The following is a 288358-nucleotide window of genomic DNA, read 5'->3' as shown; positions in this document are numbered from 1 at the left end:
GCACCGTTGCCAAGTCTGAGTTGTCTTTATGGTGGCGCCAACCCTCGTAATGACTCCGCTGGCACCAGCGATCACTCCTCGAAGTGGGCGGCATATTATATAACAGCCCTGATTTTCTATGTTGGAGCTGTTGAATTTTTATTGAGAGCCAAGTATCAGATATGTGATGTCACTTGGCTTTTAATTGGAATCCCATAGGTATAAGGGTATTTTTAAAAATAGTTTAAGCTGTACCGTATGGTCAAAATGGATGCCAATAATCATATGTGATGTAGTGATGTGCTGATAGAACGTCTATAAAAATAGAGAAGGCAGAACTCTGTGAACCCCCATGAGATATATAGTATTAGGAATGTTCATTTCCTTCTCGGTAATGATGTGCTAGGTTTAGTTCACATCAAGTTAAGGCTAAAGACCTACATTGGGGAAAAGCTGCTTTTTTAATGTTGCATTTAATTTTGCTTCATTTTTTTTTTAGCCAAACCCAGGAGAGGCTACAAAAGAGATGTGAAGTATAAAGGAAGCTCTTCTACTTCTTCTGTCTGTTGCTCCTGGCCTTTCCCTTTCCGCAACGTGAGGCCTCAGCCTGATTTTGATTAATTCTGATTTTGCTGCAATGTTTTACATTAACTGCGGTTTCCCTATAGGTATAATGGATTTAATGTAGATTGTGAGACCTACATAGAGCTCACAATGTACATTTTTTCCCTATCAGTATGTCTTCGGAGTATGGGATGGAAATCTACACAAACACAAGGAGAACATGCAAACTCATTGCAGCCACCGTGCTGCCCCCAATGATTGGTATATTATCTGTGGGGGTCTGACTCCTCTAGGCACCAGAAACTACTGCAGTGCAAGCGTAGCATGTGCAGTCTACATGTAATAGCAGCACATCAGCTGCCACGTCCACTGCATCGAGGTGATTACGGTGAATTACAGTGCCGCTCCTGTTACTATTACCTTAAACCATTTGGGGCTGAAGGAACCCTTTTATTTCAGTCCGTTTTTCTGATACATCATGGGATCAGAACAACGGACTGTAAAACTAATATGCAGACAGGGTGTATTGGAACAAATTTATTAAGCCTGGTGTATAAAAGGGCCCCATGGGTGCAAGGAATGCCTAATTTATCAAGAGGCTCCACTGCAGAATGGAAATCTACACCTGCCAGCAAATAATAGGTTTGGCCGAGGTATCCCCAGCCCACCCACTCAACCCACATCGGAAAATGGAAACAAAATGGTACAAAATGAGGAATGTGTCTTGCTCCAAATCCGTGCCATATTATCACCCATTTAAACCAGAGAACTGCCATAGATAATGAATTTCCTCCATTCTGTCTGCATCCATCGCCATTCACTGTAAAGTTTCTTTTGTCTTGTTTACTTGTCAGATGGAAGATAAAGTCTTGCAAACATGATTTTACGTTCTATCCATTATTATATTCATTCTTCACTCCATTGCTCTGCTCCTATGACTGATCAGCGCATTGGACTGAAGTAAAGCTGATGTGATCTTAGCTTTACTCTGCATTATTACTTTTATATGTCAGTTGTTGTATATCAATTTCCAGATAAAAAACAAAGAAACATAAGAACAGCTAGAGCATCAACTCTGTTCATAGCTACATGATACGTTACATCGGCATGTTCTGCGGCTGCAGTCAGGCTTTGATCCTATAACCAGTGCTTGCAGTCAGGCTATGATCCTATAACCCGTGGCTGCAGTCAGGCTGTGAACCTACAACCCGTGGCTGCAGGCAGATTGTGATCCTATAACCCGTGGCTGCAGTCAGGCTGTGAACCTACAACCCGTGGCTGCAGGCAGATTGTGATCCTATAACCTGTGGCTGCAGTCAGGTTGTGATCCTATAAACCATGGCTGCAGTCAGGCTTTGATCTTATAACTCGTGGCTGCAGTCAGGCTGTGATCCTATAACCCGTGGCTGCACTCAGGCTGTGATCCTATAACCCGTGGCTGCACTCAGGCTGTGATCCTATAACCCGTGGCTGCAGTCAGACCGTGATCCTATAACCCGTGGCTGCAGTCAGACCGTGATCCTATAACCCGTGGCTGCAGTCAGGCTGTGATCCTATAACCCGTGGCTGCAGTCAGGCCGTGATCCTATAACCCGTGGCTGCAGTCACATTATGATCTTTTATTACAATTAACCAGAAAAGTACCAGGGGAAAATATATAAACTCCGTCTAAACAACTTGCAGGTGCCAAATGGATCTAAAATCTCCCCGGAGATGCCAACGCTTCATTTATTAAACTCTATGACACACCCGGCCGCAGCAGCTGTGTTGTGGGAGCCCCTCTGCTAGCAGAAGTCTTCTTACAAGCTATTGATAGCACTGAAAGCTTTTTACTACCAGGAGCCAGCTACTAAGTAATTGCAGCTGCTTTAGTACATAGAAATGGCCTTATAAATAGCACTGCATTATTACATCCCCCACATAGATTCTCTCTTATGCATACTTACATCGGTTTTCACAGAGAATCCCCGGGTCTGAACAAACTTCACATCCAGTTTCTTCACCCTCATAACATTTGTACAGTCTGCTGTCGGAAATGTGTTAACACTTTAATGACAATTCAACAACTTAGTTGAAAGATGTATTATACAATAAAGTACGGTATTATTTAAAGAGCAAACTGAAGATTCTCTGTCGGAGTCGGAGCTTCCTTAAAGAATATATTAGGGGATTGTAGAAGTAGGGAATGTGTAATATAGTAGGAATCTCTAGTATGGGGGATTCCAGGCTGTGATCTGCTAATGGAATAAAGGCGCAGGGTGTTATAAAACATCTACAGGGTAACAGTGGGGAATATAGAATTGCCTGCAGTCCGGCATATTGCACTTGGAAAGCGTCCGCTGCTAAAGGATGGAAATCCAATATTTGTGGAAATAGTGATTTACTCAGTGTCCTAACTTCATTGTGGGCTAAGAAATGAGTTAGAACAATATAATATTATACTAATGCAATATTGATAACAAATTGTGAGCGTATTGAAGCAATGTCATCTGTAAAAAATCCATATTGCGGATCTGTATTACACGCATTTACAAATGAGCCTATGTAAAAGAGACCGCGAAGAAATGTTGTTGATGGAATTACCAATCTCTCCATGGATTTGATTATATAGTAGATACACTGGCTCCCATATATAAGATCCTTGTGCCAGGGACATCATTTGGAGTTGACCTTCACTCCAAGTGTCAGCTGCAAATGGGGCTTCTTTCTGCTGGACCTTTGGGACCCATTATTGTGCTAGAGTCTGGACCTAACAGAGGATTTTCTAGTACTTCGTAGAGCTAGTCTGAACCTCTTCGTAGTCACCTTTGTCCTACAAGAATTATAAATGTAATGCTTTCTAGGACAGGAACAGCTCAGTGTATGACTTGCATAACGTCATAAAGCTCACATCAAGGCTGCCTTCATGCCGGGTTCATAAAGCGCACCTGCTATTTCATGTATCATGCATTTTGTTATTGCATTAAACATAAGTATTTCTATTATGCAACACTGGCAAAGAATAAAATCTATGTTAAGTATAAAAACTTCAAAGAAAAAAAGCCCTGAAACATGCAAACCCCGCCATACTCTGCCAGCCTCCTGCTGCTGCTACAACATAAAACCCAGCTGGCCTACTAAAAAACTGCTCGGAATCCATGACCCTGTTCCTGGGGAGACGGGCTGGGGTCCTCATCAATCATATTCCAGGAAGGTGGCATCTGGAGACATTTCTACTTAACCACCATGAACACTTTGTTTTGGTAGCGGCTTATATCGCGCTAATTATTATGTGTAGGACATCGCCATTACTTTTACATACAAAATAACCCATATTTCCATAATGGTGTGTATTCTGTGCTTCCGGGTTCTTCCTGGGCAATGAATATTTAAATTTTTATTGTATTTTTTATTTTTAGATTTTTCTCAGATTTTGTGAATTTTGTACTAATTTATAAAGAATCAATGTATCCTAATGGCAGGTCTTCCTTTGTCGTTTAGCCCACACCTGTCGTGTTTTACCTGGTCAGTAAATTTCAGAGCTCATGCAGTGAGCCGACACCTTTATTCGCCATTATGTTGAGTTTCTTTGAAGACAGTCATAACAGACCCCAGCATATGAAGCCATCTCTTTAGATTAGGGTCCCCTGAATCAAATTGTGTTTCCCCCTCTGTTACTGAGAGACCGCTGTTTTCATTGATCGGCAAATGAGCACTTTGGAGCAATGAGGGTGTTCCCGCTTATCTTCTTGGAACAAAGGCAACAGATATCAGGCTACAGTCACACCTGCATTGGGGGACCATTTGGGGTGTCCGTCCCCCATGCCACATGAAAAAATGCATTTTTCGGGCGGAAACTCGGTGGACCCAATCACGGTCTTTGGGTTTCCATGGGTAATTTGTTTCTAAGCAGATTGGGTTTCCGGAAACCGCAACACTATATATAGTGAGAAGGTGGAAAGTAAGATCCTACAAGGTCACTATGTCTCACCCAGATTCCTCACGTATGTGTGGCAAGTGAGGTTACAATCTATGAGAAGCCTGTTAACCCTTTCTTGACCTACTAGGGAGAGGCCTTCTTGCACAGGTGAGAACTGGGCCTCATTAAAGGTCTATAAAAGGTTTGTAAATTCTTACTTCTGAGCAGTTCCTGGGGTAGAGTGGAGGAGCCGGGTTCTGTACCAACAGTCTGACCTCTGGCAAGAGACCAGTGTGCATCACAGCTTCTGTTTTGTTTTTTTCTGTGTGGCTGAAGCAAGCCCACATGTATAGCTAGCGTACCTGTGTTTAGATATCCGCTCAGACGAGCAGGATTTGTGTTATTGTTTTATGCCTGAAGTTAAGGCTTGTTTATTTTCCGTCATAAAAACACCTCCCCTATAAACTATAAAGGGGTCCGTGCGCTGTAACTGCACAGCGCTCCTCCTAAACACTCTCCTCCTGCTACTCATGGACTTGGTGACTCTCCTTTAGTCGAATAGTGGTTTCCCCTGAAACGAGCATTTTTTCCCATAGACTATAATGGGATTCGATATTCGATCAAGTAGTCGAATATTGAGGCGCTACTCGAAACGAATATCGAATCTCGGCTATTTCACTATTCACTCAACTCTATTAACAATGTGTAGCCATTGTTACAATTGGTACAATAACAACTTGATCTGGTAAGTGCTAATATATCAACACCCCCGGGGTAGGTGATCTATTGAATGAGATAGCCTAAAGACCATATGGCACATGACGAGGATGAAGATAGCTACACTCCATCATGTTGCCCTACTATTAGATCTGCAATCCGTCTCTCTAACACTACTAACCCCGGGTGTGCATATAAACCCCCTAGGGTGTCACTCCCCAATACCATGCCAATTTAAATCATTCCGAGAGGGCGGCTCTTCAGTCTTTAACACACAATTCTAATATCACTATCAAACCGGCTGATAAGGGCAGGAACATAGTAATTTTAAATACCATGAACCATGTTTAAACTATGTGAGGATATTCTCAGTGATAATACAGGCTATAGAAAACTTCAGGAAATCCCCACTAAGATATTCACAAGAGAACTCAAAACTTTGCTATTACGGGCGAAAGATGAGGAACTCCTCTCTCAATCTGAATTTGAATTTCTACTGCCACCCCACCCACAGGTGGCCACTTTTTATTAGATACACAAAGTGCACAAAGGCACACAGCCCCTTAAGGCTCACCCAATTGTATCTGGGATAAATAACCTGACTCAGAATGCCAGCGTATACTGTGACCGGATCCTGCGCCCATTCGTGGTCGGATTACCATCTTACGTTCAAGACACCACGGACATGTTCTTGAAGCTGGAGGGTATAATATGTTGAGGCCCTCTACAGCACCATCCCTCACGATAGGCTATGCCAGGCTGTGGGGGAATTCCTTGGCGTGCGGGGCACCCAGTATTCCGGCCACAGCCAATTCACTCTGGACCTCCTTAGCTTCATTTTAGAGCACAACTTCTTCACCTTTAACCACACACTTCTTCCACCAGCTCAGGGGAGTGGCTATGGGCAGCCATTGTGCGCCATCTTATGCCAATCTCTACCTGGGCTGGTGGGAGAAGTCCATGGTGTTCTCAGAACAACTTGAACCACGGATGAGCGCAGCGACAGTCTGGTTATGGTACATAGACATCTTCATCTTATGGCAGGACACAGCAGAACATTTTTCGGAATTGGTTGAAATACTGAATAGAAATGATTTTGGCCTATATTTTACTTATGAGATTAGTGACACCTCAATGGCTTTTTTGGATCTCTGAACTACAAAGCAACCGGATGGTCGTTTATTGACCAAAGTCTATCGCAAAAAAATGGCTACTAGAGATGAGCGAGTACTGTTCGGATCAGCCGATCCGAACAGCACGCTCCATAGAAATGAATGGATGCACCTGGTACTTCCGCTTTGACGGCGGCCGGCCGCTTAACCCCCCGCGTGCCGGCTACGTCCATTCATTTCTATGCGAGCGTGCTGTTCGGATCGGCTGATCCGAACAGTACTCGCTCATCTCTAATGGCTACGAAAAGCCTGTTATGATGGTCGAGTTGGAATCCACTACCCTTATGTAGGGGTATTCCCAAGGGGCAATACCTCAGGGCAAGATGAAACTGCTGTGAAATAGGAGAATTCAAAATAGCTGAGGATGACTTGAGGGGCAGATTTATTTCAAGAGGTACCCTGACAATACTTTAAGGCAAGCTTACCATCATGCCAGGGTATAAAAAAGATCGTCTCTTCTTGTTTCACGTACCTGAAATGATGATTCATCCTGCAACTGTATAATTGGTACATTTGATTGCGCCAGTAGCCAGAAGAGGGGGCTTATGGAGAAATATTGGAATATCCTACAGATGTAGGGGATCTGATAGACCCAACTCCTAAGATCACATTTAGGAGAGGATTGAATTTAAAAGATCAATTAGTAGAGTCATTTTTCTACAACAGTTGACTCTACATGGCTGGGAAGAATGGGTACAATCGGCACAAAAAGATGTGGTAATTGCCGAGCATGCCAATTCATTGATCTGAGTAAGGAATATTGGAACCATTCCCAGAATAAAACGTTTCCTGCAAGATGCTTTGTAAACTGTAGAACCAAAGGGGTTGGGTACCTTTTGACCTGCATTTGCTCTAAGCAATATGTAGGCAAGACCAGCAGAGAATTAAGACGAAGAATATTGGAACATACGGGGGACATTAATAGAGGCACAGATACAACCGGGGGCCAACCATGTGAACAACTGCCACTCTGGCGAGCCTGCCAGTATCAGGTTTTTGGTACTGGAAGTGGTCAAACCCCCCACCTCTTACCACCTTTCCAACCCTTCTCTGTACCAACCCTCCCCCCACACTCTGACATTTCACCTTCATATGTAATAAAGTTCTCAAACAATAATTTTTTTTTTTTACATTTTTTGGGATAACAATCCTGCTAATATAGAATAATACAGAGTACATATGATCTGCTAGCGGTGAAAAACTGCTAGCAGAAGAAAAAAATCCGCCTCTTTGCCCCCGTGTGAACTAGCCCTTATTTTTAGGTTTGGTGCATTTAATTTGATGTTTGGTTTCCGCTTTTAGCAACTAATATATACATTTATTTGCATTTTTTTCATAAAACATTTACTTTAAATCAAAATTGCATGACGTTGCCTGTTCGTATACAGTACCAAGTGGCATTGAGACAATGCTGCAGGTGTCTCTACTTTACGAAAATATATAGGTATGGGGGGGGGGGGGGGTTGGATGCTTTTTTTTAATGTTGAAATTTAGGTTTGATTTGTCCATCTCAAAACTGTGAAAATTGCTGTGGCTTCTGGAGGTGCAAAATTTCCAGAGACCCTTGGCAGTGAAAGGGTTAACCTATCAGGAAGCTTTAAAGCAACAATAGAAACCCTGAAAGTAAAAGCTTGCAGAACGTTCTACACCATCAGAAGACAATTGTAGCACCTCAAACCACCAGGGTCTAGCTAAAGATTTTCGATGCAGTCATTGCTCCGATCCTTCTCTACGGCAGCAAAATCTGGAGCCCAGCCACCTACCCAGATCAGCCAAAATGGGACTCTAGCCCAACAGAGCAGTGGCGTAACTAGGAATGGCGGGGCCCCGTGGCGAACTTTCGACATGTCCTGTCCCCCCCCCCCGACCGACACTGAGGCCAAAGACCTCGACCGACCCCCTCCTACACATTCCTGTGTGCTCTATTATGCCCTATAGTGGCCCCTTCACATAGTATTATCCCCCATATTGCCCTGCACATAGTATTATCCCCCATAGTGGCCCCTGCACTCAGTATTATCCCCCATAGTGCCCCTGCATACAGTATTATCCCCCATAGTGGCTCCTGCACACAGTATTATCCCCCATAGTGGCCCCTGCACACAGTATTATCCCCCATAGTGGCTCCTGCACACAGTATTATCCCCCATAGTGGCTCCTGCACACAGTATTATCCCTCATAGTGGCCCCTGCACACAGTATTATCCCCCATAGTGGCCCCTGCACACAGTATTATCCCTCATAGTGGCCCCTGCACACAGTATTATCCCTCATAGTGGCCCCTGCACACAGTATTATCCCCCATAGTGGCCCCTGCACACAGTATTATGTCTCACTGTGGACACCCATAAACAATTATTATGCTCTGGGGTCTTTTCAGACACCAGAGTATAATAATCGGTGACCCGGGGAAATAAAAACATAAAAAACTACTGTTTCTTACCTATCCCCCGGCTCCTACGCTGTCTGCCTCCGCTGCTGTCCTTCTTCAATGATGTCGGATGTCACATGACCTGGGATGCAGGCTGGGTTCATGTGACATTAGAGACGTCAGTCAAGGAAGGAGGCCTGGCAGGATTGTGGAGTGGTAAGTAACAGTGTTTTTTTATGTTTATTACCTCTCCTGATCCACCAATCATTATACTCGGGGGTCCGAAAAGACTCTCGAGTATAATGATAGCAGCGGTAGCGGCTGTCACCGGGCCCCTAATGTCCCGGGGTCTGTGGCAGCTACCTCTGCTGCTATGGCGGTAGTTACACCACTGCAACAGAGACCTTCCACCTGCAAACACCTGCTCCATGTCCACTGCAGCACCTCCAACATGGCTTGCCGGGCGGAGCTTGGCAGGCTCCCCCTATGGCTCACCATACAGAATAGGGCACTAGTATTCCACATTCAAGGCAGCAACCCCAACTCGTACCACCACCAAGCCTGACTAAGCCACAGAACTCGAAAAAAAAACAGACACCCCCCAACCAAACAACAGACACCCGCCAAACCAAAAAAACCAACAGATGAAGACCAAGGCCCAAATAAAGACAATCAAAGAGACAAACAAAGAGCAATACATCGATGAATGGAGAAACAAAATAAACAACTCCAAGAAACTCAACGTATCCCTGTAAAGGAACTACACCATGGCCACCTACCTAGAGAAAATACCCCACCCCAAACACAGACAGACCCTGAGCCGGTGAAGACTGAGCGCCCACAATCTAGAAATTAAAACGGGGTGGCACAAGCAGTCATACAAGCTACGGAAAAACAGACTGTGCCAACACTGCGACCAAGGGGCCCTAGAAGACGAGGCCCATTTCCTACTACACCAAATACTCAGCAACGGGGACCATTTACTTTGAAAGACTCTCTGCCCACATATGAGACTTCACATCTGCAGACGAGAAGAGGAAACTCTACATCCCACTAGGAGAAGTTGTATCCTGCACTGCTACAAGCATCTACCTGAGCGAATCCCCACAGTGTGTGTGTGTGTGTGTGTGTGTATATATATATATATATATATATATATATATATATATATATATATATTGTAAGCCGATGGCTGGTCAGGGAATGGAGGGGTTGTACATCTCACCCAGACTACTCAGGTGGGTGACATGAGAAAACTCCAGAAGGAATGTTTGTTCTCAGCAGACGACTTTCGTCTGCTGAGCATTTTGGTACATGCTCAGTATTGGGCTGGATTTTTAGGAATGGCAGGTAGGTTGGTAGTGGGACCTGTCATTCCACCCCCCCTCCAGTCCACTCTTTGGGGATGTTCCAGCAGCGACTCAGCTGTAGAGAGTCTCCTCATCAAGGAGGCTCAAGAAGTTGCTCCAGCAGTAACACTTTGGACAGAGTTTGGCTGGAGAGCCAACAGAGAGGTTTTATTTTTGGAGCGGTGTCCTGAATGATTCTACTGGCTTTTGGATTGCTGTTATTCTAGGTGAGGTAACCTATTCTATGTTTAGTTAGTGCCTAGCCGGGCACGTATTTATTTTTGTATTGTCTCCATTTATAGCTGCACTACCTTTTTGAGTGAAAATAAACTCTACCCTTGTTTTGGACTAAAGAATCTGGACTTTTGTGTCTATGCCACCTAGCAAGGTCGCACCAAAGACTTTATTAAGCAGATAGGAAGGCACCAATCTAAAATGATATATGGCTGGTGTTGGATTTGTTACAGATTTTGCATGTAGACCCAGGGGCGTTAAGTTTTTCCCATAACAGACATCTTTAGAACATGAGTGAATTGATGAATTGTATACAAGAGACAATCCTTTAATAAACATCTACCATTGAGATCGCTGCCTTTGATATAAAATGTCAGACATCATATTGTGTACATCTTAGTTTACTAGTATTATGTGCAGGATTCTAGCTATGATGAAACAGCAGAGGAACGGCTGGAAATCTTTGCTTTTATCTGGCGGCATATCTTTCAAACGCATTATTCATGGATATTGACAAACAGAGGATTAGACAAGTACACATGAGTTGTTAATAATGCATGGTTATTGTATGCCACTGCATGTCTTGGTGGGGAGGCTTTTGATCCAAGCTGTGAATCTCAAGAAATAAAAATATAAAAAACACACACAACCTCTTTCATTAAGGCTCATACAATATATTAAAGCAACATAATTCAATTGTAGTGAAAATGGCTCAAATGACCAGGATTTTTGGTGGAGATTTTGCAGCTTATACAAATTTTTACGTGACTTGGTTTGTAACTTAAGGACGCAAGGTTTTTTTGTTGTGTTTTTTAAAATTTATTTTATTTTCTAAAAAACATTATTTTAGCTGTTGGCCATATGAGGTCATTTTTTTTTGTTTTTTAAGTTTTTTTTTGTGTAAATTTGTTGTAAAATCTATGCCAGCTCATAGCTCAAGGCTGATGGCTGAAAAAGACAACATAGTCCATCTACACTCACCGGCCACTTTATTAGGTACACCTGTCCAACTGCTCGTTAACACTTAATTTCTAATCAGCCAATCACATGGCGGCAACTCAGTGCATTTAGGCATGTAGACATGGTCAAGACAATCTCCTGCAGTTCAAACCGAGCATCAGTATGGGGAAGAAAGGTGATTTGAGTGCCTTTGAACGTGGCATGGTTGTTGGTGCCAGAAGGGCTGGTCTGAGTATTTCAGAAACTGCTGATCTACTGGGATTTTCACGCACAACCATCTCTAGGGTTTACAGAGAATGGTCCGAAAAAGAAAAAACATCCAGTGAGCGGCAGTTCTGTGGGCGGAAATGTGTTGTTGATGCCAGAGGTCAGAGGAGAATGGCCAGACTGGTTCGAGCTGATAGAAAGGCAACAGTGACTCAAATAGCCACCCGTTACAACCAAGGTAGCCAGAAGAGCATCTTTGAACGCACAGTACGTCGAACTTTGAGGCAGATGGGCTACAGCAGCAGAAGACCACACCGGGTGCCACTCCTTTCAGCTAAGAACAGGAAACTGAGGCTACAATTTGCACAAGCTCATCGAAATTGGACAATTGAAGATTGGAAAAACGTTGCCTGGTCTGATGAGTCTCGATTTCTGCTGCGACATTCGGATGGTAGGGTCAGAATTTGGCGTCAACAACATGAAAGCATGGATCCATCCTGCCTTGTATCAACGGTTCAGGCTGGTGGTGGTGGTGTCATGGTGTGGGGAATATTTTCTTGGCACTCTTTGGGCCCCTTGGTACCAATTGAGCATCGTTGCAACGCCAAAGCCTACCTGAGTATTGTTGCTGACCATGTCCATCCCTTTATGACCACAATGTACCCAACATCTGATGGCTACTTTCAGCAGGATAATGCAATGCCATGTCATAAAGCTGGAATCATCTCAGACTGGTTTCTTGAACATGACAATGAGTTCACTGTACTCCAATGGCCTCCACAGTCACCAGATCTCAATCCAATAGAGGAGCATCTTTGGGATGTGATGGAACGGGAGATTCGCATCATGGATGTGCAGCCGACAAATCTGCGGCAACTGTGTGATGCCATCATGTCAATATGGACCAAAATCTCTGAGGAATGCTTCCAGCACCTTGTTGAATCTATGCCACGAAGAATTGAGGCAGTTCTGAAGGCAAAAGGGGGTCCAACCCGTTACTAGCATGGTGTACCTAATAAAGTGGCCGGTGAGTGTAGTCTTCCCATCTATAATTTTCTTTACGACATGTCCCAGACCTCAGAACCTCCACCATTTTTAGCCTGCCTTTTCTCCAGACTGGTGGGCTCTCAAGAATTGAACACGGTATTCCAGATATCAGCACATCAGCACACTATACAGCAGTTTCAGTCTTCCACCTGGATTTACCTCTAGCTATACAGCAGAGCGTCCTACTTGTTTTCCCTGTCTGTTATCAGGATCACTAGATAAAATAATAGCATGGTTTCAGATCAATGATGGGTTTTTCATTGGATGATAAAAAGCTGTATGTGTTTATAATATTTTGCATATCCTCTAGGTTAAAGATCTCTCCTTGCGGCCATTCAGTGGGTAACTTAACCTTTTCACTGCCAAGGGTCATTGGAAATTTTGCACCTCCAGTAGCAGCAATTTTCACAGTTTTGAGATGGACAAATCAAACCTAAATTGCAACATTAAAAAAGCATCCAACCCCCCCCCCCCATACCTATATATTTTATTAAAGTAGAGACACTTGCAGCATTGTCAGAATGCCACTTGGTACTGTATACGAACAGGCAACTTCATGTAATTTTGATTTAAAGTGAATGTTTTATGAAAAAAATGCAAATAAATGCATATTAGTTGTTAAAAGCGGAAACCCCAAAAAATTAAATGCACCAAACCTCCTAATAATAAGAGTTCAACATGTGCAGAGTTCAATCATATCACTATGGTCTACACCAGCATGCACGTGTCTTCAGAAAATCACCAGAACTGGAAGGAACAAAAATCTGCTTTGAAGCTGGAATTCTTAAAAAAGTATCATCCTATAAAATGTAGGGATTACACACCGTAAAAAGGAAGTGAACACCTAAACCCTATATATTTTTTGAAAGTAGACAACCTGAAGATTACAAATGTCTTAATGAGTCATCAAAAGCCACATCCACCTTCATGCAACTTTGCGACCAACACAAATAATTTTTTGAAAAAATGCGCTAGAACATATATTTGCACCTAAAACTCAGCTTAAGGTGTAGACAATGTGCAAATACACTATATGTACCACAATCATCAACTACAATAAGAGCTCAGACATCCAAAAACAAGAATACAGAAGACCAGCAGGATTTTGCTGTTATTGGCATTAGTAGGGAGGACGTAGTAGCTACGTCCGTGCTTGGCAGTGAAAGGGTTAAAGGAAACCTGTGACGTTGTCCATAGTGTTTAAGCTACAGCGTGTCATAGATTAGAAGTATCTGAACAGATTGACACATAACTTTGTGAGAACAAATTTGCTATAACTTGTATTTAATTTATTTAGTTCTTTCTATGTTGAACAGTTTTCCGACATCTTCCGTAATAGTATGGCAGACTTTATGTATTTAAAGGGATTCTACCACTAAAACACTTTTTTTTCTAGTTACCACGTCGGAATAGCCTTTAAAAAGGCTATTCGTCTCTTACCTGTGGAAGTGCTCTCCGCCGCGCCGTTCGTTCAAAATACCGGTTTGTACCGGTATGCTAATTAGTTCTCTCGCAGCGATGGGGGCGTCCCCATCGCAGGAGCAGCGATGGGGGCGTCCCCATTGCAGCTCGAAAACCGACCGCAGCGCCGCCTCTCTGGTCTTCGGTGTCCTCCCCTTGCTTCTTCAGCGTCTCTGTCGGACGCCTGCGCAGTACGCTCTGTTCGGCGAAGATTGCCGAACGTACTGCGCATGCGCGAAATTGCGGTCCCAGCCATAGTGCGGGCACCGCACTTTCGCGCATGCGCAGTACGTTCGGCAAGCTTCGCCGAACAGAGAGCATACTGCGCAGGCGTCCGACAGACGCTGAAGAGGCAAGGGGAGGACACCGAAGACCAGAGAGGCGGCGCTGCGGTCGGTTTTCGAGCTGCAATGGGGACGCCCCCATCGCTGCGAGAGAACTAATTAGCATACCGGTACAAACCGGTATTTTGAACGAACGGCGCGGCGGAGAGCACTTCCACAGGTAAGAGACGAATAGCCTTTTTAAAGGCTATTCCGATGTGGTAACTAGAAAAAAAAGTGTTTTAGTGGTAGAATCCCTTTTAAATACCGACCTTGTTTTAATACTGACTGAGGCGCCATTTTCCCAGTGGTAAGTCTCTGGGACAGCAAATTCAATTGCCAAGACAGACAGCAGCCTATTGAAGGCTCCCAGGCTTGTTTGCCATACACTACTTACAAAAGAAAAAGAAAAACCCTCAAATAATTTTACACCAGATCATATAAAATTTAAATACATCTTTGTTATATCAAATACAATCATAAAGGTAAATAGCAGCTGAGCAGAAGGTTAAGCCAAAGTTGAAAACACAGTAACAAACAGGGGATTTAGGACTATATTTCAATTACAGTTGACGCATAGGGCTTGAGTATCCAGGGAATGCATATAAATAACCATAAATATTAATTTTAACCCTGAAACAAGACTCTACACAACATTAAATCACATTATATTCCATTTGCAAGAAGTAATAAGACCAATGGTATTAACAGAGCTTGAATAGCAAGAAATGATCAGAACGATCAAATCACATCATAACCTGGATGGCTTCCAGAGGTAAGAAACCCATATAGTAGTTTAACATAAATCATACATTCATGGATAAAGGAAGCCCAGTATATATATATATAGTTCAAGCTAGAATCATATCAAAAGATGAAAAATACCTGAGGTCATTATGGCAAATGGATGTAGTCCCAAGTCCCAAACACAAACGGCAAGGACATGTATGTTTGCCATACACTATACACTGATCTATGAAGCCTATAATAGAAGTGTGGCAATTTTATAATGTACTGTAGTGAAGTATCTTAGTGATCATATTCCCTGGGATTCACGACCCTTATGGGGTTTAAAAATAAAAAAATAGAATATTTTTTAAAAAATATATTGAAATCAACCTCCTTTCCCTAGGACACATAGAAAAGTATATAAATTTACTGAAAAACATTAGGCATCCTTGTTTGTGCTCGAGTTCCGCTATATAAGCCCCAGGTTTCTGACATACATGTGGTCCAGGAAGGGTCTGGAATAGGGTTCAGCTCTAGCTGTGGGTCCTGGGCTCCTTACTGGGCCATAAAAGGCTGAAGAGCCTACATTTCAGGGCAGATCCAGGAAGCGAGAGGAGGCGTCTGGATCTGTCCTGATACTCTGAGTCTGGGGAGACTGCATCATGCTAATTTGTTTGTTCGTGTGCTTGGTAGTAAGCCAAACATATAGTTTATTTATTGTTACTGTTTAGTTAACAGCTCGGACAAGCAGGATTTTTTCACATCAGATTTATTTATTTATTTTTTGCCTGAAGTTTAGGCTGTATTTTATTTTGCTCATTTTTTGTCTGAAGTGAAGGTTTATTTATTTATTTAATTTCCTCTTTTCTAAATATATATATATATATATATATATATATATATATTTTCTTTTTTTTTCTTTTTTGCTATTTCACTTCTCATAAAAATTTGAATCAAAAGCTATAGATATTCTCCAACGTGATAGAATTAAAAAGTATGTCTGTCCATGCAAAAATAGACACCTTAGGCATCCCTGTGCATGGAAGTATATATAAAAAAAAGTTCTGAGTGTCAGATTATGGCGACTCCAAAATTTTAAATTTTTGCCTGTACTATTAGTTTCCGGAAAAGTGTGTGTGTGTGTGTGTGTGAGATGGGGGGGGGGGGGGGGGGGGGGTGTTTAAATAATTTAATAATTAAATAATTGAATAATTAAATTTAAATGAATAAAATGCAATTATGTTGATCTTTTCCATAAAACATCAATTTCCTCCCATGAGCTGTAACAAGCTGCCTGCCGACCAGACACCATGTTGTCTTTGCTTCCTAGTAATTAGAAAATGCTATAATTTTTACTCTACAAGCAATAATCCTTATATACTAAAACCATTGTATTCACCTTAACATACAGGCTTCAGAGTTTTTTGGGCTAGTCCCTGGCTAGTATATATAGAGGGAGCAGACGCTCCCAAGTCGTGAGAATACAAGCTCCATTATCAATAACCTTTCTAGTAACAGATCTGCCTCAATGTTCAGAAATAATTTACAGTTCATAAAAGCACAAATGTTGGCACTTGAAGTGTGTATTTATAGATTATGTGCTTGAATTATTACAGAACCACATCTTGAATATATATGTATGTCACGCTGGCAATTCCCAAGTTCCTCCGCCTAACTTTCTACATTCTGCTAAAAGTTTCCTGGTGAGAGCCCACATTTGGTAACAATCCAGCAAACGCCCACTGTACAAGTCTCTTTACACCCTGTAATTGTTCTGACTATTGTCTAAATTATTTTGTTTCTGCTTATGTTTTTCTGTGCTGGTTACTAGAAATGCTTGAACAAATTAATTTCAAGACAGATAAAATGAAGGCCAAGGAATGTGCGTCTCCAAAATTATTAGCTCCGATAAAAATATAACTAGCCAGCCTTCCGCCACCGCGTGTAATTTCACAGAAACCTAATAAACTACATATTACATCTCTGTTATTTATGTATTTCTTCTGAAGACGTACATATCCATTTTCCTCCCTGGACCTTGTTACGGTCTTGAAGATGAAAGTTACTTTCCATCATTCTGCTCTATATCCAGATATACATTGTATAATAACAATAAAAGAAAGATAAAAAGCTCATCGTTGGATCTTTGTCATCATTGTGCTGTAGTCCTTTTATTTCACTTTGAGTTGAGTATCTGATCCAAGATGATATACCGTAGAATAAAACCTAAGAAATAAACATGAGAACTCAATTACTCCAGCATCAAACTATAACAGCACAATGAGGCAGAATAGTAATCCTGTCAAAAGTTTAGAAAGTTTAAAGCGTTATTCCCGTTTCAGCAAATCGTTACAAGAATGGAAATACAGTTTTGGTCCATGTCCCGACCCCTATGGTGGAGAATTAAAGGCAACCTGTCAGAGTAACTTAGGACACTACACCCCCCACAGACTAGGAGTCCCAAAGTCAAACTGTTATAACACAATCTGTGGCCGCACTAAAAATAATAAAGCTTTATACTAACCAAGAGATGAGTCCAATGAGTGTTACTGTGCATGCGCTTGAGATCTGGCACATGTGCACTGAAGCCAAGGTCTACTCCTCTGGGTTCACTGAAGAACTGAGCTGGCACAGGGAACAGGGAGTACAGTTAATAGGAGAGTATAAGATTTGTGCAGTGGCATAACTACCGTAGAGGCAGCGGGGGCAGCTGCCACAGGGCCCGGGACATTAGGAGCCCGGTGACAGCCGCTACCGCTGCTATCATTATACTCGGGGAGGGTCTTTTTGGACCTCCGAGTATAATGATTGGCGGACCGGGTAAGAGAACCAGGTAAGAGAACGTAAAAAACACTGTTACTTACCTCTCCACGATCCTGGCCAGGCCTCCTTCCTAGTTGACTGACGTCTCTGACGTCACATGAACCCGGCCTGCATCCCGGGTCATGTGACGTCTGACGTCATTGATGAGGGAAGGCAGCGGAGAAGACAGCTTAGGAGCTGGGGACAGGTAAGAAACAGTAATTTTTTTAATGGTTTTATTCCCCCGGGTCTCCGATTATTATACTCTGGGGTCTGAAAAGACCCCAGAGTATAATAATTGTTTATGGGTGTCCACAGTGGGACATAATAGTGTGTACAGGGGCCACTATGGGGGATAATACTGTGTGCAGGGGCCACTGTTGGGGATAATACTGTGTGCAGGGGCCACTATGGTGGATAATACTGTGTGCAGGGGCCACTATGGGGCATAATACTGTGCGAAGGGGCCACTATGGGGCATAAGAGAATGCGCAGGAATGTGTAGGAGGGGGTCGGTCGAGGTCTTTGGCGTCGGTGTCAGTCGGGGGGGGGGGGGGGGGGGGGCATGTCAAAAGTTTGCCACGGGGCCCCACCATTCCTAGTTACGCCACTGGCTTTGTGGTTGGTTCAGTGTTCCAAATCGCCCTGACAGGTTCCCTAGTAGTACTGCTTTTGGCTGGGGCCCCACGTGGCCTAAACACTGTGGTTACCTTACATGCCATGGAATAAGCCGTGGCGTTTTACAGTCACCACAAAGTGACTGTAAGCAAATTCCATTTCCACTTTGTGTTAAGATATATGCTATAGACATAGGGTGATTTCGAAATATGTCACGGTTTTGAAAATCGCAGCATGTCAATTAAACCTATGGAAATGCCAGTAGGTTACCTATAAATATAATTGAAGCAGAAAGGCCGCAGTGGAAAACTCTGCAGACTTTTTGTCAAAAGTGCTTTGGGAAGAACCACAATGTGTTGCTGTTTTTCTCTTTTAAGTAAATGACGCAATGGAGTCTCTAACCCCCATGATAAGCAATTTATACTCTATCCTGTTTCACATGCCCTGACCCCATAAAGATTAGAAAAGATAAGATAATTGTCTAATAGTCCCACCATGGGGAAATTCAGTGTGTTACAGTATCATGGATAATACAGTAATATATTGTAAGAACACATACAAGCTCATAGCAGATGGTAAGATTCGTATTATTACTTTGTAACATCGTAGGCTGATTTGATTTGATGGATTCGGTATGATGATCACAGGAAAAGGTTATTAGTAGCTGATCGGCATGGGTCTAACATGGACCCCACACCGATCAGCTGTTACAATCAGCCTCTGACATCGGAACGCACTGATATAATACTGATGACCAATTCAGAGGATAGCTCATGAGTATCAAAAAGACTGGAAACCCCTTTTAAAAGTAAGCAAAGCCGCTACAAGTCAATTACTCTACATCCGCCATTACAATGTACTCTTGTGCTCAATGTAGACAAATCACTGTACACACTATGGAAATGTACTTTACTGTACTGCACACAAACTACCATATGTCGGAAATACTCCATATTATTTCCAATTATTCTTGGCCTTCTCTTGTTTTTACAAATCCGATAATATTACAATCCACATCAAAATATGGGCTTGTATTATAAGAATTCTACCTACATCTGTTGCTGTATTTCAGCGATGACTAAATAAAGAAATGGAATATTCTGGAAACAGATGTTTATTTCTTACAAAATTATTTTGATACTGAGCCATCTATTTTTCAAAATAGAATAAAATAATTTGTTGCAAACATTGATTTATTTAATTAAAAACCATATTGACAAATTGGCTGTATGATACTATGGTAGATATAACTAATCTATTCTTTATTTAATCATGAACTTAGTCTATATGGGATATAAAAATGGGTCGTTCAGGCTCACAAATTGGGTTTTTGTTTAGAAACAGCGCCACCATTGCCTATGGGCTGTAACTTGTATTGCAGCTCAACACCATTCAAATGAATGGGACTGAACACTACGCATAGACTTGTTTGGCGCTGTTTATGGAAAAAAAAACAACTTTCGTTTCTTAATCCTGGACAACCCTTTTAATTATATCAATTCGTCTCATCTCATAATAGTAGTAATAATCTGCTTTCCATAAATAATCCTTCTGCCTTTGAAACATGTAATTGATGTATTAATTTATACAAGAAAAATATTTTAAAAGGAAGCAATAATTGGCAATGTTGGCTATGAAGTTTTATGTCGTGCCTTAAGCTGGATTTCACCTAGATGACAAATCTCATTAAATGTGATGAATGGCGTTTTATAGTATAATCCATGATCAGGTTTATCTGGTGGCAGCACAAAGCGCTATCTTTATCACAGTGGACAGCCTGTCTTAAAGGGGTTATACGTCTTTTTGGATAAGTTGTCCATTTCTTATTCACAAAAGTAAATTCGCATGAAGAAACCAAATTTGGCAACGTGAAAAGACTTTGATGGTTAAAGGGGCTCTATCAGCAAAATGATTCTGTATGAGCCCCACATATGCGTGAATAGCCTTTAAAAAGACTATTTAGGCTCTGCTAATCTCATTTTAAACCCTGCTCCTATTTTAAAATAAAACTATAAAAACATATATGTAAATCATACCTTAGCATGCACTGGGGACGGTTGTTCACGATCCAACGTCATCTTCGGTCCCGCCTTCCTCTTCTTTCTTCTTCCAGCGACGTCCTCCTGTCCTGTCTCTTCTTCGCCTTCATCTTCTATTCTTCCGGAGTGAAGACGTACGCGAGCATACTGCGCTTGCTCGCAGAGTTCTAGGGGATACTTAGTACTACAACAAAAATGGCGCAGGCGCAGTAGCGCTCCAGAGGGAGCGCTACTGCACACGCGCGGTATTTGAATGCAACCCGCCGGAAGAACAGAAGTTGAAGGCGGTGAAGAGCCAGGACAGGAGGACGTCGTTGGAAGAAGAAAGAAGAGGAAAGCGGGACTGAAGATGACGTCGGATCATGCACGACTGCCCCCTGTGCATGCAAAGGTATGATTTACATATATGTTTTTATAGTTTTATTTTAAAATGGGAGCGGGGGTTTAAAATAAGATTACCGGTGCCTGAATAGCCTTCGTAAAGGCTATTCACGCATATGTACGGCTCATACAGCAAAATTTTGCTGATAAAGCCCCTTTAAGGGGCGTAATAAGAGATGGTAAAAAAGACATCATGGAAGTATGATGGTGGTGAGGACAAAATTCCCATAGTAAAATAGACAAGTCCTGACTATATTGCATAATAGCAACCAAACTACCCTCATTGGACCAACCAGGTTATCGCCATTATCAGCCATAGGCTTTTAGAATTTCATTAAAATACTCATAGGACAGTGATTGAGGGATATACCCCCAAAAAAACACCAATTGCGCGCTCCCTTCGGTAAACATAAGTTCTGGTACGATGATGTATCAAATCAAAAAGATTTATTTAAGATGACGCGTTTCGGGGTTCTCTGTACCTCACAAATACCACCCCTTCATCAGATCTTTAGGAGTTCTACAATGTCTGCACCTAATTAAAATACTCATAAAAGTAGCTAAAACATAGGGCATCAACCTTGTGCCCCATAACTACATCCACAACTACGGTTTACAAGACTAAGTGCCCTATGACATCTGTCACGATGGCCCCATGCTCCCATATTACCAACACTAGTACCCTTGTAATGTTTCAGTACATGTTTATTCCACATCCCAGGATATTTATCCTTTGGTACGTCTCATAGCCATGTGTCAGAATGCTGTATTTTGCTATTCTACCACTAGTGGCTGCTATTCCTCTTACTTTGAAATGTCGCATTTCCACTCCTCACCACTGGAGGCTCCTGTGTTCATCTTAGGACCGATCTGTACCAGTGTGAAGCCTTCTTGTTTTCTGTTTGGGCCTACTTATACTCCTGAGGCACTGAAGCCTCTGCTTGAGTATTGACTTGTTTCCAGTCTCCTGCTCCCAGAACTGTCTCTACTCCATTGTTATATTACCCTTATAATCTACACTACAGGCCACCCCTTGGGCTACTACTCTTCAGTACCTGTCTGCTTCTGGCTTGTTTCATCTGGTTATCGGATTCCGGCCGCCTATACCGGTAACGTACCATTATGGTTATTTTTGCACCAAATTTCCATGTGCAAAAAGGAGTTTCTATGGAGGAAAAACAATTCTGGTTAATCCTTATCATTGGTTTGGGTCCGTTCAGCAGTATAAAGAAAAATTGAATAAATTGAACATTGGTGACATCCAATATTTTTTCTTGCAAAACTTCTTTAATTTTAAATATTCATTGAAAAACAGCTTCTATCAGCGCTTTCTGGGACTTCAATACTGGTGAGGACTAATCCTTTGGATCAGTGGAGGTCTGACACACGACACCCCCATCAATCAGCAGTTCATAGCTCAGGTGTCCCTCACTTTGACCTCAGATCTTACGAGCATAGCTATTTAAAGGGTTTTTCAGATAAACTGGAAAACCTGGGGTTGTGTTTTTTAAAGTAATATTCACTTATTCCCAATTCTTTGTTCTAATGCCAGGTCCTGAACTCCATTCCATGCTTGCACTGGTTGAGCCGGAAGTGAAGCTGCTCAGTTGACTGCTACGGCTACTGGCCTCGGTGGTCAAATAGTGGTTACTCCCCTATTCCCAGTTTTTTTTGGGGGGGGGGTTCTCTTCCACTGGGCTTTACAGTTTTCATGGAAAACCCCTTTAACCCCTTCCCGCCGATGGCATTTTTTGATTTTCGTTTTTCGTTTTTGACTCCCCTCCTTCTAAACCCCATAACTTTTTTATTTCTCTGCTCCCAGAGTCATATGAGGTCTTAATTTTTGCGGGACAATTTTTTCTTCATGATGCCACCATTAATTATTCTATATAATGTACTGGGAAGCAGGAAAAAAATTCAGAATGGGGTGGATTTGAAGAAAAAATGCATTTCTGCGACTTTCTTACGGGCTTTGGTTTTACGGCGTTCACTGTGCAGCCAAAATGACATGTCCGCTATATTCTGTGTTTCGGTACGGTTCCAGGGATACCAAATTTATATGGTTTTATTTACATTTTGACCCCTAAAAAAAATTCCAAAACGGTGTTAAAAATTTTTTTTTCTAAAAGTCTCCATATTCCGACGGCTGTAACTTTTTTATACGTCCGTGTACGGGGATGCATAGGGCGTCTTTTTTTGCGGGGCCGGGTGTACTTTTTAGTTCTACCATTTTCAGGAAATGTTATTGCTTTGATCACTTTTTATTCAAATTTTTATCAGAATTAAAACAGTGAAAAAACGGCGGTTTGGCACTTTTGACTATTTTTCCTGCTACGGCGTTTACCGAACAGGAAAAATATTTTTATAGATTTGTAGAGCGGGCGATTTCGGACGCGGGGATACCTAACATGTATATGTTTCACAGTTTTTAACTACTTTTATATTTGTTCTAGGGAAAGGGGGGTGATTTGAACTTTTAATACTTTTTATATTTTTTTATATTTTTTTTTACTTTTTTTTTCATTTTTTTTTTTTTGCATTTATTAGACCCCCTAGGGGTGTTGAACCCCAGGGGGTCTGATCACTAATGCAATGCATTACAATGCTAATGCATTGCAATGCATTGCAAAAAAGCATCATCTCTTTTGCAGGCTGTATACACCAGCCTGCAAAAGAGAGAATTTGCAGACCGGCCGGGAGCCTTTAACAAGGCTCCCGGCTGTCACTGCAACATGACGTCGGCCCTGGAGCATGCCGGAGCATGTCGGCCTTTGACAGCAGCGCCGGAGGGGTTAATGCCTCCGATCGGTCCGGGGACCGATCGGAGGCATGAGAGCCGGTTGTCTACTGCTTAAAGCAGTAGACACCCGGCAGCTATGACGGCCGCCCGGCTCCCGGGCGGTCGCCATAGTTACAGACCCGACACGCGCCGTACTATTACGGCGCATGTCGGGAAGGGGTTAATTTTATAATCTGTAAAATCTAATTTAATGCTTTTTTAATGCTCCCCACTGGTCTTTGTTTACTTGGTGGCACCATTGACCTCTCCGACTACTCACATGACTGTTACAACCAATCACTTTTGGGCACTGAACTTCAGCGCTGGATGGGTAAGTATAGGTTTTCCTAGTTTATACCATCCTCCCATTAAGTATTATGTGAATATCTTGATGTAGAAGGTAGTATATCACATATCATCCAGTTCATTGCATCAGAAAGTAGTTGTCTTCATAGTAGAAGGCTAAATATAATGCAATCAGATACATTTGTACATCTCGGAAACGTATTCTCTATGTGTCTCTCAGAAACTGCTAATTGGACTGAATACATGAAGCCATGTAATTGGTATAGCTCATAGATATCCCTTATTATACTTTCAGATGATATATGTTGTCTCCTAAATGCTGCGTTAACCGTTTGCTACAATTCCCCACGAAAACAAGTCACATTTGTAATACATAGCCTATAAAGGGATTCTCTGCAGCAAGTACATACTGTAGCTTAAATCATTTTAACATTAACTGAGGATTACGACTGAGATCTCCGGAGTTATTATAGACTGCTGAACAAGAACAGATTCACACAGAGTAACAGCAGGACAGGACTTTCTCTTCACATAAAAATATTGGATAGAAAGTAATTGTCAAAGACCTATAAATCAAAATTACACATTTTACAATCAAATTCACATGTTCCAATGTAGATTGAAATGCACAAAACTTTGTCTATTTTTACAAAATTCCTTAAAGGAAATCCTTAAAGTGTAATTAAACTTTTGAACAACTTTTGATTTTCTGGTAGTATTTGTATCATTAATTGCCATTCCACCGGGGCTGAAACTCTGCAGAATGGCAAACACTGGACAGGGGCACAAGTGTGAACGAACCCTGACCTGGTGATGTGTATAGAGGAAACACACAGTGGGGGAATCCCATTAGTTGCTCTGGGCTCCCATCAGGTGCACTATAAAGGTGCTACTCAGTGGAGTAACTACCGGGGTAGCTGCGGTAGCGGCTGCCACAGGGCTTGAGACATTAGGGGGCCCGGTAGCAGCTGCTATAGCTGTGGATTTTTTTTAATTTTTTTTTTTTAAATAGGCCATTACCTGCTGGAGTAACTCCAACAGGTAATGGGCCCTATTTACTTACCGATCCTGGCTCCTGCTCACAGCCGCCGGCACTTCCCTTTCTGCAGAGGTGGCTGTGAGCAGGAACCAGGATTGGTAAGTAAGGCTGTGGGCCTGTGAACGCCACAAACACCACTATCATTATATCCTGGGGTCTTTTCAGACCCCCGAGTATAATTATCAGAGGGCCAGGAGAGATGAGGGAACGTAAAAAACACTGTTACTTGCCTCTCCTGGCTCTGGAAGGCTTCAGGCCTACTCGGTGATGTCATGGGGGAGCCCAATGTCAAAAGTTTGCCACGGGGCCCTGCCATTCCTAATTACGTCACTAGTACTACTGATAATCATGTATGCACCCATTAAGATGTAGCAGCATCTTGTAGCTCTACAACAAGTCCCTTAATCCCTCCAAGCGTTTCACCCAGTATAGTGTTCTTGGGATCATCCGGAGTGTAAGTATAAAGGCCTTATACGTAATGGGTGCATACAAGATTATCAGTAGCACCTTTATAGTGTACCTGATGGGAGTCCAGAGCAACTATAGATTCTACTCTACTGTTGTTTCAATATCCCCTTTATATGGACGGTAGTTTATTATGCCGTTCTGAACTTTTAAAATAAATTAATAAAAGTTGAGTTTTAGTGCACTTTAATATATTTTGTTTGCTCCTTGAACTATTGGGGGTGCACCAACCCAAAAAATTTTTTTCTTTAGTTTGTTCAACTATAGATTCTGGGACCATGTCATCTATGTGCACGCTTCCTACCCCAGGAAATAGCCCTTGGCATTGCCCACCAACTATACTTGTCCCTGGCTGTTATAAAGCATGTTATAAAGCTCTGCTGCAGAGCACAGACTTCTTTAAGAATCCCACACGCAACAGAAATATAAGTTTGATTTTCTAATGTAGAAACTACAATAAGTATCTGAACTACGAGTGCCTAGAATATCATGTCCTAATGCTCGGTAATGAACCCATTATTACTCCGCTAACATTAGAAGAAGTGCACCCAGTTTCTGCACGGGAGCGACAGTTCTTGAATTCTCTGTAAATTATGTAGGAGCTGTAATTACAAGAGATTTCTCTACATTTATAGATAAAAGTGTGAAAATACACTTCATAGACTATGTACCGGAGCTCGTACGGATGCTTACAGACGCTAAGACCCCCAAAACTACAAGCTTTACATGGCTGCCATTCAGGTGAATTACAAGGATCAGCGATTAAAACTCTCCCCGGCACCTCCCTACAGCTCTGACAGGCAGCTTAATATTCCCCTGTTTTATGACAATGTCACCATGATGCAGATGAAAAATGTCAGACATCTGTCATGTAAATTGTTCTAATATGGCTGTGCATAAATCCAATCATTCACAAAGTGTACACTTAGTCTGCAAAACCTGGCTGCCCCTGCACAGTGGCTTAAAGGGTTATTTCTATTTCAGCCATTCATTGCTAAGATGGGAACACGGAGATGGATGTACGAGACACCAAGTCAGGGCTTTTGGAAAAACCCAAACGCTTCTGTTCCTGTTTAACCTCTTAGATGCCACTGTCAATGGTGATCATGGCATCTTCTGTCATCTCATCTGTGACACTGTATTAGTTTATGAAGTCTGGTCTGTATTTATTTTTGTGGTGTGATGAAGGTGGTCATATAGACTGGCTGTGTAACCCCCATCCCCCCAACCCTACATGTGTGCCAGGAGTAGCACATATGAGAGTACCATCTCTCTCCAAGGAACGGCTACTCGTCCTACCCCCCCCCCCCCCAGCTCCTATCTCTTGTAGAAGTCACTCAGCCTCCCCTATAGTAACACCCTGCACTTTGCAAACTAATAGACAGGTATGGTAGAGAAGTCTGAGTAACGTGTATGGTCACATGGTTTTTCACATATCTCTGTTATGGATGGGTTTGATGTCTGCAGTTGATAGAGGTGGACAAAACATGGACGGGGTGGTCATCAATTATAATGAAAAGGGGGGGGAATATATTGACAGTAATTGAGAGATAATTTCGGGCATCATACTATGTGGTAGTGCACTAATGGGGCATTATACTTTGTGAGGAGATAACTAAAGGGGCATCATATTGTGTGGGGGCAATAATAGGACATCAGACTGTGTGCTGGGGCTGCAATGGAGCCTTGTACTGTGGGTGGAGGGGGCACTAAGGTACATTATATTAAGTATAGGGAGCTTGGCATTTTATCGCACAAATTCATACAGCATGCTACACTGTTTTGTCAGAATTTTTTATTTTTTACCTGCAACGGAAGACATACCAAATCTTTATTTTATTATTATTGTTTATTTAAATATATAGCACCATTAATTCCATGGTGCTTTACATTTGGGGGATACATACAGTACACAAAATATACAGGTAGATATAACACTAATAATGACCGACTGGCACAGTGGGGTAGAGGGCCCTGCCTGCGAGGGCTTACAATCTATGGGGGAAGGGGGGGTAGAGACAGAAGGAGAGAGGGGAGACAGTTCAGATGGCAGTGCGGTGATGGTGTTATTGGAGGTTGTAGGCCTTCCTGAATAGGTGAGTCTTAAGGGCCTTCTTGAAGCCTGTGATTGTGGGGGTCAGTCTTATGTGTCTTGGTAAAGAGTTCCAGAGTATGGGAGATGCACGGGAGAAATCTTGGAGACTGTTGTGTGAGGAGTGGATGAGAGCAGAGTGAAGTGGGAGGTCATTGGAGGATCTGAGGTTATGTGTGGGCAGGTAGCGGGAGATTAGGTTGGAGATACTGTATAAGGAGGGTACAGGTTGTGGATGGCTTTGTATGTTAACTTTAGTAGCTTGAATTCAATTCGCTTGGCTATGGGTAGCCAGTGGAGGGACTGGCAGAGGGGAGCAGCTGATGAAGATCGGGGGGTGAGGTGAATTAAGCGAGCAGCGCAGTTTAAGGTGGACTGGAGGGGGACGAGGGTGTTAGCTGGGAGTCCATGGAGAAAGGTGTTGTAGTAATCTAGGCGGGAGATTATGAGGGACTGGACGAGCATCTTAGTTGTTTCAGGGGTGAGGAAGTAGCGGATTCGGTGGATGTTCTTGAGTTGGAGGCGGCAGGAAGTGTTGAGCGTTTGAACATGTGACTTGAAGGATAGGTCGGGGTCCAGTGTTACTCCAAGGCATTGGGCCTGTGGGACAGGGGTAAGAGTGGTTCTGTTGACTTTGATAGATGGGTTGCGTGGAGGGGCCATACAGGGTGGGGCAAAGATGATGAACTCTGTTTTCTCGATGTTGAGTTTGAGAAAGCAGGAGGAGAGGAAGGAGGCAACAGCTGTTAAACAATCTGGAACTCTGGCCGGCAGAGAGGTAATGTCTGGTCCAGAAATGCATATTTGGGTGTCATAAGCATAGCAATGGTACTGGAAACCATGAGATTCTATGAGTTGGCCCAGGCCGAGGGTGTAGATGGAGAACAGGAGGGGTCCTAGGACAGAGCCTTGAATTTGAACACAATATTGGACTGGGGGCACACAGCCATAATCTAAGACCCCTTATGATGACTTTTATGTCAGGGTCAACAACCTGAATTATTGCCCAGCACTGAATACACCATCCTTGATTATTATATTTAAATGGGCACGCCGTCTGAAAAGGTATATACCCCTGCCATAGGAAGTGGGGTGTCCTAGACAGATAGCTAGAGACTGTGTGGGACATAAGGGCAAACTTATAGCAAGATTTATACTGAGCGCTTCTTTGTACACTCCCTTTGAGTCTTGAAAATTTTCAAAAGTTTTACAGTCACCTTGCCGATGATATCTTGGTCCTTCAGACAGACCCAGAGAGTGCACATAGACCCCAGGACCCCAGGAAGGTCGCTAAGACTCTTGCCAGCCCATTATCCAACCTGCTAATTTTGCACATCCTCTACAAAATGACATCCTTGATGCTGAAAGCTACAGGAATAAAGCCGGGTCAGTGTAATATTCTTAAGTAGAGATTTTTGCTCCCGTGTCATCCGTGACTGATCTCATGTTCTCTTAAAATCTAAAGGTACTTAATGAGGCGGTGGCAGCGACTCCATATATTATGTATGATTTATAGTTATTATGGACCTGGTACTATTCTGAGGAAACCATTACCCCTGCTCTTCCCTGACCTTGGCATTATTTATCATCATTGGTAATCACAATTCATCAGTTTTATTGCGAAGGGGCTTTTCATTTTAACCGTCCTGTGTTAATTCTGCATCCGTCTATCCACAAAATAATTCATACCGTACGCGGCCAGAAAATGGCTACAATGAGGCGGTAACGGCCTCCATGCCTGCCTTCCCTAAATCTTTATTTTCATTTTTAATACCTCGCTGACATCTCTGAAAAGATAATAAAGGAGGCTTCATAAGTTTTAGCTTTTCATTTTGTTCTGTATGTTTTTATTAATGAAGGATAAGAAAATAAAATCTATAGCCTGTTTGCTGCTGGAAAGAGAGATTGGATTTTTAATGGGGTATTTGTAAATTACTTTCACAATTTACAAACTAGCTCTGTCCAAACACTTCTCATTAAATCTTCTGATTGATTCTGGTTTTTGTGGTTAACCTGCGTCCTACAATTGGGGCAAAATTGAAGTCATGTTTATAATTTTTTTCCACCGCAATTAGTTGTAAATAACGAGGACGCTTTGTGGCCGTGATTGGGATGTTTTCGCCATCGCTGGGACAAATTAAAAAAAAAAAAGCAAACACGTGTATAATGTAATATTTCCAAAGACTGAACGCTGTTCGCTGCTACATTTAATAGGGAATGCTAATGATCCATGGTTTATTGACGGTGTGTGTGTGTGTGGGGGGGGGGGCTTGTACTAGGGCTATTGGAAAGCATAATTCAATAATTTGTGACCTGTTCCAACACTGTGTGTTTTATGTATGATCGGTGTATCATTCATCTATAGCGTGTAGAAATATGAATGTAAATCTAGCCATAAAAAAGATACAGAAGACAATATTTGCATAGACCAAGGTGAAGGACTGAATGTATAATAATATACTTAGTGTGAACGCACCTAGTAAGATTGTGCAGTAAAACAGAACACTTGTAATTTGGATGATAGCCCATCTGTGATTTCACTCTAACCGCTTAAAGAGGACCTTTCATGTCCTCGGGCACATGTAGTATTATATACCGCTAGAAAACCAAAAGTGCGCTCACTTCATTGGCTTTCCTGTTATGTGCCCTGGTGAAGAGCTATTGGTGCCGTAACCAGAGCTCTTCAGTGTCAGAAGGGCGTCTCTGACAGTCTGTGAGGAACGCTCCTCCTGACAGTAGACTCCATAGCGCTATACTGTCAGCAATGACGCTGAGCGGTGAAGAATGCCCCCCAATACTAGTCTATGGATGAGTACTGTCAGGAGGGGGGGACGTTCGTCACCGCTTTCTAGCAGTATCTAATACCGCATGTACCTGAGGACCTGAAAGGTCCTCTTTAAGGAAGCGGAACTTTTTTTTTTTTTTTTTTTTTTTTTTTAACTTCCTGCCTTGTAAAATCCCCCCCCCCATTCCCTCCTAAATATACAACAAACCTCTAATTATTAGAATGCATTGACTGCCAGCCATCATGGGGCATCAATTAATGAAGTTTTGTCAGCCTTAGTGTCTTAAGGCCCCCCTAGCGTCTGGGCCCAGTCACACCTGGGATCACTGTGAAACCTATAGTTACCCCAGTGATCTTGGTTCTGCATTGTAGCTGGTGTCTTCACCCTAAGGCCAATGCCTTACGTAGCCTAAACAATGTGACTTGCCTCGGCAGAAATGCCTCAGCCTTTTACGGTACCTGCAAAGTGGCTAATCCCAACCAAACATTGCAAAACAAATATCCACAGCGGAAATGCTACGATTTCAAAAGCCATTGCTCTTTTGTAAATCGCAGCGTATCAGTTATATGTACGGAAACTCTGGTGTTTTCCATAGAGGTATAATAGAAGCCTCGGTGGACTTTCTGTGCACTGTGTTTTTTTCTGTGTCTTTTTTTGGCTGCAGTTGCCCACATGGAACCTTAGCCTAAGTGTGAGTCAGAATGGCAGAAGAAGAGATGAATGGATCATGTGCTTCCCTATAGAGAACTGTTTCTGGATATTTCCAGGGTTAGCGCAGGGATAAGATCCATCTTCTTGCAGCTTTCTGTATATAAATTGAGTCTTGGACACTCTAAGATCTGGTTGGATTTTGCAATGCTATTGACAATTTACCATCCACAGGAGTAAAACAAGCTAATAAAAGTTTCGGCTCCAGAAACAGGTCACAGTGGGTTGTGCTATGCATTTTCTCCTTTTTTGTATGTTTGCCATCCTGACTTTTTTTAAAGTATTGATTTATTTTATTTTTTTATTTTTTTTGTTGTGCAATAGATTATGAGAGGGTCTGAGTGCCGTATCCGAGAACATTTCTGTAAATGGAAGTGTGATGAGAAATAATAGCGGTGCAATCATGTAAAAGCGTACTTCTCACACATCTAAATCTTTATAAAAAATAACTAACAGACTAGATCTGAAGATGGAACTAAAGTCAAGCCTTGTGTTTCACTAAACAAGAGCAAAGAAGTACATTATTAGCTGCATAAATAAGAAATGTTCTCTCTAGCTGGTTTACTAGCCCAGGGCATGAATTTCAGAAGTAATTCTGGTTATTAAGAGAATAGTTTCTAGGGCTGGGTTCACACTTTGCAGCAGAAGTGAACCTGTGGTGAGGTCAAAACTCAGCAGCCTGCAGATTACTATGGTTTATAAGGCTGGTTTTACATGGAGATTTTTTTGAATGGCATGTTTCTCTATTTGCCTAGCACACGTTACTGTAGGTTCACAACTGCTTATTTCTTTTCATTCTTCTGGTCTGTTGTATGGAGCCCATTGACTATATCGGGGTTCACTCGTGACTAGTTGAGCCGATCTTGAAATTTCAAGATTGATTTTAAAATCCGATTTCCGATCATTTTCCAGCAGATTCTCGTGAAATTTGCTTGATCGCCAATCGGAATCCGATCTTTTCCGATTCCGATCCTCAACCCTAGTCAATGCTTCTCTATGGGAAAACTCACTTTTAGGGTTGAGCTGATCTTGAGATCACCTCCGATCTCGATCCCGCTGGAAAAGATTGCATCGGAATTCCGATCGTGAAATTTACTCGATCGCCGATCGGAATCCGATCTTTTCCGATTGCTCAACCCTACTTGTGACAGGTCCTGTGGGCTCTGGATGAAAGACACAGGCTTGTAGAACTTTTTCGTCCAGCGATTTCCAGTGCACACTAGCCTTACCCCTGGTCCGCAGAAGAAAATTCCTGTGAAGTTTCAATGAAAAGCGCTGTGGGAAAAAACGAGATGGGTTTCTGCCATGGTTTCTCCTGCAGCGATTTTTTTTTTTTTCTGCACCCCACTTTGTGGAGCCTTAGCCTAATACTCACTCTGCGTCTATACACCTATGGCAGGTCTTTGGTGAAGTTGGAGAAGTCAACTAGTGTCGGGAGCAGAAGAGCTGAGTCCTATTGATGTGACCCATTTGACAAATATCTAAGTACGGGTAAAGATGACAACACGGTGGTTTGAGATGCTAAACTCCATGACCCATAAGGACCTTTGGGTGGTTTAATTTCCCAAATTGACCTAACACCGCTCTACATGTTGGTCTAGTTTTAGCTGCATCTTTGGTACACCACACCTATGGTGGCGCTGCACAGTGTGGACCGATCCATAGTTTTTGAACAATGATAAGAAAAGTTTTTATAATTTCTAAAGACACAAGATGCAGTCACAAGATGTGCAAAGTTCACCACAGTGTCAGATTTGGCACAGCTTACTAGATGTTAGACATGTTTCATTTTGAGAGAATTCTTTATTCTTACTTTAGATTTTTATATTGTGCCAGAAAACTGTTACACATCAGTAATAAATGTGCCGCATTTTAATACTCAGTAAATCCATGTTATATGGTCTAGACAATTTTGTAAAATTGTGAAAGCTTTTTTTTTTGTGCCACCAATATTAAATTTGTTTAATTTATGCCAAAAAGAAGGTGACATTTTCATCAGATTATAGAGACAGTATTGTGCAAAATTTTAGGCAGGTGTTTAAAAAAAAATATACAAAGTAAGAATGCTTTCAAAAATAGAATTATTAGTTTATTTTTGTCAATTAACAAATGAAGTGAATGATCAAAAGCGAAATCTAAATGCCATCAATATTTGGTGCAAGCGGGAGCCACACGGTGGCTCAGTGGTTAGCACTGCAGTCTTGCAGCGCTGGAGTCCTGGTGTTCAAATCCCGCCAAGGGAAAAAAAAACATCTGCAAGGAGTTTGTATGTTCTGATAGGGAAAAAATGTACATTGTGAGATCTATGTGGGGTTCACAATCTACATTAAAAAAAAATAATAAAAAATTTGGTGCAAGTGCTCTTTGCCTTCCATCAATTCTTCTAGGTACACTTGCAGACCCTTTTTGAAGAAACTCGGAATGGAGGTTGTTCCACACAAGTTCTGTGGGTGGAGACTTTCGCCAATCCTTCTATATCTTCATATAATCCAAGACAGACTGGATGATGGTGAGATCAGGACTTGTTGGGCCATATCATCACTTCCAGGACTTCTCCTCCAAAGGGCAGTCACAGTTTGATGGGATTTAGATTAATTTCTTTTGTTAATAGACAAAAAAATCAACTATTATCGTTTCTATTATTTAAGAATGTTATTACTTTACAAAATTTTTATAAAAAATCTGTTTTGTTCACGTGATGGACACACAGATCCATAGATAATCCGATGCCTGGTCTTCGGTGACTTTAACCCTACTTACTTCATACTGGACTCCATGTATGTGAGATTTTGTAGGATAGTGAGAAAAAATAGAATTATGGTAAATACATGGAAAATGTTGTCCCCATCCGTTTAGACTTTGGCAGTCTTATACCTCGATGTGCTCAGATATCATGACTTTAATTTATAATTAGCTTCTTTACAAGTTTCCACCTGTCAGGATTCAACTAATTGGCTTTAATTAGGAGTGGATACAATGTAAAATGATGCTTCAGCAGTTATTCCATGTTACATGTATGTCAGTGGGATTAATACTAATTTTTTTCTTGATGAATCTAATTTAGCTGGAGGAAATGTCTAGTATGAAGCATGATTATGATGGATGATGAATCGATTTGGGATTCCCCAATGTCATGGAAGGGCAAGAACCTAATGAATGATGAAACCTAAAATTCTAGTTGTGGTCAAGACTTCAAAATGTCGTGTTTAGGTCAGACAAATTTTAGAAGAGAACAAGAACATGGGATCATCATGAACATCTGGTATACAATGGCAGATTATAATATGGTAGATTTAATATGGCCTGGGGGGGGGCAGCATAGTCACCCAGGTTGACATTAAGATTTGCCGTTTTGATTACGTTGTGTTGACGTAATTGTGATTTGCGGTAAAACCTAAATGCACAAATGTGTGTAGGACATTCTGTACACTGTAGAAGGAACCACTCAGATAAGATCACAAGACCATAACATGTTCTGAAGCCAAGGGGCAAAGGTGCAAGGTTCCACTGAGTGTACGAATAACTATTATTGTCTGTGGTATATAATAGTTTAGAGGGTCTTGTCCGTATTTATTAAAGAGGACCTTTCACCACTTTTGGGCACATGCAGTGTTATATACTGCTGGAAAGCTTACAGTGTGCTGAATTCAGCGCACTGTCGGCTTTCCCGATCTGTGCCTGGTGTACAGAGCTTACGGTGCCGGTACCGTAGAGCTCTATGGTCAGAAGGGCGTTTCTGACCATTAGCCAGAGACGTCCTTCTGCCTCGCGGCGCCAATCACGCTGTGCTGTGGAGCGGGGAGGAACGCCCCCTCCCTCTGCTCACAGCGCTCGTCCATAGACTAGCATTATCGCACTGTTAGCTTTCCAGCAGTATATAACACTGCATGTGCCCAAAAGTGGTGAAAGGTCCTCTTTAAGGGGTCTTTGCAGAGGTCTGTGTATTTTTCAGGTTTTTATGGTCTTGGAACTGTAATAGTGTAAGGGGTTTGGGGTTTATATATTATTATGGGGTTTGGTTGATATTCTGGGGTCTCCATTAATTTATGTGCCTTGACTGGGCTTTCAATTTACACTATCTTGGGGTCTAAGAGATGATTGGACACAGTCCTTTCACAAGGCAAAGGGTAATGCCCATTTGTCAATGCTACCACAGAAAGTTGATGATGTCAGGCAAGGCCAAGTATGTCCAACAAGTAGCAAACAGCAGCTGCTATGGAGTCCAAAAGCTAAGGGGATCTATTCACAGAAACCTAGGGTGCAATAAGTGATCATGTTGGTGGATAGAAGGGAATATACATAACTGGCTGCACCTACATTACTGTACTGGGACACCATAATGCCTGCATGTGACATCATTATAATGAATTTCTCTATATGATGTGACTATGTACACAGTGATCTTTGTACATGCATTAGTCATGTACTGTGGCATAACGGTGTGCATTATCCCTATACTGTGACATCACTGATTATTCTTGTACTATGACATCACTGTGTGCATTATCTGTTGTATAAAATCCCTATGTATGTTGTTGTGTGTGTAAAGGAAACCAAATTAATCCTTGAGCTGGTCATGATAGAGTGGGACTCCATTAAAAGGTTTGCTATGGGTCCCCCTGAGTCCAGGGTCTGTGGTCTACCTAATCCACCAGTTCTGGACCCAACCACCCAAAAAGTTTACCAAATAGCAGACTCTATATTCTGTCTTGAACCAGTCCTGCTTACAGCAAAGCAAGTAACAACCTCTATAGATGCTGCAAAAAGTCCACAGAGCAATTGCCCCATATCAGAAATGGCTGAACTGGTAACCTTCATCTACACTGTAATAAAAAGGCATTCTACGTAGACTAAACTCCTCATACAATATTAGTGATATGTTGCCCTATGATTTCCAGTGAATACCAGTAAAAAGTTCAGAACATAACCTTTGCAATAACAGAAGGACAAGGATGCAATAAAAGCAGAAGTAGTAGTAATAGGAGACAACTGCTAACCTCATTAGAGAAGTTGAAGTGTCCAAGACATATAAGAAGTGACCTGCAGCTATTTTGCGCAATTACGGTACATATTTCTTTTTAATGTTAGTATAAGCATGTCCAGAGGACTAAGACAAGAACAAGAATATGGAGATATCTGTAAGATAAAACCGCCACAAATGATATCATCTAATGCTGCTGAGGGAGGATTATGTTAAGTATAAGTATGCATAAAACTAGATCCGTACATAAATAAGCCGTCTGTGCTAATAAAACATCAAGCTTATAATTCAATTTCAAACAATCATAAAAGTCTATAAAATTGCACAGCTCATATGGGGAGGCATGGAAGAATAAAATATAAATGAGCCCGTTCAGTACACATTACTATAAGAGAGGGGAAGGACATCATCAGGGACGATGGTAGCACATAGATACACTACTGGTGAAAGTCAGGGAGCCGAGCAAACAATTGTGACTGCTATGTACTACTAAAGTGTATATTTTACCAAAAAAAATGTGTTTTGTTTTTATAAATTCATATCTAACAAGCTTTGTAATATGCTTCTTGTGAGAAAAGTATGTGTTTCATCACTTATTAACCTCTCTATCAAATGTGAACAATAGAAGTCTATGGAGAAGGAAAAGGAGAGCTCTTTGAACCGAGAGACATCAGTTATATAGAGACACTTCTTTTTTGCGACAAAATTGGGTTGTGAGGAATTAGTATCCTGCCTTATATCTCTCTACACCTATTCTCTCCCCTCCATTGTAAACTGAAACGGTTTGTGTGCGAAGTACAGACATAATGAATCACATAAGTAAAGACAGAAGTAGTACTTAGGCCGGAAACGCCGCAGGAAAAATTGCGGCGTTCTACAATATCTGCAAAGTAGCTGGGATTCGTGTGAATCCCATGCCCACTTTCCGGGAAAAACTGCAGCGCAGATATGCTGCGATTTCCAAAACCGGTGCGGTTTTGGAAATTGCAGCATGTCAATTATATCTACGAAAACGCCGGCGTCTTTCCCATAGATATAATGGTAACAGAAAGTCCACAGAGGAAAACTGTGGACTTTCTGTTCAAAGTGCTGCAGGAAGAGCCTCGATGCGTTCCTGCTGCGGTTGTTCCTCTGGCCTGTGGGGCCTTAGCCTTAAAGACGGAGGCAGTTTTCTTCAGTGATGTATATTACAAAGTTTGTTCCCTTTACCTGTTCACCTGCTTCAGCCCCTTCTTTTAGCTTGGTGCTGTACATCTAGAGTGGAATTTTACTTTACAAATTGCTATGTCACCATGAACATTTTTAATTCCAATTTCATAGTCTATACAGATATTAACTTCTGAAAGAAATTGGGTTTTGCAAATGTCTGTTTTCTATTTTCAGAGCACTCGCCAAGCTATATAATAAATGCACTTTGCAATGATTCGTTCCCTTTGAAATCTAATGTAGTTGGATCAGCAAATCCCAATGGCTGTTTTCCTGCAAATGAATACTATATAAATGCGGTAGTTTTTGTGTAGACATAAGTGCAAAAATGGGGCCAGGACGGTGCAAACAAAAGATGGTTTGTAGATAACCTGTTCATTTGCTCAGTAAATATTCTGCATGACTTGGACAGATTAACTCGTGAACAATGCGTCCATACAATGAGATTTCTCCTTGTATAGTTTTTTCTACAATCCAGAGCGGCATTGTAGCTATGGGAGTGCAGAGGTAGCAGTCGCTGGGTACTGGTGACTAAGGTGCATGGGAAAGTCCAAAGGCTATGTATACCGTACACCTTACCATAACTTTTTGGACTTTTCCAATTCTGCCATGTGAACAGACCCTTAACCAGATGACCTGTCTTAGGTAACCAATTCAAAATTCTTGAGGGTCCAGCACCCGAGACCATCTCGGATCAGCAATCCCTGCTCACTACTTCTGCTTTACCATCCATGTGACTCTTAAACTGAACTTTCACACGGCTGCCTTGTGCCCAGCACACTCAGATACTTTGTCTTTCCTAGAATTCTATACAATCGTGTTCCTTCCTTCATACATATATAGTGCAATATTCACAATTTTATGCATTGAAGCACAAACAACAATTCTGAACCTCATAAGAGAGGCATTGTAAATCTGCATCACAACTGTGTCGCTACATATTTCATAGTATCCACATCATTGTCATTGTGTATACTGTATATTGTCAGTCCTGAATTACATTACACCATAGATGAATGTCGGTATCATATCCAGAGCTGTATTTAAATAACACGGATATTGCACAGAGGCTTGTTTGCCTTCCCCTGACACATCAGCCTCTTCCTCCAGCTACTAACCCTGGTCATAACTAACATGCACTATAATACATAAAACAGACCTTTATTAAAGCTTATATGTAAAGCAGTATATAAACAGGTATCGTTCCATTCAGATCATGCATGCAGTGACATACATATGTACATTTTAGATTGATTTTTAATAAAGTATGCAATGTTTCAAATATCTTTTATATTATCCAGACTATCTAGGTGGAATAATCTACATGAAGAATCTGCTTCCAGTAATGATATGCTATCACTGTATTGTACAGCAGGATCATTTTTTGTTCGAGACAGCTTAACAACACAGTAGAGATTCCAATGATACTTTATCTTGTCTGGTAGATTTATATGGAAATTATGCTGATTTAACTCGCGTGTTTCCCATCTGTAAGACAAGAGGTTTAAGGCTTGTAACGAACAGTAGGTTACGGAGCCACCATACCACTCTCAATGGCGTCTTCTAATTTACCTTCCTAGTTTTTACCCTTTAACCCCCATAAGGGGATCACTTTGCTGCAGAGGGACTACTAGGTTACTACCTCTCAAAGTGGTCCCAATATAGGTGACAACTGGCCAAAGGTCAGAGAGACACTGATCCATGGAACCAGGGGTCAGGCAAGAGATTTGTCTAATGAGGACCCAATTCATGGGCAGACAGATACCATTTGGAGTCGGAGACAGGCTGAGGTCAGGGCAGGCAGATACCATTCAGAGTTGTAGACGGACTGAGGTCAGGGCAGGCAGATACCATTCAGAGTTGTAGACAGACTGAGGTCAGGGCAGGCAGATACCATTCAGAGTTGTAGACGGACTGAGGTCAGGGCAGGCAGATACCATTTAGGGTGCATTCACACTGAGTAAACGCTAGCTTATTCTGAACGTAAAACACGTTCAGAATAAGCGGCGTCTAAAGCAGCTCCATTCATCTCTATGGGAGCGGGGATACGAGCGCTCCCCATAGAAATGAATGGGCTGCTTCTTTCACTCCGTGCAGTCCCATTGAAGTGAATGGGGAGTGCCGGCGTATACGGCAAGCTCTGCTCATGCTGGAGCGTACACGCCGGCACTCCCCATTCACTTCAATGGGACTGCACGGAGTGAAAGAAGCAGACCATTCATTTCTATGGGGAGCGCTCGTATCCCCGCTCCCATAGAAATGAATGGAGCTGCTTTAGACGCCGCTTATTCTGAACGTGTTTTACGTTCAGAATAAGCTAGCGTTTACTCAGTGTGAATTCACCCTTAGAGTCATAGACAAGCTGAGGTCAGGGCAGGCAGATGCCATTGAGACTCATAGGAAACATGGGTTCAGTAGGCAAAGACAAATCAAGGTCAGTAACAGGAATCGGACAGATAAGAACTCAGGAAACCGGCCAAAGGTCAATACACAACAAAACCATCAGTACGTAAGACAAACCAACAGATGCCCAGGAAAAGGAATAAGCTAAGCTGTGAACCTTATTGCTCAGGTTTCAAGAGCATAGTGGAGCAACCTTTATATAGGTTTAGGATAAGAATTGCCTGGCGAATGTAATGGTGCAAGCACTGGCCCTTTAAGAAAGAGTAAGGGCGCATGCACAAGAAAGCAGAAGTTAAAGGGGCAAGCTGTAGAGGCATATGCCAGTGGAGAACAGAAGTGCATTGGTGTCTGTGCCCACTTAGAGGGGCTATGTCTCGGCACAAAATGTTAAAGATCATAGGAGACTGTATAGTGGAATAACTTAGTGGAAAGGATGACTTGCTGCTAGAGATGAGTGAATTTTCCAAAAATTTAATTCGGCAGCTTCCATTACGATTTGATTCAAGACGAATAAATTTGTGACAAATTTCCTGGCTGCAGAGAGCCTGTATAGTGGTGTAGAATTCAGTGCCTTGCAGTGATTTTTAGTGATGTCTCACTAGGGGACCTGAACCAGCAATGCACTGATCACTAGTCCAGCAGCATAGACTGCAATATACATATATTTTCATACTATGGAGGAAATCAGCCTATGCAGACATGTAGGCTGACTTCCTCACTTCACATTGACCAAACAGTCTGTGTTGTAAGGGTACTTTAAGACATTCATTCTTTTTTCCTGTGGTGTCTCTGGAAACTACAGAAGATAAAGAAAAGTTTCCATGTGAAGTCTGAAGAAAGCGCCAACTGCACGTTGAATGTCCATGGGCTTGAGCTAGATGAATAAGTTATGGGGCAGTGCCAACACACCGCGCGCTCTTAGTAAGGGTATTTAGATACTGGACTAGCGCAGCAAACTGAATCTTTGCCCTGGGTGAAGGAAAGGCTGGCTATGTGTGCCAATGATAATCTTTCATAGGACAATTTTCTACTTTGGCTTCAGATATATGCACAGACCAAATGGCTATTTATCAAAATGAAGTGACCTCTATGCAAGCAAAAATTCTCTCAGGCTTGAGAATGTAGAACCTAGTTCTGGTCTGTGGTACACAAAACCTTTGGGACGTGGCCAAATTAAATAAAAGATCATTTTGCTGTATTTCACACCGGTACGTCTAATCTGTGTCCGAGCAATCTTAGATAAAAGCAAACAGAATCTACATCCAACTGCTAGGAAATGTTGGTAATGACGAGTTATTAGAAAACTCTACACGTATTTCTAGGAAAGCACAAAATGGAAAGTGGTTATATATAACCAATGTGAAAAACCTAATGTAGAATGTAAATGCACAGCGTTGTAGGTAAACCCACTTCTAGCTCTATAACACCCCTTTCTCCATGACTTTACAAGGGTCTTCGCATTGTGTTGACTCCGCACTCTCAGTTTGTGTTAATAATACATATCGTGAATTTAAGTAAAGGGAGTCTGTCAGCAGAACTCAGCCCTGTAGATTTATAGGTTAGAGACTCATGAGTCAAGCAGGTATTGCCCCTTGTGAATCAGAGCATCTATTGCAGAGATATTGTTGTTTTTGTCAACATGCCAATGCGATTTTTGGAGCAACGAGGGCATTGGCGCTTACCTCTTTGGAGAAAAAGCAAAACTCACATTGCTTCAAAGAACAAAAGGGGTCCACCCCCCAGGAGCCCTGCAGATCAGCTGTTTGAAGAGGTAGTGGCGCTTTCTTGTGATGTCAAGTTCATTGGTCACTTGGCCTGTTCACAGTTCAGTTCCATTCCAATAAATCGGCTGAGCAGCGATACCAAGCACAGCTGCTGTGGAAACTGTAGGACATGGGACTTCCTTTATGTACAGTGGGCACATCACTCACTCAAGCATCAGATTTATGACTCTTTTAGGCCAGCATTCTGCAAATCATGGTGCATAAGGGGCCACTCTAGTGTGGATTATGGTATCTGCTAGGCCCGGAACATCTAACAAACAAAACCTTTCACATAAACCCTTACTGGACCATCAGAGGAGCTAGAGGAGGAAGTAGAGTCGCCACAAAGGGAGGGCTCAACGTGGTGTGTGTTGTCTTCTCTCTCCCTGGTCTCTGTTCTCCCATGCCTGTCTATCTCCCTGCACCCAGGCTTGGTAGTTATGATGATTATTAATAATGCCCTTGATATTCCGGCCTACCCTTCTGCACCATCATAGACATGGCTCAATAGCACTTATTAATGTTGGTTGCAGAGCCATGTTTTTGCTTATGGAGTAGAAGTACCTTGAAGAATCATGTTCTTTCTATATTACTTCTGCCCTATAGGCTTATATTACCTTCCCTGCCATCATAACTGCACACGGTGACCATATTATGCACACTGCGACAAAATGGTGCCAAACCTGTAGAAAGAAAGGACACTGACAACCATTTTCTGTCTAAATTACAAGTTTGTACCATTTGGGGGCTCTGTATATAATATGGTTATATATGGTCAGTGTGTGTAGTGCGAAGAGGGCAGGAGAGGTAATACATGCATATGGAGCAAAATGTTAACCCTTAAGTACTGTCATGGTGTCTATCATAATGATATGTGTATTATAGTGGTGTATGATAGACACCATGATAGCAATTAAGGGTTAAAGGTGTTGTCCTGATCCCAGACAAAATTTAGAGAAGAGGTTAAAATGGAGAAGAAGAAAAAACTCTTCTTGCCTAGAACAGGGTTCACAAAAACATTTTTATTTTATTTTTTTAAGGCCAATTGGTGTGGCAGATCTAGCTTTTCTACCCTCCAGAGACCAGCTGAAATTGGTAGCGGAAAGTATGGGAAGCCACACATTTACAGTGGCACAACTTTAAATATGGGAATACGACCCCCTGAGTAATCCGATGAATGTGGGGTCCACAAGTGCGCCTTCTGAATGGGGAGTGGTGCACCTATCTGGCCACTGCTCTGTTCACTTCTATAGGACCTTCAAGACCACGATACCCAACAACCCCATCGAGGGAAATGGAGCAGTGGCTGTATATGTGCCCTCCAGCTTCATACACAGAGGGGTACTTATGGACACCCCCCCTTTTCTCCTGATCGATGGGTTCTGACTAATGACTATAATGGGAAAACTCCTTTAAGTGATAAATCTAGTATGAAATTTAAAAAAAAGTCACATCACAAAGCCTTCAAGCAACACAGTTGTCCTTGTTAAAAATAATTGTTCAAATCATGGGTACAAATAAGAAAAATGTGGTTAAAACACTAATTTGCATTGGAAAAACAAGTTCTATCAGTAATTGGAATTCGGCACAGCAATCTTCCCTAACAGGTTTGTGCAAATATAATTAAGTACAGATGTCAGAAATCGTTTAATGGAACATTAAAATATTCTTACCTGAGATAAATATAACTGTGGACGAATAGTAAGAAATTAAAGTCACATACACAAATGGGATCTGCACTAATAATAATCACTAAGAAGGGCAAATGGAAATGGAAACTGGCTGACTGCTCCTTTTCATGATCTCCAGGGATGCCGCATATGTCAACTTGTTTCCTCCGCACAGGAAATGTAGAAACACAATGAATATAAAAGCCCGTGTAGTGCATTGAAGGGCTGGGTTTTCGCTTGAAAATCAGGTCTGAAATCTTCCTCCCATTGGTGTCCGTGGGAGACATTGATGGATGAGTCTTCTGAAAAAAAGATATCCTGCTCGATCTTGCTCGTGCTCAAGTATCCCCATTGTATAAAGTAATCGCCATGGAAAGCCATGACTGAAAGCCAAAGGCTCAACTTCAGCTTCCATGAAAGGTCCCACAAATCTGTGATTTTGAAGAACCTATCTCAAATTCCTCTCCAGATTTATGGGAGGAAGCCCCTGCTGTCAACCCTCTCTCTGTCATCCTTATTCCCTACTAGAGCATAAAATAGGGATTGTCTTTGAGACAGTCCTTTTAATATCATTGTCTTCAGAACATGTCAACCAAACTGGTGGAGGATCTTGAAGCTGACGAGTCTCAAGAAAGAGTTTCTGTATCCATTTTCATTGCAGAAGCGATTATACTTGTGCGGCCTTCATTGAAATGAATGGGAATTATGGGAACCCAGCCTTTCACAACAATAATTCACTTTCACGATTAGTCTATGGCCACCATTCCATAAAAAAGACCTTTTTATGACCTGTCGCAGATTCATAGGAAAAGCAAATAACATGAGAAAATGGCTGTTAGTCATGACTGTTCACCTCTTAGAATCGATATCTTTGGCACATAGAATTTTTTTTCACCAAAGATGCCCCATGTTGTTATTTCTATGTTTGCTCACCGCTTTTTACAAAACTGAAGTGGGTTGGAACCCAAGGGAAGCCATACTGGGGCCACCTGGGCCTGACTTATCTATAGCCCACACCAGAAAACTGGCATGAGATATATATATATATATATATATATATATATATATATATATATATATATATATATATTTAATTTCGGGCATGGGACCTCGCACACTGTTCATGAACTATGGAGAGGTCAAATTGTAGAAAACCCTATAACACCAGACAGGGCTGGAATTTTAAGGTCAATCTATTCACATAGCAATTCGCCAGGGCTAATATAGAAGTATCACCATAACAAGTTGATGGTCCAGACCGCCATACCGCCATTTATGATATAAGATTCTGCATATATCTTAGTTTCTTGACATTCAGTAAAGTGACAGAATAGAAACTTTACAAAGTTTTCCCATTATACAGTAATTGTAGGTCAGATCTAACAGCAAGTTTAACAGTGACTTATTGAACATAATCTATTAGCCAGTAATGAAGGTTAAGATGAGTTTCTGTATAGTCGGGGTAGGAGTGAGGTAGCATACTAATGTCTCATTACAATCCAATTTACGTGCTATATCACCCCACTCGGCTACTCTAGTGTTAGACTTGTAAAGTACACTTAACTAGAGCTGGAGACTTGAAAAGTACTTAAGTTTTCTGTTTCACTAATATTTTATTAGACCTCTTGTTTAAACAGCAGGGCAATACGCATATAGCAGACGAAGTCGTGGCCAGAGGCTAGTAGTATATAAATGCAACCAGTGCAGCTGCATGCACATGGCCCGGTAAGCAAGGACGAGCCCACTGCTACCTTAATAATAGCAATATCGAATGTGTACAGGGATCACCCACATATACAAAACTGATGAGAGGAGCTGCAAACAATTCAGAACAGATCCAGATTCTGCTTCCAGTTACAGATGCATCAGACTACATGGATAATACGTCCCTCCACATCTATACCCCCCACCACCAATTGTATACCGGAAATAAAGACCAAGACCACGTATTCTCTTTTATGTGGGCGAGTAATGGTCACAGCTTTAATAATATCCAAATTAACAAACATAGCTTAACTTGAACACGAAAACGGCTTAATTCAAGGGGGGGAGGGGGGAATCGATTCTAGCAGGCAGCTGGAGAGGAAGACATGGCTGTCTGCAGCATCTTATAAGATCCGGGCCGCACCAACACTTGGCCAGCCCCTGACCCAGTGGGGGGGCCCATACGTAACATGGGCTATACCATTCCCCGCAATATTTTACCAAACTGCATTGCTACAATAGCGAGGGGTGGAGGGGGAGGAATAATTAACCCTTACCTCCCCATGCAGTCCCTGGCATCTTCCCAAAGGGATGCGGTGCCTCTCTAAAATGGGCTGCCATAGATGCATATACAGATGAAGCAGCCATTAAATGAACAATCGCATTGCGTTACTATTTTTTTGTGCTTATAGCTATACAGTAATTCATTTTGTATGACATAGACTATTCAGTAAGACGCCTGAAAACGGTGCAACAAACGTTTAACAGCTGCTACATCTGTACCTTCACATTTTATATTGATACGCTTTGTTTTTTTTTTTAACTCACGGTTTGTGAGTATAAATAAAATTCCACTTTATATATTCTTGTTTTCCTCAATACTTTATTGCAAAGTTACACTTTTTGTCTTGTGTTAATGTGGTTGGGACTTGTAAAATCTGCATTCTGCTGAAAGGAAATTATTAGGGGGAGCAGAAAATCTATGGGACTAATGAATATTATGGATTGGAGGGAAAAAAAATAATCGTGCTCCTTCATGTGTTGGCACATTCTTAAAGGAGAGCCATGTCTGAACTTGGTCTAGGGTAGCAGGAGTCATGGTCCAACATGCCAACTAGATGGCCTACCTGACAAAATCTCACTATGTTACAGCCAGAGAAAGTCAAGTACAAGATGTCATCCCTTCTGTCCTATCTACCTTCCCAACTGTCCCTCGCCAACAAGTGTGAGGAGCTTCAGTGGTCATTTGGATGCTGTATTTCTGTGAAGTGCCATAAATGCATACCTCCCAACCGTCCCGATTTCCGCGGGACATTCACGATTTCGGTGCCGTGTCCCGCGGTCCCGATCGCCGGGAGGTATGTCCCGACTTCAACTCAGATCTGCGTCCGGAGGATACATAAGCGACTAAAACAAGGAGCGGTCACAGCTCAGCTCCTTGCTTTGCCACTGCACTCCAACTAGTGGCTGTGTAAGCACGATGTGATTACGTCACATTGCGCTTACAACTCTGTGAGTGAGACTGTGGAGAGAGCGGTGGGAGAGTCAGGAAAAGGTGAGTATAAGTGTTTTTTTGTGTTAAACATTGAGGTGGAACATAATGAAGGGGGTCCATGAAACTGGGGGCAGATGAAGGGGAGTGGGGGGAACGGCATGAATCTGGGGGCAGAGATGGGGGGGCATGAATCTGGGGGCAGAGATGGAGGGGACATGACTCTGGGGCAGAGATGGAGGGGACATGATTCTGGGGGCAGAGATGGAGGGGACATGACTCTGGGGCAGAGATGGAGGGGACATGACTCTGGGGGCAGAGATGGAGAGGACATGAATCTGGGGCAGAGATGGAGAGGACATGAATCTGGGGGCAGAGATGGAGAGGACATGAATCTGGGGGCAGAGATGGAGTGGACATGAATCTGGGGGCAGAGATGGGGGGGATATGAATCTGGGGGCAGAGATGGGAGGACATGAATCTGGGGGAAGAGATGGGAGGACATGAATCTGGGGGCAGAGATGGGAGGACATGAATCTGGGGGCAGAGATGGAGGGGACATGAATCTGGGGGCAGAGATGGGGGGAAATGAATCTGGGGGCAGATATGGGGGGAAATGAATCTGGGGGCAGAGATGGGGGGACATGAATCTGGGGTCAGAGATGGGGGATATAAATCTGGGGGCAGAGATGGGAGGACATGAATCTGGGGGCAGAGATGGAGGGATATAAATCTGGAGGCAGAGATGGGGGGGGATATAAATCTGGGGGCAGAGATGGGGGGATATAAATCTGGGGGCAGAGATGGAAGGACATGAATCTGGGGGAAGAGATGGAGGGACATGAATATGGGGGCAGAGATGGGGGGACATGAATCTGGGGGAAGAGATGGAGGGGGGCATGAAACTGGGGACAGAGATGAAACTGGGGGAGAGGTGGAGGGGGCACATAATTTACGGGTGACTGTAGGAGGATTATACTGTGTGGGAGCACTTGAAAAATGAATGAGAATGGGCGGAGTCAACATAAAAGTGGGTGGGGCTAAATTTGCACTGCACACTTTGTCCCTCTTTCAGTTCTTAAAAAGTTGGGACATATGTAAATGTATTATATAGTATCACCTTTTGAGCCTCCGTGATTCTCCTAATGAGTATTGTCACACTATAAGATGGAGCGGCATTACTAGGAATCCTTTGGGTTATGTCTTCTATCATTTATAGATCTCCAAGTACGTAAATGTCAGGATCCTCTCTTTAGTTCAGTTTGACGATGCTTGCACCACTTTTCCACTATGTCAGCAGTATACACATATGAACATTCGTCTCTGTCAAACCATACTAAACTGAATAGCCATGGCTATACTGTAGACAGTGACATGCCATCATGTGGGCATACTACTGACAACACTGAGGAGCGTGCAGGCAGAACGCCTGTCAGCACAAGAAAACCACAGAGACGTTCTTGACATTCAGATGCCAGGAGACCCACAGCTTGTAGGCATCATGGAACACAGAAGCTATAATGTATCTTCGTATTATACTATTTCAGTATCATTTTATTGTGCCTGGCTGACCAATCTTCTTTAAGGGAAAGACTCATTCACATGGTTTGTTTCATTATGAAATTTAACATTGCATTGGGAAGGGGCTATGCGAAGAATACTGATGAAGGCCCGGGATCATGGCGATACGGCTCCTAAAAAGCAAGGTCTAGGACATCGTTACAGAGCAATTAGACTGATGAGAAATGGAGAGCTTACTATAGAAACACGGCTGTCCTCCATTAAATGAAAACAAAGTGTAAGTTGTCTTTGTGGATTGATCACTGATACATAATCCGCACATTTCTCCAACCCCTCGAGATGGTGAAGATACTACTAGACCAATTCATTTCTGCATGTCGTGCTCTTTAGTTTTATAGGATTGCACTCTGTACAGGTCACCTGGAGGCTGCGATTTGTATTACGCCGTCTCAGTCTTTTTAACTATAACTCAGGCTTCCATTTCCTTCATACTATTTGAAACGTCCTCGAGTGGTTTTATCTTTTTTTTTTTCCAAGTGGCTAAGTGGCTTGTTTCCGAACAGTGTCACTGTTTAATAAAAAAATATCAGAATAATCTAAAGAATATTCAGGACTGGTCATTGAAAGCAATCTATGGAGTTTCAGTCGTTTCGAGGATGATGAGATTTTCTGCTTGCAGTGTTGTTCCTATGAGCCGAGCGCTTTAAGCCTCGCAGTGTCCAATTAAGTGTAATTGTTTGCACATTGATAATACAAAACAATTACATTGCACTTAATTAACGGCGCGATAACTGAACCGTCTCATTTGTCGCTACTTTGTTACAATAATGAATTGCACCTGGTTGGTGACATTAACTCCCTTGGGTGTACAAGTGTATTAAAAAGTCTGCTGTCAGCATTTCATATCATCTTTTATACGGTTTTACAGGATTCTGCACATGTACATAGGGGAGGTCTTGTCAAACAGATGTGCTTGCTTTGTGTGAAGCAGTGAGCAAAATTCTCCAATGTGGACTGGTAGAAGACACTTGGTTTTGTTCTTAAAGGGAGTCTGTCAGTACCAAAATTTTAATGAGACCTTTCAGTGCTTGGAGCCACCAGCACAGTGCTATCATGTGTTTATAGATTCTGCCGAAAAGCTGATTTTTATTCCTATGTAAATGGCCTAAGAGCATGGGGTGTTGTTCAAGGGCTGCTGTGTATCACGGCATGATCTTCCTCTTGCTTAGGAGACGGCGCGGGAAAGCTCTGGTCATGTCAGTGTTACTGCAAGAAGATCTTGCCGCGATGCTCAGCCGCCCCACAATACGCCCATGGTGCGCTCATTCTACAAACAACTTATAGCACTGTGCTCACGGCTCTGAGCACTATAAGGTACTAGGACTGGTTGAATAACAATTTTGGTGCTGAAATATTCCCATTAAGTTGCACTAAGCTCTTTAGAGCAACACCCTCATTGCTCCAAAGAGATAGGCAGCAATGCCCTTTCCTCCAAAGAGCTCATTTGCATACTGACAAAATGGTGATATCTTGTTCTCCCCTTATAAATCGGTGACATCATTGATTCAGATAACCCAAACCTATGTAGCTGCAGGGCTGGGTCAATATGCTGGGTTTTGGTAACCGATCCCCTTTACGCCTGCCATACACTTGATATAGGTTTTAACCAAATGAGTTTTCGGTCAATAGAGATGTCCCCTGACTTGCCTATACACATTCCTATAACCTTGGTTAAGCAGAGCATGGTTACTGAAAAGGATAGGGGAGAATGCATGGTGGTGATAGGGCTGTGGAAATCTGAAAAAAGCTGAGTTGGCAGAATCTCCTAGATATCAGGTACTGAGTTGAAGCCCCCAACATGTACAGGCTGCTTTAGGCTGTATGCAGATATCAAGTTGCATAATCACCTACAGTTTTGAGCAGGAGAAAGATAAATTAATTTTGTTCAATGATTTATTTTTCATACAATGAATACAACATTCTCTGAACTGCTCGTTTCTGCAATCCATCATCAATTCTATATACAACATTCTAGGTGGACTATTTCATAGCAGATCAAGAGCTCTATGAAGGTGACCTTCACCTATCTATCTGCAGGGTGAGCTTGATATGCTGGGTCAATCTTTCAAAAACCCTTTAAGGGGATTGTACAGGATTAGAAAAACATGGCTGCTGTCTTTTAAAAGCAATGCCCGACCTACTGACATGTCACATGGACTTCAATGGAGCTTCAATACTAGACACAACCCATGAACAGATGTAGCACTGATTTTGGAACAATGCAGCAATATGCGACCTCTTTATGGTCTATTGGTTTAGACAAAATATGTGATTGGACGGAAACTTTGTTAAAACGTATCAAAAGAGTAGACCTAAATATGTTAAACTGAATCCATGCTAAAGAGGTTCTGTATCTTTTCCAGACATGTCTGATTAACCATAAAATAACAATTCTAGAGCATCTTTTCCCATAACTCTGTGTCGTGTCGTTCCTCTGTAAGTCCTCCTGGATATTGTGAATAAATTAACAACTAGGTGTAGACATGTATACTGGGACTATTACTCTTTACCTAGACTTCTAAGTACTTTCTACTCTCTTTGTAGGTAACGCAAAGTTCTTTTGTGTTGTAGATACTATTCAGGATGGATACAATATATAGAATGACTTATATCAGGGTCAGTCCGGCTCTATCACGGTGCCCAATGCTGTACCATTCTTCTTGTCAATGTAAAGCATTGTTCTATTCAATGTGAATGTTGCCTGTTCGGGCGTCGTTTCCAATTAGAAATGCTATACCATTTGTATGAATGCATACATTAAATGTGTAATATATATTATGCATTCATTGTTTAATGCCATGTGCAGAACACTGTAACCTGACGAAGATACCGTGCTCAAATCATGTCACAGTGTGCAAAAGTGTGGGGGAGAGGGGAGGAAGATGTGCCAAAAAGGCATCTCAAATCAATTGGACGGTGTTCAGCATAGTGAAATTCTGTTTTAATCCTACATGCTCTTAAAGTATCTTATCACAGATGGATCATCAGATGGCGCTATATATGAATAACATATTATATATAACCTATAATAGTACAATATTCAGTATCTTTATTAAGGTAAAGAAACAAGACTGTATTTTAAGAAATGGGTGCCAGCTTTCAGCTTTGCCAGGCATAAATTTGCAGTTCATTCAGTACCTTGGAGAATCGCTGAATAGATCTGACAAAGTATTCCAATAACCATAATAGTAACTTTCAGGGACTGGAAGGCAAATTGAGATTGAGTTTGCTGTTAATCCTCCATCCTTGTTTCACAGATACCTTCTGTATTTCTGCTTGTACCTCTTGATGAAATTCTAGCGTACGCAGTAAGTAAAAGGCAATTTAAACGGAAAACCCACTTCACACTTCAGTGGTGGGCCGACCTGGTTGAACATATTCATCACACTTGTTTCGTATTAACTGAATGAAAACGCTTCCATGACCCCGAGCAGCATCTAGAAAATAGGATCAGTGTTGCAAGGACAGAGCAAGTTTACTTAAGAAAAAGGTTTTTACAAAGCCATGTTTTGTAGCCTTAAGGGTGAAACTTCAGCTGTATGTGAAAGAGAATTCTCACATATCTGCACAAGGAACCCTTCTTAAACTTCAGGGACTCAATGCAAAATCTACAATAGACCCCTCCCCCCAGCTGCCATGTGCCATTTATATGTTTTCTGGTTTTGTGGTAGGGTAACTATTGTGTTATATATCATTGTGTTAAATAATGTAAAACTGGTTCACTTTTTGTGACATTGAACCATATTCTTTAAAACTATGGCCATTAAGAGTTTTACCACCAGATATTTGTATGCTGGATTCCTACAAAAGGTCCTATGAGTCTATATGGTGGGCATGCAACTGGCTGATATACAATATACACATAGAGGTCTTTTTTTCAGTCTGCCCCAGGAACATACAGGACATATGTACAAAAGTACTGAAATACTTAAGGAAAGTGCTTTGGTTGTGATAGAAAGCTTCTAATCAGCAGCTTTCTTCTCTTATCTCCTGCATTTCCTGCCCTCCATCAACTTCTTTAGATATGAGTCATGTGAACTACTGAACATCTCAGGATCTTTGTTTGCATGCCCAAACCAAATAGCATGCAATATGTATATATTATATATACCATGGAGTAACCTCTTGCCTACGGTGTGTTGAGTAGTCATCCTTAATGTAAAAGTACTAGACTGTGCCACTCATTTTATTTGGAAGATCTCTGGACCAAGATCTCTGGTTGTAAGGAACCTTGTAGCTTCATGGAGTCCCTGGAAAACCTTATGTTTCTAATTCTGCGGTTGCAATCCATTCCAAGCACCATGACCCATCACCTGTGATCAGTCTCCCTCATGTGTTTGCCCTATTTACTTTAATAGGTCGACCTTGTGTGCCTTGAGTGAGGCTGAGCATGCCCATAAATTTGACACAATGCTTTGAAGAGGTCTGTGACCCTTAATTTTATTTTTTTCTTTTTAGTAGAGTGTCAAGGACAATACAGAAAAAAAATAAACTTTTCATTCCTTCAATGTCAGAAAACTGGCGTAAAAGGCCTGATAAATCTGCCCCAACAATATTTTGATAAGTCTATCTCTTTGAGAAAATGGATGAATGTATCATATTCTGTATATTCACATAAAGTCCATCCAAATATACCTTACTATATCAATTTCATGAATCTGTTGTGAAGTATGGACCCCCATCGTCCCTTTACAATATTGTCCTTGGAAGCAATGTTCAAAGGCCAACATAACCAGGTGGAAGCACTTGCCTTGCTCCTCCGCATAGGCTCCTATGTTCTCCTTGAATTTATCAAGATGAGTATTAACAATGGGAATTTGGTGCCCTAGTTCTTCAACAGAATTTCATCTATCTTCATGTGGTTTTCTACTTTGATCAATGGCGTACCTACCATGGTGGCAGGGAAGGCAAGTCTTGTGGGTTCGTTGGAGTGAGGGGGCAGAGATCTCGCTCATATCACTTTGATCTATTTTGATGTCTGGCAGTCCAAGTATCGCAAATTCTTCCCAACCGCTTTGTTTGCTGACATTTGAAACCGTAAGACATGGCCCCCTACCCTGTTAGGAGATTATTAACCCCTTATTTAAAAATAGAGTAGAGGGAAAGTACTGTATATGGTCAAATAACAGAGGCAGTGGAGATGAATGCAATTGAAAGGGTTACGGGCTATCAACTGGACTAGTTGTAATTATTGTAGTTTTTTATTTAGATTTTTTATTCTTCTATGGCACCCCATAACGTCCCCTTCGGAGGTCCACCAGTGGTTCCCTCTTGCCAGTGTTCTTCTTTCCACTGTGGCCAGTCCATCCTGGTATGGCACACCTTTGTGCCCTTGTTTTCTAAAAAAAACAAACAAATGTGAGTATCTTTTAGACAACCCATCAGACATGCCAGCATTTTGGAGGCTCTGAAAATCTCCCAGCCAGAATCCTTATTAAAACCTGTATTGTGATTAAGAACATTAGGAAAAATAACCGGGGTACAGAATATACAGTATGTATCCGAGCTGGAGGAAGCATCTCATCCCCAAGTCTACATATACGGTATTCAATGAATAATATTCAGCAGACTAGTGATGCATCTGTAATAAATATGGACACAAATCAGATTATACAGATAATCCCGTATTAAAGAAACAAACCTGGATATCATAAAAAAGAAATGTGATTTTCACGCTGGTGATTTTATGGGCTTTTCTTTTAAATTGTAAATGTGGCTCCGTAGGGGAAGTGGAGAGGAATCAGACCTTCAATTATATGTACAAGAGAGAACAGAGAAATGGTAGTACTAGGCAATATATTACCCCATGGTATAGATAATATATACATATTGCATGGCATTTTGTTTGGGCATGTAAACAAATGTCCTGAGATATCCAGTAGGTCACATGACTCATACATACAGACGTCTATGGAGGGCAAGAAATGCAGGAGATAAGAGAAGAAACCTGCGGAATAGAGGCTTTGTATCACAACCAAAGCACTTTCCTTCAGTATGCCAGTACTTCTCTATATATGTCCTGCATGTTCCTGGAGCAGAATAAGAGTCCTTTTATGGAGCAGATTTTTCTGTACTCATTGTGTGCAGTGTATGGCAGCCAGTCTCCAGCCACCAGGGCAGAGAGAACTACAATCCCCACGTAAAGCAGAATATAAGTCTTGTAATGATCAGATATTGTGTTACTTCTCATTCATACGCACGCGCTTGCGCACGCACACACACACCTAACAGCTTATTCTGATTTAAATTCATTTAAAGCTTCTATGTCTCATAGACAGGCAAAGGAAATGTTCCAGTGTAAAGTGAGGACTCTGCCAAACAATTTCTTTCTGGCCTTTTTGGCCTCTGTGAGTAGGATACGGAGAAGGAAAGCGATTGAGGTTAATTACAGTCACTTCTGAAATGTAATTCTTCTTCCACCAAACCTCAGCATATCAACCCAGCCCCAAAGGATTTAGGATCACCTGAATTTGTGCTCCCATTGCTGATATCTAAAAATGTTTATCAATATGCAAATGACTTATTTTGAGCAATAATGGTGTCATTGCTCCCAAGAGGCAACTGATAATACCTTCATTGCTCCAAAGAGCTCATTGTATAGTGACAATAAATGTGGATACACTTTGATTTAGGTAACACTAACCTATTTATCTCTCCTGCTGGGTTCTGGTGACAAATTCACTTTAAACCCACTGTACAAATGAGAGAGCTGTCGACTGAAAACTCATTCAGCCGAAGGCTATCTCGCACGATTTACCCTTACACATTTATATAATGCTGGGTTCACACTAGCACCCGGACTCCATTTTCAGATTTCTGTCTTCGAAACCTGTCAGACCGGGTCCGGCTGTGAGCACTGTTGAGCCTTTTCTGCTCTCCACGGTGAAACCGTTTTTTTAAATCCGGACACAGAGAACTGCATGTCCGACTCTGTGTCCGGTTTAAAAAAAACGGTTTTGCGGTGGAGAGCATAAAACGCTCACCGCCGCTCACGGCCGGACATCTTTAAAACCCATTCAAATGAATGTGTATGAAAGAGTCCTACAGGTTTTCGTCTCCTGCTCTGTTTTGTGCAGGAAACGGAAATCTGCAGAACGGAGACTGGGCGCAGATGTGAACGAGCCCTTAGCCTTATATAAGCAGTGCATGATTACTATATTGGAGAGGGGAATGCTCCTTGCAGCGGCGGGGCAGTGAAGATCTGGCAGAATCCCCTACATATTAGATGACTAGTCAAACCCACAAATGTAGTAATTTCGGATAATGTCTACAGGCTGAATGCAAAGATCATGTTGCGCAATTGCCTAAATTTTTCTTTTTCTAGCTCAAAATTGAGTTTTGTTGTTTTACATATTTTTCATACAATGGATACAACATTCCATGAATTATTCCTTTTTGTAATCCATCGTTAATTCTATACACAGCATTGTAGATGGACTGGTTCAAAGAGGTTCAAGAGCTCTACAAAAAAAAAAAAAAAAAAAAAAAAAAACAGCTAAAAAAAAATGATTTTCCTCCACTCCATTGTGGACTGAGGCGGGTGCTGGATCCTCATTCCACATCATTCCAAGTACTTGAGTCTCTCTTCTATAGTCGTATGACTAGTGAAGGTCCTAGTGTAATTGTGTGCGTCACAAATACTTGAGTGATTAGAATCTATCACACTAACAACCACAAGCTCCAGCTACAAAGTAATTCATGACATAACCATCCAGTTATTCATTAAGACATCGTTCAGGATTATCTAAATCTAAACATTTTACTTTAGAAATAAAGAGAATAGAATAAAAGTTTCTAAAATGAAAAAAAAAATTCTTAAAGTGACAAATCTGTATTATTGTATTATTTGTAAAATCGGCTGTATCTGGTATTTCAGTTTAGGTCATTTTACTTTAATGATAAGAATGTTTCTGGGGGAAAAAATGCTTCTAAACTTCCAAACAGCCTTTTATTTTCAACAGCATTTACATTTTTAATACATTGTGTGATATACTTTATGATTGGCCTTTTCAGCTGGTGTAATTCAAAGAAACTGAGGCTAGCGGGGGTTAACTTGAAATCTTATATCCCAGACAGTATAAAATGTACAACTGTGGTTCTGGTGTCATATATTTCTGATTTCTGCTTTAATTTCCTCTTAAGAATGCTATTCTACACGTATTATATCCAAACATAATAGCAAAAACACAATCTGCTGAGAAACTCATCTTTCATATGACACCAGGACCACAGTTCTATGCTTTATAAGTGACTGGTTGATGTGGCCACTGTTTCAGTTTCTTTGTGCACTTTTTTATGCATCTTCTCTGAGGTTTTTAGTAATATACCTATCCATAGAGCAGGGACTCTGGAACCACTTGAAGCCTACCCTATTTTATGCACATAATGAGGCACTTTTATTTTAAAGGGGTTATCCAGTTTTCAACACTGATGGCTTATCCTTAGGATAGGCGATCAATATAAGAAAACTGGCTGAGTTATAATAAATATATTGGGCCGCAGCATCTGCGCCCTGTTTTCCTTACCATGCAAAGTAGTGAGTGACTTGCAAAACGGCGGAATGTGGTGCATCTTTGGCACAGAAAACTGGCATAAATGGGTTAAAAGTGTTTTCCCATCTCACTGTTTCAGCATTATGCCTGCAGTCTCTTCTTCTCACTTCCTGTATTTCCCCTCCCTCTTTTTGAACGGGACCTGAGAAGTCTCACTACACTTATGCGGATCAGATACTATGCACATGCTTGTAGAGAACGGACTCTGTGTTATCTGTGTGTTTACATAGAAAGATAACAGACTCTTATCAGAAAACTGCAATTAGCTGAACTGACTGTTCTGCCGACAAGAGCAGCAAGTGATGTCATTTATCCTATCTCACAGGTCCGTGGTTATGCTGTATAAACAATGGGAGGAATAAGCAGGCAAACAAAGCAGCATTTCTAAAGCAATATGTTTAGGAAAAGTCTTGAATTTACATAAGCTAACAGTATAGATAGGATGCTTTACTAAACTCCCCCCCACTGTATCCATAAACTCTCAATAGACAAGTTTTACTTAACTTTCTGTGCTGATATTTCGTACATGAACATCTATGGTAATTCTGTAATGTTCTTCTACTATTTGAAGAAATACAGACTCATCCTGATATAAACAGATTCCTCGACCATTTTAGTAATTTACACTGATTTGACTGAATGTGAAAGGAGAACTTCATGAACCTTTATTTGTGTACTAAGGAAATGCAGTTGTGTAATAGGCGCCAATGTCCCTAAAAAGCTTACTTTATTAGCAGAAGTGACTCAGATATTAGGAGATGGGAAATCAAATTCCCTGTGGCTGCTCTTCTCAGCAGCATACTGTAGACAAGTCCCCCGAAATATCCAAGAGCCTCCCAAAGGGGGGACTTTGTGGAGTATCCTAAGAGCTGGGACATCTCCTGGGCTCCATGCTGTATTATATGTATTGTAGGAGACGTAGGTAGGTAAGTATAGATTATGTCATATGAAATTCATTAGGACAATGTTCACATTAGTTTCCTGAGTTATGTGCATTTGGAAGCCATGAAAGCTATGGATATACCAAAAAATGGTAGAAATTTTAGGTATGAAAAAACCTAAGCAGATGCTGGGGCATAAGGAGTTTCTGGAGATCCCTTGCTATCCGGCTAAATGTAACCTAAGCTTTTTTCAGGCTATGGTTGGTGCAGACAAGGGGCCCATGTATAAATAGAGCCAACACTTCTTCTACAAATATCATATACTGTATATACCGTAGTCAGTGCACCATTCATTGAGCATGACCTGACGTGAGCTACACAATGCTGCCCTTGATTTTCTATTGTCCTGTCCTCCTCTCCTCTAATATTTTCCTGTCCTGAAGAACACGGATTGTTGCTATGTTATTATGTAGAGGTTTCTTTGTATATGTATAGCTTTTAGTGTCTATAGGACCAGATCCTGCTCTTGTAAAGAATAGTATGGTGCGTGTCGCAGATAAAAAGACCCGCACCACTACCGTTCAGTTTCATGTTCTATATGAAGTATTGTCACAACACTCCCCTGTGACTCGTAAAATGTTTATAATGTATGGCTTTGCAGGATTATCTCATTTATCCGCTTTATGTTATAGTCAACATAAACATTATGTTCCCGCACAATGCTTCCCATTTTAAGCCATAGATATGATGTAGTCAAGGGTAAAAAATCCATTGCCACATACTGTCTTTTCAGTGCAATTTATTCTGAACCCGGCATATATGCGGTTGTTTAGCAACCTGTAAACTCGGCTTTCCGAAGGCATGTCTAGGGAGAATTGCGAGGAGATTGTGAGTGCGTACTGTGCTGACTAATTACATTATCCCAATAATGTACTAAATTAAAAGGCTTCTTTGATCCGAACATAGCAAAAGAGATAGATAAAAGAAAAACTCTTAAGTGAATGCAAAATACATTTATGGTGATTAATTAAAAAGAGATCCTAATAGAGATACTAATCGTATGCTAAAGGTAAGGCACGGCCGGTGGGAACATCTTAGCATAACACAATTTATTATTGCAACTCAGCCATTAAACAGATAAAGAGATAGGTAGAAAGATAGGGAGTGGGATGGCCTTAGGGTCATGGTACATGGGCCCATAAATTGCCCATAATGAGCATTAATGGCCGATGTACAGTACAAAGTTATTTAGACTTGCTTTATGTCTACAAATTTAATAGCTGTATTTTTTCGGATTCTCATTATTGTGATCATTTGTGTGATCTCTTGTAAGGAAAGGAGCAAAAACATCACATTACAGACGACAAGCAGATACCAATGCACTGACAAATACATATTTTCCGTCAACATAAAAGCTACAGTCGACCCACAAGTGACTTATTATTCACTAATCAATCACTGTACTGTGTGTCGTCAAATTTAAGGGGTTATCATCCTGTGTAATAGGCCGTTTACAGGTGAGCGTAACCTATCACTACTGGACATACTGGTGGCTTGTGCACATTTGGCTCCCAAATCTCTAAAAATGTAGATGAATAGGATCTCGTCATATCCTCTTTGGACTTTGGACTAGTCCTTAACCAAACTGGAGAGCAGATACATGTGGGCACATCTGTAGATACACAGACTGATAGAGGGATTGGTATTTTACTTGTTGGTCCTAAGCTAGTGCTTCTATGTTAGGACCAGTTAAAGAGGACCTTTCATCAGATTGGGCACAGGCAGTTCCATACACTGCTGGAAATTCAGCGCACTGTTGGCTTTCCCGATCTGTGCCCCGGGTAAAGCGCTATCGGTCCCGGTACCGTAGCGCTTTACAGTCAGAAGGGAGTTCCTGACAGTCTGCCAGGTACGTCCTTCTCCACAGCAGCTCCTATCGCGCTGTACAGTGTGAGCGGGGAGGAACGCCCCTTCCCCTCCTGATAGTACTAGTCTATGGACGAGCACTGTGAGCAGAGGGAGGGAGTGTTCCTCTCCGCTCACACTGTACAGCACGATAGGCGCTACTGTGGAGAAGGACGTTCCTGACTGACTGCCAGAAACGCCCTTCTGACTGTAAAGCACACTGTCGGCTTTCCAGCAGTATATAGAACTGCCTGTGCCTAATCTGATGAAAGGTCCTCTTTAAAGCATGCCTAACCTTTAACCAACTCTGCATATATTAATAGTATGATGGGGAATTACTACTGTTTTTGGCCATTGTATGACTTGTATTCTGCAATTTTGTGTATCAGTTTTCCCCTCTTCTCTTTGCAATTTTCTCTGAGCTGGTGGATAGCTTCCATACACTACACACAGTAAGTACAGAAACAGCCCTAAGACCATTCAGGGCATATATGGAGAAGTACTGATGTGAATACAAGTACTTAGCTCCTATTTAGCTCCAGCATCATTCTAAGCCTGTGGTTCTTCCCCTTCCCCTCTCAGTAGATACGTGTAATCTTAATCACATGACCTATAGTCTTTCTGAGAATATGGATGGATTTTCAGAGTAGTAGTGAGTTCAGCAGAAGGGAAAGAGAACACGAAAATTGACATCAATAAGAGCAGCACAGCATTTTTCTGTGGTAAGATATATATGACAAAGTTTCTTATAATCGTCTGTATCCTTATTCTTGGCAAGGTTTGTTGACCCTTTAAAGCCTAACCTTTTTGATGAAGACATTTGGATCACTGCCTTGCTTCATCTTTAGCTTTGTAAACATGTCTTAGGCACTCTAGCTTCCAGTTTAGCGTTCCTTCCATATGACAAGTTGTTCAGGCATTACAGCACTGTCATTGTTTGTGCCATGTTTTTACCACGGAATATTCTTTATTTATGCCAGACATAATGTTATCCAAAGAATATCACATTTTAGAACAATGCCCTAAATGACTTGGGGATTCTCCAAGTGTTTTTGGCACATTTTCAATGAGTATTCATGTTGCATAGCAGAGGTTTCCTGAATGAGCTGTCGCCGTGCCCTTGGAGTTCTTTTGGCAGCCGAGCGGCTCTTGGGAAGAGTCATCAATGGTCCATGTTTTTTCCATTTGGGGATAGTGATTGCTGTTGAGTTTCAGAGCCTTCAAAATGACTTTATAACCCTTTCCAGACTGGATTATTTCAACAATTTCGTTTTCACTGCCACTTTGTAGTGACTACTGAAGCACATGGTTTAGATTCAACACGGGCGTAAAAGACTTGTATAGAGGAAGTGTTTGGTTCAAATTAACTGTTGTGGTAAATTTAGAGGTAGCGGTTATTTTCCTGTGTGTGATATAGGACCAGACAGATACAACATTATTAGTTAGGTACAAGACCTTACACCACCTCCACCTATTTATTGCAACCCTCAATTGGCGCCATTCCATTGATTTACGGGCAGCTGTAAGTTTTCCTACTGTACTGCTGCTTTCTACTGTCAAGTGGGCGGTCCTAGGCTGGGGCAGAAAGATAGCAAAGGCCCACTAACTGCTCTGGAATCAGTGGATTGACGCCTATTGAAGGACGCGAACAGTTGGAGCTGGTGGAAGTGATAAAAGGTCCGCTGTAAACCTGACTAAGTCTAAGGATGTGCTAGGTTTATCACAGTGGCTGATGCTAAATGTTGAGCCTCTATATACAGTATAACCTAAGTTTATACTGAATGTATTGCTTTGTGTACATATTGTAAGCCATTGCTACATCAGTTATAGATCAGAGATATACCATATGTTGTATTCACTGATATACACATAACCTCGGACTCCGATGTAAGCCATTGAGAAGGTATAAATGAGGGCTACTGCCCCCTGTGGTTATTTACTGTAACACACTGTCTTCTCAACAGTTCTTTACCATAGGAGGTTATTGTCCAAATCCTTCTTTGCTATAGAAAGCTTTGTCAGTGTATACTTTTGGAGGTTCTTCTGTTAATGGGAGATTCATGGAAGTACTGTGCGGTGTGTTGAGTCCTGCAGGTATCACTACCTATTTACTTACCGATCCTGCTCCTACTCACAGCTGCCTGCACTCCCCCTTTATCCCACCAGGGGGCCCCAGGTGTCCCACATCATGTCGCTGATGCCAATATGGCACACATGCCCTCCTAGAGGCTGAATGGAGAAGTGGAGGCAGCCATTGACAAGTACACTCAGTGGTTTTATTATTACTTGTTATTATACTCTGGGGTCTCCTGAGACCCCAAAATAGAATCAGCAAAGACCCAGATCAAATATAAAAAACAGTGTTACTCACCTTTCCTGGGCTCTGGTGCAAGTCTTTGGGCCTCTTCAATGACGTCACAGACCGCTTAGGCTGATAAGTGGGACTCATTGGTACGTGACGTCATTGAAGAGGCTCGGAACCCAGAAGAGGTGAGTAACACTTTCTGATCACCTCCCCTGGGTTTTCTATCATAACATTCTGGTTTCTAATGGGACCCCATACTATAATTATAATTCGTGTGATGAACTCCAAAAATTTAAGGAATGGACGATCCCGAAATTTTAGCAAAAATTTATAACAAAGATCACTATGGGACATTGCTTAGTGTGGAGGGGCCACTATGGTGTAGTATACTGTGTGAAGGGGCCACTGTGGGACATTATACTGTATGGAGGCCACTATGGGACAATATACTTTGTGAATGGGCCACTGTGAGACATTATAGTGTGTGAAAATGAGGCATTATACCATGCAGGGGCAAATAAAGGGAGCACTTTACTGTGTGGGGACCAGTGAAGGGGTTATTATATGGTGTGGGTGCCAGGAAAGGGGCACTATGCCACGTGGGGAGGAGAAGGAGCCCCAAGTTAAAAGTTTGCCATGGGGCCCTGGCTTTGCTAGTTACGTTCAAACATAACATGATGTGCACACAGCCTAAACCACGTTTGGATCACTGAGGATCAAGTCCCAAGCTGTTTTGTCTATTTTACTTTTGGGGCCATGTCAAACCTCATGAATCTGTAAAAGTGTGCGGTATGTCCAGATGTTCTCTGAATCTCCTTTATATAATGTGACTTGTCTCCAAGCCTGGCGCTGATGATCTAGGTTGTGATATTTTAGATGAGCATGCACATGTTTGGATTGATAGCTATTATTCCTGCGATCACATCCCGTTCTCCTCAGATTGATGGGCATTAATTACCTGTCCCACAGCGATGTTACTGTCAATGTTTCATGGTGTCGCATATTTCATGTGCTAGCAATAGAATTCTGCAAGATTTAGAAAATAGTATGTTAAAGGGACATTGTAATAAAATTAAGGACTTTGTGGCATACAGTACTTATGTTTTAATACAATAGGGAAAGACTAAACAGCAATTTTAGTCATTTTATTCTAGTAAAACCCATTGACTGTACTAACAATCATAAGACATGTTTTACCTTGTATAGTAATAGTAATACCCCCTTCTTGCTCCCCACACAGTAAAGATACCCCATTTGTTCTCCATTCACTATACAGTGACTTCTTAGGGTTCGTTCACACAGAGTTTTTTTGTCAGTGAATTTTGATGTGGAATCCACCTCAAAATCCGCTGCCAAAACCGGCTCTCATTGACTTAAATGGGAGCCGCTTGCTTCTTATTTCTGCTAGCTAGTAGCGGAAAAAACAAGCGAGATGGCCCTTCTTGCCGCAGATTCCACAGCTGAATCAGCCGCGGCGTCCGCAATACAAGGCTCCTTTCCGATTAGGCCCATTTAATCCGGAGCGGAATGCCGCGATGGGATGTTCACAAATGGAATACAAATTCTGCCATTTGAACATACCCTTAGTGTCACCCTCACAGTTTATTGCCCCCTTAATTTCTCCCCACACAGTATGATACCCCTATGATGCCCTCTTATTGCCTCCGCATACAGAAATAGCAATCCTATGAATAAAACTTATGCTAACATGGAGGTCTCCTCGCAGTGTGGGCTGTCTGTAGCTCAGCGGGTGCGATAACATCATTGTATTCTGCCTGACAGAACCAAACCACCTATGGTAGTGGGCACGGGGTGGCACACTGGGACTGTCCTGATGCATTTAGAATGGATGGGGATAATGGGCATCTACCTGTCTGACATGTCTGTCTATCTCTCACATATCTATTTCACATTTATCTGTGCAATAGATGTAGTATAATATAAAGCTATTGTATTTGATTTGTATGATCATCAATTGGAATATTACAATCTGCAGGTATTATAAAAGGAAAAAAAAAATGACCGACCTAACTGGTGTAGGCCGATACTGGAGTAAAGACATCATTTTCTGCCGGTCTCTTCCTTATTCACTGCTTTGTCATGGAAAATGCAAATACTGTGAAATCTGCTGAATTTGCTGAATGCAACAGAAATCAATTTAGTAGCTGGATACAATAAGTCAATGGGAGAATTCTGCATGTAATATGATGGCTGACTGGTCAATGCTGTGGCTTTAGCACTAAGGTGACTTTTATCTATATGCTCGCTGCTTCAGTACTCTGCTCTGTTTTTTAGTTTATTTGGCTTCTGTAACCACGTGCCCTTGGACCCGTGTATTAGCACCAAATTTTGCTCTGATTTTTGACTCCCATGAGAGTCAGAGATTGGAGCGGGATGCTGACAAAATTGATCACCCGCAGAACCCGTAGAGTTAGACAGTCATCTAATCCGACCCATTCATATGGGGCTGACAAGCGACTGAAAGCTGCGGTGGAAAGCTGGAGAATCGGGAAATGAAGTGGAACCTGAAACAAAGACCCTAAGGGCGCAGCTACACAGACCAGGTTTCCTATTTTATCCATAGAGCTACTGATGCTGCCCAAAAAAACACATTGGGGAAGATTTATTATCATGTCATAAAGCGTATATAGAGTCTATGGAGGCAGCTAGTGCGCTAACGTTTTCATAGTGGCTCATGAAATGTGATTTAATGCATGTTACGTGACATCTTTGTCACCTTTCTCTTCTTTACGCCACCTCTTCATTGATCTACTTTAGGCCAATATTTCAAGATACATTTTTTGCACAAATGTGGAGTGTTCTTGCCAATTCCCCTTTAATGGACACTTCTGAAACCTGTCTTGTAGTACAGTGAACTCGGGTGCACTCAGCTTAGTAAATCTTCAGTAACTCGGGACTGTTCTATTACTCTGAATACTAAAGCAAAGTCTCTTAAGCGGGTTTGCTCACAGCATTGCTGCCAGGGTTGGATGGATGGATTTACATGATCCCTTTGCTTATCCCCCTGGCAGTCGACATGGAACCTGGCTGGTGACATGTGCCATAGCTTGGCATTGCTGCCCCTGAGCTGTCCTTCCCATGTATAGTGGTAAACCTAATTTATATGCCACTGATAGGGGGCACTATAAGCTCAGGGAGAGTTGAGTGAAGAGAAGAAAATGAAGCGCCCCTGCTCAAAACCATGATATGTGTTTTTAGAAAGACCCAACTCAACCGAATATTTGGGAAATTGGAGGAAAAGGTGCTTGCTTGTGTTTCTTTTGCCACCAGTTCCTTTGCATATATGACTGAGCCTGCATTCTGATTGGCTGGTGCTTTCAGAGGCTTTAGCAGTGCTATGTAACAGATGAGGTGTAATAAACACTCATACCTCCCAACTTTTGAAGAACCGAAAGAGGGACAAAATGTAGCGCGCCGCAGCAAATTTAGCCCCGCCCACTTTTGTGTTGACTCCACCCACACATTAATTTTTCATGTGCCCAGTACATGTGTACACAGTATAATCCTCCTACAGTCACCCGTAAATTATGTCCCCCCTCTATCTCTCCCCCAGTTTCATATACATCCTTCATGTGTCCCTAGTTTCATGTCCACCTTCCATCTCTGCACCCAGATTCATGTCCCCTCCATCTCTGCCCCCAGATTCATGTCCCCTCCATCTCTGCCCCCAGATTCATGTCCCCCCATCTCTGCCCCCAGATTCATGTCCCGCATCTCTGCCCCCAGTTTCATGTCCCCTCCATCTCTGCCCCCAGTTTCATGTCCTCCCATCTCTGCCCTCAGATTCATGTCCCCCCATCTCTGCCCCCAGATTCATGTCCCCCCATCTCTGCCACCAGATTCATGTCCCCCCATCTCTGCCCTCAGATTCATGTCCCCCCATCTCTGCCCCCAGATTCATGTCCCCCCATCTCTGCCCCCAGATTCATGTCCTCTCCATCTCTGCCCCCAGATTCATGTCCCGCATCTCTGCCCCCAGTGTCATGTCTCCCCATCTCTGCCCTCAGATTCATGTCCCCCATCTCTGCCCCCAGTTTCATGTCCCCTCCATCTCTGCCCCCAGTTTCATGTCCCCCCATCTCTGCCCCCAGATTCATGTCCCCCCATCTCTGCCACCAGATTCATGTCCCCCCATCTCTGCCCCCAGATTCATGTCCCCCCATCTCTGCCACCAGATTCATGTCCCCCCATCTCTGCCCCCATTTTCATGTCCCCTCCATCTCTGCCCCCAGATTCATGTCCTCTCCATCTCTGCCCCCAGATTCATGTCCTCTCCATCTCTGCCCCCAGATTCATGTCCCCCCATCTCTGCCCCCAGATTCATGTCCTCTCCATCTCTGCCCCCAGTTTCATGTCCCCTCCATCTCTGCCCCCAGATTCATGTCCTCTCCATCTCTGCCCCCAGATTCATGTCCCCTCCATCTCTGCCCCCAGATTCATGTCCTCTCCATCTCTGCCCCCAGATTCATGTCCTCTCCATCTCTGCCCCCAGATTCATGTCCCCCATCTCTGCCCCCAGATTCATGTCCCGCATCTCTGCCCCCAGTTTCATGTCCCCCCCCATCTCTGCCCCCAGTTTCATGTCCCCCCATCTCTGCCCCCAGATTCATGTCCCCCCATCTCTGCCCCCAGATTCATGTCCTCTCCATCTCTGCCCCCAGATTCATGTCCCCTCCATCTCTGCCCCCAGATTCATGTCCCCCCATCTCTGCCCACAGATTCATGTCTCCTCCATCTCTGCCCACAGATTCATGTCCCCCATCTCTGCCCACAGATTCATGTCTCCTCCATCTCTGCCCCAAGATTCATGTCTCCACATCTCTGCCCCCAGATTCATGTCTCCACATCTCTGCCCCCAGTGTCATGCCGTCCTCTCCTTCATCTGCCCCCAGTTTCACGTTCCACCTTAGTGTACACTTTACACTTACCTTCTCCTTCGCTCCCCCGCCACACTCTGCGTGCCTCTCTCTCTCACTGACACAGTTGTAGTCGCAATGTGACTTCATCACATCGTGTCTACACAGCCAGTAGGCATGTGCAGCGGCGAAGCAAGGAGCTGACCTGTGTCAGCTCCTTGCTTTAGCCGTGTATGTGTTCAACTCAGATTTGCGTCCTCTGGACGCAGATCTGAGTTGAAATCGGGACATACCTCCCTCCAACCGAAATCGTGAATGTCTTGCGGAAATCAGGACGGTTGGGAGGTATGAACACTAGCCTGGTGGCCATCTTGTCAGCCATATTTACCACTTTCATTCCCCCATAGGCTGATATGCTATCATTTTAATGATTGAAAGTTAAGATCCCTTTGGCTATTTATTGTATATACCTTATAATTGGTTTCAGTGGAAATTTCAGAATATGCCATTACATGTATACGTGAGTGAATAATACTATATCAGGCCATTGTATGACTTGTATTCTGCATTCATCAATGGTTTTACTCATCTGCGGGCTCCATCTCTGGTAGTCGGTTCTATATTTAGTTTTACTGTATACAATTAAATACAGTGTTGGAGCAGGAAGGAGTCCGCTCCCATTTCCCAGCTCCACCATTCGCCCTATGACCCCTGTCATCTGTGGTTTGGCACAAGCAGACACAATGCTATTACATCTTTGTACCTACTGTATTGAGCCAGAGGCTACACAGAGTACCCTGCACTTTTAAGCAGATTCCTCTTCCCATGTATTTAGGGTTGTGTTATTAGCATATGCCTTAATAATCCTATTTACTATATGTTAAACTGCACATCTACTGCCGTAACATATTTTACCATCGGCGCCGTGTCATCAGGGGTAAGCGATGCCTTTGTCGGGAGGATTCTTCATTTCCCTGTCATATCAGTGCAAATTTCTAACCCAATAAATAATTTGGTTTTTTTGCATCTGTTGAGGGATTGCGGGGACTAGAGACCCTTTTAATATGTTTGGGTAGTTTCATATGCATAAAGGTGTATGGGGATCTCTTAGGGCTCGGCAATTAATCCAAAAATAACCAAAACCAATTGTTAACCCGGATTACTGATGTGATTGTGTGCATGTTGGTTATTAAAATATTTGCAACGTTCCAACTGCAGTTTTGGTCGCCATGAACACATCTGAACCAAAATTTACATTATTACATTCTGGGGTCTGTAGAGATCCATGGGAGGTAAGTAAACATAAGATTTACTCCACTCTCCTGGGCTCCGACGGGACTCCCTGTTCTCTTCTGGTCTTCTGTCTGGCGTCAGGGGCTGCTGAAGAGACCCCATAGTATAATAATAGTCTTGGTTCGGCCATGTTCAGTCCAATCGTAACTGCTGGGCGAACCTTGCGACACTAATAGTCAAATCTCCCAATATCATTAGAATCAAACAGATGGGAACCAGCAAACGTATCACTTTTACTGAATGTTGACAGAGATAAGAGACATGTTAGGTATGTCCACATACTAGGAATAGCGTGCAGTGCAATAAGCCGGGTAATGTCCTTGTGTTAACATGTTTTTTATCAATACACATTGCACTATTCTATCGCACATGAATATATTCGAGGTGTGCAGAAATTTGCAATTTTCTGCAATACCAATATTCTACCTAATTAAAAAGAATCTTTTTCCCTCTCTTTAGAGCTGTTGCTGTCGGAATCTAAAACACCTTGCAGTTATATATGAAATTTCCACGCACCGCACTAAATTATGTTTTGCATTTGTGAATGTCCGAGAGGCATGTTCTATCTGAGATTCTATCTTTCCGGCACTTTGAGGAAAGTTTTGTCTGTGCCGCTTTTATCTACTGTTGGATTATGTTAATTAAAATGTTATTTAAAAAAATTAATAAGGGGTAAAAAGAAGTTTAATCAAAAGGCCAATCTATGAACAACCACATATTGGGATAACTCAGTGTGCCGATCAATGAATGTTGCCAGAATAGGTACATGCGTGACAATGGAGGTGAATAGGATTCAAAAAAATCTCACAATCTCCACCAACTCCATCTCTTTGCATTCTTCATTAGCTGCTGGTTCAACTTTTGCAATCGTTTCTGTAGCCCCGACCATTCCTGAGTGATCAGTGCAGTTAGTTTTAGCACCCAATATGCTGCTTAGATTCTCTACTGTCAGGTGAGTGGTCCTTGGTTGGAGCAGACAGTCTAGGACCACCCACCTGCCAATAGACAGCCGAATTAGCACATGGGTAGTCGTAAGCATGATGATGATCCAGATCTGGAGCCAACAATACGGAAGGAGAGACAGGAAGGGTGTAAGAGAAACAAGACAAGTATCTGGATAGACCAGCTTTGCATTAGCACAACATAAGTTTAATATTGTTAACCATATGTAGTTTCGTGTTGTTTACTCTACATTTCTTCGAGTAACTTGTCTACTTCTTGGAATGTGAAGCACTGCAATGGTGACTAGAGATGAGCAAATGGCGTTCGATCGAATTGATATTTAATCGGATATCAGGCTGCTCGAGATATTTGATTCCAATTGAATACCACGCGGCAAATGCACTAAAAATTCGTATCCCCTCCCACCTTCCCTGGCGCATTTTTTGCACCAATAACTGTGCAGTGGAGGTGGGACAGGAACTATGACAACGGAGGCATCGAAGAAAAATCAGAAAAAGTAATTGGCTGGCTAATTCAGGTGACCTCCAATATATACGAATAGTGGATTTCAGATCCGGGTCATATGAGACTGTGAACTATGTGACTGTGAGACAGGGACAGATGTACTGGAAGGGTTAGCTAGGGATTACCTTTATATAGGTGGGAATGTTACTCACACAGCTCTTTGGGGCTCTATCTCGTCGGGATCCCTGTCAGCTTGCGATATGCGGGAGCTGACTTTTTCCCATAGGAATGCATTGACCAGCGTTGATTAACTGAATGCTATACAATGTACAGCATTCGGCCAATCAACGCTGGTTTTGCCGGAGGAAGCGGAGTCTAAGACCGGTCCACAGCAGTCTCCATTTTGGTCTGATCTCAGATGTAGAAGAACTGACTGTGTGCTGAACTCTGCTACATTTGAGATCCAGCAGGGTTCAGCACAGTCAGCTCTGCTGCATCTCAGGTGTAGCAGAGCTGCTGTGGACCAATCTTAGACTCCGCCTCCTCACAGCTGAGCCTCCGGCAGAATCAGCGTTGATTGGCCAAATGCTGTACTCTGTATTCCTATGGGAAAAGTCAGTTCCTGCTCAACTCTTATTATCACATACAGAGACTTGGGCTTGTTAGATGCCCCCAGGCATGCTTCCCCTACTGTCCCAGTTGCATTCCAGAGGTGTTGTCATCATTTCCTGGGGTGTTATAGTGGACTTGGTGACTCCCCTGAGTCAAAGAGGGGCTTCCCCTGAAACAAAGCATTTTCCCCCATAGACTATAATGGGGTTCGATATTCGTTCGAATAGTCGAATATTGAGGGGCTATTCGAAACGAATATGAAATATTTCACTGTTCGCTCATCTCTAATGGTGACTAAGATATTAGGTACTGTACAGTACAGAGGGGTCATATCCACAGTGTTTAGGAACCATGAGGGAATGCTACACCCGTGCTGTTTAAATGGTCTTGGCGCCAGCGTGAGAGTGCGCATTCACGCTCTCATACATAGAATATAGAAGGGAGAGATCGTGCATGCGCAGAAGCCGCCCACAATCACTAATGGTAACAACGGGCTATGGCTGTACCACTGATCGCGTAAGCAGAGGCAATAATGCAGCTAATAACCAATGTTGGTAGTAGAATGAGTTGGAATATGGAGAAACCTATAAATGGGGAAAGAAAATAAAATGGTAGAACAGGAAAGGATGAATTATATAATCAGTAATGCTATAAATAAATGAATATGAGTGAAATAATGACATAAATTAATAATACATAAATGAATTCAAGGTAAAGAGGACATGAATATTGGGAAATGGAGGGGGAGGGGAATATAATGGTGAAAAATAATTAATGTATGTAAAGGTCAGAGGGCCAAACGGTAGGAAAATGAGTAAATTGCAATGAACTTATAATTTTGATGAACTAAATGTGCAGGTAGCGTGGGGGTGAGAATGTATAAGGGAAATGAAATATTAATGCGCTAAAGACTGGGTGATGAGACCAATGGCAACCAATTTATTGAGTTTAATTGGATTAAATTGAGGATTTAACTACGTCATTAAGTCTATTTGGAGGTAATGTAGTTAGTTTGTAGATCTAGTAGGTATCAACCCAGTGTTACACAAATGAATAAATATGGTGCAGGGTTTTGTTTTTTTCAGAAATTGAAACCGAATTCTGTGACATGTAGTTTAGAATTAATAGTGTAGAGCAGGGGTGCCCAATACGTCGATTGCGATCTACCGGTTGATCGCAATGGACGTATGGGTCGATTGCGGGATGCAGCCAGGGATCCCTGGTGTCTGCTTGTTCACAGTGCAGGCTGAGAGTCGACTCCCGACACTTGCAGGCCGCTCTTAGGGATGGAGAGGGCCGGGGTGCTGCTTGCTCACAGTGCAGGCTGACCGTCATCTACGGACACTGGAAGGCGGGGCTGCCACAGCCCCGGCCTGACAGTGTCCAGAGATAACTCTCAGCCTCCGCTGTGAGCAAGCAGACAGCGGGGAACCCTGGGCGGCCACAGAACTCCGCTGTCTTCTGCTCTCACGCTCTGCAAGGCCCCGCCCACAGACATGGCCCCGCCCACAAACATGGCTCCGTCCACAGACACGCCCATCCCGCCCACAGGGCCACTCTGGCTCCGCCCACAAAAAGTGGGTAGTAGATCTTTCAACTTGGTCATGTAATACAGTATCTCACATGCTGACAAAGTGTGAGCACCCCTGGTGTAGAGGGATTGTAACAGTTATTGGGTCCTTGGAGACAGAGAAACCAGTCTTAGTCCCCATTAACATGATCATGTGCTTTGTGAGTGCGCTAGCTCCATATCTTTAACCCAGAATGCCACTTTAATTTGCACCTTTCTCTACCCCTTTGAATACAGACAGCATATAAACAACAGTATACAATTAATGTACAGACTATATTTATTGCTTAAATAACATGGCGGCTTCCACTCAATAGACCGAGTGGAAGTATGAGCTACTCGAAAACAAATGCGAACAGTCTTTTTATTTAGACGCGTTGTCTAAGATGGTGACGGCACCTAAGCCATAAATCACACAATGACGCACGGGTGGGACATGTCCATAAACTTTGATCAAGAAAGTAAGAGCAGAAAAAAGATGGTTTGTATCTTAAGCAAGGTCATTTGGTAGCAGAAACAGATCAATTTTCATGTCTGGAGCGAGAATTTGCTGCTCAGTTTAGATTGTAGCCAGGATTCCACCTCCCAGTTTAGTCGTAATATACACATTCAATTACACACAACAGTACAGGGAAGATCTCTCGGTTCTCTATGCAATATTTCTTTTTTCCTTGGCTCTTCAGATAGAGATTATCCCTGCTGCTTCTATGAAAGGGAATTGGTTTCCAACTTTGTATAATTTGAGGATCTGTCACTTTCAGCACTTTCATTTATGTGAAATAGCTGCCTGCTCTGTACATACATATGGAAATGATAGCATACATCAATACACACACATAGGACCCGCCGCACTATGTATACACTGTCGCTATAGGCCGGCTGGAATGGTAGCAAGGGCTGACATTTACGATGACCTTCTTATGATGATGATAAACTGCAGATTGTTTATTTTCTAAGCATTTCAATCTAAATAAGCAAAATCTATACAATTCATCCCAGGTAGAATGCGGCCGCCACCAACTCCGTTCTCCGGCTTTGTTTCCAGACTCTTTAGGGCTTTTCTATTAGAACTCACTGCATTGCCTTATTAGAGTCTCCATTTTTCTATAGAATTTTTTTACAATAATAGCATTGATCTGGCTGTTTGGTGGTTTGTCGTAGCAGCAAATCATTTCATTTCCATTAGATTTAAAGGATTATAAAATGGGACTTAACTCCCATGTGGAACCAATAACAGGGATCAGCAAGCAGTTTGGTAGCATTAATAGACTTTATTGCATTGAGACTGCTAAGCAAGTGGACCAGAAGGGTTAGGATATTTTTATTAAAAAGATTGGAATTACTTTGCCGCAGCTACAGACGACCCTCAGATGAAATTAAAAATGTGACTGTGCCTGGTCTGACTTTCTGATCTCCCTTATTATGGGTTTGGGTTACAAAAGACGATATTAAGTCTGTTCCTATATGGTAGAAGCATAGCTATGTCCTTCCATCCTTCCTTACCTCTTCTCTGTGCTGGACATGTCCTAGCACATACACCAATAGATGACTAGCTTTTCAAAACAACATGTTTTCATGAATATTCTGTTACAACATCATATATGTGTTTTTATGTCTGATTATGTTATGAGTTGCAACCAGTCAATGGATTTGATAACATGTCATGGTCTTGAATTGAGCTGGTTTTATTAGAAATGTGAGCACTTGAAAACACTTTAGCAAAGGTAACAGTGGATACGTCTATAAATCATTATGGAAGTCCATCAAGTTTAATGTACTGTCTAATCCTAAAGTATAGCTCCAGATGAAGATGAAGAACCCTTGTCACACCTATAGATATAGTCATGTTTAGCTTGAATCGGATAACTGTACATGAAAACCAAAAGTTAACAATGCTTGTCAATGGCATATTTGTACTCCGTGTGTGAGCTCTGTACAATTCCAGCCATGTATGCTTTGCATATAAAAGTTGCTCATAAGCATCATTGAGAGGACCTTCCACCACCTCCATCAAGCCCAGCTCTTTACCTCAATTAATAGCTGCTGCTCCACTGATCCTGATACAGTTAGAATTTTTTCTCTAACCCCCACCACTCTCGAGCAATCAGTGATTTCCGTTTTGGTGCCTGCCAGGAGGGCGGTGTCAGGCAGGAGCAGACAAGGGGTGTGATTCTGAGCTCTGACATTGGCTGCCTTTGATTGGAGCTCTGAATCACAACCCCAGCCTGACACCGCCCTTCTGACATTACAGAGATGAAATAGCACATCAAGCACCAAAACAAACTGTGCTTGTTGCTCAGGAATGGTGGGGGTTGGAGAGAAAATTCCAATTGTGCTGGATTCAGTTGAGCACATCTGTTAAGTACTTGAATTGGTGGAGATGGTAATCTATATACAGACCACATGGATATTCCATGGCGGATTCCTGCCTATGATTTTCATAGCAGATTTGCCAGAGGATAAGCCATGCATAAACTACATAAACCTAAGTTTAAGATGATCTAGGCCTAAATTACATGGGCTTAAATGTCTTAATCTGTTTGGTACTGCAATCCACCAATTATTTAAAGGAAGTGTATCACCTCCCCAAGTATATTCAACTGCTACTACCGCATTAGAGCACAATACGGAGATAGAGAACATACCTTTATAGGTTTGGAGAAAAACAGCTTTGATCTCTCATGCAAATGAGCCAGTTGGTGCACTGAGGGCGGGCCTTCTGCCCTGGGAGCTCTGCTTAAGTAGGATGGGTGATGTCCTAACAGTGGGAGGATACATTGTAACTCCACTGGGTGTCACTGACAGAAGATGGTAGAGATCTGAGTAACAACAGTAGTGCTCCAGGAGATGTAGGCCCGCCCCCAGTGCACCAACTGCCTCGTTTCCATAAGACTTCAAAGTTGTCCTTCTCCAAATCTACAAAAGTGACATATATAACCAAGGGATGACATTTATCACTGTAATATGCTCTGTAACATGGTGGGGGTGGTTGAATGTGCTTGCAGAGAGGTAGTAGACTCCCTTTTTTTGGTCTAACTTCTCTGCCCCCACAGCTATGTCTTTCTTTAGTTTAAATATGTGGTTCGACAAGAAACCATAGTTTCACAGTATGTCAAACCCAATTTTTGAGGTATTTATCAAGAAATCTTGACACACTGTACATTTTTGATGAAAAACAATAATAAAGTGTGAACAGAGCCTTATTCCCAGGTGCTAATAACTATAACTAATAATTATGATTTATAATAAGCAACGTCACTTTCTACACGTTCCATATATTTTAGTAGTTAAAATCTAATCACTATAATCTATAAAGCCTTTGTGGTCCAATGTCAGATTAATATACCCCAAATGGTTGACGGGCACAGACTGTGATTCTTCCATCATAGACATCGCAGTAAGTGCGTTCCGACACTTTTCCAGTCAAAAATAACAGACGAAAAAGACTAGAGGGCCCCATTTTGGATATATTGTACCGTGCAGGTTTTGTTACATCCAGTCAATCCGTCCTTCCACCCATCCATCTAAATTATAGGTCGTATAAAATATGTTTTCCATGCAATGAAAGAAAATGAGAAAACGGAAGCCTAACTCGCACAACGTTGTTAACATTTCTGGAACAGAAATACGACGGTACTGAAATTAAACTAAGAACCAAAATACAAACCGCAAAATGAAATCTGAAAATACAGAAGTAATAATATCCAAGTGAAGATGTCAAAGCGAGAAATAATAATAACCAGCCGCTGGAAGCAAAGAACAAGATCTTACGTTTCAAAATTGTCGCGGTCTTGATCTTAGTCAAACTTTTTTTTTTTTTGTGCAATTGTTGTTGTTCCTCTTAATATCCCCGTCGTTACTACAAGAGTAGATTTCTGTACAACTCATTGATTTTAATAGAGCGCCAGCCTCGTATGTACCATCAGCTTTTCATTGAATTACTCTCCTCTATATTGATAGGTTCCCGCCAGCCAAGATCTGAATATCCCGGATAAGGAAGGATTGATTGGCTTGTAATAAAAGACTATTAAGTGGAAAGTTTATTTGCATAAAATTGCACATAAAAATAAAATATCTAAAATAGCACAAGGCGCCATCCGAGCTTACACAGCAACCTGAAGAGAGCTGGAAGCATCTGGCACATTGTGATTTATGTATAGTATTGTTCACTGTGCCTATCTGCTCGACAAGAGGCTCTCAAACCAAAGTCTGAAGTTACACGGGGAGATGCAATCTTACCAGTCTGAATACAGTGTTTCCTGCTATGCTAATAAATAGAAACTGTGCAGGAAAGGACTTAGAATATTCTAGACTGCGGTGCGATACAAATGTCTTAAAGGGAACTGGTCAGTACAATTTAGCTACCCAAGCCAAGATTGGTACCTGCCAGGCATCCCATGGCTTCTCCTATGCTGTAGATAAAATAAGACAAGATAAGATAATCCTTTGTCTCGACATGGGTAAATTCAGCGTGTTACAGCAGCATGGATAATACAGTAATATATTCAAGAAAGAACACATACAAGCTCATAGCAGATAGAAAAGATACTAGGAGTCAGCAACTGAAAAGAAAGGCTTCAGGATCATTTAGTTCTCTGTACGGAGTGATCTCCACTTAGCCTGATGATTATATACAGCCGGACCGCGGTTAGGAGGATTGAGGATGCCTTGTTTTGCTGAAATATTCTTTTATTCTCTATGTAAATTAGCTCTATAAAGTCAAGTGGGTGGAGAATTAACGCAAGATCACAACGCGCTTCAAGTCTTGACAGATGCTAGAATGTATTAGATAAAATAAAATGCTGTCTAGTATGCCATGGATCCAGTAGGTGTCACCCCTTGTGACTGTAAATATGGGGCACCACCTGCTTTATCCATGTCAAACCAGGTAGATTATGGTTGCATATATGAGAGGCATAGTTGACCTCTACTTCAACAATGCAACATTGAAAATGCAGATGTTCCAGATCTGTTAGCTTTGTGGTCTGGTGGGTTCTGTACACTCCATTCTAGTCTCTACCGTCATCCCAAGTCCTCCCCATCCAGGCTCTCCGATGTTGCCACAACAGCCTATGGAAATCTTGTGCATGTGCTCTAGTTGCAGTTTTGCTTTAATTTTGACTCCTTGCTTTGTTCTCCATGCAGCACGTTACAATCTGATGATGCTCAACTGATGAGCTGACACACATGCTGAGTGATGTCACCACCTTATGGCACATGCGCTGTGATGAATGGAGGCCACAGATGTACACTGCGCAAGTACAGTGTGATGTCAGACAGCCTGGGCAGGGTCCATCACAGGAGAGGAGATGTCTTGGGGTGTGGTGAGCATGACTTCTTGCTCTAGCTCTGGCATTGCTGCAACATTTCACGAAGAGCATTGGAGAAGTTGTGGACTGTCCTGGCAGGTTTGGCTAACTAAATTGTGCTGACAGGTTCTCTTGATGGCCATTCTTACATGTAGTAATGTTGATTTCCATTTGAACACATAGGGGTATTTATTATCCCATCATATGCCAATTTCTTCTCATGTAGATAGGTGATAATGTGGTGCATCATTGACACAAGGCCCTTTCTTGGGCCAAAGCTGTGACACATCCCCCATTCTGCAATTCGTTTGCCACCTTCCGCAAATATGAGAGGGACAGTGCAGGCTGGGACATCTCATCCAGACAAAATTATTATATAGAACTTATATATAAGTGAGTTATACAGAATATCGATGCCAGTTCCTGACTAGCGTAGGCTTCCATTCCGGCACACTAGCACATGCCTGATTCATTAAAGAAGCCAGACCCTGTTCTCGAATCAAGATTGCTTTGCGCCTGTCTGGCCCTTTAATAAATCTACTCCATTATGTCTGCACAAGCAAGAGCATTAATAGAAAGAACATTCGCCACCTTATCCCGATAGTTGCTGTAAGCCAAGTACAATACCTGCTATGACTGTACCAGACATTGGGCCTGACCCGAGGCTTGCCAGCACATTGTTAAAGTCTCTGTAAGAACAAGCAAAAGTACAGAAGGAAAGAGAGCACTTAATATCAAAATTATAGCTCGGTGTCAAAGTATAGCTTTCATCAGGTGATACGAGGTTTCGGGTCATTGAGCTTTTACACTTGAAAAAGGCTCAATGGGCTAAAACACTGCATCACATTAAAGCTATACTTTGAAGCTTTTACACAGATTATTGCCTTTCTTTCTGTTTTTTACTTACTTTGGCTTTTAAGGGAATCCTTGTTAGAGGCGTGCACTGACTTTCTATGGGGTGTTGCTCCACCTGGTACATTCAGTCTATGTGAGATGTATCCATGATGCTTCCTATTGCAAATAAAGAAAAACTTCACAGTTCTCTTAGATCCTCATGTGCGGCCTCTTTGTGAAGACTTTTTCTTTTATTCACTAACAGAAGGTATTTAATATTATCTTACATGTTATAGATCATACAGTGGAGTTTCATTCCGGTCATGGCCTCGCATTATATTTGGTGAATCACCCCCTCTCCTCTCACCGCAGAGACTGTTTCAATATTGTTGTCATTTTATTAGGGAGGTTAACTCATTTATGGATAACCCTTGTTCTAATACTTCCAGGTCCTGGAGGTATGTTCCGACTTTAACTCACCTGCGTTCTCCGGATGTAGATGAGTTGAATACAATGGTGGAACAGGGAACCTTTTGTCACTTCTTCAATCCCTGTCTCTGTTTCCAGGGTCTTCAGTGCAATTGGTGCCATGTAGTGTCATCACTTACATTGTGCCTGCTTCTCCCTGAGGCCTCTAGAAGTAGAGACTGGAGAATAGCAAGGGAGCTGGGCAAGGAGAGTATCAGTTGTTTTTGTTTAACTCATTATATAATGGGGGCAACTGGAGGACATTGAACTGCGAGGGCAGCATTATAAAGGTCCTACCATTTCTCCCCCCAGTTTATAACATGGGGGTCAGCAGTGGAACTTTTAACGGGCCCCTCAACTTTAGGAGTCCCTGCTGCTTTTTTTTTTTTTTTTAAATTAGGCCGTTACCTGCTGGAGTAACCCCTATACATTCCATATTAGTTTGCAACATCGTATGGGACACATAGGGTCCTCTGAAGGGGAAGCAGAGGCTGGCAGGGGCAGGGATCGATGAGTAGAGTTTTTGTTGGGTGAATGTGCTGTGACCTGCTATTGCACTCTGGGGTCTCCCAAAGTAAAATGAGTGGAGGTCCAAGGAAGGTGATCAAACATAAATACAGTATTATCTACTTTGGTCCAAAGCTGGAGCCAAGGAAGAGTCTTAAGTCTTTGGGCCTCTTCTATGATGTCACAGACCGTTGCGTGGGTTACGCTGCATACATTTTATATAATAGTTTGTGGATGTTGAACCCCAAAACTTACCCCAAATTTTTGCAGTATTTGTAAAGAACACCATAGGGACCACTATGGGACATTATACTGTGGGACATAATACTGTGTGGAGGAGCCATTGTGGAATATTATACTGTGTGTGAAAGGGGGTGTTGTACCATGTGGGAGCTAGCAAAGGGAACGTTTTACTGTGTGAAAAAGGGGGTCTATGCAAGTCAAAAGTTTGCTATGGGGCCTAGTCTGGTGGGGGTATACCTTGTCAGGGTCACTATAGGGTCGGTATACTGTATGGGGACACAAAAACATTGATGAATATGGGTGGAACTGGGAGTGTGTCTTAAGTATGTAAATTAGCATGTTATACATTGTGTTCCTTTTTCAGTTCTTTATAAAGTTGGGAGATGTGGGGGGGGGAGGGGGGAGTCCGGCTGGTCATGGCTTCCTTTGGTAACCAGACTACATATTCAGAGTTGTATGTAGGGGAGTCACTCTGTAGCTTTTGTCTGTATTTCTGTATACTATGTAGCATAAATGGTCTTGTTACAAATTAACCAAGTCAGCCCCTCACCCACCCCGAGGGTACTATAAAAGCTGTAGGGGGCTATGATTTAGTTGGCTTCGGCATGGATTATGAATAAATGAATAAGTCCGTGCCATGCACCTCTGGAAGTCATCGATGGGTATAGATCAGTAAATGATATATAATGGGGCTCCCCATCCAGGGAGCTATTAAATAATTTGTTCCGACAGCTAAGTATTATCTCTTTTCAGTTATTAAATACTTATAATTTTATTATATTTGTGTGATTATAGTCATTCTGTTAATTAACCCAGTTGCCTACACCACTTCATGATGGGGACATTTTCCACAGTTTATGATGGAGCATATTTTTGGTACATGTGGATTTTGAAGCTATGACATCTTTTTAGTTCGGGCTCTACTTTTTACTGTGTTCTTTTTGCTTCTGTGAGAAGGTGAAAGGCAAAGTGCTGGAATCACGCTATATCACCCCAGATTCTTGACTTATTTGTGGTCCATTGCGGGTCTTGAGTAGGCTTCAATCCCAGATGTGGGTCACAGTTATTGGGCCATAAAATCCTGCTGAGCCTGTACTTCAGGGCAGATCCTCAGAGAAGAGGAAGTAACTGGGTCTGACTTGGGTGAGACCAATTTGTGCTTGTTTTTCGTGTGGCTGATAGTAAGCCACACATATAGTTAGGTTATAACTTCTGATTAGTTGCTCGGACGAGCAGGCATTTGTTTTATCTTTGCCTGAAGTTAAGGCTGTATTTTGTTTTGCTTATTTGTGGCTGAAGTGAAGGTTTATTTCTTTTTCCTGTTTTTTTTGTAAATAAACCTGTTTGTTGCACATTTTTGTATCCCTGTTTTGACTATTTGGGTCCACACCACTGCTATTACCAAGCTACCTTCCCCACACCCCCTTTGTTTTAATTTCTGGGATAAGAAAGTTGCTATTTTTCTTCCTGTTTTTCTTTAATAGCTCAAATTTACTACTAAAATATTTTTATAAATTTACTTCTGTTTATTTTATTTTTTTTTCTGCCTTTTTGCCTGTATTTATTTTTTTACATGGTGTGTGCCCCATAACATTCTAATATACATTTAGGGGGCATTTTAATTTTATAAATGGACTGATGCACATACTGATTGTATACGGACACCTTTTTATGCTGATAGCAAATTCTGTGCGTCCCCTAGAGGACAGATAAGGACAGCATGTCAGTATGTGAATCAGTCAGTTTTTAGTCTCAAACTGAATTCAAACGGACGGATGGCATACTGATGTGTGAACCAAGCATTATTGTCTTATATTTATTTTAATGTCGAAAGAAAATCAAGTCATTAAAACAAAGTTATTTATTAATTTTTTTAATCTCAATATTAAAATAATCAATTTATACATTGTGAACTTTGTGATATGAATAATTCCTACACGTAAAGTATAGCTTTCATAGAACATCGGCTACATATTAACACCACATTAGGATTGATATTCCCTATTATATATCCTTTATAAGCAACAATTCTCTATGCATACATCAGTCCTAAAATAAGTATGCTGTGCTGTGAAAATATTTGGCAACTTTTATTGCATATCCCAAAATCTATGATATATGTATGGGAGTTATGCAGAAAATCTGCAATAAAAGCCGTATGATTTGTTGTGTTATTTACTGCTACAGATGTTCTGTTCAGACAATGCACATTCTAGTGTATATGGGCTTGTCTGGATCTTCCCTTACAATCACAAATTATAGCTTTTTGTAGCAAAATCAATCATCAGAGCATAATACAAACTTATCTGCCCTATATGTCATTTGCCATAAATCTAAACCTTTTTTGGACCTGGCTTAATCTTTTTTTAAAAAAAACTTTTAAATATTTTTATTTTCAATTTGTCACCATTTTTTTAAAAATAATTTTTCTGTTATGGGGCGGTGTGAGAGCTTTTTTTTTTTTTTACTTAGCAATTTTCGGATTTTGTAGTACATATGACATTTTGTTTGCAATTTTTAGGAAAATGTCTTGGCATTTTCTTTAATACTTTTTTTCTAATTATGTGGAAAAATCTGGTGTCTAGCATATGGATATGATCGTGTGGTAATTTAATAGATTGGATTGTTACATATAATTGGTATTGCCAGCTTTTTTTTTTTTTTTGGGGGGGGGGGGGGGGGGGGGCTGAACACGTACAGAGTTTTGATGTAAAGCCCCGTGCCTGACTTTAGTATCTGTACATTTCAACATCTAAAACAGGGGTAGGCATAGAGATGAGTGAACACTGTTCGGATCAGCCGATCCAAACAGCACGCTCCCATAGAAATGAATGGAAGCACCTGGCACGCAGACTTTGCCGGCGGCCGGCCGCTTAACCCCCCGCGTGCCGGCCGCTTCCATTTATTTCTATGGGAGCGTGCTGTTCGGAACGGCTGTTCTGAACAGTGTTCGCTCATCTCTAATTTTAGCTCTCCAGCAGTTGGAAAACTACAACTCCCAGCATGCATCTTTGCTCTTCTGTTCTTGGAATGCCCAAGGAACTGAATGGAGCATGTTGGGAATTGTAGTTTAACAGCAGCTGGACAGCCGAAGGTTACTGACCCCTCATCTAAAATAAGAGGTGTATATCATGACAACTGCTGCGCCGTCTTGAGATATCCTGATATTTACTGAGTTGTTGTCTATGTGTCTACAATAAAGCAACTGAAGAATGCTATAGCTTCATTCTTGACAATATTCCTTGTATAACTCGTGTTACCATCTAGCTCAATCTGCTGTAAAAAAAAACAAACAATTTCTTGGTTATGAGTTTTTACATATACGGTATATATTAGGGTAATAGTATGATATATATTAGGATAGTGGTTACCTTTCACTTCAATCATTTGGTCCAGATCCCCTCCACATAGAACCAGTTCAGAACATCTCAAGATCACATTTCCCGTCACCTTCTTAGGTTTCCCTGACTATAAAAGGTTTGTTTTATTGCAGATATAAAACTACAATGCTGAGCTGGGAATAAGATGACAATCGGTAGGAGAAGGGTCTCAGAAAGATGTGTGACATGACAGGGAAACGGAGGAGAGATGAGCAGGCAGCGGTTCTCTACCTGATATATGATTTCTCATAAATATGAAAATATCCCGTGTCCTTCCTACACGTCGCCTGATGACAGAACACTGGATTAGCACAACAGTTTTATTACTTGGAAAACATCCATATATCTTTTTACCCACTAGGATATTAACACCTTTTCTATACATAGAACTATGGGGTAGTAAAACATAGAGCATAAAAAAATGTACATGAGCTGTACAGAAAATCCATGCCGAACATTACTGTTGGCGCAAATCAATTTGTGGATATGTGATATTGGAAAAAATAGACATACGAGGCGACCCCTAATAAGAGAGAATGGATTTATATCAGGCAGGTTTTACAACAATGTAACCAATGATAAACAGATTTAAAGGGAACCTGTCCAGACCGTTCTGCTACCCTCAGCTCCCTCTCCAAGTTTTTAGGAATTGTGTCCTAAATAGGTGGTAACAATTATACAAACTACAGAAATCAATAGAATAGGTTACGGTTATAAAAAAAACAAAACAAAAAAAAACCCCTTTGTAATAGATCTTGTTATCAAAATGCTCTTTCTGGCTCAAGATAGATGGCAGGTCAAATGACTCACGTCTATAGAAGTCTATGGAGAGGAGAGGGGAATGAGTGAGTAGGATATGCAAGAGATAAGAGAAGAAAGAAAGTCTTAGTTTGATGCTAGAGATACTTGTGAAGCTTTCTATCACAAACCGTACAAGTCAGTACTTCTCTATATATGTCCTGCACAGTCCTGGGGCGATTTCAGTGAGACAATTGTTCAATTGTAGAGTGGAGTCATTGTGTGTCACTACTTTAGGTAGCTGAAAGTGGTTATCCAAGTTTATGCTACTGTACATCATGTCCTCTTCTCTGGATATGACATCATGTCTGTCGGCCACATGGCCATGCTGAAGTTCAAGACCATTTAGGAGTCTTCCACCTGCTGCGCATTCAGTGTGACCTCAGTCAGGCTGAGTGTAGGCATGTTGCTTGATGGATGGACGAACTAGCACTCACACTCACTTCAAGTAAAGTATTTTGCTACCTACAGTGGTCCTATTGAAGTGAGTGGGAGCGCTGTCCACCAAGTGACACATCTATATTCAGCCTTGCTATGGTATATGGCGGCTGGGATAAAACAGCCCCTGTACTCAGGATTGGGGGTCTCAGTGGTCAATCCACCATACTTTTAGGTGGTCAAAAATGAGTATTATTAAGAACAAGGTACCATAAAAGTATCCCCCAAGAGTTTTTTTTTTTTTTTTTTTTTTTAACAAAGCTTAATCAAAATTGTGCAATTTGTTTTTTTTTTTATTTTTTTTATACTATAAAGTGTCTTTTAAACATTGTCAAATCCACTTCTCTGTAATAGGCACCTACTAGAAAATTACAACATAGCTTGTAATAATTTTCTTTTTTCATTTTTGCTCTAAAGTAATTTTTTAATTCTATTGCTTAAACATTCTATATAAAAAAATCTATATTTTTTTTTTTAATTGAGTTTCAGAATACATATAAAATATATGGAACAATTTTTTTTTTTTTTTTTTTTAAATGCAATACATTTCCCAGTCACTTCCCTGCTGCCACGGAGGATTCTTCAAGCCCACATTCAAGACGACAAGTCCAAGCCTGGTTCTTGGGCCGGGATACTGCATGGCATCAATCATTCTAGCGCAATATACTTCGTGGATTAAAGAAACAAAACCCCCGAAACATATGGTCTGTTTCTCTTACATCAAACAAGGAGAATGTTTATTCTTTGCTGTATTCCCACCAACATCTGGTATCCTTGAGAGCAGAGCGTGAAAAAAAAAAACGCATCGCTAATATGTTGCTTCAATTATTACATAACACACACGTATTTATCAGAAAGTAATGTTTTTTAATCCTACAAGCCCCCGGGGTCCACGGAGAAGAGGAGTGTGCACAAGGGCCTTGAACAATACAAATATGTTTGAGGAAAGTTCCACTATTATCAATACTTCCAGCCTGTAGCGAGCGGACGAGCAAACACATAAAATAATTTTAATTGGCTTTCCATGAGAAGAGCTTACAGGCTTTCCATAACTTTAGGAAAGGTAATGGGCGATATTCCGCTATTCCGTAAAATCTATGTACAGTAACATGTGCTAGTCCTCAAACAGGTCACTTTAGAGGAGCTTGTGCAAATTTAATATATCATTAACAATTGTAACAGAATGCCGATCTAAAGGGTTCGCCAATTACCATCTTATCGCATGTCCTATAACCGCCCCGTTGGTTTACTCATGCCCAATTACCCTAATGAAAAACATTTTTATCAATTTTTCTTGTCTCATTTATCCTGACTGATTCTCATTACGAGCCCTCATTATTGTTTGCAATGGACCAGTGTGTGTAAGTGGAAAGTAGATTCTCAGTGTAATGGGCCCGTGGCTGCTGCATGCTATGAGCGGGTGGCGATGGCTAAATCTCGCCACTGACCTAATAAAAATCAGAACAGAAATTGCTTACCTCTCAATAGGCAGCGGTGCAGCGACAGAGACGCGTTTCCTAATTCAGTCCTCAGGCAGCCCCGACCCTACTGGGAATTATCTTAACAATGTACAGATGATTTCATTAGCTTCACTATGACAGTAATGAGAATGTGTTTTCTCTATGGGCCATCTTCAAGACACGACCGGTTCCTTGAGGACTGGTTGGAGATACAATGCTATACAATATGCAGTGGTTGCATTCCTACATCCGAACTCTGTTTTGTGGATAATATCTAATACGTAGTCATTTCAGAGGATTGGTGCTTGGAATAGATTTGGTTTTGGGTTGATTTCTGATTTCTTATGTGGTTTAGACACTTTTCTTGCCTCACTAAACAGTTTTGAAAAATGTCTACAAAAGGAGGGTGTGACTTGCATACAAGTCTATGGGACATCACTGCAGTACCAAGAAGTAATACTACTAAAAGTACAGCAGGTGAGCAGCATAGTGTCCATCAGGTAAACAAAGGAAGGAGCTTGCTGATCTGCAGGGGTCCCAACTAGAGATGAGCGAGTACTGTTCGAAACGGCAGTTTCGAATAGCACGCACCCACAGGAATGAATGCGTGTCGGCTGGCTCCATTCCTTCCTATGGGTGCGTGCTATTCGAAACTGCCTTTTCGAACAGTACTCGCTCATCTCTAGTCCCAACAGTCAGAACCCTGCCAATTTAAACTGATGGCCCCTATTATTAGGTTGATTCACAGTCATGTGTATGGGCCCATGCATCACATATTGGTAACCTATCCTCCAAATAAGTTATTGTTTTGTTTAACTACATATAATACAGAGTAAGGGGAGGGGGGGGGGGGGCTCCTGCCGTAGCCATCTGACACATACAGAATAGTGAGAAGAACGGGGGGGAGGGGGGGATACAATTCACCAAAAGAGTCGAGCAAGATCAAGTGACGCTCCAGGAATGCCGCTAACAGGACCATTACGGTACTGACAACATATTGTAAAAATGCTTCACTTAGCAAGACTAATCAATTGCTGTAGTCATCTCAAAAAGTCTGGGTCCTGTACAATCCCTTTAAGGGTAAGTTCACACGGGGTTTTTTGAGCCAGATTTTGATGCAGAATCTGCGTCGGAATCTGCGTCAGAATCTGGCTCAAAACACCGCCTCCCATTGAAATCAAAGGGAGCTGTTCATTTCCTTTTTCCGTGAGAGGTTTGTTCCTGCTCGCGAAAAAAAAAAGAAGCGACTTGTCCTTTCTTCAGGTGGATTCCGTGGCTGATTCAGCCTCGCGACACCTCCCTCCCAACTAGGCCCGTTCATTTGGGCCTAAACTGTAGAGGAATGCTGCGACTGAATGCTGGTGCGCTGTATGCACTGCACCGGCATCCAGTTGCGACTAGCCGTTTTTTTTGACCGGAATCTAAGGTGGCCTCCGCCTCAAATTCTGGTCCAAAAAACTGACGTGTGAACTTACCCTGATTGTTGTACAAGACAAAATAAATGGAAAGATGTGATGGAGGATTTTGCGGCTGCAAAATTACGCGCGTTATACGCCCCGTAATGACCCATTAAATGAATGGGATCTGTTTTGAGCGCTCACATTCTGACACGTGTATACGTGCCAGAATGCAAGCGCGTTAACTCAGTGTGAACTGGCCCTTATAGTGTTCAGCGAGTAGAATTCGATTGAATACCTTGCCGGCATAGGAATGCGTGTAATCGGCAGAACACCAAGGGGTTAAACGGCAGATTATATGCATTCCTATGCCGGTGAGGTATTCGATCAAATACTACTTAACTCAACACTATTCCTTTAACCAGTAACATTAGCACTGTGAGGATACTACTTATTACTCCACAGAGCAGTGTGGGCAAGGATTAGGTAACCGCCAGTATCACAAATGAGATCCATAAAAACATTAAGTTTTTATAGCGAAACAGAAATCATGTAAGAAAACCTGATGAGAAACTTGATTGAAAAACAATTGAAGTCAAATATAAAATGGAGAATAATCTATTGCTGGTTAACCTATCTCCTTCCATCCGCTCCGCAGAATATTTTCAATAGAAGACCATTTAAATTTTGTGTGTGTACGTAAGGCTGGGGGGAAAAAAAACGCATAAGAAATTTTATGATGTTTTTTAAAAGCTGCTATAAACCAGTTACATGACCATAACCTGAAACCACAAAGAACAAATAGAAAACTTTAAATCTCGATTTATAAAAGACACTGGAAACAGCATCGACATATTTTACCAAAAAACACGGTAAGGAAATGTCCAAGTCTGGAAAGAAACTTTTCAAAGTACATTTGGTCCATAGAAATGAGCACATCATTCACAATAGAGATGCGGCATTATTTCTCCTTTGCAAAGTATTTTCATTGAAGTATGAGATTTCATAGTTATCATAAAGCAGAAGACACTTTACTGCACCAAAACGGGGAGAGAATAGTTCGCTGCAAAACTTTATATAGAACCGCAGATTGCAGCACGTTTCTTGGGAGTATATTGTAGATTTTCAGATTGTGCAAAATCAGACATATAATACTGTATATTATAAGTTATAACTGGAACACGGCAATGCCTCAGAGGTCTGCATGTCCAGCAATAATATAACAAGTATATGGTGGAAGGAATGAAGAGAAGATATACGGTATGTGGTGGATATATGGAAGAGAAACCGTCAAAACCTTATATAGGGTGAACGTATGGAAACATGTTTGTGTCTACTGTAACATCTCTGTCCCTTATTCTTATAAAGCAGTTATACTTCTAGATTTGTCAATGCCTTAATGATCATATCAGGGGCTCAGCTCCCAAAGTCTTGATGTCCATATCAGAGGCTTAACCGTAGGGGGTCCAATGGAGACGTGGAAGGTGTCCAAAGTCAGGTCTCCTCTTCCTTCTGTTTTGCCTGCAAAACAGAACCAGATGTCTTGAGAAAACAAAGATACACATAGGAACTTGAGGAAAAACAAGCAATAAGAAAATAGCTTTAGAGGTTTTTGAAGAGGGGATCCGTCAACGGCCTATCATCTGTCCATAGTGTGGATACCGGTCTATGTGTATGGTACTGTAAGGGTGCATTCACACTGAGTAAACGCTAGCTTATTCTGAACGTAAAACACGTTCAGAATAAGCGGCGTCTAAAGCAGCTCCATTCATCTCTATGGGAGCCGGCATACGAGCGCTCTCCATAGAAATGAATGGGCTGCTTCTTTCACTCCGTGCAGTCCCATTGAAGTGAATGGGGAGTGCCGGCGTGTACGCTCCGGCATGAGCAGAGCTAGCCGTACACGCCGGCACTCCCCATTCACTTCAATGGGACTGCTCGGAGTGAAAGCAGCAGCCCATTCATTTCTATGGAGAGCGCTCGTATGCCAGCTCCCATAGAGATGAATGGAGCTGCTTTAGACGCCGCTTATTCTGAACATGTTTTACGTTCAGAATAAGCTAGCGTTTACTCAGTGTGAATGCACCCTAATACAGCTCTATTCACTTTAATGGGGCTGAATTGCAATACCGGACATAACCCATGGATGGTGCTGTTTTGGACATACAGTAACAGTTTTCTAAAGCTGGGCAACTATTTTAAGACAGAGACAGAGGCCTAGGGGAGTTATCGAGAGCTGGAAAAAAAAGGAAATTTGGTAAAACACAAAAAAACAAACAAACAAAAAAAACAACCCCATATACTCAATCTGGTCCTCTGCTGCTCTCGGCAGTGCCACTATTCTATCCTATTACTATTCTCCGTGGTCTTTTCACATACATGCAGGCATCAGTACTATAGCCAGTGAGTGGATGCAAGGGTCACTTGACTGTCTGCAGGGATGGAGTAAGAGTTAACTGGACAACGGAGCTGGGGAAAGGGGAGGGGGAGGTTAATTTTAGATATAGATGTTGATCCCACCTCTCGGACCTACATCTATCAGACAAAACCTCTTTTTAAAAAAAAAAAAAAAAATTGTAGAATAATTTATTAATGAAATCCTATGCTGAAGTCCATATTGTCATTTCTTTTTCTTTCCCATGTTTGTCTACTATTAGCAGATAGACTCTTACTGCAGTATGGGTGGGTGGGCACCTATATAATGTAGAGAGGCTGAGACTGGATAAGGGGAACTTCAAGTAGCTGTAACTTTAGCATTCAGAAATAAGAACATTCTAATTTTTTTCATATGACACCAGAAGCACTGTTCTAAGGTACCTAATGCCCAAAATGTGTTTCAATTGACCCTCCCCCCCCACCTCCCGCTTCAGATATCTATACTGCAGTGATGGCAAAAGAAAAGTTGAGAAAAAATGGATTTCAGCTCAGGATTTTATGAAAAGGAGCTAAAATCTGTTAACGTACATTGCAGCATTTACCAATATCAAATGCTGCCAGAGAACCAAAAGTTGTTTGAAAGAACTCTATAAAAGGGAACCTACTGATTTATTCACACCACTAAAATTTCCTGTATTTTCTATGTTAAAGGGGTTATCCAATTTTTTATATTGATGGCCTATCCTGTGCTGCTTACTCTCCATACACACTGTAGTGGTGGGTGTAGTTACTGCAGTGCTGCTCCATAGACTTCAATAGCACAGTGCTGCAGTACCTAAAACTGGCACAACAGTTTGTACAGCAAGTGATGATGGCAACCTCTGGCATATAATGGGAGCTACACTGTCCCTAAAAAGCTGATCTGCAGGAGTCCCAGGTGTTGGACCCTTTCCTAAGGATGGGTTATTAATATTAGAAAGTGGATAATCCCTTTAAGAGGGCCTTTCACCTCCTCCAAGAAGTCCAGCTCTTTACATCAATTAATAGGCGCTGCCCCACTGATTCTGGCCCAGTTGGAATTTTTTTTTTAGCCCTCACCATTCCTGAGGAATCAATGCTGTTATAGACTGTACTGTCAGGAGGGCGGTGTCAGGCAGGAGCAGACAAGGGGTGTGATTCTGAGTCCTGACACTGGCTGCCTCTGACTGGAGCTCTGAATCACACCCCCTGTCCAACACTGCCCTTAGGATAGTCCATCAATATTAGGTCTGACACCCAAGACAGCTGCAGGTCACCGGTATAGAGACAGCGTGCTTTGCGGTATTGTTTACACACTGCAAGCTGCATTGCTCACTTGCCATACAAACTGTTGTGGTGAGTGTAGGTACTGCATCGCTGCCACATAGATTGAAATGGAACACCGCTGCAGTACCTACACTCGCTGCTACGGAGAGTGAGCACCGCTGCTTGCGGTATGTGTATGTATATGTGTGTATATATATATATATATATATATATATATATATATATATATATATATATATATATATATATACAATATCGCACACCACGCTGTCTCAGTAACTGTGACCTGCAGGAGTCCCGGATGTCGGACCCCCACAAATCTAATATTGATGACCTATCCTATGCCCATCAATGTTCTAAATTGGATAATCCCTTTAAATAGCACATCAGGCACCAAAACTAACTGCACTTGTTGCTCAGGAACGGTGAGGGCTAGAGAGAAAATTCCAACTGTGCTGGAATCAATGGAGCGGAGCCTATTAGAAGATGCTAAGAACTTGAATTGGTGGAGGTCCTCTTTAAGGATAACTCCGTGGATGACTTTTTCCCACCAAAATCCTGATACAAATCTATGGTAAGGGGTGCACGGAACGTGAAAAGGTAATCATTTTCTATTTTCGTATTAAGCTCTCTGACACTGACATTATCTAGGAAAACTCTTCCTATAAATTATGTATACCTCTTTACTAAAAATGTCACCAGCATCTTATAAATACTGAGCGCACTTCTTAAAGAAAAGATGTCATTTTTTTTTATAGATCAATTTAAGACCTGGATATATGAATAAAACACGTGATGTAACCTTGGGAAACACAATGATGTATGGCTGCAGGAATTCCAAAAGAGCTGAAGTGCTTAGGCAGAGTGTGCATTGGGGAGGCTCGGCGATATAAAAGCTTATGACAGTAATTATCACTTCTCTACTCCTCAACTAAACATAGCAACAAGTACCACTCCCGACCTGAGCCGCGCCGTCCTAGGCGATATTGATGAGCGAGGCGTCGCTGGCCTCTCCGAGGAGTTAATCATGTTATATACATATAGACTTGCGGCATAAATGAATAACATATTAAAATCAACTACTATAATTGGCCTGGCCGCAATTACTAAATCATTTTATGTACGGCATATGACAGATTAAATATAGCTGTAGTTACATAACCGCTGAATAGATTCCCAATGCCAAAAGAAAAATCCGGAGCGATTGTGTCTAGCGAAAAAAAAAAAAGTAATTAACTGAGAAAGTAAATGGGGTAAGCGCTCCTTTCTGTATCTTCCAATTACGGGAAAAAAAAAAATAGTCGGAAATGAAATAAATTAGGACTATTAATTTTCTTTTTAAGGCGATTTCCAGCCTTGTAAAATTATTTATTTTCAGTGTGGTGAGGCTGGAATTAGTGTTTTCTAAGTTTGTCACTGTGATTTGAAGAAGACGTCTTAATGGAAGTAAACAACATAAAATGATACTTTCCCTCTATTGCTGTGCTATATTTTATCTGTCTTGGTGCAGTATCTGTCTAATTCAGTCTGCTGCAATGCAAAACTGGTGGAAGCGCAGGGCTTTTCCCATAGACACTCTTTATGTCAGCGTTTCTTGCTCAATGGGACGTGATTAAAAATCAATACACATCTCAAAGTCTGCACAAGACGACTATATGGTGAGTGTCTTTAAAAATATCTGTTTTATTATAATATACCAGCTAAAGCACTGTTATGACCCGGTCTCAGCAGTCTCGGCCTGTTAGGTTCAGGCGCAGAGTGTCCGGACGGCATTCAGCGCGTGAATCACCTGATGCACGGCAGGGGAATGTTCACACCAGACATGCTGTTTCTGCTCTGGCACTCGGGCGTGGATCACGTGGTGAGTGGCCTGGTGGATCAGTGCCTGGTGTGTCTTGGCCTCTGAAGGGGTTAAGTTCCCTGCAGTGCTGAATACTTGACAGGCCATGGGCTAGGCCTTCTCTTCAGTATATAAGGCTGTTGCACATGCTATCTGAGGCCGGTCTAAATCTTCTGTACCTGTGCTCTAGTATGGTCTGTGTCTGAAGCTGCTACCACCTGCATCCCGGCCCATCCAGTTTCTTGCTCCTGTTCACACTGGATAGTTCGCTAAGTATTGAGCTCCTGTCCAGACATAGTGTCCGGGGCGCAGCGAGCCCTAGGTATTTTTCTGTCTGGAGGTTTGGAATATTTTTGGTAGGGGTTTTTGGGTGTGTGATACTTAGTTCTGTTTTTTCCTATCCCTTGCTTTAGTTCAGTTATTCTGTGTTTCACGTTTATTCTCTTCCTATGCTTTTGTGTTCTCATGTTCACCGTTAGTCCAAGTCTGGACATCCGTGGGGGGCTTGTTCTGTATCTGCCTCTCCTTCATAAACGTGAAGCTAGACAGGGGCTCTATTTCCCTTTGTAGGTTAGCTACTTCTCCGGCTGTGCTCGTGCCCATTCAGGCAAGTTAGTCGGGCCCACGGCTACTTCTAGTGTGGATACCCCTACACCCTGCCTCGCACAACTAGAAGTCCAAACTGCTCATACTTACTATTGTTTTTTATATGTTTTTTCCGTTACTGGACTGAGAAGTTATCAGTCCGGGGCCAGTCCGTGGTCAAGGATCCCCAGACCATAACAAGCACACTGGTTTATAATATTCGTTGTCTGTATTGTACTGTGTGTATAAACTCCACTAATGACATGTTGTATAATATCTATTGGGCAATCTGAGCTGGATCTCCCAACCGCAATCAGGAACTTCTAGAATCGTAGACCAGTCTCCTTTCTGTCCATACTATACAGGGTTGGGACAAATATGCAAATCTGTTTCCCAAGATGTACATAGGATTTGGCTATATCCCACATCATAGCAGTAAAGGCTTGTTGGAAAAGTCGGGCATGATGTTCAAGGGAAGTACCCCTAGAGGGCAGCAAACAGAGGCACTGTTTTCCTATTTTGGGAAACAGATTTGCATATTTTTCCCATAATTCCCCAGTGGATCGAAAAAGGCTTTTGTAAGTTTGCATACGCCTGTGAAGGTCATCTCTCCTTAAAGAGTGATGATATCCCCAGAAGAAGGGTTGGGACGGTGAAGCAGTGGGCAAACTGACACTCGTAACACCAATGATCACTATGATGCAAGATGTACCCGTCTCCTTACTGGGTTGAGTGTACGGACTGGATTTTCTAGTCCATGTGCCATGGGCCTTGCTTTGTCTACTCCCATGAGTGTAACTATGAAATGCTTTTTGGATAGCATGTGTCAACCTATCGTAAGTAACATACAGATTCCTTCATTATTTCCTGAAATGTGCAAGGTGATCAGAATTAAAATACAAAATACATATTTTGAGATCATCTGCTGGGAGATGGAATACTGAACTGGTAGCATACAAAAATTGGAAAACTGAACATGAATGTTAAAGGGAACTATGATATTGAATGCCTATGCTTAGGGTAGGTCAATGTTAGATCTGAAAAGTCCAACACTTGGGACCCATGCTGATCAGCCGTGTGAAGAGCTTGTGGCACTGGGGTGAGCTCTACTTTCTCTTCCAGTGATCATAGCCATGATGCATCTCAGTCCTATTCAAATTAATAGGTCTATGCTGCAAAACCAAGCATAGCTACTATGCAGTGTACAAGATGTCCTTGGTGAGCAGTGAGAGGACATAGCACTTGTCCAAATAATTGGCTGATCGTTGGTTGATGGAACTCCACTAGTCTGATATGGCCTTCCAATGGTAAAGACAGGACAACAATATCATAGTCCAAGAAAATCCTTTTAACTATTTCACATGGGAACCTGTACTGATCCTGGAAATAACCTGTGATAATATATAATGTATATATATGTATATAACTCTAGCACAAAAATTAAAGGGGTTTTTCCCTTAATTCGCTCAGAATCTACTAAATGAATAAGAACTTTTTTTTTTTTTTTTTTAGCGAAGAGAGATGATGGCTGTCATTTGTCATTATTTCAGGGACTGTCCTTGAGCTTGCCTAAAGAACAAAGAGACAGATCTGGTATTCGGGAATATAATCAGAAAATGGTGCACAAATCTAGCAAAGTTCAACTTGATTGATAAGTTTGACAAGTTATCAAGCTGCAGCAAGTTATCAGAATCAAGTTAAACTTTGCTGTAACTGAAAAAAAAAAGTTGAAAAAAACTGAAGAAAAGAAGATAGTTTAAGTGAGCAATGTGAAAACCTAGATAACACCTTATACAGTGGTGATCCTAGCCTCTCTGCTGCCTGAAGCGGATGATTGAAAGTTCCCTTCCCCCTCCACGGACTGACTACCAGGTGGCATTGTTGGTAGTGGTAACATTACAGTGAATAGAGTGCAGTAATATTTTGTTACTTACAGGAGATGTCTCCTCACATTTCCTGTCTCTTCCCTTTGGACCGCCATGACCACTTCTTCCAGCTGTGACTTGTCTCTGCAAAGTTTGCAACACAGATATCTTTGACTCCTCACTTCTCCACACACCCGTCCAATATATATTATATTAAATGCTCCTTCTATTAATAATGTCCACTAATGAACGCTTTTATAAATGTCCCTTGCACGCAGAATTATGCCCCACTGCGGCCCCTGCAGCTTCTATTATGCCCCACAGTGGCCCCTGCAACCTCTATTATGCCCTACTAAGGGGCATAATAGAGGTTGCAGGGGCCACTGTGGGGCATACTAGAGGTTGAAAGACCCTGAAACATCTATTATGCCCCCACAGTTGCCCACCCAACCTCTAATAAGCCCCATATTGGCCCACCCATGAACTAATATTATACTGCTAGCAGAGGCTTCAGGTCTCACCTAACTTGTGAATCCTTGCCGGAACCACTGCTGCCTCTTCACCCAGCAATAAAACGCCTGCGCTTCAGCACAGGAGGCATGATGACTTCTTATCATCACCGCCTGTGCTGAGATGCAGAGGTCTAAGCCAGTCCAGGACAGGGCCACTCAGTTTAGTTTTAAGATTGGCCTGTCTTGGGTTAATTTAGAAAAAAATAAAAGTAATAAAAAATAAAATGGTCAAATTGCCACCCCACCAAAAGTGCCGCCTAAAGCGGCCACCTCGCCTCACCTCAGTCCATTCAAGTGAACAGATCAGAGTAGACCTAAGATTATTATTTGTAACAATTAAAGAGGTTGGCCACAATGCTTTTTTTGGGGGGGAGGCGATATCCCCACAAGGACCAGCTTAGCTGGCTTGCTTCCGTCACCCATTCTATGTATAGCACAAGGCCGGAATCCTTTAGCGCCGGTCCCTATATAGTGACCAGGTACCAGTACTGCAGCTCAGCTCCAACTAAAGTCAATGTGAGCGGAGCTGTAGTGATGGTGCCCGGCCCCTACAGAGGGCAGAGACCAACTGTTTCCGGTTCTGTGCTGTGTATAGTATAGGTATCGGATGTGACACCGTACAGTTGATCTGTGCAAGGCCCACCCCCACCAATCAGATATTTATTGCCTATCCCAAGTATAGGCCATTATAAATCCTGGCTAACCCCGTTAAACATCAACTTTGTTAGCATGTAACCACAAGCCTAATATTACACTTTTTCTTTGTAGTTTGTGAAGAGAACCAGAATTACATTCCACATACCCAACAATTGGTGAACAATTGGACAGAAACAAATGTATAATCTATGGTATTACCTTTTACATTGGAACAATATGTTAAATATATTCTATGCAACAAAGCCACAATTTGGTTCCGAGTTGCATTTACGGTAAAGTTGAGTGCGGGTTTTGCTCGCAATGTAGACACAGCAGGTTGTATCGAAGAACTACTAAATTGACATAGGCTACACATCAAGCCGTCTTGAAGATAATGTACTTTTCTTTCCATCCGCTGATGTCTTACCTTGTTTAACAATTGGTATGCAGGAGACTGTAAGTCTTCAATGCACTCTGCAATTGGCTTATTAAGTGTTTCTGGCAGTAACAGACTCAGGATTCCTGCTGATATGCCGCTGATTCCAAATGCCAAGAATGGCATTGATGGATTAAGAGATTTCTGGAATGGAAATTACAGAAAGAAATGGAACTCAAATGATATCATGCATACCAGTGCAGAGCGTTGCTTTCATTAACCAAGCAGGACACCCACCGCGTTTCCACAAACCCAAAAATGTTAGAAATTGAGAACCAGTGTTCTGTGAGAAATGGTACAATGTACATACAATAGCACTTCTGACTATAGACACGTAATTGGTAAGCACTTTACTTGCAAATCCTGCTCCAGCATTGAGCATCTTCTTTCAAGTTTGACATTGCTACTCGATTTCTGCACAGTGCGAATTGCTCCTTTACTTACTTATGCATTCCTTCCGTTTTGGTCGTCCCTATCTCGAACCTTGACAATTTGACAAGAATGACATTTATTTTTGTTCCTGCTTTGTTGTCAAGGTTACAAAACAATTGGGGTAAACTGAGCCACCCACATTCCAGGCTGGATATCAAAGGATGGCTTATTAAGTAATGTGATCTTTACGCCGGCCGTCAGTTTGATGCTGTCCATATGCATGTTGCATCGGAGAGGAGTGTAGGCGTGAAAGTCTGCAGCGAGTTCGCATTATGCATGTCCTTTGCTCATTATCGTTGCCCTTTAGAAGAGCCAAATCATGTATAACAAATACTGATGGGAATAAACGCCAATTGCCCACAATTATTTGCATGCTGCGAGGCGCTTACTACGCACGGGGATGAGCGCTACTTTCTTTGTAATGAAGTTTCGGAGAATACTCGACAAACATTAGAGAAAATCATTTAGACTTGTTTATTTAAAACTGAAAGCAAACAAGGCGATGGATACCGGAAGGAGGAGGAAATCGTATGTCAGAGGTGCTGTCAGCGCTCGTCTCAGCCGCAGCCACGCTCGGGTTTACATTATAACGCTGCATCGACTCATTCTGACAAGGCTAAATGAGGATGTGATCAATGTGAAAGGGGTTTTAGGAGAAGTCCTAAATATCAGCTAGGTGGGCACCAGACACCCTCATGGCTGACTGAAGGGGTCATATTGCTCAGGTGAGCACTGCAGCATCCTAATACTAAGCACATCTAGGTTTGGTATTGCAACTTAATCCTACTCTCCTGAATGGGACTGAGCGGCATAAAGACCATGTGACCCACGTACATGACGTCACAGGCCAAATACGAGCACTGCAGCACCTTACATCAGCTGATCAGCAGAGGTGCTGGGTGTCCCAAGGATATGTAGCTCATCAATATTTAAGAAAACCCAGTCTACAGTGGAGTTTCTACTAAAACTATTTTGGTCTTGCACTTCAGGACCATCCATGTGTTAAAGGGAATATATGACATTTTTTAAAACAACTTAAAAGGTTATTCGTATTTTGGTAAATCACTTGCAAGACAGAAATACCCGCTCCCAAGAACAGACTTATGGGAAGAGCAGAGCACTGCTGCTTTACACTATTCCTGCAACTCCCATAGAAGAGAGTAGGAGCTCTGGCTACAGCACAGCACATCTAGATAAGCTGTTTCCGTAACTGTGAGGATATAAGAACAGAGTAGCTCAGCTCAGTTTAGTTTCTGTAGCTCCATTCTCCTATGGGATTTGGGGGAACAGCCAAGAGGAACATTGCTCAAATGTTACAGCCATAGAATTCAGGACCAGGACCAGTTATTCCCATCTCAGAAGGGTTTTGCCAAGTTGGGGATAAACCTTTAAAACCAGATTCAGACACACATTCTATTCAATGATCTGTTTTTATTTTCAGATTGTAGATTTCTTTACTCTATTTTCTGTACATAATTATGGAGGGGCAGCCATCTTGGATAAGCTGCTAACAGCATTCAGAGATCTGTTTTACTTCAGCTGCACAAATCTTAGCAGGAACTTGTAGACTGGAGATGTTCCTTGACTTCTATGGCAAGACGCGGCGTGGTCATTGTACAAGGAGGAGGCGAGGTGTGAATGTCACCTACTGTGAATAGTCTATATATAGGTGTTACCCTTCATTGTAATCCTACCTGTGATGATAATAAGACTACTACTGAAAAGTCATCTCTACAGGGCAGGAAGCTTTCCTCACTACTCAGCGTCATGGCTGGGCGATAAGATATATAAAACCGTATAGGTCCGTTTCTGATGATGTACAGAGATTACAAAGATTGTTTCATTTTGGCAATCCCAATCTCTATGCCCATCATTTGAATGGTGGGCATGCATCTTTCCTCTGGTTATCGAAGTCATGACAGTAATTGTCTTAGATTACATCTCTAACGGAATATTTTTGATACATGTGCACTCTTTGCGGTATAATTGCATTTTATACACTGTTTACAGTTATCATAATATACAGACAACAGGTCTATGGTTTCTGATCTCATGTTACGGATACAGCAATTAACTTTATCACTGTGTAATGCGGAGCACAAGTCTATTATTATGAGAGTGTGGATTGGACTATTTTATTGTATGTTAGTCTGAAGACTTTATTTCATTATTAGGATTGAGCAGATCTTGAGATTTCAAGATCGATTTTAAAATCTGATTTCTGATCATTTTCCAGCCGATCTCGATTGTGAAATTTGCTCGATCACCGATCGGAATCCAATCTTTTCCGATCCCGATCCTCAACCCTAGTCAATGCTTTTCTATGGGAAAAGTCACTTTTGGGGTTGAGCCGATCTTGAGATAACCTCCGATCTCGATCCCACTGGAAAAGATCGGGTCGGAATTCCGATTGCGATCGTGAAATTTACTTGATCGCCGATCGGAATCCGATCTTTTCCGATCCCGATCGCTCAACCCTATTCATTATGTTTATCTTCCAATACTGCCAAGCACGTCAACCAAACCCAATGACTAATCTGTATGGTGGGAGGTCTTCCTAGATATCAAGATTGGGCTTTTGGATTTCAACCTAGCTTATTCTTTTATCGTTGGGGATATAACCTACCACCCAGAAGGGGCACCAACTTAATCTTTACCCTGCTTCCTCGGCAGACATGAGTGTGCGTATGTATGATCGAGTCATGAGCGATAACTGGGGGTCGAAGGAGTGGTTGACCAGTCCTGTTCAGGTTTTCCTCTGCTTGCAGTCACTCAATAGATTTGATAAAACTCTTTCCTGGTAATATGACAGACTTAGGGTGAATTCACACTGAGTAAACGCTAGCTTATTCTGAACGTAAAACACGTTCAGAATAAGCGGCGTCTAAAGCAGCTCCATTCATTTCTATGGGAGCGGGGATACGAGCGCTCCCCATAGAAATGAATGGGCTGCTTCTTTCACTCCGTGCAGTCCCATTGAAGTGAATGGGGAGTGCCGGCGTATACGGCAAGCTCTGCTCATGCCACTCCCCATTCACTTCAATGGGACTGCACGGAGTGAAAGAAGCAGCCCATTCATTTCTATGGGGAGCGCTCATATCCCCGCTCCCATAGAAATGAATGGAGCTGCTTTAGACGCCGCTTATTCTGAACGTGTTTTACGTTCAGAATAAGCTAGCATTTACTCAGTGTGAATGCACCCTCACATGGCTAGTTACAATCTATACTGTATTTGGTCCTCTACCTGCATCACATGACCAGGACACAGTTTGGTAGCTTACAAGGATGGTTTCTAGTGATAGAATACAAGCTCGAGGAACTGATAAAAGACAGCATAGCGGGAAATTGCATTCTCTTATTCTAAAATACCTTTTATGACCCTGTATTTGCTGAAACATCAATCCCCCTTTAAATAATTGGATAAAATAGGGAATTCCATTGCTTAAAACTGGATAAATAATTCCATAAATGCTCCATTACATATGGTCTGAAAGGGATTTCTTTTCCATTTTTGCAGAAATGTTATGTCAATTGCCCTAAATGTTCTCACACAGAATAATATCTGTAATGACAAGCTAATACTGATAATGCGGCAATGGAAGTACTTTACTTTCTCAAAAGTACACTTTCAAGCAAAATCCGAAGATTGAGGGAGAAATGACGGCGTAGACGGTGTTAAAGCCTTCGCGCAGTATAATTAAAACATTTGTTACACTGAGTTATAAGATTCTAGCGTCTGTTAGACAACCGTAAAAAGGATGTGTCAGGAAGAATGTAAAAAGGTAATTTAGCTTTAGATAATGCATGCTCCCTGCAAAGGCTTTATTAAAGTCCTCGGGGGTCTAATTGGTAAAAAAATATATATATATATTTAATCTGCAGGTCCATTGAACTAGTGAAATTAGACATTGGTTCTTCAGTGCCTAATGTATTTCTTATGTAGAGGTAGATCGTGTGGGGCGCGCTCATAATTAACTATTTAGCATCATCCCACTAAACACATATACACACCAGTGCTCTATTTAAAGGGAACCAGTCACCATGTATATGTTATAGAGCAGGAGGAGCGGAGCACATTGATATAAAGGCTCATGGTATAACTTATCATATAATTACTTACAACTCTGCGTATGCAAGGGTTAGGACTAGGGTTTAGCTGATCTTGACTTTTCAAGATCGATTTTAAAATCTGATTTCTGATCATTTTTCATTCGAACCCGATCTCGATCCCAATTCCGATTCCAATGCAAGTCTGTGGGATTTTTTTTATTAATCAGAGATGGGATTTTAAAAGCAATTCTATTCACTATACAGCATGGAATCTAACAATTGTTAGAATCCAGGCTGTGTAGTGAATCACTAAAGTAGCCAGAGGATTGTTTTTTAATCCTCTGGCTACTTAGTCCCCCCTGGTGTCCACTTACCTCCAGAGATGGCTGGTCCGGTGCCTTCCTTCTTCTTTGCCTCGTTGCCGCTGCTCTTCTCCCTTCGCTGCCCCCTCCCTGCCAAGTTAGGAGAGTGTGGGCGGGTACTGGGAGGGGAGACGTCACGTCTCCCTGCCCTGTACCTGCCCACACTCGCCTAAGCCACAAGCCCCGCCTACCTAGTGCTTTAAACACTAACCTGGGAGGCGGGGCAGCGAGGCAAGAAGCAGGAGGGCACCGGAGCAGCCATCTCTGGAGGTAAGTAGCTACTAGAGATGTTAGTTTAGACTCCCATTCGAATCAATGGAGGCAGCCGGCGCATAGGGGGTTAAGGCTGTGTGTCGGCTGCTTCCATTCATTCCTATGGAACTGCAGCGGAGCCTTCACACTGAGTATACAGCGTATACTCAGTGTGAAGGCTAAGCAAAGCATTGTGGGAAAAATCACCGATCTCGATCCCACATAAAAAGATCGTGTTCGGAATTCCAATGGCGATTGTGAAATTTTCTCGATCGCCGATCAGAATCCGATCTTTTCCGAACACGATCGCTCAACCCTAGTTAGGAGTCAAGTGGGTGGTCCTATTCAGCCATTGTCAGCTGTTTCTGTATACACACACAGGACTGCAGCAATAATGGACATGTTACATACAGCATAATGGCTGGGATGTTCAGCAATATATCCACCAATAAAACACCTGAAACCAGGCGTCTTGTGCTGGGGCTCATCTGTAGAGTTCTCTGGTCTAGGAGAGGTACAGGAACCGCTAAGCGGACTGTGAGAATAAATGTAGAGGTGGCGACAAATCTACATGTTCAAGTTCTAGTGTCCTCACCAGAAGGAGAAAGTTTTGGGGTCCCAGAGACTCGTAGACCTTCACGGCACAGCCCGTAGCTACTCCAGAATTGTCTATATTGGGTATACTGTTTTATGTACAATCTTCCATCACCCTTAACATACACACTCATAGAACTACTTAAACAGTCCTACAGACTAGAAGACTAACAGAGAAACCAGGAAGCGATAAAACAGAAATGCGTCATGTAGCTTAATAAAAGAAAGATTTCTTCAAAATCGTGACCAGGTAAGTGCTGATCTTTCCACTCCTACCCACTGGAGTTGGTCCATATGTTGAATCCATGGAGAAAATAGGGTCATTGAAAAAATACTGCACTGTATTTTAAATGGTGGCCTTGTATATAGGAAAGCATAGTCTGATATCAGAATAACCAACAAACACTCAAAGACAACTTACCATTTTATAAATATAGGTGACTGGGAGCCTATGGATTTGTTTAACATACACACAGAGATTTTCTCCATGTATATGCGTCTAGAGAAAATCCAGGTGTACCTAGCCGCACAACAAAAGAGGCAGCTACACAATGTGAGCGCCACACAACAAAGCAAATAATGCATGCGAGTCCTGTTCACAGGAGGTCCAAATTGTATACGTTAGGCTTCCCATTGTGTTACTTAACAACTTATATAAAAACAGTACAAATAACAAAGTGAAGATTTCCAGTATATAAAATTATAGTAAAGATATACGTTATTTGCCTCATTTCTATAATGGAAGCAGAATATGTTGCATCCATTGGGTTTCTTTCAGCATATATGAGATATTGAATTGACTCACACATCCCCCCCTTTATCACACGCTATTAATCATAAATATATATATATATATATATATATATATATATATATATATATACTTATAATATATATTATATACACTAGTCACATGGATATGGTGTTTGAACACCGTATGGTCCCTGTGTAATTTACCATTTACCTAGGAAATCCCACCCTGTAAGGTAAAGGAATGCTGCTCAATAGGGGCCTAGCTGGTTATAAGGGGACCACTAGTAGGGGTAGCCTTCTAATATACTTGTATAATAGGTTATGATGTAATACTTATGGCACTTATTTCTGGGGACTATAAGGAGACCACTAGTAGGGGTAGCCTTCTAATATACTTGTATAATAGGTTATGATGTAATACTTATGGCACTTATTTCTGGTGATTAGGGAGACCACTAGTAGGGACATCCTTCTAATATACTTATATAATACGTTATGATGTAATACTTATGACACTTATTTCTGGTGATTATAGGGGGCTGCTAGAAGGGATATCCTACTAATACTTTATATAATATGGCACTTTCTGGTGATTATATGGGCACGACTTTTATACGTATATAAATAACACTCTTTCAGAAGATTATAGAGAGTTGCCTTATCCACAGCCTCCAGCAGGTATAAAGAGGACACATTTATAACGTCTTACCTACAAAATCCAGAACTCGGGGAGTGAATGACTAATGGCAAAATGTGACCGAGTGTCACAAATGAGCAAAGTCTGTTTGATGAATATGCACATGGTCAGGCAAGAAAGATGATAATAACAGATACCTGCATATTGAAGTAGCTTCCGTGCACTTCAGATAGCGCCCTACTTGACATAAGCCTCGAGACTAATTCATCTGGCCGTGTAATCTAACATCTAGTCACTGCGGCGAAGCTACTTGTCTGTAATTTACAACGTCCCGGGTCAGACATCTAAAATGTCATCTTACGTGTTTTGTCATTTTTGTATTTTGCAAGACGCCAGTGTAAATATATATCTGTAATATTTTACGGTTTAGTTTTTTTTGGTCTCATAGTAACACCCTGGAATCCTGCTGTGTCTCGCAACTAGTGTCCATTTCTAGGCCTTCCCACAATGCATAGGCGGCGATTATGACCACTTTTGGTAATTTTCTTGTCAGAGGATAGCTCTAATCCCTTATGTGTACGCCGGCTCTTACTGCGCCCACACGGCTATACATGACAACGCACCCCGTGTGAGAACTCCCAAGTCTCCTTGGCTTAACCTGATTGCTCTTCCTTCACTTCTCATTTACTCAAAAATATGTTCTCCCATTACGGCGAGCAGATGAATCGGGCCCCGCAGGGTGCCTAAGGGCTACACCTACAGTATATAAAAGCAAGAATCCACACATAATAAAAGCATAAATGCAAAGAAAAGATGGCTCTTTGTAGATGAGAAAGCGGAGTGGAAGCCAACTGTGCTGCTTTGTACTGCGGTGTAGAAATCTGTGCCACAAAACAGACAAAAAGTTTGTTGGAGGAACTTAATAGTTTAAGAAATGACAAGACAATGAGAGAATGAAATTGTTTGCTACATTAATCTTCGCACATAAATCTCGACCGCTGTTCTACACAGTGAATATAATAAACAGCAGACCCTTACTGACTTACAGGGGAGCCGGGATACAATTACACAGGATCAGTGACTGAGGGGATGGATGCATCTGTTCTCCATCCCTGACACCCATCATGGTGGATTCTGGCCGCGCTCTCTTATCATTCTGTCATCACTCGCATTTTATTCGGTATGTGAGTTAGCTAAGAACATATCCCGACTATGTACAGTCACAGCTGTAATTCAGACACAGTCATATACAAACTGCACAAAACGCTACCTTGTATTGAATGTATGTACACCTATGTGACGTCCTAGAGCCCTTCAAGGGGCAGAGCCACTTTCCAGTTACAATGCTGTCATAGGGTGTTGAAGGGATTGTCTGGAGGGAATAGATTTATTTCATTACAGAGTTAGGGCCCCTTCACACGGAGTTTACGCTCTGCTCATTCAGACACATATACATGAACGCTTCAAAACACATCCCATTCACTTCAATGGGATGTGTTTTGAAGCGCTCGTGTATACGTGTCTGAATGAGTGGAGCGTAAACTCCGTGTGAAGGGGCCCTTAGAATGGGTTAGGAGACGTTCACCCAACTGTTAAAAATTTCCATTGCACTTGCCTGTTTTGGGAGTTACTAAGCCCTCTTAAATCTGGTGACTGTACCCATTCAATACAATTTAAAAGCATGCCAATGGACAGCACTCCATGTGCATCGATCAGTCTGCTGCCATTATTGTCATGTATAATGGTAGTGTGAACTTAGCCTTAAAAAGAGAAGCGAAAAGGTAGCATCCACATCTGCTGTCCCATAGACACTTCCTGGGTCCATCTCATCATGCAGGAGATGTTTAGAAACCCTACTGACTGAGACAGGTCACCGCTGTGGCCAATTCACATCTTATAAGAGGGAAGGAAGCAGAGGCCAGTGGGCTGTGAACTCAGTAGGCCAAACCACCAACTCTGACTCCTTTCTCTTGCTGTCTACGCCTGGATGAATGGGTCTAACTAGCGTGAGACTTAAGCCATGGAATCTGTGGCATGATTGAGCAGGACACTTAATTTTTTCTCATCCTGCTCCAAGGGCAGGCTCTAAGGCTGATTTTGGGGTGTTATTTATATATATCCTAAAAGACAGAATGTTCTAGACACCTAAAACAGGATGTTCACAGTGCCTATAGCTGACCATACACCTTAGATTTCAGACGGCCGTGATGACCCAGTTCTTATCAACCTTCCCACCATCTACATTAAGTGCAGGAAGTCTACGCTAGATGGCTGACGATCAGTCAAAAGAAGATGATCATGCCAAATACTGGCCAAAAAATACCAGCATCTGTTATTATTATTATTATTATACTGTTGGGTCTCTTCAGAACCCACTGTATGCCGGTAATAGCTAGTGGGGGGCAAAAATTGGAATATTATAAAAGTTGGAATAAAATACTGTGTGCAGGGGCCGCTTATGGGACATAATAATGTGTGCAGAGGCAAATATGGGATTTTACAGTGTGGAGGGGCCACTATGGGGAAAAAATACCATGTGCAGGGGCTGCTATGGGACATTATTCTGTATAGTGGTTTGTTTTTACACAAAAACACAGGAACTTTTTTTTTGTACAAATACGCAGCATGTGAATGCATTTATACATCGTAGTAAAAGTTCCAGTTCTAGGAAATAGCAGTAAATGCAAGCACCCTAAAGCATCTGGTGGCAGCACTTCTGTGTTAAGGTTTGTGGTATATGACTTTAGTGTAGGGGTTGTCAGCTTTACAATTACTCCTCGGCACTCCGAGGACCTCGTCTTTGATTTTTTTTTTATTTAAATCAGCATGCCAAACAAAAAGGTTGCCTACCCCTGCTATATACCAACTCAATGTCAACACCGCATACCAAATATGGGGCTATATGTCCAAAATGGGAAAGTAAGAAAAATTTGGATGAACCCAAAAACTCCTGACACTATGGACTGATCCACACATAGGACCCGGGAATCACATGTAAGTGTGAGACTTAAGGAGATGGAGTTCTCCGGCCACATACAGGACTTCCTGTTGACTGAATCGAATGCTTGCCCCCGGCACTTGCCTGACTACGCCGTGCACTGACGCCGGCCCTGGCTTTACCTCGCCCTCATCGGGACCCGCGACATTTAGTGTCAGATAAACCAATTTAACACTTGTTAACACTTCATAACTCCTAAACAGATTATATTCTGATTATGAGTATTATTACAAATTACCCTGAAGTTGAAGCTTTCTATTAGAGCCGAGGGAGCCGCATACAAAGCAAAGATGAGAGTTGCAGGGTATCCATTAACGGTAATTCACAGTAAAAAGAAAGAAAAGTCTGGTTAGCAGCCATAATCCTCCACGTACATTCATTAAATCTGAGGGGTGTCATTTTAGACTAGTCTTGACTTAAAGGGTATGATTATGTTATTAATCACCTTTAGTGCTATTTTTTTTCTATATTTTTTCGCATGGCCTGGGTTGTAAATTAGATGTAGCGGCGGGATAAAACCACAAATCCCAATGTTTTCCTACATGAAATGTTTGTTCTGTATATTAAATGCATTAATGAAGGAGTAATTCTCATATGCAAGGTGTGAGGAACATTGCTGACGGCAAAATAAAATATTTCATGGAATAATAACAGTCTGTTCACATCTTTTTTTACCAGCCGGCTATACCACGCCATGCTGAATCGGCCTGGAGAGATCTGCAAAGCCAAAGACCATGCAATGCAGCCCACGTATATATAATAATTGTCAACAAGCGCATTGACTCCCAGTCATTGCCTCCTAAGACACGGCTTGCACAATCACTGGTAAATGTTAATATGGCTGTTTAATTAGCTCATATTAATTAAAATGTAATCTAGTTCATTTCATGACATGGTGAGATCAGCATGGTACACCCACCAAAGTTATTACTTCTTCCATCAATGAAAGAGAAAAAAAAAACCCTGTTAGTTGTACAAAGAATAAGCGCCGCGGCGCTCCAAAGAGAAATTAAAAATCTGTATGCAAAAAAAGGCAAAAGCTGTCAATTATACTGTCAGCTCTAATTTACAGCGAAAAAGTCATAAAAGTCAGCCAAATCTATAGTCGTAAAAACGCTGCTGAAAGGGCAAGTGCTATCCAATATAGCATTAAAGGTCTGGTCCATCCTCATCGATATTGATGGGTAGTGCAGGAAAAGATCCCACTAGGTTAATAGTGTCTTCTACACCCTGCTCTGGAAACCAGTGCCCGCATGTAAACAATGCCACTATGGGCGTTTGGGGTCTACAGACAGGGTTCAGGCTCTGATATAATGGTCTAATAAGAGGAATGCCCTTTATATAAGCAAGTTACATGGTCAGGGCTATAAGCGAAGTATCTCCCATCGGGCTGGGCAAAGGGAGGCCCATAGTGTATTCATCCCTGTGGCCGGCTCTTTTGTCATAACCAGGGAGTCATTGTTTCATGCTGCCCATCGAAACGAACAAAGGGATCCCTTTAAAGGGAGTCTGTCACCAGATCCCAACACATCAATCCAGTCCTGCAGATAGATAGGTTATGGATACCTGAATCAACTGCGTTTTCATCCATGTGAATTTGTGTCTATTTATGAATGCTCCAATGAGATAAGTGGCAACTCCCTCATTGCTCCAAACAGCTCATGTGAATATTGGCTAAAATAGTGATATCTCATCAACAGAGGCATCGATTCACATGGGGAAAACTATTTTTAATTCAGTTGACCCATAACCTATCTGCGATCAGCATGCCTTTAATAAGTGAACTGCTGTTAAAACCCACTGTGATCCCTGTAGGAGATGGGCCAACTGGAGGCAGGCCCTCACCCTTGTGTGCCCAAGGCACTGTGCATGGAATTGTTTCCCTGCTCATCCCTCTGAGATAAGGACAGTATGGCCAGAGCTCCTCAGTATGAGGTCTTTTCCTCGGGCCTACTAGTGGAAGTGCCGCCCATGGGGATCTAAGTCTTAGCCTTAACAAAGACCATTCATTGTAGGCCATCAGGGACCCGACTGTTGGATATCCCTGCAGATCAGCTCTTTTTGTGTGACCATTGTTTGCATACAGAAAGCTGCAGTGATTATTCATAGACTCTTTTAAAATAGATATGAGTACTGTGGTGGCATCCCATATACTTGAATGGAACAATGCTGCAATACTCATAACCTCTGCCATGGAAGTGTCTAACACTGGATTATTAATCTGACATATGTATCTTTAGACTGTCTAGTCTAAGGTTTTTCCAACCATAAAAAAAAAAAAAGTGCCAACATTTTGGTGCATTTATGATGCATGGTGTCACATCTTAAATCCTGCCAAAGGTATCTAAAACGCTTAAAAAATATGAGGCCTGAATACCAATTTTATGTTGCAAATTCTTATGCATTTCCATTTTTCTATCTGTCCGGTTTTCTTTGACTCCACTTTTCTGGAATAAGTCTGGAGTTTCCTCCTTAACAACCATGGCCATGATGGATATGGGAATGGTCATAAAGCAGAAGAAGACATGTCACCCCATCATATAATGGCAAGCCATAGATTGCCATGTGAAAAAAGGAAGCCTTTCGAAAATTCTTGGAAATTGCTTGGATGGAATTTCGTTCTATCCTTTAGCATTCCATGTATAGGGCATAATAATTTTTCATTTTATGTACCGAGATGTTGCCATTTTTCTATTATGTGACATAGCCCTTTGTTTTCAATGACGGGAAGCGCAGCCATATTGCTTTTTATTTTATGCTATAGAGAGTGTTGCGGCACTCGCACAATTTACTACCGTACCCCAAGGGTCCACAGCCAGTCTAGGTTGAACGCAGCAGCACCTGTGTTAATATCTAACGTGCCAACTGTGAGCTCTAAACCATACGGATAAAACACAAGGGAATGGTTCCTCCAAATAAACTCCCACACAAAATACTGAGGGTAAATTATAGTGACAAGAACTCGTACAAATCACCTCCGAAATTGCTTATGTCTCGGATCCAGTCATGAAATCACTGTATCAACTTCTGAAGTGATCTCTTGCCAGAAGCAGTGTGCATTGCACATCTGGTAATGTTTTCTCCTGACTTTCATTACCTACATTAATGGCAGGAATATTTCACGTTATATAGTGATACAAAGTACAAGATGGCAAGGGCTTGATTGATTTAACTATTAATTTCCTTCCAGACACGCAGATTAATACATAGGTTGTGAGGGAGGATGAAATATGCTTGTGACATAAAATAACAGGATGACGGGGGCTTTAAATTTTAATAGTATTGTTCAAAGATTCGGGAGATTCACACTTCTAATATCATGTAAATTGTGCGCCCTGACGCCCAGCTGACAGCGCACACTTTATGGAGATTATTTTATTAAATACTCTTTATTACTACATTCCTCATACATGTGCTAGACATTATCTTTACAATTATATCGATTTTTAGGCAAGGCATTTAAAGAAGACTTAAAAAGAATCTTCTTTACACACTGAAGTTACGTCACGTCTTCCACGGCACTGGAAAAGGCTACCATGTCTTGGTCATATATAAAAGTAAAACAATTTAAAAAAAAAAAAAAAAAAAAAAATCAATATTATAATGGACATAAAAATACACCTATCCCAAAACCGATTAGAGCCATTTTCCTGCCCAATGGAAACTTTATATCATCCCTTCTTCTTGCATAGATTTCTCATACACATAATATTATTTGATGCACTGACTTACCCCCCTGTATTTTAGGAGGTGCGTTACTTTCCCCCCTTCCAGTTAACTAAGTTCTAGCAGCATAGTCATGTCATTTGTGTGGTACAGTTACTCCAAAAGTGACCACAGAACTCTGAGATTTGGTGATTGGTTATTGTCCTTGGTAGACACTAGAGATGAGCGAACACTATTCGAAACAGCCGTTTTGAATAGCATGCTCTCATAGAAATGAATGGCCGCTTCCATTCATTTCTATGGGAGCGTGCTATTCGAAACGGCTGTTTCGAATAGTGTTCGCTCATCTCTAGTAGACACCTATAGTCGCAAGGAGGATGCCATTCATTAAAGGTTATATATACTGACTCCAAGGTCCATCTATGGTTGGCCATCCTCCAGCCAGCCATAGGACTCTCTTCATTATGCCCATACACATCTGTATCGCAAAATGGTTGTCCTATAAAACAACAGTATAACAACCTCTGTCCTGCTAGAGTAGGTGACTCAGGGGGCTGTCCAAAAAGCAAGCACTATGGTAACATACTAAAAACTTAAACTTACCTGTTCTATTGCTGGCCATAGCACTGGTCCCCTGGCAGCCTTGACTTGTCCGGCACTGATAACGTGCCATAGATACACATGCGAACACTGCCAACAAACACTGGCCTCGGCACTCTAGTGCTATACAAGCAGGCCAATGGCTGCCGCAGTCATGTTTCAATGTACTATATGTCTGCAGGACTACTTCCCGACTGGACCTAATGTTTTCTATGAAACAGTTCCAGTGTTCTATGAAAAAGCTGTTCGGACACCAAACAATGCTCCATTCATTTGAATTGGGATCGCCAGAGATAGCCAACTACTTACCTGCCTATCTCTGGCAATGCCTGTTTAAATGAATGGCTGCTCTATTCAAAATTGGGGTGCAAAATACCCCATTGCTCTAGATCGGTGGGGTACTCTCCAATCAGCAAGTTCCTGTAGATCTAGGGGAATGTCTTGTGGCTGGACAACCCCTTTACGTTTCACATAATAATGTATTTAGGTTTCTAAAATTTATTTAGTAGGGGGTTATGAAGGATAAAATGGCCCTGCATGCAAAATAATATACTGTAGGGTGACCAAAATTCTTCATTACATTCACGAAAACTTATTTTTCTGTGACCTACAATCTGGTAGATAGAAGCAAATGCAATTCCCATGATAGGAGATAGGATATGGATATGGAGATATATCTCCTAAGTCCTTTTCCAGTGTAGAAAATGTTCCCCATGCATATCATTGGTGCATTCGATAAGTATATAGAGAAGGAGATCTGATATCCTAAGAGTTCTTAAGAAGGATAGATCAAAGAGCACTTTTACATTACTTCAGGGCTCCCGTCCAGGTGTTTCTGAGCATCTTTGGAGATAATGCAGCAGGAGCCGAGGAGTTGCTGCTTCTCTGACTATGTCTAACACCGTTTTCATAAAGGTATCTGTCAAACCCTTCTGCATTTCACTCACATTCCTCATAATGTAAAACAAATCAAAAATGTTTGTAAAGTCTAAAATACCAAGGAAATCAATAAAGAAATAGCTCTTACCATGGAAGGTACAAAAGGAGCAAGTATACCACCGACTCTGCATGCCATGGCACATACACCCAGCCCAGCATTCCTAGAAGAGATAGAAAATTATAAAGAGAGGATTTAAGAAAAGCCACTTCTATGTGAACTCAAAGGGGTCATTTGGTTTCTAAGATTGGTGACATCCTTAGGACAGGCCATCGATATTAGATCTGCAGGGGTACAGAGTGTCACTGAGCAGTAAGTGTAGGTATTGCAGCGGTGCCCCATAGACTACCAAATGTCGGACCCCCACAAGTCTAATTTTGATGGGTCATCAATCTTAAAAACCGGATAAACTCTTTAAAAGGAGTCGGTCACCAGGATGGAACAAATTCGCCCCACGGGATAGGCCATCAGTTTCTGACCAGTAGGGGTTGGACACCTGGACCCCGCTGCAGTGAACAGGAACTGGAAATGGCTCTTCAAGTAATAGGATCAAAGCAGCAGCTCTGTCCACTGTGGTGGTGGCACCAGAAGACTGCTTCTCCGCTCCGTCATACCTGAGCTACTACCAGTCCTTGTCCACTGAGGTGGCTTCTAGCGACGACGAAGACTGATCTGTGCAGGAATCCGGGTGTTGGACCCCTACAGGTCAGTTATTGATGACCTACCCTATGGACAATATGAAACATGCATTAGGGCCCAGAAATTGTATTCAGTTCCTCCTCCATTTCTCCTCTTGGAAAAGGGTTTAAAAAAAAACTGAAAATAAACCAAAAATTCACAACTGTGGTGATGTTGTTTTTTAATAGTGTGTGTCCCTATACAGCACTAATTGGACAGTGGCAGACTGTAGGGACGGTGGCAGACTGTAGGGACGGTGGCAGACTGCAGGGACGGTGGCAGACCGCAGGGACGGTGGCAGACCGCAGGGACGGTGGCAGACTGTAGGGACACTCCCCTTTGGGCAGGGAAATAGAGTTTTATTCATACATTTCCAGAAGGAATAACAGAGGATTAGCACAATGATTCAGAGCATACAAGTACTTACAAAAACAGACAACTCAGGAGAGCTGACAAATTCTAGTTAACAAGACACCACTCAGTGTGGATGAAGCCTTACAGGTACAAGGATCGTCAGAGAAGATGCACAGCTTGTGTCAGTCTAAAAACTGGAGCAGCACGACAACTCCTCACTATTTAGTGTTTTCCTATTAAAAACCATAGGATGTACATGAAAAAGTTTCCTTTGTGACGACAGCAAATCATATTTGCAAAGCATCTCCATATGCTTCCATGGAAACAACCATTATAAGATAATGGGGTCAGTCTCGGCTGCAGCCACAGGAAGTCTAAAGCACTGTTCACACCCTGCCAGTGGCCTGTGTTAATGTAGTTTATTTTTTTCATAAATAAAAAGGCCTGTGTTCTCTTTGGAATACTAATATGTACATATTCATTGTGTATTACATCTCATGTATTAAGAAAACCGCCTTACCATATTATACCATCTTTATCCTTGTTGGTAAACATACCCCTATATTAACCAGCACAAAAACAGGCAGCGCTCCAATGTGATGTGCAACTAACAATGACGGAAGTTTTATTGCCCCTGGAGACATTTCAGCCCAAACATGAGTCAGTCTGTCTGTCTGTCTATCTATCTATCTATCTAGTCAGGCAGATTACTTTCTATATATTAGTATATGAAGAGGGGAAGGGGGATAGAAAGGAATTGAAATAATTTCTGCTTTTGCACTGGCTATTCTAAACTAGTTTAACATGACTATGTTGTAGATAAGAGCCTGTGAGTGAACAGAATAAGGCAAAAAAAAAATCAATTAAACACTGTTGACCCCATTTGCATATTAATAAAAACAGCTTTACATGCTCAGCAACATTACAGAGGTACGATCTGAATTGTATTCAGAGCCTCTACAAAGCTATAGCAGTGACAAAGTGGCTGGGGCAAGTGATCGATGCCCTTTATAATGCTGCCCGAAAAATCATACTTTAAGAATGCCTGAAGGAGAGCTGCAGAAAATTCTTGCAGTTTTTCCCTGTATATATGTATGATTCTTCCCTCATTGTGCGGATGGCATGTGTTTTGCCACATTGTGTGAATGTACCATCTATCCGTGCTCGCCAACGTTCACGCATGCTTTGGCAATAGATCTGATGCTGTTACATGCATGAATAGATTCATTGTACATGTAAGGTTGTTCAGACTTTCCTGACTTCACCTTTAAATGATAAACATTATTAGGAGCGTATTCAAACATTCATTTTAATTAGAAATGAAAAATGTGTCTAGTCTCCAAGGAACACTTTAATTTTATGGTCGCGGGACCTTACACTACAACATAATAGCTATGGAGACAGGTTTAAACACTGGACTATGAACTAATAAAACTGAATATTAGCAGCAGGACACAGTTAAGCACCTGCAGCAGTATCTGCCAAAATAAGCTGGTTGGGTAGTCGGAAAATAGGTTTTGCAAGTTCACGGACTACGAATGAGTTGACAGACTGTAATTTAGAGCTGAACGCTATATGTACAGTGAATGACCTTAAAGGGCTTGTCCGTGTTACTTTCACGATTTAGGTTATTTTTAAATTCATTAAAATTTCTGATTTCCTCCGAGTTCGGATTCTTGATCAAGATCGCGGTCATATGATCTGCGATGTCACATACATTGTTGATAACTCTATAATATGCACTGCCGCAATATATAACATTAATCACTTGGTACTAGTGTTATCACCTGGCTTGTATTCTACCAACTTGTCCTGATTTTTTTATAGCTATCTTTATAATGGATAGGTTGTGCGTGCACAATACAGAGTTCCCACACTTATTTGGAGTAAACAGAGGTGGAGTACAACACTTCGACTGTTCTGGTGAAGCTGTCACGGCATGGAGGGGCCGGGCTGTTGCTTTCTGTGCCACACAGTCACGGTTGTCTGGCAGTGGCGCCGATAAGATTATTTGGTTTATGCTGTTGAAATGCTTAAAGGGGTTACAGACTTTCTAATATTGATGGTCTATCCATCAATATTAGATCAGTGAGGGTCTGACATTTGGGACCCATGTAGATTCGTTGCTCCGGGAGAGTACTGTAGTGCTGCCCCACAGGCTTCAATAAAGCAGCGCTGCAGTACCTAAAACCTCCACTACACTTTTAATTGTGAGTGAGCAGCATAGCTCCTGGCATATAGACAATATCAGGAGCCACACGGGACCCCTGCAGATTAGCTGCCTTGGGGCAAAGTGTCAGACTCTCATATCACACCATATGCCTTCAGTGGGGATCACAAACGGTTTACTTAAAGGGATCCTATCATGTAAAAATATTTTTTTCTGGTTGACACGTAGGAATAGCCTTAAACGTTTTGTCTCCTACCTTTACATGTTTTGTTTGGGCCGCCGTTCAGTTAAAATCTGTTTTTTTGCCATTATGCAAATGAGTCTCGCAGCACTGGGGTGTCCCCAATGCTGCGAGAGAACTCTCCAGCGCTGACTCCATCTTCTTCAGGAACTGGGTTTTGACATGTCTTCTTCCCGGGGTTGGCTTCAAACTTCTAGGCCTCGGGCAAAGCCAACTGCGCATGCCTGCCAGCCACAAGAAAATGGCTGCTTACACAGTATTGTAAGCGGTCATTTTCTTGTGGCCGGCGGGATACCTAGTGCAGTCAGCTTTGCCCTATGTCTAGAAGTTTGAAGCCATTCCCCGGAAGAAGACATGTCAAAACCCCGTTCCTGAAGAAGAGGCGGTGCTGGAGAATTCTCTCACAGCATTGGGGATGCCCCTAGTGCTGTTTGAGCGCTGGGGCCCGCCCCCAGTGCTGCGAGAGAACTCATTTGCATACTGGCGAAAAACGGGATTTTAACCGAACGGCGACCCGGAGAAGACATCTAAGGCTGCTTTCACATTGAGTTTTTTGGCCAGGAATTTATTGATTAGGTCTGCCCCTATCTGTTTAACAGAAGTAACTAGAGACAGACCCAGCTCAGAGGTTACTCATAAACTACAGCAGAATTCATGCAACTGGGGTGAAACTGAAGGCTCATCAATGCTTATACATTGGGCATTGGTGCAGCTCTATATGGGCAAAGCATTGCACTAGGTATCTAATACAGTGCACACATGAAGCAGTCTAAGACAAAATCAGGGAAAGGTACAACATGAAACGCACAGTGGCCAACACTTACTGGTAGACGGTCTTAAAGTACACCAGATGTATTACAGTGACTGTTACTGGATGAAAAGTCTGGCTCCTTCTTTACATTGACCCATTTCAGTTTATATCATCTAATAGTTGGCTTTTATAGGGTCAGAATTTTAAGGCACAACTGGGGGTACAAGTCGCTGAATCTTAAACCCCACTCATTATATAATCTCCGACTCCTTGTCTAGCCAGTCAGAAAAATGGTCTGAGGCTAAGGCCCCACAAATGCAGAATGCGTTTTTTATTCCCTTATTAAATCTGTAGGGAAACCACAAGCGTTTCTAGAAGTCAAACTGAATTGATGCGTTTTAGAAAAATGCTGTTTTTCCGTTGAATTCTTGTGAATGGAATTAGCCAGAATCTCATTCACTTTACTGATACTGTAAGGCAAAGGCCCCATGTGGCGATCCGCAGCAAAAAAGTGTTATGGGAAAAAACGTGGCGCCAACACATTGCAATTCTTGCAATTATACCTATAGGGAAACTGCTGACGTTTCTGCTGGTATAGTGGACTTGCTGGGATTCCCCAAACCACGGCAGTTTGGAAGTCGCTGCGTGCCCACTCCATGTATTTTATCGCATAGTGGGGATTCGCCACAAGCAAATTGCAGAATTTATGTAACGTGGGGCCCCGGCCAAAGAGACAGCATTATTTTGTTGCATTTCCACAACAGCAAAAAACGCCACGATTCTGCAAAGTGGGGTTTTCACCTAAAAGTAGATGTGCCTAAAATGTACAAATTCAGGTGCAGCCACAATCATAAATTCCCCCGGTACGTATGAACAATGTATAGAACCAAACTGATGCTTTTTGGTGAACATGTCCCTTGACAATAATCTAGTCACAAAGTATCCCCTGCTAGAAATGGATCCCAAAGTAACCCTGATAGCCAGTGCCTGTTTGGCTGACGTACGGCCTTGGGAGAATGTAAGCGGTGTAATACACTCCACTGACGTAAATGGCCATATGTAATGTAGTGCAGAGCAGTGGACCCCCCCTCTTCCTGTTAATTCAGGTTTCAAGGTATATATATGGCAATATCTAAATTAGACAATACCTCTATGTTGTGGCTCCACATTTTTATGGCCTGTATAAAAACAACTCTCTAATGGATGTAAGTACGGCCATAACCGCTACAAGGAAGGTAGCGATGGCACAAAATAGCTTCATCTGCATATTTAGTAGGATTTTATTATGTTCGGCGCTGTAATATAAAGCAATATGGTGTCCTTCAGCAACTGAATAAAGCTTTTAGTGGATTCAGTCTGAGACATACAAAAAAGTCAATGGGCAAGGATTCCTGTTAAAATGTGGGGGTGATGTGTAGGTAATACCGGTTGTATGGACAAGGTGGTCTCTGCTCACATGTGCGTGTTATGCTTTTCATCGGGGGGTCCACTATCTTTGTGGTTAATATGAGTAGTCTATAAGGTCACCAGGAGTCCGACATCCACCAATATGATATTGAGGTCCGTCTGTTGTTTCTTATGAGAGGACCTACGCTGCATGTAAGTGGATTCTGTGACCAGGGACTGAGCCTCCATGTTGTGAATGGATGTATAGTCATTTGTAGTGCTGTGAACTACGCCTATTATCTGCACCTAACATGAAGGGCACCCCACCACCCGCTACTACAGCACCTCGGGCCTGTGGGAGCTTTGGCACCACCATATTGTTAGTCATCAGTGATGGAGGAGATGAACGTCTGGGCGCTCTGCTCTACATTGCTGAGAACTTAGTGGTGAGGTCTTTGGTAAGAGCCCTGGAAATAATCCTAATACTGAAGACATGGCCGATCATTAGACAGAATATATCACATATAATGGCGGTGGGTGGGGTGGACTGTTAGTAAATGTTCAGTATTAGTCTCTGTTCACATGAAACAATTCCATTCACGTTTCCACTTGCATTAATAAGATTTCTTCTTGTGGCCTATGGCATGTGTTCATCAGTTTGCTTTGATCACTCAGGCTTGGGTCGTTACGGGGTAGGCAGAATAGCACACTCAGCTCTGCTATTCCACAGTTATAATAGTGAGAATGGGATGTCCCAATTTTATATTTCTATTATTAAAATCAAGGCTCGTTCACATCTGCGTTGTGAACTCCGTTCTGCAGGTTTCCGTTTCCTGCCTAAAACAGAGGCAGGAGACGGAAACCTGCAGGAGTCTCTCTCACCCATTCATTTGAATGGGTGAGAGAGATGTCAGGCCGTGAGCAGCGGTGAGCGTTTTATGCTCTCCGCCGCGAAACCGGGTTTTATAATCCGGACACAGAGTCGGACATGCAGTACTCTGTGTCCGGATAAAAAAAAATCCGGTTTCGCGGCGGAGAGCATAAAACGCTCACGGCCGGACCCGGTCTGTGCTTTCCGTCTTCTGGCATGCAGAAGACGGAAAGCACAGAACGGAAAGAAGAATGCTGGTGTGAACCTAGCGTCAATGATACCTATTCTGATCCATTATAAACCAAAGTCATAGGCTGGTATATATGCTAGGAAATGTTCTATGGTCCATATGGGATCAATAGATACCAAAAACATGGCTGCCATATACTTGTAGTCAGTATCTAGACAATGGGAGAATTTACCATATCATCTACACCAGATGTAGCGTGGGTTTGGTGGACAGTCCATATTTTTATAGGAAATGCTGATCTTCATACATTTTCCCCACTACGCTTATTTTCACAGTATAGGAAAGCGCAGTCTGCAGTTAAAGTGTATACTGTACAATGCTTGCTGGCCTATGGCAGATATATCCATCTGGGAGGTTTATGTGCAAGTAAACTGATGCCTCAAACATGATGTGAACAGCGCTCCATCACTGGTAATGTTGTCTCTACTTGTCACTCTGGAGAGCTGGACTCTATTGTCAGGAGAAACCTCAGAGGGTGCGTTCACACTACCGGTATTTATTGTCCGTTGTCCTCATCTGTCACAGGATGAGAACAATGAACATCACAAGACAGATGCAGACAGAGCCCCGTCCATCACGCATCAGTGGAAATGGACATACGTGGATGGAGCGCTGTCTTGTGTGCTTTACTCTACTACTAGTCCTACTACTGTCTACTAAGATGACAGCAATGGATTGTAATAACTGCAGTGTGAACACAGCCTACACTACGTTATGAGCTGGTGGGATCCCCTGGGCCTGGACCCTCACTGAAATGTTTCCCTTTACGTGGAAGGGAGTTTTATAAATAAACCATAGATATAGCAAATATTAATATGCAATATAAGACACATCAGATGTATTCTATACTGACCATATATATATCCTCTATTACTTCTATCATAAATGTTGTTTGTATGCAACTTACATGGTTGTTTCCTTGTTCCTACACAGGACATGAGAATGAAGACATCGGCGGTATCAAGGTACCATGTATCACATGCCTGTCTGTGATATCTTTATATGCATATACATTTAGTCATGATCTGGAGCTTGCCAGACTCAAACATGGTCTACACATGGCCCACGTTTTCAACTCGTTGATGCAAAGATTCTTTGAAACCTACAGCATTGTGCCTGATATACGGGTGAAAGTGCGGCCATTTTTGTAAGTGCAAAGTAGCCTCTGCTAGGCTGAAAACATTCAGAGCACACTCCTGTCATCTTCACACCGTTGGTTGGCGGAAGAAGACGAGGGGGATGAAGTGGCATTTCATGTCACTGTCCCACACGAGGCTTGAGGGTGAAGTTCAGGGCATCCCATTGCTTCAGCACGGATGGTGTGAAGGGGAGTGTAAAATGGAGGAAATGGAGAGTGACCCTTACAGTTGGGGGCAGTAAAGTCATGCCAAGTAACACACTGGCACACATGGCTGACTTCATGTTGGGATGCTTTTCAAGAGACAAAGGCATAGTTCACATCATGGAGAGCAAACAATACTGGATTGTATAAAACATTGGATTGAGTTTATATAGCGTGACTGAATTGCTGTGTATCCCACTTAGCTTTTGGGGGGTAGACTCTTAAAAATTGGATTGAGCTGATATAGCCTGATTGAATTGCTGTGTCTCCCACTTAGCTTTGGGGGGTACAGCAATTAAAACACGTTTGACCACACATGGCCTGACTGAATGAATGGCTGTCTCCCACTTAGCTTTGGGGGGTTCAGTGGAGCAAAGCTGGATGTTATGTATATGGACTGATTGAATTATTGTGTCTCCCACTTAGCTTTGGGGGTAGACCCTTAAAAATTGGATTCAGCGTACATAGCCTGACTGAATTTCTGTGTCTCCCACCTAGGTTTTGGGGGTACACACCGTGGATATCTGGAATGAGCGTACATAGCCGGACCTAATTGCTCTGTATCCCTGTTTTGGGGTTACACACTGCCTGAAAAGCTGGGTTGAACGTATATAGCAGGCACTAATTTCTCTTTAAACCTGCTATTTTGTAGGGGGACACCCCTTGAAAAGCTGGGTTGAACGTATATAGCAGCCACTATTTCTTCTGTATTCCTGTTTTAGGGGGACACCGTCCGTGGAAAGCTAGACTCCTCTCTGCAGTATAGCTCTGAAAAGAGCTGTTGTTTTTCTTCCGTTTTTCCCTGCCTACTAGAAGCTAATCCCTATCTAGCCCTCAGCAGATCTCTCTCTCTCCCCCTATCTCTCACTGCAAATGACACGAAGATGGCGCTGGCTATTCTTATAAATGGGAGGTCACATGTTTTCGGCAGACAATGGGTTTTTTCAATTTTTTTTCACTGCCTCCGTTGTCGTAGTTCCTGTCCCACCTCCCCTGCACAGTTATTGGTGAAAAAAACGCGTCAGGGAAGATGGGAGGGGATACGAAGTTTTAAAGCATATGCCACGTGGTATTCGATTGGAAACGAATACCTCGAACGACCTGATATTCGATCGAATACCTATTCGATCGAACGGTGTTCGCTCATCTCTAATACTCATATCTATGCAAAGTATGTGAAAGGTGTATATGCTATGGATATTTAGACATCTTCTTTAGACATTCTAGTGGTGTATACTTTTTTGTAAGTATTTCAATAAATAGTATGTATAAGCTGTGTGTGTATTATATTTTTAACATATACACACACACACGTGATACTACCTACTGAAAATAGGGATACTTGTTACATATCTGTATGTGTAAGGTGAGTAATATATAGATATAAATATATTCAAATCGCCAAATATAGTACAGTAATGTGTATACTGACTGTATATACATATATATATATAATATAGCAGAGTTAACAATCACACATGAATCAAGCTAGCACACTCCACCTGCAATTTTGTTGCTGAGCTCACTGAAATTGCTGGATGGTCCCTGCGTGAAATTTCATTCATTTGAATTGACAGACAGCGCCTTCCTCTACCATTTGCATCTGCACCTCCTCTGGTGCCTATAAAAAAAAAATTGATGGGGCAGGGGAGATATAAAATATCATAGCAGGGACGTGACCTAATCAGTTATGTCCCTGCTAATAATTTACCCTGTACGGTGATACAGTGATGTCACTTTACATGAATAACAACATTGGTGGGGCAGTGAAAAAAACAGCAGAGCCACATGGCGATTAGACGTTACAGCTATGATTTTGGGACAAAAGCAGGTATGATGCCAAATTTTAAGGGTCCCATCATAGAGGGGCTGCCATAATTGAACTTGGTAATTTTACAATAGAAAGATGTAAAAGGCAATGTTTAAAAAAAAAAAAAATGCAGATGGAGGAGGCAGATACTACCCTGCAATTCATTAGAATTGTTTGAGTTGATGGGTAGCTCCTAAGACTTCTGGCATATTGCTGGTACAAGGTATCTAATAATAGGTGTAATAATAAATAGGTATCTTTATATACAGTATGTGTAAGAGGTATATGCAAATATAATACCTTTAATATCTAAATCTTACATGACATTTTTGATCCCTTCGACCACTTTAATGGCCTTATTACAATGGGACCCTATATTTACACATAGGAGATTCCCTTCTTATATACTCACTATTACAGTACATTCTATAAGAGCTTGATCTTTGGGATCTTGTCTATGGGATGATTATAGCATTTATTATACAGATGAAGTCTTAGGGTAGGGACCCATCTGAACGAGGTCGCTTTGACGTGGCAGATGCGCTTGCACAATTTACTCAAAATGTGCGCCAAGAACCTCATATTTATAACTGCAATTTGTGATCTATAAAAGCAGAGCTAAAGAATTTTATCATTTGAATCTCCAAACCAGAACAATAAACTCACTTTTTGGGTCTCTTCTCTAAAAACCAACCTGAGTGCATCAGTCCTTACCTAATCTACCTGCCATTAATTTACCTCTTCGCTCGACTTGGTTGTTAAAGGCTTATTCCAGTAATAAACATTTATGTACTGAGTAGATGGCAAATATTAGATTGGTTGGGATCCAAGTAGGGTTGTCACTAGACTGGAAAATCACCAGTCCAAGCTGTATGCCATGACCTAATAGAGTCTGTGTGCTGCTATGGCAAGCCAAGGCCTGCTACTTTTACTTGGCCATCAGGTCCTGTCCATTTGTTCACTTATACAATACACTGTAATAGGTTAGTCTACTTCAGTGTACATAGTATAGTTTTATAAAGAAGTCACATATCCCCTATCCACAGCATAGGACCCCTCAAAAATCAGGAGAACAGGGAATAGTGGGTCCTAGTGTTCATCAATCCAGCGATCTGACACTTATCTATCCATAATAGTGTGTAAACGCAAACCCTTTAAGCCCTACAACTGGCCTGGGAGCCTTTTCACAATCTTGTTGCAGAGTCTGAGAGTCAATGGGAGCGCCCTGTCTATGACTGACCTCAGCATCTGAAGGGTTTAATATCCATGATCAAAGTTCTCTCCGACCACGGACACTACCAACAGGTGCCTGGTGTCTAACACAGTCAACATGTGCCCAATAAGATGCCCGCTCAGCTCCTGAACCAGTGCCATATTTAATCACCCTACATGTACTTCAGATATAAGAAATAGCTTAAAGAAAACAGAAGTTCTTAGAGTGATTTTTGTAAATGTTAATGTCTTAGAGAAAACCTTTTAAGTGATCATTGTCAATTGACTATAACATAGGCCATGGAATCTAGCATCCTAAAATCAGTAAGGCCTTTCTGTGCTAATGAAAGGTTACACCTTTACAATACAGCTGGAGGCAGATAACTTAAGACCATAATAGTCTATAGGACTGCATAGCTTCTCACCCACCCCCTGCCTCCCTGCTCATGACATATACAGTACGCTCACTATATTGTTATAAGACAAGGAGTCATATTATGACCGCAAAGCTGGTTTGTGCAGGTGCAACACGTCAGACAAGACATTTCGTCCCATCATTATATGGACAGATTATGCAATCCCCCAAAACAGCCTCAATCTTGTCCACGGACCACAGGCTATGTTTAGTGTTTGTCTAGTCCCACCAAAGTGAATGGTGTTGACCAGTAGGGCATGTGTAGTCACCCAAAGAGCATGCGTACTTCTAGACAATCTACCTGAAACAGCCAAAACCCTACTGCATACATAGTACTATAAAGGACAATGATGGCAAGTCCTTATTAAAGTTAGTGTAACTTACAGATGTGCCCTTCCTTACTCTTCCTCTTGGCTGGACATGTGTGTCATGGGATGAGCAGCTTTTCAACACAACTCTGTCACAAGATGCCTATCCTCTATGTGGCCGCCCAATGGTTCTATTGTGAATTACAGCTCGTCGAATACTTTGCTGATCTGTATAGGATAATGTATTAAATTGGCAGAGTCTACCACAACTGCAGCACATACAGTCATGTGATACAATTGTGCGCCACATGAACATTTCATCCTCGCATTGTTCAATGAATAATATTCTAAATTAATTGTACAAATGATTAGTTTTTCACAGCATTCTGACAAGTGGTGAAATGAAGCAGAACTTTATTCTATGCTGAATCAGATTCTTTTGAAGTTCTTCCAAAGACGGCGACATTCTACAACAGAGGACAATGACAACTAATCCTTCAGAGTATTGGAAAGTATATCAGAGAATTACAGCCTCTCTTCTAGCGGGAATGATGTCACCGGACTGCTCGTGGGACCAGTCATGCAGTAGTTATGAAATTCTCCAGGCTCCCAAAATCCAATTCAGTTACTTGTTTTATTAAGTACGTTTACACATCCTATGGTGTTGGGCTCTTAACTGATGAAACACAAGGGGCGCTAGCGAGACCTGCACGTCAACCCGCCATCCAATAACCCAATTACAATCGTTTATAGGAGAAATAGCCAAATAAAAGGTTGCGGTTACCACCATTTTAATGAGCTGTGGAACATGTTGGCTCTATATAAAAGATGCTATTAATATTCGTATGCATCACTTCACTCCTCAGTGGCTGGCGTGATCTCATTTAAAGTAAAACCCGGGTCACCTGAGACATAAACTTGAGAAGCTTTAAATCTTTTATCTTGTCTTCACGAGACGCCGCATCAATATTCACCGAAGTAAATCTACACTAATACCATCACGTACAGCAATGTAGCCAACCTGAGAAATGACAGCTCGGGGTGGGAATACAACACATTATAAGTATTCCCAGTGCTTGTAAAAATCGCTCATATAAAAGGGTGCTTATATTAGACATCATTATTCTATCATCCTCACATACTAAACGTAGAAATGTTTCCACTAAGGATTGCAATGGAGATTCCTAATTAGATATTTATTTTATATGTTATTTTAGGACATATTACAAAATGAACATCAACGTTCAGTCCATTCTCCCAGAACGCAAACAGTTCGATATTTGTCTGCAAAAATCATTAGCATTTCTTCCAGAAAATGACAGTGTACCAGGTAGATGCTTCCACCGTGGCTTGTTTAATATGCACTCTCTTCAGAGGTGACAACGACCATAAGTTGCCACTACAGCTCCCAGTGGGGCTTTTACCTCTCAGAAGCGGCTCATTTCCATTATGGAATGCTGCTTAGCTTGGCGGCAGAGTAAATCGCCACACCCTCCTCTCATCTTCCTGAAATCCCTATTAAACTGTCAAGAAAGCATCAAGTCTGGTGCACACATGAGCCCCTGCACGGCAAAGAACAAAGATGTACAAGGGCGCTGGCAATAGTACATGGGGAGACACCGCTAAACTGCTGAAAGCACCAAATGGAGGATGCGAAGGATGGCATCAACATAAGGTAATTGGGGTGGTGGTCAAATTGTAAATATGTCTAAACATACTTGGGTGAAACTTCCCGATCCCTTCTCTCTGCTATCTTCTATCATCCAATCACGAGACCACAAAGCCCATGAAAGTCCTGCTTCCAAGGCATACATGATCATTGTAAATGAGGATTTCTCAATAGAGCAACCTGCACTATTAACAATATAGTTACACTGCTCTCCCCATCCTCCTTATAGCACCGTCAACAGTTCTATGGGTCAGAAATAGACAAAATCTCCCTTTAAAGTGGTCATGATACCCCATCCAAAGGCAAGATAGTTTGTATTGGTGCCATCAGAAACCCAAAAGCACTTGTTACTGAGAGAAATACATTAGTTACAATACTACATGTTTTTTGGTGATTATTAGACAAGTAGTGCACCTACCTAGACACAAACATGAAAGCTGGGGCTACTAAATGTAAGTGTTTCTAGAACCCATGATATTTTGATTGGGGTAGGTTCAGCTAAATGTTGCCTATTTTTATGATGAGCTGAACAAACACTATTTTATAGGAATCTACAATGACATGGATTTGTTTTATCATGTGCATCTGCAACTGAGTGGCCCCAAGTCGAGGATAAGCGACAACAAGTGATTATGAAGATAATCTTGTTTCCCTTAGTCCTAACAGCGGCACAATGTGGGGTATTTCTGCCCCTGTGTGCTGGTAGGACAGGCGGATTTTTAATTAGCCAATCAAAAGCGTGGCTGGCCCTATAAGAGGGCACAAGAACCTCCCCTCTGCGTGTCAATACAAAAGTACCTCCATATTTATACACAGTTTTATACATAAGATATGATTCCCAGGGTGGGAAATCTTGTGCCGCTGTTAGGACTAAGGGAAACAAGATTATCTTCATAATCACTTGTTCCCTGTCGTCCGTACCAGCGGCACAATGTGGGGATATAGCAAGTAGGCCCAAAGATGGGCGGGATTATTCCATGACAGAGCTCAAAATGGTTTGGGCAAAGGCAGAGGAATCGGACACCCGGTCCCTCAGGCGGTAATGCCGAATGAACGTGGACTCAGATGCCCAGGAGGCAGCTGCACAAATCTGATCCAAGGACAACGCACTCCTCTCAGCCCGAGAGGTGGACACTGCCCTGGTCGAGTGGGCATGAAGAAAAGATGGGACCGGACGCCCTTGGGCGGTGTAGGCGACCTTTATGGTATCGGAGACCCAGCAGGATATCGTGGCCTTGGCGGCCTTGGCGCCTTTATTCTTCCCCGTATAACTGATTAACAGGTTTTCGGCCTGCCTAAAAGGGCGAGTACGCTGCAGATAAATTTGCAGACATCTGATTACATCCAGCCTGTGCCATCTTTCCTCTTCAGATGAAGAGGGGAAGGGAAAAAATGCTGGAAGAGAAATAGTTTGGTTCCTATTTGCAGCGGATGGAATCTTGGGACGAAATCCTGGGAGGAACCTAAGCTGCACATGGTCCGGAAAAAATATAGTATATGGCTCCTCGGCAGACAAGGCTTGTAGCTCACTAACTCTTTTGGCAGTTGTAACTGCCAATAGTAGAGCCATTTTGCCAGTTAGTAACTTAAGTGAGACTTCTTCCAGGGGTTCGAATGGTTGGTCGCAAAGAGCGTTCAGGACCGGAATAAGGTCCCATTGGTGGACAGGGGTGTTCACCACCGGTCTCAGCCTAGTTGCTCCTTTAATAAAGGTGCTCACTAAAGGATCCTGAGACAAACGCCTCCCCAGATAGGCGGACAGGGCCGCTACGTGTACTTTGAGTGTGGCCGCAGCCAGACCTCTGTCTAGTCCGTCTTGAAGGAAGTCCAGGATCGCCTCAATCGGGGGACCAGTGGAGTCCACTTGATGCTGCAGACACCAGGCATTAAAGATGTTACTAATTCGACGGTAATTCCTGTTAGTCGAATCCGCTCTGGCGCTGGATAGGGTCTTCAAGACGGCTTGTGACAGTCCTCTATTCCTCAATAGGGACTGGTCAACCTCCAGGCTGTCAGGTTGAGTCTCCTCAGATCCTGGCATCTCAGCTCTCCTTGGGTTACCAGATCTGGGAGAGGGGGAAGCCTCCAATATATGCCCTGACTCATTAGTATGAGCTGAGCAAACCAAGCCCTTTTTGGCCAGAACGGGATTATGGCTATTCCCGAGGCTTGGTCCTGTCTTATTTTGATCAATACCTTCGGTATGATTGGAATTGGAGGGAATATGTAAAACAGCCTGAACCTCCATGGGATGGACAGGGCATCCACTGCCAAGGGATTGTCCTCCTGGTATAGGGAGCAGAAGGTCCCTACCTTGGCATTGAGTCGGGTAGCCATTAGATCGACCTCCGGGAGACCCCATCTCTGGACGATCTGTTGAAAAACGTCTGGATTGAGAGACCATTCTCCTGATACGGTAATACCCCGACTCAGATGATCCGCTACTATGTTCAGGGAGCCCTTTATGTGAACAGCGGATAACTGGGCTAGGTTCTTCTCTGCCCAGGCAAATATAAGATTCGTCTCTCTCAGTAAGGTTGGTGACCTGGTGCCCCCTTGTTTGTTTATGTAAACTACCACCGTCATGTTGTCTGACCTGATCTTGACAGACTTGCCATTCAACTCCGGGGCAAAGTGCACTAGGGCCAAGTACACAGCTCTGAGTTCCTTGAGATTGAAAGATCCCAGCTCCGGACATCTCCATCGTCCTTGTACAGTCCTGTCCTGGCAATGGGCTCCCCATCCCCACTGGGATGCATCTGTTGTCAACAGGGTCCACAATGTTGGGACCGTGGACCTTCCGTCTTTCAGGTGTATCCACCATCTGAGGGAAAGACGGGTAGCGGGAGAAAGGCAGATCTTCTTGTGCAGTCCCCGTGGAGACCTGTTCCAGGTTGTCAACACTTCCATCTGCAGGGGACGCAAATGCCATAAAGCCCAAGGGACTGCTCTGGCCGAGGATGACATTAGGCCGAGGACCCTCATGGCGGTGCGGATAGTTACCCGCCGGGTGTGTAATAGAAACCGTGCACCGGCCTGGATCCTTTCTTTCCTTGGGCTGGAGAGGAAGATCTGCATCGTTTCTGAATCCACTATGAACCCGAGGAACTTCCTCCGTGTGGAAGGAACGATTTCGGACTTCTCCCAGTTGATGATCCATCCTAACTCTTGTAGGAAACTGATGGCAAGGTTGAGCTGCTGGAGGAGAGCAGCAGGAGACTGAGCTTTCAGAAGCCAGTCGTCTAGGTAAGGAACGATGAAGAGGCCCTGTAGTCTGAGGGCCCCTGCAAAAATAAAGAGAGAGTACAAGCAAGGGAATTATCCTTACCCAAGCGATGCCCAACTCACCATCTCCTTGACCCAGGCCATCATATCTCTAGGAGAAGGCTCCTCAGGTGGGGGGCCTCTGCAACCACGACAACGGGCCCACTCATAGCCTAAAAATAATAGGCGGGTTATAGGGCCGGTAGTACCCCAGAGGGATAACTTCTTAAGCCGCTACCTACCATCAGGGAGCGGCGTGTCACAGTCAAAACAGGAAAGGTGCTTCCTTTTGGCAGTAGATTTCCTCCTATAATCCCCAGGGGGGGTAGTAGAGGAAGACATATCCTACAGAGAGACCATAGACCATGCAAAATTGTCACCAACATATTCTACCAAATATCAAAAGAAGGGGTAGATCTTACCGTGTCCTAGACCGGACAGCAAGGTGACAAGAAACTGAAGGTTTGGTTTGGAGGCAAAAGGAGACTTGAAGCTAAGCAACAACCTCTGATGCACAGCCTTCCGCCTTAGAAAAGGAGAAGGTAACTAATAACCGGCCGGCCTGACCTTTAACCCGGCCGGCCGGAAATGGGAGGGGCCATAATCACATGTACCCTCCAGGAAGAGAAAAAGGTTACCCCCCCCCTCTTCATACAGCCCCAGCAGGGGCGCCTACCCCCTCAATTCCTGGCCCGGACGTGCGTGCAGGCTAGATTCTGCAATAAGCAGAAAGCCGGAGTAAACATCTTTCGCCGGCGCCAGGACTTTCAATGGCGCCGCTATACTTCCGGACACAACCGGAAGTGTGCGCCCGGCAAATGCGGACGCAGGAAACTCTCCGCCGGGAACCTAGTTCCGGCAGAGCACGTCCGCGAGCGCACAGCGAGAGAGCCCCGCGGCAGAGTGCCGGGCCAACTCACCAGCACGAGATGTGCTGACAGGTGAGCCAGAGGGAGAAGGAGGGGAGGGAGAGAGGGAGAAGGAGGGGAGGGAGGGAGGGAGGGAGGTAGGTAGGAGGGAAGGAAAGGAGCCACGCAGGCTAAAAAAAACCTTTTTTTCCCCAGACAGGGGAAGGGAACCTTCAATCAAGAAGGTCAGAAACTGAAAGAAGAAGAATTATGCTCCAAAGGTAAGTAACCCATAGAGCCTAAAATAAGAGGACACAAGTCCTCCCCACCTGTCCTTGACCACACAGGACAGAAAAAAACACGCAGAGGGGAGGTTCTTGTGCCCTCTTATAGGGCCAGCCACGCTTTTGATTGGCTAATTAAAAATCCGCCTGTCCTACCAGCACACAGGGGCAGAAATACCCCACATTGTGCCGCTGGTACGGACGACAAGGAACAAGTGGTGCAGGAGATCTACAAGCTGCGGAAATACTGATTTTATTGCTGCAGATTTTGCTGTTTTTTTTTTTGTTTTGTTTTTTTTTGTGTGTGTGTGTGGGGGGGGTAGCCAAAGCCAGCAGTGGACTGAGAAGTGCTACCTTTATGTTTCACCTCTCCTTTTACAACTATTCCTGGCTTTGGCTCAAAAAAACCAAACACAGTAAGATCTGAAACAAACGGAAAAAAAAAGTTGTGTTAATTATTTTTGTTTAGTTAGTGCTCAGACGAGCAGGGTTTGGTTGCTTTGTTTTTGTTTGTTTTTTTGCCTGAAGTTAAGACTATTTTATTTTGCTTATTTTTGTGCCTGAACTGAAGGTTTATTTATTTTGCTGTTTTTCTAAATAAACCCGTTTGCACCAGATTTTGTGTCCCTGTCTCTGACTGGTTGGGTCCGCACCATTGCTGCTACTGGAGCTACCATCCCCACACGCAATATAAATAAGCAAAATTTACACATTGAACATAAAACAGAATGTATTAAAAAAATTATTCATTATTGGTTAATTGCATTCATTCAATACAACGGGGCCTGAAATGTTGCACGCTATATATGTGCCTCCTTATCTGCCTAGACAGATGGCGCCCACCTTATCAGGCAGACGAGTGAGGCGACTCTAGGATCTGCATCTATCAGTCACTTATGGATATACCATAAATGACTACGACAGAAATACCCCTTTAAAGACGCTGCTGCAATAAATATGATTTTCTACAACAGCAAGAACAAAAACTGATAAGGAATATAAAAAGCAGCAGATTAGTCCTTGACATTAACTGGTCTGCAGTCAGATGCTTTCTCTAAGCAGTCTCCTAATCCAAGCCGAATCCTTGTCTCCTACTGCGGAGACCTAATAAGACTGAAACCCTAGTATAAGAGAAATAATGATGCTGCTGCACCTTGAGTCTGTCTGCAGTCATTAAAAACTTGACTTCTAAAATAGCCTACAGAAAGTGTGAATATGACCGTATTACTATTCGAGCTCATGCGAACAGAAAAATGAATGATAAGGTTGGAATGAACAGAGGAGAGAGTTGGGTAAAATATTTGACATTTTAACTGATAAGATGTCTGCCGTTGTCACTAAACACAAAGGAAAGCTGCCGACAATGGATTACAAAGTATTTTCAGGCAAATTGTACAATTCTGATCAAGGTCAGTCCTTTTGCACAAGTACAACTTCCAGAGGAAACAAAAAGCATATCACTATGTATGTGGAGAAAGCATAATAGGGGTTAATAGTAAGATAAGATAAGATAATCCTTTAATAGTCCCACATTGGGGAAATTTCAGCGTGTTACAGCAGCATAGTAATACAGATACAGGATAATACAGAGTAATATATTACAGACGTAGACACAGATAAGCTGAGAAGAGAAGATATACTAGGAGTCCATGGCAGCTAAGGAAAAAAAAACAGAAGAGAAAGAGGAAGACCTCATGGTCATCGTCATAATCATTTAGTTCTCTGTGCGGAGCGATCTTCGTTTGGTCTGATGTAGATTATACAGCCTGGTCGCGGTTGGAAGGAAGGACCTGCGATAGCGCTCCTTCTCACACTTGGGGTGGAGCAGACGGTCGCTTACAGTGCTGCCAAGTCCCATCAGGGTCCCATACATGGGGTGGGATTTGTTCTCCCGCATGGAGGTCACCACGGACAGTATCCTTCTGTCACCCACCACCTGTACTGGGTCCAAGGGGCTCCCCAGGACAGAGCTGGCCCTCCTGATCAGCCTGTCAAGTCTATTTCTGTCCCTGGTTGATATCAGTAAGTACTTGATATTGTTATTATGCCAACCTCGCCTACGGCAGGTGCCTGTATGCGCAAAAATAACTAGAAGAATCTAAAAAATAGCAGCTGATCTCTGTATAATGAAAGAAAAGGATATACAGTCCAAGTCTATTCCAGGAGGGATGATAAAGGAATGGAACGCAGAAATCTAAAAATATCAAGTGCTTCAAATAAAATAAGTTTTTTGGGGGGTATAATTTAGTATTATTCTTCAATACAAATGAGACGAAGGTAAAAAAGTAAAGTAAGGACATTCCCAACCATCACAACCTACCAAGGACAAAAAAAAAAAAAATCAAAACAATAGTAATAGGCAAGAGGGGCAAAGGCTGGCACGCTTCCACTGTGATCTATAGCGAATCAAGACTATGTGCAGTTCAGTAATGCCGAAAAACTGATACCTACAGCAGTATAGCCTTCGGGCGGGTTCACACCTGCGCCCAATCTCTGTTATCCAGGTTTCCATTTCTTCCGACAGAAGACGGAAACCTGGCAGGCAGTGTCCGGCCTTAAGCACCTGTGAGCGTTTTGTGCTCTCCGCGGCGAAACGTTTTTTTTATTTAACCGGACAAAAAGTCCTGCACATCCGACTTTGTGTCTGGTTAAAAAAAAAAAAACCGGTTTCGCCACGGAGAGCACAAAATACTCGCAGGCGCTCACGGCCGGACACTTTCCAAACACATTCAAATGAATGGTTTCGAAAAATGACTGCAGGTTTCCATCTCCTGCCCAGTTTCGGAAAGGAAACGGAAACCTGCAAAACGGAGACCGGGCGCAGATGTGAACCCGCCCTTAACTGTAGCAGCCTCAGTTTGGGTTATGTCCCCGCTTCTTTCACTTGGCGTCTCCTCCCCTATCCATAAACTTTTATGGGTATCCACAATCTCAATCCTCAGTACGTCTTGGAAGAGATAGACAGACACAGCAATTCAGAAGGATTGGTCAGCTTAGAGTGAAGAAGATGAGTGGAGGAAAAAAAAGCCTCAAAAAGAGGAGGAAGTGGCATTTTTCTCAAATATATTCCAAAGTTTCTGATATTCTTCTGGATTATTGATTTATGCAAAGTTTGTTACCAAGTTAGTGACCATTTAACTACAGCACTGATGCGCAGGGCACAGGCCAATATTCTAATGCACTTGTTGCTATGCATAAGAGCTACAATGACAGCCGTGAGGTTAAGCTGTCTTAGCATGGCAGATAATAAATTCATTCAACAGAATCTACGATTTCCCAGACAACATTGTATTTCACTTGTAATGACCATCCATTCTTCTCCTTAAATGCAGCAGAATCCTCTGCACATACACTAGGACAGATATACTAAAATTTTACACCACTTCTGTAGCATAAAAAAATCCCAAACCTTAACAGCACTTATTTTGTCACAAGAGACATTTTTATGTAGTCCTTGTTGCTTTCCCAAGGAGAACGTGACAATGGATTGATGTGGACAGGACCACCAGCTGAGGAATATTAATAATTATTCACGCCAGTTTTCTGGCCCAGTGGAAGGTGCACCTGATTTATGAGGAGGCCACAGCCCAGCAGAGGGTGCACCTGATTTATGACAAGGCCATAGCCCTGAGGAAGGGGGTGAACCTGATTTATGACAAGGCCACAGCCCTGAGGAGGGTGCACCTAATTTATGATGAGGCCATAGCCCTGAGGAGGGTGCACCTGATTTATGACGAGGCCATAGCCCTGAGGAGGGTGCACCTGATTTATGACAAGGCCATAGCCCTGAGGAGGGTGCACCTGATTTATGACAAGGCCACAGCCCTGAGGAGGGTGCACCTGATTTATGACAAGGCCATAGCCCTGAGGAGGGTGCACCTGATTTATGACAAGGCCATAGCCCTGAGGAGGGTGCAGGTGATTTATGATGAGGCCATAGCCCTGAGGAGGGTGCTCCTGATTTATGATAAGACCACAGCCCTGAGGGTGCACCTGATTTATGACAAGGCCACAGTCCTGAGGAGGGTGCACCTGATTTCTGATGAGGCCATAGCCCTCCACTCTTGCCCATGGCCTTGTCTTAAATCAGGTGCATCCGATTTATGACAAGACTACAGCCGATTTCTGACGAGACTACAGCCCAGCATAGGCTGAATATGATGTCTGACGAAATCAGCAAAGAGTGCATATGATTCATGATAAGGCATCAGTGCAGCATTGCTGAGTGCACTAGATTACAATTCCATGTCCCAGCAGAACGTGCACCTGATTTATGATTTTGGCCACGGCCCAGCGGTGCTCGTCAAACAACTGGCTAATTCTCCACTGGTGCAGGGATCATCAAGAGTGGCGTACACTATGCTGGTCTTGATGTATTTAATATTCAGCTGCTGAACCTACAGCAGTGAGAGAATCTGCAACACACAAGACATTAGCAAGATGCCTTTCTCCACCTGGAGTACATATGGCAATAAATTAAAGAAGAATATCAAATTAAGTGTAGTGAAAAAGAAAAGATTGTCTCATTATACTAATGATCGCTAAAATAAAAGGTCATCCAATGTTATAAATTGTAACATACAGACCATAAGTGGCAATAATCTAACAACGTTAGAAGGCTCTTTGGATACGGAACCTAGCGGAAAAGCTGATAATTATAATTAAACTTTGGGGCTGTCAAGACTTTTCAGCAAAATGAATAAAGATACATCTCCAGCAATAGCTCAGAACTGCAGAAGACAAGTTGAAAATAGAGAAACGTAATGAGCCACGGAACAATTATGCTCATATTGTTTTAGAGCCCTTTTTAGACATTTCTTCACATTACAATTCTGACATTCCCTTTCTACGAAAGAACGAGATGTCCCATTCATGGGAATAGATGACAAGCCATCTTCTCCACAACTGGAGATGGAAGAAAGTACTGGAAACTTGACAATGTAATTCTGAAACACTCTTACAACACAGGAGGGGATAACTAGGCTGTGTATTTCCAAGAAAAATGTATGCACAACATCCAGGAGTGGCACCATTCAAGATACAATGGGGGGATTTATTAAGACTTGGCGTACGGAATGCCAGTGTTAAGTTCCTGGCTGGCGCAAGATGCGCCTGAATTATTAAGAGGCTTTTTCGTTCTAATAATTTGGGCACATTCCCGTGCACCGGAATTGGTATCGATACCAGTACGAAACTGGCACAGATTCAGGTATAATTCATGTCAGTTTTACGTCATGATTTACAGGAAATTTGTCAGGTTGAGAGTCCTGCTCTGAACACCTTGGTCTCCAACCCACTTTCAGAAAAAGGAACAATGTGGTGCATAGTTGGCTCTAGAAAGGGCCATGCACCAAAGATGTGCCCCATTTATACCTGACATAGATAAATGATTAAATTCCCCCCAATATACCTTACTGAACTGGTCTAAGGGGGATACTATTTCTCCCTGTTGACACAGGGAATCTTTTCGGCCATTCTTCTTGGAGAAAAGGGTATAAATTATCGGAACAGCTTCTCTAGCCCCATCTATTGGAGTTACCTATCCTGTAAATCAATGCCTAACCCTTTAAAGGGATCTTCTAAGTATTAGATTTTGATGACCTATCATTAGGGAAGGCCACCAATATTATATTGGCAACCCCACCCATCAGCCAGGTAACCAGAGATCAGTTCCAATAACTGTGCATAGCCCCAAAGCAGGCACTATATCCCCATCTATTCCAAGGACTGCAGCGGCTTATAATAATTTGTGATGGTACCAGGACCACTACCAATCTAATATTCAGGACCTATCCTAAGGATAGGCCAAGAATAACCCAGATCCTGCAAAACCCCTCTAACAGGTCTTGCAACACATAAAAGTCCAACCCTGTGATGGGCCTTGTAGCATGACTTATAAGCCAAACCAGAATTCAAAACAAAAAAAAAAGAAAAAAAAACTTAGAAAATCGGAACGGAGTGTTTTGGTTCTGATTCTGGTTTGGCTTATATGTCATGCTGCAAGGCCCATCACAAGGTTGGACCTTTACATATAGGCTAGCTACCTCTAACAGGAACCACTAAAGAGGCGGCTTTCTTCTTCATGGACTGGAGCTAATTTACATATCTTTATTGGATTGTACATAACATTGCAAATCGAATTGAAAAAAAACATGTAAGCTTATTTAGGAGAACAATTAAAAATCAGATTCTAACTGTGATCTGTCAAGTTATGGTTGGAAAAAAATGAAAGCCCGAGTCCCAATTGCTTTACAATTCTGGATTGCGACAATCTCTCTCATTGGCGGTAATCTATAAACCTTGATGGCTTTCGCTGCTCATGTTTAGTGCGGTAAACACTCTGGAGTAAATAGGAATCTAAAACAAGTTATAATAGAGCGTTTCCCATTTTATTTCATATTCCGTTGCTTATGTTTTTACACTGCTTTTTCCTTACTGAGTTCATTAGGGGACACTTCCATATGCTGAAGTCAAGTGAAACATGCAATAAAGGATTTTAGTGCGTAATACAATTTCAAGTGTTTTTTTTTTTTTAATTTCTAAACAGAATCAGATCTTTTCCTAGAATTGCTTAAACTCTTAAAAAAAAATAATTATAGTTAATAATATTGATTTTTGCACCAATGATGTAGCTCTCAGACACCACTACTGGCTGATATATCTTTCCATTACCGCACTGGGTCTACTGAGTTTGTCAATAAATTTGTCAATAAATATTGATGTATATGTGGGTTACCTGAAATGTAAATTGAGCTTCAAGTCTCTATCATATAACCAGGTTTCGGCCATGAGGTCCTATGCGTGCTAGGTTTCCTGGCCAGAACACTATGCAGTGGAACAGACTCCTACCATTATATGGAATAGAGAAGATGGGGCAGTATTTCATTATTTTTCCACAACCTAACCTCTTCATAAATCGCTGATGGCCATGGTCAGAGAAAACCGTAATAATATTTTAATTCACAAAAAAAAAAAAAAAAAAAGAATTAAAAACGCAAGTAAACTTTTGGACAATTTTTGAATTTGTCTCCTTTCTGTGAAATCCTGCTTTTTTTTTTTCACGCTTTCCCTGGATTCTGTATTGAGAGCCATTTCTGCCTCTTACTGAATGTTACGGTGTACGGGGCTATGTGACATTTAGGGAAAATGAGGGTGGGTGATGGGTCTGGGAACTGCAGTGACATTATCCCCATAATACCCAAAACCCACTAATTTAATCGCAAATTGCCAACATGGCAATTTAACCTTAAAGGCCCCTTCACACGGCGTAAGCGGTCGGCTCATTCCGAGCCGTACACGCGAGTGCTTCTAAACACTTCCCATTCACTTCAAGCCGGCTTTACGAGCGCTCCCATTAAAGTGAATGGGAAGTGTTTAGAAGCGCTTGCGTGTACGGCTCAGAATGAGCCGACCGCTTACGCCGTGTGAAGGGGCCCTAATACTGTGTGAATTGACAATTGTGGACGGTCACGGACCAGCAAAATACAGTCGTGTGAATGAAGTTTTACAGAACTTTCAATAGTACAAAACAACTTTCTACTGAAAGGTAATTGTTCAAAATTATGCCAATTGCAATCTATTACATTTTCACTATTTACATCACACAGATCTGTTTTATAGTGACCGTGTAATGTAACTACAGCCTGTTCTTATATCATGTCTGCTATACAGTACACTTTTCTCCACAGTGGCCCCCACACAGTACAATTTGCTCCACAGTGACCCACACACAGTACAATTTGCTGCACAGTAGTCCCCACACAGTACAATCTGCTGCAAAGAAGCCCCCACACAGTATAATTTCTTCCACAGATGGGTGCCCACAGAGAGGGCTCTGAGTGCAGGCGTGCCATAGGTTCGCCACCACAGTAATAGGGCCTTTAACCATACGAAGATAAATCTTTATTTCCATATAATCAGAATACCCCTTTATGAGTTTCCAACAATGAATATTTTAAAAAAAAGACAATAACGGTAACAACTCAAAACACCAAAAACACACAAAGCAGCAGTGTGCTCTCTTATTTATATTCGTGGCTTACTTCTTCTTATCTCATTCGTGATAAAGTTACTTATCTTATAAGTTAACTTCAACTTCTCTTGAAGCGCTATTAAACATATCTCCGACCTTTCATTAAAAGGATCCTCTCTTCATTGTAATTATTATCACAATGGAAATTTCAATTACATTCACAAGTTACAAGCAGCCAAAAAGAGGAAATTAATCCTCAATGAGAATATCATCGTCAGATAAGGGTCAAAAACTAGCAAACAAGATGCTTCTATGTTCCTATAGCGTAGAACACTTTAGAATGACTGATGAGGAGAAGACTAGACCAATTTAATGAGTACATTTGGATTAGGGTAATGAGTGTATAATGTCTAGAGTAAAGCGGCGGAGAAAATGAAGACATTTAAGTCCATGATGAAGAACAGTCAAGTATTAAATCAGAAGGGGATAAAATGATGTGGATCGTACTGTACGGATGCATCACAGGCTTATTGAATATCACGCTACTAAATATTACTCAAATCCCAGTCTTACAATGTTAAATGGTTTTCTCTAGTTAAGACAAACAACTCAATACAAAAGTCTACTGGGAGAGACGAAGACCATAGGATTCAATTTTTGAGACCACCTATGATAATGTGCTAAAATAACGATGAGCGTATCATTAACGCTCAGCACCGTAATAGTATGGCGCTGTAATACTTTGGTCACACGAGCTGTGCCTGCGGCAAAACTTCTGAATGTAAGGGCAGGTTCACATCTGCGCCCGGTCTCCGCTTTATGGGTTTCCGTCTTCTGCCTGAGAATCTAGACAGGAGACGGAAACCCAGAGGTCAGTGTCCGCCCGTGAGCGTCTTCTGGTCTCTGTGGCGAAACTTTTTTTTTTTTTTTTTAACCGGACACAAAGTCCTGCATGTCCGACTTTGTGTCCAGTTAAATAAAAACTGTTTCGCCACGGAGACCAGAAGACGCTCATGGGCGGACACTTTGCAAACCCATTCAAATTAATGGGTTTGAAAACTGACTGCCGGTTTCCGTCTCCTGTCCAGTTTCTCGGGCAGAAGACGGAAACCTGCAAAGTGGAGACCGGACGCAGGTGTGAGCCCGCCCTAAGCTGTATTACAAAGCCAAGACCTGGAACTAGTCACTGGAGCTGGTAAATACTCTGACCCCGATGATTTAACCCATTGCAATGGCATGATCAATAGCAATCATGGCATCCGGGTGGATCAGGGGCAAGATCAGCCCTCCCTAAAACACTTGGTTTTTCCCGTGAACAAAAAGAAAAAGTAAAAAAAAGTATAAAAAATAAAATTTAAAAAAAGTAAAAACAGCTTTTAATTTATAAAAAATGCAATGTAAACTAAATAACCAAAAATAGCATTTAATCAAAACGTTACACATACCAAACATTGGAACCAATAAAAACTACAACTTGTCGTGCAATTGATTCTCCTCACAGCCTCCACATGTCTGCAAACAGTTTTCTCTACACAAAGGACTGAACATTCTGTAAATCTCACATCTTACAATGTAAGAAAAGTCTTTTATGAGCTTTTACTACTGGCTGTTTGTGTGATTAGAGATTATTATTCACAGACAGCAGGCAGCTTTCCTGACTGTGCTAATAGATTGCTCCGTTGTTACATCATGCCTGCATGTATCCTACTAATATTATACATGTGAAAGTTTGTATGTTTGTTACTCAATCACGCAAAAACGGCTGAACGGATTTGGCTGAAATTTGGCATACACATAGATAGTAATCCCAATTAAAATATAGGCTACATTTTATCCCGTAAATGATGTCACTACATGACCGTTAAGCACGAATTTAGACACACACTACATTTGAGGACCTTTGATGACGTCATCACAGGCCCTTCAGTGTGAAACCTGAAGAAAATGGAATCTCATAGAAGATCAGGAGAGTACAGAACATACAGACTGTGTATGGACTAGGGGAGTATATCGGCTGTAGAGTTTCAGTGAGTACAATGGGGCAATGTGTTGTTCTGCCTCGGATGGGGGAGGGGGAAGATTTCTCGCACAATTCAGCAACATACCTTCAGCCATGTCTAACACAGAAGCTGCTCAGACACTCTTCCTCAACACAAGCCCTGTATTCAAAATCAGCAGATGTAGCAGTGCTGGGGCAGCGCACTAGCAGATTGTGTGTGTAACATGTGTAAAAAGGGGCCATGTAGTCTTCACACTGTGCTGGGGAGGGCGAACTGTGTCAAATTTCACCAGCAGCCATTCAGCGGTGTCTAACACAGATGCTTCTATGACACTCAGACAACACAACCCGTCATCCAAATTGCCCAATGTACCCAAGCTGAGGCAGCGCCATACAGATGTGCATACAGCTAGGGCTGCTGCGCATATGCACAGATGTAGCAGAGCTGACACGTGGACGCAGGCGGATCACTGCCAACCACATTTAGGTAATTATAAGCGGCTCATCGCCAACAACCCGCAGACGAAGTCGCGGGCAGAAGCATATATATATATATATATATATATATATATATATATATATATATATAAAAATATGAGAGAGAGAGAGAGAGAGAGAGAGATGATTGGACTGTGTAAAAAAAGAAAATATATATATAGCTGCAAAAAACGCCGGAGCAGCCGGATCATCAACGCCGATAACACGCTCATTATATGGCATCCCAGCAAGTTACTGAGATACCGCAACAATCACGGGCACAGTGCGAGGAACGAGTTCAGCACCAGGCCAGCTTGATAGCTGTCGAAACGCCGGAGCAGGCGGACCATCAACACCACGCTCATTATGTGGCGTCACAGCGAGCTGCTGAGATGCCGGAACAATCACAGGCACGGTGTGAAGAACAAGGTCAGCAGCAGGACAGCTTGAGAGCTGCCGAAATGCCGGGGCAGTTTGCTGAATATAGGCGGATCATCAACGCCAACAGCACGCTCATTATGTGGCGTCACAGCGAGCTGCTGAGATGCCGGAACAATCACAGGCACGGTGTGAAGAACAAGGTCAGCAGCAGGACAGCTTGAGAGCTGCCGAAATGCCGGGGCAGTTTGCTGAATATAGGCAGATCATCAACGCCAACAACCTGCAGACGAAGTCGCGGGCAGAAGCCAGTTTTCCTATATTTGCAATTTAGTGTTCCTAGCTCTACAACATGATGGTCACTTGGGCTTTTCTCAGCAATTTGTTTGCTATTGCACAGTTACTCCTGGCAGAACTACATGTAAAACTAGCAGCAATAATGGATTAGGGAGGCGTCAGACTGCTCCTTATAGTACATACATCCTGCCTCAGAGGAAAACGTAAAATGTGCTGCAGCCATAATATTATTAGCAGTAGAAGAACTGATAGGACAGAATGTATGAAGTCTTATACAGACTATACAAAACTAAAGTGCCCTTTAATGGACACCCACAGTCCCTCACATCTGCACAGGATGTACTAATGAGAGACATTTGTATGATAATCCATTGGTGTCCGATAGTGGGGACCCTACCTCCACTACCAGAAAGGGGGTCCCAAGCTCTAGCACTCACAGAGAGCACTTCCCACCTCCCTTTAATGCAGCTCTGTACTACCCGGCAGTCAGCTGTCAATCACTGATGTGAGGGGCGGCAAAACGCGGAAAGTATTTTTTTTTTATTTTCATAAATTGTATCTAGTGTATTCACTCATTACTCCTACTACCCAAATGACAATATTTTTTGTACCATTTTTGGTAATAGGAAAGCACACCTGTCCCTATATTATGATACCCATACATAGGGCCAAAATAATCAGACTGACACTAAATTATACCCTAACCACACACATTAGAGAAAAGCCAACGACCTGGACAATTTTAATAGCTTTAGCCAATTGTCTCCCACTCATTTGTCATGTTCTGATGCAAAAATCACCGGGAATTACAGATGATTTATGGAAATTTAAATGGAAAAAAAAAAGGTTATATTGGTATATTTATCTTAGTCTATCACTAAATGACTTCTAGGTAGCTAGGGCTGATTGTATAGAAGGTAGCGAGTTCTCTATTATATCAACAGGAAACACGGGGGCCTAGTCAAAAGGGAGGAGTCACATCATGTCCCATTTATTCAGGACCTATGCTGATCAAAGGGTTAAACTATCGGTGTACAGCTACACATCCTCTCCGGGGTAGTATGAAATCCCCATACAGGGCTACAATGTCCTAATAACAAGCCGCTGGCTGTAGAATAAGGCCACTTAACTTCTGTAAAAAGGCATATTGTCTGCAATTAAGGGGTTAATGTTTTGCAACAGCTCAGACATGACAGAGGATTGATGACCAGCCATTACCAAACAGTGATTTCTGTCCGTCAATCCTTTATAGTACCGGCTGAATCATGTGCAAACAGTGAATTCCCCTGTGCAAGCAGATGACAGGCCAGAGAAATAAGCAAGTCCGGGCATTCTTCCCTGGGGTGAGCGTTACTGCGACAGTTCAGAGTGTAAACATCGACACGACACATTGTGGACAGGGCTATATGCAACAATAAAACTACAACCAGGAACTAGCAAGCCGCACGCTATACAGCACCATGATGCAGATTAACAATAGACCAAGTGCACAGAATAGATTTAGTAGGTTTTAATATTAAAAATATATTCTTACTACAATTATCCAGTACTACACTCACCGGCCACTTTATTAGGTACACCATGCTAGTAACGGGTTGGACCCCCTTTTGCCTTCAGAACTGCCTCAATTCTTCGTGGCATAGATTCAACAAGGTGCTGGAAGCATTCCTCAGAGATTTTGGTCCATATTGACATGATGGCATCACACAGTTGCCGCAGATTTGTCGGCTGCACATCCATGATGCGAATCTCCCGTTCCACCACATCCCAAAGATGCTCTATTGGATTGAGATCTGGTGACTGTGGAGGCCATTGGAGTACAGTGAACTCATTGTCATGTTCAAGAAACCAGTCTGAGATGATTCCAGCTTTATGACATGGCATTGCATTATCCTGCTGAAAGTAGCCATCAGATGTTAGGTACATTGTGGTCATAAAGGGATGGACATGGTCAGCAACAATACTCAGGTAGGCTTTGGCGTTGCAACGATGCTCAATTGGTACCAAGGGGCCCAAAGAGTGCCAAGAAAATATTCCCCACACCATGACACCACCACCACCAGCCTGAACCGTTGATACAAGGCAGGATGGATCCATGCTTTCATGTTGTTGATGCCAAATTCTGACCCTACCATCCGAATGTCGCAGCAGAAATCGAGACTCATCAGACCAGGCAACGTTTTTCCAATCTTCAATTGTCCAATTTCGATGAGCTTGTGCAAATTGTAGCCTCAGTTTCCTGTTCTTAGCTGAAAGGAGTGGCACCCGGTGTGGTCTTCTGCTGCTGTAGCCCATCTGCCTCAAAGTTGGACGTACTGTGCGTTCAGAGATGCTCTTCTGGCTACCTTGGTTGTAACGGGTGGCTATTTGAGTCACTGTTGCCTTTCTATCAGCTCGAACCAGTCTGGCCATTCTCCTCTGACCTCTGGCATCAACAACGCATTTCCGCCCACAGAACTGCCGCTCACTGGATGTTTTTTCTTTTTCGGACCATTCTCTGTAAACCCTAGAGATGGTTGTGCGTGAAAATCCCAGTAGATCAGCAGTTTCTGAAATACTCAGACCAGCCCTTCTGGCACCAACAACCATGCCACGTTCAAAGGCACTCAAATCACCTTTCTTCCCCATACTGATGCTCGGTTTGAACTGCAGGAGATTGTCTTGACCATGTCTACATGCCTAAATGCACTGAGTTGCCGCCATGTGATTGGCTGATTAGAAATTAAGTGTTAACGAGCAGTTGGACAGGTGTACCTAATAAAGTGGCCGGTGAGTGTATGTGTTACTGGTGAGAAGGTGAGAAGCAGAGTGCTGTAATCACAGTATACCTCCGCCAGGTTTGACATATGTGTGGGCCAGTGCGGGTCTTGTGTAGGCCTCAGCCCCAAGTGTGGGTCCTGGGCTCGTTACTGGTCCATATAAGGCTACAGAGGCTGCACTTCAGGGCAGATCCTGGGAGCGAGAAGAGACGCCTGGGTCTGTCTTGAAATCCTGAGACTGTTCTGTGCTATTCTGTTTGTTTTTGTGGTTGGTAGTAAGTCATTTGTATAGTTAGCTTTATAGTATTCAGTTAGTGCTCAGACGAGCAGGGTTTTGTTTGATGCTTATTGCCTGAAGTTAAGGCTGTATGTTACTCTGTTTATTTTATAACTGACAAAAAGTTTATTTTGCTGTTTTTTTCCCAAATAAACCTATGTGCACGTGATATTGTCTCTCTGACTGGTTAGGTTCACACCACTGATGCTACTGAGCTATCTTCCCCACAAAGTGAATGTGGGTATGAATGTAATAGAGGAGGCCTCTCTGCGCAGAAAGTCAAACACTAAGATCCTCACTACTTAAAGGGAACTAATCTGTAAGCAGCACATTACAGAGCAGCAGGAGCAGAGCAGATAGATCTATAGCTTTTGGGCAGAAGATTTAGTATAACCTGCCATTTATATCTATTCTTATTCTGCGCTTAGGAGTCTAATAGGAGGTCTTACCAGGACTTGCAGCTTGTTGTCAATCGCTGAGTAGGACAGCCCAGTGAACAGATATATACAGTACTGTAAATGACAAGTTATACTGAATTACACTGCTAAGCTCCTCTTGCTCTATAACATGCTAGCTGTAGATAGCAGTGTTCCCTTTAAAGGCAAGTCCAAAATGCGCCCCAACCAATAATAGCACTTACTAGGAGCAGAATCCTGTGGCCACAAAACGATGATGCAATGCAGAGATGGATATGCATATTAGCTTGCATTGGTGGGCCTGATTCATTACTGGGTAACCACAAAGGTATCTTTCTGTTCCTAGTAAAAGCCCATACATAGCAATACTATTGATTTAGAGCAGGGGTGCCCAATACGTCGATCGTGATCTACCAGTCGATCGCAAAGGACATATGGGTCAATCGCGGGATGCAGCCAGGGATCCCCGATGTCTGCTTGTTCACAGTGCAGGCTGAGAGTCGACTGCGCTGTGAACAAGTACTCCGGACACTTGCAGGCCGGGCAGCAGAAGCTCCGGGGGATGACGCGCTCCACCGCTCTTAGGGATGGAGGGAGCCGGGGTGCTGCTTGTTCACAGCGCAGGCTGAGAGTCATCTCCGGACACTGGCAGGCAGCTCGCTTCTTTTTTCCACTAGCAGGAACAAACCATTAGCGGAAAAAAGACGGCTAGCAGTCTACATAGACCTCTATTGTGAGGGGGCGGATTTTGAGGAGGATTCCTGTGCCAAAATCTGGCCCCTCTTGCCTCATGTGAACAGGGCCTTATGGTGCTTATGTGGCACTAATATTTTGATGCGGTTAGTGGAAGGTGTCACCACTTCTGAGCCCTGGCCATACAACCTTAACAACACTAAGACATTAGAGAAAGAGTCCTTTATGTCTGTCCTTGATGCACATTAAAGAAAGGGTTTTACCCAAAACGCGTTGTGTGTTACACCTATTTGGAATAAGGAGATATTCAAGTTGGACCAGCACCCTATTGTTGTTGTACAGCACCTGTAAGTTGCGATCGGTTCTTTTGGAAAAACTGAGATCTTCGGTAAGTAACCCATCAATCAAAACAAAATGGCCATGAGACATCACCAAGTTCAGTCCTTCTTCCACTGGTGACTGAGATCTTTGATGTTAATGTAGAATGTCCAATGACACCAGTAAATTTCATTAAGACCAGCTGGCTATACAATGCACATGAGGACCTCCCAACTTATCACCAATGGAGATATTAGAGAAAAGAAGGATCCGTAAATTATAGCCGTACACTTGTTTTACAAGTGCATATACAGATAATTAAGCACTAAATAGGACCGCCCACTGGACTCCTAAACTAAGAATAAACAAGTACTTTAAGGGAAAACGTCACACTAAACAGTACAGTATGTTATAGAGCAGGAGGAGCGGAGCCAATTGAGATAGAGATATATATTTGTCGGAAAAGATTCCGTATACCCTGTTATTTAATCATTGAAATCTCTGCTGTTTCTATGCCAAGGAGTCCAGGAGGCGGTCCTAGCAGTTTGAGGGCCGTTTGAGGGCCCCTGCACTAACCTATAGATCACTCAGCTCCTCCTGCTCTATAGCATGCTGTCTATACATTGAACTGCATTTTCTAAGTGACAGGTTCACTTTAAAGGGGTTTTTGCCCCTATTCTAAAAGGAAAGGTGGTCAAGCAGCGTACGCACCGCTCCAGAAGCGCCAGAGGTAGCCGACGTACAATATTTTTTATCAATGAGACAACCTTAAGCCACACAAGACCTGTCCTGCCTATTTGCCATTCCTAAAAGCCTTATACTGCTAACATTTCACTACATCATTAAACCATGAGCAGTAAAATTATCATTAATATTCCGAAAAGCAAAGATGCAGAATAACTTGGCCCGTGTTTTATTGAAGTCTTATTTGGGTAATTCTTATCATTTTACTCAGAAGAATACATGCTGATATAACACAATGAACTGGGCGACTCACAGCCTGAAATTTCTCCATGATACTACAAAGCAATATATGATCAGATGTGTACGAGGTGCATTAAGAAACCCTATCAAGAGGAGATCACTGTCAGCCCGTGTGTGAGCAATCTTCCAAGTAAAGATCAATGAGTGCACTCTACATCACTGTCAGCCCTGATTTACATCTCCGCCTGTAGGCACAACTTGTCCCGCACCTTACATTATGTCCATTTATTTTAATCCCCTTCTAAAACACCAAAATATCCGGCGGTGCTGTCCAGAGACCATCATTCCTTGCATTAGTTCCTGTGCCCACTGGGGGCTCGCAATGTTAATTAATATTAACCCATTAAAGGACCGGGCCATTTTTTGTTTTTCCCGCCCCACATTTCAAAAGCCCACGCTTTTTCACTTCCTAGAGTCACATGATGGCGTATTGTTTGCGAAACCAGTTGTACTTTGTAATGGATCCATTCAATATGCTGTGCCATGTACTGGGAAACTGGTGAGGTGCAATTGGAGAAAAAAAGGCACTGGCGCCATTTTCATATGGGTTTAATTTTTACGGTGTTCACTGTGTGGTAAAAATGACGTGGTACCTGTATTCTGTGGGTCAGTACGAACACGGCAATACCAAATTTATACAGTATTTAGAATGTTTTGATACCTTTTAAAAAAATTAAAACCTAGAAAAAAAATATTTGTGTCGCCATATTGTGACATCTGTAACTTTTTCATATTTACATGTATGGAGCTGGGTAAGGAGTCTTTTTATGCGGGACTAGATGACATTTTTATTGAAACCATTTGGGGAAAGATCCGATGGTTTGATCACTTTTCTTAATTTTTTTTTTATAGAAGGCAAAGTGTTGAAAAAAACCAAAACAAAAACACCATTTGGCCATTTTGATTTTTTCGCCGCTACGCTGTTCAGCGTGTAGAATAAATATTTTAATAGTTTGGGCATTTTGGAGCACGAAGACACCTAATGTGTTTAGATTTACTTTTGGTTATTTACATTTATATCTGATCTAGGGAAAGGGGGGGTGATTTGAACTTTTGTGTTTTTGAGGGCAGGGTTTTTTTTTGTTTTTGTTTTTTTTACTTTTCCTGGAGAGTCCCTGGGCCTTCATGTTGCCCAAGCCATATATGACATGACGTTTATATGCCCTTATAAAATACACCAGTTGTAGTGCAGCTTCTATTACATATCATGAGTTACAACATCATATAGGACATAAAGAGTTAACACACTGTATACACACTGCTGATGTATGCTATACATATGGGTATGTAAAAGCTATATTGGAAGTGATCCATATATAATAACCAGACACATCTACAGTATTGCTAGCAGTGACTGACAACACACAGAGAAGCTTGGAGAGGAGTCCATGACCTCTAACATCACACCTTCAAGATGGACGCCCGCGTATTGACAGCTGATATATCTACTCGGTACATGTTCTGTATCTACCTTTATAAATATTTAAGTAAATCTCCATTGATTTTTCTATTCCGTAAGTCCTCCTGATTGAACCCATATTTTACATATGGCTAAGGAATTACGGACATCCTCATTACTTACAACTTCTTGAACTAGCTTTATCCCTCCCAGTGTCCTCCTCTGCCTCACACAACCCTATGACTGCATATTAACCAAATACACTTCCCAAAATTTACACAAGAAAATACACTAAATTGACATGCACAGGAGACCTTTTACCCCAGGACTGATGACTGGCACAGGTATTGTACCTATAGATAACTGACCTTTATCTTTGTATTGGACGCCATCCCGCTTGACCAACTTCCAAGAAGGAATTTTATTGTTTAGGAACTTGTAGGGGTTTGTTCACATGGCAGAATTTAACCTTAGTCCCTATTTGGGACATTTCCTCTCATGCGGTTTAACCTTGAATCATGCCCAAGGGCTCGTTCACATCTGCGCCTGGTCTCCGTTCTGCAGGTTTCCGTTTCCTGCACAAAACTGAGCAGGAGACAGAAACCTGCAGGACTCTTTCATACCCATTCATTTGAATGGGTTTGAAAGATGTCTGGCCGTGAGCGCCGGTGAGCGTTTTATGCTCTCCACCGCGAAACAGTTTTTTCTTAAATCGGACATGCAGTACTCTGTGTCCAATTTTAAAAAAACAGTTTCGCGGTGGAGAGCATAAAACGCTCACCGGCGCTCACAGCCAGACCCGATCTGACAGCTTTCAGTCTTCTACATGCAGAAAACGGAAATTTGAAAACGGAGTCCGGGCGCTAGTGTGAACCCAGCGTCATCTTGCGGTGTCCTATATTTGATTTGACACGGCAGAATTTGCGTCCGATTTTGGGTTGGAATTAGAGGCAGTTTCTGTCCTGATTCTGCTGCCAATTGCAGCAGAACACTGAAAAAATTCTGGCCACGGATTCTGCAGGTGATTCAGCAGTGAGGTCCACGGCGCGAGATTCCTCCTGATTATTCCCCTTTTATGCTGATGCTCCGCAGAAGTTGAGGAGTTGGTTTAGAAGATGTACACCTCAAAGTCCTCTTAATTTTACACCATGTGAACAAACCCTAAGTCTAAGGCGCCACGTTGTGGAACGCAACTAAAAAACGGAGCTGAAACGCATCACTTTTTTTCTGCAGTTTTTCATTGCTTTTTTTTCTCTGCAGGGTGCTTTCACACCTGGGCCCGGTGTCCAGTTTGTGCGATCCATCCGGTTTCCATCTTCACTTGAATGGGTTTACTGTGTGACTGCCCATGTGCGCTTTCTGCCTGTCCGCTGGGAAACCGTTTTTTTGGCCAGACACAGTCAGACATGCAGGACTTTGTGTCCAGTTAAAGAATAACTGTTTTCCCAGCGGATAGGCAGAAGAATGCACACAGGCGGTTACCTTTGCAAACCCATTCAAGTGAATAGGTTTGAAAACTGACCGCCGGGTCAGGGAAAAGTGCGAGTGTTTCCGCAGGTATAATGGACATGTTACATTTTTCAAAAACGTAGCTTTCCGTGGTATTTTTTTTCTGCAATGTGTGGATGGGATTAGCCAGACTTTTATTCACTTTGCTGGTACTGTAAAAAGCTAAGTTTTTCTCTGCTGCATTTCCGCAACATGGTGTTTCAGCGTTATAAAGTGCAGTATTGCTGCCCGTGAAAAGGTGTTATTGAAACAATATGCAAATTGTAATAAGTCAAAGTCCTGCATAATTACATACTGAATAAACGGAGCGCGCCAACTATAGAATATTCTACCTTCGACGCTGTACGTAAACCTGGATGTTTTCTACAGCTCCGTTCAGACACCAAATTATTATAAACAGGTAATATTGGACAATTTAATTTGAACAACTTTAATTATAGACTTTCCGCTTTCTGTAAAGAAGCAGCGTGATTTTTCTGACAACCGCTTTGATAAAACTAAAAGCAACATTATATAAAGTCACTGAATGTTCTAAGTAGGAATTCTGACGAGATTCAGGTTACGGCGCGGAAACCGAAAAAAAAAAAAAAAGTGACAGTTTGCTAGAGATGAAACGCAGGTGTAACTTATCCCAAGTGGGGTATTTAAGGATAATTGGTTGCTGGAGGGAAGGGCTTCACACTGAGATGACTACTGAGCAGGTCATCTTCTCAGGTCTTTAGTAAAAGGGGAGGAATCCGCATACATATACATAAGTGAGAACTTTTCTTCAAAACTCATAGGCGCTATACCTTTGTGCTCTTCCCGTATAAATTAAAATTCATCTTCAGTAGCTTCAAACCTTTCGCTAGAAGGCCATTTACCCTCATTAATTCTGGAACCAGACAGCATCAAAGCAATCCAACTTCATCAATAAATTAGGTGAAGATGTAAGAGGGCGACTTACAGTGGCTCCCAATCTAACTCCTACAATAAATTAGATAATTACGTGAGAACGTCTCATAAGGACTAATCTCTGCGAATATGGAATCGCCATACTAGAATACCAAGACTTTTGATGGTTCACACTTTATTTAAATGCACAATCTAAGGTTCCATAGGCGCAAAATAGAAATGCAAACTATCCCAAATTGAATATGAAACTTGCTTGTTAGCCACTTAAAAGGGAACCCATCACACTGAACATACAGTCCAATTTAGAGGCTGAATATTAAAGAGCAAAATTGGCGGAGCAGTTTGATATATTTGTGGCCAAAGATTGAGTAGAATTTTATTTTAATTATCTAAACCTCTGCTCATTTTGAGTTTAGAAAGGACATTTTTTCCCACTTTCACCATGTTGAGCTTTTTGCATTATTTCATATTGATTCTTGCACAGCTAGAATTTTTTCTGTAACTCACGCCATTCCTGAGCAATCTGTGCCTTTAGTTTCAGGACCTGATATGCTCGTTAGGCTTGATACCAGGCGTCCTCATATTTTTTAAAAAGGGGGCCAGTTTACTGTCCCTCAGACCATTGGAGGGCCGAAATATAGTTTAAAAAAATTTAAGATTATACGGTGCACAGTAGCTCCCCCCACAGTATTATCTGCTCCTCAGTACAGCCCTCTACACTGTATTATATGCTCCGCAGTAAGCCCCCTCCACACAGTATTATATGCTCTTCAGTATGCACCTCTCCCCTCCACAGTATTATACTTACCCATGAAGAACCTCCGGGCGTCGTCCTTCTTCTGACTGCAGGAGCTGTCATTGCACCTGCCTTGGGGCAGAGGTCACACTCTGTAGTCCATGGTCGTGCGGACTGCGGCCTACACTGACATCTTTCAGTTGTACGTGCATTTGCACATACTACTGAAACCAGGGATCACTCACTAATGGGGAATCCTGTACCGCATTCCCAGTTAGTGAGCGATCCGGGTGACTGCGCGCCCCTACCCGGCGGACCAGAAAATTGTCCTCAACGGGCTGCATGTGGCCCACGGGCCATAGTTTGAGGACCCCTGCTCAGAACTGGGGTGCAAAACACCCTGGTTCTCAAATTCGGTGGGGGCTAACTTGTTCGAGCTGGAATACCCAATTTTAACAATCGGATAGGCAGGACTAAAAATAACTGGCTACATTCTCACATTACATGGTTCTTGTTTGAGGACCTTGCTCTAATGTATGAAATTCAGGCCATAAACAGGTTTCATGCAAGTCTGTTCAGTCTCTAACTAAACACAACATCCCTAACTGGCAGATTAAAAATTTACTGAAAATAGAAAAATTACACAAAGAGAATGGCAACATTTTTTATACAGAATCCCAGGAAGCCCTTCTTTCACTTCCTCATTTTCCTAATTTGTCTCGTATTACAATTAAAACTGAAAAGAATATAAAGTAACATTCTAAGAACCAAGAGATCAGTCATATCTATCATTCTCCACCGCACTATAGTAGGGCAGTAGGGAGTCTGTCAGCAGAACCTAGCATATCAAACCAGCCCTGCAGATAGACAGCTTAGGGTCACCTGAAGCAGACTGCAGCAACGGAGGCCCCAAGTCACAAAGGGAAAACACTGATAGGTTAAGGCAGGGGTAGGCAACCTTCGGCACTCCAGCGGTTGTAAAACTACAACTCCCAGCATGCATACTTGCCCTGCTGTTGTTATAACTAGAGATGAGCGAGTACTGTTCGGATCAGCCGATCCGAACAGCACGCACGCATTGAAATGAATGGACGTAGCCGGCACGCGGGGGGTTAAGCGGCCGGCCGGCGTCAAAGCGGAAGTACCAGGTGCATCCATTCATTTCAATGCATGCGTGCTGTTCGGATCGGCTGATCTCTAGTTATAACTCCCATGGAAGTGAATGGAGCATGTTGGGAGTTGTAGTTTCACAGCATCTGGAGTGCCGAAGGTTACTGACCCCTGGGTTAAGGTCTAAATCAATCTATCTGCAGGTTAACCCTCTATGTTAAAGTTGAGGCCCCATGTTGCGGAAACACAGCTTTTTTTGTTGCACATTTTGTTGCGGCCAAAGTCAGGAATGGATTAAACACAAGGTAAAAGTATTAGCACTTCCTCTATATTTCACATTCTATTTGTAGCCATTCTTGGCTTTGGCTCAAAGGCAACAAAATCTGCAACAAAAAAAATCTGCATTTCTGCAATGTGTTGCCTTAGCCTTACTGTTTGCATTTGGATCACACAGAAAGAGCTGCAAACTGAAGGAGGGCAAATACATTCCTTATTCATTTTGCTTACTTGTATAGCGCCAACATATTCTGCAGCGCTTTACATATACTGTCCACCCTGTCCCATATACAACTCACAACCGAAGTACCCAGAGAAAACCAATTTGTTTACTTGTGGCTACATCCCTCATTACGTCAGGAGTCTCGATAGGAAGGACTCCGACACAATGTCCACCTGAAATGGGTGGATAAAAAATTCCTGCACGCATTGATTTTTATTCTGCAGCTTTTACATTAAAAACAATGGACACCCAACCCCTCTTATTTTAGCCAATGGGGTCTGTGGGGCTCTGTATGTAACCGCTAGCGTTCCACCTGTCCATTGTTCTGGTCCTCTGACGGAGCAGAACCATGGAGAGCTGACACTAATGTGAACAAGGCATAAGCCTCATCTATATTAAGTGTTCTTTTACAGTTTGACAAGGCTTTTACCACTGGCAATGTATACCCTGGATGGTTTACCCTTCTCCTTCAAGCAATCAGGCCTTTCTCAGGTTTTTCTGTAAAACTTCTCAAAGGAAAGCACGTTTCCCAGAAATAAAAGGCCCCCTGTCTGCTCTAAAAAGTTCACACTGTGAATTAAGCAAATTTTTATTCCATTTTCGCCTGGCTACAGAGCTTACGGTAAGCTTTCAAGTTCTTTCTTTTAATTATCTTGTACTAAAGCTGAAGCTCAGAAGTTATATTCACATTGCTGCAGACTATTGCACCCCCTGCTTGTTCAGTAGCTTAGGTTTCATGCACAATACCAAGAGGGTCATCTCGGAAAGGAGGGGAGGTGGCCATTTTGCAACGGAATGAACTCAGGTTACTGTAACAGAGTCTCCAAATGGAGACTAGGACGCAAATGTGAACCCAGTCTTACTCTTGATTGTTCTGGCCAAAGTAGTCTAGAACCACCCACTGTATAGAAATCTGATATAGGAGACAAAATCCTCTCTCCAGTGGTAGTGCAGCATATCGTGGTATATTCTAGGATCCTAGATAAGAAATGTAGGTGTTCATCTGCTGATAGAGTTGCTGAGTGTTTGTTGTCGCCATCAGCAGAAATATAAAATGTTGCTCAGGGCCATAAAACTTTCTGTAACGATAAAGGACGCTGTAAAATGACTCTACTTTTCATATAGCCCATTTCTATAGAAACTAGAAAATGATGCTTAAGAGAGGAATCTATACTTTTTTTTTCTTGTCTCACTTGAAAACTGAGTCCAATGTCTCTGCAGCATGTTACAGAGCTGGAGGGGCCGTTCTGTATAATCTGTCATATGGGCGGTTCCATCAGTGATTAACAGCCCCCATGGCACTGTATACAGACATAGCTATCAATCACTGATAGCCCCGCCTCCTGGATTTCTTAGCATAGAAAGAGCAAAGTCTCCAATGAATAAATTAAAGGTTATACTGAAACTTTTTTTTTTTTTTTTTTTTTTTAATGTAGATTTTTCCCTATCAGTATGTCTTTTTGGAGTATGGGATGGAAATCCACGCAAACATGGGGAGAACATACAAACTCCTTGCAGATGGTTTTTTCCCCCTTGGCGGGATTTGAACACCAGGACCCCAGCGCTGCAAGGCTGCAGTGCTAACCACTGAGCCACCGCGTGGCTCCTATACTGACACTTTTTAGACAAAGCTACACATCAGTCAGCTCATCTCTTCCTGCTCTATAACATACCGCCTGCAGACTGAACAGTATCTTCCAGCATCTTCCATGTGACAGGTTCCCTTTAAAGAGATTTTCTAGAACTATGGCACTGATTAGGGTAGGTCTTCAATACCAGAGAGGGGGGGCTGACACTCTACATCACCATTGATCAACTATTTGAAGAGGCAACGTTCAGACAAGTACTGCGGCCCCTTCACTGTAAAGCATAAACAGGAGAATACATTATATAGTGGCTGTTCTTGGTGTTGCAATCCAGTCCTATTCCTTTGCATGGAACTGAGCTGTCAACAGACACATAACTGGATGTGACGTCACAGACCTGAAACTCTTCCAACCTAACCTAGGGTCAATAGTGTTATATTCCGCAAAAGCCCCTTTAAAGAGGACATAGCCCCAGTCTGAAAAGCCCAGTGACCGTATCCAGTGGTGATTCATTTATCCAAATCTGTAAAGCCATTCCAAAGATAAAAGCCCTTTTAGTGTACTAGTATAATAGTATACTAACCAAGTGGGCGTTAACACTGTTTTTCAGGCCAGGGTATCTGTGATGTAGGTCATGCTGTGTTACCGCCCACATGGCTAGTTGACCCGAATTTGCATTAAAGAATACCTTTTATGTCCTTGGGCATATGCCCCTCCTGCCAGTCTGTCCGTAGCACTGTACTGTGAGGGGGTATTCCTTACTGCCCAGCCATGACGCTATGGACAGACTGTCAGGAGGGGCGTCCCAGTTAGACAGTCAGGAACGCCTTTTCTGACAGTGAAGAGCTATTGCTAAATGCACCGATATCTCTTGACCTCGGGCACATAACGGGAAAACTGACGGTGTGCTGAATTCAGTGCACTGTTGACTTTCTAGCGGAATATAAAACCGCATGTGACCGAAGACGTGAAAGGTCCCCATTAACACTAAAAAGGCTTATATCTTTGGAAAGGCTGATCGGATTTGGATAAACAAAACACCAACATGCTCAGGGTGACAGCGCCTATTGGATGATGTACGTCACTGGACTTTCCAGTCCTACTCACAGGATCTCTTCAAGTCAGGAAAAGATCAAAAAGTATCAAAATATAAGGCCGATCCTTCTTACTACTTCACTTTGTATCCACATCTGTGACACAAAATAATGTACTTAACACAAACAAATTTGAGAAAAGCTATACTTGGTTTAACGACAGATTTCGACTTGCCGGTAATACTAATACACGGATATACTTTGTCCTCCTCTTTCTAACTTTTTTTACACAAGGAGAAAAGTTGAGAAAATTAATTGCCAATTAAAATAAATGTAAAGCCTCAAAAAGCAATAAAGGTCATAACGGATATAATCGGGCCGGTGGATCACTCCTATTCCTTGCCATTAAAGACGGTGTTCAGTCCTTCACTAGAGAATAAGAAAAACACTAAAGGGTGATTTGTCTACACGAAAATATCTATGATATCAGACGGCCTGAGCGTACTGCCTGATGAAGAGAAATATCGCTCTAAATTAGCGCGTATACCACTTTCTAATTGCTCCGACATAAATTACGGAGACATCAGGGTTCTCTCCAAGTAGCATGTTGTGTTGGAGCAATGAATTCTAAAACTGCTGACTCTCGGCTCCCGCGACTGCTCATCGTTCTTGCCGCAGATGACGCCCCATTTCAATGTTAATTGTGATTCAAGTCAATAACAATTTATGCCATATCCAGAGACTTACAAAGAGCTTATGACTGGCACTGTGTCTGTACTCAATACTCCATTATGTACGTGATGGAGCGGCACAAACAGAAATACTTTGTTTCATTATTTATTTGCTTTTACAATATTCTTTTATGTTACGCTTTATAGTCGGTAAAGAATAAGCCTGGGATTAAACTCATGGCAGCTCAATAGTAAACAGCAAAAAGAAAAAAAAAGAAAATACGCCATGATAAGTAATTTACCGAGCTATCACTAAAGAGGGAAAAACAAGAGATTTACAGCAAAGACGTGTTCGCTAAACATAAGGCTATTTCATCACTTCTATTTATTACAAATCGTATACAGACCAAGAAGAAATGGGAAAAGGATGTTTTTACGGAAGAGCCGCTGCAAAATATATTGTTTAAGTAAACTCTGACAGCACGTTCTGCTTCAACCCACATAAAAAATGGCGTATAATAGAGAAAGGTGCGGGCAGAATTGGAAAGGAGTTCACACAAAGCATTCATATGGTTTTACCTGTAGTTCTGCCCCAGGAATGTACTAAGAAGACTTTGATTGTTTCTTTTGTAGCCATCACCGACATCAAAACTTCTGCCCTCTGCACATATCTTACACAATGTACAGCGTGTTCATCCGAGTCACTGCCAGGACTGCCAAGTATCCAGGCATCACAGGAGATTTTACATTTCACAGGCATTCAATGTAAAGGTGGGGTCTGAAGTTACAAAAAGTTGATCTTTTGTTGTTTTTTTTTTTTTCAAAACCTGCCACTTTGGAGTTGAACTGCAATACCGATCTCACATACAGCCCATAGACAATAACGTGTATATATTTTCATGGTGTGCATTTGATTGCTATATTTATCCACTGTGGTGGGTCAGCTTAAATAGTGCGGGGAGGGGGAGGGTTACCAGCTTATTTTGTTTGGCCCCTGGATTCATCCTTGGATGTACCTTAGGATACCTTGTAATATAAGTGCTCTATAGTCTGCATTATACACATTTAGGCTGGTTTCACACTAACCCAGTCTTGGACATGAGATTCAATCCATCTCTATGCCGGATTCACCAGCCAGTACACTGCTTGGAGATGGACTAGTATTGTAGACATCTATGATGGAATCCCTACATCTCAGCTACTTACTGTCCCATAGTGATTACAGTACAGTATGTACCAGAGGGGCAGGGAGTTCTACCATCATCCTACTAATATTATAAATGGGAAAGTTTGGATGCTTGTGTGTTTGGATGTTCGTTCCTCGATCACGCAAAAAAGGCTGAACGGATTTGAATGAAATTTGGCACATATAGTTTGTAACCTCGATTAAAACATAGGCTACTTTTTTTCCCGGTAAATGACAGCTTCACGACTGTTATGAATGTATGTTCACATACTATATTACACTGCTCTTATCTCAGCTTCTGAGAAAGCCACGGCTTTTACCTTTCTATGTAAACACTCAGCTAACCCTCAGTCCATTGTGTACATGCATTTGCATATTATCTGATCAGCTCCAGGCAACATGCTGACACACTGGATGGGAGAAAAACTTTAATCCAAATTGGCAGTTTGCTACCATAGTCATAGAGTTCTCCTCAAGCGGAGCTGACAGGGATCATCTGTGCCAACAACATGCTCATTATATGGCGTCCCAGCGAGCTGCTGAGATGCTGGAACAATCACGGGCACAGCACAAGGAACGAGTTTAGCGGCTGGCCAGCTTGACAGCTGCCGAAACGCCGGAGCAGGCGGATTATCAACGCCAACAACATGCTCATTATATGGCTTCCCAGCAAGCTGCTGAGATGCCAGAACAATCCGAAACGCCGAAGCAGGCGGATTATCAACGCCAACAACATGCTCATTATATGGCTTCCCAGCAAGCTGCTGAAATGCCAGAAGAATCAAGGGCACAGCGCCAGGAATGAGTTCAGCGCCAGGCCAGCATGACAGCTGCCGAAACCCTGGAGCAGGCAGATCATCAATGCCAACAACACAAAGAAGAAGTCACGGGCAGAGACTAGTATATAATATAACTATAATGCTAAAAGTCCCGCTCCAAGCATAGTGTACAGGGTGACAAATCTGGCGCACACTTGTTTTTCTGTTGTAACTTGGAAATATTTTATAGAAAGAGGAGACGAAAGAGGAGAGGAAAATTTGTAGCAAATTAATGAACATGAAATGGTCTAACATATAAAACAGCCATTATATGAGCAGACATCATGTACGTGAATCATTTGACCAGTACAGTCAATCACAGCATCATCTGTGACTCTTGCATATATCGCACATAATGCGGACAATGGTCAAAGGAATGATGTATGTGACCATCACTGCAGGATCGGTGGGGAATATAATGGGTGAGAAATGGTTACTTTATATCATTTCCTGCCTATAAACCTCTACTTTACACATTGGGTCATATATGAGGAAAATCTGAATCCATATTGTATTAGCAGAAGGCACTGGACTCCTGCTCAGGATAACATTGGACTATCAAAGCCAGGCTGCACAGACATTGATCTTGGCTCCTGATCAGCTTCTTACAGTTCCTGATCCACTTTTAAACAAAACACGTGAATCTGAGCAATGCTGGATAAAAGAAGAATATACGACAATGGGCTAGCTGGAAATAGTATCTACAGCTCAGCTCTAGCAAGTTACATGTACAAGGCTACTTCTAAGCTACTTGTGGTTCCAGATAGCAAGAAACTTTCAGAATGATCCATGTAAATCTCTGGACCTTAAAAGGGGTTGTCCAGGAATCTTTAATGTATGAGTTGTCCTTAGGATAGGCCATACACATCTGATTAGTAGAGGGTGCAACACACGTGCTATATACAACATAGAGCCGGAAGCAGTGGGCTCCAGTTCCTGTATAATGGCTGGGCGCTAGTTCAGGGTATTGGCAGTAGCCCTCTAAAGCTGATCTGTGCCTGCGCATTCTATCAGTCTCCCATAGGGTTGAGCCGATCTTGACTTTTCAGGATCGATTTTAAAATCCGATTTCCGATCATTTTTCATTCGAACCCGATCTCGATCCCAATTCCGATCCCAATGCAAGTCAATGGGATTTTTTTTTATTAAATCGGAGATCGGATTTTAAAAGCAATCCTATTCACTATACAGCATGGAATCTAACAAACGCTTTAATTGTTAGAATCCAGGCTGTGTAGTGAATCACTAAGTAGCCAGAGGATTTTTTTTAATCCTCTGGCTACTTAGTCCCCCCTGGTGTCCACTTACCTCCAGAGATGGCTTCTCCGCTACTCCGGTGTTCTTCTTGCTGTCACTCCACGCTGCAGTCTTCTTTGCCTCGCTGCTCCCTGCCTCCCAGGTTAGGAGAGTGTGGGCGGGTACTGGGAGGGGAGACGTCACGTCTCCCCGCCCTGTACCTGCCCACACTCTCCTAAGCCACAAGCCCCGCCTTCCTAGCTCTTTAAGCACTAATCTGGGAGGTGGGGCAGTGAGGCAAAGAAGATTGCAGTGTGGAGCAGAACAGCGGAGCAGCGATCTCTGGAGGTAAGTAGCTATGAGACATGTTAATTTAGTCTCCCTTTAGAATGAATGGAGGCAGCCGGCGCGCAGGGGGTTAAGGCTGTGTGCCGGCTGCTTCCATTCATTCCTATGGAACCGCAGCAGAGCCTTCACACTGAGTATACACTATATACTCAGTGTGAAGGCTAAGGGGAAATAGCGGGGAAATAATCCTCGATCCCGCCTAAATAGATCGTGTTCGGAATTCCGATCGCGATCGTGAAATTTTCTCGGTCAACGATCGGAATCCGATCTTTTCCGAACACAATCGCTCAGCCCTAGTCTCCCACTAATCAGATATTAATGGCCTCTTCTAAAGAGGGGCCAGAATTGAAAAATTCCAGGACAACTCCTTTGAAGGGAGTCCACCACTTTTAGGTTTTAGGGATCATTTTAAGCTGTTCAGTGCACCTAAGGAATTGCTGCATCTACTGGAGCACCTCTTTTTCACCTCTAAAAAGACTGCTGGATCCTTACATGCAACCACAGTCACACACCGGTATCCCAGCAGGCACAGCCGCACCCCATGTGTCCTGAACAGCTCTTTTACATGTGGATTAAAAGCAGATTTTCTCATAAGCAAGACTGCACTTTAACACAAAAAATTCACTGCATCACTAACCATGGTTTAGATGATAGTTTGGTATAGCTAGACTCCTTTAACCAATACACCACTTTAACCCCTAACAGTCACATGAAAATTGCAAAAACTCTCTTGAAAGTACATTTTTTATTGCAGATTTTGAATCCATAGTGGCATTATATACTGCTAGAAAGTTGACAGTGCACAGAATTCCCACTGTCTGCTGCATGTGTTCTCCAACAGACAGGTTAAAGTGAAAGCTGCAAGTATATACAGTGGCGCTTTAACCAGTCATACCTATAAATTTATGTGACCTACATGATCACATGATCTTATTTTAAAGCTACAATTCTTAGCTTTAAAACAAGACAAAGATCATGGCTCTATCCCCTGTGGTTCCGGAGATAAAGTTGTCTACAATGACAGTGTCCCTGGATAGATCCTGCTCTGGATGAACTATAATGCACTTTGCTCAAATACTGAGCAGGATTCATCCAGAACTGAATGAGTGTTAATAATACAATTCATCCCTATATCCTTAAGTATTTTCAGTGCAATGAATTACTAACCATGACCATTTTAATTTTTGAAATTTTCCAGTAGCTGCTGCATTTCCCCCCTAGGCTTATACTCGAGTCAATAAGTTTTCCCAGTTTTTTGTGGTAAAATTAGAGGCCTCGGCTTATATTCGGGTCGGCTTATACTCGAGTATATACGATATATGCCAAGACCATCCGGCATGACTTAACAATAAAATTCACATTTAATTATTATATTGAGAAAATGCTTTGCCCTTTCATGAAGCTTCAGAGGACAAACCATGGTGAAAAGTTCACACGTAACAGAAAAAACAATAATAGCTCCACTCATTACTAGTAAAAGCTTCCAGATATTACGCAACAAACACAACCTACCTCACTACTGTAGGGTACAGTTCAGACGTATAAATGTAAACCACATTGAAGGCAGCGCTGACGGACAGCTTCCCAAGTAAGGCAAGGGCTGCAGGACTCAAATACAAACCTATGGGTAAGAAAAAAAAGAAAGAGTAACAGCATTACACCTTACTTTATTAAATAAAACCAGACACACATGAAATATCATAACAAAAATGTGCTCACCAGTGTTTATTCCCTTACCCGCTTTGAGCGTACTGTATTCACATCAGGGATTATAGGGTTACATTATGGTTTCCACATTACACCAGTTATTTATTTAGTTTTTTATTTAGCAAGTTTCTAATCAAATAAGATCAGATTCATATAAAGAGGGGAAAAACTGAGAAAAAGCCCAAAAGAGGAGCACATAAGCTCATCATAAAATGGAGAAAATATCATAAGAAATACAATATCTTATATCTAGTGTACATACAAAGGACCTACGAAAGTTTAAAGCACCCCAGCAAAAAATAAAAAAATGCTAACCTCTCTGAAAATGAGACTGTGTGCAGTTATGATGTGAAGTTATGTGCTCTCCTCTGGAGCACTAACCTTCTCTCTGTTCCTCTGATGCACACAGTGTTGCCTGATCTATTGTATGATAGACTAGCAGTGCCTACAACATATATATATATATATATATATATATATATATATATATATATATATATATATTTGCCCATACAATTTCTATTAAAGTGGTTTTTCAAGACTAAAATATTTATATCCTATCCTACTTCTAAAGGTCAGCTGATCTAAGGGCAGCAGGACCCTAGTCAGCTCTCATGATGCTAGGTTTTTAGTTCTGGAAAAGCTCTTTAGGTCAGGGCAATATGTTGCAAATTACAGTAGTAGAATAGTATATCAACCAATTTAATCCACACACTGTGTAAAAACATAAATTGATAGTGTTTGGAGCCCACCCACATGTCAATTACTGCTGCAGCAAATGAGTCTACTTTAGATTAGTAGACTAGTAGACTGGTAGCAAGCCTGAAGGAGTGCAATTTGCACGATACAGCCATTGCTTTGCTTTATTGACTAATGCTACCATTCTTCCTGTGATGTGCTTACAACTTTTTAAAGAAATGGAATAAAGAATTGCGTTTTTTTAAGAATCGCTGTGGTGAGTGCCCTGCTTTTGCAACCTTTGAACTTTTGATTTGTTCATGACTTTATACTCAGTGTGCACCACCTGGTCAGCGATTCATGCTGTTCACATTATCACTGCCTTGCCCTGTGTTTTGAGGTTATAACCCCTATATTCTGGGAGCAGTGGTGCCGCCAGTGCTATTTTTCTTGTTGTTCATCTACTTTAGACTAGGCCCCCTGTGTTTATCCAAAAGCAGACCACCACATGTGGCCCTAGCCTTAAGGTGCCCATCATTTTGCTGGACAAAATCACATAGTATTCTACACTATTGCCTCAGTGATTTTATTTTTTTAACTTTTTGGAAACTGTAATGCAAGTCACAATGGAACGTTATATACGGTTATAAGAGGTGTATAAGGGGTGCACTCCTGATAGGTTTATTGGTTCACTTGGTGGGGAGGCTAAAGATCAGTACAAGTAGTTGCTTTTAACACCATGACGCATATATTCCAAGTCAGACTAATGTACAATGCTGTACAGTATGTTATATCCCTTGTCAGCTGCATGGATAAAGTAACAACCATTTGTAGGAGAGTGGAACGTTTGTTTTTTTTATTTGTTTTAAAAAAAAAAAAAAAAAGAAAACAACATTACCTGGTTATTAGACAAGTTACCAAATTAAATAACTTTTTTTCCCCATATTTACCCGTATATACTCGAGTATAAGCCGAATTTTTCAGCCCAGTTTTTGTGCTGAAAAAGCCCCCCTCGGCTTATACTTGCTCAGCAAAAAAAAAAAAAAATATATTATATATATATATATATATATATATATATATATATATATATTTTTTTTTTTTAAGGAGGGGGGCCTATGACCAGCCACAATATTAATGTATAGAATCTCCCATATAATAGTAAAAAATTGAAAAAAAAAAGATTAAAAAAAAGTTCTACATCCCTCCTTTCCCTAGAATACATATAAAAGTAGAAAATGACTGTGAGGCACATACACATTAGGTATCCCTGTGTCTGACAGGGCCCGGTCTACTGAATATAGGGTACCTGCAGTGCTTGCTCCTGTTCCATCGGAGGGGTTAATAGGAGCACTGCAGATCCCCTATATTCAGCCAGGCTGAATTCCAAGTGGGGGAAGAAAAAAAACAGTCCTCGAGTTCAGGGAAGGGGCAGACAGACAACCAAAACACCCCCTCCCCTTCCCCATCACCCAGCATCTACTGCACCCAAAAACTCCGACCATTTTAATTTTTGAAATTTTCCAAAAATACGGTAGTTTTAAAACTATCAAGCCATATAAATCAATGGAAACTTAAAGTCCAGAATAAACTCTAATTCTTTCCCTATACTAAACCCCTTTCCCCCGCCTAACTTCTAATTTACGTGTATTAAAAATTTTTTTTAAAAAAATTGTATAAAATGACCTATAAGTGACCGCCCCAGGAACACTTTCTGATAATCCGGTGGTGTTCTGTTTCACAGTTTCCGAAACAGAACGTCACCAGTATTTGCGGGTCTTCTTGTGTCCAGGATGGCTCCTAATTTACATATAAGCCTCTAAAGGGTGGCTAGTTAAAAAAAAAAAAAAAGTGAAACTGATCAGGGGCCCAGAGTTATGAAGTTTGGGTCCGCTTTAAAGGGGTGTGTTCTTCATACTTTGGCACTGTCAACACTGATTGGGCAATATGAGACTGTCCGCCGACACCCCCTACTGGTAACATTGAAATATCAATATATTCATCAATTTTCTAGGAGAATTAACACAATGCTGAGTTCTAAAAATAATTCTGAAGAATTGCTATATTATGGGGAATATAATTATTTCCTAAAATAGACATTTCAGTAGAGGTGACAGATCCACTTTAAAGAAGAGTATAAGTATATATGTCTGAAAATAGACTCGGAAATGGTAAATTCTTATTTTTATAGATATATATCTGTACCTTGCAGGTGTTCTCATAAGCAAGAAGAGTTAATTTTGAGCGCGAGTCCCTAGATAACCATGTATTTAATGGCGGAGCGCCTCCTTACGTCCACTTCAGACGGTTGATCCCTGTATAGAGATGGGGCAGAGCGCTCCCACTCATCCCGCACTATGGTCCTGATGTCCATTAACAATCTCAAAATGAAAAAGGTCAATGTACGGACGCCGCCACAAAAACCAATTACGGGACCAAATTAATGTTAAAATACCATCTTGTTTCCTACTCCTCTCCATAGCAACAGTAACTCCTAGAAACCAAGCAGCCACCACCGGCTAAGACTTATTTGTGTGCAAGTAATTGTAAAACAGCTTGAAGCAATTTTTGCCCGAACCTTGAATGTGCAGAATCATAAATATCAAGTCTTGCTGGAGAAAAGGAAAATGAGATGAGTACAAGACAGCGGCTCCGAACAAGTCTTCAATACGTGTCAACTCTCTGCATCCAAGAAGACGGCCATAGCTCAGGTTCAATGATCTTTAATAAGTGAAAGACTTCCTTCTTCTTTCAACTTTGCTGTATTGAATAATGCATTGCCTTTGATACGGCTTTCATTACCCTTGTGGGAGTACAAGACTCCTGTCTGCCTTAATGATTTCTCGTCTCTTATCAGGTAAACCTTAAGGGGTCTTATTTGATCCAATATGTTCAATTCCCGATTCTGCAAAATAGCACAATAATAGTATCAAACTTCCTCAAAACTTCTCCATACCCATTAAATAGACCGTGTACAACCCATCACCCATGTCAGGATAGCCGGCATTACAAAAACAGGAGCGGGACTTCGGATTCTGCAAACCCTATCCAAACCAAAAAATGCAAAATCGGCTCTATTATATTGGCACGCACTGGATGTGGCAGGCATATCCCACCATAACGGGTACCACTATGTCTAGGTATATAGCATTCATGTAGTGTACACAGGTCCTGTATGGAAAGCATATAAGAACAATGAATTCAAAAGGGAAGGACTCTAGAAATTTTTCTGGGACATCAATGGATGCTGTAGTGGCTCCTGCAAGGGCAAAAATGACCGATTACTTTTTGACTCCTTTACTAGTTTTGGATGTAAAAGACTGCGTGCAAAAAAAAAAAAAAAAAAAAGTGTCAGCTACGGCTATGTTCACATTTGATCAGAGTCTCCATTACAATGTCCACCTCAATTCGGCAGAAAAAAAAAAAAAAAAAGTCCTGCACGCACAGCTTTTTCACTTTCAGTTTTAAAACAATGCATATCCGATGAACCCCATGATCGTCAAAGGGATGAACAGACTCTGCAGGTAAGTGCTATTTTAGAGGTCTGACGGACCAGAACAACAGACATGCGACACTAGTGTGGACCTATCATAAGCCTAACGCTCTATTCACACAGATTGAAAAACAGCTGTGTGACGGTTGTTTTTAAAAAGCATTGCCAGTCTTAATGAAGTCTCCGACTGGTGCAAAGTGTGCTGACTTACCAAGCCACTTATTAAATGAGGTACATGCCCGTTCATCAGGACATACGATTATGCCAGTCAGGAACTTTAGACGTAGATCTCCTGCATAACTAACGCCAGTAAGACCCGTCCGGCTCTGCCCACATTCATGGAAGGTGTAGTGAACAAGGCACAGAACGGGGATTTGGCACAAGAAAGGCCTTGCACCAAAGATTTGCCACTTTATCACATCTATGCTGCGTAGGCACTAGATTAGGTGCAACATGTCCGCAATGGCCGCAATTCACGGCACTGCACGGACTCGCCCATAGAACTCTATGGGCGAGTGCGGCAGCTCACGGACAATTGCGGAGTGTAAGTTGATGATCAGCAACTAGTGTTGCTGATCAGCAACTTGCGGACCACAAATGCATTACGGTCGTGTAAGAACAGCCTAAGGCTGACACTAGACTTTCTACTGCTAATGTGCAAGCGGATCAGCCCAAGGATTAACCCCATTATCAACCAAAGGTGACAACATGTGGCTTTTTTTCCAAGCCATAAGCAGATGGCTCCATACACCACGTAATGGCTACATAACTCTGTAAAGCGCTATAGAATGTGATGGTGCTATATTGCTATATATCGCAAGTCAGCAAATAAAGAATACCGCATTATTGCCGCTTGATTCTCTTTCGCCTGAATACCCTGGCACAGCCAATACAGTGTGCCTAACTCCCCACAGATCTCGTCCCTAGCATCTATTGGACAACCTCTTTAATGTGCTACAGCCTAGCAGTCCTCTTCTATGATGAGCCAACATGTAGGAAATGTGTCACCCTATGGCACTGCCACTGAGCACTTTGCTATATCCCATTCTACTCCTGACGTTTGCTTTTATATACAGCTGTAAGTGTGATATACAAACCCATAGGCACTTCGTGGCCAGGTTAATATGATCAGTAGGACAGTGTAGGGAGTCAATCTGTATATATAGTGGACATCAGATTGCTGTGAGATACAGCAGAGGGTGGTGAACATGAAAGCATTCAGCAACCATCAGAGCGTTTAGGAGCAGACACTGCGGGTAAATAACCAGACCTCAAACTGAATGTTGGGTGAGCGCAGGTGAAGCAGCTGTGCAAGCAGAAGCAAAACCGCTGCGCCCGGGAACTGCTCAAGAGCTGCATTTGTAAAAGGTTTTAGAGACAGGAACATTAGACAAAATACAAGAGGTTAATGCAACAATCACTGTAGTGGGAAACGGTTACTGGATGCTTCAGCTAAGTGCATCATACAACATATAATGTGAATTAGGGTCCAAATCACACATCACCTTCCAAAAAGTACAAAGCTGTATGTTACAATGTACTAGATGGACAGTCCGGAATTAAAGACGGTCTAACACCTCCTCCAAACCTATTCAGCTGCCACCACCACTTTATAGAGCAAGTTACAGTGATAAACATGTGATTGTTATTATTAATAACAAATTATTATTATTATTATTATTATTATTATTATACGCACATCCGCTAATATTTTAATGGCTTTTGTTGTGATCTATAAGCCATAGACAACAGAGCTCCTGTGCAAGAATTGCTATGGATCCCTTATTTTCCAATATCATTCATAGCATAGATACTTGGTTCTCTTTAACAATTCACCAGTAAACCTTAGCCATGAAGTGCATTTGCCTGAAATCCAATAGAAAATAGAAGTCTGCTATTAAGGTGATAGGGCCCCCTGACCTACTGGGACCCTGTGCAAATGTACAGGCTGCACCAATGGTATATTTGCCCCTGTCTGTGATAAAATATCATGATGCAATTGTCAAGTTAATCTTTGCTACATCAGTATCATAAATGTACCATCTGGAATACTTGGCAAGAGAAGTTGTGAAACAGTAAACTCTGTAGGGACAGCTTAGTGACAAGATGGTGAACGCCTGTGCAAAAGCTGGAAGTAAATGATGGGGATATAATAAACTTTGCTAGGATACAGGTACAGGAGGACTAAATGCAATAAAACATGGGATATACAATGAAACATCAGCAAGTTGTTTCGTCCATGGTTTTCAAGGATACATATTTTTGACATTATGCACAAACTGGGAATTCAGCTACAAGTTCAATATAAAATGTATGTATGTATATATATATATATATATATATATATATATATATATATATACACACACACACACATATACAGTATATACACATACTGTATATATTATGACACACACACAGTACAATATATAGTGACTAACTCTTCAGCAATCTTTGCATAAATGAGAAGTATAGGTGATTAGAAGGAATGATGTAATATATCTTATTAGAGGAAAATGCCACTTTTCCTGCTCCCTCTCTTGCTCCCATAAACTAACTTTCACACTGCAAATCCCTGCTTTGGGGAGGGGGAAGGGTATCACAAGGAGATTAAAGAAAAACATAGTCTGATACTGGAGATAAACAAGAGCTTTCTATCACAACCAAAGTGCTTTATACACACCAGCAGTGGTCACTGCTTCTCTATATATGTCCTGCAAGGTTCTGTGCCTGTTTTAGTGATAAAGCAAAAGTTATAAAGCAGATTCTTCTCTATTTAATGTGTGCAGTGTTGGCCAGCTAGTCTCTACCCACCATCTTAGAGAATAATACAAACTACAGATATATCGTGGAGGGAGAATTGCTAAAAAATTCTATAATATGCCTCATATAATGGCCAGATATAGTGCAACTCCTCATAGTGTGCTATAGATTTATGCAAAGCCTATTAAAAGATGAGGAATATTTTCAATGAAATATTGATAGAAGTGAGTCTCCAATACCAGATCCATTATAAATGCATAAGAGCCTATTCACACAACCTAGAGCATCACCCAAGTGGCTCCAGTGATCTGTTAAAAATTAGAACATCTTTTATAGCTTGGACTGTGGGAGAGGAGAGGAAAAAAAACAAAAAAACACACCAGGTGCCGCACGCATGCAGCTTACATACACAGCCCAGACGTGGCTATGTCGTGTGAATACATTTGTAATGCGCTTTTCTCATAAAGGGACTCAAAGAGCGGGGAGCTTTGTAGAGTAGGGGAATTAGCACAGGCTCCCCAACACAACACAAAGGTCGGTTTACAGGAAAACAATTTACCCATCAGTAAGATTTTGGCATGTGGCAGGAAACCCACGCATACATGGGGAGAACATACAAACTCCACGCAGATGTCCTTGGTCACATTCGAAGCCAAACACTGTAAGGCAACAGGGCTGACCACTGAGCCACTGTGCTGCCCCATAAGTATGTCAGTGTTAGGCCCCTTGCAGACGACCGTGGTGTGGGTCAGTGTGTTATCCGTATATTTCACGTATAGCACACTGACCCCATTCTTTTCTATGGGCCCGTACGCACAACAGTGATTTTCACGGTCCAGTGTGTGGGCCAACAGTCCGAGCTGCACCATCTATTCATTTAATGGAAGCATGGCCCGTGCACAGGCGGCACATGAGGACATCTCCAAGTCCCCCATGTGTAGCCTGTGCTTTAAATTTAATCTTTGCAGCACGGTCGTCTGCAACCGGTGTTATACCAGGAACCAAAGCAGATTAGCTACAGTACTAAAAGGAAGGGAGGGTAACATTAGGAGTACTGAAGCACATGATGGGGGTTGTAGCACGCTCTGCACCCATCATACCACATGCTGTGAAAAAGCTGCATCTGTAATTTGCCTTTTATTTATGTGCACGCGGCGGGGTTTTGTGATACAGGGGTGGACTTGCTGTTCCAGGGCATTAGGTTAATGAATACATGACATAGACGCACACCTCCAGCAATGAAATATTCACTAATGACTCTTGGGAGCAGCCGGGAAGCCATTAACACTCCAAATGTGTTTTAGTTGAAAAAGAAAAATGTATTCATTAAGCGAGAGGCGCCCGAGAGTCTTAATGTCATTAGTTAAGGTGTGTACAGACCAGTACACTATTCACTTCTCACACTCCAAAATGTTTGCAGCACTTGTGACTAATGCAAGCTATCAGCGAGATTGAAAACAATTATCCGCCAACATGTCGCGTCTGCCATTCGACGGGCACATCAGAGATGCGGCTGTTATCAGTGGTTAACACCACAGAGCATGCACAGCACCCGAGAAGGTGTTTTATTCCAGATAGCAAATTTACAAAAGCGCTACAGATTGCCACATTACCATCTACACTGTATTACTAGGGTGGAAAGGGTTTCTTAACCAGTGCCAGCAAGCGCACTCCAAGAAATCCAGGCCCTGGAGGCAACAACCAGAGGACGACTTCTATTCCTACAATTGCCTGCGGTACAGAGGCTTCAGACTATCTGGAGAGTCTTCATAGCATAACAAATTATGGTTATAGAAATTATTTCCAAAATACGTGTTTACATTTTTTGACTCGCACTGCGCTGCAACTCATTGTGCCCGCAGGTCTATTACATAGATCTCCAAAATATTCTGTCCTGATAAACTCCATGCTCTGCTTTACTGATAGAGAGCTCCAATTTATCTTATATAGTCACAGTGAAATGAATAAATATTCAAAATAAAATTCTGGTTTCTTGCGGCGGCCACTAGGGGGAGCTTTGAAGCTTTCTGCGTGCCGTTTATTCAATAATAAATTACTGTGCAGTAGACTCCACCTAGTGGTGGCCATGGGCATCTAGAATTGTATCATTTAAAGGGGTATATAAAAAGTAGGTTTTGATGGGCTCCAAGTTCATTACACTTACTAATATACTTTACATATGTCCAGATTTCAGTCCCGGCCCTGTGATCTAGGATCTCCACTTCCTCCGATATAGGCCTAGTGCCTTCTACCCCTTCTTGAGTCAGTGATGTGACGAAAGGGTCGTCAGTCTGGTTTCACTGCCTCGGTCTTTGTTGTGATTGCTGAAAAACGGGGCTACCTTGACCTGTGAAAGACAAACAGCCCCCTTTAACACGTCACTGAGACTGACAGCGGGAGGAAGATCTCTGCCTATGGCAAAACGGATTCAACAATGAAGCTTCCAGGACCCTGGGACAAGCACTGACATCTGGACATCAAGTCAGCTTCATTATTAAAGCAATTTACACATAGATCACTTGGAAAACTTCTTATATAGCTGGACACCCCCTTTAATTCTCTGAGGTTAGGAGCACTTTAGAAGAAAATCAGAGTTGCAACTGCTGTAAAGATATAAAGTATTATAGAATAAGTCAAGACAAAATATTGGACCTTAAAATGAAAATGGTTAAAGGTTCTGATCCATCTTAAAGGGGTTATCCGGAGGATAACAAAAACTGTGCTGAAAAATTCGGCTTATACTCGAGTATATTCGGTAAGTATACCAGATTCTGGCTCCACAGGTACAGCCGAGCCACTCCGTTCTGGGTCACCCTCCTGTATGACTACAATACAGAGGTTAAAATTAGAGATGAGCGAACACTAAAATGTTCGAGGTTCGAAATTCGATTCGAACAGCCGCTCAATGTTCGTGTGTTCGAACGGGTTTCGAACCCCATTATAGTCTATGGGGAACAGATACTCGTTAAGGGGGAAACCCAAATCCGTGTCTGGAGGGTCACCAAGTCCACTATGACACCCCAGGAAATGATGCCAACACCTCTGGAATGACACTGGGACAGCAGGGGAAGCATGTCTGGGGGCATCTAACACACCAAAGACCCTCTATTACCCCAACATCACAGCCTAACAACTACACACTTTACACACTCAATACCACCTCTCTGACAGTAGGAAAACACCTTGAAACATGTGTATTTGGCACTTGCAGTGAGGAGAGCTTGTCACCAGCAGTGAATTTGGCCCTTGTAGTAAGTTGAGGTTGGCACCAACATTTGTTTTGAAAATCAGGGTGGATTGAGCCTCTAACCAGCAGAGTTTGGGCAAATTCATGGTGGAGGGAGCCTCTAAAAACCCCAGTTTGGACCAATTCATGGTGGAGGGAGACTCTAAAAACCCCAGTTTGGACCAATTCATGGTGGAGGGAGACTCTAAAAACCCCAGTTTGGACCAATTCATGGTGGAGGGAGCCTCTAAAAACCCCAGTTTGGACCAATTCATGGTGGAGGGAGCCTCTAACCAGCCCAGTTTGGACCAATTAATGGTGGAGGGAGCCTCTAAACAGCCAAGTTTTGGGAAATTCATGGTGGAGGGAGCCTCTAACCAGCCCAGTTTGGACCAATTCATGGTGGAGGGAGCCTCTAAACAGCCCAGTTTGGGCAAATTCATGGTGGAGGGAGCCTCTAACCAGCCCAGTTTGGACCAATTCATGGTGGAGGGAGCCTCTAAAAAACCCAGTTTGGACCAATTCATGGTGGAGGGAGCCTCTAAACAGCCCAGTTTGGGCAAATTCATGGTGGAGGGAGCCTCTAAACAGCCCAGTTTGGACCAATTAATGGTGGAGGGAGCCTCTAACCAGCCCAGTTTGGACCAATTCATGGTGGAGGGAGCCTCTAACCAGCCCAGTTTGGACCAATTAATGGTGGAGGGAGCCTCTAAAAAACCCAGTTTGGACCAATTCATGGTGGAGGGAGCCTCTAAACAGCCCAGTTTGGGCAAATTCATGGTGGAGGGAGCCTCTAACCAGCCCAGTTTGGACCAATTAATGGTGGAGGGAGCCTCTAAACAGCCCAGTTTGGGCAAATTCATGGTGGAGGGAGCCTCTAACCAGCCCAGTTTGGACCAATTCATGGTGGAGGGAGCCTCTAACCAGCCCAGTTTGGACCAATTAATGGTGGAGGGAGCCTCTAACCAGCCCAGTTTGGACCAATTCATGGTGGAGGGAGCCTCTAAACAGCCCAGTTTGGGCAAATTCATGGTGGAGGGAGCCTCTAAAAAACCCAGTTTGGACCAATTCATGGTGGAGGGAGCCTCTAACCAGCCCAGTTTGGACCAATTAATGGTGGAGGGAGCCTCTAACCAGCCCAGTTTGGACCAATTCATGGTGGAGGGAGCCTCTAACCAGCCCAGTTTGGACCAATTCATGGTGGAGGGAGCCTCTAAACAGCCCAGTTTGGGCAAATTCATGGTGGAGGGAGCCTCTAAAAAACCCAGTTTGGACCAATTCATGGTGGAGGGAGCCTCTAAACAGCCCAGTTTGGGCAAATTCATGGTGGAGGAAGCCTCTAACCAGCCCAGTTTGGACCAATTAATGGTGGAGGGAGCCTCTAAACAGCCCAGTTTGGGCAAATTCATGGTGGAGGGAGCCTCTAACCAGCCCAGTTTGGACCAATTCATGGTGGAGGGAGCCTCTAACCAGCCCAGTGGGCAAATTCATGGTGGAGGGAGCCTCTAAAAAACCCAGCATGGACCAATTCATGGTGGAGGGAGCCTCTAACCAGCCCAGTTTGGGCAAATTCATGGTGGAGGGAGCCTCTAAAAAACCCAGCTTGGACCAATTCATGGTGGAGGGAGCCTCTAACCAGCCCAGTTTGGGCAAATTCATGGTGGAGGGAGCCTCTAAAAAACCCAGTTTGGACCAATTCATGGTGGAGGGAGCCTCTAAACAGCCCAGTTTGGACCAATTAATGGTGGAGGGAGCCTCTAAACAGCCCAGTTTGGACCAATTAATGGTGGAGGGAGCCTCTAACCAGCCCAGTTTGGACCAATTAATGGTGGAGGGAGCCTCTAACCAGCCCAGTTTGGACCAATTAATGGTGGAGGGAGCCTCTAACCACCCCAGTTTGGACCAATTAATGGTGGAGGGAGCCTCTAACCAGCCCAGTTTGGACCAATTCATGGTGGAGGGAGCCTCTAAAAAACCCAGTTTGGACCAATTCATGGTGGAGGGAGCCTCTAAACAGCCCAGTTTGGGCAAATTCATGGTGGAGGGAGCCTCTAAACAGCCCAGTTTGGGCAAATTCATGGTGGAGGGAGCCTCTAACCAGCCCAGTTTGGACCAATTAATGGTGGAGGGAGCCTCTAACCAGCCCAGTTTGGACCAATTCATGGTGGAGGGAGCCTCTAAACAGCCAAGTTTGGACCAATTCATGGTGGAGGGAGCCTCTAAAAAACCCAGTTTGGACCAATTCATGGTGGAGGGAGCCTCTAACCAGCCCAGTTTGGACCAATTAATGGTGGAGGGAGCCTCTAACCAGCCCAGTTTGGACCAATTAATGGTGGAGGGAGCCTCTAACCAGCCCAGTTTGGACCAATTAATGGTGGAGGGAGCCTCTAACCAGCCCAGTTTGGACCAATTCATGGTGGAGGGAGCCTCTAAAAAACCCAGTTTGGACCAATTCATGGTGGAGGGAGCCTCTAAACAGCCCAGTTTGGGCAAATTCATGGTGGAGGGAGCCTCTAAACAGCCCAGTTTGGGCAAATTCATGGTGGAGGGAGCCTCTAACCAGCCCAGTTTGGACCAATTCATGGTGGAGGGAGCCTCTAACCAGCCCAGTTTGGACCAATTAATGGTGGAGGGAGCCTCTAACCAGCCCAGTTTGGACCAATTAATGGTGGAGGGAGCCTCTAACCACCCCAGTTTGGACCAATTAATGGTGGAGGGAGCCTCTAACCAGCCCAGTTTGGACCAATTCATGGTGGAGGGAGCCTCTAAAAAACCCAGTTTGGACCAATTCATGGTGGAGGGAGCCTCTAACCAGCCCAGTTTGGACCAATTAATGGTGGAGGGAGCCTCTAACCAGCCCAGTTTGGACCAGTTAATGGTGGAGGGAGCCTCTAACCAGCCCAGTTTGGACCAATTAATGGTGGAGGGAGCCTCTAACCACCCCAGTTTGGACCAATTAATGGTGGAGGGAGCCTCTAACCAGCCCAGTTTGGACCAATTCATGGTGGAGGGAGCCTCTAAAAAACCCAGTTTGGACCAATTCATGGTGGAGGGAGCCTCTAAACAGCCCAGTTTGGGCAAATTCATGGTGGAGGGAGCCTCTAAACAGCCCAGTTTGGGCAAATTCATGGTGGAGGGAGCCTCTAACCAGCACAGTTTGGACCAATTCATGGTGGAGGGAGCCTCTAAACAGCCAAGTTTGGACCAATTCATGGTGGAGGGAGCCTCTAAAAAACCCAGTTTGGACCAATTCATGGTGGAGGGAGCCTCTAACCAGCCCAGTTTGGACCAATTCATGGTGGAGGGAGCCTCTAACCAGCCCAGTTTGGACCAATTAATGGTGGAGGGAGCCTCTAACCAGCCCAGTTTGGACCAATTCATGGTGGAGGGAGCCTCTAAACAGCCCAGTTTGGGCAAATTCATGGTGGAGGGAGCCTCTAAACAGCCCAGTTTGGGCAAATTCATGGTGGAGGGAGCCTCTAACCAGCCCAGTTTGGACCAATTCATGGTGGAGGGAGCCTCTAACCAGCCCAGTTTGGACCAATTAATGGTGGAGGGAGCCTCTAAAAAACCCAGTTTGGACCAATTCATGGTGGAGGGAGCCTCTAAACAGCCCAGTTTGGGCAAATTCATGGTGGAGGGAGCCTCTAACCAGCAGAGTTGGTGGAAATCAGGGTGGAGGGAGCCTCTAACCAGCAGAGTTGGGGGAAATCAGGGTGGAGGGAGCCTAGTATTAGCAGAATTGTGCAACGCTTATGGTGGATGAGTATGAGGATGCGGAGGAATTGGAGAGGTTGAGTACAGACATGGAGTTTCATGTTGGGGTGCTTTACACAGGTGGGCACAAAAATGACGGCTCTACCCAGTGGTGGTTCATTTTTATCAAAGTGAGCCGGTCGGCACTCTCAGCTGACAGACGGGTGCGCTTGTCAGTGATGATGCCACCGGCTGCACTGAACACCCTCTCAGATAGGACGCTGGCGGCAGGACAGGACAGCACCTCCAAGGCATATAGGGCAAGTTCAAGCCACAGGTCCAACTTCGACACCCAATACGTGTAGGGCGCAGAGGGGTCGGAGAGGACAGGGCTGTGGTCGGAAAGGTATTCCCGCAACATGCGCCTATACTTCTCACGCCTGGTGACACTAGGACCCTCCGTGGCGGCACTTTGGCGAGGGGGTGCCATCAAGGTGTCCCAGACCTTAGACAGTGTGCCCCTCGTTTGTGTGGACCGGTGAGAACTTGGTTGCCTACTGGAGGAACTGCCCTCCCTGCCGCCAACGTCACATGCTGGAAACATCTCCATCATATTCTGCACCAATTGCCTGTGGCAAGCATTGATGCGATTGGCCCTCCCCTCTACCGGAATAAAAGACGAGATGTTGTTTTTATACCGGGGGTCAAGGATAGCAAAGATCCAGTACTGGTTGTCCTCCATGATTTTGACAATACGCTTGTCGGTTGTAAAGCACCCCAACATGAACTCAGCCATGTCTGCCACAGTGTTAGTTGGCATGACTCCTCTGGCCCCACCGGAAAGTTCAATCTCCATTTCCTCCTCATCCTCCATGTCTACCCATCCGCGCTGCAACAATGGGACGATTCGAAGTTGCCCGGAAGCCTCCTGTATCACCATCACATCATCGGACAACTCTTCTTCCTCCTCCTCCTCCTCCTCCTCCTCCATTAAACGCAGTGAAGCGGACAGATGTGTGGACCTACTCTCCAGCTGTGACGGATCGGATGCTATCCCTAACTCCTCTGTGTGATCTGAGTTATCCCTGATGTCAATCAGGGATTCTCTCAGAACACACAAGAGCGGGATTGTAAGGCTCACCATCGCATCCTCAGAGCTCACCCTCCTTGTGGACTCCTCAAAGACCCGTAGGATGTCACAAAGGTCTCTCATCCATGGCCACTCATGGATGTGAAACTGAGGCAGCTGACTTTGTGGCACCCTAGGGTTTTGTAGCTGGTATTCCATCAAAGGTCTCTGCTGCTCAACCACTCTATTCAACATCTGAAACGTTGAGTTCCAGCGTGTGGGGACGTCGCACAAAAGCCGGTGTTGTGGCACATGCAGGCGTTGCTGGAGAGATTTTAAGCTAGCAGCGGCTACTGTCGACTTGCGAAAGTGGGCGCACATGCGCCGCACTTTCACCAGTAGCTCTGGAACATTGGGGTAGCTCTTTAGGAAACGTTGCACCACTAGGTTGAAGACGTGGGCCAGGCATGGAACATGTTGGAGTCCGGCAAGCTCCAGAGCTGCTACCAGGTTCCGGCCGTTATCACAAACGACCATGCCTGGGCCCAGGTGCAGCGGCTCAAACCATATTGCCGTCTCATCGAGGAGGGCATCCCTCACCTCGGAGGCAGTGTGCTGTCTGTCCCCCAAGCTGATCAGCTTCAGCACAGCCTGCTGACGTCTACCAACGCCAGTGCTGCAACGTTTCCAACTCGTAGCTGGGGTCAATCTAACAGCGGAGGAGGAGGCGGTGGCGGAGGAGGAGGCGGTGGCGGAGGAGGAGGCGGTAGAGGAGGAGGAGGAGGGGGGTGTTCTTCTCGTGTCCCTGCCAGGAATGTTAGGCGGGGAGACGAGGTACACCGGGCCAGTTTGGGAAGCAGTCCCAGCCTCAACTACATTCACCCAGTGTGCCGTCAGTGAAATGTAGCGTCCCTGTCCGCATGCACTTGTCCACGCGTCGGTGGTCAAGTGGACCTTTGTGCAAAGCGCGGAACTAAGGGCCTGCCTGATGTTGAGTGACACGTGCTGGTGCAAGGCGGGGACGGCACACCGGGAGAAGTAGTGACGGCTAGGGACGGCATAGCGAGGTGCCGCAGTTGCCATCAGGTCCAGGAAGGCGGGAGTTTCAACAAGCCGGAACGCCAACATCTCCTGGGCCAGCAGTTTAGCGATGTTGGCGTTCAAGGCTTGCGCGTGTGGGTGGTTAGCAGTGTATTTCTGCCGCCGCTCCAATGTCTGAGAGATGGTGGGTTGTTGTAAAGAAACGCCTGATGGTGCCTTTGATGGTGCAGGAGAAGGAGATAAGACAGGACCAGGGGAGGATGAGGTAGAAGTCAACAAAGTGGCGGAGGCAGATGAAGTGGTGTCCTGGCTCGTCCTCTGGAGTGCATCGCCAGCACAGTCAGCAGTGGCAGTGGCAGAGGCAGTGGCAGAGGCAGTGGCAGTGGCGTGAACGGCAGGCGGCCTTTGTCCTGCCGTTGCTGCCTGCCACTGATTCCAGTGCTTGGATTCCAAATGACGGCGCATTGAAGTGGTGGACAGGTTGCTCTTCTCAGAGCCCCTAATCAATTTCGAGAGGCAAATTGTGCAGACAACACTATATCTGTCCTCGGCGCATTCCTTGAAAAAACTCCACACCTTCGAGAAACGTGCCCTCGAGGTGGGAGTTTTTCGGGGCTGGGTACGAACTGGAACATCTTGGGAGATTCCGGGTGTGGCCTGGCTTCGCCTAAGCTGCTGACCTCTGCCTCTAGCTACCCTTTTTGGTGCTGCACCTGCCTCAACATCCACACTACTTTCCCCGCTTGACATCCCCCCTGTCCAGGTCGGGTCAGTGTCCTCATCATCCACCACTTCCTCTTCCAACTCCTGTCTCATCTCCTCCTCCCGCACAATGCGCCGGTCAACTGGATGCCCTGACGGCAACTGCGTCACATCATCGTCGATGAGGGTGGGTTGCTGGTCATCCACCACCAAATCGAACGGAGATGGAGGAGACTCTAGTGTTTGAGCATCTGGACACAGATGCTCCTCTGTTAGGTTCGTGGAATCGTGACGTGGAGAGGCAGGTTGAGGGACAATGAAAGGAGCGGAGAACAGCTCTGGGGAGCAGGGACAGTTTGGGTTATTGTTCTGTAAAGCTTCGGAATTTTGGGAGGAAGGAAGACAAGACTGTTGGGTAATAGGAGGAGAGGAGGCAGAGTCTGACTGGCTGCTGGACAATGTGCTGTAAGCGTTCTCTGACAGCCATTGCAAGACCTGTTCCTGGTTCTCGGGCCTACTAAGGTTTGTACCCTGCAGTTTAGTTAATGTGGCAAGCAACCCTGGCACTGTGGAGTGGCGCAATGCTTGCTGCCCCACAGGAGTAGGCACGGGACGCCCTGTGGCTTCACTGCTACCTTGCTCCCCAGAACCATTCCCCCGACCTCGCCCACGGCCTCGTCCACGTCCCTTTCCGGGAGCCTTGCGCATTTTGAATTCCTAGTTAGAAATTGGCACTGTATACCAGTAGTAAAAATTGTGGGTGCACGTAACCCCAATATATTCTTTGAATTACCAGTCAGAAACTGGCACTATATGGCAGTAGCAAGAAATGAGGGTATTTATAACCCCAATATATTCTTTGAATTCCCAGTCAGACAATGGCACTGTATACCAGTAGTAAAAATTGTGGGTGCACGTAACCCCAATATATTCTTTGAATTCCCAGTCAGACAATGGCACTGTATACCAGTAGTAAAAATTGTGGGTGCACGTAACCCCAATATATTCTTTGAATTCCCAGTCAGACAATGGCACTGTATACCAGTAGTAAAAATTGTGGGTGCACGTAACCCCAATATATTCTTTGAATTACCAGTCAGAAACTGGCACTATATGGCAGTAGCAAGAAATGAGGGTATTTATAACCCCAATATATTCTTTGAATTCCCAGTCAGACAATGGCACTGTATACCAGTAGTAAAAATTGTGGGTGCACGTAACCCCAATATATTCTTTGAATTCCCAGTCAGAAACTGGCACTATATGGCAGTAGCAAGAAATGAGGGTATTTGTATTCCCAATATACTCTTTGAATTCCCAGTCAGACAATGGCACTGTATACCAGTAGTAAAAATTGTGGGTGCACGTAACCCCAATATATTCTTTGAATTACCAGTCAGACACTGGCACTATATGGCAGTAGCAAGAAATGAGGGTATTTGTATTCCCAATATACTCTTTGAATTCCCAGTCAGACAATGGCACTGTATACCAGTAGTAAAAATTGTGGGTGCACGTAACCCCAATATATTCTTTGAATTCCCAGTCAGACAATGGCACTATATGGCAGTAGCAAGAAATGAGGGTATTTATAACCCCAATATATTCTTTGAATTCCCAGTCAGACAATGGCACTGTATACCAGTAGTAAAAATTGTGGGTGCACGTAACCCCAATATATTCTTTGAATTCCCAGTCAGACAATGGCACTGTATACCAGTAGTAAAAATTGTGGGTGCACGTAACCCCAATATATTCTTTGAATTACCAGTCAGAAACTGGCACTATATGGCAGTAGCAAGAAATGAGGGTATTTATAACCCCAATATATTCTTTGAATTCCCAGTCAGACAATGGCACTGTATACCAGTAGTAAAAATTGTGGGTGCACGTAACCCCAATATATTCTTTGAATTCCCAGTCAGACAATGGCACTATATGGCAGTAGCAAGAAATGAGGGTATTTATAACCCCAATATATTCTTTGAATTCCCAGTCAGACAATGGCACTGTATACCAGTAGTAAAAATTGTGGGTGCACGTAACCCCAATATACTCTTTGAATTCCCAGTCAGACAATGGCACTGTATACCAGTAGTAAAAATTGTGGGTGCACGTAACCCCAATATATTCTTTGAATTCCCAGTCAGACAATGGCACTATATGGCAGTAGCAAGAAATGAGGGTATTTATAACCCCAATATATTCTTTGAATTCCCAGTCAGACAATGGCACTGTATACCAGTAGTAAAAATTGTGGGTGCACGTAACCCCAATATATTCTTTGAATTCCCAGTCAGACAATGGCACTGTATACCAGTAGTAAAAATTGTGGGTGCACGTAACCCCAATATATTCTTTGAATTACCAGTCAGAAACTGGCACTATATGGCAGTAGCAAGAAATGAGGGTATTTGTATTCCCAATATACTCTTTGAATTCCCAGTCAGACAATGGCACTGTATACCAGTAGTAAAAATTGTGGGTGCACGTAACCCCAATATATTCTTTGAATTACCAGTCAGACACTGGCACTATATGGCAGTAGCAAGAAATGAGGGTATTTGTATTCCCAATATACTCTTTGAATTCCCAGTCAGACAATGGCACTGTATACCAGTAGTAAAAATTGTGGGTGCACGTAACCCCAATATATTCTTTGAATTACCAGACAGACACTGGCACTATATGGCAGTAGCAAGAAATGAGGGTATTTGTATTCCCAATATACTCTTTGAATTCCCAGTCAGACAATGGCACTGTATACCAGTAGTAAAAATTGTGGGTGCACGTAACCCCAATATATTCTTTGAATTCCCAGTCAGACAATGGCACTATATGGCAGTAGCAAGAAATGAGGGTATTTATAACCCCAATATATTCTTTGAATTCCCAGTCAGACAATGGCACTGTATACCAGTAGTAAAAATTGTGGGTGCACGTAACCCCAATATATTCTTTGAATTCCCAGTCAGACAATGGCACTGTATACCAGTAGTAAAAATTGTGGGTGCACGTAACCCCAATATATTCTTTGAATTACCAGTCAGACACTGGCACTATATGGCAGTAGCAAGAAATGAGGGTATTTGTATTCCCAATATACTCTTTGAATTCCCAGTCAGACAATGGCACTGTATACCAGTAGTAAAAATTGTGGGTGCACGTAACCCCAATATATTCTTTGAATTCCCAGTCAGACAATGGCACTGTATACCAGTAGTAAAAATTGTGGGTGCACGTAACCCCAATATATTCTTTGAATTCCCAGTCAGAAACTGGCACTATATGGCAGTAGCAAGAAATGAGGGTATTTGTATTCCCAATATACTCTTTGAATTCCCAGTCAGACAATGGCACTGTATACCAGTAGTAAAAATTGTGGGTGCACGTAACCCCAATATATTCTTTGAATTACCAGTCAGAAACTGGCACTATATGGCAGTAGCAAGAAATGAGGGTATTTGTATTCCCAATATACTCTTTGAATTCCCAGTCAGACAATGGCACTGTATACCAGTAGTAAAAATTGTGGGTGCACGTAACCCCAATATATTCTTTGAATTACCAGTCAGACACTGGCACTATATGGCAGTAGCAAGAAATGAGGGTATTTGTATTCCCAATATATTCTTTGAATTCCCAGTCAGACAATGGCACTGTATACCAGTAGTAAAAATTGTGGGTGCACGTAACCCCAATATATTCTTTGAATTACCAGTCAGAAACTGGCACTATATGGCAGTAGCAAGAAATGAGGGTATTTGTATTCCCAATATACTCTTTGAATTCCCAGTCAGACAATGGCACTGTATACCAGTAGTAAAAATTGTGGGTGCACGTAACCCCAATATATTCTTTGAATTCCCAGTCAGACAATGGCACTATATGGCAGTAGCAAGAAATGAGGGTATTTATAACCCCAATATATTCTTTGAATTCCCAGTCAGACAATGGCACTGTATACCAGTAGTAAAAATTGTGGGTGCACGTAACCCCAATATATTCTTTGAATTCCCAGTCAGACAATGGCACTGTATACCAGTAGTAAAAATTGTGGGTGCACGTAACCCCAATATATTCTTTGAATTACCAGTCAGAAACTGGCACTATATGGCAGTAGCAAGAAATGAGGGTATTTGTATTCCCAATATACTCTTTGAATTCCCAGTCAGACAATGGCACTGTATACCAGTAGTAAAAATTGTGGGTGCACGTAACCCCAATATATTCTTTGAATTACCAGACAGACACTGGCACTATATGGCAGTAGCAAGAAATGAGGGTATTTGTATTCCCAATATACTCTTTGAATTCCCAGTCAGACAATGGCACTGTATACCAGTAGTAAAAATTGTGGGTGCACGTAACCCCAATATATTCTTTGAATTCCCAGTCAGACAATGGCACTATATGGCAGTAGCAAGAAATGAGGGTATTTATAACCCCAATATATTCTTTGAATTCCCAGTCAGACAATGGCACTGTATACCAGTAGTAAAAATTGTGGGTGCACGTAACCCCAATATATTCTTTGAATTACCAGTCAGAAACTGGCACTATATGGCAGTAGCAAGAAATGAGGGTATTTATAACCCCAATATATTCTTTGAATTCCCAGTCAGACAATGGCACTGTATACCAGTAGTAAAAATTGTGGGTGCACGTAACCCCAATATATTCTTTGAATTCCCAGTCAGACACTGGCACTATATGGCAGTAGCAAGAAATGAGGGTATTTGTATTCCCAATATATTCTTTGAATTCCCAGTCAGACAATGGCACTGTATACCAGTAGTAAAAATTGTGGGTGTATATAGCCCCAATTCTATTGCTAGGGGACTTGCAGGGTATTTCTGGGGTGAAGGTGGGGGGGCACACCGTTGGAACGGGTATACGGGAATACACTGACAGTGTATTCCATTCAGGATCCTGGGAAAGCTGGGTTGCGGCGATTGAGCCCGTCAGTGCCACGTTACACTGACAAGCTTCTCCCTGGAATTTAGCTCTTATAAGAGCTGTTGGTTGTCTTCTCCTTCCTATCCTAGCCTGTCCCTGCCTACCCAGAATCTAAGCCCTAGCTAGCTGGACGGAAACCTCCGTCCTCGGTGAATTGCAAGCTCAGAATGACGCGAACCTGGGCGGCGCTGTTCTTTTAAATTAGAGGTCACATGTTTTCGGCAGCCAATGGGTTTTGCCTACTTTTTTCAACGTCACCGGTGTCGTAGTTCCTGTCCCACCTACCCTGCGCTGTTATTGGAGCAAAAAAGGCGCCAGGGAAGGTGGGAGGGGAATCGAGTAATGGCGCACTTTACCACGCGGTGTTCGATTCGATTCGAACATGCCGAACAGCCTAATATCCGATCGAACATGAGTTCGATAGAACACTGTTCGCTCATCTCTAGTTAAAATGCATTTAAGGTTCCCTAAAGCCGCCTCTGAGGCTATGCAGCGGTCAGGAAACTGTAGTCCTAATAACCAGCAGCGCTCAGGTCATGCTGGGAGTAGTAGTTCTCCAGCAGCGGGAGACGGCCAAGGAGCAGACCACTTCTCAGCACATAAATATATAATAAAAGCCGTGTTCTTGCCTTTTCGTCACTTGTTAACACATTTTAATGATATTCCTCCTCATCTAGCAGTCTGGACAATCTATTCTTGCCTCCTGCTACTGAAAACATCACACTTAAAATTAAAAATGTACCTTCTGGTAAAACTGAGGCCTCAGATGTTCCTGGCGCCTATCTCTACCACATACACTATTTAACAGTTGACTCTGCATTTGAAGATATCAGGATGGTTATCGAGAGAAAAAGGGTTGCGGCAGATCCGGAACAGAGATGTCCACAAGGCTTCTTCTGTAGGGAGGTTTGTTCTGCTGGATGTACACATGTAGAACGGTTTAACGTGACTTTTCGAGTTCTATCCCATCTCACGAGACGCCAACAGCCTTTGAAAACCCATTGAAAGAGTTAACACACTATAGCGCAGTGTTTTTACTACCACGATGGACCGCCTGTCTATAGACTGAAGCCAGGCAGCTATATTTCCAGATACAGATGTAGAAGAGTTAATATGTGAAGCTGCAGCAGTGTTCTATCTTATCACAGAAGACAACAAAAAACTGTTAAAAAAACATTTCCTACTCCTTGGGGGAAAAGAGGTTCACATAAAAAAACAACCCAAAAAAACCAAACCTCAGCTTAGCCCATTTTCAGAGATTTCTTAGCACAACAGATTTACAGAACTGTTTCGGTTACAGTAAAGTTTTAGGTACAAGTGGAAAAAATGCTGCAAAATAAAAGAATTTCCAAAAATAGAAGAGTTAAAGGGATTCTATCAGGACAATTTGGGACACTAAACGACCCACAGGCCCATATGGACCAGAGGTTTAGCGTTCCACATCGCCCTGTAATAAAGCCATCCATGTCCACAATAAAAATAAAAGCTTTATACTTGCGCAGTAAGCCTGGGGTCTGTGCAGGTGCTAGGAGTACCAGAGAGAAGTCTATGGAGATTCAGACTCATCTCTAGCACATCTGCCTAAGCGCCTAAACCTTTTGCACAGTAATATATCAGTGACTGCTGTAGATTTCAGTTCTGACACACAGGACGTCACATTGTATGGCAGAATAATTGAGAGGCCGGAGCTCCTAAATTGTGGCACATTGGCTACCAGCACTCTCAATATTAAAGGGGTTGTCCAGGTAAAAAATGAACAACCCTTTTAAAAGTTTAAATAAGCTGGGGGCAGTGAAAAAAATAAAAAAATGCAAACTCACCTGTCCACATTGCTCCGGTGTCCTCTTGTGTTATCTACTTCTACAGCGTCTTCTGGCGTTATACTGAAGCAGCTGATTGGCTTCAGTGGTTACGTGACCACTGAGGCCAATCAGCGAAGGGCCTGAATGTCACTGCCTGTGACATCACGGATCCAGTTCCTGAGGCCTGCTGAGGCCGCTGATTGGCCTCAGCATCACATGACTGCTGAGGCCAATTAGCGGCTTCAGCATAATGTTGGAAGAGACCAGGGAGAAAAGGCGAACTGGTAGGTGTGGAATGACACCATAGTAACGGGGACAGGTGATATTATGTTTTTGTTTTTTTTTTGTTTTTTTTTTTTTGGGGGGGGGGGTGGTTTAAACTTTAAAAATTTTGCCTAGACAACTCCTTTGAGACTAGCACACAATGCGCCAGACTTGGGCCCGGCTCACATCTACACATGGGTTTCTGTTTGGGGAGACCGCTTAGTGACCCCCTGAATGTAAACCTAATTCTCATAAAAAAGCTGTTAAAGGGATTCTACCATTAAAAATTTTTTTTCTATGGCTAACACGTCGGAATAGCCTTTAGAAAGGCTATTCGTCCCTTACCTTTAGATGGGATCTCCACCGCACCGTTCCTTAGTAATACCGGTTTTTACCGGTATGTAAATTAGTTCTCTGGCAGCGATGAGGGCGGGCCCCAGCGCTGGAAATGCAATGAGGGCGTCCCCACCGCTGCCCGAGAACAGGATCCTGCACCGCCTCTATCTTCTGCTGGATCCTCCCCTTCTTTCTTCGGCAGCTTCATCTCTGTCGGCTCTGACACTAGTAGAGCCGACTGCGCATTCGCAGCCATAGTTCCGAGGCCACAATTGCGCGCATGCGCAGTCGCCTCTACTAGTGTCTCAGTGGCAGAGCCAACTGCGCACGCGTCAGAAGAAAGAAGGGGAGGATCCAGCAGAAGATAGAGGCGGCGCAGGATCCTGTTCTCAGGCAGCGGTGGGGACGCCTTCATCGCATTTTCAGCGCTGGGGCCCGCCCCCATCGCTGCCAGAGAACTAATTTACATACCGGTAAAAACCGGTATTACTAAGGAACGGCGCGGCGGAGATCCCATGTAAAGGTAAGAGATGAATAGCCTTTCTAAAGGCTAGTCCGACGTGTTAGCCACAGATAAAAGATTTTTAATGGTAGAATCCCTTTAACTCAGGAAAACCTCAGACTCCATAGACTATAATGTGTCCGTTTGGTTTCCCTACAAAAAATGCAGAGAGAAAAGTGCTGCTTGCAGGAAATTTTCTCTCCGCATTTTTCATGCAGAGAGGGGAACGGAATGGCCCGAATGCAGATGTGATCCAGTCCTTAAAAGGTTCTCCTCCATGTTTTCTTTTTTAGCCAAACTTTGGTTGACAGTGCAAGACTCCAGTCCTAATGCATCAGCATTTTATAGCAAGAATCCGCTGCTAGAGAACCTAATAAAAGACGGCGGTAAAAAACATGTCACCATAATAACTACTGTTACTGCAATAACGGATATCTGACATTCTCCACTGCCTACATTGATGGGTTATACAGTATATTCCCGCTACATGGAAATGTTCATGTATCATTTCGGATTACATAACAGGTTTCCACAATCCCCGCTGAGGATGTTCTTTCTCCGAATACCATATAATCTTTATTTATAAAGTCATTTACATTTACTTGATTTGCTGTAAACATTTTAGATTGAATAATTCTAACAAGTGCCTCTTCAGTTCAGACGACGCACACAAATCGGTATTAGGAAGAGGCTATAGCACGGTCCAAGGGGTATTGCATAGATGAAGACTTTGATATTTGTAAATTTTTGCACAAACTGCTTGTTTAATTAATGTGATCTAAATGTACAAGCGCTGCCTAAAATAACAAACACGACAAGCGCCGCAACCTGTCAGAATCCAAGGGTAATGCAGATACAGATCAGCCGCGGCTTCTTAAAATATTGAGTGGGCAAAGTAATAATTTGCAAATAAATTAGCTGCGCAGAAGAAATGGATCACTGGGAATTGCATAGAATATAATCGGCAGAGATCCTTGCTGGGGAAATAGCGCTTCAGACGGAATTTGGATATTAACATAATGATAACCAATCTCTCCGTGCCAGTTCTAGCTGTGGACCATAGTTTCATGAAATAAGGACACCAATGTCAACATGGCAACTGAAAGCCTGCAAAAGTAGGGTGATTTTACATAGGTAATGATCTGTTCTTCACCCCCGAACCCTTTCCTACAAGGACCCTGGTTATACTTAACAGATTGGAAGCGGAGATGTAGCATTGGCAGAAATGTAGTCAAGAACACGGTAAAAGTCACCAACAACATATTATTTAGAGCCGAGGGTGCGCTTGAACCCTTGTGCAGCCTCAGCTCTGCTACATCAGAGCCGAGGGTGCGCTTGAACCCTTGTGCACACTCTGCTTCATCAAGCTAATAGAATGCATTGGCCAGCACTGATTGGCCAGAGTACGGAATTCGGCCAATCAGCGCTGGCCAATGCATCCCTATGGGAAAAAGTTTATCTCACAAAAATCACAATTACACACCCGATAGAGCCCCAAAAAGTTATTTTTAATAACATTCCCCCCTAAATAAAGGTTATCCCTAGCTATCCCTGCCTGTACAGCTATCCCTGTCTCATAGTCACAAAGTTCACATTCTCATATGACCCGGATTTGAAATCCACTATTCGTCTAAAATGGAGGTCACCTGATTTCGGCAGCCAATGACTTTTTCCAATTTTTTTCAATGCCCCCAGTGTCGTAGTTCCTGTCCCACCTCCCCTGCGCTGTTATTGGTGCAAAAAAGGCGCCAGGGAAGGTGGGAGGGGAATCGAATTTTGGCGCACTTTACCACGCGGTGTTCGATTCGATTCGAACATGGCGAACACCCTGATATCCGATCGAACATGTGTTCGATAGAACACTGTTCGCTCATCTCTAGTACAAATGTTACTATGCCTTACCAAAGAGAAAGTCTAATAATGTAACTTATTCTTACATTTCCAGGGGCAATAACAGAGGAACGGCACAATGCAAAGTTCTAAGAAAAAGCTGCTCCAGAACTGGAAGTATTTAGTAATAAATGCACATCAGGAAAGCGGTCAAGAGTGAGCTCATCTCGGTATCTATATATACTTTGTTCACATCATAAGCGCACCAGACAAAAACGTAGCGCAAGCTAAGTACAGATGAACCATTAAGCCTGTACAGATGGGGCAACGGGTGAGTCACATACTCAACTGCGCACGTATTACCTCTATGTGATCAGAAGGCAGTAGCGATCAGTTAGACGGTTTGTTTCAAGCGCTAATTATACGTAAACATGGGTAAATGTAAGGATGTGACAGAGCGGCCAAAAGGGGCGATCGTGTTTGGCAGTACCCATGGCCATACGGTGAAAAGAGGTCGCTGGATTTGTTGGAGTTTCACAGCGGACTGTTCAACGTGTCTACAAGCAGTGGTGTAATACACATGGTCACAAAACTCAACGTCACATTTGTGGTCGGGAGAACACCCTAACTGAGAGGGACCGGAGACAAGCGACTAATTTTTTGTCCGGTGAGCTTACTAACCAAGACAGCAAGAATATGAGCAAGCGTCTCTTGCCGCATCAAAAAACCCAAAACCTTACTGTCACAGTCAAATAAACACCAACACTATAAGTATATAATTATTTTCTCTGATCTTCCTGAACCTCTTCTTATATAAGCATCTTCTGCACTGACATTTTCCTTTATACTATGTTATGAAGCAACAAAATGGTCTATTGTACAGAAATAACTACAGCACTGTGTGAAATATGGCAAGATGAATGACTGGCTTCTCTTGATCGTAGTCTTTACCTCCTATATCGTACATTACATATGTTCTAGAGTAAAGAGCGCCAGCTCTGACAGCACACAAATTCTGATGAAATTAAGATGGGTTCACCGTGCGATGCTTCAGTAACCTCCAACTTTTGTAATGTTTTTTTTTTTTTTTCTGCTGAGAGAAAAGCAATTACTTTATGTTCGCCATGTCATTTCATCGTCTGCGCAGGTACTCATTCAGGCGTTCTACAGGCGACATGTTAAGTGTGGACTACTCTGCACGATGAAGAGAGAGGTGGCTTCTAAATGACACTGCAAGGTTACCCATTCATAAGCCTCGACAGGTCAGTGATCAAAGCTGGGCGGTTTATGGGTGCAAGATCAAGAGAAAGACTGTTTTTATGGATTACACTTTATTGCAAATGGTAAGAAAAAAAAGATTGTAGAACCAATAAGTAAAGTAGATCCTTGAGAGTTTATAGCATTAAATCTTACTCATAAGGCAATGATCCTGGACAACAATATATGAGCAGTATGGTGGCTCAGTGGTTAGCACGGCTGAAAAATTAGTACTCAAACAGTATAATGCTTTCCAGTGGCTCCCGACACAGTATATTGCTCTCCAGTGGCTCCAGACGCAGTATAATGCTCTACAGTAGCTCTCCAAACAGTATAATGCTCTCTAATGGCTTCCCACACAATATAATGCTCTCCAGTGGCTTCCCACAAAGTATATTGCTCTCCAGTGGCTCCCCACACAGTATAATGCTCTCCAGTGGCTCCCCACACAGTATAATGCTCTCCAGTGGCTCCCCACACAGTATAATGCTCTCCAGTGGCTCCCCACACAATGTAATACTCTCCAGTGGCTCCCCACACAATGTAATACTCTCCAGTGGCTCCTCACACAATATAATGTTCTCCAGTGGCTCCCCACACAGTATAATGCTCTCCAGTGGCTCCCCACACAGTATAATGCTCTCCACACAGTATAATGCTCTCCAGTGGCTTCCCACACAATATAATGCTCTCCAGTGTCTCCTCACACAGTATAATACTCTCCAGTGGCTCCGCACACAGTATAATGCTCTCCAGTGGCTTCCCACGCAGTATAATACTCTCCAGTGGCTTCCCACACAATATAATGGTCTCCAGTGGCTCCCCACACAGTATAATGCTCTCCAGTGGCTCCCCACACAGTATAATGCTCTCCAGTGGCTCCCCACACAGTATAATGCTCTCCAGTGGCTCCCCACACAATATAATGCTCTCCAGTGGTTCACCACAGAGTATAATACTCTCCAGTGGCTCCCCACACAGTATAATGCTCTCCAGTGGCTCCCCACACAGTGTAATGCTCTCCAGTGGCTCTCCACATAGTCCTTACATACCAATAAAGACAAGGCCTGTTCCCAGAGAACTCTTTGCAGAATGCAGATCTCCGGTTTGATACAGCAGGCCTGAGCAGAACTGCAGGCAATACCAGTGGCAGTCTCAAAGATGTGACATCGAAACATGCGACCAAGTTTGTTGTGTTAAAAAAAAAAAAAAAAATACACAGAAAAATGTAAAACCGCCTAGCGCTGGGAAGAATACCATTATACTGATCTGCTAGGTAAGCAAAGCACTTTAGTGAAAAAACTAAAGCAAAAGAAACAAAACCATCCGTTTCAGATCTCCACATCGCACAGTCATAAAATATGCACAAGCAGCAGCTGTCTTGGGCGCAACTTTGCTTAAGGACTCATGTCCAACAGCAAGAACATTTACGTTATTTCTCTGTCGGCGAGACAAATCTTTATTCATTATTAAATCTTTACCTGGTAAGTATCAACAATGAATATTGTATGCACGGCCGTGAACATTTACATTAGGCCACAATTTTACATAGACAGTTATAGTAAGTGAAGTTAAACAACCACTTAGTGTAGGATAGGCGGACGGCAGGCACGAGGGCCCGGAGGGAGAACGGCAAAGCGTCTCCTGTCTGCGAGTGTTTATATACAGGCACAGTCATATTTTCTATCTTATGTACTACATTATAGTGTAGATGATGTACTTTTCAATGAATAAACTCTTACCTGTCATGTCTATTTGGTACACTTATAGGCCAGGAGTTTAGTGTCCCAAATTGCCCCGTTTTAAATCCATCCACGCCCAAAATTAAACACAAAAAGAACCCCTTTAAGCCAGGGCCCCACGGGCCAGAAACGCAGTGTTTTACAGTAACTGCAAAGTTGATGGGACTCCTGAGAATCCCATGCCCACGTTGCATTTAAAACCGCAGCGCGGACTCACTACGATTTCCAAAACTGCATTTTGCCTGGATTATGGTTAATGTGGATTATTTAGGTCACGTCCCTTTTAAAACCATGCCCCCCAAGTGTGTGTTGACAGTGAATGGTCTTGCAAGGTTCGCCTTGGCAATTGTACACATCCAAAAATGGCCTGGGCACATGCGCAGTAGCATGCTGCTTCTACTACGGCTACTGCGCATGCGCCCAGGCCATTTTTTTTTTTAGCAATGTCAGTTCGCGAGCGCCGGAGGAAAACGGGACCTGAGGACATCGCAGGAAGAGGAGGCGTGGATGAAGAAGACGGCGGACCCTGAATGCCCGCCCACCGTGCACAATGGGTAAGTTGATCACATTCTTTTTTAGGGTATTATTTTAAAACGCGGGAGTAGTTTAATATAACTTTAGCGGTGCCTGAATAGCCTTTTTAAAGGGTATTCACGCATATGTGGGGCTCTATCAACATGATTTTGCTGATAGAGCCCCTTTAAACTGAGCTGAGGCGCAATCACAGACCCATCACATGGTGACAAACAGACGTAAAAGTTCACAATGCCCAGGACCCCCCTGACCGCAGACGCCCAATTACAGGTCTCAGCTGTCCGTGACAACAGTCAGAAGACCTGAAAAGAATAGGGAATTACGCCAAAGCCCATGAAAAGTGAATAACGCTTATTAATGTCTGCATTTTTATACTCTGGGACCTGAAGAGATCCCAGAATATATTAGCAGTTTCAAACCAACAGTGCCAAGTCCAAAACGAAATGTCAGGTGAAACCTTGCGAATATTGTAATAACCAACGTGAACAAAAATTGGGGTTGACATTCAGTTTTGGTTATTTTTTGATGAATTGCCCAGCCCTATACCAGAGGATCCTCCAGTGGATCCAGGCTGTGACACAATAATGGACCAGATGAAACCTCCAAAATGTGAATGATATTATGGTCTAAGCCCTAGGGGTTATTGGAGAGAGGGGCAGAGGGGCTCCTAGAATCCATTTAAATGGTGATCTGGAGAATTGGTTGCGACATCAGATGACAGAAATAAGCAGCCTGCACAAGACCAAGATACAGAAAGCCATTGACCATGTTCGACAAAGAAAAACTGTCCGGACACAACGTCTATAAGTGAAGGCAGCCTCACATGCCTCTTTAACATGTCATCAATTTTAAGAGACTTCCTCAGCAATGATAAAAATTCATAAAAGTAGCATAACCTTAAGTAATAAAACGTAACATAACCTTGTAAGTAGCTACATCAGAATGGAAATGATTGCTGTTGCAAATTTTATTACAAAAGAGAAAAAAAAAAACCTGATTCTCCGACTTTTAAGAAAAACATCCATCTTTAATGAGGGCGAGCCTTTTATTTCGGTAATAGAATATGAGATGAATTCTGTGAAGTAAATAATATCTGAGGCCTGTTCCAGGTTGTGGTTATGCATATGAAGGAAGTCTGATCCTCTTTCAAGAACACACTTTATCTTTACCGAAAATTCCTCTTTAATTTACTCTAAATGAAATTAAGAGCGATGTGAAGTAACTGCTCAGGGTTATCCATCTCAATATCACAGCGCTACCATCAGTCATCCCATGAATATTAAGGAAGGTCTAGGCTACAAAATGTAACCGACCTAAAAAAAAATAAATAAAAAAATAAAAGGCTTTCAAAGTGAGGATGCGACATGAGTTCTAAGAAGGTCTGATGGACATCATCCACGCTACGTTGGGTATTGTCATCACCAATGTCTATGGCATATCTACACATGCACTTCCAGAACTCTTAGGTTACATTCACGCAAGATATCGAACTATCGGCTGTGAGCATGAGCTCCTACTACCTACCAAAGGTACTATCACATGATCTCGTGATAGCTACATACGTCCCCACCTGCAAAAAAGCGGATTCTACCGGTTACGTCTACATGATGTGCCCCCCTCCTAGTGTCTTTCAACCGCGGTCGGGCTGTATTATCAACATCACTTCGCACAGAGAACTAAATGATCCTGAAGTTTTTTTTGTTTCTTTTCTTTTAGGTTGCTATGACTCCTATTATCTCTCTATCCGCTAAGAGCTTGTATGTGTTCTATCTTGCTATATACTATACGATCCATAATGCTGTAACACACTGAACTTCCACCATGGTGGGACTGTTAAAGGATTATTTTATCTCATCTTATCTTACTACCGTTATTAATGTTACATTAAAGGGGTTGTCCCATCGCAAGGAACCTATCTATACTGCTTGTTAATGTGGATGTAAGACTTTTCCTAAATACATTGCTTCAGCAAAACTGCTTTGTTTCTCCACTATATTACTTTATTCATTTTTTTTTTTACACATCCCTTGACTTATCTGGTCATAAGTCAAGTGATGTATCAGCCTGCTCTCAGGGGGGACGGAGGAGGGGCTAAGTACACGGGAGCGAGCCTGGAAGGGGGGGGGGGTAGTTTACCCTTTGGGGGGAAGGGGCCGCTAATACAGACTGTGCCGGCGTCTACACTCCCCGGCATCAGCCTCTCTATTACAGCGGAATCCGGGGAGTGTAGCCCTCGGCACAGGTGCCTGCAACATCGCTATGTGCCTGCCCTGCATGAAGCCAGCAGCGGTAGGAGCGATGCTGCTATTCCAGAGGGGAGGGGGGGTGGAGGAGCGGAATAACAGGAGCTCCTGCCGCTGCTGGCTTCATGCAGGGCAGGCACATAGTGATGTTGCAGGCACCTCTGCCGGCATCTACACTCCCCGGCATCTGCCTCTCTATTACAGCGGATGCCGGGTCTGTATTCGCACTGTGAAGGCTACACTGGTCTCGCTATCTATGAGCGTGCACGCAGGGCCAGGGGCATCTCGCCGCTGGCTTTGCATATGTAAACCCCGCCCACTAATGATGCAACATAGCCGGAAGAAAGAAGAATTTACAGCAATGAAGACTGGTGAGTATGCGACGTGGGAATACCCCTTTAACTATAGCAGAGTAGCAAGCAAAGAGAGTACGCTCTATCTGTGTCTATTCCCATGACTCTAAGTTAAACAATGTGACGAACACTTGCTTTGGTCATGTTGGTTTACTTTTGTCGCAGAAGAAAAGGTCCTGCATGCAGGACTTTTTCCTTCGTCAGAATAATAAAAGAAAGCTCCCGTCCTGTTGTTTTACATTGGGATGAATGTAGGCGGACATTTGATGGAGGAGGCTCTGTCCAGATCTGTTGTCATTTGATGTGCAATGATCTCATCCAGTGATGGATGAAAGCAATAGACATCAGGTAGCAATAGTGTTATCAAAGTGAATGGACAAATAGAATATTCACACCAACCTTTTCCATTCACAGCAGCTGAAATTGGAAGGAAAGATGTCGTTCTGGATATAAAGTATGGGTCCTAGAGTCGCCGTTGATTTGTCATAAATGTATAGAATGAGAAATAAAGGGAATTTCCCAATATTAATGGCTATCAACACTAGATATGGCTCTTGCTACCCCAACCAGCAACTGCTTGAAGGAGTTACAGCAATTACATGGGCAGTACATCCTCTGTATTTTTTACATTGGTCAAGTAGATAGACCCGTGTAAACATTGAAGAAGCTGCGGCTCTTGCCTCAACACCAAAACTCATCAAACAACTGATCAGCAGGGGTGCTAAATATCTAAAGATGGCCTATCAAGATTGTGAAACGTCAAAACTCTCTAAGCTGCGGACCACATGTGCATAGTTGCCGAAATATACAGTACCCGTGTAGTGAATGGGTTAAAGAACACCTGATTCACAAACGCCTTAAAAAAAACAAAACAACCCAACAGTGCAAAAGGTCTTGCACTACAGATTGTAAACCTGAATGAGGTCTATTTCTTACTGCCGAATTTGGAGCAGCTTTCTATCTTTACAATGGAAAACTAAAAATTTGGTGCACCAGTAAAACCCATGGCAAAAATCAACAGATTTCAGATACTTTGCGCTGTGGGTAGTTGCACTGTAGGATGATACCTGCAGAGGAACCATAGCATCAAGCTGACCGGTGCACCAACAATCCTAGACCAGATCACCACCACTGTACTGTACGGAGCACAGGTTTCAGGCACGTGTGGATAAATGCTGCAAAGTAAGTACGCTCTCACAAATAGTGTTAAACGTTTAGTAGAAAAGAGAACTCTAAATCGCTTAATATTTGGTGTGACTGCCCTTTGCCTATCATCAATTCTTCTAGGTACACTTGCAGACCGTGTTGATGTAACACAACAGGGAGGTTGTTCCTGCCATCTTGGAGAATTAACCATAGATCTGTGGATGTAGGGTGACTCAAATCCGTCTGTCTCTTCGTGTAATCCCAGACAGACTGGATGATGTTGAGATCAGGGCGATGTCTGTGGGGGCCGTATCATCACTTCCAGAACTCCTCCAACAAAGGGCACTCACACCAAATATTGATGGGATGTCAATGTCTTTTCTTGTTCACTCCATTTTACTAACCGTATATACTCGAGTATAAGCCGAATCTTTCAGCCCAGTTTTTGTGCTGAAAAAGCCCCCCTCGGCTTATACTCGAGTCAGAATTTTTTTATTTATTTTTTTAAAAAGGAGAGGGGGTCTATGACCAGCCACAATATTAAAGTATAGAATCTCCCATAAAATAGTGCAAAAAAAAAAAAATTATTTTTTTTTTTAAAAAAGTTCTAAATCCCTTCTTTCCCTAGAATATATACAAAAGTAGAAAATTACTGTGAAACACATACACATTAGGTATCCTGTGTCTGAAAGTGCCCGGTCTACTGAATATAGGGGATCTGCAGTGCTCCTGTTCTGTCGGGAAGGGGTTAATAGGAGCACTGCAGATACCCTATATTCAGCCAGACTGAATTCCAAGTGGGGGAAGAAAAAACTCAGTCCTCAAGCTCAGGGAAGGGGCAGACAGACAACCAAAACACCCCCTCCCCTTCCCCAGCAACTACTGCACCCAAAAACTCAGACCATTTCAATTTTTGAAATTTTCCAGTAGCTGCTGCATTCCCCCCCGGCTTATACTCGAGTCAATAAGTTTTCCCAGTTTTTTGTGGTAAAATTAGGGGCCTCGGCTTATATTCGGGTCGGCTTATACTTGAGTATATACGGTAATTGACACAATAAACTATTAACTCTTACTTTGTGCAATTTTCTTACTTTGTGCGATTTTCTCATACCCAGGACACTTATACACATATATATAAAAAGGTGAACTTGGCGGTAACTTGGTAACTTCGCTAAAAGTCGGATTTAGTGACTGTATACCATTTATGTTTACTTGTTGCAATCTCCTCCTTCTTAATGAGAATAAAGTTCTGAGTCCTAGAATGACCTGAGATCTCACAGGGACATTTCTTTGGAAGGAAATGGGACAGTCAATTGCAGCATTTCCCTCTTCAGTGACCTGGATTACATTAGTTAAGCCATTTGGAAAAAAAATCAGGTAAGTACAAGTAATCATCCATAGACTCGATGTACAAAACATTATGGCTATGGTGACAACACGTCAGGGAAGTGTACAAAAAAAACACAACAAAAGAAAAATATTTGCAGTGTCTGTCCCCATTATAGAAAACACATTTAAAGTAAAACTGGCAACAAGTATGTTCTTATATTCAGGATCCTCAAGAGAAATGCAAGGCTAAAGCTTAGGATGCCATTGATGTGCATTCATATTGTCATTTAATGGGGGTCTACTGGAAGTAACAAAATGCACTTTTGTGGAGGAAACATTGCAATAGTTACCATTTGTAGACACAGATTTGGTTAATTTCAGATTTCGCTTTTCACTGAGAAGAGTAGAAATTAATGCTAAGTTCATAATGGCATTCAGGTTTCCATTCCTTTAAACCAGTTAGGCTTTCCATTGTTTGGGGTTCCCAAGTGGTTACTTAAAAAGCAGATTTTAAGTGGAATAGGGGACAGAGTTCCCGAATACTAGTGTGAACAACACTTAAATAGTATATATAAAAAATAATAATAAATGTATCAGTTATAGTATTATAGAAAACCTCATTGGTATTCATCATCTAGGTCTACATAGGCATTCATCACATAGGTCATAAATATCAGATCTATGACCCATAGGATCAGGAGCCCTGGCTACAATGAGGATAGAATGGAGTGGTGGTCAAGCATGAGGGACGCTGCTCCATTCAACTCTATGGTGGGGATGGTAGGCAGGAAAGTCCCTCCGTGACATGGTCATGAAGTACATTGTAACTATTAAGAGGCGGTCGTTTCTCTCTTTCGATGACTTACCATTGTTGTCTGGTAAAAACATTGTGACTATACAAGCCAGTCCAGCAAATACGAGAAAACCAGCTGTAGATTTCCCTCTTCCAGACCTAAATTAAAAAAATTAATAAAAATAAAAATAAATTATTATTCATGCTTCTCACATACACCCACAACTTTCGAAGTATAGGATCAAAACGTGTCAAAGGCCGGATTCACACAGTGCAGTTACAATGCAGTGCATTTATAAAAACACCACTGCAGTTATATGGAAGGGTTGGATCCACGTCTAACAGTCTCAAGGAACAACATTACTGTCATCATAAAAGTACAACATCCCTAAAAACAGAGAAACCAGTCAGGCTAGGGCTACACGCCAACTTTGGTCGCCATGTCCATTGTGCGACAAAAAAATAACATAAAATCAGTCTAGAGATGAGCGAGTACTGTTCGGATCAGCCGATCTGAACAGCATGCTCCATAGAAATGAATGGATGCACCTGGTACTTCCACTTTGATGACGGCCGGCCGCTTAACCCCCGCGTGCCGGCTACGTCCATTCATTTCTATGCGAGCGTGCTGTTTGGATCAGCCGATCCGAACAGTACTTGCTCATCTCTAAAAATCCCCATTTTGCCCTGTCATTGATCTGCCATAAAAGGTTCATCAGTGGGGATTTGACCAAAAGATTCCCACCAAACCCAAGAAAACAGGTGACTTGCTGCGGCTCAATGATTTTTATGATATAAAATATATACTTCCAGGATATAAAAACAAGTAAGAAAGCCAGTATGCCGGTCTTCACTTGCTAAATGTCAATGGTCAGACCCCACCAATGAGACTTGTATGGCACATCAAATACATACAGTACAACATAAAAATTATGTACATTTTAAGAAAACCCTTTGCAATAAAATAAAATGAAAAGTAAAAAGCATATCCCTGTATTATAGACATCTCCTGACACCATCATCAGTGTTTCCTGCTTCTGTTTCGGAAGAAATGGAGCTGACTTGGGTCCTCTCGAATGAACAGAGTTGTTGGCGAGTTCCCCCAGCCTTGTGTTTCGTAAGGCACATAAGCTTGTTGTATCTACTTTAGGGTCTACAGGACCACCTTACTGTTACAGATGGGACTCAGTGGAGACAGTAGGTGCCCCCGAATGCTTATCTCTTTACACTTTGGGAGTGTATGTCCCTGGGGGTATTTTGGAAAAACTTTGGCAATTATACACAAAATCTTTGGTATCATTGTCCTGGCCGAACACAAGGCCTGTCTCCTGAATATACTGGGATAGGACTTGCTTGTGGCAAAGGTGGCCATACAACACTTGCCATAAATTGGACAATTGCTGAATTTATAGTAAGTAGTTTTAGACCAGAAAGGGGGTACATTAGAAAAAAAAAAAAAAAAAAAAAAAAGAGAATCAGAAGTTAATTTGAGAAAGTAAAAGGAGCATGGATAGATACCCAGGTCTGCCTTCTTGCCATCTTCAAGGTATGCCATTTGAGGCTCCGAGTCTTTCTCTGGATTGTGTAGATTGTGGGGATAACGTCACTCCTTAGGGAGAGACCACCTTCTCAGGTGTATGGAGACTTATAGCCATAGTTGGATTGTGTAGACACGCTAGACCCCTTGTTGTACGTCTCTACGAGCTCTGCACATCACATACACGAGAGGAGATAGTTTGTTCCCTTTGCAAGTTTTTAATGTTTCTTATGTCCTTTCTTATGCTTTTCCTTTGATCCATATCTGTAATTGATCTCACTCCTGACGGGTAGGGAAGGTTCAGTGGGAGGGGGTCAGGGAGTAGTTAAAGTTTGTTTTATTGTTTGTTTTGTTGTAAAATGTATAAAACTTTAAAGAAAAAAAGATGTAATTCAAAATGAAAAGTAAATCAGAGATGCAGTAAGTGCACCAAAGCCGCCCCGCCAGCCCAGCCTGCTACTAATGATGTGACTGAACAGAGAACATCTCAGGACATAAGGCTGCATTACTAGGGCTATGATATCCCTCTGATGTAGGATTGGAACATTATAGTTAATAGCACCTCTAACCCACGCAGATCTATAAGTCGAGGATTTTCATTAGCTAAGCAGTTTGTCTATACGGAGCAGTAACAAGCAATCATGTATATACAAATCTCGTCTGAAGGCTGTAGGATGTAGTGCGGAAGAAAAAGGAGAATGTAACTCGTACGGCTCAATTTAAAGAGATTGTACCTCCTGTTCACACAGTGTTATAGAGCACATTGCAATGATTTAGATCATACCTGTAATAAATGTCAAAATGAGACATTTGCTGCATTTGGTGCACTGGGGACGAGTCTTCCACCCTGAGAGAACTGCTCTTGTTGCCCAGACTCCTATCATCATTGTATGACGGGGTGGGACCCTATCTCCACGCAACAGAATATCTGCTGTATCCCTGAACACCCCTAATATCATCATTTGGCACCCATTCAATAAATGTTGATCTATCTGACATCACTGCCACTGCTATGACATCACCCAGTGCACGCAGGGCTGAAGATCCATCAGTGCACCAACTGACTCATGGCATAAATTAATAAGTCAAAGTTGTTTTCTCCAGTCTACAAAGTGTCATAACAGAACATGGTGGTGGAGGTGGTTGAATAGTCTTGGGAGAGCTGGTAGACTCCCTTTAAGACAGTCCACAGAAAAGAAAAGCTGACGTCTTGGATAAAATTATCTTTTAAAAAGGAATCTGTCTGAAGGAAAATCAATAGCAAACCAATGACACTACCTTGTAGGGCAACTTCTACACTTTCCAAAGATGACTTTCTTATTCTGCATTGCAACTCCATTTTCATGAAAATCAGCATTTTATTCTTATGCTAATTAGCGGAAAACAGCTTTAGGGGTATTTTTTGGGGCTTTACTCTCTGCTCTAGATAACCACCCCTAATCTACACCCCCCCACACACACCACGCCTTTGCTTGAGTGACATATTCCACTTTTTCTCACTTTGTCTGCTGTAAGGAGCAATTATCTTGAACAGAGAGCAAAGTCCCAGCAGGAGAAGAAAGCCCCTTTAAGAAAATTTGCATGAGAATACAATCCTGGCTTTTCATGAACATGGATCTGCAATGCAGAAGAAGACAGACATATTTGGAAAGTGTAGAAGAAGCCTAATGAGTTATTGTCATTAGTTTTACACTGTTTTTCCTGCTGTTAGGCTCCCTTTAAACGGAGTCTATTACCCATAACCTAGCGGCTGTGTGTGGCCCGTGGCTGCCTACTGGTAGAAGCCTGGAGCCGCTGCTATATGTGGCCTGTGGCTGCCTACTGATAGAGGCCTGGAACCGCTGCTATGTGTGGCCTGTGGCTGCTTACTGGTAGAGGCCTGGAGCCACTGCTATGTGTGGCCTGTGGCTGCTTACTGGTAGAGGCCTGGAGCCACTGCTATGTGTGGCCTGTGGCTACCTACTGGTAGAGACCTGGATCTACTGGTAGTTGAGACTCAACAATGGCACCTGCCAATATTTATAAGCTCTGCTGTTTTTCTGAATATATTGGTAAAAAAAAAATCATTTAGAAATTACAAAAAAATAAACCATGAAAAAAAGCTCAGCATTATCAAAACCTGTACAAAACTTTTTTTTTTCTTTTGTTTTGAATTTCTCAAAATTTCAGCTGCTGGATTCCTGACCTAGCAACCACGCCAGGAAAGGACCAAACCAGCAGGCTGTATTCCAGCCATCTTTGAAAATTTTGCTTCATTTGATTTATACTTTTCACCGTTTAGGGTCAGTTCACACGTGAAAACCGCCTAGCTTATTTGTGCGAGGTAAAAAACCTCGAGGAGTTTTTTTGACGCTGTTTTTTGCATTCCACGCGGTTTTTGACGAGGTTTTTGACGCGGTTTTCGCTAGCGGTTTTCGCTAGGGTTTTTTTTTCCTATATGTGCTATAGAAACTGCAGGCGAAAACCGCGCGTTTTTTTGCAAAAAACCGCGCGTTTTTGTGTGCAAAAAACCGCGCGGTTTTTAACCGCGCGGTTTTCGCCTCCCATTCACTTCTATGCAATTCTTCAGGCGTTTTCCGCCTGAAGAAAGGTCATGTCGCTTCTTCAGGCGGAAAACGCTAGGAGGAAAAAAAAAGCTAGTGGTCTACATAGACCACCATGTTAAAGGAGAGGTTTTTGAAGCGAATTCCGCTGTCAAAAACCTCCCCTTTGCCCACGTGTGAACTAGCCCTAAGTAAGCTTAGGGAGAGTTCCAGCAAAGGATTCTGGGAAATTATGCAAATTCTCACGTTCCTATTGGTCAATTATTCAAAATGGCTGGCAGGTAGGCGGTCCATGTCAGAAGGCAAGCACCAGCAGTACAATCTGCGCCTTGCTGGCCATCATCTGGTTCTCGGCTGGTAATGGTAGCACAGATCACTCATCATAGGGATCACTTAAAACAGTGATGGTCAAAACTGCAACTCAAAACCCAATAATTTATCGCAAAGTGCCAACATGGCACTTTAACACTATGCGGATCCACGATTGTGGACAGTTATGGACTCGCAAAATAGGGTGATGTGAATGGGACTTTACAGATCTTTTAATAATACAAACAACTTTTTACTGAAGGTGATAGATTGCATTTGGTACATATGACAAATTAATGTGAAAAGCCCCACATAGTACAATCTGCAAAACAGTGGCCCCTACACAGTAGAATCTGCTGCAAAGTGATTAGCACACAGTTTAATCTGTTCCACAATTGGGTGTCCTTAGAGAGGGCTCTGAGTGCCAGCCCGGTCACGCGTGCCATAGGTTCGCCACCACTGACCTAACATGTTAAACCAGCCCCACAGATAGAGTGATTCAGGTAAGTGTTATTTAGCGGTGTTTTCCTCCTTAGGAACAGGTGCTTCCATTGACGTTTTTGTCACATTCAATTGAGCTCTTTGAGCTTACAATGGCTTTCCCGTTGCTCCAAATAAGCAGCAAGACCCTCATTGTACCAAGGAGTTCCTTTACATATTGAAAAATAGAGGCACCGATTCACAAGGAGAAAGCAATAATATGGCAACATCCTATTATGGAACTGAGCAGGAAGGGGTTAATATATTATTATTATTATTATGATATATTAATTAAAGCAAAACAAAATCGTATATGGAACTCAACATGGTTGCGTCCAAAAATGCAACTTGTCATGCAAAAAACAAGTCCTCGCATAGCTAGGTCAGATAAATAAAAAGGTATGGCATTTCAGAATTGGAGATTCAGAGATCTTGAAGAACAAAAGGGTTAATGGGAATGAAATAACGCTGTACATTTTCAGGTCCTGAGTTAACAAGACACAATGGTAGCTACGAGTAACGCCAAAATTTTCTCCACACTTGAACCTCATTGTTTCTAGGTCACTTCCAATTCTGTCCCGTCCATCACATTGGACATTGTCGCATATAGAAACAGATAGCCCTTACTTGCTATTCTTCTAGAAATAAATGTAACCCAATAAAATGGCCTAATATTTACTGACACGTTGCTACAATAATATCAACCCCTCCTATCCAAATATTCCGTACTCCTCCAGACGTCTCCTGGGCTTTGGCATTTCATTGTTCTCCAAGTTCCTCGTGCTCTTTTAAGAAAATAATCCACTAGGGCAACAACAAGTCTCCATCACATTTCAACTACGTGTTCAAAAGATCTTTTTGGGAAAACAAAAAAAACCAGGCTTCTATCTTAGCTCTCGGTGGCAGCCATCTTCCTTTCTCATTTCCCAAAGGTTGAGGCGCTGGCGGTGGATCACAAACCGCACTTCTATAGGCTGGCTGGTGACAATACCAGTCTCACAAAGACTAAGAAGTCTCGTAAATTGCTTCTCATTTCCTGTTGTGTTTGTTACTAGGCAACAGCCCAAATACGTTGAGGTGAGAGCAAAAAAAAACAACAACAAAAAAACCCACAAAACATTCACCAGGGAGTCTTAAGGACTTCTGAAAACCCCAATCTTATAGCGATGTCAAGAAAAACATCAAGCGAGCGGTGAAAACAAGCAGTCTACAATGTCAAACAATATGTCCCTCACGCCATGAGTCTTTACACTTATTGTGACACATACGGAGGGGTTTTTTTTAGTTTTGTTTTTTAACCTCCGCTCTACTGTGCATCATTTAAAGACTCTCAGAAAAAAAGGCAAGACGCGGCGGAGCAGCCAAGCAATTGAATCTAGTGCTATGCTGTGTTTGTTAATAACCTGTGAACGAAGCAGCAAAGCACTCCACTTTGTAATCACACCTTGACTGACAGCCTCCGAATCTCCTCCAGCGCCCGCCGCTAGTGCTCTCATGCTGCACAAGAGTTATTAACAGTGAGGGACATTTATAAAAAAAAAACTCTCCTACGGCAGACGGGGAAAGACCAGCTGTAGTACATGATCTATATACAAATCTTACACCGCACACTTACACTCTCTAAATGAATCAAATGGGCAAATACATCGGGGTGTAATATACTCAAAGTCGCAGACTCGCACCCCTTCAGTTTTTAATAAAATGTGTATTTTAATTCCTCACTTTCAAGAGCTCAGTGTTATTGAAAGATTTTTTTTTTTATATTATTTACATTTAGAGAACCAGATTAGATATGTATAAAGCTATGGATAACGGTATAGTTTAAGTGTTGAGTTTAAAGTGGTTGTCCCATCACAAGCATCCTATCTATACTGCAAGTTTATGTGGATTTAAGGCTTTTCCTAAATGCATTGCTTTATCAAAACTGCTTTGTTTGGCCGCTATCTTAATTTATTCACTTCATTGTTTACACTCTGTTTCTATGGCCCTTGGGATTATCTGCTCATTTGTCAAGTGATGTAGCTGCCTGCTCTCAGGGAGGAGGGAGGGGCTGGGAGCAGCTCTGAGCTGTTTGTGTCTTTTTTAAGTAGCGGAGCTTCTCAGAGAGCTCTGGGATTTCTGAGCTCTTATCAGTCGGTTTAATTGAATTTGGCTGATAAGGGCTGAGATAGGGAGTCCGTTACCTCTGTACGTAATGCAAACTGACTCAAATCCAGCTCTGCTACATCAGCTTCACACTGTGGTAAATCATTTACAACCAATCCCGTGCAAGTGAAACCCCGCCCACCTATGTGCCGAGAAAAGCAGGAAGTAAAGAGAGCACAACAGCCTGCAGGTTAGTGAACAAGCGTCATGGGAATACCCTTATAATAGGTAGACAGTATGTATTGACCACAAGGACATCATGGTGTCAGGGTCATACCTACTGCTACCCCAAGATCGTAGCATTGAAAAGCAAATCTGGTCTCGCAAAAAATAGATCATGGCATTGAAAAGCGCATCCTATCGTGCACAAAATAAGCCCTCATCTCACAAATTCTAAGGAAAAATGGCTTTCAGAAGATGGCAAATTAGGCATTGCTGCAAATCATACAGACTATTTTGTCCGATTCTTGGGCTGATTTCGAGGACTTTGTCATGTAACTTAAAGAGGTTATACCATGGAAATGTAGAATGAAGCCAGGCTGAATGTGGGCATGACTGGAGGTGGTCGGCGCTCCTATTCACTTCAATAGCCGAAGAAAAGGACTCAGCTTTCTGCGGCCTCCCATTCACTTGAACAGTAGCGCCAAAGATAACAGAAGTATTCAGCTATCTAAGGCACTCCCATTGAATTCAAGTCATGCCCACATTCAAGCATGGTTGTGATCAAGCTGGACATCCAATGAGGGGAATGGAGCCCTCATTCTCATGATTAGTGGTTATACTCCCACCAAACAGGTATTTGTCTACTGTCCTATGCATAGAAGATGGACACTTCTGATGGCATAACCACTGCATTGATGGTAATGACATGAGTGTACGCTTTATATCCAAGTTTGGGGATAGTTAGAGTGGAGGATGGTAGCATCACTACTAAAGTCAATGTTGGTGGGTGGTGTGGATGAAGCGTTTCGACTTAACCAAGGTTGGAATAGAAAGAAGCGAGGTAGTGGTAATGGAAATAGTTTGTTTTTTTTTCTCCAGTATACTCCACATGGTCATTCAGAATAATTGGCATATGATACAGAAGGAATTGGATTTGAAAGACTTGTGCTCAGAGGCCGATGATCATCTTTAGACAGAGCCGTAACATCATTTATTCTCTAGTCAGTAGCAATTTGCAATCTGACCGCTCTACATAGTTGGACAAATTGGTTCCCAAATGTAATTCCAGATGTGGGCAATGTGATTTTTGTAAATCTAATGTCCATGTACTAATATATGGGTAGTATCTACTATGTGGTGAATCCGTTTATTAATTGGCCTATGTTGTCCTTGTAATATTCTACCAGTGTGGCACATTTTGTATAGACAAAACTATTAAGCAATTGTATATATGTTTCTGTGAGCATTGTAAATAAATTAGATCTGATAATGGGGCCCCAGATTAATAGCACAAGTCCATGTACATGGTGGACATCGTAGGGTTCTACCATTTACAGGTATTTAAAGTCTGTGAGAAAGTGACAGGCAAAGTGCTGGAGTCCCGCTATATCAGCACCAGATGCCTGACCTATGTGTGGTCCAGTCCGGGTCTGGAATAGGTCCCAGGTGTGGGTCCTGAGGCTCATTACTGGCCCATAAACTGTTGCAGAGCCTGAACTTCAGGGAAGATCCAGGAAGTGAGGAGGCGGCTGGGTCTGTCCTATTACCCTGAGTTCGGATAGACCAAATCGTGCTTGGTTTTTTCATGTGTGGCTGGTAGTAAGCAAACACGTATAGTTAGGTTATTACTTCTATTTAGTTGCTCGGACAAGCAGGATTTTGTTTTATTTTTGCCTGACATCAAGGTTGTATTTTGTTTTGCTCATTTGTGCCTGAAGTCAAGGTTTATTTATTTTCCCGTTTTGTTAAATAAACTTGTTTGCTGCACATTTTGTGCCCCTGTCTTGACTGTTTGGGTCCACACCACTGCTTCTACCGAGCTACCTTCCCCACAAGACTTCATGCATCTTTAGAGGTAGCAAACATCAAAAGATTTTCTGCAATGTGAGGCCAGTTGGGTTATTAGAACCAATGTCTTAGGTCCCCTTAGAAATTAATTATTCTTATATGCATTTTTTTTGTGCATTGTTTTTACCTGATCTATGTCTATGGCAGTCCTGGTGACGGCTCAGGGGCAACTTTAACTTTTGCTCCTGTGCCGTCACATGACATAGACTTAAGGAAGCACTTGTGCGCAAATTGGACGGACGCCTTGTGGTACTGAAGTAGAGGCTTGTAAATAAAGCTGATTACACAGAATGGTGAGTGCCACCTTCGTGTACAATATGAATAGGGACTACTAGACTACTAGTCATGGGGCTGGAATGCTGGACCCCGTCCTCTAGACCTCGGGTGCAGTCGGTGAGCCAGCACGTACAGGTAAGTAGTGCAGACAGTGCTTTCTATTCTTCCGATGATGTACAATTGCTGTAAGGCCCAACAAGCCAAATCTACAGCCAGAGAGAGCAATGATCCCAGTGACAGCCATGTTTTATTGCAGTCTTTTTGAAAGTACTTTACAAATAGTGAAGGCATCATGGGCAGACTATGTAAAATATATGTGTCTAGACAATCCCATATAGCAACGCTTTAAGGGAATCTTAAACACTGCACTAAATCACAAGACATCAGTTAGGCTAGTGATAAAATAAAACAACTAAAAGCTTCCGTCTAGACATGCCCTAAATATATATATTTTCTCAGGCTTTGCTTGCACTTCAGATTTATAGCTCTATGGAGGGTAATAGGCGTATTAAGGACAATTCCACAAAGTATAATCCCATCATACTCACCATGACTTCTCAATGAAAAACAAGCAGAGAGGGAAAGCGGGGACCTCCACAAGACCGTACAAGGCCACATTCACATAGAGATTGCCTTTCAGCTCCCCCGCATTTAAGGTCAGGCCGTAGTAAACCAGACTGCAGACATACCTGCAAGAAAACAGAACATCATTGCTACTGAAAGGTTTACAGATTTCCAGAGCTGGTTTTCTGAAAGTCAATTTATCAAGAATGCACTCCGACATAGAAGAATGGTCTGGATGAAAATAATACTCCTTTCACCACTGCCGGCCAGAAACTCCCCAATCTATTAGTAATACTTTCCCCAAACACTACACTGGGAAATAAACCTGCAAGTCAGATGCATTTACGGTGAATTACTTGATAAATGCGCACTCATATATATAGAGGAGAAGAGCGATCAAGACATCAATTACACACATAAACAAGAAATCTATTTATACAGTCAGTTCTCTTACCGTGTGACAGCTATTTTATAGGGTTTGGGCAGCTAAAGGCATTCATTTCCTTTCATAGGTCCACCTTGACCTCTTGCATGACAGGCTGTCTATGTACCAGGAGCAACACATGGCAATACAGAATCATAACTTAAAGGGGTGTTCTAACCAAGTAGTAGTATTATGTAATACAATGACGAGAGGCCCTTAAACATAAACCAGTAATCCCCTTTCCCCAGGACTTGTCCCCCAGCTAACATAAATAGTGATGTCCCGTATGTGCTAAGGGACTGCTGCGGCCAATCTGAGGCCACATATGACTGCTGCGGCCAATCAGCAGCACAACTAAAGAAACTGGGATGTCACTCGCATACGTCATCCGTGACGTCCCGTGTCACTTCCTTAGGCCGCTGAATGGCCTCAGCAGTCTCGTGCAGCAGGGACTTCTGCCAAAACAACACCCTGGAGCAGCAGGACCGAACCACGGTGGGAGACACAGGAACACCGGGGACAGGCAAGTATGTTTTTTGTTTTTTAATCCTTCCCATATAACTGAGCTATTGATTAGGGTTGAGCGATCAGGATCGGAAAAGATCGGATTCCGATCGGTGATCGAGCAAATTTCACGATCGTGATCGGAATTCTGATCCTGATCTTTTTAGGCGGGATCGAGGTCGGAGATTATTTCCCACAATTCTTTGCTACTGGCCAAGCATTGTGGGAAACGCTAGCAATGTTAGCTAGATCTCATAGGAATGAATGGATGCAGCCAGCACACATCCTGTGCCAGCGTACGGCTGCTTAACCCCCTGCGCGCCGGCTGCGTCCATTCATTCTAATGGGAGACTAGCTAACATCTCTAGTAGCCAAGGCTTGGTTCACATATGCTGATGTGTTCCGTCCGTAAGGGTCGGCATGAGGACCCCTACAGACGGAACACAAGCGCAACTGCAAGCCCTGTGCAGTTCAAGCGCATGGGCCCCATAGACTATAATGGGGTCCGTGTGCTTGAACTGCACAGCGCTTGCAGTTGTGCTTGTGTTCCGTCCGTAGGGGTCCTCATGCCGACCCTTACGGATGGAACACATAAGCATGTCTGAACCAGGCATTATTACTTACCTGCACATAAGTGCTGCTGCTGGTCCAGTCCCCCTGTTCTCGCTCCTCTTCTCGCCTCACTGCCTCCACCTCCCAGGTTAGTGTTACAGACCTAGGAAGAAGGTGAGGCTTAGGAGAGTGTGGGCGGGTACTGGGAGGGGAGCACTCATGTCTCCCTGCCCTTTAAACGCCCACACTCTCCTAAGCCACAAGCCCCGCTTTCTTCCTAGGTCTGTAACACTAACCTGGGAGGCAGGGGCAGTGAGGCGAGAAGAGGCAAGAAGACGAGAGAGAACAGCGGGGACTGGACCAGCGGCAGCGCTTCTGTGCAGGTAAGCGGACAGCAGGGGGGACTTAAGTAACTGGGGGATTTTTTAATCACTACACAGCGTGTAGTCTAACAATTAAAGCGTTCAATTTTTAGACTCCATGCTGTGTAGTGAATAAGATCGTTTTTAAAATCTGATCTTCGATTATTAAAAAAAATCCCATTGACTTGCATTGGGATTAGAATTGGGATCAGGTTTGAATGGAAAATGATCCTGAAATCTCAAGATCGGCTCAATTCTACTATTGATATGTTTCTGCCCCAACTTGTGGTCTTTATTTGTAGCCACCAGAACTTAAGATTTTGGGCAGAGTTCCCAGAATAATTAGGTTAGTCTCAAATGGAAAGCAAATCTTTCCTCAACTGAAGTAAGCAGAGATCTAGAAAACCTGAAAGTATATCACTGTGGCTATCTGACTGGGGTTGGTATCGAAACTGGTACGTATACACTGATGACAGTGAGCAAGAAGCCTGGTGGCAAACACCTCAAGGAACAAACTTGGATTAGATCTGACAAAGGGGTGCGCTCTCTGAAACGCGTTTTCATCGAATAAAGCTTCTGTTCCATGTCCAAGTTTGTTCCTTGAGGTGTGCACCACCAGGCTTCTTGCAGTGTATACCTACCAGAAATCTGGGGGAGATATACCGGGACTCCAGCACTCTGCCTGTCACCTTCTCCCAACCAGAAGACCCAACATAATTACAATAATAATAATCCATCATAAAAAAAAAAGTTACAAAATACTTTTCCTATAATAACAGTGAGAAGTTTCTTCAGGAGTCACTCTTGGGTGTCTCCCAATAATCATGCAGATAGTCCACACCTTACTAAGGACATGCCGATTATGGAATCTCAAGTTCTTCAAGACCATGCTGAGCAATCAGCTGAGAACCACATGAGATGGTGCTATAAGAAACAGGTGTACTGAACCATATTGATCAACATGCTGGATTATGAACAGATGGTATACAGATGGCACAAGACACTTCATATGCACCTGCCGCCTACAAATATTGGAAGCAGCCATTACTGCTCAACCTCCTTGAGAAATGTTCTAGAAAGGTTTTTGAGAATTGTGAAATAACAAATACAATATAAAAGAAGTGGAACAAACATAACATTAAATAGCTACTGAGTGAGTGGAAATATCTAGCGGAGAGGATGTGGCAAATGAGCAGCTCAGTCACATTAGGACAACTGCTAGATATAATGTCAGGGTCAGCTCCGCCAGACCTCAATGTCACCAGCAGTCAAGGTTAATAATACAGGGTAAAGAAACACTTATAAATAAGTAAGACATCCTCTCATTAACAGGACTGCTACGGCAGACTCGTGCAAGTAGCTCGCCCTGTTTGCTTCTGGTATCTTCTACAAAGCCAGGCCTAGATTTCCTAGATTTTTATATTATCTGGCTGCAGGCATGTACATAGACTGTCATTTCTGCAGATCGAGACTGCTCTATAGGCTTGGATATGGGGAAGCTTTTTAAGAACAGAACAGTTATCGGCACATGATCTTTATTATATACTTACGTCATGTTTAAGGGAATCTGGTCACTAGGTTTAAGCCTGTTTAAGTACTTGAAGATATACTGTAATGCACAAAAGTTGTAGGCAGGCGTGGAAAAAAAGTGAATGAACGAAGGAGAAATCTAAATCTCATGAATATTTTGTGTGACTGCCCTTTGGAGGAGGAGTCTTCCTTGAGTCTTGGAAGTGCTGATCCGGCCCCTGCAGAGCCCTGATCTCATCATCATCCAGTCTGTCTGGGATTACAGGAAAAGACAGAAGGATTGGAACAAGCCTACATCCACAGTACTTAGCTCTCCAAGACGGTGGGAACAACCTTTCAACTGAGTTCCTTCGAAAACGGTCTGTAAGTGTATCTAGAACAGGGGTGCCCAATACGTCGATCGCGATCTACTGGTAGATCGCAAAGGAAGTATGGGTCGATCGCGGGATGCAGGGATCCCCGGTGTCTGCTTGTTCACAGTGCAGACTGAGAGTCCTCTCCGGACACTGGCAGTCGGGGCTGCCGCAGCCCCAGCCTGCCAGTGTCCAGAGATAACTCTCAGCCTGCACTGTGAACAAACAGACACCGGGGATCCCTGGGCGGCAACAGAACGCCGCTGTCTCCTGCTCTCACGATCCGCCAGGTCCGCACACATGCACGGCCCTGCCCGCAGACCTGCCCGCCTGGTCCCGCCCATTGGCCCGCCTGGTCCCGCCCATTGGCCCGCCCTAGTAGATCTTTTGCCTTGATCAGCTAATAAAGTATCTCACATGCTGAAAAAGTGTGAGCACCCCTGATCTAGAAGAATAGATGGAAGGCAAAGGCGGTCACAAATATTGATAGGATTTACATATTTCTTTCCTTCATTCTTAATTTTTTTCATACCTGCCTAAAATTTTTGCACAATATTGTAGGTGCTAGTGAAATACCCGTGTGCTACAAATAGCAAATGTTCACAAAAAAGGTTAATATTTTTCCAGTACAATATGCAAATTATTAGAGAAGTGTCAGCGGGAAATCCTGAACTAAAAAGCGTCATGTGTCAAAGCTAATCTTGCAGAGTTTGTCTTAACTGACACATCAGGTGCTTTCTACATCACACCCAATGTCAATTAGGGCACCATGGCTCCTTCACTGAACAGTAATGCTCTGCAGGGAACTACAACACAGCACCAGTTAGCTGAAGAGAGCTGCAATTCATTAAAACAGCAGGGGGCTGGGTGCAACGTTGTGCAGGGGAAATGCCAGTAAGACTCATATGCCTTTATTCCCTACAATGGTGGGAGTTCCAGAGGTGATGTGTCACAACATTAAAGCGGTTATCCAACTCATTAAAATTGATGTCCTATCTCTCTGAGTACTCAAAGCACCACATACTTTGTATCCACTCTTCTGGGCATTGTCCTGTTTAAAGTGAATAGGGTAACACTGAAGTACCCAAATCAGGCACTAAGTATAGTACAGCGTTCTGAGTGATGACAGCTATCCCCTGTAGCCCCCACCCCCACCCCCTTACCAGCTAGGTATTGTCTGCAAGAAAATAATACTGGGAAGCAGTGGGAGGCCTGCACACTACAGAAATACACTGGAGGTTCTGCACACAGCCCTAACAGATTATAAGCACTGTTAGTCAGGGGAGGTTTAGAACTCTGCAGTTAATCTTTGTATGGACTCATCAACTATTATATTACTGCACTTCTGTTGAGATATGGTACTCTTGACTATTGATCACATAGAACAGTTGTAGATAAACATGTTAAAAATGGACAGATGGAGATGCTCTGGGATGAAGCAAATTACACTACTAGAATGCAACTGGTGAATGCCAGATTACCTTTCTGGAAACAATGTCAGGATACTCAATCCAGCTGAATTAGCTTTAAAATGACTGTGTCAACCTGGAAAGCTCCTTGGGTTGGTCCAATTAGCAGCTCAGGAGGCCTATATAAGACCCTCCCTCTGATGCCCACTAATGGTTTTACTTTTTAGTTTGGCTCTGCGTCTTGTTTGTGTTCACAATTGCTCATTCCGACCCTGGGCTTGCTTTTTGGATACTCCTTGAATGCCGATTCTGACTTACCTGCTCGGATTTGACCCTTAGCCTGTTTTTGGATAACGCTGAACTCTCCTGGTTTTGACCGATGCCTGTACGACTGTTCACCTGTTCTTGGTCTGCTCTGTAGTCTATGGTGGGTATAATTTTGATTTCTGTTTGCAGTGCTTATACTTTTTGTTTTATTTGCACAGCCTTTTGTTGGTAACAATTCAGACTTTCAGATTCAGCAAAGTCCATCTGCCTTTGCGGCTGGTGACTGTGAAGGCGCCTGGAAGTCTGTCTTGGCACACAATACTGTGTGGATTTTAAATAGCTGTTTCTACTGTTCACATTATCAGCCATCTCCTGCTGCTGCTTTTCTTAGGCCTTGCATTAAAATCATAACATGTAATTTGACGTTAGAAAATTACTTAAATCACATTTTTACGTTAAACATATTTTTAAAATGTTTTGATGTTTTTAATTTTCAGGGGTATTCTCTATATTTTATCGAAAATCTTCAAGTTCCAACTCTTGCCACTAAGCCTAAAAGAATTTGTGACTTCCTGTTTCCCCAGAGCTGACCATGAGCCAAAGATACAATAATCTGTATCAGGCTCTATCGACTTCTATGGACAGTTTTCGAGGCATGCTCTGTGATCTCACAGATGGGGGAGTAGATAACCTGTGAAATCACGTATTGTGACTGGTGACGTTTGTGAATTCTACATATATATTATAGCTGTGGTCACTGATGTGCTGATAAGTGAGGGGTTGAAGGAAAGAAGTATCAGACAGAAAATAGAAAGTGTCAGGATATAATTTGGCTTAATGGCCAGAGTCAGAACTGTATGATTGTTAGGATTATTATTATTATAATTTTTTTTTTAAAAATATACAGTACAGACCAAAAGTTAGGACGCACCTTCTCATTCAAAGAGTTTTCTATATTTTCATGACTATGAAAATTGTAGATTCAGACTGAAGGCATCAAAACTCTGAATTAACACAGGTGGAATTATATACTTAACAAAAAAGTGTGAAACAACTGAAAATCTGTCTTATATTCTCGGTTCTTCACAGTAGCCACCTTTTGCTTTGATTCCTGCTTTGCACACTCTTGGCATTCTCTTGATGAGCTTCAAGAGGTAGTCACCTGAAATGGTTTTCATTTCACAGGTGTGCCCTGTCAGGTTTAATAAGTGGGATTTCTTGCCTTATAAATGGAGTTGGGACCATCAGTTGTGTTGTGCAGAAGTCAGGTGGATACACAGCTGATAGTCCTACTGAATACACTGTTAGAATTTGTATTATGGCAAGAAAAAAGCAGCTAATTAGAGAAAAACGAGTGCCCATCATTACTTTAAGAAATGAAGGTCAGTCAGTCTGAAAAATTGGGAAAACTTTGCCGCACCTCCCTACATTTCTTCCCTCATCTCTGTCTACCGCCCAACCCGTGCTCTCCGCTCACTCAATGACCTAACACTTACATCCTCTATTATCAGAACCTCCCATGCTCGTATACAAGACTTCTCCCGAGCTGCACCACTTCTCTGGAATGCTCTACCCCGGACAATAAGATTAACTCCCAACTTCTACAGTTTCAAACGCAAACTAAAGACGCATCTTTTCAGACAAGCCTATCACAATTCCTAATGCACAAAATTGTCTGAACACTGTATAAGCAATGCCGCCCCTGCTACCTCTTGTGTCACCCCCTCTACCTCATAGATTGTAAGCTCTTTTGAGCAGGGCCCTCAGTCCCATTGTGTGAAATGACGTTCTTTGTTATGTATGTCTGTATCTGAACCCTATAAATTGTACAGTGCTGCGGAATATGTTGGCGCTATATAAATAAAATGTATTATTATTATTATTATTTAAAGTGTCCCCAAGTGCAGTTGGAAAAACTATAAAGCACTACAAAGAAACTGGCTCACATGAGGACCGCCCCAGGAAAGGAAGACCAAGAGTCACCTCTGCTGCGGAGGATAAGTTCATCCGAGTCACCAGCCTCTGAAATCGCAGGTTAGCAGCAGCTCAGATTAGAGAGCAGGTCAATGCCACACAGAGTTCTAGCAGCAGACACATCTCTACAACAAGGAGGAGACTTTGTGCAGCAGCCGGCCTTCATGGTAAAATAGCTGCTAGAAAACCACTGCCAAGGACAGGCAACAAGCAGAAGAGACTTGTTTGGGCTAAAGAACACAAGGAATGGACATTACACCAGTGGAAATCTGTGCTTTGGTCTGATGAGTCAAAATTTTAGATCTTTGGTTCCAACCACCGTGTCTTTGTGCGATGTAGAAAAGGTGAACAGAGAGACTCTACATGCCTGGTTCCCACCGTGAAGCATGGAGGAGGAGGTGTGATGGTGTGGGGTGGTGTTTTGCTGGTGACACTGTTGGGGGTTTATTCAAAATTGAAGGCATACTGAACCAGCATGGCTCCACAGCATGTTGCAGCGGCATGCTATTGCATCCGGTTTGCGTTTAGTTGGATCATCATTTATTTTTCAACAGGACAATGACCCTAAACACACCTCCAGGCTGTGTGACCAAGAAGGAGAGTGATGGGGTGCTACACCAGATGATCTGGCCTCCACAGTCACCAGACCTGAACCCAATCGAGATGGTTTGGGGTGAGCTGGACTGCAGAGTGAAGGCAAAAGGGCCAACAAGTGCTAAGCATCTCTGGGAACTCCTTCAAGACTGTTGGAAGACCATTTCAGGTGACTACCTCTTGAAGCTCATTAAGAGAATACCAAGAGTGTGCAAAGCAGGAATCAAAGCAAAAGGTGGCTACTTTGAAGAACCGAGAATATAAGACAGATTTTCAGTTGTTTCCCACTTTTTTGTTAAGTATATAATTCCACATGTGTTAATTCAGTTTTCATGCCTTCAGTGTGAATCTACAACTTTCATAGTCATGAAAAAACAGAAAATTCTTTGAATGAGACTTTTGGTCTGTACTGTACATAATAACAGTAAAATTTTCAAAAACAAAAAATTGTAATGTTTAGCATAAAAAAAAATAAAAAATATATATTATTTTACTTAAAATATGGAATTGCCTCTTTAAAAGGAAAAATTAAATCTTTACTAAATTAGACTGAACTAAATATTCTCTATTAGATTCTAAAAACCTGTGCTCCATGTATCAGGACAGCGGTGCCTTAGCTTTAGTATTGTGCACAGAGAGAAAAGATCTCCGACTTATTATCTGAAGATTTCACACATTATAGCCGACTCGGCACAAAATCTAACAGACAATACGCCAAAAGTATAAGTAGCTACTAAAATAGGCAACAGAACGTTTTATTCGCTGCCTTTCCTGCCTCGTCTTAGTCCCAATTGACAGATGCAAGTGTCAGGATTGAGAGCTTGTCATAATAATGGTATCACCAAGGCTTTTTATCACATTTAATCGCTGATCTGGGTATGTAGCTTTTTATTTTGTATTGGTCTCTGTGGCTGGGGAAAGTTTCTCATTTACCGCCATGTAGCGCTCCATCTTACAACTAAGCCTGTATGGCAACTTTGTGCACTGACAAAATTATTAAAAAGCATCCAAATAGCTTTTGTTATGTGAACGCACTCCTCCAGAGCTCCCATTATATCCCGAGCAAGTTATTATGATTAAAGGATTACAATCTCCAGGCTAAATGCGAAGACGGAAGACGCATCTCAAGTAGAAAGACAACTCTTCGGAGATAAATCTTGTCGTTATAAATTATACGACTTGGCGATTCACAAGACATTGCACATACTCGGTGTACTTTCCTTTTGCTATGTAATTGGCATCTTAATGAGCGCTTTGATGAAGAGCCATTTGAAGGAAACTGTCGGTGACAGCTTAGATGGAGGCCTCCATTCTGTCGCACTCTATGTCATTGTCCCCGCCGCCCTAATATGCCAACATGCTGATCTGCCACTTTTGATCTTGGAATGGAAACGTAAACCAGGTTTATCCTGAATTCCTGGCGCCCCATGGTAGATACTCTTTAAACAACATATATCGTAAAACACAGCGAATTTCTGGCCTTCTCCGGAAAGGTCTGCCGTAACTCAAAAGCGCTTTTTAAATTGTTAAGCATTCTCTTCTATTATTTACTTACCAGTTGAAGTTGGAGGCTACAGGGACTTCAATATGTCTGCTAAGAAGTCCGGTGCTGTTAAAAGATTCTTGGCTCATCTTCATCCTCCCATACGACATCTGCATTCTGGCCATGTTGTGTCTACGCCGCTGCATTCGATTATTTTAACCTTTTTTTTAGTGCTTGTGGAGAGTCAGCTGAGACAGCACATCACAAAATCGTAAGGAAGGGCGAGAGGGTGTGCTGACAACTGCACTGTGGAGATGGTAGTCAAGGGACTGCTTAGTTAAAAGACTCTTCACAGCCATGAAACATTTAACTAATGGCTCCTTAGACCTAATGCTCCTGACCGTTATCTCAGAGGGCAGTCTTTAACAGGGCTGAACTAGGACTGAAACGCAGCCCTGGCGTTTTTAAAGCGTAAAAGTTCGCTTGTAGAGATGAGCGAACAGTGTTCTATCGAACTCATGTTCGATCGGATATTAGGCTGTTCGGCATGTTCGAATCGAACACCGCGTGGTAAAGTGCGCCATTACTCGATTCCCCTCCCACCTTCCCTGGCGCCTTTTTTGCTCCAATAACAGCGCAGGGTAGGTGGGACAGGAACTACGACACCGGTGACGTTGAAAAAAGTAGGCAAAACCCATTGGCTGCCGAAAACATGTGACCTCTAATTTAAAAGAAGAGCGCCGCCCAGCTTCGCGTCATTCTGAGCTTGCAATTCACCGGGGACGGAGGTTTCCGTCCAGCTAGCTAGGGGTTAGATTCTGGGTAGGCAGGGACAGGCTAGGATAGGAAGGAGAAGACAACCAACAGCTCTTATAAGAGCTAAATTCCAGGGAGAAGCTTGTCAGTGTAACGTGGCACTGACGGGCTCAATCGCCGCAACCCAGCTTTCCCAGGATCCTGAATGGAATACACTGTCAGTGTATTCCCGTATACCCGATATATACCCCCGATACCCGTTCCAACGGTGTGCCCCCCCACCTTCACCCCAGAAATACCCTGCAAGTCCCCTAGCAATAGGATTGGGGCTATATACACCCACTATTTTTGCTACTGCCATATAGTGCCATTGTCTCACTGGGAATTCAAAGAATATATTGGGCTTACATATAACTTCAATTCCAGGGAGAAGCTTGTCAGTGTAACGTGGCACTGACGGGCTCAATCGCCGCAACCCAGCTTTCCCAGGATCCTGAATGGAACACACTGACAGTGTATTCCCGTATACCCCATATATACACCCCAAATCCCCGTTCCAACGGTGTGCCCCCCCACCTTCACCTCAGAAATACCCTGCAAGTCCCCTAGCAATAGAATTGGGGCTATATACACCCACAATTTTTGCTACTGGTATATAGTGCCATTGTCTGACTGGGAATTCAAAGAATATATTGGGGTGACGTGCACCCACAATTTTTGCTACTGCTATACAGTGCCATTGTCTCACTGGGAATTCAAAGAATATATGGGGGTTATGTGCACCCACAATTTTTACTACTGGTATACAGTGCCATTGTCTCACTGGGAATTCAAAGAATATATTGGGGTTATGTGCACCCACAATTTTTACTACTGGTATACAGTGCCATTGTCTGACTGGGAATTCAAAGAATATATGGGGGTTACGTGCACCCACAATTTTTGCTACTGCTATACAGTTCCATTGTCTCACTGGGAATTCAAAGAATATATGGGGGTTATGTGCACCCACAATTTTTAATACTGGTATACAGTGCCATTGTCTGACTGGGAATTCAAAGAATATATTGGGGTTATGTGCACCCACAATTTTTACTACTGGTATACAGTGCCATTGTCTGACTGGGAATTCAAAGAATATATGGGGGTTATGTGCACCCACAATTTTTACTACTGGTATACAGTGCCATTGTCTGACTGGGAATTCAAAGAATATATTGGGGTTATGTGCACCCACAATTTTTACTACTGGTATATAGTGCCATTGTCTGACTGGGAATTCAAAGAATATATGGGGGTTACGTGCACCCACAATTTTTGCTACTGCTATACAGTTCCATTGTCTCACTGGGAATTCAAAGAATATATGGGGGTTATGTGCACCCACAATTTTTAATACTGGTATACAGTGCCATTGTCTGACTGGGAATTCAAAGAATATATGGGGGTTATGTGCACCCACAATTTTTAATACTGGTATACAGTGCCATTGTCTGACTGGGAATTCAAAGAATATATGGGGGTTATGTGCACCCACAATTTTTAATACTGGTATACAGTGCCATTGTCTGACTGGGAATTCAAAGAATATATTGGGGTTATGTGCACCCACAATTTTTACTACTGGTATACAGTGCCATTGTCTGACTGGGAATTCAAAGAATATATGGGGGTTACGTGCACCCACAATTTTTGCTACTGGTATACAGTGCCATTGTCTCACTGGGAATTCCACAAATAATTTGGGGATTCATTCACCCTACATCTCAGGCTCTTGCCATATTCACCCAGGTTGTCAGTGCTGCACCAGCTCGTTCCCAGACAGCTCGGCCCGAAAAACACGTTACCTATATAGAGGATTTGGACAATGAAGACAACATGTTCTAAATCTAATGTCTGCACCTTCTCCAGAATTAAAATAAAAGCAGCGTTTAACTTTCAAATAGCACTGCACAAAGGAAGAGCTTATCAGCTTGTCTCATGACATGCTACTGAAAAGTTTCATTTGTGTATCTTAATGTAAATATAGTTGTATAAGCTTTTTGGGTTTTAGGCACTGCCAAGTTATTTATTACCACCCGCTCCCTTATAATGATGATGACGCCAAAGTCACTGTGGGTGTTCAGAGCTCACAGCTTTGGGTGACATTTGTCTTGCTCTCTGTCGGTACCAGCTGTCTTTTTGGATACCGTAAAGTTATGTTGACTTTATTAACAGCTATAGAAGCTTTAGCCAGGTTGTGACGGTGTGTAACCCTAACAACACTAAGTGGGATACACATTAATAGTCAGTCTATGTACGCTAAACGTATCACTGAAGTAATTTTTTTTCCCTCTCCCCTAATATAAGAAAGGAACAGACATTAGACCTAGACCGGGGTTCGAGGCTTGAAAAAATCCAGTATTATTTGTTCTTCATGATGTGAAATATGTGTTGAAAAGCAACCCAAGATGAAGTCAGCCATGTGTGCCAGTGTGTTACTTGGCATGCCTTTGCTGGCCCCAACTGTAAGGGTCACTCTCCATTTCCTCCATTTTCCACTCCCCTTCACACCATTTGTGGTGAAGCAATGGGATGCACTGAAGTGCACCCTCTAGCCTCGTGTGGGATAGGGACATCAGATGCCACTCCAACCCCCTCGTCTTCCTCCGCCAGCCAACGGTGCGAAGATGAGAGGAGTGTGCTCTGAATGTTTTCTGCCTAGCAGAGGCTAGTTCTCACTTACGAAAATGGCCCCACTTTGACCTGTATATCAGGCACAATGGTGTAGGTTTCAAAGAAACATGGCACCAACAAGTTGGAAAACGTGGGCCATGCGTGGACCGTGTTTGAGTCTGGCAAGCTCCAGATCTGCTACCAGGTTCCAGCCATTATCACAGGCGCAAAAATGCCAGGCCCCAGGTGTAGCAGGGAAAAAAAAATGCCATCTCAGCCAGGATGGCATCCCTGACCTCGGAGGCACTGTGCTGTCTGTCCCCCAAGCTGATCAGTTTCAGCACGGCCTGCTGACATCTCCCCATGCCAGTGTTACAGTGTTTTCCGCTAGTAGCTGGGGTGGAGGTTGCAGCTTCGTAGGGTTTCAGTCTACTCCTGCCATGAATTTTGGCCTGGGAGAGGAGATAGGCCACCCCAGTTTGCACCCGGGGAACAGACTCCACCACATTCACCCTGCCTGTCATTAAAGATAAGCACTGCAGCATCCCTGACCACAGGCGCTTGTCCATGTGTCGGTGGTCAAGTGGACCTTGCAGCAAAGCGCAGAGCTCTGGGCCCGACTGATGTTATGGGACACATGCAGGCGCAAGGCAGAGACAGCACACCAAGAGAAGTAGTAACGGCTAGGCCCAGCATAGGGAGGTGCCCCAGCTGCCATCTGCTGACGGAAGGCCTGGGTCTCCAGAAGCATAAACAAACACCAACATCTCCAGGGCCAGCAGTTTATCGATGAGGCTGTTACAGGCTTGGGCATGGGGGTGGGTTGTGTTGTACTTCTGCCTGCAATGAAAAGCTTGGGAAATGTGGAGTGGCTGGGAAGAGGCGCATGATGGTGCAGGCCAAAAGGGCGCATGAGGGTGAACTCCCCAATGTGTCAGAGATAGGTGTGTAGGTGTCCTTGCATCATATACTTGCACCATATTTGGCTTTGGAAGTTAATTTTGTGCCAAAAAGTGGTTAAGACAGCGATCCCTCAGCTACTCCCGTTACACTGTCTATTGAAGTTACCATCTGTGGAAGTGGACCACCATTTCTAAGATCCCAAAGGAAGCAGGCAAGAGATGTGCAGTTCAGAAAAAAAGATGAGAAAATAAGTTTAGGCTGTAGAGCACAGAGGGATCGGAGAGGACAGAGCTGGTGTCGGCCAGGTATTCCCACAACATGCGCCTATACTTGTCCCTCCTGGTGACACTAGGCCCCTGAGTGGCAGTAATTTGTCCAGGGGGGCCATTAACGTGTTCCAGACCTAGGAATAAGTCTTCCAACAGGGTAGAGTTTTGCATGCCTTTGCTTCTACCCAGGTTTTTTGTTGATTTAGCTTCCCTCTACATCTACACTGCTTTAGCCCCTAGACATCACCCCTGTCCATGTGGGGTCGGTGGCCTCGTCATCCACCAACTCCTCTTCCAATTGCGCACTGCCCCCTTACTGCAAACCGCACATGACCACAGCTTGCCTTGATGGCAACTGTGTCTCATGATCCCCACTTAGGTCCAGACAAGTCGGTGGCGGGTCCAAAACCCCAAAATTGGAAGGAAATGGCAGATGCTGCATTATTTCTAACACCTGTTCCTGGTGCTCGGGCCTGGTCTGTGTTGTACCCTGCACCCTGCTTAACGCATCTGCCATATCCGAAGTTGTGCTGAGCGCATGCTAATGTTTCGTGTCCAGTGCAATGGATGGGATGGGATTTCACATAAGTCTGCCACCCATGGCCACTCATGGTTGAGCAACTGAGGGAGTTGACTTTGATGTAGTTCCAACTCCAAAACCCTCGGGTTCGTCAAAGGTCTGTGCTGCTCACACACTCTGCTCAACACATGATATGTTTGGTGCCAGCAGTGTGGAGACGTCGCACAACAGCCGTTGTTCCAGCAGGTACAGGCGTTGTAGGAGTGCATAGAGGCTAGCAGCGGCAACTATACACTTTAAAAACTATCCGCACAAGCGCCACACTTTCACCAGTAGCTCAGGAACATTGGGGTATCTTTTTCAAAAGATTAGCAGCAATGAGTTAAAAACGTGGCCCAGGCATGGAATATGTTGCAGGCTGCCAAGCTACAGAGCCAATCCCAGGTTACGGCCATTATCACACATGACAACATGCCTGGGCCCAGGTGCAGTGGCAAAAACCACATTGCCGTCTCATCGAGGATGGCATGACTCACTTTGTAGGCAGTGTGCTGTCTGGCCCCCAAGCTGATGAGCTTCAGCACGGCCCGCTGACGTCTCCCCACACCAGTGTTGCAGCGTTTCCAGCTCGTAGCTGGGGTCAATTTAACAGCGGAGGAGGGTGGTGTTTCAGCCCTCCTCCCAGGAATGTTGTGTGGGGAGACAAGTCAGGCCACCACATTTTGCGACCCGGTCCACGCCTCAACTACATTCAACCACTGTGCCCAAATTGAAAGTTAGCGTCCCTGTCCGCATGCACTTGTCCATTCGTAACTGGTCACATGGAACTTTAGGGCTAAGCGCTGAATTTAGGGACCGCCTCATGTTTGGGGGAAAGTGCTGGTGTGGACGGCACAGTGCGGTGGCGCAGTAGACACTCTGCCCAAAAAGGGCAGAGTGTCCCCCAGCCGGGATTCCAACATCTCCTGGGCCAGATTTCTTGAGATGAGGCCGTTGAAGCCTTGGGCATGTGGGTGGGTTGCGCTGTACTTTAGCATGAAATGAAAGGCTTGGGAGATGGGGAGTTGCTGGGAAGAGGCGCATGATGGCGCGGGCAAAAGGAGAAATGGCAGGAAAAGGTGAGGATAAGGGTGAACTCCCCAAAGTGTCAGAGGCAGATGTGGAGGTGTCCTGGCTCCTGGTCTGGACTGCAGCGCCAGCCCTGTCAACAGTGGAAGAGGCAGTGGCCGCCAGGCCAAACGACGATTATCCTGCGCTTGCTCTCACCCACTGAGCCCAGGGCTTGCCTTCCAAATGATGGCACCCGCAAGAGGTGGTGAGATTCCTCTCCGCAGATCTCCAAACCATCTTGGACTTGCAAATTGCACTAAATTTGTCATGTAACTGACATGTATATGATGAGTCTATCCATTGTCTGTTCATTTTGGTGAAAGTCAGCCTGTCAGCTGACAGACAGCTGTGCTTGTCAGTGATGATGTCACCGGCTGCTTGTACCCCCAGTTTTTGCTGCTTAGCTTGCCTCCACATCCACACTGCTTTTGCCCCTACACATCACCCCTATCCATGCCTGTGCCTCTAGCCATAAGTCTGCCACCCATGGAAACTCATGGTGCAGAAAGTGAGGGAGCTGACTCTGAGGAACCCTTGGGTTTTGTAGCTGGTACTCCATCAAAGGTCTCTGCTGCTCACACACCCTGCTGAACATACGGTATCTAGGGTTAGAGCGTGTGGTGACCTCGCACAACAGTAGGTGCTTCAGGCAGATGTAGGCCTTGCTGGAGTGTATTGCGGCTAGCTCCAGGTACTGTAGACTTGGGAAAGTGGGTATCCAAGTGCCGCACTTTCACCCTTAGCTCAGCTAATTTGGGGTATGTTTTTAAAAATCATTGCACCACTACATTGAACATGTGGGCCAGGCATGGAACGTGTTGGAGGCTGGCAAGCTCCAGAGCCCTCCAACAAGCTAAAAAACCTGGCCCCAGGGGCAGCGGGGATAAACAAATTGCCATCTCATCCAGGATGGCATCCCTGACCTCAGAAGCAATGTGCTGTCCGTCTCCCAAGCTGATGAGCTTCAGCCCAGCCTGCTGACGTCTCCCCACACCAGTGTTGCAGCGTTTTCAGCTCGTAGCTGGGGTCAATCTAACAGCGGAGGAGGAGGAGGGTGGTGTTTCAGCCCTCCTCCCAGGAATGTTTTGTGGGGAAACAAGTCAGGAAAATTCTTGAAACGGGAGAGTTTTGCATCTTTGCCCTTGCTGCCTATGGACATCCCTTTGCCTCTAGCCACCATTTTCCCTGCTTTGCTTGCCTCCACATCCACACTGCTTTTGCCCCTAGACATCACCCCAGTCCATGCCTTAGCTTGTACCCCCAGTTTTTCCTGCTTAGCTTGCCTCCACATCCACACTGCTTTTGCCCCTAGACATCACCCCAGTCCATGCCTTAGCTTGTACCCCCAGTTTTTCCTGCTTAGCTTGCCTCCACATCCACACTGCTTTTGCCCCTAGACATCACCCCAGTCCATGCCTTAGCTTGTACCCCCAGTTTTTCCTGCTTAGCTTGCCTCCACATTCACACTGCTTTTGCCCCTAGACATCACCCCAGTCCATGCCTTAGCTTGTACCCCCAGTTTTTCCTGCTTAGCTTGCCTCCACATCCACACTGCTTTTGCCCCTAGACATCATCCCTATCCATGCCTCTTCCCCTAGCCATAACTCTGCCACCCCTGGAAACTCATGGTGCAGAAACTTTGGTTGCTGACTTTGAGGAACCCTTGGGTTTTGTAGATGGAACTCCATCAAAGGTCTGTGCAGCTCACACACCCTGCTCAAGATATGGTATTGTAGGGTTTCAGCGTGTGTGAATGACGGACAACAGCCTGTGTTTGGACAGATGTAGGCCTTGCTAGAGTGTTTTTAGGCTAGCAGCGACTCCTGTGCACTTGCAAAAGTGGGCGCACAAGCGCCGCATTTTCAACAGTAGCTTCGGTACATTTGGGTATGTTTTTAAAAAACTTTGCACCACTAGGTTAGACGTGGGCCAAACATGGAACGTGTTGGAGGCTGGCAAGCTCCAGAGCCGCTACCAGGTTCCAGCCATTATCACAGGCGTAAAAATGCCAGGCCCCAGGTGTAGCAGGGAAAAAAAAATGCCATCTCAGCCAGGATGGCATCCCTGACCTCGGAGGCACTGTGCTGTCTGTCCCCCAAGCTGATGAGCTTCAGCACCGCCTGCTGACGTCTCCCCACACCAGTGTTTTAGCGTTTGCCGCTAGTAGCTGTGGTGGAGGTTGCAGCGTCGTAGGGTTTCAGTCTACTCCTGCCATGAATTTTGGCCTGGGAGAGGAGATAGGCCACCCCAGTTTGCACCCGGGGAACAGACTCCACCACATTCACCCTGCCTGTCATTAAAGATAAGCACTGCAGCATCCCTGACCACAGGCGCTTGTCCAAGTGTCGGTGGTCAAGTGGACCTTGCAGCAAAGCGCGGAACTAAGGGCCCACCTGATGTTGAGTGACACGTGCTGGTGCAAGGCGGGGACGCCACACCGGGAGAAGTTGAGACGGCTAGGGACGGCATAGTGAGGTGCCACAGTTGCCATCAGGTGCGGGAAGGCGGGAGTTTCAACAAGCCGGAACGCCAACCTCTCCTGGGCCAGCAGTTTAGCGATGTTGGCGTTCTAGGCTTGCGTGGGTGGGTGGTTAGCGGTGTATTTCTGCCGGCGCTCCAATGTCTGAGAGATGGTGGGTTGTTGTAAAGAAGCGCCTGATGGTGCCTTTGATGGTGCAGGAGAAGGAGATAAGACAGAAACAGGGGAGGATGAGGGAGAAGTCAACAAAGTGGCGGAGGCAGATGAAGTGATGTCCTGGCTCGTCCTCTGGAGTGCATCGCCAGCACTGTGAGCAGAGGCAGTGGCATGAACGGCGGGCGACGTTTGTCCTGCCGTTGCTGCCTGCCACTGATTCCATTGCTTGGATTCCAAATGACGGTGCATTGAAGTGGTGGACAGGTTGCTCTTCTCAGGGCCCCTACTCGATTTCGAGAGGCAAATTGTGTAGACGACACTATATCTGTCCTCGGCGCATTCCTTGAAAAAACTCTACACCTTCAAGAAACGTGCCCTCGATGGGGGAGTTTTTCTGGGCTGGGTACAAAAGGGAACATCTTCGGACATTCCGGGTCTGGCCTGGCTTCGGCAAAGCAGCTGACCTCTGCCTCTGGACATGTCTCTGCCTCTAGCTACCCTTTTTGGTGCTGCACCTGCCTCAACATCCACACTACTTTCCCAGCTTGACATCTGCCTTGTCCAGGTGGGGTCGGTGTCCTCGTCGTCCACCACCTCCTCTTCCAACTCCTGTCTCGCCTCCTCCTCCTGCACAATGCGCATGTCAACTGGCTGCCCTGACAGCAACTGCGTCTCATCGTCGTCGATGAGGGTGGGTTGCTGGTCATCCGCCACCAAATCGACCGGAGATGGAATGGAGGAGACTCTAGTGTTTGAGCATCTGGACACAGATACTCGTCTGTTAGGTCCGTGGAATCGCGAAATGGAGGGGCAGGTTGCGGTACAGTCAAAGGAAGGGAGAACAGCTCTGGGGAGCAGGGACAGTTGGGGTTATTGTTCTGGGAAGATTGGGAATTTTGGGTGGAAGGAGGACAAGACTGTTGGGTAAGAGGAGGTAGAGGCTGACTGGCTGGTGGACAATGTGCTTTAAGCGTTATCCGACAGCCATTGCAAGACCTGTTCCTGGTTCTCGGGCCTACTAATCTTTGTACCATTCAGCCTAGTTAATGTGGAACTTTTGTGCAAAGCGCAGAACTTAGGGCCCGCCTGATGTTAAGGGACACACGCTGGTACAAGGCTCAACTCACCCTAAGTGCCAAAAACACTGCTGGTGCAAGGCTCTACTCATGCCAAGGGCCTCAATCTCTGCTGGTAGCTCAGCTTAAGGTCATGTAACTTTGTTTGGAAGGGCTCATGTTAAGGGCTAGAAAAGTGAATTTTGGAAGGTCTTACCACATCACACACACACACACACACACACACACACACACTCAAAATGACAGTTAAGGGTGAGGGCTTTTGGAATTCCCATTGCCTATTCCATTTGTGGTTGTCATGGGGAACGTGATTTAAAGGGGTGGTTGTTACTGTTTGTTGAGCTTAAATTGGGGTTTGTGTCCATCCATTTGGGGAGTAAAGAAGGTTTCCAGGTATTTTCCCACTTTGATAGAGGTTTTTTTGAATGTGGAAAGTGTGTAGTTGTTAGGCAGTGATGTTGGGGTAATAGAGGGTCTTTGGTGTGTTAGATGCCCCCAGACATGCTTCCCCTGCTGTCCCAGTGTCATTCCAGAGGTGTTGGCATCATTTCCTGGGGTGTCATAGTGGACTTGGTGACCCTCCAGACACGGATTTGGGTTTCCCCCTTAACGAGTATCTGTTCCCCATAGACTATAATGGGGTTCGAAACCTGTTCGAACACACGAACATTGAGCGGCTGTTCGAATCGAATTTCGAACCTCGAACATTTTAGTGTTCGCTCATCTCTATTCGCTTGGTCTGTGATGAATGTGAAACATTTGTGAGGTTATGGGTTAATACTGATCAGGTGTACAACACATTTACTGAAAAACAAATTACTGGGAAAGGAATATTTTAAAAAAATCATCCTTGATGGGAAATAGAAAACTTGCTCTAGTGCCATCTTTTGAAAGGTAGCTCCCTAGAGATCAATGCCTGAAAAATCTAGTGACCACATCTTACAAACATGCATGGTGTGCTAGGAAGTTTACACACTGCAAAGGTGGCTTCTCCCTAGAGAAACATAATACCTCTTCTGACCCATCTAGCCCAACCACTGCCCTGCTTTGTGCAGATGGGTCTCTCTTCCTTTTTCAAAGAGATGTTCTGGTTTACCTATACCACCAGTCAATGTCACTAGGCTTCATAGGGAACCAAGTATTGATCTATAGAGGGGCTACTTTCCAAATGGTGGCACTAGGGCATATTTTCCTTTGTTCCATAAAGGAGAACTTATTTGCATATTCCTTGTTCAGAATTCCTAGAAGAACATCCATGGTGAGACTCTACACATTGCAAAGGTAGTACCCCTTCTGACTCACATCTATGACCTCTCACCCTGCCAGCCAGTACCCTACTTCACATTGATAAGGGGCAATAACTTTAAATCAGCTGTCTTGATTCAATCCCACTCAATATCACTAGGTTCATAATACGGAGCCAACTTCCAAAATGTGGCACAAGGGCTGGTTTTCTTTCCCCCCCCCCCATCTTTTAAAAAATATAAAAAATACTGTAAGGCTATGTTCACACCTGCTATGGAGGCTTCTGCATGCAGGACTTTTATGTCCAGTAAAATGACAAGAACATATGAAATTGTCAGATTCACGTGGATGATTAACTTGCTCGTAGTGTGGATTTTATATCCACATCCATCCGATTTCTGTTGAGTATTTTCACCCTTTGGAATGTATAGGATCAAATTCATAATCAAATCAGCAAAAATCAGGGAGATTTTTTTCACGTTTCAGATTTTTCAACAAAAAAAAAAATTGTAAAATAAAATCCACTTATCTGTATTGGGTTGCCTTGGTGGCAAGAACGTGGATTTCTGCAAACCTTACAGAGATAAATAGAAGTGATTTCTAGTTACAGGAGGGGAAGACACCCTTAGGCTGGTTGCAAATGACCGTGTCTGAACAGCTGGCTGTTAATTAAAGGCACGGGCGGTGCAGTGAAGACACGCAGATGTCACCTGTGTGCTGTCCCTTTTATTAAATGACTAGGAGCCACGGAAGCAGGGCCGCAATATCGGATAGGAATAGGACCTGTTCTATGGTTTGTGGCCCGGACTGTCAGCCTGCACATTTGATCGTGTAATTCACGGTCATGTGTATGGGCCCATAGAAAAGAATGGGTCAGAGAGCTATCCGGGAAAAACACGGATACCACATTGATCTCAGCCACGGTTGTCTGCAGCCAGCCATAGGGTAAGGTCCCACATTGTGGAAAAGATGCTTTTTTGGTGCAGATTTTGCGCCAAAGTCAAGAGTGGCTTGAAACAGAAATGGGTACATATATATATATATATATATATATATATATATATATATATATATATATATATATATATATGTTGGGAGTCTGTAGCAAAAGCAACATGACCTATCTTCAGGCAGATCCCACCTTGAAAAACCCCTTCAACGCAATGGGAGGCAGAAAAACGGTTACCGATTTTTTAAGCAGATTTTCCAGGTCCATACCGTGTGCTACAGTAAAAAATGCGAAAAACCACGTCAAAAAACGTTTTCTAATTCTTAAGTAGATTTTTTCAACCTACAAAAAAATCTCTGTGTGAACATACCCTGAGTGAAAGTATTCGGAGATTGTGAGTCATATATGGAAGAGTGCCGGCCAATATCTGTAAAGTGCTGCGGAATATGACGGCAGTATAGAGGTAAGATGAAGTAATAACTTAATCATTGTTTATTTCCACAGGTGAGAAAAAACTATGATCATTTGATGGACATTCATGTGCATGGCTTGTACACAACCCCCAAGTTTTGCTTCAGCATTGCTACTACCGTAGATTAGGAATGCAGGTTAGACTATGTTCACATCTGTGGTGGAGTCTTAAAGGGATTCTATCATTAGAATCCCTTTTATCAGACCTACCACATCGGAATAGCCTTAAGAAAGGCTATTCTTCCCCTACCTTTAGAACTTTTCTCTGCGCTGCCACTATGGTAATATTCCCAGTTTTCACTATATGCAAATGAGTCTCCAGACAGCATTGAGGGCGGTCCCCTTGCGCTCAAACAGCACTGGGGGTGTCCTCTGTGCTGCCTGCAGACTCTCCAGCGACGCCTTCCATCTTTTCAAGATCGACTCTTCACCGCATCTTTAACCGAAGGTGCCGACTGCGCATGTGAGGAGGCCATTTTCCTGTGGCTGAAAAGGACAATCGCATAAGAGGCCACAGGAAAATGGCCGCCGCACACGCGCAGTCGGCGCTTTCGGTTTGAGATGCGGAGAAGAGGCGGTCTCGAAAAGAAGATGGAGGGCGTCACCGGAGAGTCTGCAGGCAGCACAGGGGATTGCAGGGGGCGGGGGGGGGGGGGGGGGGGGGGGGGGTTGGGATTGCTCCAGTACTGTCTGGAGAATCATTTCCATACTGTGAAAACTGGGAATATCACCGGTATGGCGGCGCGAAGAAGACTTCCACGCCGTGATAGGCCTTAAAAAAAGGATTCTAAAGATAGAATCCCTTTAAAATCATGGGAGATTCAAGTCCTGCATGGGGTCTAGCCAATGGGGTCTGAGCGTAACCACTTTTTAAGCGGACAGGGTCTCCGTCTTATGGGTCCCCATATGGAGACCTGAGCGCTGGTGTGAACGTAGCATAAGTACTAAAACAGACACGTCAGGAAAGCCGACGGATCTTCTTGAAAAGCATCTGGCATGATCAAACAGATCAATATTCCCCAATAAACCAAAAAAGTATCCTAAAACGCCATGTTTTTTTTTCCTTTATTAATAGGACGTGCTTATCATCCCTAATGCTCTCTCCGTGCCCTCAATCTATAGGGCTTTGCGTAATAGATTTTATAATTTATAAGGAGCTGGCAGGGCCACGCATAAGAACCCCCATTAAACCCTTCTGTCAATTATTTCTCCATATAGTTTAGATTCGGCTTTCATCGTCTCCATATAATAGTGTATTATTTTAAATGACCATTTAATTTTCTCTTCTGGTGCGCAGACGGAGTATTTAGTATCCCAGTCACATAAACCTCCCATGTTCATTCTGATATAGTTATACAACCCAGCCGGTCATTGCGTCCTCATGAATAGAATTGCTGAGATACAAGTTTGTTACCGGCTTATATACTGTATTATATCTTCCCCGAGTTGTAATCATTTAAGGTTTATGGGCCTGCTCTTAACATGATCTCCTAGCTAACATCTCAAAAGGCTTAGGGATCCGTTAAACAATGCAACATAATTCACGTCTTTAATCTAGGCGCGGATATAAAAGAGAGGAAAGGGAGTATCTAGCGCTCTCATTACATATTGTCAACAACTAGCGATAAGAGCCATTAATAAAAAGTCCTACTTAATGCAAGCGGAGAAAAACAAGTACAAAGATAATAGCCAGCGCAAAATTAAATACATGCCTTTCGTTTTATTGACCCTTAAATACCGCCATCGCCCTGCAGGCACGCGTCTACCGTGGCAGCGACTGCTGCTGCAGCGCTTAAGGGGTTAAAAATCCAATTAACCTGCCCCTATTACGCAGAATTATCCGGTATTGTCATAGTAATAATTAACCACAATGAACGCGAGATGTAAAATAGCCTCAATACATCATTGGCTTTGTGTCTATAACTCACGGAGAGACAAATCGGTGCCAATAGCCTGGTTTACTGAGATGATGGGACGCGAATGAAAAATATCGGATACTTTTTTTTTTTTTTTTGCCCGTCTCTAACTAGGAAAAAAAAAAATTCAAATTAAGAAATGACTTTTCTTTTTGGCTTGAAATTAAACAAGAAAAAGAAACAATTATATTGATAGCGTGTACCGGTAAATGGCTTTGGTGAAGTAAGATGATCTGCATCATTGAGGACGTACGCCGCAGCCTCCTGTAATAGTAAATCAGTTCATTTTTCTTGCCAGAACAATTAAACGCTTTTAGTGGGGGAGGGGGGGATATGTAATTTGTGAACTAAGTCAGGAGGAAGAAAATTCAGAAAAACTGCAGAGTTAGAGAGGCGGACAAGACTTGGTGCAGGCGAGAACTGATAATGTTATTTGACGTAAAGCTTTTATGCCCATTAGACATGCCAGCTAAGAAGTTGACCTACTGTAAATCCTACAAAATGAGACAAAGTGTTATTGAAATGCATTAAACACAACCAAGGCTTCATCTGTAACCCTTGTTTAAAGGGAACCTGTCATTAAATTTTTGGGCCATGAAAGTGGTGCCAGGGCACTGTGGGAGTTTCAAGAGTATGCCAAACAGGACCTTATACCTATCCTCCATGACCCGATTTACAGAAGCTTAATACTTGTGTACTCCAACAGTATTCCTGGAGTCATCAGGGTGGTGTAACGGGATAGCAGAGTCAAAGGTCATCTGCAACAAGAATGAATATTACTGGTTGACTGACATCACGCTAGTGGGATTACTCAAGCGATGGCGCTAACATCACAGGCATCCACCTCGCAGACGTCCGCCTCACGACACCTCCCTCCCGACCAGACTCATTCATTTGGGCCTAATCCGGAGCGGAATGTTGCAACTGTATGCCAGTGCACTGCACCAGTCGCGGCTAGCCATTTTTTGGACCGGAATCTGAGGAGGCCTCAGTGTCCAATGCCCTTCCAAAAAACTCTGTGTGTGTGTCACGGCCTTACACCACCTATAAATACCAAGAACCCAGCCCGTCCTCTGCAGGACAGCTCATTACAAGGTTTACCCACTGAAGATGAAATCACTAACTATTAGTAGTTGGAACATACAAGGGCTGAACGCCTCAGCCTTTGGATCTAAATCAAAAGATCCAGACTTCATAGACAGACTAAAAAACATAGACATTCAAATCCTCCTAGAGACATGGACCCGGGCAGATGACGAGTCCCTAACACCCATGGGCTACAAGGAATTCTCAGTGCCCGCCCAGAAAAATAAGACAACCAAACATGGCCGCCACTCAGGAGGCATACTAATATGGTACAAGGAGGAGCTCAAAGAACACGTAAAAGCTACCAAACGTGGAACCAATCACATATGGATAAAAATAAGCAGCTCCATCCTCAGCGGCCAGCAGGACATCTATCTCTGTGCAGTATATATGCCCCCACCAGGGTCCCCCTACCACCACCCCGACACTTACGAGGTCCTACAAAGGGAAGCCGTCCACTTCCAACCCAAAGGCAGAGTACTAATATGCGGAGACCTGAATGCAAGGACAGGCACAGAGATAGACTACCTGCCCCCTGACGACAACCCACATACGCACGGTAGTGAGATCCACCACCCAGAACCCACACAGACAAGAAGAAACAGCCAAGACAGAATTGTCAACAAGAGTGGGAGACAACTGCTGAACATGTGCTGAAGCCTAGGACTGTACATAATAAACGGACGTACCACAGGCGATCCCAGAGGACGCTTCACACTAAACTCTCAAGTGGGCAACAGCGTGGTGGACTATGCCATTACAGACGCAGACCTGTCAGACATTGAAGACTTCACAATCGCACCTGACTCCCATCTATCAGACCACAACCAGATCCTACTATACATGAGAACCATGAACAAAACACCCACACATGAGCCCCAACAGTCCGGCCTCTACAACCTACCAAGACATTTCAAATGGGCCAACCACCAGGCCATAGAATATACCAACGCAACCAACCGACCCGAAATCAAGACACTGCTCACAAACTTCCATACAAACACCTATCAGCCAGACCAACAGGGAGTCACCAGAGCTGTGAAGGATCTCAAGTACATCCTACAGATCACAGCAGAACTAGCAGGCCTGAAACGAACCAAACCAATAAGACAAACCAACAAACAGTCCCACAAATGGTTCGACAGCGACTGCAGAGCACTACACCATACCCTAAGAACAGCCTCCAACCAAAAACACAGGGACCCCAACAACAAGGAGGTGAGGGAAGCCTACAACAATCTATGCAAGCAATACAAGGGCACCCTCAGAGAGAAGAAACAGAGATACCTCTCCCACAAAATAGAGCAACTAGAGGACTCCCTCCAGGACAGCTCATTCTGGGAGACCTGGCACCACATGGGCACAAAGCCCAAGAAAAACTCTCTCCACATCCAAAATGGCAATATCTGGCTCAACTACTTCAGAGGTCTCTACAAAAATATCCCAGAAGAAGAACTAACTCCAGAACAGCAACAGATAATCACCAAACTGAGGGACATGGAGAAAGTCATCAAAGACTTCCAGAACCCTCTGGACTCACCAATCACCATAAAAGACATACAGGAAAGAATTGTCCTGCTGAAAGGCAAAAAGGCCAGTGGCCCTGATGGCATCCTACCAGAGATGATCAAATACAGCTCTCCAGCAATACACGCGGCACTGGCAAAGCTATTCACCCTCGTGCTCAATGCTGGACACTTCCCCGAAGACTGGAACAAAGGGCTCATAACCCCCATCTACAAGAATGGGGACCAATATGACCCCAACAACTACAGAGGGATCTGCGTCAGCAGCACGCTGGGGAAACAGCATCATCAATAACAGAATCCTCACCTTCCTCACACAACACGGGGTCCTCAGCAAGAGCCAAGCAGGGTTCATGCCAAACCACCGCACCACAGACCATATCTACACCCTGCACAGCCTCATCAAGACGCACGTCCACAACACCAGAAGAGGCAAGATATTCGCCTGCTTCGTGGACTTTAAGAAGGCGTTCGACTCAGTATGGCACCCAGGCCTACTCCTCAAACTCCTAGAGAGTGGAATAGGAGGAAGAACGTTCGACGTCATCAAGAGCTCCTACACTGGAAACCAGTGCAGTGTGAAGGTGAATGGGAAAAGGATAGCATACTTCCAACAGGCCCGAGGGGTGAGACAAGGCTGTAGCCTGAGCCCAACGCTCTTCAACATCTATATCAATGAACTGGCTACAGCCCTGGAGGCCTCACCAACCCCAGGCCTCACCCTGAACAATCGAGAGGTGAAGTTCCTGCTATACGCCGACGACCTCCTACTCCTGTCCCCCACCGAGAAAGACCTCCAAGAAAGCCTGTCAGTGCTGGAAAAATTCAGCACCACATGGGCCCTACCCATCAACCAGAAGAAGACCAAAGTCATGGTATTTCAGAAGAAGGGCCACAATAAAGCCTCCACCACCCCACAATTCACACTGAACGGCTCCACACTGGAGAAAACCAACAGCTACACCTACCTGGGGCTGGAGCTCAGCCAATCAGGAAGCTTCAAAGCAGCAATAGAAACCCTGAAAGCAAAAGCCTGCGGAACCTTCTACGCCATCAGAAGACAACTGTACCACCTCAAACCACCGGTGAGGGTCTGGCTGAAGATATTTCACGCAGTCATCTCCCCGATCCTTCTCTATGGCAGTGAGGTTTGGGGCCCAGCCACCTACCCAGACCAGTCAAAGTGGGATTCCAGCCCAACAGAGAACTTCCACCTGGAGTTCTGCAAATACCTGCTCCATGTCCATCGCAACACCACTAACATAGCCTGCAGGGCAGAGCTAGGCAGACTCCCCCTATGGCTCACCATACAGAAGAGGGCGCTAGCTTTCCAGGCACACATCCAGGGGAGCAAGCCCGACTCCTACCACCACCAAGCATGGCTAAGCCACCTGAGCAAACCAGACACTCACCAACCAAACAACAGCCAACCACCAAACCAAAAACACCAACAGATGATAACCAAGGCCAAAATAAAGGCGACCACAGAGGCAAACAGAGAGCGGTACATTGAAGAATGGAGAAACAAAATAAATAACTCCAAGAAACTCACCGTGTACCAATCCCTACAAAGGGACTACACCATGGCCACCTACCTGGAGAGAATACGCCACCCCAAGCACAGACAGACCCTGAGCCGGTACAGACTGAGCGCCCACAACCTAGAGATAGAGACGGGGCGATACAGGCAGACGTACAAGCCACGGGAGAACAGACTGTGCCAGCACTGTGACCAGGGGGCCCTAGAAGACGAGACCCACTTCCTGCTACACTGCACCAAATACTCAGCTGTGAGGGCCGTCTACTACCAAAGACTCTCTGCCCACATCCCAGACTTCATATCTGCAGACGAGGAGAGGAAACTCTACATCCTACTGGGAGAAAAAGAGGCCACTGTGGAGATCGCTGCCCAATACGTGTCCAGCTGTCACCAAACCAGAGGAAGATGAGACTCCACGGACTGTTATATTTATCCCAATACACCCGCCCCCACCTCCAACCCCCCCATATAACAGTCACCAACGAAGAGGAAGATGAGACTCCATGGACTGTTATATTTATCCCAATACACCCGCCCCACCCCACCTTCAACCCCACCCCCCATATAGCGGTCACCAACGAAGAGGAAGATGAGACTCCATGGACTGTTATAACCCAAACCACCCCCCCCCATCCCAACTCCCCCCCCCCCCCGCCCACTTTACTAGCTTTGGCAATGCCAAATACCTATTCGGACGTGCCAATAAAGCATTTTTTGATTTGATTTGATTTGAGTCAGAGTCATTGTGGAGAAGTAAGCTAAGGCTCCTCTAATGGTGCAGGGATATCGAGCTGAATCTAACGGCACCAATATCTCTGCAACCATGGCATATACAAGCAAAGCTGATGGTGCACTGAATTCAATGCATTTTCAGCTTTCCAACAATATATTACATGGCTAATGTTATAGAAAATGAAACATCTTCTTTAAGCTGCAAATAAAGCAGAAAAATTCAACTTTTTTTTTTTTTTTGAGAGACATACCAGATGTACATCAAGATGACTGTCCTCCAGAGAAGTACTCCATATCTCGCCAAATCCAAGACGCTGTGTGCTGAGTCACCAGTTCCTGGCGTTGCATTGCATTGTTTCAGTTTCACTGAAGGAATTTCCCTTCCATTGCCACGAGCTATACGGTGTAATACCTCCTCAGCTTCAGATGTGTAACCATGCGAGTACAACCATCTTGGGGATTCAGGGAGCAAACTAACAGCAATAAAGTAAAACAAATGTGTCACCTTCTGTCATAAATGTATACAATGCAAGATAAAACAAGAGGGTGGAAATAAACCATGCATACAATACTGCAGTCTCAGCACAAAACAAAATTCCAAAAAATGGGGGGAAAAAAATTACTTTAAAATTTACTTAGTTTCACCCAGAAGTGACTAAAAAAAAAATTACAAAAAATATATATATATTAAATATCTAACATCTTACAAATCTACATAGCGTATATACTCGAGTATAAGCCCCTAATTTTACCACAAAAAAAACTGGGAAAACTTATTGACTCGAGTATAAGCGGGGGGGGGGGGGGGAGAGGGGGAATGTAGCAGCTACTGGAAAATTTCAAAAATTAAAATGGTCGGAGTTTTTGGGTGCAGTAGTTGCTGGTTGCTGGGGAAGGGGAGGGGGTGTTTTGGTTGTCTGTCTGCCCCCCCCCCCTCCCCCTGAGCTTGAGGACTGGGTTTTTTCCCCCCACTTGGAATTCAGTCTGGCTGAATATAGGGGATCTGCAGTGCTCCTATTAACCCCTTCCTGATGGAACAGGAGCACTGCAGATACCCTATATTCAGTAGACCAGGCACTTTCAGACACAGGGATACCTAAAGTGTTACATAATGTTTTATTTGCTGACTTGAGTATAAGCCGAGGGGGGCTTTTTCAGCACAAAAACGGTGCTGAAAAATTTGCCTTATACTTGAGCATATACGGTATTATCAGAGGAAAGTGCACATTCATTAAAGCACAAATAGATTCAACTCACGTGAATCAAACAATTTTCTCCCCTTGTGAATCTGTTCCTCTGATGCCAAGGGACATTTTTTGGCAATATATAAATGAGATTTTTGGAACAATGAAGAGGTTGCTGCTTATCTCCCTGGAGAAATGACAATGCCCTCACTGCTCCAAAGAAGTCATCTGTATATTGACAAAAAAACAAAACAAAACAAAAACACAATCTCTCAGCAACAAAGGCACCAAATCACAAAGGAGAAACACGGTTTGATTCAGATGACCCGAAGCTGGGGCAACATGTTGGCTTGTGGTGTCAGAACTTATCAAATAATTATCAGTAATACAGGTTAAAGTGTTGCTGGAAAAGGTTGGGTTAGGCTGAGGCCCCACATTGCAAAAACGCATCCCATCATAACGGACACAAACGGACAGTAACCGATGGCTATCAGTTACTGTCCATTATAAGTCTGTTGCCCATAGATTTCAATGTTAAAAAAAAAAAATAACGGACACTTGCCGTCAGTTTTTTCTAACGGACATAGAAGTACTGCATGTAGGATTTTTTTGTCCGCTGGGAAAAAAAAAACAAAAAAAAAAAAAACAGACTTTGATGTAAACGGACACAAGATAAAATCCCACTGAAGTGAATGGAAATTTTAACAGACGACTGATGGTTCAGCTAGTGTCCGTTGCTAAAATCTTGTAACGGACAATAGCTATGGACACTGCTGATGGTCCCCAATGGTAATGTGGATGCCCCATTAGCCCTAAGGAGTGCAATGGAAGGTTTGAAAAGCATAAAGTGGTACTTTTACATTCAAAATGTTGAAATGTTAGCAACCACCATGCCTGGCCCAGGATATCCCCTTATGACTGCCATCCAGTGTTGACCCCCCTCCCCTCCACCGTACTAGGCGATTACATCAGTATGGAGGAGAATGTCACATCTGGAACGGAGTTTGAAGGGTGGCAATGAGCAGATCAGTGTGGACTAAGGCAAAATTATCATAGATACATAGAAAATGAAGGGATTTGGCAAAGGGACTATTCTGAGTGATAATCTTAGCATGTAGGAACAAAACCATCCTGCTATCTGAACGATGGCATTGCTAGAAACAGCAGCCATGTTGGAAATGTTTTCCCTGCAGATGGTCATAATCACTGAATCATGGCATGTAGATGAATAATTGCCGAGCATTTTTAGACATAAAAATCCAAACAATGCCATTAGATCAATTTAAGACTAGCCAAATAGTTCTGATCCTAGCGAACAATCTCTCCATGAGCACGGCTTAATGTTCTCCATAAATCTGGAAAAAAGAACCGTCGACACTACTATAGCCAGCTTTAAAGGGGAACTGCTATAGAAAACAAATTGGTATAATTTCCAGGGTCACACCAGCAGTAAATAGTCATGTGAGCGATTATGTGTTATGTGCCATATTATCCATAGAGGGGCAAAGAAAAAATATCCTAGAGCTGGTCGTGTAACTAGAACTACAGCACATGGACCGTCAAAGTCGTCTTATACGATAAATCGAATACCCGTCTCCAAACTATGTATTGAAATATACTCTTCTGAACATGCTATATACAGTCTGCTCATAACTCTCCAGCGCTGCTGCGGGACCTCTTGTTATGCTCATTTGATGTGGACCTGGAGCTCCAGATTTCACACAGGCTATGCAGGCACAGTTGGTTGGTGAACTGACCACAAGCATTTGGTTACTTCTTAAGATCCCACTCATGTCAAGGAGAGACCTCTGCTTCCAGCTCTGTACACTGTATAGCACAAGGTCTGAATGGCATGCCCAAACAGATCATCAGCAAGGGGTATTACTATCCTAACAAAAGATCCAATATGATGGGGTAAAACTTGCAGGTCGGTGCTGCTCAGACCCCCACCCCGTTCTGAATGACTTGCTCATTTCAATGGGAACATCGGCGATAGCCATTTCCAATACTCCCATTGAAATGAGTGTAAGGGCCCGTTCACACGGAGATTACGGGCGCGCAATCTGGCACGTATACATAGAGTTTGCGCGCTGAAATCATATTCCATTCATTTCAATGTCGTGTTACGGGCGTATAACGCGCGTAATTTTGCGCCAGCAAAACTACGTGTGCAAAATTACGCCTGTAACCAGACATTGAAATGAATGGAATCTGATTTCAGCGTGCAAACTCTATGTATATGTGCCAGATTGCGCTCCCGTAATCTCCGTGTGAACGGGCCCTAACAGTGCATACATCAGCCAGACCATACAGTGCTTTGCTCAGGAATCTAGAGCAAAAACCACAAAAGCTAAGATACTCCCCGAAGTATGTAATCTGCATATGAATAAACATCTATTTACATGATAATGGGTCTGACACCCAGACCCCACATAGATCAGCTCTTCAGGCTTTTGATCCTCAGCCTCCGGCACCGGAGGATACTGCAGTGGATGGGTTTGCTTGCAGTCCATACCTATTCAAGTAAGCTAACCTTCAGTTCCTGACCAAAAGCTGATCTGTGCAGGGTCCAGGTATCGGACTTCTACACACTATACACTAATGATACAGGGGATAGGTCATGAGTGTGAAAAATCTATTTGAGGACCACAGGCAGGGAGTTGATGTGTTTTTGCTCCTGCTATGGAGCCTACCTTGCTTGAGGCTGGACCAGGTCTATGTAACGTACTACAGAAATTTCTGCCAAAGGTCCACTACACGCACAGCACCCTACAGGCCTCTTGTATTGCAGATCAAAAATTTACAATTTTTTATACCTTTAACCTTATTGGAAAAATAAAAAAAAGTGTCCCCGCTTAGATGATACAAATGACCTATTACATGTATACCTTGTATACTGTATGTATTTGTACAGTCAGAACACGCAACATACATAGCCATGATGTAAGGCTAGCTTGTCTGAAAGTATTTTTCTTACTTTACATATGTTTAGCACATTTTCCATCAAAAAAAATCCAGCACAATAAAGTGGCAGTCCAATTGCCCCAATTAAGCGCAGAGAAAGCAGGAAACAGCTGTCAGATCATTTGGTTATTTGGCAGTTAATATTGTTTTCAATGAACAATTATAGATACAAATGTTTAATTTTCTACAAGACTGCTTTTAGAATTTGCCATTTTTGGATGGTTATGATATTTAAATGAGTCCTGGAAAGGGAGGGCGATGGGAATAAAATGTGAACTCTGTATATCTTCTCCGCATCAACGTCCTATTCAGTGGCAGTCATGTAGTCCAGGTATGTGGAAATTCGCCAAAGCGAGCGTTTCGCTGCGTGACCACCCAGGGTTCACATAACAACATAATTACAATAGAAATGCAGAAGTGACTACTCATGAACTGTCACCACAGTCTTCTGCAGATGAGATATAATGGGAACAACGCAAACACGGCTTTATTTCTGCACAAGTCAGAAGGGAAATTGGACTATATGGAACTCCCACGCAAATTCACAAATGTGCTTTTTAAAAACAATACATAGAACAACACATATAGAGATATCAGTAGAAAGGGCATAGCTACAGGGGGTACAGAGGTGGCAGGTGATACTGGGCCCTGGACCCTGAGGGGGCCCCAAAGGTCCCTCTGCCTCATAGACTATACTACTATTCTGAATGGTCCAAGATAGTTAGGGGCCATTCAGATTCCACATTGGGGCCTAGGAGCTTCGAATTATGCCTCTGATCAGTAATACTAAAGGGATCTTCCAGGATTAAAGTATTGATAACCTAACTGGTTACTTAATCAGCATTAAACCGATGGGGCTTCTGACACCCAGGACCCCTACAGATCAGCGGCCCTCAGGTGAATGCAGTTCCTCTTCACAGGTCAGTGACGTTGCATCCATTTGTCACATGAGCTGCTTGTAGCTTTGTCCCATTCAAACAATACACCTAAACTGCAATACCAATCCCAGCCACTATACAAGGTACAGCACCGAGCATTAGTGAAGAGGTGGCAGCACTTGTCCAGTTGTCGCAGTCTCTGATCTATGGGATCCAAAGTGTCGCACCCCTGCCGATCAAAACTAAGAACTGATCAAGACAATGAGAAGCTGGAGATCAAGGAATTAAAGATGTGCCCTACTCAATTAAAGACATGTCCCCACATTAACAAGTTATTGATAGGGAACTACTGGCAGGTCAGCAGGGGTTCAAGAATCGTGGCGATTTCTACTCCGAAAAAGAATGGAGTGGTGGGTGGTCTGAGCTGTTGGACCCCAACGATCTGAACGTTATTCCCCCCATTAGCTATCCACCCTCTTTCTGGAAACACCCAATCTGAATATAGAATAAAAGTTCCTATGGACATACCCATATTTACAATTGTAGACAGTTAAAAGTTAACATTTTTTAATAAATAAAATTAAAAATTTTGCAGTTTTATGGATTTTTATTTCTAACCATCTTAGGGGTGACAGTCTGTTGTCTTAATAGGTTGCCAAAGGATATGACCATGAAACGTCTGAGACTTTCTATGGTCTCAGACTTGTAAGAAACCCAGCCATGATTTCCTTATTGTGGACAGGTTATCAGGCAGGGACACTACGTGTGTGAGAAGATAACCTGGACATAATATGGAATCATGGCTGGGTTTGTGACAAATCCCAGACCATAGAAAGTATATACACAGTCTATAAATTTAAACATGGTTATGTGCATAGGAAAACCCCTTTTGGAGGATGGAGGCAACGCTCACATGTTCTAAGGGCACCATGAGTTACACCGTGAGGTACTGCTATAGACCATCCATACACTGCTGTCTGAAATCTCTGATGTTTGGCCAGTTGTACTTATGTTTTATGCACTACCTGGTCTTTAAGCCATATGACTGATCTTTGTAGATGTTGGATAGCCGCACAGAATTCACATACAGAGACAAAAAGGGTTAACTAGTAAAGACACCCCACATGAAAAACTTACAGTGAAAGCAGAAAAAACAGAACTCCCGGAGAGTTCGCTACAAAGGCAAGTATCCTCCAGTTCCTGATGTAATAGCCCAGCAAAGCATAAAGTGCTATTCCAATAGCAAAGGTTAGGTTAGTTAATGAACCTAAAAATGAGAGGCAACAAAAACAAAAAATTATCTACTGGTGCATGTAAATATGCAGAGCAATAAATCCATTAGAATAATAGGACAGGCACAAATCAATGCTAAATGAGCATGCGAAGAGTCACCTTTACTAAAAGTATTATGTAGTAATCTGGTTTACAGCCAGGGGGATCCAATAACAGCCAGCAGAATCGTGCATGCAGCTCTGGAGTCTATGATAGCTTTATGAAGTATAGGGCTGTGCAATTTTTGCCTAAATATAAAATTTCAATTTTTTTTCAAGTTTGAAGGGGTTGCCTAGGAACTAGAGAGCCGGGAAAGGAGAAAAATGAAAAACAAAACAAAAAAAAAAAAAATTTACTCACCTGTCCCTGGGGCTCTGGTGTCTAGTTCAGTAGCAATCAGGGGATTGTCCGGCAGAAGTCTTCACGGTATGTGACCACGGAGTCGAATCTGTGGGACATGCCCAGTGATGTATGTGAGTGATGTCCCTGTGACCACTGATTGGCCTAAGGGGTCACATGCGGTGAGGAATCCCACCAGGCCAAGCCACTGGCCACTGCTGTACCAGACAGTGGCGGAGACATTGGAGCACCAAGGCACAGGAGAGTGGGGGATTTTTTTGTTTTGTTTTTTTGGAGGGGGGGGGGGGTCACCTTCCCCGGCCTCCTATCACAGATCTGTAATTCCTGGACAACCCCTTTAAGAACAATTCTTAATTTCAATCTTGATTTCTAGGTTTTAAACTAAAAAACTTCAGCCAGCTGGCATGAGGGGAGTGAGTTGATATTCTTAAAGGGGTTGGCCACTTTCAGACCAATAATGAGAAACAAATGTTATGGGTTGTATAATAACAAGTTCTACAATTTTCCAATATACTTTATGAATCAATTCCTCACGGTTTTCTAGATCTCTGCTTGTTGTCATTCATTCTGTTACTTCTAGTGGATAAAAGTCTGACCATAGTCATGTGATTTACAGTCCATGGTCATGTGATTTACGGTCCATGGTCATACTATATACAGAAAGTATATTGGAAAATTGTACAACTTTTTATTATGACGAACATAAAAATTAATGAAAATGCAAATACATTGACAGATTACACAAAGTGTTAACAGTAAGCTTATAACCTCTATAATAAATGTGCCAGTATACCTGTCAATGCCCAATAGGATTTTCCAACATATTCTTGTGTTAATACAAAAGACACCAGTGACATACCGCCATTCATTATACCGACAAATAATCGTGAAAAAGCAAAAACCTCATAGCTTGGAGCTAGGGCTGTTATGTACCCAAAAACAACATCAAAAAACAGTCCTAGGAAAAAAAACAAACAAAACATTAGAAATGTTAATAACAGTCCACAAACTTCCAAACCATTATAACTACACAAGAAGATTTGCCGCATAACATGTAAAAAATGGAAAATTGTAGAATGAAATTGGATTGGATGTTAGTACAGCATATGGGAATATCAGCGAGCAGTGTTAAGCATTATTAGCATAAACCCATAAAGTAAAATTCAGCGGCTCGTGGAAAAAGGTGCCGGGTTTAACCACCTTTCACCACCTCCACCAATTCAGGTTCTTAGCATCTGTTAATAGTTGCCACTCTACTGAATTGGGAGTTGGAATTTTCTCTCCAGCCACCACCATTCCCGAACAAGTGCAGGTAGTTTTGGTGCCTGATGTGCGATTTAGGCTCTGTAAAGTCAGATGGGCGGTGTCAGGCAGGGGGTGTGATTCAGAGATCCAATCAGAGGCAGCCAGTGTCAGAGCTCAGAGTCACACTCCATGTCTGTTCCTGCCTGACACCGCCCTCCTGACAGTACAGGGAACCTAAATAGCTTATCAGACTATACAGCTAGAGAAAAGAAAATTCCAGCTCTGTCAGAATCGGTGGAGCATTGCCCATTAACAGATTTCCTTTAATCTCCTCTGACATCAGCAGTATTATATGCCAATAGAGTACTAACAGTGTACTGAATTCAACGCACGGTCGGCTTTCCATGTACACACCCACATGCCGGAGATATCGGGGGTGTCAGTTTCGGCACGCATATCCCTGCACTGTCAAAAGGGCGGACCTTATAGCCTTAGCGTCATCCCTGGTCGGTGAGGAACACCCTCCCCCCTTCCCGACAATACTCTTCCATAGTGATGACTCTCAGTTGTAATGCGGGCCCTTCTGACAGTAGAGGGATATCAGTACCAAATCTATCGGCACTGTTATATCTGACACAGGGGTGCATACCGCCAAAGCTAGCGGTGCACTGAATTCAAAGCATTGTCAACCTTCTAGAGGTATAGAATGAAAGTTGAAATGAAAGTTGGTAGACGTGGTGAAGGGTCCACTAATACTAACATAGTAATACTATACACAGCGGCTACATTAAAAACCTTATTAAAATCTGGATATCAGAGGTAATGACTGTGACACACAATATCATCAAACAACACTGTCTTGAAAAGCTAGCTTTCTCATGACTCACATAACTGGATCAGCAAAGAAGTTAGACAGCGCTACAAGGAATTCAACAAGAGCTTGCTTTTATTGTATAAATACCAGTATAATACTATTATCATAAGGGTAGCAATACAGCCTCTTAATTGTATTATTGAGAAGAAAAATAAAACAAAATCTACATCATATACATTTCCACCTACCGGTTAAATATACTGGTCTCCTTCCTAGTTTATCCGACAAAGGTCCAAACAAAATGTTCCCAATGAGGAGGCCGGCAAATAATAGTGAGGAGGCCAGACTGACCTTGTATGCTTCATGCTGTATTAAGTGCCACTATAAAAAGGAAATATAAACAATTTGGATAAATCCCAAGCATGAATTTAATGTACTCTGTGCTAATAAAGGACCATGTGCCTTATACTATCGGACCATCAATCTACATTGGTACTGCTCGCCATCTCTGCTACCCAAAAAACATCTGACTAAGGAGGGCACTGACTGCTCTTTATAGAACGTGAAACCGGAAAACTGTAGTGCCAATGTAACGGCATACAGTTAGCGGTTAATATGCTATCTATCTATCTATCTATCTATCTATCTATCCATCCATCTCCTATCTATCTATCTATCTATCTATCTATCTAATATCTATCTCCTATCTATCTATCATCTAAAATTAGAAGGGAGGTAATGGCACGGTTTTGTTTCACCATGAATGTGAGAATCCAGTGAAAATCTTAACTATAATCTTATCTAAAGCATCTAAAACATTTCTAAAATACAGGAGACTTGTGAATTATAACAAAATTCATTAAAATGCAAGATATGTCATAATATATATACTGTGATACTTGCCTCGGATACAATAGAAGTGAAATTGTCGGTAAAGCGAACGTGCTTTACAATGTCTCTGTCTGCAGATGGATCTACTATATCAATATGATATTCCGGTATGGCTCCCACAATGACAATCAGCATGGACTGGCACGCCACGTAAACCTAAGAGTAACAACAAGAGTGAGCGCAATACTACAAGAACATCATACTGTACACTGCCAAAACTTATTATAAACATACAGGCAAAGTAAATGTTTTGGGGGTTTTCTGGCCTCTAATGGAATTTTCATACCTTTGTGGTCTGTCAGGGTACAACAACCAGACCCCACACTGATCAGCTGTTTCAGCAGTATGAAGATGCTAGTGGACGTGTGCAGCACCGCTCCTATTCAAGTAATAGGAGTGGTACTGTAGTGTAGCAAAACCACCGCTATACTGTGGACCAGGCTGCGGCGTCACTCTTATTACTTGAATAGTAATAATATTTCTGCACGCACAACCCATCATCAACGAGAAGCTTTCGGAAACCTGGAGACTACTAAAACAGCTGATCTGTGTGGGGTCTGAGTGACAGATTACATACCAATGACCTATCTTATAGATAGATGGACAACCACTTTAAGGCAGCCGTCCCGATCAACTGTTTGACTGCAAAGTTCCATACACAACCGTGGAAAAGATTATTAAAGGGATATTATTTTTTCAGCCTTTTTGGGAGCTTTCACATGGAGTATACGTTCCGCTCATTCTGACCGTAAAACTAGGTTCAGAATGAGCGCGTAAAAACCAGCTCTCATTGACTTGTATGGGTGCCGGCATACACACGTATCACATTGAAAGCAATAGGAAAAAAAAGCCTCCCATTGATTTTCATGGGTAGCACTCGTATCCCGGCACCCATTCAAGTCAATGGAACTGGTTTTTACGCGCTCATTCTGAACGAGTTTTACGGTCAGAATGAGCGGAGTGTATACTCCGTGTGAAGGCTCCCTTTCATGGCTGAGATGAGAATACGTATGTATCTGGCAATCTTCAACAGTTGGGAGTTGCAAAAGCAACCAAATCCACACCAAAATTCACATATGCATGTACCATTACAGTGTGGGTTTTCTGCATGTACCCTTGAGATCAGGTTTGTATGAACATTCAGTGTGCTCATTGTGATTTGAGGATTTCTGCTGAGGAGTTACAAACGGGCCAAAACCCATATATGACCATCGACCACCCATTGCAGTTTCAATACGAAGTCTGATTCAAGAACACATTCCACTATGTCATATTTCAACTTACATGGTGCGCTACTGTATGGGTTTCCCACGTAAATCAGTTAGGACTTGGTATGTGGATGGATTTCATGGTGGAATTTCACTACGAAATCCACCCACAAACCACGTGTCAACATGTGCTCAGACTGCGGTGTGTAAGCCATATATGAGATTGTGGGGCGAATGACTTAGAAGAGGACTTTTCTTGGATTTGGGTACATGCGGTGTTATATACCGCTGGAAAGCCAACAATGCACTGAATTCAGCACACTGTCGGCATTCCCGATCTGTGCCCTGGGTGAAGAGCTATCGGTACCGATACCGTAGTTCTTCACAGTCAGAAGGGAGTTTCTGACACTCTGTCAGGAACGTCCTTCTGCACAGCAGTGCCTATTGCGCTGTACAGTGTGAACGACGAGTATTATCAGGAGGGCAGGGAGCGTTCCTCCCCGCTCGATACCGTAGCTCTGACTGTGAAGAGCTACGGTACCGGTACCGATAGCTCTTCACCCAGGGCACAGATTGGGAAAGCCGACAGTGCGCCGAATTCAGAGCACTGTTGGCTTTCCAGCGGTATATAACACCGCATGTGCCCAAATCCATGAAAGGTCCTCTTTAAGAGCGCCGATGCTCTGAGAACGCCAGCACAGAATACAGAGGAGAAAAAAACTTTCCAGAATAGTCTTATATTTGCTTGAAACGTCACATGTTTTATCAGGATTGAAATGAACTAATTAAGCATATAAAATCCTGTAAAATTTAGCAGCAATTAAAACTTTGGTGAATGTGACTGGTGACCTGGAACACAGCGAAAGTTAAAACCAGCGCGTTAACTTCAGATATACTCCCTGGATTTTACATGCATTTAAAGAATATCATCAGCAGGGGGGTATACACAATTATAGGAACCCATACCAGAGCTCCGGCAGATGTTCCACTTTTTTATTTTAATTTATGTCACTTTGTAACAGATCTTAGGGCTCCAGATTTCACATATAGGAGGTAATTATTAATCCTGGTGTAACATACGAGCAGCCTGCCGGTATGACTCTGATCATGCAGCCATCTCTGCCCTATCCAGTACTATTGATGTGAACAGGAACAGAGATGGAGAGTCACAGCACAGCCACTATGATCAGCATACAGGGCCTTCTATATGTAGCTTATGGCACCCAGGACAGGTGATCTGTGCAGAGTCTGGGTATCGGATCCCTACCAATCAGATACTGACGGATTATCCTGACGATATCTTATCACTATGAATATTGCCAGGTCAACCTGGCTCTCCATGAAGTCTTATATGATTTACTTCCTCCAGGGGTTCAGAGATGGTTTCAACTAGAGATAGCAAACCGATTCGTCACAAACCGGGTTTGACCCAAATGGTTTGGTTTTTAACTAAATCGGATAAATGGCGAATCAAATTGGATGAACTAAAATGGCCACTACCACATGTTGCACAGTATAAATACAGAAGAAACATGTGTCTGAAAATGTAAAGGCAGTGGTGGAATAGCCTTTTTAAAGGCTATTCAGACATGTAGGTCAAATTGAGTTTTCTCAATGATAGACTCCCTTTAAGGAAAAAGACTACTTCCTGGACAACATGTTTAAGATATTTTTCTATAATAAGATAAATCATCAAGTTTTTAGTATTTGCTTGTACCAATGTGACTTACTATACAACGCCCACTTAATCGCTTATTTATTTATGTTGCTTACTTGTATAGCGACAACATATTCTGCAGGCCTTTTACAGACATTGTCAGTCACTGTCCCATATTTGGCTAACAACCTACATTCCATATCAGTATGTCTTTGGAGTGTGGGAGGAAACTGGAGTACCCGGAAGAAACCCACGCAAACACAGGGAGAACGTACAAACTCCTTGCAGATGCCGATTCGACTCCAGCACTGCAAGGTTGCAGTCCTAACCACTGAGCCACCGCGCTGCCCACTTATCAATCACTTATTCACATAATGTAATGAATCCTGATTTTATGTGAATCACGAAAAATAATAATAAAATAACTAAATTGTAAAATTATAGTTTAGCGACATACCCTGCTTTGTATGACATAAGATAGTGTACGCTTAAGAAGAAGCACGTCAAGAAGCGCGCCAAGTCCAGCTAGGAGTCACAATTATTCTGCTAACAATTAGAGCGGCTTGTTGTAAAGATTAGCTCACAGCTGGAAGCCGCGCGTCTCATTAGCCGGCCTACGACATGTGGTTAGCCGGCACTCACAAGTCAACGTGGCGCACAATGTAACAGTCAAGGCAAGAGGCAAACTATTTATAATAAGAAGCTCACATTAAATAAACCCTGACCCTGACTATACGAACAAGACTATACAATAAGCCAAACTACACAACTTAAGCCCAGTTCACATCTGCGTTCGAGTTTCCGTTTGGGGAACGGAAACCTATCCACATAAAAAAGCGGTTACCTAAGGAAACCCACGGACCCCATAGGCTATAATGGGGTCTGTTTGGTTTCCGCATGAAAAATGTGGAGAGAAAAGTGCTGCTGGCAATGGAATGGCCTCAACACAGATGTGAACCAGGCCTAAGTAGTGTCAAGATCTAAAAATGTTCCCAGTTCTATAAACTGACTTCCCTCAATTTGCTTCATGCTTTGAGGTCACCACTTTAACATGTCTACTGTATGAAATAATCACGTCGCCCAAGAAGCAATAATGGAGCATTTCTTCTTATAATTCTAGGTCATGCCATTACTCATTTATCCCTCCCATAAATGTATAAGTAGCTAGTCAACTGGGTGTGTCCATGCACAGTCTTACTGATTTTATAGCATCAGACTATACAGGGACACACTTCCAACCAGGCCGAACCCACCTACTCAAACTACTCTATTTTTCCACACCCACAAGAGTAAAAAAGGTTACACGTCATCTGATTAGATCCCAGTTTATCCTGCAGGGGGACAATAAGCCCAAACTGTTCTCAAAGACATTAGCTGAATATCTTCAGTGTAGGAGAGTCCTGAAAGTGATGACATAACACCTACAGAGCCCTGATCTCACCATCATCCAGTGTGTCTGGGATTACATGAAGAAACAGAAGGATTGGAACAAGTCTACATCCACAGAAGATCTGTGCTTAGATCTCCAAGATGAACAACCTCTCTGCCGAGTTCCTTCAAACACTGTGTGCAAGTGTACCTAGAAGAACTGATGGAAGGCAAAGGGCAGTCACGCAAAAAAATGATGGGATTTACATTTTTTGTGGTTCATTCACTTAATTTTGTTAACTAAGAAAAATAAACTATTAACACTTCTATTTTTGGACGTGTTCCTTAGGGTAAGTTCACACGTAATTTTTTGGTCAGGGTTTTGAGGCCGTAATTGCTTCAAAACCCTGACCAAAAAGATGGCTCCCATTGAAATCAGACGCAAGATGCCTCGCGATTCAGCCTGAAGAAACTCCCTTCTCCAGACTAGGCCCATTCATTGGGCCTAATCCAGAGTGGAGCGCGCGGCTGGATGCCAGGGCAGTGCACCGGCTTTCAAACTACATGTGAACTTACCCTTACTCTACAGCCAGGGGTCAGAAAGCCGCCCCCCCCCAGGAGGGGCGGAGCTGCGGGGGGGGTCGCAAGAAAGGGGGAAGGGGCAGAGCGGAAAGGGGTGGGGTCGAGCGGAAAGGGGGCATGGCCGAGCGGAGCAAGAGGCGTTCGCAGGCAGGGAGAGGACCTTCTCCCTGCCTGAGTGTGAGGGGCGGCCGCTGGAGCAGCACTGCGTCCAGCAGGGCCGCCCCAATACACCGCTCGCTTCCTGTGTCGGGCTGCAGACACGGTGATGCTACGCCAGTCCAGGACAGCTTGTCCTGGACTGGCTTAGGTCAGCAAAAATGCTGCCCTCCCGAGGCCCTGGCATAGCGCTGTCTACAGCTGCCTAAAAGGTGCACAGTGATAGATAGATAGATAGATAGATAGATAGATAGATAGATAGATATTTGTGTGTATATGTGTACATGTCCTCCTCAAGGGCAATTGCATTTCTTATTTGTTCAGAGGAAAAGAATAAGAAACCAGGTTAATAATCAGATACCCGCCAGCTCCGGCAAAGACTGGATTAAGCACACTTTACATTATAAACCTGGCATTCTCTGTATTCCGCATCCTTTCATACAACAAATCAGTTGCGTATAAAATATGGCCCCTGGGAATGCAGCGAGCAACTGTTTGATAAAAGTAATTAGCATTTTAGGATTAGAGCTCCTGTAATGGTAGGTATTTCTACCGTAGCAGATGCCTTTCCAAAAAGCTTAGAATATCCCATTTAGTTCAGCCAGTCTAATTTTCATCCCACTTCTTTGCAGAAAGTAAATTAATTCCTCCGATCATCGTCTCATAAAAGTTGATTGGCATTCATATTATGGCGCAGAACATGTTCTGGAGGAATATTCCGTAATAAGTGTTCATCTCTTAAACATGTCAGCTCTAGCAGCCTTGTCGGTTCCAGAAACTCATGTCACGTTGCCATTATCCCATCAGACCATATGCCGTCTTTTCATATAGCATACTAATAATCACACTTATGAGTTCACGCACCCAGCGGTAGGATAACCGAGACGTCCCTGGACTAGACAGAAGACGGGGAAGTACTGTGCTTTACTGCTCAGAGTCTGCAAAATAGTTTCCGGAGAATTACAGGGGACTTAGTAGAAAAAGATTTATTCTTACAGAGATTTTACTGCACTATTAGAAGTATATGATAGCTAAAGCGTAGAAATGCACGGTCTTCTCCCACACTGGAGAATTCGGAGTTAATAATAGAAGTCGTCTATACAGGATCTTCACCTCTCAGTTATATAGACTATGCCTTACTCTTGAGGACTGCTCTGTTCATAGATTACATAAATGACTCATTGATTTGAATGGACATTGTGCAATGCTTCAGTTCCCCTGCGGAGGTGCTGCAGGGAGATTGAACACTTACTGTTAGGCTTCTACTCAGATCACAGCTGCTGGGGACCCGGAGCAAGGGAACACTGAGTGACCAGCTTATTTTTGAAGGTCCATTCTAACAAGTAAGGATTGCCCAAAATAGAGGGCCCCTTTCAGAATTTGTGGTGGGAGTTAACATAGAAGTAATGGTTCTTTTTTATTTTCTAATATATCTGCCTCCCCTCCCCCCATTTTCATTTGATCATGGGTGAAACCACAGACAAATTAATTCAGGCATTCACTGAATCTCCATGATGTTGTTGGGACCAACCTAAGTTAAAGGGAAAGTCCGGGAAATCTTTTGAACACATACTTACTTCAGGCGGTTTTAGGCGCTATACCTAGGGGGGTCATACTTTCAGAACCCGACTTCCCGAGTCGTTCTTCCTCTTCCCTCCTTTCTCCCATGTTCATAGGTAGTTACCTGTACTTTAGTGGCTGACTTAACTATAGTCTACTAGTGATGGTTCTGGTTCACATGACCCTGGTCAGAACCAGCCTGGAACCTTTAGGCATGGCGCATAAGAATCCCCTGGAGGAAAGACTCCCCGGAAAACCTTCCTAATAAAGTGCTCGTATCACGTACTAAAAGGTGTATGGATTTGTGGGACAGAAATGTAATATTAACCCTTTAAAAGGTTATTGGTGATGCCCCATCTGGAATATCAAGTTCAGCTCTGGGCACCAGTTCATAGAAAGGATGTCCTACAGATCAAAAAGGTTCAACAGAGGGCCACAAAATTGAGAAGGGGCATGGAGGACCTCATTTATCAGGAGACATTCAATTAATTAAATACGTTTAGTCTGGAGAGGAAAATGTTTAAACGAGGACATGATAATCCTATATAAAGTGGTTCCGTGTAAAATTCCCACAAAACAAAAAGGGGTACTCCCGCCATCTGGAGGAAAAAAAAAAAAAAAAAAAGGATTCTTCACTGTAAGGACTGTGAATCTGTGGAATAGCCTACCCCAGGAGCTGGTCACAGCAGCAACAGCTTCAAAAAAGGGTTAGAAGTCCTTTTACAGCAAAATAGCACTGATTATTATGGAAATGTATAGAATACTTGTTTCCTTCACCTGCCCTTTTCCCATCCCTGCATGCATGACTATGTTCCGTTACAAAAGCAAGCAAACATGATGGAAAATAATATCAGTCATGCGGTTTACAATAATATCAATGGGAACGGACACACGGACAAACTGATTCTGATTAATTGTGCAATTGTTTAATGTCTGTTGCTGTCAGCTTATGATGGAAGAAAGCAACGGACAAGTATAACGGTAGTGTGAGCCTAGGCGTACAGTTCAATCTTGTTCAGTGTTTCAGTTTTAGCTCCGATGCAAAAAGGCTACTTTTGGATATGTCTGGGTCTAGTTCAGCACATGTTCAAGTAGCATCAGCCAGCAGAAACAGTGAACAAGCACAGAAACATGGCACGGACATGGCGAAATGTCAGTTTTAATCTTTTTTTTTTAGTTTGTGAACTATTCACACTCTGCTGAGTTGCCATGAAAATTTACTCACAACACAATACTTTCAGTCTAAAGATGTGGCAAATGTATGGCGGCGCCTCATGCAGGATGATACATCTGGTGCATCTTTAGACACTTTTGTCTAACTTTGGACCACCACCACTTTACAGTTATTTTGTATAAGAATAAAATCTGATTTTATTGAAAAAGGGGCTGCAATGCAGAATAAGAAAGGCATCTTCGGAAAGTGTAGAAGCTGCTCTACAAGGTACTATGACTAATTTGATACTGATTTTCCTGCTGATTGACTACTTTTAAGCCATGTCTATCTCCCAATAACCCACTCCCCCCATCAATGAGGGCATCTCAATTCAAGGCAGAAATTTGACACATTTGGATGAGTAAATCTACCCCATAGTGTGGTCCACAGTTCAATAAAGTCAAGAAACAGGATCCAGAGGTTAGTTATTATAATATACATGTATGCAGGATCATATTCTTGTCATCCATGCGCTCCAAGAATCAAAAATCCCACCAATCCAATCCGACTTTTACAAAAGGTCATTGACGTCATAAAAGTTAACAAATTGAGAACTCTCCTAGAAAGAAAACTGTACGAAGCATGAGACAATACAGCAAGTACATACCTTGCTTTCTATAAATATTAATCTCTCCACAGACATGGAACGTTACGATACGTACCTCAACCTACATAGAGAGGGTTGACCTCCATTATCGGGGTCATTAATAACCCTTTCAGCACAATTTAATACATGACATTTACGAGACTTAGGAAATAAACAGCACAAATGAGAGTGTCACCTCTGATCTCCGGATAATCAATTACCAATGAACCTATTTGCATAATGAGCTTCCACGGGAACAAAGAATTACATTAGAAGCTACCGTTCTACTATACCATGTCAGGGGTCACAGCGGCAAATAGACACTGGAAAACCTGCAGGACTATTTAAAGAGCAACTCCGCTCAAGCACATACAGGGTTTGCTCACACTCAGGTCAACACCAAATCTATAGGGGTGCACCTATAGACCACTGGGCACAAAGTAGTACCCAAATCTGTCATATATATTTTATGGCTACTGCAGACACATTTATATGCAAAGACATAGGAAAAATGTTTTAAAGGTGTGTTCCAGTTCTTATTTTTAAAACTCTGCAAAGGCTTAAAGGGGTTTTCTGGCCCCAAACTAGCTTTTCATCTGATGACCTATCCACAGGAAAGGTCATCAGTAGAGATAAGCGAGTAGTAGGCGATCGAGTAGGTATTCCATAGAATACTACAGTATTCGAAATACTCGTACTCGATTGAATACTACTCCTATTCGCAGTAAAGATTCGATTCAGAACCAGCGTTGATTGGCCGAATGCTATACAGGCTCGTTTGTGACGAGGCAGAGTCTGAGATCGGACCTCAGATGTCTTCACTATGGTCCAATCTTAGACTCCGCGTTCCTCCCCGCTCCACAGTACAGCGCGATAGGCGCCGCGAGGCAGAAGGACGTTCCTGGCTAACTGTCAGAAACGCCCTTCTGACACTAAAGCGCTACGGACCGATAGCGCTTTACACTGGGCACAGATCGGGAAAGCCGACAGTGTGCTGAATTCAGCGCACTGTCAGCTTTCCAGAAGTATATAGAACTGCATGGGCCCGATTTGATGAAAGGTCCTCTTTAAGGCATTAAAAAGTCTCAATTTACGATGCAATAATTTATACAGGAATAATTTGCTATTTTTTCCTATTTTGTGTTTCTCCTGCCACTTTTCAAAAGTGTCGAGAAAAGTGGGTGCTGTTAAAGGGGGTACCGAGCTTCTAAAATGTATCTGCAAATACATCCCGGCTTTGCTAAGTCCTCACTGTTCCCTTGTGCACCCTTTGCTTGGCTTTATTTTACTTGCTTCTCTTTGTATCACATGTAGAAGCAGTGAATATGTGGACAAACTATATTTCCCAGGATTCATCTGCCTGCTCTCAATCTCTGTGTTGCTGCTCATAGAGAGGAGGGGTCGTGAAACATGACAGCAGCATGTCACCTGAGATATGAAATCACAGGTAATAAATCTTTACCATAAGGGCCACTGTAACCATAGGGCCAATGGTGCACTTGCAATGAACAGCAAACACAGAGAGTGAGAGCAGGCAGATGAATCATAGGAAATGTAGTTTGTCCACAGATTCATTGCATGTATATGTGATACAAAGTTCCCCCTTGGGACAGAAGGACATTCCTGCATGTGTTGTCCCGCTGTTCCAGGGAGAGGGGTCCTCACTGCCCCAACTTCAACAATTTACATCCCATGCTTCAATGTTCCAACCCATCGGCATCACTATCGGCATGGGGCTCTCCGCTCCCTGTCCACATGGGACGTAAATTGCAACAGAAAGTTCTTTGTAAAATTGGTGGATAAATCCATCTGCAGATTTTCCACCAATTTTACAAAGATTTTTCTGGATATTTTCTGTTGAAAGTGACAAGCCTTGTCAATATGCCCTAAGGAATATTCCATAATGGGATGCATTGGGTACAATAGGACTAATCATAAAACCAGGTATGGCATTTAATGGGCATCAAGTTGAGCAGCACATGTCCCAGCCATAAAGCTTTATCTTACTCTTTGCTTTTGCAACTCAGAAATAAAACTTCCCATAAACGGTTCCGCTACCAGCGCCGTATTGTCAGACACAACAGGCGTTTTGATCCTGGCTTTCAGCTAACTGTTCCTCTGCAGGATTTTATTTTTTTTCCCCATTTTGTCTAGATTATAGAGCAGACCTTCATGTTCAGCTATAGCACTCCCTTGAGCTTTCAGCAGTACGTCCCATAAGATATAAAACTGCCAGTATTCACGGCTGGAAATTTCCACTGGGCAGAAAAAAAAAAAAAAATTGAGGTTGTGAGCACATATCAACTAGCTGTTATCTTCAGATCTCTCTTTTCCATTATTCCATAGTCTGGACTGGATAAATGCATTCTGATGTAACAACCTATGTAATCCACATAAGTATTGTACGATACGCCGGCGAACCCATCCAGGTTGTCAGACAGCAGGCTAGAAGCACCAGAAGAAGAGATGTGAGAAATGGAAATGTAACACAATTATGGGTATGGAAAAGGAGGACTAGATTGTATTCACATTATGAAATAATAGAAGAGCGAGCGGATTTCTGTCTGTGCTGGTGTTACACAGCCAACAGGAGGCGCCCTCTCAGCTTTTTGCTTCTAAAGGCAGAAATACAAAAATCATTCATTTACTCAAAAACTCTGCACGTCACCATAGTCGACACATACTTGGACAAATTCCTTGTAAGACTTTCCCATCGCTTTCTATATTTTTTACCGCTTCTATAATCTAGCTGTCATGTAAAGGTCTCTCTAACAGCTCGTAAACTGTATAGTATTTTACCCCTGGTATAGTTAGTACCCCATATATTTACCCCTTCTAATTCTAACATAAAACAATTTTTTTGATGTATATGATGTATATGTCTGACGGACATATACTCACAAAAGTGAGCATAATGGAAATCTACACCAATGCCTAACTGGCATACATCTCCATTGTGGCGCAAAGGAGTGCGTATGATTTATAGAGGCCAGATCCTTTTCTTAAATAAGCTGTACCCCGCACCTTTTGGAGCCTTTGTTAAGACTAGTGCATGAAACGCTAATCTTAAAGGGGCTCTATCAGCAAAATTTTGCTGTATGAGCCCCCTGAATGCGTGAAGGCTATTCAGGCACCACTAATCTTATTTTAACACACACACCCCCTGCCCAGTTTTAAAATAAAACCCTAAAAACATATATGTAAATTATACTTATCGTGCATGGTGATGCACGATCCGACGTCATCTTCTGGCACGCCTACCTCTTCTTTCTTCTTCTTTTGGCGACGCCCTCCGGTCCTGGCTCTTCCCCGGCTTCATTGTCGTCTTCTTCTGGCGGTTCAAATCCAATCGGTTAAAATCCAGCGTGTGCGCACTGCCATTAAGAAAAATGGCACCGGAGCGTGCACAGTAGCTCCAGAGGGAGCGCTACTGCACACGCGCTGGATTTGAACCAACGATGATGGCGGGGAAGAGCCAGGACCGGAGGGCGTCACCGAAAGAAGAAGAAGGCGTGCCAGAAGATGACGTCGGACTGTGAATCACCGCCCATGATAAGCATAATTTACCTATATGTTTTTAGGGTTTTATTTTAAAACGGGGGGGGGGGGGGGGGGGGGGTGTTAAAATAAGATTAGCGGTGCCTGAATAGCCTTTTTAAAGGCTATTCACGCATATGTGGGGCTCATACAACAGAATTTTGCCGATAGAGCTCCTTTAATAAATCTACACCATTGTGTTTTATCATGTCCGTTGGAAGTATATGTCTGACGGATTTCCAAAATTTCTATCTCCAATGGATGTCACTGTATAGAGATAAAGGGGCATCCGTTTGACAAACTGCCCGCCTTCTTGGTTGCACTGACCTAACTGTTGGGAGTAGAGGTGCCATGGGGACAGGCGGAAATACAGAAGTGAACCATCACACTAGAGACCAAAATGATGCCCTCTTAATCTCTGTCAGAGGCCTATGGGTACAACTGACACATACAAAGGGAGAATTCCACGTGCATTCAACCAATACAAACTGAAGAGACATAACTTCACGTCTGCAGGCAGTTCAGTCTATTAGAGAGGCCAATTTTCCACGTGATCTATGATGTTGCATCCAGACAAAATACTGCACCACTACGAGTACAAATGCCCCATTATCACAATTATCATCATTGGAGCCCCCCGCAGCAGTGCAGAGACCCCCATATCAGTTATTACCAATGAGGCTACTCTGCAAGTGTTAATCTTCTGCAGGTAACTATATGGGACTAAAAAGATAAAAAATTAAATATGCACAGCAAGGGTTAATAAGAAGCAGTACTGACCTTACTGATCCCTCTTCTGCTCTATTACCGAGGTTTTCTAGGTCAGCCCTGACGTACAGAAAACAGATAGGTCATCAATAGAAATAAATGACCACTTGAGGCCGGAAAGCCATCCTAGGCCAGGGCCCCACGGGTCGGAAACGTCATGGAAAAAATCGTGGCATTTTACAGTAATTGCATAGTGGATGGGATTCATGTGAATCCCATGCCCAGGGCCGCCGATAGGCCAGTACTACTGGTACTGGCGTCAGGGGCCCGGCCAAATTGAAAAATGGGGGGGGCCCGGTTTTGGCCCGCCACCGTGTGCCGGCCCCCTGGCGCCGGCAGCAGTCATTGTGTATGTCCTATTTCAACTCAGATCTGCATCCAGAGGACGCAGATCTGAGTTGAAGACATACGCGGCTGAAGCAAGGAGCTGACACAGGTCAGCTTCTCGCTTCGTCGCTGCGCGCCTCTCTCCCTGACACATATGCAGCTGAAGCGAGGAGCTGACACAGGTCAGCTCCTCGCTTCGCCGCCGCTGCTACTGGCTTGTAGACGCGATGTGACCACATCGCGTCTAAAAGCCAGTAGCCGGCGGCAGCGGCGAAGCGAGGAGCTGACACAGGTCAGCTCCTCGCTTCAGCCATCGCGTCTACAAGCCAGTAGCCGGCGGCGAAGCGAGGAGTTGACACAGGTCAGCTCCTTGCTTCGCCGCTGCGCGCCTCTCTCGCTGTCACATATGCGGCTGAAGCGAGGAGCTGACCTGTGTCAGCTCCTCGCTTCGCTGCCTCCGCTACTGGCTTGTAGACGCGATGTGATGACGTCACATCGCGTCTATAACTGTGCGCCAGTGAAAGAGAGGCGCGCAGAGAGCTGCGAGGGAACAAAGGAGAAGGTAAGTCAGTCAGTGTAATGTGGAACGGGAAACTGGGGGCAGAGAGAGGACGGCATGACACTGGGGGCAGAGATGGAGGGGACATGAATATGGGGGCAGAGATGGAGAGGACGACATGACAATGGGGGCAGAGATGGAGGGACATGAATATGGGGCAGAGATGGAGGGGACATGAATATGGGGGAAGAGATGGAGGGGACATGAATATGGGGGCAGAGATGGAGGGGACATGAATATGGGGGCAGAGATGGAGAGGACGGCATGACAATGGGGGCAGAGATGGAGAGGACGGCATGACAATGGGGGCAGAGATGGAGGGACATGAATATGGGGGCAGAGATGGAGGGGACATGAATATGGGGGCAGAGATGGAGGGGACATGAATATGGGGGCAGAGATGGAGGGGACATGAATATGGGGGCAGAGATGGAGGGGACATGAATATGGGGGCAGAGATGGAGGGGGGGGAACATGAAACTGGGGGCAGAAATGGATGGGCGGACATGAATCTGGGGGCAGAGATTGGGTGGGAGACATGAAACTGGGTGCAGATGAAGGGTGTATATGAAGCTGGGGGAGAGATAGAGGGGGGACGTATAATGTACGGGTGACTGTAGGAGGATTATACTGTGTGCGGGCACATGAAAAATTAATGAGAATGGGTGGAGTCAACATAACGGTGGGTGTGGCTAAATTTGCCGCGGCGCGCATTTTGTCCCTCTTTTGGTTCTTCAAAAGTTGGGAGGTGTGGGTACAGGGGGCAGTGGAAAGATGTTAGAAGGTGGACGGGGGGGGGGAAGGGGATTGTTGGAGCATCGGGTGTGCGGCACTGCGCGAGAGGGAACTGGGACAATAATATATAATATATAAGTTTTTAGCTGGAGAACTACAAAGCACACAAGACCTCCAAAGGTATGTGTGCTTTGTATTAATAATGATGTAGGCCGCTATGCTACTAGCATAGCAGCCTGTTTGGGGGTGGGACTTTCACTTTAAAGGAGTATTCACATTGCGTTTTTGGCCTCCCTTGCCGGGATACATTGGTAACCAGTCACAATCAGCTACCCACTTATCCCTGCACGGAGAACACCAGGCCCTCCTTTTTTTCTAATGGCCAGTTCTTCGTGCAGGGATAAGTTGACAGCTGATTCTGACTGGTTACCAACGTATCCCGGCAAGGGAGGCCAAAAGACACTTAGGCTGTATGGGGCCCCAAAATTCCTGATGGCGGCCCTGCCCATGCCCATTCTGCGGGAAAAAACCAGTGCGGACACACTGCGATTTCCAAAACCGGTGCGGTTTTGGAAATCGCAGCATGTCAATTATATCTACGGAAACGATGGCGGCTTCCCCATAGATATAATGGTAACAGAAAGTCCGCGGAGGAAAACTCTGTGAACTTTCTGTTTAAAGCACTGCAGGAAGAACCGCGATGCGTTCCCCCTGCTTTAGCGCTGCATATCGTCCTGTGGGGCCTTAAAGCAAAAGACATCATTGATTTTAGGGGACGATGGCGATCAGCACATTACAGAGTCGTACAAGTCTGACAAGGATGGAAAACCCACTAGTAACAAGTTCAAACATGGCATTTTACAAAAGGCTGTCTATAACACAGGCAATAATTTTAACTAAGAGGATAATTCACGCTTTCGTTTTTCGGCAGAGTCAAGTACAACCACCTCAGACTTATTCCCAAGGAATATCGGAAACAGAAGAAATAAAAGGTCAGTTGTGTATACAGGAAGACGCAGAGACCAGAACCCATTACTCCCATAGCCGCAACTGTATAGGCGTAATTTGCTTATTCTGCCAGCAAACACATAAAAATTTACAAAATCCAAGCAGCGCTACTCAGAGTCTCCATAAATTACAGTAAATCTGTTTTTAAGAAGTGCATTCTTTTAATACATTGTAACAGTATTCCTTCCCCTCGTCCTGTGAGAACATCCATCATAGAGTTATTATATGTATACCATTATGCATTTCATTTTCCCACCAGGAACCCAAAATATGCTTGTAAAATGCCAATTCGTCATTTAACATAATGCAACACATCTGAAGCCACAGTCGGCTTGTGAATGGCGTTAAATTACACTTTATGAAGGGGCCCTGCGCAGTCACAGCAGCGTCCTTTGTTCTTACCCTGCCTTTCAGAGCAGAGTGTACTTCCAATTTATGGCGGAAGAGTCTGTCAGATAATGTGTCTTTTTGGAGGAAATTAAAAAAAAAAAAAAAAAAAAAGTCTATTCAACTCTGAGACCATTCATAAAAAAAATGGATTTTCATTAAAGTCTATGGAGGTTTGAGAATTCTTGCAATATATACTGTGAGAATCGGGAACTGAATGAAGAGGTTCTCCGAGAATACACAAGTACGTGTTGTGCTCAAGGGTGAGACAGTTCAGCTGTGTGAGCAGGACTAAGTTACAGGGGTTGTCTCGTCCCTTTCAAAATGGGCTGGTATGGCGATCACCTGGTCGCAGAAACCTGGTAAGGAGGGACGGGACAGGTCAAATGAATGGCCATCCATACAAGGCTGAGAAAACGGGATTTACTCAAGCTGTGACGGATCCATCTAAGGACACCAACAGTAGTAGAAGGAGCCCTGATTTATAATGGAGTCCATCAGGTTATGTTGCAGGCTGTGCAATTTCTTCCATTAATGGAAACTTCCGACATAACCTTCAGAGTGTAACATGAAGCTCCTAGGCCCCAATGCAAAATCAATACCAAGTCCACCGACCATAATCATTTATAGTCCTGGCTTCTTCTTTGCTTGAAGACACACATTAAGGGGCAACTACACCCTTTGCAGCCCACAAAGTTGGAACAGAGCCTAATAAAAGGGTGACTCGAGCCCATCAGAAAGAGATTTGCTTGTATAGAGCCACTCTCCCAATTGGGAGACTCTCCTCTATGATGTCCATGTACCCTAAACGGTCATATGGACAGGGGTTGTTCTAACAGTAGAGAGATCTTTCCAATGATCTCTTTATACCAAGGCCTGTAACAAAAACAAGGGGGCCACCTCTATGTCTGGAGAAAAAAAGGTTCTACCATAGTCATAGGCCCAACTTCTTTACAGTAAGAGCGGTAAGACAATGGAAATCACTGCCACAAGATGTGGTCATGACCAATACATTTTACAGGTTCAAGAGGGGCCTTGACGCCTTTCTTGAAAGTAAGAATATCACAGGCTATGAGAGCTGGACGTTTTTGGGAGAGGGTGTTGATTCAGAAACGTCGTCCAACTGTATATTTTTAGATTCTGGGAGGAATTTTTTCCTCCAATGGGGCAACTTGCGTCAGTTTCGTGAGGTTTTTTGCTTTACTCTGGATCAACTTGGTAGGTTTATAGGTTAGACTTGATGGATTTACTTCTTTATCCAATGTTATCTGCTAAGTTACTGTATAACCCAAGAAAAATTGTAAAAAACAATTTCAAAACAAAAACTGAATACTATAAAGGAAGAAGGTGCTCAATGCTACTTTCGCTAGCAGTAAAAACAGAATATTCTCCAATAGGTCTCAGAAGTCAAAGCAATGCCACCCTAACTGCCCTCTAGCCCACCTACTAAAACAGATACCGTACAACCCATGATACCATGACCGATTACATAAAACACCCATCTATAACCTACCTTGTAAAACAGATACATCAAGTGCCTTTTTACCCCCAATAGTCATAGCATGTCCTTCCTTTCCATAAGGAGCCACAGCAATGCCAGCCTATCTACCAGAAATAACAGCAGGGCTCCCTTCTTCCTTTCTGTAGTTTCAACATAGCAGCGCCTTTTTTTCCTCCACCGGTATTCACAGCAAGCCTCCTCTCCATCCCCCTATGGTCACAGCGGTCCATCAACGCAGCAGGCCTCCCACATGTACTAAAATTGCTCAACTGTTTCACTGCCTTATTAAGAACAGTGGGGTTCCTACAAGCATAATGTGTATTGGCAGCAGGAAACATATGGGGGTTTGACCTCCCCTATAAAAAATGTAAAAGAGGAAAGGGAAGAGGTAAGCTGGGATTGTTTAGGATACCTATAAGCGCCTCTCTATTTGGTTTTGTCGGAAAATTTCCTTTAGAAAATTATATGTTTAACAAAGGTGATGTGAAATAACTTACAATACGGGGGTCTCTGATACAAAACGTATATTTTAAACTAACAGCTCATACCCTCGGAAATAAAAATTTTAAAAAATACCAATACCCTCGCATGAACATTTCTAGCAGAGTGTTTTGGCTTTTTTAATACTGATAATGTTAAGGTTTTTCTTTGTGAGTCACAAAACAGTTTTCCACATCAGCCGATTCACATTGCGCTTTTTATTTTGTTGACAACGTACACACTTTTTGCATAAATGGTTTTGATCCTTTCATTTTCGGACTGGCGTCTTAGTCCTCGATGCCTCTGGCACTTTTAACACATCTAGATATTTCTCATGTCTCCGCAGAGGACTTTGTTTTCTCCAGCACTAAAACAGCTGGGATCACTTTTAGTTTATATCATTTTTTCCCCAGTGAGAAAATATGAGGGATGTGATGGGTCCCAAGAGGTTCTGCAGCAGCAGCACCAGTGGTTCGCAGCTTGTCATAAAGCTGAGTGGGATAATGAGTTATCAGCCACGTCTATAAATAGAGGAGAGAAGAGGCCATGAATGATTCATATGCCAGAAACTTTAATTTAGCAGCTCCGTGAATCACTGATGAGATGGGTCAGGCTTTAATTTATGTCCGACTGACACCAACGAAGACGATCACTCCCTCGTAACGTCATGTTTAGCAAGTATTTAAGAGGGTGCATTGCATTAGGAAGACATTGGTGCTTTCTTCCAGAAACAGTACCACACCTGTCCAGGAGTTGTGCACAGTATTGCTCAGCAGTCACACCACACCAACCAGAAAGTTATGTGCACGGGGGGTAACTTGTAGTGACCACAATAACCCTTTAGGCTATGGCCCCACAGACCAGAAATACGGCGTGAACGCATCACGGTTCTTCCTGCAGCGCTTTCAACAGAAAGTTCACAGAGTTTTCCTCCGCAGACTTTCTGTTACAATTAGATCTACGGGAAAGCCCCCGGTGTTTCCGTAGATATAATCGACATGCTGCGATTTTCAAAACCAACGCTGCAATTTTTTCCACAAAGTGGGGATGGGAATCCCATCCACTTTGCAAGTACTTTAAAACGCCGCAATTTTTCCTGTGGTGTTTCCGCCACAGGAAAATCGCGGCGTTTCAAGCACGAGGGGCCCCGCCCTTAGGCTGGGGCCCCACGTTGCAGAAACGCAGCTTTTTTTGTTGCAGATTTTGTTGCGGTTTTTTGAGCCAAAGCCAAGAATGGCTACATAAGGAATGCGAAATATATAGGAAGTTTTTATACTTCTCCCTTCTGCTCAATCCACTCCTGGCTTTGGCTCAAAAAAAGGCAACAAAATCTGCAACATAAAAAGCTGCGTTTCTGCAAAGTGGGGCTCTAGCCTAAGGGTGCATTGACACAGAGGAAATGGCGCTGACTTTGGTGTGGAATCCGCGTCAGATTCAGCGCTGAAAAAAAAAAGCTTCCCTTTGACTTCAATGGCTTCCTTTTTCTGCTACTCTTTGGATAATGTTTGATGGGAACTTGTTAGGCTAAGTTCACACTGCCATCATTGAAGTCTGTTGTTGTGATCCATCTTAGGGAGCATTCACACTACCGTCTGTGTCCGACAGGTAGTGTCCGCTCCTAGTGTCCGCTCAAAATCTGGCACGGACACTAGCTGTGTCCGTGACACCTGTCATTTATTTAAATGGCGATCGGGTGCGCCTTCCTTCACTGTCCGCATGTCAAGATGTCCAACTTTTCAAGCGGACAGAAAAACCCGACATGTCGGGTTTTTCTGTCCACTTGAAAAGTCAGACATCTTTACATGCGGACAGTGAAGGAAGGGCACGGAGCGCAAAAGAACGCACCCGATGCCCATTTAAAGAAATGACAGGTGTCACAGACACAGCTAGTGTCCACTCCTAATGACCGTGCCAGATTTTGAGCGGACACTAGGAGTGGACACTACCCATCGGACACAGACGGTAGTGTGAACGCCCCCTTAGAATGAGACGCAGACAAATCCGTCCCCCCCATTCTCTGCATCCAATGTAATGTAAAAATCAAGACAGAAGCTTCTACTTTTGTAAAGCTATGTCCAAATCTGCAACAAGGCCAAACAAATGTACCCAATATAAAACAAACCAAACTCAGAAACCAATAATATATAACAACTAAACAAACTGAGACCAAACAAAAAATATTATGGAAATATATTAAATATCACAAAATAAAAAAACATATAAGACAATGGGAGTCTCCTCTATATGTGTTTTATTATTTTGTGATATTTAATAAATAGGTTTTCATATATTTCGAATAGGTGGAGACGGCAACAAAGTCACCAGACGAAGACTCTGGCACAGGTGTGATCAGCTGCATTAAATTCAGACCTATGAAGTAAATGGGGAATATTAATAGGATCTCAGTTTTAATGGATCATCAAAATACAGATCATGCTCTATTTTTGTCAATTTTCTGTTGTGAGGCCAAAAACTACAATGTTGCCCTGTGACTTTTTCACCAACGTAAGCGATGGAGTCGCATGGAAACCCCAAGACTGCTGCGACCGCTGCAAAAAAAATAAATGGAGCACTACTGGATTTTTTGCGATTGGTAGCACCTCCTGGGTTGCAATGTGACTCCATTCACTTACATGAGTGGCGCTGGGTTCAGCCTTTCTGTGATTCTGATCCATCGGATAGGCGGACGGCTACCCCACCATATGTAGCCCAGCGCAGGGTAATATGAGGTCTCCACCAAACCACTGTGTAACCCTAAGCAGACATGCTACAGCGCAAACACCTGAACCACAGCTCAATATGGAGCTGCAGGTTTGTATACAGTACATGAATACAGTTTGTATACAGTAAATGGAGCAGGCTTCCTATCTCACACAGCCGGTCACCGGCAAGTCCATGGCGAGTATGTCTGCTGGAGAGAACACAACTCGCACACAGCTATACACGTGACATAAATCGCATGCCATATGTCGCAGCGTAGCCCACACACACCCTCAATAACAGAACCGACCTGTAGCAGTACTAGGAACCCTGTCAGCCACTTTTGGTACCGGCCGAACTCGCCCACTGACAGCAAAACCTCATCTACGTCCATCTGCCGTCATGTAACAGAATGACGACCCGGCGACATGACTGTAGGCAGCAGGCTCTTTGACGTCACTGTGTTATGGATTGACGTGGCTACTTCGCAATATTTGCACCCTATCCGGAACGCAACCGTGCGTCTCAGACCTCGCTTTCATTATATGAAGTGTTTACATTGACGGCTATAGTAGATTACGTCACAGCTTCGTCCTCAGCGCTGGTATCTGATAGGCTGGGCTAATGGAGGTGTGTCACAGCGGTGTCTATAAAATAGCGTGTGGCCTGTTCTCGTCAGCTAGTGAGTGAGCATGTCAGTCAGTCAGTCAGTCAGTCAGTCAGTCAGTCAGTCAGTCAGTCAGTCAGTCAGTCAGTCAGTCAGTCAGTCAGTCAGTCAGTCAGTCAGTCAGTCAGTCAGTCAGTGTGACTGAGGAAAGCCGAAGCAGGCTGAGGAGCGGGTCACTGATGTAATGTGCGCCCTACTATCACCTGCCATGTTACAGAGGGTCACTCATGTAATATCTGCCCCACTATTGGGTCACTCATGTAATATCTGCCCCACTATTGGGTCACTCATGTAATATCTGCCCCACTATTGGGTCACTCATGTAATATCTGCCCCACTATTGGGTCACTCATGTAATATCTGCCCTTCTCTTGCCTGCCATGTTACAATGTTAGGCTGGATTCACATGCTGCAAACATTTCTGACTGAAATCTGTTTCAATTCAATGGTTGACAACGTTCCTGGAATGTTCTGGAGGCTTCCAAAAAAAATCCCGCAGCCCCATCATTTTATGCTCAACTCGGGTACTACATGCACTGCTTGCAACCCAGAAAAGCAGTGTGATCAGCACCTTTGGTGCCCACGTCATGTCTCCCAGTTACCACTTCTAATGTATGATTTATATCAGTGAATCTCAACATGTGATATGTGTACCACAGGGTGTACACAGCGCCGTCTCGGGGTACCCTGACAACCACTGCCCTGGAAGTGGCAGATCTAGTGAATTCCAGGCCCCTGGGGGGCTAGTGAAGCCCAAACTATCTACCATCTTCAAATACAGTTGCTGCAAAGCAGAGGCAGGCGTCAGAATATGTTGGGTCAGGTTTGAGGGGATGCCGGGTCTCCTCCACAGCAGCTGATAGTCTGTGCAGAATAAAGAGATGGCTTCTGAGGAGTGATAGATGATCCAAAGCTAAAAAACCCTCAGAAATTCTAATGTGTGCCTGCCACAGGTGCTCGCATAGGCAAAAGGGTTTGCTTGGCATACTATTTGTGCCAGTTTTTCTTTCCTACTTGAGATTGGGATCAGGAATCAGGATCTGTCACATGACAGACACCACAATATCCGTTTTAGTTACTTAGTGGGAATTTTTTTACACAAGGGGATGCTTGCCTTGAAAAGACTGAGTAACAAATGAATAGAGTTTGTTCTCAGTTGCACAAATTTCTGCAACAAAACTTGCATGAAGCCACCAAAGGGCATGTCATACTTTACAATCTTCCCAGAACCTTTGGAAGGTTTGTGACTTCCTGTACTCTTAGAATACTGGCAAATGCCTGAGGCCCAGTGGTATGCTCCCATATCCACCAGGCTTTCTGTCATATGTGCCGGTCACTGTACTATATAGTGATGGACACCACATTTATGTGCTTGCATTACAAAAGGATTGTGCTCAAATGGGCAGGGCTGTGTTGAATATAAAAAAAAGTCACTGACTCCAGCTTCAAAATCAAATTATTAATTATTTAAATAAAATCTACAAGTTTATGACATATTTACTTTTATAGGTTAAGGTCTCACTTAGTGAAACGCAACAACAACAAAAAATGCCATTTATGAAGATGTATGAGCAAGAGCCAGAGTCGGGCTGTGGAAATATAGAGGAGTCAGAGTCAGTGGCTTGGCCTACCAACTTCACAACCACACAAAAGGACCTGGTCTTAAGGAAAGGGGATGTGACCAGCGGTCCAGCCCCCACTCTGTTCTGCCACACTGCTGTCTGTAAATGTTGGCAATTATAGAATATGTTTCCACAGGACTGAAATACCGCAGGAATTTATGTGCAGAACATTTGCAGTATTTTACAATAGCAGTCTATGAGATAACATAGGGGATAACAGGCTCAACAATGGAGGGCCGACCCTGGCCGTGCATACATCAATGTGCTGAAGTCTTAGAAGCTCCAGAACATTTTTTTTTTTTCTAGTGTTTGACCCTTTACATTTACACATTTCCATTTTGTTTTGTTTTTTTTGCTGTATGAGACCTTGTTTTTGTAGGTTAGTAGTTTGTGTTCTTTTGGTGTACTTAAAGAGGTCCTTTCATGTCCTCATGAAAGTGCAGTTTTATATCCCGTGTGAGAAGGTGAAAGGCAAAATGCTTGAGTCCCGCTATGTCAGCCCCAGATTCCTGACTTATGTGTGGTCCGGAATAGGTTTCAGCCCCAGTTGTGGGTCGTAGGTTCATTACTGGCGCATAAAAGGTTGCAGAACCTGAAGATCCTGGAAGGAGAGGATGTGTCTGGGTCTGTCCTGACACTGAGAACCTTGGGATACAGTACTGTGTTTTTGATGTGCAGCAAAGGCCTCTGGCAAGATCGGGCATGATGTTAAAGGGAGCGCCCCCTAGTGGGCTGCATGACTGAGGCACTGTCTCCCTATATTAAAGGGATTCATCCATTAACCCCTTCCCGCCGATGGCACTTTTTGACTTCCTGACCAAGCTCGATTTTTCAAAACTGACATGTGTCACTTTATGTGGCAATAACTTTGGAACGCTTTAACTTACCAAAGTGATTTTGAGATTGTTTTTTCGTAACACATTGTACTTCATGTTAGTGGTAAATTTTGGTAGATATGTTTTGTGTTTAGTTATGAAAAAATAGGAAATTTGGTGGAAATTTTGAAAAATATGCATTTTATAAAGTTTGAAATGATGTGCATTGAATACAGATAGTCAGACCGCCAAAATTATATCCTAAATCTCATGTCCCACATCTCTGCTTTATGTCGGCATCAAACTATAGTCACCCTTTTATTTTTTACAGACATTAGAAGGTTTACAAGTGAAACAACAATATTCAAAATTTTCAAGGAATTTCCAAAACCCATTTTTTAAGGGACTAATCCAGTTATGAAGGGGTTTTGAACGACCCTTGTATTAAACCCCCCTATAAATCACCCCATTTTCAAAACTGCACCCCTTAAATAAGCCAAAGCAACATATACCTAGTATTTTAACCCTATAAGTGCGTAACAGGAATTAATACAAATTGGAGGTGAAATTTTCAAATTTGATTTTATTTCACTAATATTTTCGTTTAGCCCTAGAATTTGCACATTCACAAGGGGTTAAAGGAGAAAATGCATCCCACAATGTGTTATGCAAGTTCTCCCGACTACCATAGTACCCCACTTGTGGGTGTAAACTAATATATGGACGCTCAGCGAGACGCAGAAGGGAAGGTGCGCCAAGGAGCTTTTAGAGGGCAGATCTGGCTGTGAGCAGTTTCAGGAACCATGTCGCATTTATACAAAACCCTTGAGGTATCAAAACAGTGGAAACCTCTAGAAAGTGACCCCGTTTTGAAAACCGCACCCCTCAAAGAATTTATCAAGTGATGTAGTAGCATTAAAATCTCGAAGTGAATATGTAAGCTGTGCGGAGTAAATTGGGCACACCAAATCCCATTCTATTTTCCCACTAGCTCCTATGACATGGACGGGGAAGAGGGGCATTCTGGGGGATCAGCGCTGGTGTCTTCTCTCTCATAAGCTCTAAATATGGGGGGGGTCCCCTGAAAATGCTCGCACCGATTACACATTTCCTTCTAGTCGCATCCACTTACGTTCTAATGATTTGGCGACTTTTGGGGTTTTTGTCTTCACATTGTACAAGCTAGATTTTTATTTTTATTTTCTGGCAATGTGGCCATATGAGGGCTTGGTGTTTGCGGTATTAGATGTGCTTTTCAATGCCACCATTTTGGGGCCTGTAACTTATTGACTACATTTTATTAACTCTTTCTGGGTGGGATGTAAAAGGAAACATCAATTCTGGCATTGCTTTCTAGCATTTATTTTTTTCCCCGTGCAGAGTACAGCATAAGTAACATGTTAACTTTATTCTACGGGTCGGTACAGTTACGGCAATACCTCATTTATATGATTTTTTAATGCGTTGCTATTTCTGCAGAATAAAATTCAATTCAGGGAAAAAAATCAATTATTTTTGCATCGCCAGCTTCTGAAAGGCGTAGCATTTTTATTTTTCGGTAGACAGAGCTGGTTGAGGGCTTATTTTTTGCGGGATGACCTCTGCTTTTTATTGGTACCATTTTGGTTTTCATCTGACCATTTGATTACTTTTTATTGAACATTTTGTAAGGGAAAGGTGGTGAATAATCATTATTTTGTGCGTTTTTCTACTTTTTTTTTTTACACCATTTGGGTTAAATAACGTTTAAATTTTATTGTTCAGGTTATTACGGACGCGGCGATACCAAATATGTAATGTTTTTTTTCTATTTTTCTTTATTTTACATAGTAAAACATTTTATATGGGGAAAAAGGGATTTTTGTGGCTTTATTTATTTCTAATTTATTTTAAACTTATTTAAACTTTTTTATTTTTACTTTTTTATCACTTTTTTTTTCTGTCCCCATGGGGGATTGAAGCAGTGATCGGCTGATCACTGCTTCACTATATGTATCTGCAATACACGTTACACGTGTATTGCAGAACACAGGAAGCTGTCAGCCTGTGTAGACGCACGGGCTGACAGCTTCATTTACGGCAGGATCATCCAGGTACGAGGACGGGGTAAGTGATGGGGCAGACCCGGGGTCACTGATCAGACCCCGGGCTGCCCCCTATGAACACCGGCACCCCCCGAAACCGGCGCGCGGGGGGTGCCGATCAGCACCACATTATATTGAAACCTCGGAGATGCCGGTGGTCATGTTGACCGCCGGCATCTCAGGGGTTAACACCCGCGATCGGACCTGGTTCCGACCGCGGGTGTTACAGGGCATAGTCAGCCGTGTATTACGGCTGTCACCCGCAGCGCATGGTGCGCACACAGGTTCTGTGTGCGCACCATGCAGCCGCAGTAATAGTACGGCGGTTTGCGGGAAGTCCTTCCCGGCTGCGCCGTACTATTACTGATGATGTCGGGAAGGGGTTAAAACTCTTTTTTTTCTAGGTAACACGTCGGAATAGCCTTTAGAAAGGTTATTCGTCTCCGACCTTTGGAAGTGATCTCCGCCGCGCCGTTCGTTCAAAATACCAGTTTGTACCGGTATGCTAATTAGTTCTCTCGCAGCGATGGGGGCGTCCCCATTGCTGCTCGAAAACCGACTCTAGCGCCGCCTCTGTCTTCTTCTGCATCCTCTCCTTCCTTCTTCGGCTTGATGTCGGACACCTGCGCAGTACGCTCTGTTCGGCGAACTTTGCCGAACGTACTGCGCATGCCCGCGGCCATAGTGCCGACACCGCAAGTTCGCCGAACAGAGTGTACTGCGCAGGCGTCCGACGTCAAGCCGAAGAAGGAAGGGAAGGATGCAGAAGAAGACAGAGGCGGCGCTGGAGTCGGTTTTCGAGCAGCAATGGGGACGCCCCCATCGCATCTCCTGCGCTGGGGGACGCCCCCATCGCTGCGAGAGAACTAATTAGCATACCGGTACAAACCGGTATTTCGAACGAACGGCGCGGCGGAGATCACTTCCAAAGGTAGGAGACGAATAGCCTTTCTAAAGGCTATTCCGACGTGTTACCTAGAAAAAAAGAGTTTTAATGGTAGAATCCCTTTAACATCATGAGAGACAGATTTGCATATTCTTGCCATGATCCCTCACAATGGAGCGCAAATAGCTTAATAAGGCTCCACACACCTATATGGTGGTCTCTCACTAAGGAGTGACAATATCCCCTTAACCGCTCTAAAGAGTAAAACTACATGGTATGAGCAATAAAGAGAGGCAGTGCATCAGGTTTGTCCTATGAGTAACAGCTAATATTGGAGAGAGTGTAGAAAGCTGCTGACGGGCATCTATGTAGATGTTTCTTATCCCTGAGAATGAAAATCCAAATATCCATGCCTTTTCTCCCATGAAATTAGCAGTTTTGGCTGTCATTAATCTAATATGCACAGACAACTTTCGGGGTCATCCATTGGTAAGACTAAAGGATGGTGGATACATTTATACAGTCCTATGAAAAAGTTTGGGCACCCCTATTAATCTTAATCATTTTTTGTTCTAAATATTTTGGTATTTGCAACAGCCATTTCAGTTTGATATATCTAATAACTGATGGACACAGTAATATTTCAGGATTGGAATGAGGTTTATTGTACTAACAGAAAATGTGCAATATGCATTAAACCAAAATTTGACTGGTGCAAAAGTATGGGCACCTCAACAGAAAAGTGACATTAATATTTAGCAGATCCTCCTTTTGCAAAGATAACAGCCTCTAGTCGCTTCCTGTAGCTTTTAATCAGTTCCTGGATCCTGGATGAAGGTATTTTGGACCATTCCTCTTTACAAAACAATTCAAGTTCAGTTAAGTTTGATGGTGGCCGAGCATGGACAGCCCGCTTCAGATCATCCCACAGATGTTCAATGATATTCAGGTCTGGGGACTGGGATGGCCATTCCAGAACATTGTAATTGTTCCTCTGCATGAATTCCTGAGTCGATTTGGAGCGGTGTTTTGGATCATTGTCTTGCTGAAATATCCATCCCCGGGGTAACTTCAACTTCGTCACTGATTCTTGAACATTATTCTCAAGAATCTGCTGATACTGAGTGGAATCCATGCGACCCTCAACTGCAACAAGATTCCCGGTGCCGGCATTGGCCACACAGCCCCAAAGCATGATGGAACCTCCACCAAATTTTACAGTGGGTAGCAAGTGTTTTTCTTGTAATGCTGTTTTTTTTGGACGCCATGCATAATGCCTTTTTGTATGACCAAACAACTCAATCTTTGTTTCATCAGTCCACAGGAACTTCTTCCAAAATGAAGCTGGCTTGTCCAAATGTGCTTTTTCATACCTCAGGCAACTCTATTTGTGGCGTACGTGCAGAAACAGCTTCTTTCTCATCACTCTCCCATACAGCTTCTCCTTGTGCAAAGTGCGCTGTATAGTTGACTGATGCACAGTGACACCATCTGCAGCAAGATGATGCTGCAGCTCTTTGGAGGTGGTCTGTGGATTGTCCTTGACTCTTCTCACCATTCTTCTTCTCTGCCTTTCTGATATTTTTCTTGGCCTGCCACTTCTGGGCTTAACAAGAACTGTCCCTGTGGTCTTCCATTTCCTTACTATGTTCCTCACAGTGGAAACTGACAAGTTAAATCTCTGAGACAACTTTTTGTATCCTTCCCCTGAACAACTATGTTGGACAATCTTTGTTTTCAGATCATTTGAGAGTTGTTTTGAGTAGCCCATGATGCCGCTCTTCAGAGGAGATTCAAATAGGAGAACAACTTGCAATTAGCCACCTTAAATACCTTTTCTTATGATTGGATACATCTGGCTATGAAGTTCAAAGCTCAGTGAGGTTACAAAACCAATTTTGTGCTTCAGTAAGTCAGTAAAAAGTAGTTAGGAGTATTCAAATCAATAATATGATAAGGGTGCCCATACTTTTGCACCAGTCAAATTTTGGTTTAATGCATATTGCACATTTTCTGTTAGTACAATAAACCTCATTTCAATCCTGAAATATTACTGTGTCCATCAGTTATTAGATATATCAAACTGAAATGGCTGTTGCAAACACCAAAATATTTAGAACTAAAAATGATTAAGATTAATAGGGGTGCCCAAACTTTTTCATAGGACTGTAGGTGCACACAACTAAATCTGCAGGAATAACCTCTTAATCCTAATAATACACTATACAGCATATATACTCACACCAATGTAAGTGCAATGATCCAAGTGTCCTGCCTTGCCAGAAGACTCTTGACTCTATATATACAATTATATCCATGGGGTTTACAGAAAACACCAGCCTCCACAGTGACAGCAGTTTTCCAAGTTGCTATTAAAATAAGCTGTCTTCTTTCCAAATCCCGCTGCTTAAAGCGCCACTTAAGTCTGAGTCATTATCACACCTGCCGCATATTCCCAAGACTGTAAAAAGAAACCTGTTCATGTCAAAATCTGTGGAGCTACTCGGGGAATGTTTACCTGCAGTCGCATCATCACAGACCCCTCTTTTATAGATAGAGATTGGGATTTCGTATTGGGAAGACACTTCCTCTGGGCCGCTTTCTTACATTTTGTTATGATAGAGTTACAAAGGCATACAGAGGGTTTTCTCACTGTCATACTCTCTGTATGAAAAAGCATCTCAGGTTCTACAGTATTTTACGCCATATTGTGCAGGAATTCACTATTGAGGGGAGAAGAGCGTACCATATGGAAGTACCATATCACCTGGCGTACTGTAGTGAGGGCTCCATGCACATAGTTTCAATACATAAGGCATAAATCACATTGGGGGTAATATATCATATCAAAAAGTGGACAGGGCTTTGGTGAAAGTGGTGGGACCTCTGCTAGAAACTGGCATACATTATAGCACAAACCTCTGTCATCTAATAGCTGGCATAGATTTGCTTTTCAAGTGCACGGCTTGCCAAAAGATGTTCCAAGTTTTTTAAGAGGCGCACTCCTCAAAATAAATTTGCTGCATCTTACTTAAGGACAAGACTGAAAAGAGGAATTTTGTATAATTTACAGTTATAAACTGTGTGACGTTACATAATGAGGAATATGCTTAAAGGGAGTCTGTCAGCAGGTCCCGTTATATCAACTCAGCCACACAGATAGGTTAGGGTTACCTGATTTAAATAGTGTTTTCCCCTTGTGAATCGGCGCCTCCATTGCCAAGATATCCAAATAAACTCTTTGGTGCAATATGGGCATTGTAATTGCTACAAAGAGGTAAGATGCTAAACCCTCATTACTCCAAAGAGTTCACTTGGATATTGACAAAAATAGTGATATGTCAACAATGGAGACAGCAATTCACAAGGGAGAAAGACTGCTTGATGGAGGTGGCCCTAATCTATCTATCTGCAGGGTTGGGTCGATATGCTGCGATCTGATTACACTAACCTATCTATCTGCAGGGCTGGGTGGATATGCTGTGATCTGGTGACACTAACCTATCTGCAGGGCTGGGTGGATATGCTGTGATCTGGTGACACTAACCTATCTGCAGGGCTGGGTGGATATGCTGTGATCTGGTGACACTAACCTATCTGCAGGGCTGGGTGGATATGCTGTGATCTGGTGACACTAACCTATCTGCAGGGCTGGGTGGATATGCTGTGATCTGGTGACACTAACCTATCTGCAGGGCTGGGTGGATATGCTGTGATCTGGTGACACTAACCTATCTGCAGGGCTGGGTGGATATGCTTTGATCTGATGATACTAACCTATCTATCTGTAGGGCTTTGGTGGATATGCTATGATCTGGTGACACTAGCCTATCTATCTGCAGGGCTGGGTGGATATGCTGCGATCTGATGACACTAACCTATCTATCTGCAGGGCTGGGTGGATATGCTGTGATCTGGTGACACTAACCTATCTATCTGCAGGGCTGGGTGGATATACTATGATCTGGTGACACTAACCTATCTATCTGCAGGGCTGGGTGGATTTGCTGTGATCTGGTGACAGACTCTATTTTAAAGGGGTTTTCTAGGTTCTGTATTAATCTTACAATAGATTGTCAATGTCAGGTCAGTGGGGTCCAACACTCAGCACACCAAAAAATACACTGATAGAGGGAATGGCTGGTCCCAAAACAGTGGACAAAGTCAGAAGAAAACTGCTCCATCAACTGTGTAGTGGCAGTACTGGGTAACTGCAGCTCACCTCCCATTACTTTGAATGAGCGTGAAGCTGTAGTCATCAGGAACAGTCACTACAAAACTTCTGGTTCCGTCCACTTTCTAGTCCTGGGGCATGTGGCTCCCTCTATTGGCAGATCAGTGCAGGTGCCATGAGTGTGATCTCCGCCAATCTGACATTGATGACCTAATCTTATAACCTTATAATTGATGAATAGCCTGGAAAACCCCCTTTAACTTGTATTTATCACTTCAATGACACTCTTCTGTTTTGGGTTTTGAGGTTTCGGGCTTGCCCTATAAATGTATTTCTCAGTGTTCTGTGTACAAGGTTTCCATGTTCTTTGTAGACTACTTACAGCATTGTCCGCCAGCTAATGTGCCAAGACACTGGACGGTAGAAGCTATTCTACACAACCAAGGCTGGCCATCTCCAGTTTGGTACGTCCATGCATTCCCAATGGCCACCGTATGTCATTCCGTATGTCATAATTTTTCACATTTGCATCTTCTAGACATTCTTATGTTAAAGCGATGTGTGAATAGCGATAGTTAAAATATTGTCGAATTCTTAGACATTTTATTGATTCCATCAAGTTGATACCAGGAGCCCTTGAAGACGGAGGTGTGCGATTCTCGCTGTTCTGATTGACGGAAATGCATCGTCAGTTGTCATCATCCCAGACGTCAAGCACAAGCTGCTGATGAGGTGAATGTGTAACTGCAGTCGCACATGTGCAGCATTGGAGATGAGCACAACATCCCTCATGCTTTGTCTCCTTGATGGAAAATCGTAACCCCCTATAGAGGTATACATTTACTATAGGTGCTTCTCATTCATGACTGTCATGAACACATCTCACCTTATCCTTCCAGATTAACCCTTTTGTCACAAGACTCAGTGACACATTATCAGACTTGATATGAGGAGTGGCAAGGACACTTTAAGGGGTTTGTCTATGTGAAGGAATGAATCTAGAGAATGTTATATAATAAAAAGAGAGAAAAAAAACAAGCATTGCTCACCTCACTCCAGGTAATGAATAGAGACGGGAGGAGATCACCAGAGCACTGGCCCTGGCGGGCATGAGATTTCACAGGTGAGTAATGTTTGCTTTCACATTTCCAACAGCATTTTCTTCAACTCTTGGACAACCCTGTTAAATTTTCTTGAAACATAAGTGTCCTAAGAAACATTCTGTTACTGTGAGTTAGCATCCAGGGTAGTAACTGTAAACGGGTGTCCAGTTCTTTTTTATTGGTGACCTAAACTCTAACACCAAGGACCCCTAATGATCAGTTGTGTGAAGGGGTCACAGCGGTCACGTGAGCTCTTCTCTATATACATCACACCCCGTCTGTTTCATAGGGGCAATGCCATGTAATTACAGCTTCATCCCATAGAAGTGAATGGTACAAGACTGTAATTACATGTTACAGCTACGGTGAAACATATGGCATGTAATGTAAACAGTGAAGAGGTCACAGTGATGCATGAGCTGATCAGGAGGGGTCCTGGGTGTTGGACCCCCAGTGATTAGTGATGGATAGTTCATAAATTATTAGTTAAAAATGAGGGAAATAACTCATTCACTGTCATTCACTTCACGTTCCTGGCAAAGATAACTTCATCAGGAGTAAGTGGGAGGAATGAGTCGAACAGCCCAGCGGCTCCACTTGCTATCACTTGATATCTAGCTCCGAATTCCGGCAAATCTAAGTGGAAAAGCACAATGTAGCCCATGTGTGAATAAGAGAGAGTCTATATGTGTGTATTGGGAGCTTCATGCAACTCACCTGTTTTGTAATAAAAATCACTGATAAAATCTTGTTGGTTTCGAGGTCCAATCTTGTTGCCCCCAACTCTGTGCTGAACTGATTTCAGCTTTCACACACGTCCACCATGAGTCTCTATGCTAAGGTACTATAGGTGTCACTGGTAGTGTCAAAAACATTAAAACATTAATAATTATTATGCATACTAAAAGAGTTGTCCAGGACCTAGCAAAGTTGGGTCCTGATGATCCACAGCTACATTGTACAGTGTACAGAGCTCTGTACATTATAGTAGTGGTGCTAGGAACTTCCGCTCTGCTCTAACTCAACGTATACCTGTTACCCAACTTCTGGCTGGCCAAACAGCTGATTGGGTTACGGGTGCCAGGCCATGATCTATCTGATCTATCCTGTTGTAGTAAACCTGTAGGGTATCACCATCCTGACCCACTTTGACCCATACCCTGCCCAACAGTAGCAGGTCAGAAAGTGGACAGAGTGTAGCATTATTGGGGCAAATGGCTATGCAAAAAAATCAAATAAACAAATTAGTGAATCTCCTCTCTAAAAGTGTTTCCCAGGAATAGACACAAGAACTGAGTATATAGGGAACTATACCGGGAGTCAACAAGACATTAGCAGGCTGAAGAAGAGTATGGTGGCCAACACCAGATGTGACTATTGTGTTGTATTATCAGGAACATAGATACAGCTACAGCAGAGCATGGCAAACAGCAAAGGCTGATGATCAGGAGCAGAACTTGCAGACTTCCTAGGAAAATAACAGGATACAGCTCAGCAGCAGGTAATCTGTTCAAGATAAAAAGAAATTCTAGGAATACAATGCAATAGGGTTTCTAAAACCAAAGTCCATGAGAATGTCTTAACATTTTTTCTGGGTTCCTGGTAACATCACATGAGACTGCAAGTGCTAGTGGCAGGGTTTTATAATGCAGATTAGATGGTGCAGAAACAAAGAGGGGTAAGTATGAGCACAATAACCCTGCTATGAGTAAGGGACAGCAGAGGGAGTCCCGAAACGCGTCAGCTGTTGGCAATGTTCTTGTATCCTGGACGAACAATGTAAGATCGTCTTTTTATTTCTTATATGAAGTAAAAGTTATATTTTAACTGTTGGTATGCTGGACACTTTTTTTTTTCCGATTTGGTATCACTTTGACTCCATTGCAGTCTGGGGTTAGTGCCTGTGCAGCCTTTTCATAGGCATTGTTTTGGTTTGTTTGTTTTTTTTCGTGCTGTTTATGACATAACAGTGGTCAATGAAAGAAGGTAGCAAAGGGACTGTGGATACGTAGTCTAGCAATCAATGGCATAAATCAGGAAAATCAAGATATATTACTCACATAATAAACATCAGCTAATGGAGGGAGGTCTGGGGGATGCTGGGTATAAAATGTAAGGGTCAGAAACAGTGTCTTCGAGTCAGAAGATTGTAAATTGTGGAAATGAGATCTCTCAATGGGTAGACTGTTATTGGACACTGGCACCATTGACCCTAAACCTTCCCGAATTTCCTTGGGCATTTCCTGTGTATGAAGATTATCTTCTCATACAACATTGCTATATTCACCATACACTTCCTCAAAGAAAAGTCATAGGGACTCACTTCCTTCTATTTCCTAGCAAGGAATAGAATCTAGAGATGAGCGAGTGGTACTCGATCGAGTAGATATTCGATCGAATATTACGGTATTCGAAATACTCATACTCGATCGAGTACCACTCGCTATTCAAATGGAAAAGTTCGATGCAGAACCAGCATTGATTGGCCGAATGCTATACAGTTGGCCATTCAACGCTGGTTCTTCTCCTACCTTTAGAAGTCTTCTCCGTGCAGCTTCTCCGCAGCGTCTTCCGGCTCTGAATTCACTCTGCCAGGCATTGGGCCTGGGCAGAGCCGACTGCGCATGCCCGCACTACATTTTCTTGTAGTGCAGGCATGCGCAGTCGACTCTGCCCAGGCCCGATGTCTTGCAGAGTGAATTCAGAGCCGGAAGATGCTGCGGTGACGCTGCACGGAGAAGACTGCTCGGAGGATCCAGCCCGACCCTCACTCGTGGACTTGGTAAGTATAATTTGATTGAACGTTGCCTACCCCTGAAACAAGCATTTTTCCCCCCATAGACTATAATAGGATTCGATATTCGATTTGAGTAGTCGAATATTGAGGGGCTACTCGAAACGAATATCGAACCTCGAACATTTTACTGTTCGCTCATCTCTAATAGAATCTCTTTGAGAAAGATTTGCTGTGATGAGGTCAATATTCTTCATATTTCAGGTCCACAAGGGAGCAGAGGATCCTCTGTTATTATATTACATGTGAATACAATTTCCACATTAGTAAGGGTATTAGTCACCCAGCACCTTCTTGGCTGATAGGTGTTGTCTCATTTGGACTACCCCTCCTCTAAATGGGTATAGGTTGGCAATGAGTTGTTCACTGAAGCAGCGGGCAGGGGATGAATTTCTCCCACATCAGCCACCACATGGTAACTGTATGACTATGTGCAAAATCGCTTTATTTTTCATGTATTAGAATTCTCAGAGTGATGATACCCTTAACTGTATTTGCCAATTAGATACCAAATAAAAATGCGTTACATAGCTACTAAAAGTCCAATGTGAACACAGAGTAATTTCACAGCTATTAGTCTTCTCAAGATATAGGAAACCTACATCTGTAAGACTGTTGTAAAACTACAAGCCCAAGCAAGCCATGCGAGCCAATACCATAAGACACAAAAACTACAAGAAGAAATGACATTTCTTATCTCTAAGAAAAAAACTTCCATGGCTGATCATAAAGCATAGAATATTTTTTCGCCCATTGCCTATCCTGTCTTACGGCCCACAGGACTACAGATGACTAAGCATTCTGTGCATGTCATCCTGAATACCTGTCCCGGCAGCAAAGAAGAGTTAAGAAGCCTGACTGAGATTTATGTCTGCTGAAACGTGCCAAGAGTGGAAAATCAGTATCGATTAGCAAAGCAACATGATAGTTCCTATTAAAACTAGTTTAAAGAGGCAATATTAAACGTGATCTACCTCAAAGGAATAGTGCCTTAATGTAGCAAATGTAATGTGGCTGGAATAACTGGACTCAATCTGTAAATGTCATCACTGCAGCAAATATGGTTGGTGTTGGAAGCCGGTGTGCTGGGAATCCAGGCATGAAATATAAGAGCGAAGAATAAATATGAGTAACTGGCCGGAATGGAAGAAAAGAAATATAAATAATAAGAAAGAGAGGGAGGAAATTTAACCTAATAGAAAACTAGCTCGAGATACAATCAATATAGTATTATAACCAAAGGACTTCAGTCATTTCTGGAGAAAAATGTTATGGAAACGTGACAGGACCTTAATAATGGCGGATATTTACTTGTAATGGAATTATACAGTATATGCAAAAAAAACAATTGCATGAATGTGTAAATGGAAAGTATATCTGCTGTGTGCAACCGGCAAATCAATCAGGAGTGCGGGGGGAGGTGGAAGGCAACTGTTAGAAGGAGGACCGGAGCCTCTGTAGCACTGTTTAGAGGCTGCGGGCACTCTCCTTGCTGCACTCCCAAGTCCCCGCTTCCGCGGCATTGTTTGGGGGTTGCCGGTCTCCTCCTGAGCCAGACGGGGGGACTTCCAGTATCAGCCTAGCGGCGAGCTGGACCCTATTTAAGGAGGGCTATGGCTCTGCACCGCCGCTGGCTATTCAGTTGATCTCCGTATCCTGGCAGTAAATGTTCGTCCTGACGTGATGACCTGTGCTCCCTTTTGCCTTGACCTTTGACCCTGCCTTTGTCTCCTGATTCCATACTCTTCCCGTTTCTGTTAATGACCTCAGCTTGCCTCTAGATCTCTGCTGCCTGAACTCTGCTTTGTACTCCGCTATTGTTCCTGTTACTAACTCGGCCTGCCTGATGTTCCACTTGGATTTCCCACTGTACTGTGTTGCCCTCTTGTTGACAACCGGGACCTTATGAGTACGATTTACTCTCTTCCTCCACCTGCTGACCACCTGTCACAGCCTTCTGGATCCCTGGACCATCACTGCTACCCAAACCAAAATATTTGCTGATAAGAGTCTCAGTTTACCGTGATTTGTGGTGAACTGTGTGTTTGGCCCAGCCCAGCAGTGCAGCCAAGTCCATCCCCACCACCTAGGGCTCTGGTGAACACCATTGTGGGGTTTGAGTTGGTGCGACCCGGGGGAAGTTGAACACATGTTACGCTATGTTAACCATTTTAATCAGTGTATCTAGTACTGGTTCTTACTTTGACTCTGAACTGCATCTGCTTTCCTAACACCAACTAACCATGTAGACCAGTGTTCCCAACAAGTGATCCAGCTGTTGATATCTGCAATGACATATGATCTGATTTCATTCTCATTGGCAAATTTATATTTGATGTCAAATCAGCATGGAAAAAAGAATCAGTGACATATTGTATAAGTTTACATATATATCTAGTATAGTATGTTAAAGGAATTGTCCAGGATATACAGCTTTGCTCAAGGAGGCTGGGAAAAAAATAAAAAAACAAAAACATTCTCACCTGTCCCCGGTGTCTCCCACCCATGTGCATACAACATTTTTCTGTCTGGCACAGGGAAACGTCAACCATCTAAACCAATGAGCTTGATGCCAGATATAAACCAATAAAAAATGATGGGATCAGCTCTGACAGCAGTTTCCCTCCAGTATTTCACTACTATGTTGGAAGAAAAAAACAATGATTGACTGGACAGATGGGAAAGCGACCATAGGGGTAACGTTGTTAGTGCTATCAATAAGACATTCCTAGGTATACAGACTTTCCGCGTACAGAAGTGTGCATCAGAACGAGATGAGTAGTTGTTCTGTATTGGGGGGAGGCATTAGACTGTTGGCACTTGTATATGGACACTATAGCTCTATTTAGGATAACCTGAGGCAATGGCCTCAGATGGCACCTTATGGAATAAGCTGGGGGCAGCATTTTTTTTTTAATCAGCAATGACTTATTGTGCTATTGGGGGGGAAAAGGGGCTCCTAAATTTAGTGGTGGGGGTGTGTGTAAAAAAAAAAAGGGGGGGGGGGGGGTAATACACTGCGTGTAGGCTTTAAAAATGGAGTCATATACTGTATGGGGGGCCAAAATAAGGAGTCATATATTTTGAAGGGCATAAAAAGGTGGTTCGAAAAAAGAGGGTCATATACTGTTTGGAGGGTCAAAAAAGTAAGAGAATTACAGGAAGTGAGAAGCACACTCCAAGCAGTGTGCTGAGACACTGAGATAGGAAAACCCCTTTAATCCAAATTGGCAGTTTCCCAATTTTAAACATGTTGGGAAAATGAAAATCTAATTTGTGGCTCTTAGAGCAGCTGAAACGCTGGAGCAGGCAGATCATCCACGCCAACAACACACTCATTATATAGCGTCCCAGCCAGCTGCTCAAATGCTGGAACAATCACAGGCATGGCGAGAAGAACAAGTTCAGCAGCAGGCTAGCTTGAGAGCTGCCAAAACGCTGGAACAGGCGGATCATTGATGCCAACAACACGCAGATGAAACTGTGGGCAGAAGCTAGTATATATATATACAGTCCTATGAAAAAGTTTGGGCACCCCTATTAATCTTAATCATTTTTAGTTCTAAATATTTTGGTGTTTGCAGCAGCCATTTCAGTTTGATATATCTAATAACTGATGGACACAGTAATATTTCAGGATTGAAATGAGGTTTATTGTACTAACAGAAAATGCGCAATATGCATTAAACCAAAATTTGACCGGTGCAAAAGTATGGGCACCTCAACAGAAAAGTGACATTAATATTTAGTAGATCCTCCTTTTGCAAAGATAACAGCCTCTAGTCGCTTCCTGTAGCTTTTAATCAGTTCCTGGATCCTGGATAAAGGTATTTTGGACAAACAATTCAAGTTCAGTTAAGTTAGATGGTCGCCGAGCATGGACAGCCCGCTTCAAATCATCCCACAGATGTTCAATGATATTCAGGTCTGGGGACTGGGATGGCCATTCCAGAACATTGTAATTGTTCCTGTGCATGAATGCCTGAGGATTTGGAGCGGTGTTTTGGATCATTGTCTTGCTGAAATATCCATCCCCGGCGTAACTTCAACTTCGTCACTGATTCTTGAACATTATTCTCAAGAATCAGCTGATACTGAGTGGAATCCATGCGACCCTCAACTTTAACAAGATTCCCGGTGCCTGCATTGGCCACACAGCCCCAAAGCATGATGGAACCTCCACCAAATTTTACAGTGGGTAGCAAGTGTTTTTCTTGGAATGCTGTTTCTTTTTGGACGCCATGCATAACGCCTTTTTTTTATAACCAAACAACTCAATCTTTGTTTCCAAAATGAAGCTGCCTTGTCCAAATGTGCTTTTTCATACCTCAGGCAACTCTATTTGTGGCGTACGTGCAGAAACGGCTTCTTTCTCATCACTCTCCCATACAGCTTCTCCTTGTGCAAAGTGCGCTGTATTGTTGACCGATGCACAGTGACACCATCTGCAGCAAGATGATGCTGCAGCTCTTTGGAGGTGGTCTGTGGATTGTCCTTGACTGTTCTCACCATTCTTCTTCTCTGCCTTTCTGATATTTTTCTTGGCCTGCCACTTCTGGGCTTAACAAGAACTGTCCCTGTGGTCTTCCATTTCCTTACTATGTTCCTCACAGTGGAAACTGACAGGTTAAATCTCTGAGACAACGTTTTGTATCCTTCCGCTGAACAACTATGTTGAACAATCTTTGTTTTCAGATCATTTGAGAGCGGGCTGTCCATGTTCGGCGACCATCAAACTTAACTGAACTTGAATTGTTTTGTAGAAAGAAATGGTCCAAAATACCTTTATCCAGGATCCAGGAACTGATTAAAAGCTACAGGAAGCGACTAGAGGCTGTTATCTTTGCAAAAGGAGGATGTACTAAATATTAATGTCACTTTTCTGTTGAGGTGCCCATATTTTTGCACCGGTCAAATTTTGGTTTAATGCATATTGCGCATTTTCTGTTAGTACAATAAACCTCATTTCAATCCTGAAATATTACTGTGTCCATCAGTTATTAGATATATCAAACTGAAATGGCTGCTGCAAACACCAAAATATTTAGAACTAAAAATGATTAAGATTAATAGGGGTGCCCAAACTTTTTCATAGGACTGTATATATATATATATATATATATATATATATATATATATACATGTGTTATATTAATACATGTATGTATTTATTTATTAATGTATATGCATGATTCTGTATTTACAGGCAACCTAATAAAATCTGCATTGTAATAATGAAGAACCCAATTAATCCATCTGGAAATATAGATAGGCAAAATATCAACCACGCAACCTAATACGGAAAACAGACAAAGAATTGAATTGTATTGTGGGGCAGAGAGAAAGGATATAAGTGAAGGCAGACCTTTTATATGGAAAGTTATAACCTGGTTATAAAAAGCACTTGAATCTTCTTTAAAGATTTCGATTCCGTTCCTCTCCTTGCCCATGAGCTGTCCAAGTGCATAAACTTCCACGTTTAAGATCATTTTACAAGGAAAGGTTGAACATTGCAAGTTTCTGGATATCAGACTTCAAGCAGCTGTTATGAAATAACTTAAAGAGGACCTTTCACCATATCCGGGCACAGGCAGTTCTATATACTGCCAGAAAGCTGACAGTGCGCTGAATTCAGCGCACTGTCGGCTTTCCCGATCTGTGCCCGGTGTGAAGAGCTTACGGTCTGGTACCGTAGCTCTTCTATGGTCAGAAGGGCGTTTCTGACCATTAGCCAGAGACGTCCTTCTGCCTCACGGCGCCAATCGCGCTGTGCTGTGGAGCGGGGAGGAACGCCCCCTCCCTCTGCTCACAGCGCTTGTCCGTAGACGAGTATTATCAGGAGCGGGAGGGGGCGTTCCTCCCGGCTCCACAGCACAGCGCGATTGGCGCCGCGAGGCAGAAGGATGTCTCTGGCTAATGGTCAGAAACGCCCTTCTGACTGTAAAGCGCTACGGTACCGGGACCGATAGCGCTTTACACCGGGCACGGATCGGGAAAGCCGACAGTGCGCTGAATTCAGCGCACTGTCAGCTTTCTGGCAGTATATAACACTGCCTGTGCCCAGATATGGTGAAAGGTCCTCTTTAAGGTTCTGGGCGGCAGATTTAATACTCTTAACATTTCTCTTATTCTTGTTTCCAGTGTCCCTCCAATGTTCACAAGGTATAATGTAATTCCTAGTCCTTTATCTTAAGACATGGATAACAGCGAGTGGACTGAAATGTATTAATGCATGGATACACTAAGCCTTCCTGTAGAAATACCGTATTAGGGACATGGAGAATCCCAAATTTCAGGCTATAATCCGGGATCATGTAGGTGTATGGTAAAGGTTTAAATGCAAACTTCCAGACTAGTGTAGAAGTGCGTCACTTGGGACCCGGATAGAATGAGCCATTTTTATCTACCGAGAAAGTAAATCCAGACCTTGTAATGTGAATACCACTCGAGGGTGGAAATGATCTTTGAAAACCATTACTAATTATACTTTATAATTATCAGCAAAGCATTATTTCACATGGCTTTCTCTGCGGCACAGAATGGATCTTATTATCTTTTTATAAATATATCAATTTTCCTACACATATTTTCTCTTGGTAGTGAGCGACTGATGAAGGGTTGCAGGGAGAGGACAGTAGCACTTATTATTATGTATTGATTTATTTACTTATATAGCGCCATCATATTCCACAGACAATGTCAGTCACTGACAATCTATATTCCCTACCGGTATGTCTTTGGTATAAGGTATATTTACAGTAACATGTTTCATTTCCCTCCATATGAATGTTTTCTTCTCTTATAAGCGTCTGCGGACTGTGATATTTGTCATACTGCAGTCGGACTGGGCTCAGTAAATGAAATTAGAAAAAAAATCTTTTATTTCTGCACACTACACTTTCCAACATAGCTAATCTGAGGCACATAGAGGTGTTTGATATTGCCAATCCATCCTCCTGGGAATCATATACAGAAAGACTCATGTTTTTCTTGAAAGCTAATAAAGTATCTTATACTGTTCAGAGGCGTGCTGTGCGCTCATAGGTTCTAAAGCTTTTGATAACATCCACTCCCCAGTATCCTCTGGTAAACTAAGTGACCTCTTATTTGAGGAAATCATTACAGTATTAAAATCATTTCACACCTGCCCTGTTACAATCTGCGGGGCACAGTAAATTCAACAAAGGGAATCTTCTTGGTATTGCAGAAAACTCTTCTTCTGACAGCAGTTTGGTCCCAGGCGCTCCAGCTATTCACAAACAGGGAACAGAAGCGACATGTTTGAGATTTTGTTACTTCCTGATATTTAGCTAAAGCGTTTAGCTAGACTAAGGCCTGGTTCACATCTGCGTTCGGTATTCTGCTTGGGGACCCCCTGAACGGAATACTGAATGCATTGACAAGCGGTGAGCAATTAAAGCACATGGACCCCATAGACTATAATGGGGTCCATGTGTTTTCTGTGTGGTGTCCGCAAGGAACATGCGGAGAGAAAAGTAGTTCTTGAACTACTTTCCTCTCTGCATGATTCGTGAGGACACCGTGCACAAAATACATATACTGTCTAATCCGACCATGCCTTTAATCATTAAAGAAGACCTATTGTCTTTCTCGGTAGTCCAAGTCTATGAAAGAGTACTGTCGTGGAGACTGAGCAGTAAGGCCTGCCCTTCTGACAGTGGGGAGAAATTGGTGCTGAAATTAACAACACCCATATCTCCTGCACCAGGGCTCATACTGGGAAAGTCAACAGAATGCTGACAGCTTTCTAGTGGTATATACCGTATATACTCGAGTATAAGCCGACCCTCCTAATTTTACCACAAAAAACTGGGAAAACTTATTGACTCGAGTATAAGCTGAGGGGGGAAATGCAGCAGCTACTGGAAAATTTCAAAAATTAAAATGGTTTTTGGGTGCAGTAGTTGATGGGTGCTGGGGAAGGGGAGGGGTGTTTTGGTTGTCTGTCTGCCCCTTCTCTGAGCTTGAGGACTGAGTTTTTTTCCCCCATGTGGAATTCAGCCTGGCTGAATATAGGGTATCTGATGGAACAGGAGCACTGCAGATCCTATATTCAGTAGACCAGGCACTGTCAGACACAGGGATACCTAATGTGTATGTGTTTCACAGTCATTTTCTACTTTTATATGAATTCTAGGGAAAGGAGGGATTTAGAACTCTCATTTATTTTATTTTTCTATTATATTTTTTAAAGCTTCTTTTTTCTTTCACTATTGTATGGGAGATTCTATACATTACCATTGCGGCCGGTCATAGACACCCCCCCCCCCCAAGAAATTTTTTTTTTTTTTTTGCTTGACTCGAGCATAAGCGGGGGGGGGGGGGGGGGTTCAGCACAAAAACTGTGCTTAAAAATTCGGCTTATACTCGAGTATATACGGTAATCGATGAGAACATGAAAGGTCCACTTTAACCTATCTGTATGCCAAGTTTTTAGCACTCTGTTTCTATCTGGGTGCGTTATTTTTTTGTCCATACCCCAGAATTGGTCGGTAGAAAATAGAACAATTTTTTCTGACCCCTTTGTATTGATCGGATACACAAATAAAAAAAAAATATTAATTCCAAAATGCTGAGAGGAGAAATACAAATAAAAAATTGGCGTTCCTTCAGCCCAACAACTACCATTATCGTGTTAATTCGTGATCAAGTACAAAGTTGCTCCAGTATTTTGGCCAATATAAAACTTGTAATGAGTTGGAGGTAAATAAGCCATTGTGTTGCCTCATTTCCATTGCTTGCTTTTGCGTCACATGAGATAACATATGTTTGCTAACAGTTGCTATACGTCTTGTATAATCATCTGTTTTGCTTTGTTTATGGTTCCCTCCAGAGCTCCTCATTATAATCCAGACTAAAGTCAATCTGCCTGGCAATTGGTTTTAATCTGTTGCGAAAGTTTTGACGCGCACATGTAGCCTTTTCCTCCGTGCCACTCCGGGCTTGTTTCCATGGTAACTACATAACATTTCTATTTGGGGGCGACGTTTAATTTTTGCAGTTGCCGTGCTTTTTTTAATTAACCATTCGCTCTGAGGCGGCACATGGATACAGACGGAGGTGTTATTAAAACGGTGAACTTTTGCTTTTCAGATCAAATTTATTGTAAAATAGCAGTCACCGACATAGAAATTAAAAATAAAACTGAGCATTGACTTACACGAGGGACAAAAAGGACATTGGAATAGATGAAAGACTCTTTCATCCTTACGCTCTATGGAATACACTTGAAATAATAAGTGTTGGGAAAAACAGAGGAGAAATCGGACTCTGGTCAAAGGAAATTACAAGGCGCTGAGTCAAATTAACAGGCATCGTGTAATGTTGGTTTATCTTCCACATTGGACATGGATGTCAGCTGTAGCTAGACCAGTGGGAATCTGAGCAGGGGACAGTTTGAGTTAGGGTCTGTGCACACATTTTTGTCATGCGAATGCTTTGGGGGTTTTTTTGGTTGGTACTTGGAGAGTCTTACAATCCAGCGCCGCACCTCCCATGAGGCGACCTGAAGCGACCGCTTCAGGCGGCGCTATGCCATGGCCCCAGGGAGGGCGGCATTTTTGCTTACCTAAGCCAGTCCAAGCTGTCCTGGACTGGCTTATCACCGAGCGGTGGTTTGGGGAGGCCACTGGAGCAGTGCTGCTCCAGCAGCCTCCCCTCATGCTCAGGCAGAGAGCAGGTCCTCTCCGTGCTTGCTCTCTGCCTGCGAACGCCGCTACGCCCCGCCCCTCTGCT

The 288358-nt window shown here is 43.1% G+C and overlaps 1 protein-coding gene across 2 annotated transcripts; it reads right to left on the bottom strand.

Moving 5' to 3' along the window:
• Positions 1-86480: 86480 nt before the first annotated feature.
• LOC142183053 (solute carrier family 22 member 15-like) lies at positions 86481-264994 on the bottom strand. 2 transcript variants are annotated; one of them, XM_075257955.1, is made up of 13 exons: positions 264768-264994; positions 244138-244281; positions 243483-243615; positions 241969-242133; positions 240681-240810; positions 234769-234990; positions 205661-205801; positions 195886-195971; positions 159860-159968; positions 110989-111061; positions 95609-95761; positions 94103-94177; positions 86481-87583 (listed from the first exon to the last, which is right to left on the bottom strand). In XM_075257955.1, exons 1-13 carry the CDS (start codon positions 264849-264851, stop codon positions 87557-87559), a joined length of 1542 nt encoding a protein of 513 aa, XP_075114056.1. In that variant the 5' UTR covers positions 264852-264994; the 3' UTR covers positions 86481-87556. The 2 variants fall into 2 exon arrangements, with proteins under 2 accessions (XP_075114056.1, XP_075114057.1); XM_075257956.1 differs by lacking the exon at positions 94103-94177.
• Between the last annotated feature and the right edge of the window lie 23364 nt (positions 264995-288358).

Source organism: Leptodactylus fuscus, chromosome 10, assembly GCF_031893055.1.
Source record: "Leptodactylus fuscus isolate aLepFus1 chromosome 10, aLepFus1.hap2, whole genome shotgun sequence".
NCBI classification, from domain to species: Eukaryota; Metazoa; Chordata; class Amphibia; order Anura; family Leptodactylidae; genus Leptodactylus; species Leptodactylus fuscus.
Note: the sequence above shows the minus strand (reverse complement) of the source record. Positions and strands in the feature narration are given on the sequence as shown.

What these genes read in the sequence shown, in the direction of transcription:
- LOC142183053 (XM_075257955.1), bottom strand. Translation starts at nt 264,851, where the DNA reads ATGGACGTAGATGAGGTTTTGCTGTCAGTGGGCGAGTTCGGCCGGTAC. An exon ending in GTTTTTACCAGACAACAATG is followed by an intron (nt 159,969 to 195,885) that starts GTAAGTCATCGA and finishes TCTTACCCATAG; the next exon opens with GTTTGTATTTGAGTCCTGCA. An exon ending in CTGTACCCTACAGTAGTGAG is followed by an intron (nt 111,062 to 159,859) that starts GTAGGTTGTGTT and finishes TATCTCTTCTAG; the next exon opens with GAATGCTGGGCTGGGTGTAT.